Source organism: Telopea speciosissima, chromosome 1, assembly GCF_018873765.1.
Source record: "Telopea speciosissima isolate NSW1024214 ecotype Mountain lineage chromosome 1, Tspe_v1, whole genome shotgun sequence".
NCBI lineage: Eukaryota > Viridiplantae > Streptophyta > Magnoliopsida > Proteales > Proteaceae > Telopea > Telopea speciosissima.
This window is the reverse complement of record NC_057916.1, coordinates 35,069,919-35,305,915: the sequence shown is the minus strand read 5'-3', so window position 1 is coordinate 35,305,915 and position 235,997 is coordinate 35,069,919. Positions and strand designations below refer to the sequence as shown.

General features: G+C 38.5%; 6 protein-coding genes and 1 long non-coding RNA gene across 11 annotated transcripts; 3 read left to right on the top strand and 4 right to left on the bottom strand.

Annotated features, from left to right (window-relative positions):
* Positions 1–5,139: 5,139 nt before the first annotated feature.
* LOC122648795 (GABA transporter 1-like) lies at positions 5,140–8,742 on the bottom strand. The gene is made up of 8 exons (XM_043842027.1): positions 8,542–8,742; positions 7,931–8,108; positions 7,378–7,500; positions 6,747–6,841; positions 6,466–6,652; positions 6,212–6,342; positions 5,884–6,099; positions 5,140–5,763 (listed from the first exon to the last, which is right to left on the bottom strand). Exons 1-8 carry the CDS (start codon positions 8,740–8,742, stop codon positions 5,368–5,370), a joined length of 1,527 nt encoding a protein of 508 aa, XP_043697962.1. The 3' UTR covers positions 5,140–5,367.
* A 9,687-nt stretch (positions 8,743–18,429) lies between these two features.
* Positions 18,430–98,528, top strand: LOC122670817 (CRM-domain containing factor CFM3A, chloroplastic/mitochondrial-like). Of its 2 annotated transcripts, XM_043867818.1 has the most exons (11): positions 18,430–19,420; positions 19,699–20,194; positions 20,296–20,426; positions 33,050–33,400; positions 33,982–34,138; positions 34,235–34,527; positions 35,007–35,066; positions 35,197–35,286; positions 76,369–76,543; positions 91,165–91,168; positions 98,485–98,528. In XM_043867818.1, the coding sequence occupies exons 1-11, from the start codon at positions 18,500–18,502 to the stop codon at positions 98,504–98,506; spliced, it is 2,700 nt and encodes an 899-aa protein (XP_043723753.1). In that variant the 5' UTR covers positions 18,430–18,499; the 3' UTR covers positions 98,507–98,528. The 2 variants fall into 2 exon arrangements, with proteins under 2 accessions (XP_043723753.1, XP_043723762.1); XM_043867827.1 differs by lacking the exon at positions 33,050–33,400.
* On the top strand, positions 83,088–88,594 carry LOC122670829 (50S ribosomal protein L24-like). Of its 3 annotated transcripts, none has more exons than XM_043867837.1 (6): positions 83,088–83,197; positions 83,859–83,958; positions 84,048–84,143; positions 86,581–86,684; positions 86,838–86,974; positions 88,508–88,594. In XM_043867837.1, exons 2-6 carry the CDS (start codon positions 83,899–83,901, stop codon positions 88,588–88,590), a joined length of 480 nt encoding a protein of 159 aa, XP_043723772.1. In that variant the 5' UTR covers positions 83,088–83,197; positions 83,859–83,898; the 3' UTR covers positions 88,591–88,594. The 3 variants fall into 3 exon arrangements, with proteins under 3 accessions (XP_043723772.1, XP_043723784.1, XP_043723780.1); XM_043867849.1 differs by having other exon boundaries at positions 83,089–83,197; positions 83,899–83,958; XM_043867845.1 differs by having other exon boundaries at positions 83,089–83,197; positions 83,842–83,958.
* On the bottom strand, positions 94,203–133,848 carry LOC122670848 (small subunit processome component 20 homolog). The gene is made up of 31 exons (XM_043867859.1): positions 133,585–133,848; positions 133,349–133,471; positions 132,598–132,755; positions 131,301–131,345; positions 130,505–130,583; positions 130,277–130,350; positions 128,925–129,031; positions 120,238–120,420; positions 118,895–119,098; positions 118,544–118,760; positions 118,179–118,253; positions 117,736–118,082; positions 117,140–117,344; positions 116,745–116,994; positions 116,300–116,639; positions 115,584–115,764; positions 115,332–115,472; positions 114,917–115,178; positions 114,335–114,787; positions 113,163–113,629; positions 111,720–111,856; positions 111,453–111,634; positions 110,946–111,341; positions 110,705–110,830; positions 110,548–110,613; positions 108,642–110,467; positions 108,267–108,546; positions 107,482–107,719; positions 95,959–96,485; positions 95,437–95,569; positions 94,203–94,556 (listed from the first exon to the last, which is right to left on the bottom strand). Exons 1-31 carry the CDS (start codon positions 133,651–133,653, stop codon positions 94,300–94,302), a joined length of 8,148 nt encoding a protein of 2,715 aa, XP_043723794.1. The 5' UTR covers positions 133,654–133,848; the 3' UTR covers positions 94,203–94,299.
* Positions 133,849–182,574: 48,726 nt separating this feature from the next.
* On the bottom strand, positions 182,575–184,928 carry LOC122670857. The gene is made up of 3 exons (XR_006334272.1): positions 184,847–184,928; positions 183,589–183,633; positions 182,575–182,651 (listed from the first exon to the last, which is right to left on the bottom strand). It is a non-coding gene; the product is annotated as an uncharacterized LOC122670857 (long non-coding RNA).
* A 19,881-nt stretch (positions 184,929–204,809) lies between these two features.
* Positions 204,810–206,418, top strand: LOC122648720 (FCS-Like Zinc finger 17-like). Its single transcript, XM_043841946.1, has 2 exons — positions 204,810–205,180; positions 206,072–206,418. The coding sequence occupies exons 1-2, from the start codon at positions 204,861–204,863 to the stop codon at positions 206,232–206,234; spliced, it is 483 nt and encodes a 160-aa protein (XP_043697881.1). The 5' UTR covers positions 204,810–204,860; the 3' UTR covers positions 206,235–206,418.
* Positions 206,419–221,864: 15,446 nt separating this feature from the next.
* Positions 221,865–227,198, bottom strand: LOC122660189 (type IV inositol polyphosphate 5-phosphatase 7-like). Of its 2 annotated transcripts, none has more exons than XM_043855770.1 (15): positions 226,692–227,198; positions 226,500–226,587; positions 225,970–226,038; positions 225,744–225,828; positions 225,549–225,653; positions 224,823–225,444; positions 224,494–224,687; positions 224,175–224,283; positions 223,938–224,086; positions 223,567–223,826; positions 223,347–223,468; positions 223,171–223,247; positions 222,703–222,773; positions 222,403–222,575; positions 221,865–222,311 (listed from the first exon to the last, which is right to left on the bottom strand). In XM_043855770.1, exons 1-10 carry the CDS (start codon positions 226,719–226,721, stop codon positions 223,601–223,603), a joined length of 1,677 nt encoding a protein of 558 aa, XP_043711705.1. In that variant the 5' UTR covers positions 226,722–227,198; the 3' UTR covers positions 221,865–222,311; positions 222,403–222,575; positions 222,703–222,773; positions 223,171–223,247; positions 223,347–223,468; positions 223,567–223,600. The 2 variants fall into 2 exon arrangements, with proteins under 2 accessions (XP_043711705.1, XP_043712360.1); XM_043856425.1 differs by having other exon boundaries at positions 221,865–222,306.
* Between the last annotated feature and the right edge of the window lie 8,799 nt (positions 227,199–235,997).

Sequence of the window (235,997 nt, the reverse complement as noted above, 5' to 3'; positions counted from 1 at the left end):
GGAAAGTGGAAGGTAGCCATGATGGAAGAAATGGAGGCTTTGAAGAAAAATAACACATGGGAGCTTGTGGTTCTTCCACCTGGGAAGAAAACCGTTGGATGTAAATAGGTGTTTGTGGTGAAACAGAAGGTGGATGGCACCGTGGATAGATATAAGGTATGACTCGTGGCCAAGGGTTTTACTCAGACATACGGCATTGACTACCAGGAGACCTTTGCACCTGTTGCAAAGCTGAATATAGTTCGGGTATTGTTGTCATGTACAGTCAACCTTGGTTGGGATTTGCAACAGCTAGATGTTAAAAATGCCTTCCTAAATGGGGCACTGGAAGAGGAGGTATATATGGACATTCCACCAGGGTTTTCTTGTGACAGAAATAAAGGAAAAATGTGTAGGCTGAAGCGTGCATTGTATGGGCTGAAACAGTCACCCCGGGCTTGGTTTGGTCGATTCCACAAGGCCATGATTTCTGTGGGCTATAAGCAGAGTAATGCTGATCACACACTCTTTATCTAGAGTGTTGGTGAAAAACTCACTGTTCTTATAGTCTATGTTGATGATATAGTGGTTACTGGCAATGATAGTGATGAGATCAGACAGTTGAAGACCTTCCTTGGCCAGGAATTTGAGATTAAAGATCTAGGTAAATTACGATACTTTCTTGGGATTGAAGTGGCCAGATCTTCAAAAGGCATATTTCTCTCCCAAAGAAAGTATGTCCTAGACTTGTTGGCTGAAACAGGTTTGCTTGGCTGCCACCCTGCGGATACTCCTATGGATCCTACTGTTCGGCTCAAGGAAAATGATGGTGAGCCTGTTGATAAAGGCCGGTACCAAAGACTTGTAGGGAAGTTGATTTACCTTTCACACACTCGTTCAGACATTGCTGTTGCTGTGAGTGCTGTGAGTCAATTTATGCATAATCTCTACACTTCTCATATGGAGGTTGTTCTTCGTATTCTACACTATTTGAAGTCGGCTCCTGGAAAAGGCATTCTTTTGTTTTCACATGGTCACCTACGGATAGAAGGATACACTGATGCTGCTTGGGCTGGTTCTGCAGATCGGAAGTCTATTTCTGGATATTGTTCCTTTGTAGGTGGAAATCTTGTCACCTGGTGTAGCAAGAAACAAAATGTAGTTGCTCGTTCTAGTGCCAAAGCTGAATTTCGAGCTATGGCACAGGGAATTTGTGAGTTACTTTGGCTTAAAGGACTGCTACAGGATCTGGGTATTCCTATTCGCCTTCCTATGATGTTGTACTGTGATAACAAGGCTGCCATCAGTATAGCTCACAACCTGGTACAGCATGACCGTACCAAGCATGTTGAGGTGGATAGGCATTTTATCAAGGAGAAATTAGAAGGTCGGCAGATTTGTATTCCCTTTGTGACTTCTTCGGATCAACTTGTTGATGTCTTCACCAAGGGACTGCCTGGAAAGTTGTTTCATCCTAATCTAGTCAAGTTGGGCATGATCGACATCTTTGCTCCAACTTGAGGGGGAGTGTTGAATAATGTAACTAGAATACCGTGGGGGTATTCTGGACTTTGGGCATTCTATTTTATGTTTTTATTTCTGTTTTTTCCCCCTTATGCGATTCCTATTGGGGATTCCTAGTTCTAGTGGGAATTCCTAGTAGGAATAGGATTGGGGGGATTTGTGTCTCTTATGTAACTAGATTTTATTATAAATAAAGGGCTGGGGTGATCGATCAGATCATTCAAGCTATTCTCAATTTTGGAATTCTAGTTTTGAACAGAACTCTAGAGTATTGAGGCTTGTTTTCAACCCTGAACAATAAATTGAGTTGATCATAAGCAGGCTTCATGTTGGGCGCCCATAGATGACTTCTTCAGTAATCAGATCACAATATAATAGAGGTGGAACCTTATTGCCAACTCCAGTTCCTCAAGTGGTTCATGATTCTTGGCTAATTGTGATGGGTGCTTCATTGGTTGCCCTGCCCCTTCTGGGATTTGTGGGGACCTTGGATATTGGTCTTGGGAAGATTTTTATGCGTTTTTGGGGACCTGTCGGGGAGGCCAAGCCTGTGAGAGCTGAGCTACTTCCAATTCTTTGAGGTCCATCTTAGAACTGCTCATTTTTGGTAGATTTTGAAATTAATTATGGAGGTCAACTAACTGATTGCCAATCAATATCCCTTTTGTGTAATGGGATTTAGCAATGTCATGTATCTATAGCTTTAGCAAGGTACATTGCTTCCTTCTTTAAGTTAGAAATCTGAGGATTTTGTGCATGGATTGGAACTCTAGAATTTTGGTGCAAATCATTGACCACTTTGATTCTTCAAATCAAATTGTAAAGTGGATTGTTTTTTGTTACTTTTATTTGAAAGAATTTGCAGAATGTATTGTTAGTTTTTCTTTTCCAATGTTAATTTTGGATAACATCAAAGCATTGTGGCCTTGTGGGTACATACAGTAGGCTATTTCTATGGATTCAAACTTAAAATTCTTCACGGGATAATCTGATGGTTGTTGGTTGGTTTTTTTTTTTTTCTGCAGCTGGTCCCAAAGATACTCCAATACAACTTGTTATGGAGAAGACATATGATGCTAAAAGTGGAAAGGGTGTGCCTGACCTTTAAGAAGGTCTATATATGTGATTTACTCAGCATCATGGTGGGTGTAGACAGGTAATAGGTGGGTGGGTGTGAAATTTAATGACTAGGAGCTGTCCTTCCAAAAGATTAGTAATATCAGAGTGCGGAAAGTAAAGAAATATTTTTGTCTTTGGATTCAGTTTGCTCTATATTAATTTTCTAGCTTGGTTAGGGTTGCATTTGTTCTATTTTTCATCTGCATATCGTTATTTGTTCTGTGCTGATTGCACATTGGCCCAAATACTCATCAATTCAATGCCAGTGTATGGTCTTCTGATTTCCCCTAATTTTTCAGTCTATTCATTCCTGTTCTAGGATGCTAAGTTAACCTTACTTTGACTGTTAAATGCAAATTAAGTTCTACAAAAAGTTAGCTTGTTCATTAATTGTTTTTTGAGTTGTGACACTATGTTCCATTCAATGATTGGTCAGTAAATACACCCAGTTGAATAGCCAGCAAGTCATGTCATGTTTATTGTCTATACTTTGAATGTTGCGAAGACGTTCCCTCCATTTACTTTGTTTTAGAAGAGTGCTGATAACTTAGCCATTCTAATTCTATGATTATGTTCATTGCCATGGTCACATTTGTATACCTATTTATAGGATTACTCTTATGTGTGGGTTGAAGTTGTCTTATTGACTGATAAAGTTGTTCATTAACAATTATTCCCCAATAAAGCAATTATCTTTTGATTAATTATCTTGAATTATTTATTTTAAAAATCACACAAGAATTGCTGACATGCATCTGTATATAGTGAATAGAATAAATTAGAAGAGTATATGGTTTGTACTACATTGCTATAGCATCACCACATAATATCTGGTTTTTTGCTTGGAATTTCTCCCACGAGTGTCCCAATGATTCCATAATTGTGCTGCTTATGTATATTATTTTTCTAGAAATTCTCGATCCTAATAGTTCATTCCTTTTTTCAGCTCCCAATAGGTTTTCAGTTGGTTCAGAGCTGTTATTTTTTACCAATCAATTGCAGATGTAGTGTCTAGTGACTTATTGATTTGTTTTCATTATTTAATGACATTACAGTGTTTTCTATCTTTTGATTCCCTCTTGTGTTTGTTCTTCTGTTTGATTAATGCTCTTATATATATATATTTTTAGGTTAATAATGGTATTCTATATTATTTGCACCTTCTTTATGAATTTATTAGTGAGAGAAATGTTAACGTTTTCTTGTATGTAAATATATTCATTAATCCTTGATTGTTTACTGGAAACATATTATTTTGATTTTTTAATTGGAATTTTCATTCTAGAGGCACAGGTCACTGATTTACCTAACGGCAGAGTCAAATTGTAGTGTCCAACATCCTGAACTGGGTGACTCCCTGACATAGTTGTCAAGGCGTTGCCTAGGTGACCATCTTGGCATCCAAGCATCTTGACGACTAGTGTTGCCTTGGTCACCTAGGCGGGTGTTTTGGTCGTCTTGGTCACCTGTCATCCAGCCCCCTTCAACGCCTTGGTTTGTCTAGATGCCGTGACAACTATGCTCCAAAATTCCTCCTGAATCATAGCGATCCTTTTGAAGCCATTCCTTTTTGCTGTGCTCAGGTGGCCATAAGACCATGTGCCTCTTTCAATTTTTAGAAGGTTCTATCATTCCACCACTAACTAGCTGAGGTGGTTGCTCTGGACCTCTCTCTCTTTCTTGTGTGAGGTGGGGCTGATTTCTTTTTAGTTACTTTCTGTTTCTACTTTTGTTACTGATGCATGTTAATTATGATTATATTTAAATATGGGTTCACCAAGTTGCACTATTTGTCATGTGGAACAATGGATTTGCGTCTATGCTGCTGTAGTTTCAAAACCAGACTGTACATCAAGTGGATGTGTTAGTTTTTTCTAGTTTGACTTGGGGACAAACAGGTCTTAGAAAGCCAGGGTTTGGTCCATTCCGTAGCTGGCTGGTTTGTTTGGATCTTAAAGCAAATGGGGTGCTTTAGAATTGGAACAGAGATACCAAAGCCACAGATCGCAACTTTGCCGAATTTCACCTTACTAGCAACCTTGGTTGCCAATGCTTCACTACACCTCTGTTGCACAACTCATGAACAGAGATACACAGTGATGTGGCTTTTAGAAACGTTACAGGCAGGGGAAGCAATAGCTGGATGGGTTATTGTTATCTCCAGTATGGCTTAATGACCAATTCAGCAACAAACTTTTCTTTTATCTTAGCAGGCTCCAAGTACTTCAAGTCTTGTTTTTCGAGCAGTGGCCATGGCAGCTCCTACGATACTCATGGACGTCCATTTGATTCCAAAACATAGCAGGTCCTCTCCTTGGAGGACCTATTGTTTCAAGGGGTTGTCCCCCTACCATCCCCATAAAGAACAAAAAATTTACTGCTCCCAAATGAAGTATCTTTGAGGAATGAGGAGGATTCATAATTTTCAAAAAACAATCTGTATGTAGACGAAAAATATTTGAAACTGCTAACCATCTTAGACAGCTCAAGAGTATCATCTCCATAGATTATTACATGTACCGTACATTTCTTGAACTTACTGTTTCTAAAGCTTCAGAAACTTTTAACAAGCTTCTTTCTGTGACTTCACAATTCAGTTGCTAGGCCAAGAAGCTTGGTCCATGTTTCACCAATCCAAGGGAAGCAGAGTTGGCCAAAAAAGTATTTGTCATGTCCAATACACTAATGTAATAGTGATCATTTGTAAAGAAGATAAGACTATAGGGAAGAAAAGCTTAACAAATGTCACATATCATGAAAGAACTTGTAAGTGTTAACATCTTGTACGATGAACTGGACTGCCCCAATGCAACCCAGTATAGAAACAATGGAAAACCAAGTGGCAATGATGATGTTTAGGACCTTCACAAAATAGCCAAGGCTAGATTGCTTGGGCATTTTTCCAGCTTTCAGAAATGCTATAGCAGGGAAGACAAAGTCTAGGGGTGTGAAATCAATGGCTCCACAGATTGAAACAAAATCCCCAAAGAAAGGTGTTGTGGCAGAAATTGTAGTAACGATAACAATATAAGCCAAACGAAGAGCAACATATTGCACTAGCCTTCCGATCTGAAACTGTTCTTCGGCCTTTTTGGAGCTCTTTCTATCCTCAAAACAGGCAAAAGTTAGTCTACAGTATATCTGAACACAGAGAGTCAAGTATGAGAAGGAATTGAATTTGTTCCATAAGAATCTGATGCTTACTAATGAGAAACATCTATAATGAAAGAAATTTAATTGAACAACTTAAGTTTGAAGTACCTGATAACACCCTGATACTTGAATAACTGCAAAAATGTTAGCCATGGCAATTGCCCACTGTGGAACTGTGAGGGAAGACAGGATATAAGGTTGAACTTCTGATCCAAAAGTCCAGAAACCTGTGAAGGCTACCTGCCAATAAGTCAAGACAATCACTGTGTATGCAGCTGAAACACCTTTATACATGTTCTTCTTCGCGGGTTCCCTCAGCGTATCCTGTTTACAGAAAAACCCTCAAGTTTTAATCCTCCATAACTGTGAGAATATGATTGAATGAAATCAAATACATAAGGTTATGAGCTAATTAAATTTAACAAGCTTATTATGCCTGTATTTCTGGAAGTATTGCATCTCCAAATGAAAAGGCGATTGCCCCTAGGGCATTGAAGGCTTTGAATCCCTTAGTAGAGCTGCTTCCTTGTAATCCATAACTAATTGTACTTTTATCAATCTTCTTGCCTACAATAGGAAACAAGTATTTAATGTAGGATTGACCATCATATGGAAACCTTGCAAAAACTTAGTGAAATTCATTACTCAATCCCATAGAGAAACAGATAGAGCAAAGGATCTCAGGCATACCATCATAGATGGTCACACCAATGATTGTGCCAGCAAATCCTATTGTGCTGAAAGTGCTCAATGCATTCACCCATCTCAGTGAGTGAATATCTGGGAGATGTGATAGAATTAGTTGAAAAATTCCAAAGAAGGCAATGAAGTGCTGTAAGGTTAAGGTTCCATTTGGATGACAGTACTTATAAACTGCCTGCACAAAACAGAGAGGTGGAAAAGAATTTACATGTCTTAGTTAATAGTATCAACTGTGAGCAAAACCTCGATTGAGATCATAATCTACTAACCTTCAGGCTGCCTCCGGCAGCAATTTGGATGGCGATGTTATTGCCTAGAGAAGCCACCTGCTGAAAAAATGTAACGGACCGATAACCCCAGGGCCCTTCAAAAATTTAAAACATGATAGCAGTTAAGAAGAAAACACAAGGAACATAAGCACTAGCAGAACAGCTGAACAATAAAAACTGTTTTGAACACATACATGAGAATATGGCCTTGTAAATGCTCTAACCATGTTACATATAGCACACTGTATCTGAATATTTTGTATGTAAAGAGCAATTGATAAATCAAAAGGTGTGGAAATGAGAATAACATGGAGAGATTTATCAATAAATAGCTTGTAAATTTCCAGGGCTTTGTATGCTGAGACTCAAATTTAAGCCCTTTTTTTTTCCCTGGATAGTATAGAATAGGAACATTTAGTTCTGAATTTTCTGTTGAAGGACTTTTGTAAAGCTGCTTCTGAAACATGATTAAACGAGAGATTCAATTCTGACTAGATAATTTATGTAGTAGGGTAGCTTCCTTGCTGAAATACTCAAACCAATCTGCGAATATGAGTTGCGAAAACCTTCATAAAAACAGTCAAGTAATAATATGATCAGATTATACAGAAGCAGAGGAGCTGATACTAACCAAAGATACTCTTGGCTAAATGCCGATAAGTAGTGTGTTCCTTCCCATTCCACTTCCACAGGGCAGCAATCAAAAGACTACAGTACCATGTCGCTAACGTTGCAGCCACCAAACTCCATAAACCTGAACCAAACCAGAGATAATCAGATTTATTTAGGAATCTCTCAGATGAATTGCACAAAAAAATTCTCCCTAATGTATCTTAAATTCCAATCAGAGGGAGATGAAATTGGTGAAATTATCAGAAAGTTAGTTGATGGGCTTGAAAGTTTGAGGCTTCAGAATCTCTTATTAAGTTCATTTGGAAGGTAAAAATCAAGTAAATGGTTTTGGGGATTGATTTGAGTGATGTTATGGTACTAAGCTTCCCACAAGTGGTATAGTTCTTCAATCATATATAACAAATGGGATTTTGCTGTTACTTTGTGTATTCACTATTCATACAGAACAGTTAGGAGACTAAAAATTGTTTAGTTCCCAATTCTCCACTGTAGTTCAAGTCACTACTGTGCTGTTAATGAGTTTTAAGTGGGAGGTTGAAGAAAATTTTTACCAAGAGGCCAACCCAGAGAAGCAAAAGCAAACGGCAGAGGAGCATAAGCTGCCGGAGTGGCAATTGTAGTAGCGATATGGAAGGCGGCGTGCTTCCAAGTCCCTTCCCTTCCATGATCAGAAGAAACAGCTACTCCACCACCTTCTGCATCTACCCAACTAGTTTTCCCAGGCTGATTCTACTGTTTTTGTGTTTTTTCTGCAACTAATGATAGCTTTGGCTGTAGAATATATAGTCTTATTCTTCCCAAATCCCAACTGGTGAGAGATTGAGAGAAGAGTAAAAGTTCTTCAACGGCACTTTATAATTTGTATGTCTATATTATTGAATTTGGTGTGAAATCTCATCGACGGCCCTTCTCTCACACTGCTACCTTGGCTCCAAAAAACAGTCAGAAAGTGGGTCCCATACAAATTGATCCCAAAGGGTAACTATCGGTTGGATGAGATTTTGTTGCTAGACTTTTTGAAACCAAAGGGGAAGGGAATTATTCCATTTCCTTGGCTGCCAACCTTGTAGCAAGAACAACAAAATTTTTTCCCCCTACAAGTAACTATCACAAGTCAAAAAGTACCGATCGGACCATACTTCAAACCCTCAAATGTCATTACCTTTGACCAAAGCACATAAGAAACTAGAAAAAAATCCTCTGCAGTAGCTCTCCTTGCGGCCCCAGTGAAGAAACAAATTGCATGGATCAGCATTTCTTGTCTGTGCAAAGAACGCAATGGGGTGTCTCCCACCAATAGTAGTGGTGGTGGTGATAGAATTGATAACCTAAAACCCAAAATTGGTTCTCTTAGACCATTCATTGCTAAAGTAAGTATAGTGTGAAAAGAATCGCATATTGCACTAATTCGCACTTTAATTATAAAAGAAATTGAGGAAAGAATTTAGCGTCACGTTCAAACCCTATCTGTCTTTCTGAAATTTAAGAGATTAAAGATTGATAAATTAGAAAGAAATTCATCTACATATGCACATCAATATTTAATAAACTAATGTTGATCAAAGTTTGGTTGGCACTAATGAGTACTCTCAAGAATTCTTTGTAAGAAGTTTAGATCATTAGATTGATTGTTCAAAGTATGGAAATGGCCGATGGTAATCCTTAGTTTTTTTGTTTTGTTTTTTTTAAATGTTGTTCAACTATGTGGTGATCAATTTAAGAGAAATCCCTAATATATGTTCTAATATAAGTCTACTTGAATAAGGAATAAGGCTGTGGTGGGCCACACTGGATAAAGCTCATCTAACCTAACTATAAATACTAGTTGGAGGCAGCAACCTGTTTATTCCAAACTTGAATAAGGAATAAGGCTGTGGTGGGCCACACTGGATAAAGCTCATCTAACCTAACTATAAATACTAGTTGGAAGAAGCAACCTGTTTATTCCAAACTTGATATGCTTGGTGTATTGCTTTAAGCAACCTTGTGCTTAAACCCTAAACCCTAATAATCTTAAAGTAATAGATTTTTTAACCAAGCCTTTGTCATGTGTTGAGTCAAGAAATCATCCGGTGGTCCCTTCGAGTGTCGTAACCTGCAAAAGGACCTGGGTGACAAAGGAAAATCGATGTCGTTCTCGCCTAGGACTCTCTGATGCCTAAGTTAGATCTCTCTGAGCAAACAGATGAATAGTTGGAATTCAAGATGGATTGATGGGGTAGAGTACCTTCGCATTTATAGTGGAGTGTGGCGGTGTGGAGAGTCCCAGTTGATGATGAGTAGTCCTCGTAGTTGATAGAGTTCCTAGGTGGTAGGTTCTTCCTTGATTGGTTGTCTTCCTACGGGAGGTAGAGTCCCAGTAGGGTGGATGTCATGTATTAGATAAGGTCCTTGGTGCTTGAGTCCATCTGGGATTGTGTGGCTAGTAGGCGGCGGCCTAGTGCCCCTGAGATGATGTATGCCTTGTTGATGGCGGTGGTAGTAACCTGTAGTACATGTACTTGGACCTTGGTGGCGGTCGCGTTTGCTGGTCTGTGCCCTGATTTGATCAGCACCATAGTCTGGTCCGCGCCCGAGGTTTGCGTCTGAGGTCTGCACCCGAGTCCGTGCCTAGGTCCGCACCCGAGTTCGCTCCTGGGTCCGTGCCCGAATGGTCAGAGCCTGTGGTCCGCGCCCGAGCTGGTTTACCGTCGGGCTTGGGATGGCCTTCCTCCTCCAACCAGGACACATGGCGGTTCCCGATTGGCCAATGTGATTTTGGGTTTATCATTTGCCCCCCACTCTCTTGGATCGGAGTGTCCAAGAGAGTATCCATTTCAATTTTGTATCAATAAGGAGTTTACCGTAAATAAATTCTTCTCGGAAGATGTACCTGCAAATCCTTTAGTGAAGTGGGAGAGGTTGTGGCTTCAAACCTCTCCCATTGCACCTTTCTATCTTTTCTCCATTCTTTTTTCTTTGGTTATATCCTTTTCCTTCTCTCTTCACTTTTCACTTTTCACCTCTCACTTTTCCTCATCTCTCTCTTGCTTTTTACTTTCTACTTTTGCTTTTTGAAACCTTCTCCTTTGCTTTGAACTTAGCCTTTGTTTTTTGGTGCCCCCCAAGTGTTTGCTCTTGGGTAGCAAAGAATAGTGTGGCCTCTTGCTTGCTTCCTTGCTCTTGTTTGGTCTCTCCCTCCCTTAGCCCATAGCCTTTGGTCTTTCTAGTAGCTTGCCCAGCCTTGACCATCTATTCTGATCACGTCCATGGTCTCGAGGTCGTGCCCGCTCGTGCTCACGTGCCAGTTCACGTCTCACGCCCGTCTGTGCTCCGCGCTAGTAGGCGTCGTCCGCGTCCGTCCGTGGTCCGTGCCCATCCCGTAGTCCGCTCCCATTCGTGGTCTGCTCCCTTTCGTGGTCTGTGCCCGTCTGTGGTCCGCGCCCATCCGTGGTCCGCGCCCATTGGTGGTCCATGCCCGTCCGTGGTCTACGCCCAGCTGTGTTCTGCGCCTGTAGGTGGTCCGCGCCCAAGCCGTCCGTCGTCCGCTCCCGAGCTGGTTCGTCTCATGGGAATTTTTTTTTATTTTTTATTGTGGTACTTCGTCTTATGGGTTTGCTTGTTGATTGTTTGCAGCTTGCCTTTCACTCTGCTGAGCTAGCGGCTTGACGTTGTGGGAGTACTGCTCAAGTAAGTAGCCTTCTTTGTCATTGCCCATGACGTCTAGCGAGTCTGACTCCGCCACTATTGTGCTTGGGATGGCTTAGCACCTTAGCAATTTCAATTGTTGGACATGTGGGTGTTGGAAATGTATCCATCAAATTCATATTTGAATATATAAAAATTAATTTGCATAATTTAATAACGGGCCTTAGTAGTCCTTAGGTTTTAATCTAAAACTGTTCATGATTAGGGACAAGTTTGGACACCTCGTTTATATGGTTGTGGCACAATCTGTACTTAAGAATGGAGGTTCCAAAGCATAAGTGCGAGTGTAAATATGGCATGTACATTGAACAGGATCATACGAGAATTTCATATTTATATTGCTATCAGTTGAATTGGAACAGAATTCTTGTCTGTAGTGTACGGTTGGTCCCTTGACTTGAAGGGTCTTTATCATTGCTGTTATGCGAACACCAACGGTTGATGTCTCCTAGACTACATACTGGCATACTAAATTCGTAGTGTTTATCGAGGAGAGAGAATGTTTACAACTAATTGAACATGTTTACAATTGATTGAACATAAATCAGTATCAGTGGCATTTTGATAAACTGTTTGCAAAGCTTTACAAATTAATATTTACTTTCACAAAAAAATTTGAAAGAAAAAAATTCAGGTCCAATTGGTATTACAAAATTTCTTAAATAGTATATACTATAGACTAGGGTATGAAAGTCCACACAAACCTTACAGTCTATAACGAGATATTGTTTTATGGAGTGATTGATGTGTATTAATCTACTTAATTTGGGAGATTATAGTTATATTTGTTTTGCAACGTCTGCGTTGAAAAATATAATATTGGGAATGTTGCATTCACCAAAAACATGGCATGCTGAGTTGAATCCCAATGGGAACCTACTTCACTCATCATGGTATCATTATATTTTATTGGCCATCATACTTGAGAGAGAGAGAGATAGTGTGTCTAGCCACATTCACATGAGGATAGTGATATGGACAATTCCACGTGATGATGAAGATAATGATGATGTGGACTGTGATTATATGTGGACATCCACATGAGATGTGATCTGCCCACACCCATATGATGATGTGAGACCCACCCACATATTAAGGTTGCACTTTATTATGCATTTTCACAATCATTCTCATGATTTAAAAAGTCTTGTTTACTTTTGGAAAGTGAACAAAACACATTAATTAACAATTAATTGAAGTGTTTTAAAAAATAAACACTCCTCTCTCTCTCTCTCTCGGATATCTCCCCTTCAACCAAAACATAAGCATACCTTCAACCTTAGAGTAAGGTTCGAGAAGAAACTTTAATGATGGTTTTGAAAAAATCCCTTGGAAGAAGTGAGAATTCAGATGTTGATGGTGTCATACATATGGGAACGTGTAGCTACCATGGTGGGATGAAAATGAACCAATGACCGTGTAGCTGCCATGGTGGGATGAAAATGAACCAATAAAGGGCTAAGATTTGTGGATGCACTATGTTTATGGGCTTTAGGTAACTAGATCTCCTTCTTTGATGATTTAATTTTTTATTGATAACTCCCTACCGATAGGACGATCTGTAGTTTCCCAACAATTGGTATTAGAGATTCCCTACCAATTGGGGGATTCTAATGACTTTTTAATGATGTATTGCATTGCTTTGATCTATTTATTTCATTTAAACAAATTTTAGTCAGCATTGTCGGCCCACATAGGCAGGCCAGTAGACTCTGTTGTTGTGCACTTGGTCTACAAAGGCACACATGCCCAGCAAAGTTAGTCCCGCAAGCCAAGTTCGTGCCTTACTTATTGTCTTGTGCACTCGCTCAGTGGACCTAGCTTGCTCTTGTGCACCATACATCCGAAACCCATGCTCAGTAGACCTCGTGTGGCTTGTTACTATTGTGAGGTTTACCAATCCCGCAGACCCCTATATCTGTTGTGTGCCTCTGCGCATGCATATGGTCATTGATGACCCTCACCTCATGCCCAATCTTCTACTAGCTCCATTTTCTTTGTGGCCTCAAGTTGCTGCGCCCACAGCCTTGGCTTTAGGTGTTTGCTGCCATGATTGAGGCACCCAAGGCCTTTAATTACAGCGCCCGCAGCTATAGGGTGTTGTTGACGGCCTTCCCTTCTGCAGTTCCTTCGCAACCTGTAAGAATAATAAAAAATAATGAAGTAATAAAAATATCTGCAACTTACAACGGCATGGAGAAGAAGAAGGGAGGAAAAAGATGGTCTTAGGATCATGTGTGCTTTTAAATGGGTTTTGATTTATTTTTGGCTATGGGCTTAGGCCCACGGACATGATTTGAAATCATTTCTAAATATAAACAAAATTTGATTCTTTAAAAGTTGTTTCGAGCCCAAGTGGGGATCATAAGGTGATGTGAGATAAGTTATTTTATGGGCTTTTGAACTTAAAACATGACAAAAATGGGATTTTGCATTTGTGACCATAGGGTCCAATTCGGTCTGAATCGCCCAACCCATTATTATAAAGGAAAAGGGCCCTAAGTCTGTTTGTGGCTTAATTAAAAGTGTTTTAATTTAAACCCATATGGGTATTATTTATTTTAAACCTAACAAACTCTTACCCAATCATGGTGGCCCAATGGTTGAGTACCGGCCTCTTTTATCTAATATTTTTCATAGACCTTTAAACTCTAATAATTAATAACTTCATAGTTATTAATTAGAGGCCCATTATGTGTACATTCTTGTGTGGTCCACTGGAATGTTTGGTAAGGCAATGTGATTGCAAGTTGGACTTACATGTTTTTGGCACATAAGATACTGTTTTAGGAGAATACTTAGCACAAGTAAGGGTTACTTGTCCCACATGAGATGTGAAATCCTTATAAGCCTAGAGCACTTGAACCCTTTTAAAATTAATGCGATATAATAGTAGAAAATTATTTGGAGGTACAAAAATTTCTAGTATATAAGATATACACTTCTTATGAGATAACATATAATTATGTTTACTAAATGTTAGTAAATTAAAATATGGTTTATAAGAGTTAATTTTTATATAAATGAAATGAAATGATCAAATCTATGCTATGTGGACTAAAAATTGACCATGTGGATGGATGTATTATGTGGATGGCATGCATATTGTGGTATTCATCTCTCTCTCATCCCTCATTTTTTTCTAAAGACTTATACTCCCTTCCGGCAACCTAATTGTTGGGTTGGTTTTTGGAGGTTTATTTATTTAAGGATTGTGATAAATAGAATTAGCTAGGGTTTCATTTTATTTGATTGTAAAATGGTCGAAGATGTTGATTGAGAGAAAATCAGTAGTGATGATCAAGGGATGATCAGAGGTGTTGATCACTTGGATTAAGCAACAAAAATTTCACTGGATTTTTTGTTTTTTTGATTTTTTGTTATTGTTATTTTGGTTGTAATTTGCATTTGCATTACTACTTAATAAACTACTTAATAAGTTGAGTGAGAAACTAATGAGGCTATGTTAATCTAACCCATTATGGAATCAAAGTGATTACATGTGATGTAAAGAAACCAGAGTTCTCATTGCAGCAGGGAGAAACTAATGAGGCTATGTTCCTTTGTTTTAACAATTGGTGGAAAGAAAAAAAAGAAGAGAAAATGGAGAAGAATCGGTGATGATTAACGATTAAAATGGAAGAGGGTTTGGGATGTGTGGTGATGGGAGTTGCAGATGACGTCCAAGGTTCCTTCAGATCTAAACAGCAAAAGAAACTAGAGTTCTCGTTGCAGCAGGGAGAAGTAGAAGAAGAAGAAGGGACTTGCATTTCTATTTTAACGATCAAATGTCTATTTTACCTCTCATATTTGAGTCATATGAGCACATTGTCACGGCCCTAGATCTTACTAAGCAACCGCGCCGGCACTTAGCACTCACTCTAGCACTAAGTCAGCCTTTCACCAACTCTAGCAAGGGACTTGGGAAGAGAACTTAGAGAACACTAGAGAGACTTTGAAAGAATGCACTTGAATTGCTTGAAAGCTTTTAGTACAAGACTTGATAGCTTGCTTGCTTGATTGGGTGGTTGGTTGGTTGATTGGTTGTGCCTTAGCCAAATGAGGCCACCTCTATTTATAGGCACCTCAACTTACAATGTATGGTTAGGATTTGTACAAGTGTCTCCATCCAATGGTGAAGAACTTTCTAGCCTAAGGAACTAGAATTTTCCCACCTCCTTTGTGGAGGATTCTAGCTCTTTGGAGAACTCTAGAATTGTCCTCCTTCCTTAGATATTTACAAAGCTTTTCTAGAAGCTTCTCTAGAAACTTCCTTGACCATCTTTGTTTCTAGAGGTTCTAGAACATATCTAGATTCTCTTCTAGTGTAGAGAGTTCTAGGCCATGGACTAGGTCTTAGCCCAATGTCTAAGTCCATGGGCTTGCAAGTTAGGCCCGTGGGCCTTTGTTGGGCGGGCCGTGACAACATGCTCATTAAAGAGCGAAAAAATGAAGGAAAAAATAATTTTGGCCATAATCCACAATGGACTCAAGAGGCCATTTTCATTTTGGGGGTGTTTTTTTATTATTTTGATGTTTTACAAATAGAAATAGGATCCATAAATTGTACCAAACACTTGGAAAAACGTTTGTGTGTTAGAAAATGAAAATGAAAAGTGATACCAAAGAGGACCTTAGTGTATTTTTGGAATAATTTTGGAACAAAACATGTATGCAACATGTAGTATGATTTTGTCTTTTTTTATTTTTAATTTTATAAAATGGATTGAATAAAACACACATTTGTTGATCATTGGAGAATAAGTAAAAGTGGTTTTTAAAAAACAAAAACACAAATTTATAACAAAAATTATCCAATAAACCCCTCTCTTTCTCTCTCCCACCACCACCACCACCACTACTGTCACCACCTCTTCAACTCCCTCTACTACGTCTGTTAATTTTCATTCTATACGTACTTCTATTAATTTTCATTCTATACTTATTTCCAATAACTGAATTGAAATTTGGTCTAGTCTCTCTTCCATATTTTTGAGACCAAGAGGGAGTGGTGATCTAATATTATGGCTTGCAAATTCTTCAAAAAATTCTTTCTACCTCTACTTGGAATTTGATTAGATCAAAATTTCAGAAAGTCCCTTGGCATAGGGTTGTATGGTTCGGCTTTAATATTTCAATCATAGTTTTATTATTTTGCGTGTTTTGACACCATCTATGCTTACCCAGGAGTTCCTCCTTAAAAGAAATCTTTCTATACCTAATTGTTGTCTATGTTGAAACTTTGAAGAAAATGTAAACCACTTATTCTTTTCTTGTCCTTCATCTAGGTCTGTTTGGAAATGGATCCTTAATAAGTGTTGGTCACATCATTGAACTATCTTTCCTTTTAAGAGAGAATGTGTGTGGATTTTAAAAATTTTCAGTGATAAGCCAATCTATGATATTATTGGTAAGCTTGCCTTTAGTGTTGTGATTCATCATATTTGATGGAAAGAAATACAAGAAGATGGACCTCCTCGTAACTTCTTCTCATTCGTTTGCGAGCCAAAACACATTAAGAAATAGGCATCTTGCCTCTAGTGGGATCCTCACATTCCTCTCATTTCTCCCCCATCCCCGTCTTTTTGATGCATCATCATTTAGCTAGTGTTTCTACCCATCCCCGACTTTTGATGTATTATCCTTTTATCGATGTTTCAGCCCTACCCCGATTTTTTGTGCATCATCCTTGTTTAATTGTTTTCCCCTTCCCTAGGCTTTGATGTATCATCATTTTATTAGTTGTTTTGGTGATAGGGACCCCTTCCTTTTTATCTAGCCTTTGGGCTTTGCATCATACTTTGCTTTTCATCTTAATAATTTTTCCTCATAAAAAAAAATATTTGAACTAAAAAACTTTAATTTGGAATAGAACGTTGCCATACGGAACCTAAGCAATCCATCTACCAGCATGATTAGGGGATTCTAGGTCCACATCATAATGGTTCTAGGTATTGATCACATTGCAGCCAAGTGTTGGCCAATACGGGGTTAGTGAACGGTTCAGATATGTGGTTATAATTGTCGAAATACCATATGCATCGGTACAATATTGATCAATACCACTACCAAAAAAAAGAAGGAGAATTACGCTTACACGCCCTGTACTTTCCCTAAAGTACTACTCCACCCGAAGTTTTAAAAATCGCACTTATACACCCCCTCCTATTTATAATAACTACAAAATTAACCGTCCGTTAGAATCTAACTGTTAAGTGATGATGTCATCATTGTTCTTCATTTGAAATGACCATTCTACGCTCTTCAACCTAGAAAAAATTGAACTCAAATTCGATGTGGCTTAAACCCTTCCTTCGTTATAAAAAAAACTCTTCCTTCTTCGTCGGAATGGGAACAAAACAGGGGATGAAACCCTGCATATCAATGACCACCGCCGCACCACGCGGTCAAAACAAGGGATTATACCCTTATCATCGAGCATTGGTTGGGAAGCAACACGGAGGTGGCGGAGCTATTCCACAATCTGTGTCAGGAGGTGGTGTACGACATCAATGACAACGATCTCTCACGCCTGTTGGAGGAGGTGAACCGATACCACAACCACAGGTGGAACACATGGAATGCTAACTTGAAGCATAACTACTTCAACAACCCCTGGGCCATCATCTCCGTCTTCGCTGCTGTCTCATTGTTTGATTTCTTATATTACCTTACAACAAGAAGAAGGAATTGGGGTTATTGGTGTAATTTCACATTTTTCAAATGGCAATTGACCTTCTTCTCCCTTTTCGGCTTTGCAACTCTCTCCTCTTTCTCTTGACCTCTCTCAATTTTTGTCACTCTCCTGTCGGCGAAAGCAGAGCCATAAAGAGAGAAGATCGGTTGCTAGAGTGGCGGAGGAGACTCAGACACATGATGGTATAAGAGTCATTTTATGTCTAAAGTATACTCCACATCATCACCTAACGTTGAGTTGTTAACGGACTGTTAATTTTGTATTTTTTGAAAAAATACAGGGGTGTATTTTTAAAATTTTGGGTTGAGTAGTACTTTAGGCTCAGGGGGTGCATGCGTAATTTTCCAAAAAAATATATTGATCAATACTAATCCGATATCCGATCGACCAATCGGATCCCAATACCGATCCAGCTGATACCAGACCATGCCCAGATCATATTGAACCATTGAATGCTTGTTCTCCAGTAATCCTTCTTGAAACGGGCCGGAACAGAATCGGATCCCGGTCAGTGTTCGACCCATTTACAGTCTCGGGCCCTGCATGGATTGGAATTGGATAAACGAGGAAGAGAAGATACTTTCAGGATTAAACCCCAGAGACACATAAACCCTAAACTGCGAAACCTGCAACTCGCATATTCATTCCAGTTAATGAAAAGCCTATTCTTTTCATTTTTATGTATATATTTTGCTTGATTCGTTGGTTTATTTAGTAGTCAGTTTGAGATCCTAAGATGGCACTTGTACCTGGCCGTCAAATTTATCCAACGACCTTTTTGGATTCGTTTCAGAGCTCTCTCTCACGATTCAACAGTTCTCGCTTGCAAATTTTTAGGTCTGGTTCGTCAATTCCCAACAAAAAATACAATTTCTATGTAGCCCAGAACAGCATTAAACCAGATTCCGTCCCAGAGGAAAACCCACAAAGAAGTCATAATTTTGTACTAAAAAACAATCATAACAAGTGGTCTTCTGCCGGTGAAACACAAATTTCTCAATTTCCTTCTGATGGCGGTTTCTCCGGTCGTAGTTGGATTAGTAAGTGGAATGAAAACCATCAACAGTTGCTCCCTAAAATGCCTCAAGCTGTGGTGGATTACCGAAACTGTGAGGGTGTTTCGAGCGAAGACGACGAGCAGAGTAGTAGTACAACCACTAGCAGTAGTACAATGGAGAAGATCGTGGAGAAATTAAAGAGATTTGGGTATGTTGACGATATGAGCGAACGGAAGGATAGAGTGCCAGAGAGAGGATCTGTGGAAGATATCTTTTATGTTGAAGAAGGTATGTTACCGAATACGAGAGGTGGGTTCTCATCAGAACTTCCGTTTGGGGTGGGAAATGGTTTTGCGGGTGATGGGGAGGTTCGTTTTCCATGGGAAAAACCATCTCCAAAGGAAGAACAAGAAGAACGGAATTCAGTGAGGCGAAGGAGTAAGACCTCTTTGGCTGAATTGACTATTCCAGAGTCAGAGCTGCGGAGGCTGAGAAATTTGGCTGTTCGGTTGAAGCAGAAGACTAAGATTGGGGGTGCCGGCGTTACTCAGGTGGTCGTGGATTTGATTCATGAGAAATGGAAGGAGTGCGAGGTCGTGAGACTCAAATGCGAGGGAGCTCCTGCACTTAATATGAAACGGATGCATGAGATATTGGAGGTAAGCTTTTGAATAGTATCTAACGGTTTCTTTCTTCCTCTAGCATTTGGTCAATTACTATGTGAATTAGTGTATCTTGAATTGTCCTTTCCCCCCCTCCCCCTCCCCCTCCCCCTCCCTTTCTTTTTTGTATATCTACCATTGCATGATGGAGTTCATATTTCATAGCATAAACCTCGTGATATATAAGTAATGCTTTCATTAAGTTAGTTTTCAATCAGTTATGGGTTGTTCTTGTTTAGCCTATCTGCTGATATGGAGTATTCCATGCTGTTCAGAGAAAAACTGGTGGGTTGGTAATTTGGAGGTCTGGCACCTCTATTTCTTTATATAGAGGTGTTGGCTATGAGCTTCCTTCAATGCAAGAAACAAAGAAAAGGATGCAGAAGACTAGTGAAATTCCCCATAATATCTTTGGAAAGGAAACAGGTAAAAGTAGTAGTGATCTTAGAGAATATGGTTCTTATAACGATAAACAGACACTTCAAACCAGCTTGGCACCTACTGTTGAGAAGAGAAGAGATGCAGATTCGTTACCAGAAAAGAAGTATGAGCATGAAGTGGATGAACTATTAGATGGTCTTGGCCCTAGGTATGTGGATTGGCCAAGAAGTGATCCGTTACCTGTAGATGCTGACTTGCTACCTGGTGTTGTTCCCAACTACAAACCCCCTTTCAGAATACTTCCTTATGGTGTGAGGTCTACTCTTGGAATCAAGGAAGCAACAGCACTACGAAGGCTTGCTAGAGTTTTACCTCCACACTTCGCCATAGGTGTGCCACTGGAAAGGTTCCATTTTGTAAAACTTCCTTCGTTGATTCCATTTGAAGTTTTTTTGTTTTTGGATACTGAGTTTAGACTTTTCTACCTCTAGGAAGGAGCAGGCAGCATCAAGGGTTGGCCATGGCCATGGTCAAATTGTGGGGAAGGAGTTCAGTTGTAAAGATAGCACTCAAGCGTGGTGTGCAACTTACAACTAGTGAGAGATTGGCTGAAGATATCAAAGTAAGTCAACATCTTAGTCCCACTTGCAGTTACTTTTGAAATTTAACTTCAACTGGCAGGTTGGAATTTTCTTCTCGTATTGTCTCCAATATCTTTATTGAGTTCCTGCACCCTTGCTCATTTTTCCGAAACTGTTCGATCTTTATCTATTTTATATAATTTAAGTGCTTGAATTGCTGCAAATGATTCGATTGTTCAGCCTTTCTTTCATTTTGCTTTCTTCTCTATGTTAACATTGAGTGGGTGGGGAAGAAAGGGATTCTGTGGAGTCTTTAGTTCTGATTGTGCATTTTTGGCCGGAAGGGTTTTCCTTTGATTCTCAAGAGTGAAGGTGTGCTGAGTTCACATCTTTGCAGTTAAAGTGGCACTAAGATTGGTGTTTTCCTATTACTCATTAATTATTAGTGAATATAGGATGGGGAGTGGACTACCACCTTCTTGGCCACTGGATGAGGTTATGTGCACCATTTGTAGCGCCTTTGCTATTGTCTTCATAATTCTATATTATTTTACGACAATGGTATTTCTTTTATATAAATAGATAACACATGGTGACATTTTCTTAACACAAATAAATAAGCATGGTGAAATGTACTATAAATAGATAACACATGGTGATATTTTCTTAATACATAAATAGATAAGCATGGTGAAATGCACTACAGCTTTCTAGAGACAGTACTCCAGTTTGTGACTTAACAACCTACTGATTTACACATTTATAGTCAACCTTTTATGACTAGCAATTGTACGTGTATACAGATTTATTACTGGATAGGGCAATTAGATATTATGTTTTCTATGTACTTTTCCGTTAACAAGAAAGTTTTCTTATGCAATAAGAGATCTTATTTTGATTTTTGAGATGGAGGTAATTATGCTTGGTATCATGTATATTGTGATATGCGATTGGATTCACATGTATATACTAATATCAAATGACATTATATCAATAGAAGAATAAGCAGAAGCTGAGTTCAACAATCATAGAACCTGCAAGAAGCAGGAAATCCAGCAAAGGGCCAATGTACAATGTGAACAGCCCCTACCTACCCCGGCAAAGTTAATGACCCATACGCCCCAACCAATCCCCTCCCTAGCTAACTGATATGCCAGTACATTAGCTGACCTAGGATTCCAAGAAACAAGCAGTTCAACTAGGAGTTTAAGAGCTTTGTGTGTCTAATGATATGAACGAAGTGCCAGCGACCTTCTGAGCTGGAATGAGCCATGATATAATGGAAGCCAAATTATCCTCGACAATGATGTTTTGAAAACCTTATGCTCATTGTAACCCTATTCTCAAGGCAAGAAGCGTTACTCTGAACAAAATTTTCATGCCAATGGGGCCCGCCCGAATACGCCTGATGCAGCACAAGTCCATTAGTAGGGTTCCAAGGCAGGCCTATATTTTTGGGCTATTTAATATTTAAGCCCAGGTTTCTGGCCAGAATTTCCCCCATCGATCCAGTGTTTGTGGGCCATGTTTTGATAACATTTAAGCCCAAGAACCAGGCCCTATTTGCAGCCATTGAACAGCCTATCCAGAGAGGGGATTTCTTTCAGATTTGGTGGTTCCCATGGCCAGCTCGCATGGGAGAGATTAGGGAGGACTTGAAGCTATTTTCCAGATTTTGGTGGGCCACATGGCCAGTTGCGTGGAGACTTTCTTGAATGGATGTTGAGCTGTCAAGAAGATATTTTATTCGCTTTCTATTTAGTTAGTTTCTGTTTATGTTTTAAGAGATGTTAGGTAGATTTTACTTTTTTAGTTACTAATTAGATTTCAGTTAATAATTTGGTTTTCATGCACGGTCGTGTATAAGAAGAATCTTTTACACTGGTTTTTAGTAACCATCAGATTAAAGTGTTTTAATCTGAACCGTCCAAGGATAAAGTTTCAGATTTGAGTTACTTTTTCAAATACGTATAAAACACTTTTGTATTTATCAGCATAATTAAAAAAAATGAAACAACTTCCTTTGGGAACCTCCACCACCATGGTCTAACCGGAATGGCGGAGTTCATGGCTATTCCCACAGTTTCTAGGTCGTCATCTCTGATGCCAGCTCCACTGATTTTTTTTTTTGGTCGGCTGGGTGAAATCAGTTAAAGGGGCTCCTCTGGTTCTTCCTCTTCCCAAATCCCCAATCTTTTATTTAATTTTGTCTTCTCCAGCTATGGCCACACCGGAAGGGCTTTTGCAAGGTTTACAATCAGGGGTAACCCTTTAATGGGAAATCTGGAGAGCTCATATGTGCAGGTTTCTGCTTTCCATAATTATTGGTTAGGGTATTTTTACAGTTCTTGAATTTTGTTCTTGCTTGTTCGAATGAGAAGTCGATTAAGGCTAATGGAAGAGCAGACCAGGTAGGTGGGATCCGTATTGTACCCCCATGCGTGGGAAGGGGAGGGAGGTTCATACAGAGTCCTAAATGAAATACAAAAAAAATTGTATGTACACAAGTCAGGTTCTGGACCAAGCATATACATAAATTTCTTTATCAAAATAAGCCCATATCAGAATTATAGTTTCTGCAATAGGATCCTAAGGTGAGGAGATGTGTTCAGTGTGGGAAGGAGATGAGAGGAAAAACTTTGAAAACGACGAATGTAGAGAGGGTGGGGGTGGGATTGCACTGGTATGTGCTTTGGGAGGAAGAAGAGGGGGTGGAGTGGGAGGAAGAACTGGGAACTGGGAATAAGGTGCGGGGCTAAGGGGATGGTTGCAGCAGCGGGATTTGGGACAGGTGGTGGTAGTGGCGGAGATCGGAAAGAGCAGAAGGAAAAGGCGGAAGAAAAAAAAACAAAACAAAACCAAACGCTGGAGAGCCAGAGATTGCAGAGAACGAAATCTTTTTTTTTTAATCATGTTGATAAATACAAAAGTGTTTTACACGTATTTGAAAAAATTACTGAAAGGTAACCGTATAAGAGAAGTATCTACCATTACTTTATCCTTGGACGGTTCAGATTAAAACACTTTAATCTGACGGTTACTAAAAACCAGTGTAAAAGATTCCTCTTATGCACGACCGTGCATGAAACTTTTCCCCTTAAGTTATTTCTTTCTTTATTTGAATAACTTATTGTACAAGGTAGTCCACACCATGCGTGGGACTCCTTTCTTTCCTTTCTGTGTTAGTACCGTTAAACACTATTTATTTTTAAGAGCCTTAGAACTCCGGGGAGGATTTAATGAAAAGAAAAAGAGCTGTTTACAACTAGGTGGTTGTGAGAGGCAGTGTAGGAGAGAGTCCTATATGAGGTGAGATGCCTAGGGGAGAGTGGCAGGCTAGAACCATTCTATCGTATCCTATTCCTATCTTCTCTCTATTATTTCCCAAGCGATACCCTATTACCAGTTATCGTTCTAAGATTCCTGTACATCTGATGATCCATTTGAAGGCAATGTATTGTTGCTGGAATCATTATTTACAAGATTGCTTGAAGGTTGCTTCATAAGTTGCTGGCTGGAAAAGGCAACAATACACCCTGCGATTCAGTTTCTTCACTGGAGTTTGTTGAGAACTTCACACTCTTCAAACTCAGATCCCACCATGAATTGTTGTTGATATTTTTAGGGCTCAATCAACACTTCAGTCCCTTCCTTCATGGTGGTTTGATGAACATCTGATGGCTAGGTTTGCTAATATCAGTTAGTTACTAATTGGGTCTTACTTTCTGATTCCATGATCTGTTGATAACTCAGCATCTAACCATTAATTTTTGTTGAGATTTTGAGGATTGTTCACCCCTATGTTACCTATCTTCGACCTGGGTATTAATTCCATCTGAGGAGTTTAGTTTCTAATTTCAGTAACTGTCTATTTTTTAGTTGTTTGCATTCTGGCTTGGTTGGTCTTATTTTGTGTCCTGTAATTTAATCCCAATCCAGAATCATTGTTCACCTTGTGGGGTACTTACGAAACCTGTTATTCACTTACCTGTTAAGGTGAATTTGTTAGTTTCTGTTGCTGGATTTTCTGCTGTAATCTGTTGACGTAGATATTCAGTGATCCTACTATAGGGTTAGTATCTAATGATCTAGTTAGGTATTGAGTCTACATTATTTGGTATCAAAGCCACGACTGAAGGGAGTTCCAACACCCTGAACCAGGCTACTGACACCAATCTGGCCATTGTTGAGATGTTCCGATAGTTGATGGACAGAATGACTACCGTCTAACGATGTGTAGAATCCATGGCTACACAAACCATGGAGCAGCAGCAATCCATCGTCAATCGTGCTTCTAGAACTGTACCACTACAAGTCAGTTAACCCCACCCTGAGCAACAATTCTAGAGGGACTCCATAAGTCAATGTATAATAAAAAAATAGAACAATATTTTTATCATCACTGGGAAAATAAGAGGACCTAGTGTGCTTTGCAAGTTCACAAATATCACAATTAAACCGGTCTAGATTACAGTATTTGACTAAGGAAGGAAACAAGTGACGTAAAATATAAAAAGAGGGGTGACCGAGACGACAATGCCATTAATGTAGTTGACTAAGAGCACTACTTCTCGAGAGATGTGAGCTGAAACTGGAGACAGCAGTAGTGAGACATGGATCCAAATAGTAAAGGCCATCCCGTACCCTACCATATCCAGTCGTTGCCCTTGTCACTAGATCTTAAAAAACATAGTGGGTAGAATAAAAGTGAACATTGCAATTCAGATCAATGGTAAGGCGGTAAATAGAAAGCAAATTTGCACCGTGGTTAGGGACATACAAAACAAAGGACAAAGAGATAGTAGGAGTGCAAGAGATAGACCCTTTACCAAAAATGGCAAAGAGGGAACTATTAGCTACCAAGACCTTGTCCTTACCCGAACAAGAGTTATAAGTATGGAACAAGTCCGAGGGGCTGGCCATATGATCAGAGGCTCCAGAATCAAGAAGCCAAGAGGAGCTAGAGTGAGACAAAGTAAAAAATAGACCTGACTGAGCAAGATGTGAAGCACGTGTAGTGGAAGAAGCCATGGTAGGGGTTGCAGTACCAAGTTGAGTCATCATACACTGGAGGGCAACCAATTGTTTAGAGGAAAAAGGAGTAGGTGTGGTGCCATACTGCTATCTATAGTCTCAGAGAGATGAGCCTGAGATCTAGTAGAGTGTTGTTTCCAATGCCCCCTTCCCTTGGGATGGCCATGAAGCTTCCAATAGGTCTCTTTGGTGTGGCGAGGACGCCCACAATAAGCACACTTAACCGGGTATTCTGTAGATGAACCGGGTTTACTGATAGAGCCAGAACTATCTGAAGAAGGTGAAGCCTGAGGAGTAGTCACAAGAGCAGAACGAGTAGGGGCAGTAGGTGGTATCATAACAAAACGACGTTTGTCTTCATGCTGAACAATATTATAAGCCTGGAGAAGTGTGGGAAAAGTATCTCTACCCAAAATCTGGACACGAATCTGATCGTATTCCGGGTTGAGGTCAGTAAGAAAGTAATAAACCCGTTCCATTTCACGCTCCTTCTGGAAAGTCTCAGCACCATAGGTGCAAACTATGGGAATTGGGTGATAAAAAATCCAACTGCTGCCATAAAGTGTTGAGGGCAAAGTAATAGGCAGAAACAAATAGCTCCTTCTAAGTGGTCTTACGAACCTGATGACGGAGCTCATAAATCTATGGATAATTGCTAGTTTAGGCATACGTCTGCTTAGCTGCATCCCACAAATCTTTGGCAGAGTTCAACAGTACAAAGCTAGGACTGATGGTTGGTTTTAGAGTTCAACAAAAAAGACATTACAAAGGCATCGTTAGCCAACGTGCGTCCTTAGTAGAGGCCTCAGTAGGCATAGGGGTGTCACCAATGATATAACCCGAAAAACGGTTGCCTTGAATAATAAGGAGACAAACTCGTAGCCAAGCAAGATAATTAGTTCCATTCAACTTGGTGGGTCTTGGCTGGAGAGAAGGGTGATGATCGGGGATTCCAAGACGATTCCCGCCTAAGGAAGAACTAGTACTCTCCATTATAGCGCCAAGGAAATAATCACAGTAGGTGAATGAGAAATACCTTCACATGGGAAGATTATAGCATATCAGCACGGCACAAGCAGAAGAATAGAACAAACACAGGCGGCAGCAAGCACGGAGAGCCGTGATAAGGCACAAAGGGTTAGACGGGTGTGCTGTGAGGGGTGCAAGAGGCACACGAACTAGGTGGGAAGGATGGAAGGGGGCATGGAGGCCTATTGTAAGGCCAACATGAGTGCAGAAGGTCAGGCGCGAGGTCGGCAAAGGCACAGGGGTCTGGCACTAGGCGGCAGAGATCCAAGGGGCGTAAGGGAGGGCTAGGCGAGAGTTGCATAGGCCTAACAAGAGCTTGTCAGGAAGCTTGTAGGAGCGTAGGGCCTGAGGAGCGCAGGAGGCCTGGAAAATGACCGACGCCAGGTGGAACGCCCAAGCGGGAGGCAAAAGGCCTTATAGAGGGCCTGACGGTGGTCGCAAAGCCTGGAAAGATTAGGTGAGGGCCACAAGGGGTTGGCAGGGCAGCGCGAGGGCCTGGAGATGGTAGGGGATGAACACAGTGGCCAGGGAGGCCTAGCGGCAATCGGTGATGGTGTCGATAGAGATCTGTAGTGCCAGGGGGCCTTTGGATGGTGAGTGGTGCAGCGGCATTGGTCATGGGAAAAAAAGGCCAGCGGTGAGGTGAAGTGTTAGTGATGGTCAACATGGTGCGACATGCAAGGAGTGCATGTTCAGTCAACCATGCTTACCATGGGAGGGTGAAGCCTCAGTAGCGGCGGTGGTAGTGAACTCCGTCGGCGGGAAAAAATACCCAAAAAAGGATTGGGCTCTGATACCAAGTTGAGAAGAAGAAGATTAGTGAAAATAGATTAGCTTGTCAATAGTGACAGAGGCCTTGATTATTTATAGATTGGATACGGTTACAAGTACAGTATTCTGAGTCACAATACAATCAACCCTACATACATTGAATCTTGACGGGCACATAACCCTTATCCTTGACACATTCTTATTGTAATGAGTTACCAAAATTCTGCTATGACTGAAGATGGATGTGCACAACACCCAGATTAGTTCTAGACTCACCAAAACTTGTGGACGAGTTTTTTTTTTAAGTGGGGGGGGGGAGGGGGGAACTGATGCAACACAAGTCCATCAATTGGGTTTCAAGGTACACTCGTATTTGGCCCATATTTTAGGGCTATTTAAGCCCAGGTTTCTGGCCAGAATTTTTCCCATCGATCCAGTGTTTGTGGGCCATATTTTGATATTATTTAAGTCCACAAACCATGCCTTGTTTGCAGCCTTCGAACAACCTGTCACAAGAGAGGACTTCTTTCAGTTTTGGTGGGTCCCATGGCCAGCTTGTATGGATTAGATTAAGGAGAAGAACTTGGAAAATATTTTCCAGATTTTGGTGGGCCCAATGTCCAATTGCATGGAGACGTTCTTCAAGGGATGTTGAGCTGTCAAGAAGGTTTTGAATTTCCAAACAGAGCTTTCCAACAAGTCCAAGATTGCTTAAATATGATTGATATTGAGGGAGTTATGTACCGGTCAAACTTAATTTGGTGTGCACGAATTCTGTTAAAATCGCTCTGAATGAAAATATTTTATGGACATCAAAACAAATGAATATTTTACAACACTTTTGGTTTTTTGCAATGTTTTACTATATTAAGATTTATGGAATTTTTAGATTTTAGAAAAACCCCAGCATTAGAAAGTTGAAAATTGCACCTACCGCCGAAAATCCAGTTTTTTTTCTTGAGCTAGGGGGTTGATTTTTTTTCCTTTTGGAATTTGATTTTTTTTTAACTATTTTTATTGGATTCGAATAGGGGGGTATTTGCTTATTTAAGAATAATATCTTGAGTAATTACTGAAATGATATAAGGCATAAATAAGTGTCTGTTCTGGTTTCTGGCATAAATAAGTGTCTGTATATAAAGGAGTTTGGGTCGAGATTCTCGAGATCTCGCTCGAGTTGTTGCATTTTTTTGTTTCGTATGCCATCTTGTCTCGACCCTGGGAAAAAACGAAATCTCGCGAGTTTTAGTTCTATGGTTCAGTTGTGCCCAATAAATTAAACAAAATCCAAAACAACAAGCCCATCTTTCCTTCTAGCTGAAATTCTGCATCATCCTTGTGTTCTTATAAGTTGTAATATCTTCAACCTGGTGCTCATCACTCGTCATTACTGTAGTATTGGTTGTTGACTTCTTGTTATACTTTCCTGAACAATTGCAGTGAACCTTTTCATTTTGTACCCTATTGATGCAACTCCTAGGTGCCCGCTTGATAACCTTACCAGGTGTTTCTGTTCTGGAACTGTGCTGGGAAACACCAGAGCAGTTTTTTCTTTCCCAGCACAGTTTTTTTCATTTTCTTTGCTGAGAAACCGTTTTTTACCCGCTTGGTAAACCTGTTCTGGAAACGTTTCAAGAAGACAACTGGAACACCATTGGTGCTTGATAAAATCTATTTATGGGAACATGTAATGTGACCAATTTTAATAATATTTGTCTTGAATAATGTACTTTAGATAAAAATGAAAGGAAAAATTGTTCTAGAGTCTTGGTGGAATCGAACCACCATCCCATGGGTGTAATCCCACGTGCTCTTCCGTTTGAGCTAAAGACTCACCTATTTTTATCAGTGGAGCCACTAAAGTCATGCTTATCTACAACTTTTATGAATACCCAGATACTCCTAATTCCCCACTAAGCTCATATTCTAAGACAACTCAGCTAAGCTCCCTAACTTTGTTGAGCCATCCATTGTCCATCTCTACTTTCTTAGTGTACAACAGTAGGGGTGTCAAAATCCAACCCTAACCAATCAAAAAACGGGATTGAATTCAAACCAAACCCTTATCAAGCAGTTCCAGATTTGGGTTTTTGGAAAGGGGAACCGATTTAGACCGGTGCATGTCAAAAACCGATTCACGCCATTCAAAACCAGACCAAAATGACTGTTTGACACCCCTATGTAACAGCAGGGTTCCCTGACCACCTTGAGCAATCAGAGATTACTTTCATAGATAATAGCTGAGCTGAATGTTGAGCCGGATTAGCAAAACCAGAGCCAGAATGGGTAGCCTCTAATTGGTGCAAAAAACCTAACAGCTCCTCCATAGCTACTACCCCTTTAAGGTGTTGTGGACTCTCTTTTTCATTGTTCCCATTATCTACAAAGCCAAAAGAATAAAGAGAAGGAAAGGCATGCCACTGCCATCAGCTGGTTGGCTACCTATCCTGAAGTGGGGGAGAGTGGTCACAGTTTTGAGCTTTAAAAAAGGCTCATCTTCTCACCTCTGCAAGTCTAATGGCATTTAAACATATTTCTGTGACCTTCCACTCAGAAAGGCACCCAATTATTATGGTTAGACTATCCACTCATATGCTCTTTTCCTCCTTTCTTTAATAGAAACAAACAAACAACCATCACTTTATATTTCTTGAGGGAATCTCACCCAATTTTTAATTTGATCACGCCTTTAGAAATCTTGCTATTGTTAAAGAAATGATTATGATGAAGAGAAATATTATACACAAGAATTCTACTTTGGGGCAGGTAGTAGAAAGGTGAGCTGATGAATTAATATAAAATGCTTCTAATGGTGACAAAGGTACCTACAACTCCCCAATTCTTTGGGTTGAAATTTTTTTATTTAAGCTGTAAATAGAAAAACAAGCAAAATTTGTCATCATCAATCTCTACCAAATATAGTGAAGCCACAAATTACTATCAACTTCAAGAATCAATGGAACCATCTCAGATTGAAAACACTGCAGAAACACTTGCGTCAAGTGATTTAAATCAACTGAACTAAATTCAGACCTGAGAAAATGAAAGATATAGAATAGAAGCTGTACTTGAACAACTAAAACTTATCCGAAGGCACAAGCATAGGAGAAATGAGGAAAGCAATGCATCCATTTGCAAGATCTTTGAAAGCACTTAGGGTGTATCCATCAAACCTGAAGTGATCATAGTTGTCATGGCGTCACGGCGATCCAAGTTGGTGGAGGGGTGTCACGTCGATATATCGACATGTCGACCATGTTTTATTTTTTATTTTCTCTATTTTTAATGTTTTAATAGATGTATACTCAAGCCATGTTTTATTTTTTCTCTATTGTTTCTCAAGTTTTAAGAAGAAAATTCAGAAATCGAAGAGGGAAAGAAGAAATCGAAGAGGGAAGAAGAAATCAAAGACAGGAAGAAGAAATCGAAGAGGGAAAGAGAGACAGGAAGAAGAAATCAAAGAGGGACGCCATGACGTAGGTCGCCATGCAACCTTCTCCAGTGCCAGGACGCCATGACAACTATGGAAGTGATAGAGCCCATCTCTAACTATAAACTAATAACATATTCCACAACACTTACAGATAGGTTACAGACTAGATAGTACACCAGCCTCTTTACTGAACGCAAAAACAAACTCTTTTAACTGCTTCAAAAGACTTCCTAATCACAATAGACTCATCCAAAGTACTTTATACTTAAAACCCAATACTGAAAACCCACTAGTAAGCCCACTAATTTTAAAGCCAACCAAACTCAAATAAACTCAAAACATAGAATAAAAGAAATACCAGCATTTTGACAATCTATACATTCACACACACACACACACAAAATGGTAGCTTAGAAATTTGGTTTTTCTTGAACACCGACCAATTAATGTTTCAGAGTTTTGAATGGAAATTTAATTTTAAAGTTAGAAGAAGAGCTCAGTGATCAGTTTCATCAAAGAAATTATAAAACAAGTCTGCATGTACTCTTATATACAGATTCCATTGGGTGGGGTGGGGGGCAGAAGACGAGACAGAGAGAGAGCAAGGCATGGATAGAGAGAATTGAAAGGTAACATGAAAGGACAATGACAAAATTGTAAGAGCAATGTTGCATTTAAAGTTGGGAACCAAATCTGACATTACTATTGCTGAGTGGGTCCATTGCCTTCTCTTTAGAGCAATCCTTTCAGGTATTGTTAAAGAACAACAAATTAAGGTGAGATAGAAAGGGAGAGAGCTTAATTTGTTTCAATTTTTTACTGAGAAGAGTCATGAATTCCATGCCTGCATATCTGTCGATCTCATGATCAATTAGTAATTTGAGTTTGTTTTCAATAATCGCTAGAAAATTCCATGCCTGAATATCAGGTGATCTTATGCATCATATCAAATAAAAATCAAACACTTAAACAATACCCAAATGGGAGAAAAAAAAATTCAAAAATTCAGGGCAGAGATCCAAAAGGGAAACAGGGAGAGAGAAACAAACTGGTAAGAGATTGTTACCTGCCAGGAGATTTGAACCACAGGGCAACTGGAAGATGCTCTCCCTCCTTGAGATGAAGATGTTCAATCTTCAAAATAAAACCCACATACAGTAAGATGAAGCCAGAGAGAGAGAGAGAGAGCGACAGAGGAAGATAGAGAGAGCGAGAGAGCGAGAGAGAAAGACAGAGAGAGCGAGAGAGATTCAACCCTTACCTGAGATCTCCGCCGTTAGGGTTTTCGTTGAACTGAAGAAGACGACCTTTGTGAGAGTTTTGTGAGAGTGAAGAGTGGTTAGGTTAGGTTGGTCCCTAATTTTATCGGGAACAAGTTGTGTAAAATTGTGCTGAGAAACGACAGAACATGTTGGACATGTTCTGTCAAAAGTCTTCTAGGGAGCAGAAATTATGATTTATCCACCCAAGAACAATTTCTATGGAACACTGTTTATCAAGCACTTTTTAGGTGTTTTTCCGTTTCTCAGAATGGAAAAACACCAGAAACTGTTTCTGGTAAGGTTATCAAGCGGGCTCCAGGTTTCTACCAATTCATTTATTTGTTACTCTATTATTTCTAGTTGTGCCATTCAATGATCTCAACACCCCTCTCGTCCATATCTGTCTAATGCATATATCGTTTCTTGGTTGCCGTACATTCTAATCCATAAAGCATGGCGATCTAGTAACCTTCTGATAATGTTTCCCCTTCAATTGTAGTGCTTTTCACTGATCAAACAGCACTTAAGAAGTGCTTTTTCATATAAATTTTCACATGCAAATGCAATGTGCAACATACTTTTCAATTCACCCTCCTTAAGGATAACAGAACCAAGCAATGAGATGATTGAATCAAGATAGTTACGATGGGAAGCTTGTTTCTTCTTAGTTTTATATTCATATATGTTAATGAATTTAAATGAATCAATATGTATATATGGAGCTGTATGTTATATCTAATTGTATTTGCTTATTTGCTTATTTGATGACAATAAAGTAATTTGCAGTCGCCATAAATATGGATGTACTAAATACATGCATAATTGTAAGAGAGACACTCTACTATTATGCGGTTCCTTAAGCTCTATTTCTGAAATTTTTACGAGCACTTAGTATCCATTTTTGAATTGTTATTTCACAAAAATCTCCTATGAAGCACCTAAAACACCAAAATAATATCTTCCTAGTAATGTAATTAATCAATTCCACACCATGTATGTCCTGATTGATAACTAACTTTCCATCCATTATGTATTTTAATCTTGTATGCGTATAAGTGGTTTTAGATTATTACCTTTTTACTTGGGGGGATTTGTGTTGGATGTTTGATTAGATCTTTTTGGTGATTGAATATAGAAAATAACTGGGGGTACACTTCTTTCTAGAAACAAAGATTATATTGTCTTCTACAGAGGGAAGGATTTCTTATCGGCGGATGTAACAGAGGCGTTGTTAGAAAGGGAGAGGTTGGCCAAGGCCCTTCAAGATGAAGAGGAACAAGCACGGGTTAGAGCCTCATCTATGGTTATTCCAAGTGCTGAGACAACAGGAGAATCTAGTACTGCTGGTACTCTTGGGGAAACTCTGGAAGCTGATGTCCGATGGGGAAAAAAGTTAGATGGTGATAATAAGGATAAGGTTTTGCGAGCTGCAGAACTAGAAAGGCATGCAAAACTTGTTAGAAAGCTTGAGCGGAAGCTTGATCTTGTAAGTTCTTTGAACATGGAAAGTATAACTGACATTTTAATGTGTGGGTTGAAGAAAGCCTTTAATTGCTAAAAGAGAATCATCATATGCAGTATTTTTTTTTTTTTGGGAGCGGGGGAGGGGAATAGGGAGGGGGAAGGAACCAACAGGAGACTCGAAGTCGAGACCTCCTAGTGAGCATGGGCATAAAGCGCACCACGGCTCACCAACTGCACTAGGCAGCTGTTGGTATCATCATATGCAGTATGAAACAGTCTTTTCTGAGTGTCCAAGTTTTGAATCTATGTTAACGTCTTAAACTTTTCATGACAGTGCAGTCATTTAAGGTTTGGGTTGAAGAAAGCCTTCGCTTGCTAAAAGAGAATCATTATATTTTTAGGTTGGAAAATATACATCTGATTGCTTTCGTGGGGGGAATAAAAAAATGAAGTTTGATGTAGGGGAGTTTGAGTAAATATACATGAATTTCTTTCATGCTTTTAAATTTCTTGTTCTATTAAACAGATCAGTTCTTCCAACATATCTGATAGCATTATATTCAATATGGTATTTCTTGACTTTCTGGAGTTCTGATTTATCAGGCTCAACGGAAGTTAACAAAAGCAGAACGAGCTTTAGCTAAGGTAGAGGAATTCTTAAAGCCAGTAGAACGGCCTGGAGATCCAGAAAGCATCACTGATGAGGAGAGGTTCATGTTTCGTAAACTCGGACTAAGAATGAAAGCTTTCTTACTCCTCGGTAATGACCTACTATTTTTTTTTTCTTACAGAATAATTTATCATTTTGTTTTTCTCGTACTTTGTGTAACTGTGGCAATATTTTTTCTTCTTTCAGGAAGGCGTGGAGTCTTTGATGGTACAGTAGAGAATATGCACCTGCACTGGAAGTACAGGGAGCTAGTTAAGATCATTGTAAAGGCTAAAACTTTTGATCAGGTCAGAAATGTTGCCTTGTCTCTGGAGGCCGAGAGTGGTGGTGTGTTGGTTTCTGTGGACAAAGTTTCCAAAGGGTTTGCCATAATTGTATACCGTGGGAAGGACCATCATAGACCTGCAACATTGAGGCCGAAGAATCTCTTGACAAAAAGGAAGGCTTTGGCTCGCTCAATTGAGCTTCAGAGGCGTGAGGTATCTCCAGAAATATAGTATGCAACTATGATGCTCATGTTGGACCTGATATCCATTGTATATGTGGTCTGCCAACTTATGAATTTGACCCATTGAAATGTTCTAACCTCACCCATGGATTTGGATAGAAGAACAAAAGAAGGTTGTCATTTTGGGGGGAAAATATTAATAAATATGTTGATTAGAAACAATCCAGATATTCTGGGGGATAGACCACATGAACATAGTTGTCAAGACGTCACCTAGGGGTTGACTTGATTTTTTCCCTCCTCTAACTCCTAGGATCGCCTAGACGTCATGACAACTATGCACATGATTGGTACTGGGTATAGGTTGGTTGTGGGCAATGGATTTCATGTACAAGTGCTCTATCATTTATGCAGTAGGATGGATTCTTATTAAAGGTTTGAGGATTATTCATAAGATTGTCACATGAATTCTAAAATATAAATTGTTTCTTCTTGTCATTGGATGAACAGGCACTTTACAACCATGTTTCAGCTCTGAACAGAAGCGTGGAAAAACTATCATCCGAGCTTGTTTGTATTCTTGCATATTTTACTTTTAGTTTGACTAATCTAATTAGGCTTCAATACAACCTATATGGTACTAGATTCTACTGACTTCTTTTTATCTTTATCCTTATTCTCTCCCATTTCTTTTGTCCAGGATCAAATGGAAATCATTAAGAGCCAAGGAGATGATGAGTTATATGCCAAATTGGATTCTGCATATTCTACTGAAGATGAAGATATTGAGGTTGATATTTCATCTGATCTTTTATTTTTCTAGTCTTCTTTTCACTTTACTGCGAACGAAGACTATATTATTGATTGTCCATTCCTTTGACCTTTACAGGATGAAGATGACGAGGCTTTTCTTGAGACCTATGAAAGTGACAATGATGATGGTGATAACAATCATGCAATCTCGAATTTTGAGACAGAAACAAACTTTCCTTATGATGAACAAAATGTTGATGGCGGTAGAAACGATGCAATCCAGAACCTGAATGTAGAAACAAACTAGAAGTAGGTTCAGAACTGTCATTTTTTCTAGAAATTCCCGATCCTAATAGTTCATTCCTTTTTTCAGCTCCCATTAGGTTTTTAGTAGGTTCAGAACTGTCATTTTTTACCAATAAATTGCAGATGTAGTGTCTAGTGACTTATTGGTTTGTTTTCATTATTTAATGACATTACAGTGTTTTCTTTCTTTTGCTCCCCTCTTGTGTTTGTTCTTCTGTTTGATTAATGCTATTACATATTTTTTTAGGTTAATAATGCTATTCTATATTATTTGCACCTACTTTATGAGTTTATTAGTGAGAGAATGTTAACGTTTTCTTGTATCTAATATATTCATTAATCCTTGATGGTTTACTAGAAACATATTATTTTGATTTTTTAATTGGAATTTTTATTCTAGAGGCACAGTTTACTGATTTACCTAATGGCAGAGTGTCCAACATCCTGAACATGGTTGTCAAGGCGTTGCTTAGGTAGGTGACCATCTTGGCATCCAGGCGCCTTGACAAGTAGTGTTGCCTTGGTCACCTAGCCTAGATGTTGTGACAACTATGCTCTCAAATTCCTCCTGAATCATAGCTATCCTTCTGAAACCATTCCTTTCCTCAGCGAGCTTCTCTTTTTGCTGTTCTCAGATGGCCGCAAGACCATAGCTGAGGTGGTTACTCAGACCTTTATCCGCTCCAGTACATCAGCCGTTGCTGTACGCATCGTGCGGCGGAGCAGTGGCCATGTCTGCACAGTGGGGCCTGCTGTGCACACATGGCTGCTGCTGTGCCGCACGATGCGTACAGCAGCGCTTCCTGTACTGCAGCGGATAAAAATTCAGGTTACTCTGGACCTCTCTCTCTCTTTCTTGTGTGAGGTGGGGCTGATTTCTTTTTAGTTCTTTCTGTTTCTACTTTTGTTACTGATGCATGTTAGTTATGATTATACTTAAAAATGGGTTCACCAAGTTGCACTATTTGTCATGTGGAACAATGGATTTGCGTCTATGCTGCTGTAGTTTCAAAACCAGACTGTACATCGAGTAGATGTGTTAGTTTTTTCTAGTTCCACTTGGGGACAAACAGGTCTTAGAAAGCCAGGATTTGGTCCATTCCGCAGTTGGCTGGTTTGTTTGGATCTTAAAGCAAATGGGGTGTTTTAGAATTGAAACAGCAGATCGCAACTTCGCCGAATTTAACCTTACTAGCAACCTTGGTTGCCAATGCTTCACTACACCTCTGTTGCACAACTCATGAACAAAGATACACTGTGATGTGGCTTTGAGAAACGATACAGGCAGGGGAAGCAGTAGCTGGACCAATTCAGCAACAAACTTTTCTTTTATTTTAGCAGGTCCTCTCCTTGGAGGGCCTATTATTTCAAGGGGTGGTCCCCTAGCATTGCCGTATAGAATGAAAATTTTACCACGCCCAAATGAAGTATCTTTGAGGAATGAGGAGGATTCATAATTTTCAAAAAACAATCTGTATGTAGACGAAAAATATTTGAACCTTCTAACCATCTTAAACAACTCAAGAGTATCATCTCCATAGATTATTACATGAACTTACTGTTTCTAAAGCTTCAGAAACTTTTAACAAGCTTGGTACATGTTTCACTAATCCGAGGAAAGCAGAGCTAGCCAATAAAGTATTTTGTCATCACCAATACACTAATGCAATATTGATCACTTATAAAGAAGATAAGACTATAGGGAAGAAAAGCTTAACAAATGTCACATATCATGAAAGAACTTGTGAGTGTTAACATCTTGTACGATGAACTTGACTGCCCCAATGCAACCCAGTATAGAAACAATGGAAAACCAGGTGGCAATGATGATGTTAAGGACCTTCACAAAATAGCCAAGGCTAGATTGCTTGGGCATTTTTCCAGCTTTCAGAAATGCTATAGCAGGGAAGACAAAGTCTAAGGGGTGTGAAACCAATGGCTCCACAGATTGAAACAAAATCCCCAAAGAAAGGTGTTGCTGCAGAAATTGTAGTAACGATAACAATATAAGCCAAACGAAGAGCAACATATTGTACTAGCCTTCCGATCTGAAACTGTTCTTCGGCCTTTTTGGAGCTCTTTCTATCCTCAAAACAGGCAAAAGTTGGTCTACAGTATATCTGAACACAGAGAGTCAAGTATGAGAAGGAATTGAATTTGTTCCATAAGAATCTCATGCTTACTAATGAGAAACATCTATAATAAAAGAAATTTAATTGAACGACTTAAGTTTGAAGTTCCTTCCCATTCCACTTCCACAGAGCAGCAATCAAAAGACTAATGATAGCTTTGGCTGTAGAATATATAGTCTTATTCTTCCCAAATCCCAACTGGTGAGAGATTGAGAGAAGAGTAAGAGTTCTTCAACGGCACTGTATAGTCTGTATGTCCATATTATTGAATTTGGTGTGAAATCTCATCAACGGCCGCTTCTCTCACACTGCTAGCTTGGCTCCAAAAAACAGTCAGAAAGTGGGTCCCATACAAATTGATCCCAAGGGGTAACTATCGGTTGGACGAGATTTTGTTGCTAGACTTTTTGAAACCAAAGGGGAAGTGAATTATTCCATTTCCTTCGCTGCCAACCTTGTAACAGGAACAACAAAATTTTTTCCCTATAAGTAACCATAACAAGTCAAAAAGTACCAATCGGGCCAAACTTCAAACCCTCAATAGTCATTACCTTTGACTAAAGCACGTAAGAAACCAGAAAAAAATCCTCTGCGGTAGCTCTCCTTGCGGCCCCAGTGAAGCAACAACTTGCATGGATCAACATCTCTTGTCTGTGCAAAGAACGCAATGGGGTGTCTCCCACCAGTAGTAGTGGTGGTGGTGGTGGTGGTAGAACTGATTACCCTAAAACCCAAAATTGGTTCCCTTAAACCATTCATTGCTAAAGTAAGTATAGTGTGGATAGAATCGCATATTGGCATTAGCACTTTAATTAAAAAAGAAATTGAGGATGGAATTTAGCATCACGTTCGAACCCTATCAATCTTTCTGAAATTTAAGAGATAAAAAGATTAATAAATTAGAAAGAAACTCATCTACATATGCACATCAATCTTTAGTAAACTAATGCTGATCAAAGTTTGGTTCACACTAATGAGTAGAACTCTCAAGAATTCTTTGCAAGAAGTTTAGATCATGAGATTGATTGTTCAAAGTATGTAAATGGCCGATGGTAATCCTTAGTTTTTTTGTTTTTTTTTTTGTTAAATGTTGTTCAACTATATGGTGATCAATTTAAGAGAAATAACTGTTGGGTATATTCTATAACCCTAATATATGTTCTAATATAAGTCTACTTGAATAAGGAATAAGGCTGTGGTGGGCCACACTGGATAAAGCTCATCTAACCTAACTATAAATACTAGCTAGAGGCAGCAACCTGTTTATTCCAAACTTGAATAAGGAATAAGGCTGTGGTGGGCCACACTGGATAAAGCTCATCTAACCTAACTATAAATACTAGCTAGAGGCAGCAACTTGTTTATTCCAAACTTGATAAGCAGGATGTATTGCTTTAAGCAACCTTGTGCTTAAACCCTAAACCCTAACAATCTTAAAGCAATAGATTTTTGAACCAAGCCTTTGTCATGTGTTGTGTCAAGAAATCAACCGGTGGTCCCTTCAAGTGTCGTAACCTGCAAAAGGACCTGGGTGACAAAGGAGAACCGGTGTGGTTCCGGCTAAGGACTCTCCGATGCCTAAGTTAGATCTCTTTGAGCAAACAGATGAATAGTTAGAATTCAAGATGGGTTGATGGGGTAGAGTACCTTCACATTTATAGTGGAATGTGGCGGTGTGGAGAGTCCCAGTTGATGACGAGTAGTCCTCGTAGTTGATAGAGTTTCTAGGTGGTAGGATTCTTCCTTGATTGGTTGTCTCTCTACGGGAGGTAGAGTCCCGGTAGGGTGGATGTCCTTAGTAGACTTACACGTGTTAGATAAGGTCCTTGGTGCTTGAGTCCATCTGGGACTGTGTGGCTAGTAGGCGGCGGCCTAGTGCCCCTGAGATGATGTATGCCTTATTGATGGCGGTGGCAGTAACTTGTAGTACCTGTATTTGGACCTTGGTGGCGGTCGTGTCTGCTGGTCTATGCCCCGATCTGATCCACGCCCGAGGTTTGTGTCCAAGGTCAGCGTCCGAGGTCCAGCCGAGTGGTCCGCTCCTGGGGGCCGCGCCCGAGTCCTCGCCTGGGTCCGCGCCTGGGTCCGTTCCCGAGTGGTCCGTGCTTGTGGTCTGCGCCCGAGCTGGTTCCCCGCCGGGCTTGGGATGGCCTTCCTCCTCCAACCGGGACACGTGGCGGTTCCCGATTGGCCAGTGTGATTTTGGGTTTATCATTTGCCCCCCACTCTCTTGGATCGGAGTACCCAAGAGAATATCCATTTCATTTTTGTATCAATAAGGAGTTTGCCTTAAATAAATTCTTCTCGGAGGGTGTACCTGCGAATCCTTTAGTGAAGTGGTAGAGGTTGTGGGTTCAAACCTCTCCCATTGCACCTTTTTGTCTTTTCTCCATTCTTTTTTCTTTAGTTATGTCCTTTTCCTTCTCTCTTCATTTTTCACTTTTCACTTCTCACTTTTCCTCATCTCTCTCTTGCTTTTTGCTTTTTTGCTTTCTACTTTTTCTTTTTGAAACCTTCTCCCTTGCTTTGAACTTAGCCTTTGTTTTTTGGTGCCCCTCAAGTGTTTGCTCTTGGGTGGCAAAGAACAGTGTGGCCTCTTGCTTGCTTCCTTGCTCTTGCTTGGTCTCTCCCTCCCTTGGCCCATAGCCTTTGGTCTTTCTGGTAGCTTGCCTAGCCTTGACCATCTATTCTAATCACGTCCACGGTCTCGCGATGGTGCCCGCTCATGCTCACGTGCCCGTTCATTTCTCACGCCCGTCCGTGCTTCGTGCTCGTAGGCGTCTTTCGCGCCCGTAGGTGGTCCGCGCCCGTCCCGTTGTCAGCGCTCGTCCGTGGTCTGTGCCCTTCCGTGGTCCGCGCCCGTCCGTTGTCCACTCCCATCCATGGTTAGGGCCCGTTGGTGGTCCGCGCCCGTTGGTGGTCCATGCCCGTAGGTGGTCCACGCTCATCCGTGGTCCACGCCCAAGCCGTCCGTCGTCCGCGCCCGAGCTCGTTCGTCTTGTGGGATTTTTTTTTTTTATTGTGGTACTTCGTCTTATGGGTTTGCTTGTTGATTGTTTGCAGCTTGCCTTTCACTCTGCTGGGCTAGCGCCTTGACGTTGGGGGAGTACTGCTTAAGTAAGTAGCCTTCCTTGTCATTGCCCATGACGTCTAGCGAGTCTAACTCCGCCATTGTTGTGCTTGGGATGGCTTAGCGCCTTAGCAATTTCAACTGTTGGACATCTGGGAGTTGGAAATGTATCCATCAAATCCATATTTATATGGAATAAATAAAAATTAATTTGCATAATTTAATAGCGGGCCTTAGTAGTCCTTAGGTTTTAATCTAAAACTGTTCATGATTAGGGACGAGATTGGACACCTCATTTATATGGTTGTTGCACTGTCTGTACTTAAGAATGGAGGTTCCAGGGCACAAGTGCGAGTGTAAATATGGCGTGTACATTGAACAAGACCATATGAGAATTTCAGATTTATATTGCTATCAGTTGAATTGGAACGAAATTCTTGTCTGTAGTGTACAGTCGGTCCCTTGACTTGAAGGGTCTTTATCAATGCAGTTATGTGAACACCAACGGTTGATGTCTCCTAGACTACATACTGGCATACTAAATTCGTAGTGTTTATCGAGGAGAGAAAATGTTTACAACTAATTGAACAAGTTTACAATTGATTGAACACAAATCAGTACCAGTGGCATTTTGATAAACTGTTTGCAAAGTTTTACAAATTAATATTTACTTTCACAAAAAATTTTGAAAGAACAAAATTTTAGGTCCAATCGGTATTACAAAATCTCTGAAATAGTATATACTATAGACTAGGGTATGAAAGTCCATACAAGCCCTACAGTCTATAATGAGATATTGTTTTATGGAGTAATTGATGTGTATTAATCTACTCAATTTGGGAGATTATAGTTACACTTGCTTTGCAACGTCTGCGTTGAAAAATATATTCTTGGGAATGTTGCATTCACCAGAAACATGGCATGCTGAGTTGAATCCCAATAGGAACCTACCCTTTCCTGATTTAGCTTCACCCATCATGGTATCATTATATTTTATTAGTCATCATACTTGAGAGAGAGAGTGTGTGTCTGGCCACATTCACATGAGGATGGTGATGTGGACAATTTCACGTGATGATGAGGATAATGATGATGTGGACTATGATTATACGTGGACATCCACATGAGATGTGATGTGCCCATACCTATATGATGATGAGGGATCCACCCACATGTTACGATTGTACTTTACTATGCATTCTCACAATCATTCTCATGATTTAAAAAGTCTTGTTTACTTTTAGAAAGTGGACAAAACACATTAATTGGAGTGTTTTAAAAAATAAACACTCCTCTCTCTCTCTCTCTCTCTCTCGGATATCTCCCCCTCACCCAAATCATAAGCATACCTTCAACCTTAGAGTAAAGTTTGAGAAGAAGCTTTAATGATGGTTTTGAAAAAATATCTTGAAAGAAGTGAGACTTCAGATGTTGATGGTGCCATACATATGGGAACGTGTAGCTGTCATGGTGGGATGAAAATGAACCAATAAAGGGCTAAGATTTCGTGGAGGCACTACGTTTATGGGCTTTAGGTAACTCGATCTCCTTCCCTGATGATTTAATTTTTTATTGATAACTCCCTATCGATAAGACGATCCGTAGTTTTCCAACAATTGGTATCAGAGCCTCCCTACCAATTGGGGGATTTTAATGACTTTTTAATGATGTATTGCATTGCATTGATCCATTTATTTCATTTAAACAAATTTTGGTTAGCATTATCGACGCACACAGGCAAGCCAGTAGACTCGGTTGTTGTGTACTTGGCCTACAAAGGCACACATGCCCAGCAAGTTAGTCCCGTAGGCCAAGTTCGTGCCTTGCTTATTGTCCTGTGCACTCGCTCAGCAGACCTAGCTTGCTCTCGTGCACCATACACCTGAACCCATGCTCAGTAGACCTCATGTGGCTTGTTACTGTTGTGAGGTGTACCAACCCCGTAGACCCCTATATTTATTGTGCCTATGCGCATGCATATGACCATCGATGACCCTCACCTCATGCCCAATCTTTTACTAGCTCACAATCACTCACATAGTGATTGACCCCCCCCTCCCCCCTTCTTTTTTGTATATCTACAATTGCATGATGGAGTTCCTATTTCATAGCATAAGCCTCGTGATATATGAGTAATGCTTTCATTAAGTCAGTTTTCAATCAGTAATGGGTTGTTCTTGTTTAGCCTATGTGCTAATATAGATTATTCCATGTTGTTCAGAGAAAAATTGATGGGTTGGTAATTTGGAGGTCTGGCACCTCTATTTCTTTATACAGAGGTGTTGCCTATGAGCTTCCTTCAATGCAAGAAGCAAAGAAAAGGATGCAGAAGATTAGTGAAATTCCCCATAATATCTTTAGAAAGGAAACAGGTAAAAGTAGTAGTGATCCTAGAGAATATGGATCTTATAACTATAAATAGACACCTCAAACCAGCTTGGCACCTACTGTTGAGAAGAAAAGAGATGCAAATTCATTGTCAGAAAAGAAGTATGGGTATGAAGTGGATGAACTATTAAATGGTCTTGGCCCTAGGTATGTGGATTGGCCAGGAAGTGATCCGTTACCTGTAGATGCTGAATTGCTACCTGGTATTGTTCCCAACAACAAACCCCCTTTCAGAATACTTCCTTATGGTGTGAGGTCTACTCTTGGAATCAAGGAAGCAACAGCACTACGAAGGCTTGCTAGAGTTTTACCTCCACACTTCACCATAGGTATGCCACTGGAGAGGTTCCATTTTGTAAAACTTCCTTAGTTGATTCCATTTGAAGCTTTTTTGTTTTTGGATATTGAGTTTAGACTTTTCTACCTCTAGGAAGGAGCAGGCAGCACCAAGGGTTGGCCATGGCCATGGTCAAACTGTGGGGAAGGAGTTCAGTTGTAAAGATAGCACTCAAGCGTGGTGTGCAACTTACAATTGGTGAGAGATTGGCTGAAGATATCGAAGTAAGTCAATATCCGAGTCCCACTTGCAGTTACTTTTGAAATTTAACTCCAATTGGCGGGTTGGAATTTTCTTCTCGCGATGTCTCCATAATCTTCATTGAGTTCCTGCACCCCTGCTCATTTTTCCGAAGCTGTTCGATCTTTATCTATTTTATGTAATTTAAGTGCTTGAGCCTTTCTTTCATTTTGCTTTCTTCTCTATGTTAACATTGAGTGGGTGGGGAAGAAAGGGATTCTATGGAGTCTTTAGTTCTGATTGTGCATTTTTGGCCAGAAGGGTTTTCCTTTGATTCTCAAGACTGAAGGTATGTTGAGTTCAAATGTTTACAGTTAAAGTGGCACTAAGATTGGTGTTTTCCTATTACTCATTAATTATTAGTGAATATGGGGTGGGGAGTGAACTACCACCTTCTTGGCCACTGGATGAGGTTATGTGCACCATTTGTAGCTCCTTTGCTATTTTCTTCATAATTTTATTTTATTTTATGACAATGGTATTTCTTTTATATAAATAGATAACGCATGGTGATTTTTTCTTAACACATAAATAGATAAGCATGGTGAAATGCACTATAAATAAATAACACATGGTGATATTTTCTTAATACATAAATAGATACGCATGGTGAAATGCACTACAACTTTCTAGAGACTGTACTCCAGTTTGTGACTTAACAACCTACTGATCTACACATTTACAGTCAACCCTTTATAACTAGCAATTGTACGTGTATAAAGATTTATTACTACAGGGCAATTAGATATTATGTTTTCTATGTACTTTTCTGTTAACAAGAAAGTTTTCTTATGCAATAAGAGATCTTATTTTGATTTTTGAGATGGAGGCAATTACGTTTGGTATCATGTATATTGTGATATGTGATTGGAAGTATACTCTTGATTTGCTTACAGAAATTGGGATGCTAGGGTGTAAACCTCTTGATAATCCAATGGATCCCAATGTCAAACTTGCTGCAGATAAAGGAGATGCTCTTGATGATCCAAAAAGGTACAGAACGTTGGTTGAAAAGCTGAATTACTTGACATTCACTCGGCCTGACATCTCATTTCTGGTTAGTGTGGTGAGTCAGTTTATGTCATCTACTAGGGCTCCTCATTGGGATGTTGTCATTCGGATTTTGAGATATCTCAAAAAGGCCTCAGGACACTGGTTAGTGTATACTGATCATGAACATAGACTAGTTGAGGGATTTTCTGATGCAGATTGGGCCAGATCACCGATTGATCGAAGATCAACTACAGGTTACTGTATATTTGTTGGAGGTAACAAAGTGTAGTGGCCATAAGGGGTTGGCAGGGCAGCGCGAGGGCCTGGAGACGGCAGGGGATGAACACAGTGGCCAGGGAGGCCTAGCGACGATTGGTGATGGTACCGATAGAGATCTATAGGGCCAGAGTGTCACACCCCAGCCCGGTTAATAAGGGTCAAGTGTGACGGGATGTCTCTAACCAATCTCCAAGGATCACAAGTATAGTACCCCATTCACAATCATTGCTCATAGATACAATAATCAGAGGTAGCGAAAACAATTAAATAATAAAGGTAATATCAGTAGTAAGAGAAATCTATGTGATATTTCATGTATATAAAGAATAAAGCTTGTGATACTACTATACAGTTCTCAAAGGTACTACAGGGTAAAACTATACAAGTACTATATTATATCTATACAGAACTATTTATAAGCATAAAAGAGTGGGGAGATAGCTTGAATTGTCAGGCCAAGATCAGGAGAATACGCAATCATCACATGCGCATGAAGTATCGTGCACTTCAAACTCCAGCGCCGTAAATCCAACATTAGAAGTAACTAAATCACCTAAAAAATAAGGATATCCACATGGGTGAGCTCTCAACTGAGCCCAGTAAAGAAATGCATGCAAAACACGACACAATAATTCATGATGAATGTGCTAATCTAGCATGCTCCTAACATGGATACTAAGTCTCATGTGGTAGAAGTACTACTGTGGTAGATGCTAACTTCGAAGAGAACCCGCCAGGAAAGCATGACACAAGGCAGCTAACCCAACAGACCCCCAATGATCAACCAGAAAGTATGACACCAGACAGCTCTAGACGTCGATCACCCGAGCGAAACCATTCTACCACTGTGAGGATCCGCTAGGAAAGCATATCACCAGGCAGCTAACCCAACAAACCCTCAATGACCAACCCTACTGTTTATTCCTATAGCGGAGTACACACGCTAACATGGGACAATGAATGGTATCCCGGCATACCCTTCGGCTGTACCACGGGTTGTCCAACACCTTACCCCCTGTTGGTAAAGGGCGTAGTACTAGGTTATGATATAACAGCCTAGCCCAGTGCAATCTATGCATGATAGCAAATGTATGAATAACTGAATTTAAATAGAACAATACTCCTCCAATAATAATCATCAGTAACAAGTAAATATCAATGCAAATGCAAGATGCCAATGCAACCTAATTCACATGCAGATTCTAATGAAGTAAATAAAAGCTAACAAACTATATGAACAGGATAATTTTGATGATGCATGACATGACAATCAAAACAATAACAAATTAAAATAATAAACACTCCAAAATTAAAGTCAGAATTCCCTTACCTGAATCTGTAGATCATATATTAACAATTACCCATCAAAGATCCCAGCAACACAGACAAGATCAGTGAAGAACAGGTTGAAACAGTCCTAAAATAGCAGAGAAACACCAAGTTTTGGGGTCAGAATACAGCCAAGGGTCAATCTAAGGGGTCAAGGGTATTTTGGTCCATTTTGGTTGAACTGGATTCACAGGGCACCTGAACCGGTCGACCGGTTCAAACCCTGGTTTTACATCCAGTTCAAGTTGGGGGTTTGTTTTAAATGGACAGATCTTAACATGCACAGTCTTAATTTTTGATTTCAGACCATAATTAAGGTGGGTTAAACTAAGTTCATAAATTAATTTAAAAATCTAACATAAAATTGAGGATTTTAACAAATAAACTCAAATTGACAAACTAGGGTTCTATAACTTGAACAATTAAACCTGGATTTGAGTTCCTAAAATGGAGAAATAGGTTTTAGTCACAATTGAACCATTAATTGGTTCAAAACAGAAATTACATTATCTGAAATTAAATAATTAAAGCTTGGTTCTTATGCTTTAATGGCAGGAACTAAATTAGGAGAGAATTGGGATTGAAATTGAGAAGATTAAGATGGAAAATTGGAGAAATAAGATTGGATCTTGACATGCAAAGGTTTAATTTCAGGTTTTGGACTTAAACTAAGGTGGGTCAATATAAATTTCAGGTTAATTTAAAAAAAAATCACAATTAATTTGGAGAAAGATAATTAAACTCAAAGAGTTCAATCAATTGGATAATAGAACTTGAAATTGGTTCAAAGCTGTGATTTACAGTAAATTAGGTACAACTGAATCTAAACAATCACCAAAACAATAGGGTACAGGTAGAATTTTAGTTAATAAAACTTAGTTTTTAAAGCTTTAATGGCTGAATCAGTTAGGACTGAAATTAAGGAAGAAATTAGGAAAGAAGAGGATGGATACAGTAGTATTTGATTAACTTACTCAAATTCTGCAGTAAGAATTAGTAGATGGCAGTTTGCTTCTAAGTTTCCAAGATCTCTAATGGATATCTTCAAGCTCCCAAGCCAATACCAAGATGAAAGGCTCCAAGGTGATTCTTCTTTTTCTTCTTCTCCTTCTCTTTCTCTCACTTTCCTTTCTTCTTCTCTAAGGTACCAAGGCTGAATCGATTTCCCTTTAGTTTAGATATGTGAATAGTGAATTTGGAAATAAATTCTATATATATAGTGCTTAAGTTAAGGGGTTGTTGTTTAGCTAAGTTAAAAATCAAATTCTAAAATAAATTCTTAAAACAGATTTTAATTAGAATTTCGTATCTATTTCATTATTCTAATTATATAATGATATCATACGACATTAGGGACAATCCGAACACGGGTAAATATTAGGAATTGGATTTTCCACTGGAGATGTAGGTCCCACAAGGTAAAAATTACTATTCTACCCCTAATACACTAATTAATTAGAAATACAACATATATACATATAAAATGGGATTCTTACCTGAGATTCGGCCTAAGACAAAGAGAGGCTTTGCAGGCCATCAAACTAGCATGCCAAGCACAGAAAAAAGATGTGATGGTGCCCACAGCTTGAGATTAGCATGAAAAATATTGAACCAAAACCTGAAATCACTCGGGTTCCAAAAGTTCAATTTTTTTTTTTTTTGCGGGTTTTCACACTCTACCCTCCTTAAAAAGAATTTTGTCCTCAAAATTTGCGTAGCTGGTAAGCTGAAAGGGTGAGGACATGCTTTTTGCAGGGAGCACCAGGTGATAACATTTGAGTATGATTATCTTTGGTCTGGTTTAACAGATTTTAATTATTGATTAGGCAATTTACCTAGTATATAGAAATTCGAGATTATATTACAATTATATAGACAAAACAATTATGAGACAAACACACAAGTAAATTTAAGTTTGGTGGAAAATTTAATGTGGTACATACCTAAGATGTTTATAAGAAGTATAGTTATACATACGATTGAAGTATTTAAGAAGAACCTAGAGTTTCTATTATTAAAGATTATAATTCTAAGGTTAGTATATTGAATCAATATATATAAATATATATGTTTTTTTTTTTAAATGAATGACTAGTTTGAAGGAAAGGTGTACTAGTGGTTGATCATATGATTTGGGTTGAATGGATATGAAGTTCAACCAGACGCTGAGAGTAGAGTTGAAGAACTACAGAGGGTACCTAATTATTGAGGTAAAAGTATGTTCCTTAATTGTTTTGGTATTTAGGTGTTAAAGAAGATAACAAGTAACTTAAATAATTTCATTGTTGATTTGGAGGTTATTTAACGAATTTGATATCAAACATTGGACTAAGAATAATTGCAGAATTGTTTCTATGTCGTATTAGGAATGAGCTATCGTGACACAGCCATTGCTGAAAGAATGTAAACACTAACAGAGCATAGAAGGATCTAAGGAAAGGAATTGTGACTAAGTATTGTTTTATAGTATGTATACGCTATGTGATCTAAATCCTACTACACTTAGCTCTATTTGGCTTCTTCTTCGTCGTTGACTATCACTTCTAATTCTTCAATGCCTAACTCAACTTTAGAATGAGTTGGAATATTGATGGGATCCCTATTGTTCACTCCCAATAATGGAAAAGACATTCGGGGACCCATTACTCCATTCATACCTATTGTCGAGCAAAGTATTATCAAATCATTCAGTTTCAGTCACAACTTTTCTACCAGTCTCACTTGGATATACCAACACTTAATATAAATTTCTCATAAACTTCAATTTCAATGGTTGCTACTCATTCTCTCTAGTCTCAGATTCGAAACATTTCTTTCGATCATTCTACAGTTACGGTGGGCAATCAAATTAAATCTCACTACGTGCCTACAATCTTTCACCGTCCCTATGGAATCTAGATACGAGTCAGGAAACATCTATTGGACAAGGTCAATGATTGGACCTAAGCACCAAATAAATTTGTAATTTTCGATAGGATTACTGACAAGTCCTAGGAATGGTACTCCTAAGAGGCATGTGAGGTCATAGGTTCATAAAAGGGTACACATGATCACTCTCAATATTTCATGTAAGGGTTCTAATGAGTTCTACGAATCACATCCCAAGGTAGTCCGGAACAAACACTGAGGTCACGAGAAAAGAAAAGACAATCTCTTTACATTCGCTAGACTACACGACAAGTCCTACAGTGAGTCTCACAAACATTTAGGCTATACTATTGTAAAATTAAGGAGGGTGGAGGTAAAAGCAAGATGATTTAGTTCTAACTATGATTCTTCCTAAGGAGGTTTGAAGAGTAACATATTTATTATTTTCGAGTATATGTAAATATGTCTAATTATGTTTTATGTGTCTTACAGAATTAATCATTTATCTGATAAATACCAAACACTTATTAGTAGTATCGTAAGCATACGAGGGCAAGATTCGTGTTTCTTCCTCATTATCAGCATGCATTTCATAGTTTACTAGTGTGAGTTCGTGTAAAGGTATCTTCTATTTATGTACTCATGATTTTTATACCTGAATTCAGCAGGCCAGGCTCTCAAGTCTCATCCTCTCTCATATTCATAACCTAGTTTTCTTGTCTTTTCTTATGTTCTAGTGTAGTGTAAAAAATCTCCTTAATCCTCTTTATATATATATATATATATATATATATATATTATTATTATTATTAAACCCACTTCAAGCACACAACACTACTCACTTTTCCTTCTTCCTCACTTTCAAAATTTCTACCCACTTTTAAGCTCTTATTACTTCTTAAGCAGGTCAGAGTGATCAAGGAATGAAGAATAAGGTAATTTGTGAGGACATGAAATTGATTTGATTTATTTATTTTATTTACTTTTTATAAGAATTTGATAAGACTATAGCTTTATCATTGGTTATTGTATCCTCGAAGGTGCTCAGGGGATGCGTGATCCATACCCCAAGAATACTATTATCTACTTAATATTGTTCAAATTATTTTCATTTACTTTCATTAAGGTTTATTTTGAATTGGGAATTTGATTCTGGTGTTTTGGTTCAGCAATTTGGGACATTTTGGGTCCCTTTCCTTTTTTTTTTTTTTTGAGTTCTTTCTTACTAATCTGTTTTTATCCAAAAACTCTTCTTCTAATTATATACTAGGCTGTGAGCATTAAGTGTTCGATAAAATGTCCTAATGAGTCTTCTTAGCTAACTTCTTGTTCATTTTAAAACTTAAGGTACTCCTAGCATCTATCAAACTTTTAGATCTTCTTTTACATGAAAATGGTTAGGTTTCCAATCATTTTATCAATGATAGCATAAAAATACATAAATGAAGAATTTCTAAGCGCTTTGTACGACTAAATTTCTAAATAGATCTCTTATCAACTAATAGTTATGCTCTCATTATTTAGTCAGCCTAATCTTTATTAGTCTACTTAGCCTTGTGATTTCCATTCTTTCCTACTAGCATGTTTGCAACTAAGTTCTCTATGGAAACTTAGTCATTGCTACCTTAACTAGGCTACTGTCCCAACTTTCCCATTATGTTTACAAAAATTCTCATATGTTCCTTTCTTTCCTTTCTCTTTGAACTTGCAGCATTCGATCAAATATGGCTGCAGCCATGGTCTTAAGGAGGTCGGGTGGTAGGGGAAGAGGTAGACATGCAGCTGCAGTTCCAGCTGAATTCAACCCAAGGTTCTTTCGGGAAGTGGAAGAGAAAAGGGATGTAGTCTTGGCTGACCTTATCCCATTCAAGGTCCAGAAAAGATCTGAGAAACTAGGGTGGCTATCCATGCTAGAGTCTGAGAGGCACTGCTAACCTAGGCTAGTCCGGCTATTCCTAAGCAATCTCTCCTATAGGTATGAAGGAGATGAGTTCTATATCAGCTCCTAAGTGAAGGGTATGCCTATCTCCTTCAACACAGCCTAGTTAGCTAACATTCAAAAGATATCAACTGAAGGGGAGTGTAGTATATACTACACTCTAAGTGCTGATGCTTCTGAGTTCTTAGCTGATGAAGAGCAGGAGTGGTTGTACTCAGTCCTGACAGATGGGAGGTTTTATGACAGGATGAAATCTGAGTTGGATCTGCTTCCTTTAGCCAGGGTGTTATCCAGGATTTGTGGACATAATGTGGTCCAGAAGGGTGGGCATCGCACTGAGTTATCCACCATACAGATCCTGGCCACCCACTGTCTCAACACAGGATTTCAGATTTGCCTTCCATATGCCATCATGCGTACTATGGCACATTTACATGACAATCTGGGGCGTGGAAATCTGTTGCTTGGAAGGCTGTCCACCAAGGTATTCCTAGGTTTTGGGGTGAACCTATTGAATGAAGAGGCCTCGGGTGTGAAGTCTTCGAGCATTAACCGGATTACCCAAGTAAAGATGGGTTTAGAGCTCCCGCCTTATTTTGTCCAAAACTTGGTCATCCAGACTGCACTGACATAGGATAGACCGCTGATACTGAGGATACTACAGAGAGGGGACATGCACAAGCACATAGGGATCCACCTACTCTTCCTCAGTATACATCACATGGTCATGCTTGTGCTTCTTCCTCATCTGTTGTAGCTGTTCCTGCAGATGGTATCCCTTGGGGACAACTCTTTAGCCAGTTTAAGGGCTTAGAGAGATCCATGAGACAGAATTTTGATGGCATGAGGAGGGACTTCACTCATTTTTAGCAGCCGTGTCCAGATAGTGGAGATTGAGTTGGATAAGTGGAGATCATTCTTCTCTGGTCAGGGACCACCACCACCACCACCACCACAACAGTGATGACTTATGCATCCTAGTCTAGCTTTTACTTTACTTCTTCAATTGTTCCTTGTAGGAATTTGTACTTAAAGTCTGTAAAAAAGTTGTAACCATTGTACTAATGACACAACTTACTTATAAAGTTTTTAATTTTTTTTTATTTATTTAATATCTCTTGTGTTATACAATCAAATAAAAATTTTTTACTTTAGTTGTAGCTTTTAGTTGAAGCTTTTATTCATCCTATGTAGACTCACCTTCAGATCAAATGAGTCTAAGGAGCTGCTGTACTGTGAATTGATTGTAAATAGGAGTAGAGCACGAAGGCTCTGATACCACTTAAATGTCACACCCCAGCCCGGTTAATAAGGGCCAAGTGTGACGGGATGTCTCTGACATCCAACCTATCCCCAAGGATCACAAGTGCGGTACCCCATTCACAATCATTGCTCAGAGATACCATAATCAGAGGCAGCGGAAACAATTAAATAATAAAGGTAATATCAATAGTAAGAGAAATCTATGTGATATTTCATGTATATAAAGAATAAAGCTTGTGATACTACTATACAGTTCTCAAAGGTACTACAGAGTAAAGCTATACAAGTATTATATTATATCTATACAGAACTACTTATAAGTATAAAAGAGTGGGGAGATAGCCTGGATTGTCAGGCCAAGATCAGGAGAATGCGCAATCATCACATGGCACGAAGTATCGTGCACTTCAAACTCCAGCGCCGTAAATCCAACATTAGAAGTAACTAAGTCACCTGAAAAATAAGGATATCCACAGGGGTGAGCTCTCAACTGAGTCCAGTAAGGAAATGCATGCAAAACACAACATAATAATTCATGATGAATGTGCTAATCTAGCATGCTCCTAACATGGATACTAAGTCTCATGTGGTATAAGTACTACTATGGTAGATGCTAACCTCGAAGAGAACCCGCCAGGAAAGCATGACACAAGGCAACTAACCCAACAGACCCCCAATGAGCAATCAAAAAGCATGACACCAGGCAGCTCTAGACGTCGGTCACCCGAGCGAAACCATTCTACCATGGTGAGGACCCATCAAAAAGCATATCACCAAGCAGCTAACCCAAAAAATCCTCAATGACCAACCCTACTGTTTATTCCCACAACAGAGTACACACGCTAACATGGGACAGTGAATGGTACCCCAGCATACCCTTCGGTTGTACCATGGGTTGTCCAACACCTTACCCCCTGTTGGTAAGGGGCGTAGTATTGGGTTATAATATAACAGCCTAGCCCAGTGCAATCTATGCATGATAGCACATGTATGAATAATTGAATTTAAATAGAACAGTACTCCTCCAATAATAATCATCAATAACAAGTAAATATCAGTGCAAATGCAAGATGCCAATGCAACCTAATTCACATGCAGATTCTAATGCAGTAAATAAAAGCTAACAAACTATATGAATAGGATAATTTTGATGATGAATGACATGGCAATCAGAACAATAACAAATTAAAATAATAAACACGCCAAAATTAAAGTCAGAATTCCCTTACCTGAATCTGTAGATCAGATATTAACAATTACCCACCAAAGATCCCAGCAACACAGACAAGATCAGTGAAGAACATGTTGAAATAGTCCTAAAACAGCAGAGAAACATCAAGTTTTGGGGTCAGAATACAGCCAAGGGTCAATCCAAGGGGTCAAGGGTATTTTGGTCCATTTTGGTTGAACCGGATTCACAGGGCACCTGAACCAGTCGACTGGTTCAAACCCTAGTCTTGCATTCGGTTCAAGTCCCAGAATTAGGGGTTTTGCTTTAAATGGGCAGATCTTAACATGCACAGTCCTAATTTTTTATTTCAGACCATAATTAAGGTGGGTTAAACTAAATTCATAAATTAATTTAAAAATCTAACATAAAATTGGAGATTTTAACAAATAAACCTAAATTGGCAAACTAGGGTTCTATAACTTGAACAATTAAACCTGGATTTGAGTTTCTAAAATGGGGAAATAGGTTTTAGTCACAACTGAACCATTAATTGGTTCAAAATAGAAATTACATAAGCTGAAATTAAGTAATTAAAGCTTGGTTCTTATGCTTTAATGGCAGGAACCAAATTAGGGCAGAATTGGGACTAAAATTGAGAAGATTAAGATGAGAAATTGGAGAAATAAGGTTGGATCTTAACACGCAAAGGTTTAATTTCAGGTTTTGGACTTAAACTAAGGTGGGTCAATATAAATTTCAGGTTAATTTAAAAAAAAATCATAATTAATTTGGGGAAAGATAATTAAACTAAAGAGTTCAATCAATTGGATAATAGAACTTGAAATTGGTTCAAAGCTGTGATTTACAGTAAATTAGGTACAGCTGAATCTAAACAATCACCAAAACAGTAGGGTACAGGTAGAATTTTAGTTAATAAAACTTAGTTTTTAAAGCTTTAATGGCTAAATCAGTTAGGACTGAAATTAGGGAAGAAGAGGATGGATACAACAGTATTTGATTAACTTACTCAAATTCTGCAGTAAGAATTAGTAGATGGCAGTTTGCTTCTAAGTTTCCAAGGTCTCTAATGGGTATCTTCAAGCTCCCAAGCCAATACCAAGATGAAAGGCTCCAAGGTGATTCTTCTTTTTCTTCTTCTCCTTCTCTTTCTCCCACTTTCCTTTCTTCTTCTCTAAGGTACCAAGGCTGAATCGATTTCCCTTTAGTTTAGATATGTGAATAGTGAATTTGGAAATAAGTTCTATATATATAGTGTTTAAGTTAAGGGGTTGTTTGTTAAGCTAAGTTAAAAATCAGATTCTAAAATAGATTCTTAAAATAGATTTTAATTAGAATTTCGTACCTATTTCATTATTCTAATTATATAATGATATCATACGACATCAGGGACAATCCGAACACGGGTAAATGTTAGGAATTGGATTTCCCATTGGGGATGTAGGTCCCATAAGGTAAAAATTACTATTCTACCCCTAATACACTAATTAATTAGAAATACAACATATATGCATATAAAATGGGATTCGCCTAAGACAGAGAGAGGCTTCGCAGGCCATCAAACCAGCATGCCAAGCACAGGAAAAAGATGTGATGTTGCCCACAGCTTGAGGTTAGCATGGAAAATATTGAACCAAAACCTGAAATCACTCGGGTTCCAACAGTTTAATTTTTTTTTTGCGGGTTTTCACACAGGGGGCCTTTGGATGGTGAGTGGTGTAGCGGCAGTGGTCATGGGAAAAAAAGGTCAGTGGTTAGGTGAAGCGTTAGTGATGGTCAACATGGTACGACATGCAAGGAGAGCATGTTAAGTCAACCATGCTTACCATGGGAGGCCGAAGTCTCAGCAGCGGCGGTGGTAGTGATCTCCATCGGTGGGAAAAAAAATTCCCAAAAAAGGATTGGGCTCTGATACCAAGTTGAGAAGAACAAGATTAGTGAAAATAAATTGGCTTGTCAATAGTGACAGAGGCCTTTATTATTTATAGATTGGATACGGTTACAAATATAGTATTCTGAGTCACAATACAATCAACCATACATACATTGAATCTAGACGGGCACATAACCCTTATCCTTAACACATTCTTATCACAATGAGTTGCCAAAGATAGAGCCTTTACCAAAACTGGCAAAGAGAGAAATATTAGCTACCAGGACCTTGTCCTTACCCGAACAAGCGTTATTAGTATGGAACAAGTCCGAGGAGCTGGTCATATGATCAGAGGCTCCAGAATCAAGAAGCCAAGAGGAGCTAGAGTGAGAAAAAGCAAAAAATAGACTTGACTAAACAAGATGTGAAGCAGGTGTAGTGGAAGAAGCCATGGTAGGGGTTGCAGTACCAAGTTGAGTCATCATACGCTAGAGAGCAACCAACTGTTCAGAGGAAAAGGGAGTAGGTGTGGTGTCATACTGCCATCAATGGTCCCAAAAAGATGAGCTTGAGATCTAGTAGAGGGTTGTTTCCCATGCCCCCTTCCAATAGGTCTCTCTGGTATGGCAAGGATGTCCACAATAATCACACTTAACCGGGTACTTTGTAGATAAACCAGGTTTACTGATAGAGCCAGAACTATCTGAAGCTGGTGAAGCCTGAGGGGTAGTCACAAAAGCGGAATGAGTAGGGGCAGTAGGTGGTATCATAACAAAATGATGCTTGTCTTCATGCTGAACAATATTATAAGTCTGGAGAAGTATGGGAAAAGTATATCTATAAAAAATCTGGACACGAATCTGATCGTATTCCTGGTTGAGGCCAGTAAGAAAGTAATAAACCCATTCCATTTCACGCTCCTTCTGGAAAGTCTCAGCACCATAGGTGCAAACTATGGGCATTAGGTGATAAAAAATTCAACTGTTACCATAAAGTGTTGAGGCCAGAATAATAGGCAGAAACAAATAGCTCCTTTTAAGTGGTCTCACGAACCTAACGACGAAGCTTATAAATCTAAGCATAATTGCTAGTCTAGGAAAATGTCTGCTTAGTTGCATCCCACAAATCTTTGGCAGAGTTCAATAGTACAAAGTTAGGACTGATGGTTGGTTCCAGAGTTCAACAAAAAAGACATTACAAAGGCATCATTAGTGAACCGTGCGTCCTTAGTAGAGGCCTCAGTATGCATAGGGGTGTCACCAATGATATAACCCGAAAAATGGTTGCCTTGAATAGTAAGGAGACAAGCTCATGACCAAGCAAGATAATATGTTCCATTCAACTTGGTGGGTCTTGGCTAGAGAGAAGGGTGATGATGGGGGATTCCAAGACGATTCAGGTCACTACACCCAGATCCGCCTAAGGAAAAACTAGTACTCTCCATTATAGCGCCAAGGAAATAATCATAGTAGGTGAATCAAAAATACCTTCACATGGGAAGATTATAGCATATCAGCAAGGCACAGGCAGGAGAATAGAACCAACAAAGGCGGTAGCAAGCTCGGAGAGCCATGATAAGGCACAAAGGGTCTAACGGGTGCGCTGTGAGGGATGTAAGAGGCACACGAACTAGCCAGGAAGGATGGAAGGGGGCATGGAGGCCTATTATAAGGCCAATATGAGCGCAAAAGGTCAGGTGCGAGGTCAGCAGAGGCACAGGGGTCTGGCGCTAGGAGGCAGAGACGCAAGGGGCGTAAGGGAGGGCTAAGCGAGAGTTATAGAGGCCTAACAAGGGCCTGTTGGGAAGCTTACAGGAGCGTAGGGCCTGAGGAGTGCAAAAGGCCTGGAAAATGACCGACGACAGGTGGAAAGCCCAAGCGGGAGGTAAAAAGTCCTTACAGAGGGCCTGGAGGTGGTTGCAAGGCTTGGAAAGATTAGGCGAGGACCCATAGGGGTTGGCAGGGCAGCACGAGGGCCAGGGGGCCTAGCGGGGATCAGTGATGGAGCCGATAGAGATCAACAGGGCTAGGGGGCCTTTGGATGGTGAATGGTGCGGCAGCAGTGGTCATGGGAAAAAAAAGGTCAGCGGTTAGGTGAAGCGTTAGTGATGGTCAATATGGTGCGACATGCAAGGAGAGCATGTTCAATCAATCATGCTTACCATGGGAGGCAGAAGCCTCAACGGCGATGGTGGTAGTGAACTTCGTCGGCGGGAAAAGAATACCCAAAAAAGGATTGGGCTCTGATACCAAATTGAGAAGAAAAAGGTTAGTGAGAATAGATTGGCTTGTTAATAGTGATAGAGGCCTTTATTATTTATAGATTGGATACGGTTACAAGTATAGTATTCTGAGTCACAATACAATCTGTTGGGGAATTCTAGCCTCACCTCCATAAATGTTTTGATGATAACAAACATGTAGACAAGGTTGTGTGTGTGGTCTTGTGTGTGTCTCTATGACAACAGGAAAATAAGATGAGGAACTTGAAGATAAAGTAAGAGAAGGTAATAAAGAGAAGTTTAAGAATTAACCATTGAAGATCAAGACCATGAAGGCATGACAAAGCTTGACAAGAGTAGAACACAACAAAAGAGCTTTTGAAGGTTGAAGAATGACATGTGAAGCAAGGAAGACAAAGTTGCTCGTGTATACTCATAAAACACTCATTACATACTTGTACTTGCATGTGCATAACTTAAATTAATAAGCACGTGTATCACTTAGAGACCTTAGGAGGTTATAAATGAACCCCTCCATGACCCTTAAATATGATCGAATTAGTTGGGAAAAGACCCAGACCAATCCCCTCAGTCAAACAGTCGAAATCAAGTCTTGACTGTGATCCGGTCGATCGGATCTGGTAGTAGCTGCTCGGGTACGTTCCCATAGATGATCTGGTTGATCGGATCAAGCGGGACGATGATCCGATTGATCGAACATCGACTGGATGCCCTGTTTGCCTCTAATGACTAGTTTTTAACGGCTATATTCTCAAACGGCTAGGATCCGATCGACCAAATCAATCTTCAGGTCTATCGGATTGGTGAAAAATAGATCCCTTAGAGCACATTTTGCACATGTTCTTTAGGCCATTAATGAGCCTACAAATAGAGAACTTGTCAGTCCTTTTCACCTATTCATTACAGTCCAAAATCCTACTTTTGAGAAAGGTGAAAAGTGATAATTGCTCTCATAATTGAAGTCCTATCCGCATCGATCAAGAGTTGACTTCAAAGCTTTAAAGGACCTTCCCAAGCTCATTCAAGGAATTAATTTAAAAGAAGATCTGCATTGTGCAAGCATACATTCGCATCATTTGACACTTGCAAGGAGTACACATCACACTCCTTGCTTAGGTATTTCTACCTTATCTCTTTTGTATTTAGTTTATGCTTTTAAGTTTACAAAGCATTGTTTACATTGGCCTAGACTGTACTTAGGCATTGCAAGGATCCTCTTATCCTTAAAAGATTTTGGATTCTCTTATTCTTAAAATATTGGGATCCTCTTATCCCGTGTAAAAAGATTGTAAATGTGTTCTTCCCACCTACTGTACTGAAAGGACGAAACTAGTGAATTCTCTCAAGGTTGAGAGGAGTGGACGTAGGCTAAGTTTAGCCGAATCACTTTAAATTCTTTGTGTCCTCTATTTGCGCACTCTCTTTTTTTCTATCTTATTTAATTTCTTTAAAAATATAAAAAGGATATAAATTCACTAGTGATAACCTATTCACCCCCCCTCTAGGTTATCCAACAAGTGGTATCAGAGCGGGAGCTCATATTGATTGAGACTAAGATCTATGGGATCGCATTACACAAATCCTCTTGAGGGACTAAATGTCTCTAGACCTCCTTTGTTCAATGGAGACAATTTTCCTTATTGAAAAATTAGATTTTGGAACTTCACATGTGCACATAATCTTAAAATTTGGCATGTAATTGAACATGGACCTTACTCTTTCAATAAGACTGTAGATGGTGAAAGTGTACCTAAAGAAACCTCTGAATTGACTCCTGCTGAAAAGGAGAAAATTCAGTATAATTTCAAGGCTATCACCTTCCTACAATATACCTTGACTGATTTCAAATTTAATAAAATAGCCATGTGTGAAACGGCTAAAGAAATTTGGGATACGCTTGTGATTTCATATGAAGGAACCTCACAAGTAAAAGAATCCAAAATTGATAAATTAGTACATGAATATAAACTGTTTAAAATGTTAGAAAATGAAAGCATTTCTAGTATGTTTTTACGTTTTACTAACATCACCAACAAGTTGAAGGGCTTGGGTAAAACATATACCAAGTCCAAAAATGTGAGAAAAATTCTCAGGTCACTTCCCCCCAAGTGGAGACCAAAAGTAGCAGCCATTAAGGAAGCAAAGGACCTCGACAAAGTGAGTCTGGACGAACTGCTTGGATCTCTTCTTACTCACGAAGTCGAATTGAATGAAGATGAAAGATGATCAAAAATAAAAGAACCAAAGAAGAAGACAATAGCTCTCAGGACAATTAAATCATCAGATGAAGAGAGCAATGAAGAAGAAGATATCAATTTCTCAGAAAAGGAAATGTCTCTTATCCCCAAGAAATTCTAAAAATTCCTCAAAAGGAAAGGAGACAAATACTTCAATAAGGGACAAGCAAGCAAAGGTAAGATTCCTACCAAAGATAAAAAAATTCCTTCTAAGAAAGATATTGTCTACTATGACTGCAGAAAGTCTGGCCACTTTAGAATTGAGTGCCCAAAAGGACAAGAAAAGAAGAAAGCATATGCCGCTGAAATTTCATGGGATTCAAGTGAAGAAGAAGTGGTAGGGGATTCTGATGAAGAAGACATAAATTTAGCTCTTATGGCAACAGAAGATGACATAGAGGTAAGTTCGGCCTATCTTACTTCTAATTCTAAATATAGTGATTCAATTGATGAGATAGATACGGATGACATAGATGAAGATGATATTGAAAAGGGGTTTGAAGCTCTCTATAAGGCAAGTCGAAAGCTTAAAGCATCAAACTCCTTTTTAGAAAAATTTTAGAAAATGAAGTAATAGAGTTGAACAATAAAATAGATGACCTACGGATCTATATTGCCCAACTCGAAAGAGAAAATGGGAGATTGACGTCAGCTTTGCTGACCTTCACCAAAGGTCAAAAATCTTTAGACACTCTCCTTGGTACCCCTCAAAAGCCACCACAAGACAAAGAAGGTTTAGGCTATAATGAAAAAATCCCATACCATGCCAAAGGTAAAGAAAAAGTGATAGAGGGAAGAACATACCAAGGTCAAACGTCAACTTCTCATGTTCTCCTTTCAAGGAATCAAGGATATAAAAATCAAGAGCATAGAAATCAAAGGTATAGAAATTAACATCATCATGCATTTCAATATACCTCTCAAAGAAGGAATAGACCTCAAAGGGAATATGTATCTCAAAGACCTTAAAGACCCCAAGGTCAATATTATAGGCCATATGCTCCATACTCAGTGGAAAGAAGCTATAGACCTCAACCAAACCATAGGTCATATATGAAGTATAACTCATATAGATCTTATGACCATCAAAGATTTCAAAGAGGTAGAAGGACTCAAAACTCCTTCAATAGCCAAAGACTACAAAGGCAGAAAAGGGCACCATCTCCATTTGACATTTGTGACCCTAGGTACCAACGACCTAAGAACTATGTTCCGGACACAAATTATAGTCCTAATTACAAGACAGTTTGGATACCTAAGGAATCTCTCAACTCTAACAACAATGGACCCATGAGATTATGGGGACCAATGCATGTGTAAACTTTGTTTTGTAGGTATGCTTGAAGAACAAAGGGTAAGTAGAATGGTATATCGACAGTGGATGCTCCAAGCATATGACGGCAAATACGAAGTTATTCACAAAGTTGAGAAAGTATGATGGAGGATGGGTGACTTTTGGAGATAATGACAAAGGAAAGATAATTAGCATTAGAAACATCAATATAGGAGGTACTACCATCTCAAACGTCTATCTGGTAAACAAACTTGCCTACAACCTACTCAGTGTAAGTCAACTATGTAGTGTTGGATATAAAGTAAGTTTTGATATTTCACATTGCTTAGTTATGGATACAAATAACAAAGTAATATTGAAAGAAACTAGAAATAACAATATATATACTTGCATCATTGATGAAGCTAGTTCTAGCAATACTTGCTTAGTTTCCTATGAAGATTCAAGTATTTGGCATAGAAAACTTGGGCATATAAATATCAAATTGATTCAATCAATCGCTCCAAGGATCTTGTCCGAAACTTACCTAAACTAAAGTTTGACAAGAATCATTTTTATGATGCATGCCAAAAGGGTAAACAAGTTAAGGTTTCTCACAAATCTAAGAACATAGTTTCAACTTCTAGACCACTTGAACTTCTCCATTTAGATCTTTTTGGCCCTATCCCTACTCCAAGCTTGAGTGGAAAAGTATACACTTTTGTCATTGTTGATGATTATTCTAGATATACTTGGACTTCTTTTCTTAAACATAAAAATGAGGCTTTCGATGAATTTTCAAAACTGTGTAAGAAAATCCAAAATCAAAAGGGCTATTTGGTAACCACAATAAAAAATGATCATGGTGGTGAGTTTGACAACTCAAACCAGTTTGAAAAATACTGTGATAATGAAGGCATCATTCATAAATTTTTTGCTCCTAGAACACCCCAATCTAATGGGGTTGTTGAAAGGAAAAATAGATCTCTTCAAGAGACTGCCCGGACTATGCTTAATGAATATTCCCTACCTAAATATTTTTGGGCTGAAGCTGTAAATACTAGTTGTTATGTTTTAAACCGTGTTTTGATTCGAAAGATCCTATCCAAAACACCTTATGAGTTATATTTTGAAAAGAAACCCAAAGTTGATTATTTTTAGATTTTTTGTTGTAAATGTTTCATTTTGAATACTAAAGACTCCAAAGAAAAATTTGATGAAAAATCAGATGAAGACATTTTTCTTGGATACTCTAGCAATAGTCGTGCATATAGAGTATTCAACAAAAATACCTTAGTAGTGGAGGAATCTATGAACATTAGATTTGATATTTATACTCCAAAAGAAAAGTATAAACCTCTAGTTGATGATGATGAGGATGTTATATCCGAAATCTCAAAAAGAGTTGAGACTACCTCTTTAAATGAGAACAATTCTCTTCTAGACACATCAAATGAAGACTCATTAAAACTTCCTAAAGAAGTTAGACCAGTAAGAAATCATCCATTAGAACAAGTTATTGGTGATTTAGAATCAGGTGTTCAAACTAGGTCTAAACTTCAAAACACTTATAATTTTTCTGCATTTCTATCCATGGTAGAGCCTAAGAACATAAAAGAAGCCTTGATGGATAATGATTGGATTTTGGCCATGTAAGAAGAACTTCATCAATTCGAAAGAAATGATGTTTGGGAGCTTGTGCCCAAACCCAATAATAAATCCATAATTGGAACAAAATGGATATTCAAAAATAAATTGGATGAAAATGGTATTGTGGTAAGAAATAAAGCTAGACTAGTGGCTCAAGGATATAATCAGCAGGAGGGAATTGATTTTGATGAGACATATACCCCTGTTGCTAAATTAGAAGCCATTAGAATGCTCCTAGCTTTTGCTTGTCATAAAAATTTTAAACTTTTTCAAATGGATGTGAAAAGTGTTTTCTTGAATGGGTTTATTGAAGAAGAAGTGTATGTATCTCAACCTCCTGGTTTTGAAAGTTCTTCTCATCCTGATCATGTTTTTAGATTAAAGAAGGCTTTATATGGACTTAAACAGGCACCAAGAGTATGGTATGACAGATTGAAGACATTTTTGATAGAAAATACTTATACCATTGGTAAGATAGATACTGCATTATTTGTTAAACGTAAGGGCTCTAATTTGATTACAGTACAAATATATGTAGATGATATTATATTTGGTGCTACTGATGATTCACTATGTATTGAATTTAGTAATTGCATGAAAAGTGAGTTTGAAATGAGTTTAATGGGTGAACTCAATTTCTTTTTAGGCCTTCAGATCAAACAAATTGAAAATGGGATTTTCATCGATCAATCTAAATATATCAAAGAGTTGCTAAAGAAATTTGATATTAATTCTCAAAAGGCCTCTAACACTCCAATGATTACCTCTATAACTCTCTCAAAAGATGAGAGTGGAACCCCTGTTGATCCTACTCGTTATCGAGGTATGATTGAAATTTTGTTATATTTAACTGCTAGTAAACCTGACATCATATTTAGTGTTTGTGCATGTGCTAGATTTCAGGCTAGTCCAATGTAATCACATATTAGTGCAGTTAAAAGAATCTTTAAATATTTAAAAGGGACAATTAATATAGGATTATGGTATTCAATGCATAATAATTTTGAATTACTTAGCTTCTCTGATGCTGATTTTGCTGGTTGTCATGTTGATCGCAAGACCACGAGTGGTACTTGCCACTCTCTTGGATCTTGTTTGGTTTCTTGGTTTAGCAAGAAGCAAAACTATGTGGCACTCTCAACCACCAAAGCTGAATATATTGCAGTTAGCAGGTGTTGTGCCCAAATTCTTTGGATGCGTCAGACTCTTCAAGATTATGGACTGCAATTCAATCCTTCCAAAATATTCTGTGACAACACTAGCGCCATCAATCTAAGTAAAAACCCTATTCTTCACTTAAGAGCAAAACATATAGATGTTCGCCATCATTTTCTTCGAGACACTGTCCAAAAGGGAGAAGTTGTACTCGAACACATCAAAACTGAGAAACAAGTTGCGGATATCTTCACCAAACCTCTGTTCGAAGAACGATTCTGCAATCTTCCACGAGAATTAGGTATGTGTAATCCTTTTGAATGAAAAAAATCCCCTGAGCCTACCCCCAATCGACTTTACGATCCAAATCTGGGGCTGACCGGTTTAAGAAGTTTTTTTTAAGTCATCCGATCGATCGGATGGTCGAATCCTGTCGATCGAATCACCAAAAATGGTCTTCTTAAGTAAAACCGAGACTCAAATGGCTCATTTCTAACTTTCTAAAACCCGTCTCTCTTCTCTCCAAAACCTCTCTTCTGAGTTTTTAGGGCAAAATCTTACCAAATCCTTGAAGATTTTTATCTTTTTGGTGATCCAAACTCAATTTCTCCATCAAATCTCTTAGTTTTCCCTCTTCTTCTCTAAAAAACCTTTCAAATCCCTCTTTCTCCAAAACCCTTGCTCTCTATGGCTTCCAAAGGAGAACGCTCAAAGAAGAGAAAGACGGTTGCTTCAAAGAAGGATCAATATAATGGGACTTTGTTTATCTCGAAGGAGACCTCGATTTGGTGGAAGCAATTCCAACTCAAGAAACTCATTAGGGAAAGGCTAGTAAGTATTACTGAACTCAACAATATTCTCCCTAGTGAAATCAATACATTTTTTGAAATGTTGGGTTGGGATTCCATTCTTTATCCCCAAGAGAAAGCCTATACTAGGCTAGTGCAACTGTTCTATTGCAATCTCCAAGTAGTTGGAGGTGAAGGAGACTATACCATCACTTCTCTTGTTAAAGGAAAACATATCTCTTTTGACATTGTGGAGCTTGCTCAGATTATTGGGGTAGATGACTCTGAAGAACAAAAGTATCTCCGTACCAAGACTTCCCCTACAAGATTTATGGATGTTGATGAGGTGTATGGTTCAATTTTCAAGAATTATTTGGGGGAAACCAAAGGCCTTACTGCTATTCATCTTAGAGATATTCCTAAGGCAGTCAATTTAATTTTGACCTATAATATCCTCCCTCTTGGTGGGCATAGAGATGCAGTTATCCGCTTCCTGGCATATCTCATTTGGTGCATTGCTAATACTCACCAAATTTGTCTTCCCTATGTGATTATAAAAACTATGGAATTGGCTGCTGAAAGGGACTCTAAGGCAAACCTCCCCTATAGTAGGTTCCTAACAGTTATCCTCAAACATTTTGAGGTTGATCTATCTGATGAAATTCCAACTTCAAATCTGTCTGCAATTGATTCTTCCTCCTTGAAGAAGATGGGCATTCCTACTAGCGGATCCAATGTTCCTCCTCCTGCTGGTCACCAAGCCAGGCGTAAGCAAGCCTCTTCATCCGTTGTTGATAGTGATGCTTCTGATGAGGATGATAGTGAGGACGAAGATTATGTGTCCAGGGCCGAATTTACTGCTTACCAGGAGAAGCTTGACTCCCGTCTGCAGGGATTTGATGATCAGTTTGTAGCTCTTCGAGGTGACAACAAGGAGATTTTGGCACAGCTTAGGATGCTCACTCAGCATTTCCATATTTCTCCTCCTCCTCCAGATGCTTAGTTTGAATTATTTATGCCTATCTTAAAGATATTTTGGGTTGTAATATTTTAATGATTTTTCAATATTGCACTTCTCTAGGGGGAGAGTGCTTTTATTTCGAACCATGTGGTTTAAAACTTTTTAATTGTGTGCTTTCCCTGCTTTGAACTTTTATTCCAATATGGTTGACTTATCTATTAGTTACAATACTTCGATTTTGCATATGACTCACTATTGCAGGGGGAACCTTCTCTATCCTTTTTGTTGTTGTCAAAGGGGGAGAAGATATATGATGATGATTTGGTGATTTGGACTTATATATATTTTGATTTTTATAAGTTGGTTGGACTTTGGAATATATAATCATGTGCATAGCTTAATTTGCTTGATCTTATACTTTGCATTTTATTTGGTTGCTTGGTCACTATACTTGCTATATATATTGCTACCAAATCATATGTTTGCCATCATCAAAAAGGGGGAGATTGTTGGAGAATTCTAACCTCACCTCCATAAATGTTTTGATGATAACAAACATGTAGATAAGGTTATGTGTGTGGTCTTGTGTGTATCTCTATGACAACAGAAAAATAAGATGAGGAACTTGAAGACACAAAGTGAGAGAAGGTAATAAAGAGAAGTTTAAGAATTAACCATTGAAAATCAAGACTATGAAGGCATGACAAAGCTTGACAAGCATAGAAGACAACAAAAGAGCTTTTGAAGGTTGAAGAATGACATGTAAAGCAAGGAAGACAAAGTTGCTCGTGTGCACTCATAAAACACTCATTGCATACTTATACTTGCATGTGCATAACTTAAATTAATAAGCACTTGTATCACTTAGAGACCTTAGGAGGTTATAAATGAACCCCTCCATGACCCTTAAATATGACCAAATTGGTTGGGAAAAGACCAAGACCAATCCCCTCAGTCAAACAGTCGAAATCAAGTCTTGACTGTGATCTGGTCGATCGGATCTCAGTGTATGGATCGATCGGATCTGGCAGTAGCTGCTCGGGTACATTCCCATAGATGATCCGGTCGATCAGATCAAGTGGGATGATGATCTGGTCGATCGGACATCGATCGGATGCCCTGTTTGCTTCCAACGGCTAGTTTTTAACGGCTATATTCTCAAACGGCTAGGATCCGGTCGATCGGATTGGTGAAAAATAGATCCGTTAGAGTACATTTTGCACATATTCTTTAGGCCATTAATGAGCCTATAAATAGAAAACTTGTCGGTCCTTTTCACCTATCCATTACAGTCCAAAATCCTACTTTTGAGAAAGGTGAAAAGTGATAATTGCTCTCATAATTGAAGTGTTGTCCGCATCGATCAAGAGTTGACTTCAAAGCTTTAAAGGACCTTCCCAAGCTCATTCAATGAATTAATTCTAAAAGAAGGTCTGCATTGTGCAAGCATATATTCGCATCATTTGACACTTGCAACGAGTACACATTACACTCCTTGCTTAGGTATTTCTACATTATCTCTTTTTGTATTTAGTTTATGCTTTTAAGTTTACAAAGCATTGTTTGCATTGGCCTAGACTGTACTTAGGCATTGCAAGGATCCTTTTATCCTTAAAAGATTTTGGATTCTCTTATCCTTAAAAGATTGGGATCCTCTTATCCCGTGTAAAAAGATTGTAAAGGTGTTCTTCCCACCTACTGTACTGAAAGGAAGAAACTAGAGAATTCTCTCAAGGTTGAGAGGAGTGGACGTAGGCTAAGTTTAGCCGAACCACTATAAATTCTTTGTGTCCTCTATTTACGCACTCTTTTTTTCTCTATTTTATTTAATTTCTTTAAAAATATAAAAAGGACATAAATTCACTAGTGATAACCTATTCACCCTCCTCTAGGTTATCCAACACAATCAACCTGTAGACACCTAATTTTGTCACCCTCCCTGGTGATGATGACACGTGGAGTACCGACAATCTCTGTCTCGGATACCAAAAAAAAAAAAATAATAATAATAATGGTAATAAGAAAATAAAAATAGAATGCCTAAACCCCGGCCCATGAAGGTTTATTGGATCAGGCCCATTGAGGTTGTAGCCTGGCAGGGGCAAAATAGGAAACCAAAAAGTAAAAATAGAAAAAATAAAAAATAAAACTCTAACGGTGGGGGGTAAAATGGGAAACTTAGTTAAAGATATTTCTAACCCTAAAGGTGGGGGGGTTAAGATGGGAAACCTAATTAAAATCTATGAAACCCTAGGTAAAGGTAGGGGGGAGATATAAAAAGAAAATATTCAAAAAGGAAAAGGGGTAACCGTCATTCAAGGGGGGAAGAACGGAAAAAGAGAGGAGAAATAGTGAGAGAAAGGGATGGGACAAAAGGGGATTTTTTAAAAAGGGATTTGAGAAAGGCAAAACAGGAAAGGGGTCATCGTCATTAGGATTTGGGGGAGAGAAAAGAACAGAGTTTTTTTTTTTTTTTTGGTCTATCCTACTCAAGGGCCCATAGGCCAACTACAAGCTAAGGGGAAGGCTAAGACAAGCCCACAATCTACAACTAAGGGGGAGTGGGGGGGGAGGGGAATAAAGATGCCTTTTGTGGGCACAAATGCAAACCAGGAGAGTTAAACCCTTGACCTCCTGGGGGGGCATGCACCAACTTGCAATGCCACCAGCCAATCGAGCTAGCGGTTGTTTATAGAAAAGAACAGAGTGAATAGAGAGAAAAATGCGCAGAATAGAGAGGGAAAGAGAGAGCTAGCAGAGAAGGAGAGAAAAGGAGAGCAAAAAGGGAAAGAGAGAAAAAACAACGGAGGAGGGTCATCGTCATTTGGGGGGACTTTTAGAAGGAGGTTTCAGAAAGGAAAAAGAAAGAAATAGAGCAGGGTCTTCGTCATTCTCGGAGAACAAAAGAGTGAAAGGAGTGAAAACGAAGTGCAGGGAGAGAGGAAAAGAGAGATAGAGAGGAGAGAGGATTAAAGAAAAAGAAATAAACAGAGAGAAAAAAAAAAAATAGGAGAGAAGAGAGTGAGAAAGTGAGAGAGAAGAAGAAAACAGAGAGAAAAAGGGTGGTTTGAGACAGAGATTTTTGGAGCTCCTCTAAGCCGGGAGAGACCGCACTGTTAGCTGCGGCGTGGCTTCAGTTTCTCCTCTCCTTCTCCCTCTTCTTCATTTTTTCTCTTTTCTTCTTGAAACCCATTCTCCATTAACCCATCTTCATTTAACCTCAACTGTGTTCACCTAAACCCATCACCCCCATTCGCTAATCACAGCCAGAATGACCTATTCCCAATTCACGATTTCCATACCTTCAAATCCCCATTTCCTTCCAGATTTCTGAATCCATCATCTTCCATTTATCCAAACCGAAAGCCATTATTCTGTTATATGCCTAATGGGGCCCACTATAGTGTATGGGCACTAGATTGGGCCAGCCTAGTATGGGATAGGTTAAAGGGCTTGATTTAACGCGTTCCATCAGCTTCGGAGCTTTTGGCGTATTGGCCAAGTACTTAACATTTGGTATCAGAGCTGGGCACCAGGTCAAGGGTTCGAGTCATGGAAAGGGCTACCTGGAGTAGAGTGAAAGCCGTCAAGAAAGGGTTACCTGCCTCCCGGCAAAAACCTTGGAGCAGAGTGAAGCCGCTTGGAAAGGGCTACCTACCGCCAGAGTAAAAGCTACCTAGAGTGAGAGCCACCGAGGACGACGACTGCGGAAGCGTGATGGTCTATTATGTGCCTAATGGGGCCCACTATAATGTATGGGCACTAGATTGGGCCAGCCTAGTATGGGATAGGTTAAAGGGCTTGATTTAATGCGTTCCATCAGCTTCAGAGCTTTTGGCGTATTGGTCAAGTACCTAACATTTCGTATCAGAGCTGGGCACCAGGTCAAGGGTTCGAGTCACGAAAAGGGCTACCTGGAGTAGAGTGAAAGCTGTCAAGAAAGGGCTACCTGCCGTCAGGCAAAAACCTTGGAGCAGAGTGAAGCGGCTTGGAAAGGGCTACCTACTGCCAGAGTAAAAGCTACCTAGAGTGAGAGCCACCAAGGACGACGGCTGCGGAAGCGTGGTGGTCTGTTATGTGCCTAATGGGGCCCACTATAGTGTATGGGCACTAGATTGGGCAAGCCTAGTATGGGATAGGTTAAAGGGCTTGATTTAACGTGTTCCATCAGCTTCGGAGCTTTTGGCGTATTGGTCAATTACCTAACATATTCCTATTTCCTTTACCTTCCACTAGCCTAAATCCCATGATTTTGCTATTAGTCTAAACCGATAATCAAAACCCCACCATCCCATTTCCTTCTCTAACTCCCTATTTTAATCTCATTTATTTCTTATATCACTTTATTCCACTAAGCTGAAACCACCAACACCATCACCACCTATGCCTTGGCTGGGTTTGCATATGTGTTGCTAATGCAATAGCTTCCCTTCCCCTGTTCCGATTTAGTTTTACTTTTATTTTTAACTGGTTTGTAATAACTCCCACCTCCATTTTATTTCCTGGTTTGTAATAATTCCCACCCCCCTGTTCGTGACCGATCGTGGCTGCAAGCAGAGATCTCCATCGTCCTAGGTATATGGTCTTTCCCTTCTCTTCAATTTCATTTGATTTTTATTTGTAAATGTCTCTACTACCATGTCCCTACCCCCTTGTTACTATGCATGATTTGGTCCCTGTTTGTTACATTTCATTTAAGGTTATTCCTGTTTGAATGTTGATAATCTGATTTGCTTCCTATTATTTGTTCTTGCTAGAATGTTATGCTCCCACCCCTGTTAAGCCCTTGCCATGTATACCTTCATTTTCAGCCATGACCATGACCGTCTTATTTTTTATTATCCCTTTCATATGTGATGTAGTGCGGCTCTCCCGGTTTTGATTCTGGTTATGATTTGTGAATAGTGGTTTGTTGGTTAAAGACCATGGATTTCATGAATTAATTCTTGAACCGAAATATGTGTTATGGGCCGGGTTCCTATTGAATTAGATTCCAATTACAATAATCAGGTTTTGTTTAGTCTTTTAAATTTGATTTGAAGCCGTTTGTTGGTTTAGGGCTTTGAGTTTCACGATTTAATTCTTGAATCAAGTTATGTTTCGTGGGCTGGGCTTGAGCTGCATTTGATCAATTTTGGATGATTAGGTCTGGGTTTCAATTCATTATGGGTTTGATCAAACTTTATTCCAGATTTAGAATTGGATTTTAGACCATCAAGATCGTGGGTTTGGTTCATTGGGTCCATTTGATTTCGGTTTCGGTTTATGAGTGGCCCATAATGGTTTGGGCCCATTAGATTTCGGTTTCGGTTTGGACATTGACCGATAAACCAAGGTTGAGTCATGTACGGCAAGATTGGGCCCATGCTTTGGGCCTATGAGTGGATTTCGATTTGGGTTTGGGTATTGACCCATCAACCAAGGTCAGTTTGCGTGGGGAGTTTGGGCCCATTGTTTTGGGCTCATGAGTGTATTTTTAATCTGGAGTTCACATCTCCCCATTTCATTCGATTGGGTTTAAGGGATTCCAAATGAATTTCTAAAATCGATTTTGGATAGAATTAGAGCGTGTGCGAAGGAGTGAGAATGCCCATCTAGTGGCCCGAGTTGAAACACTAGATGTTGGGATCCCATGGGACATAGATGCACGCTTTTTAGGATGGGAGTTGGGCTAGCTCATCATCTAGCCCGTGAATGTTTTAGAATCCTCATGATGTGTGATTAGCTAGTTTATTTTGCTCCATGCTCCATGCTCAATGTTCTGTATTCCATGCTCCGCGTTTAGTATATCTTTGCATGTTCAGTGTAATGCTTAGTTAGCTTAATCCTTTATTTAATTACTTTTACACCCTTGGATAGAATAATGTAGAAATTTGGTATAGGATTGCAAGTGTCATGCCTAGATACCTATTATAAAGACAAGTGACCTGGAATTAGGACTATATTAGTGAGCAACAATGGTCAAAGCAAAGGATGATCAACGTCGGTCGAGAGGACTAGGTGCCTAACACCTTCCCAGTCCGTAACTTGACACTTACCCGATGATCTAGGTAGACCACGACCTTTATCCATTGAGTCATTAGTCTTTCCCCAGTCAATGGGAGGAATTTGTGGGTTCTAGACCCTTTCTAGGTGGCGGCTTTCTATTGACCCGTTTACCCTCTTAGGAGGAATTTGGGTTCTTGCTTTAGGGTTCACCGGCGAGATCCGGTTCGCCTCGAAGAAAAGAACCACCCCTTGTCAGGGAAATTTGGATTTTTCAGAATCCATGGTTCTTACACAACCCTACATACATTGAATCTAGACGAGCACACAACCCTTATCCTTAACACATTCTTATCACAATGAGTTGCCAAATTTGTGCTATGGACTGAAGATGGATGTGCATAACACCCAGATTAGTTCTAGACTCACCAAAACTCGTGGACGAGTGTTTTTTTTTAAGTGGGGGGGAGGGGGAAACTGATGCAACACAAGTCCATCAGTTGGTATCCAAGGTAGAATTGTATTTGGCCCATATTTTCCCGCTGTTTAAGCCCAGGTTTCTGGCCAGAATTTTCCCCATTGATCCAGTGTTTGTGGGCCATATTTTGATATTATTTAAGTCCACAAACCATGCCCTGTTTACAGCCTTCGAACAGCCTGTCACGAGAGGATTTATTTCAGTTTTGGTAGGTCCTATGGCCAGCTCGTATGGATTAGATTAAGGAGAAGAATTTGGAAGATATTTTCCAGATTTTGGTGGGCCCAATGTCCAGTTGCATGGAGACTTTCTTCAAGGGATGTTGAGCTATCAAGAAGGTTTTGAATTTCAAAACAAAGCTTTCCAACAAGTTCAAGATTGCTTAAATCTGATTGATATTGAAGGAGTTATGTACCGGTCAAACATAATTTGGTGTGCACGAATTTTGTCAAAATCGCTCTGAATGAAAATATTTTTTGGACATCAAAACAAATGAATATTTTACCGCATTTTTGGTTTTTAGCAATGTTTACCATATTAAGATTTATGGAATTTTTAGATTTGAGAAAAACCCCTGCATTAGAAAGTTGAAAATTGCACCTGCAGCCGAAAATCCAGTTTTTGTTCTTGAGCTGGGGGTTGACTTTTTTTCCTTTTGGAATTTGATTTTTTAACTATTTTTATTAGATTCAAATAGCGGGGTATTTGTTTATTTAAGAATAATTTCTGAAGTAAATGAAATTACATAAATGATATTAGGCATAAATAAGTGTCTATCCTGGTTTTTGGCATAATAAGTGTCTGTATACATAGATTTCCCACCGAGATCTCGAGATCTAACATTCATATAAAGACGTTTAGGTCGAGATTCTCGAGATCTAGCTCGAGTTGTTGCATTTTTTTTGTTTCGTATGCCATCTCTGTAGGACCAAATGCTTGCCAATCCCCTAAAAGACGCCTTTTGAGAGAAGGTACAACTTTAATTCCTTATTGCACACCAGCCAGCGCGCATCGCTCACCGTGTCCTAGCCAAAATCTGGGCATGGTATTTTGGGTCACTCCCAACAATCCCCCCCCGAAATGCGCGCCCAATAACCAAGCACCCATGGCACTGGGGAAACTTGAACTCGCGATCACCTGCTCTGATACCAATTGTAGAATCAAACACTTGACAATCTCTCAAAAGACACCTTTTGAGGGAAGGTGTAACTTTAATTCCTTATTGCACATCAACCAGCGTGCATCGCTCACCGTACCCGAGCCAGGATCTGGACAGGGCATTTTGGGTCACTCCCAACAATCTCGTCTCAACCTTGGGAAAAAACGAGATCTCGCTCGAAATCTTGCGAGTTTCAGTTCTATGGTTCAGTTGTGCCCAATAAATTAAACCAAATCCAAAACAACAAGCCCATCTTTCCTTCTAGCTGGAATTCTGCATCATCCCTGTGTTCTTATAAGTTGTAACATATTCAACCTGCTGCTCATCACTCATCATTACTGCAGCATTGGTTGTTGACTTGTTGTTTTACTTTCCTAAACAATTGCAGTGAACCTTTTCATTTTGTACCTTATTGATGCAACTCCTAGGTTTCTACCAATTCATTTGTTTGTTACTCTATTATTTCTAGTTGTGACATTCAATGATCTCAACACCCCTCTCATCCATATCTATCTAATACATATATCGTTTCTTGGTTGCCGTACATTCTAATCCATAAAGCATGGCGATCTAGTAACCTTCTGATAATATTTCCCCTTCAATTTTAGTGTGTTTCACTGATCAAACAACACTTAAGAAGTGCCTTTTCATATAAATTTTCACATGCAAATGCAATGTGCAACATACTTTTCAATTCGCCCTCCATAAGGATAATAGAACCAAGCAATGAGATGATTGAATCAAGATAGTTATGATGCGAAGCTTGTTTCTACTTAGTTTTATATTCATTTATGTTAATGAATTTAAATGAATCAATATGTTTATATGGAGATGTCTGTTATATCTAATTGTATTTGCTTTTTTGTTTTTTTGCTTTTTTGCTTATTTGATGACAATAAAGTAATTTGCAGTCGCCATAAATATGGATGTACTACATACATGCATAATCGTAGGAGACACGCACTCTACTATTATGCGGTTCCTTAAGCTTTGTTTCTGAAGTTGTTACGAGCACTTAGTGTCCATTTTTGAACTGTTATTTCGCAAAAAAAACTCCTATGAAGTACCTAAAACACCAGAATAATATCTTCCTAGTAATGTAATTAATCAATTCCACACCATGTATGCCCTAATTGATAACTAACTTTCCATCCATTATGTATTTTAATCTTGTATGTGTATAAGTGGTTTTAGATTATTACCTTTTTACTTGGGGGATTTGTGTTGGATGTTTGATTAGATCTTTTTCGTGATTGAATACAGAACATAACTGGGGGTACGCTTCTTTCTAGAAACAAAGATTATATCGTCTTCTACGAGGGAAGGATTTCTTATTGCCGGATGCAACAGAGGCATTGTTAGAAAGGGAGAGGGCCCTACAAGATGAAGAGGAACAAGCACGGTTAGAGCCTCATCTATGGCTATTCCAAGTGGACAACAGGAGAATCTAGTATGCTGTACTCTTGATGGGGAAACTACGGAAGCGATGCCCGATGAGGAAAAAAGTTAGATGGTGATAATAAGGATAAGGTTTTGTGAGCTGCGAACTAGAAAGGCATGCAAAACGTGATGGAAAGCTTGAGCGAAGCTTGATCTTGTAAGTTCTTTGAACATGAAAAGTATAAGTGACAATTTAAGGTGTGGGTTGAAGAAAGGCTTTAATTGCTAAAGATAACCATCATATGCAGTTTTTTTTTTTGGGGGAAATAGGGAGGGGAAGGTACACAGGAGACTTTAACTCAAAACCTCTTGGTGAGCATGGGCATGAAGCACACCACGGCTCACCAACTCGCACCGTAGCTGTTGGTATCATCATATGCATGATGAAACAGTCTTTTCTCGAGTGTCCAAGTTTTGAATCTATGTTAACGTCTCAAACTTTTCATGACAATGCAGTCATTTAAGGTTTGGGTTGAAGAAAGCCTTTACTTTCTAAAAGAGATGTTAGATGAGGTGGCCACGTAGCCTCATACTTATCTTCAAGAGACTTGTTCAAGAGTCCATAATGGACTGGAGAGTGAAAGTAGGAGGGCGATTCCACGATTGAGGAAAGTGCAATTGTGCTCTCCAACGGTTATCTAAAAGACTCCTATTTATACAGTATTGGAGTTGGAAGCTAAACACACACAAGTAAGAATATCCATCGTAAGTGGAGCCCCCATTCATTGAAGTTTTCCAATCGTTCTTGGTAGATCTTAGATCCGTTCTTGGCAGATCTTAGAAAGAATCACTATATTTTGACGAGGAAAATATACATTTGATTGCTTTCCTGAGGGGAATAAAAAAAAAAGTTTGATGTAAGGGAGTTTGAGTCAATATGGGACAAGTATAGGACAGCGATTAGTAATTAGCCCTTCCTTATACTTGAAATTCTTTCATGCTTTTAAGTTTCTTATTCTATTAAACAGATCCGTTCTTCCAACGTATCTGATAGCATTATATTCAATATGGTATTTCTTGACTTTCTAGAGTTCTGATTTATCAGGCTCAACGGAAGTTAACAAAAGCAGAACGAGGTTTAGCTAAGGTAGAGGAATTCTTAAAGCCAGTAGAACGGCCTGGAGATCCGGAAAGCATCACTGATGAGGAGAGGTTCATGTTTCGTAAGCTCGGACTCAGAATGAAAGCTTTCTTACTCCTCGGTAATGACTTACTATTTTTTTTTCTTACAGAGTAATTTATCATTTTGTTTTTCTCGTACCTCGTGAAACTGTGGCCACATTATTCCATCTTTTAGGAAGGCATGGAGTCTTTGATGGTACAGTAGAGAACATGCACCTGCACTGGAAGTACAGGGAGCTAGTTAAGATCATTGTAAAGGCTAAAACTTTTGAGAGTGGTGGTGTGTTGGTTTCTACATATTCTGCTGAAGATGAAGATACTGAGGTTGATATTTCATCTGATCTTTTATTTTTCTAATCTTCTTTTCACTTTACTGCCAACGAAGACTATATTATTGATTGTCTATTCCTTTGACCTTTACAGGATGAAGATGACGAGGCTTTTCTTGAGACCTATGAAAGTGACAATGATGGTGGTGATAACAAGCATGCAATCTCGAATTTCGAGACAAATGATGAACAAAATGTTGATGGCAGTAGAAATGATGCAATCCAGAACCTGAATGTAGAAACAAACTTCCCTTATGATGAACAAAATGGTGATGATGGTGCTGATAATGTACATCACAATCCCCACGCAGAAAAAAGCTCTCTTTATGATGAACAAGATCAGGTTAAGGAAACAGGTGATGAGGCTTCTGAACCATATCAATATGTAGAATCAAATACACCTTGTGTTGTAAACCTTAAGGACAGCTAGTTGCTCTGAACTAATTGAGCCTTTTATGTTGTTAATGAAAAGCTTTGTAATTTATGTTCAAGAGCAAATTCAGAGTCTATAGGTCTACAGTACTAGCAGCCAACTTCACATGGAATTCATGTATAGTCCATGGCTTTTCTCTCTCACGTGGTTTTTTCTTTCTTCCTACCTACCCTGAGTATGTGGACTCATGTGAATGATATCGTCTTTATTGTCATTTGTGTAGTTTAGAAGATTCTCTTACACTTATTTTTTTGGTACGAAGATTCTCCTACACTCACGACATGGAGAATCTTCTCTAAAAAAGGGCAAGAGATTGTTGCCTGATTTAATGGCCCTTGCATTAGCGTGGGGCCAATGAGAGCGCATGCATGGGCATTAACATGGATGACAATTTTCATTTTACAGGGGGTGGGGGGTGGCAATATCGTGTACTCCTATTTAGACTTAGAGGCCATGTGATCAGACAATGTTCTTTTTCCCAAACAAATTAGAAATAAAAATAATAGAAAGAGAACACCACCTTTTGCGTAGTGCACGTGCCATCCCTACGCCTTGACACAGGGTGCATGAAATGACCACCGCACCCGTTGAAACCCCAAAAATGTCAAGGGTGTGGCGGTCATTTCACGTGCCCCTGGGTCAGAGCGCAAGGGCGAGCATGTCTAATGCGATCGGGTGACATTCCTTCTCCCCCTAACAATAAAATATAATTACTCCTATAATATTTGAACCATCAATGACTCAAATCGATTGAGATGAGAACCCGAAACATACTGGTAAGATGGATTTCTCGCACCTCACATTCATTATACCACCGAGTTTTCTTCGAATCATTATCCTCTCAAGTTACTTGCCTGGTACAGTTGTTCGGTTCCTCTCACAGGGGGTGGAAATAACGACCTAACCCCTGCCTGAACACACTGTTCGGATGAGAAATAGTATTATATTTATGATCTTTTGGAATGTATTATTTCTTTACTTTTCGTACTTTGATATTATTGTACTTTAATATTAGTTTAAGACTATGCGTTGGCCACTGCGTCGAGATCCTGGTAGTGGTTAGGATGTGGGTAAGCATCCTAGTCATACCCCTTTAACAGTATTTTATCTCATTACTGGGATAGGGGCATGACAAGTGGTCAACCCAAAATAGTCCAAATATGCTCAAAGTAGCATAATCATCCAAAACAGGTCCCTGGAAGTATTAAACGTTCCAAAACCAGATACCAGTAGGTAGGTCTTGAAATTACGAACGAAACAAGACCAACCGGAGCCCAATTCGATGCTCCATTCGCCCATGCGTCACTCGAAGGTGACATAATCGTCACTAACGGATCTCATAAGTTCAACAAAATTATTCCAACAACATACCCAAAAATACTTTTTTGAAAATCGGACACATCGGTCCAAACCGAAGCTTAATCCGATGCTCCACGTCCATTATATGCATTCAAGATTATTGGAAAACACAAAATCTGCCAAAACTATAGTCTCTGTTTACCCAAGATATGCCAATTGCATATCAAAACGAAAAGCACGAAAAAACAAATACACCAGAAAAAACCGCATCTCAAAATTCATCCAAACGAACCCACATGGGCCATTTGAAGTTTTCTGGTCAATTCCCCCCCTCCCTTTTTATTTATTTTATTTTAGGGATAACCGAACCGGTTCAGACCGAGCCGAACAAACCGAACTGGACACGTTTCGGTTCACCTGAACCGGACCACCGGTCCACCCAATGGGGTCACCGGGTTTAAAAAATGGGTCACCCTTCGGATCTCGGGTCATGAATCTTTGACCGAGTCGGGTCAAATCTCAACGGGTCGGGTCAACGCTGATCGGGTCTGGGTCACCTTTGACAGGGTCAAACATGACCAGCAAGAAACCATTGATGTCATCGTGATGTTAGCCCTATGACATCAGATGACGTCATAATCGCTATGGGGTTTTTTTTTTGTTAAAGGGACATCTGTCGGCGCGTGGATCTCACTTGCGGCTTTGGCTGGAGCGTGTCGGCGTGTCTGGCCGCCGATGGTGATGATCCACACGTCGTCGCGATCGTCTTGACGAGCACTGCGCATCTATATAAAAATTTTTGATTTTTGCCGGTGGAAAAATCCGGCAGCGACAAAAAACGTATGGTTTCGCCATAAATTCGATCAAAAAACCCTTTTCTGCCATTGAAAAATCGATTCAGTCGATTCTAGGTCTGTATGGATGGCTCGGATACCATTTGTTAGAACAAGCAATTGGTTTTGTCAAACCCGAATCCGTCCCCATACAAAGATCTAGAACACGATTGAAACATAAAGAACAGGGAAAATAAGGCATGCATGGCACCCACCTATATTAATGAAGAACAAATAAGAATACGCCCAATAGCAACAGCGATCCGTCAGATAATGAATGTTAGTCCTCGATGGGGATCTTCTACAGTCTCCTAGACTCTCCCATAGAGTTCCCTTTCTTGTGGAAAAAGAGAAAAGAGAATAGTAACTGCAGGGACCCCTCATCATTAGTATTTATAATACTCCCCAAACCCTAACCCACTTCCACAATGGGTCAGGCCGGTCCGGTCCATCTTAATAAAGTAGTAGCAAGCCACGTCAGCCCTTGTATTTCTTGATCCCCATCAATGATCGACCCGATAATTAATTAAGTTCACACGTCGCATTTGGAAAATTCCTAACATAGATGCCTTGTGACATTTGGGAAAATGACAGACTTTTGTCACAATAATAATCTGCCATTAACTAATCTTAAATAAGTAACAAGCCCTAGCAGTTCTGGTTCCAATTGATTCCTTATTGGTCTTTCGGTTCTAGACCTATTGGGACACCTATCCCTAAACCAATCTATTTACAGACCTAACAAAGTTCATAAACTTAACAACTTCAGAAAACAACACAAAAAGATCTCATGGTCATCCAACCTTAGTCCCTTGAGTTAACCAACTAGTCATTTCTTTATAATCTGTCCAGATGTCTATCAAGTTTAGTTCCTCTGCACGTACCAACAGGTGAACGTACATGTGAGAGCCAACCACCTATCCTATTTTTGCCATTTACAAGGGGAGCATCAAGGAGGGATTTTTATGGAAACAAAATTAAAATGTGATTGAGTCTGAGATGTATGTTCACATGTTGGTACGTGCAGATGATCCACTCTCATGTCTATCTATTTTCGTCGTTATCATTTTGCCTCTTACGATCGTTAAAAACTCCTTTGATTTTTGAGTCTTGGGTGCTTCCTACAAATCCATTAATCATAAAAACCACAAGTAATTGAAACTTATAAAGAAATACTGATGAATAGCTAGACTCTAGTAAGATTTTGACTAAGATTGTTACAAACCATTCGATTTCTAGGAAGCCATGGAAAATAAAATGTTGTAGCTGCCATCGAAAGGATCTCTTTAATCTGAACTTTGGAGAAAAAAGAATTATTTACCATATCAAGAAAAGCTGAGATAAATAAGAACTACTTGGATATTCAGTTTTAAGCCCTAATGGATCTGCTGCCCAAATACGTTTATTGAATTCACAATGAAACATATGCCAATCTGATTCTTGTTCTTTTTAAGAAAATCCGCAAACATCATCGATACTCATAAATTTAGAAATATGATACTTAGTATAGAGCCCATTCAGTAACACTTTCCTAACAAATAGTTTAAGTGTTGGAAGAATGGGTAAATACCACATGTATATCCATAATTATTACTAGGGTAAATTACATGTCACCCCCTAGTTTTCAAACAAAACTCAGATCACCCCTGGTTTTTGAAAAAACTCAAATTGCCCCTTCTACAGTAACGGTGTTAATTAGTCTGCTGTTAGTTATTGGTGTGAACAATAGCTTGAGTAGTGAGTAAATCATTCTTAGTTAAAGTATACACCCATGTATCAGGCTCAGAAGTATGAACATTTGGTATTTTCAAAATCTATTGAGAAATTGACGAAGGAAAAAAAGAAAATTTCTGAGAGAAACATTCCATGTACCATTCAAAATTAATTCACTCACCCATATAAAATATAAAATAAAAATAAAAATAAAAATAAAAAAAGAAAAATGGGAAATTAAATTTTACAAAAAAGTGAAATTATTAATTTTTAGAATCCATGGATCATACCAAATAAGGAAAGAGGAAGACTCAATGATTATTCGCCTTCAAAACTTAAGCCCACGAATACCAAGGCCCTTATTTCTTAGTGATTTTTGTTGGCAGATTTGTTGGGGTTTGGCAATCCAATCTGAAAATTGGCAGTGGTGTAGTGCTTTGCATCCACCAAGACCATCATACTCTCAATTGCACAATCAACTTCTACCTTATATGCAAGGAAATGACAATTGCAAGACATTTTTCAGGGTCTTAATCACCAAAACACACATTTATATAGTTTTGGATCGAGTTTTCCTTGAGGCATAGTTAGGAAAGAATTCACAAACACTCAAAACCATCATCGATGATTGAAGGGTCCAATACTTACAATGAGTGTCCCCAACGAGAAAGGTCTTCTTGGTCTCGCCCAAGTAGTGAAGGTAGCAAAGGTGCCACCAAGAAGAGGGAGTGTCCACCCCTAGTTGTCTCAGACGACGTAGGTCTCAAGTGGAACAACTGGGTTGTTATGAGGAGTTGCAGCTAGTGGCAAGGCAACAAGGTTAGTTAGAGGAGTTGTAGTTAGCAATGGCGAGGGGGTGAATGTTCACGTACGTGAGCGTACGTGAACAACTCACAATCGTTCAGATGGAACATTCCCACATAATAGATTCCATCTGCACAACTGTGAGTTGCTCACGTACGTGAACATTCCCTGCACTCAGCAGTGGCAACCATAATGGTAGGTTTTGCATGTAGTGGCTGGAGGAGGGATAGGAAGAGGTAGTAAAGGGGCGATAGCGTTGAGCGGAGGAGTAGCAAAGAGTGGAGGGGCTGTAGCACTGAGGCAGTGGTGACATTGATGGTGAGCTTTTAGCTGACGCTATAGTTTTAATGATTTACCTTATTACCCTTCAAAGGTCATTAAGGAGATGAATTTTGCTTCTTTGGGAGTGTATGAATGACAACTCTACATGCGTATTTATAAAAAAAAAAATTTGACTGAAAGGTGTATTTAGAGCTTGAGACCTTCTTTTAATTGCGCTTTGTTTTGTTCTCTAAAGTTTTTTATGGTAGGGGTATTAATGGGTTTTTGGAAACAACAGCTTGAAATGGCTGGCTAATACCCCGTAGGTTGAGGAGCAAAAGGAGGAATCCCCCCAAGGAGGGGCTCGTGTCTGATTAGCTAGTTGGTGAGGTAGCTTACCAAGGCAATGATTAGTAGTTGGTTTGAGAGGATGATCAGCCACATGGCCCATATCGGGATTGAGGCACGACCCAAACTCCTACGGGAGGCAGCAGTGGGGAATTTTCCGAAATGAGTGAAAGCCTAACGGAGCAATGCCACATGTAAGAAGAAGGCCCAGGTTGTAAACTTCTTCTCCCAGAGAAGAAACAATGACCCCAGTGTATGGGGAATAAACATCGACTAACTCTATGCCAGCAACCACGATAATACAGAGGATGCAAGCGTTATCTGGAATGGTTGGGTGTAAAGCATCTGTAGGTGGCTTTTCAAGTCCGCTGTCAAATCCCAGGGCTCAGCTTTGAACTGGCGGTAGAAACTACCAACCTGGAGTACGATAGGGGTAGAGGGAATTTCCGGTGGAGCGGTGAAATGCATAGAGATCGAAAAGAACACCAACAATGACTATATCATTATCAAAAGGTATCATTGTCATGTACATATTTCAAGTACACATGTGAAATGACAATATTTATCCTCATTGAAAAAAAATTGTATGAAATATTAAAAAGACAAAACAAAAAAAAAGGGTTACAAATTATTTGGCACCTTGCTAGTGTCAATAAAAAAATCCCTTTAGTTTTTGCCTCTATATCTACATTTCAAACGAAATGATTATTTGGTCCCCACTATAGTAAAAGGTGTAGCAACTTTTTTTTTTTTGATGAAAAAAAGGTGTAGCAACTTGATATGGGGTATTGAAGGGATCTTTATCTGCTCCATTTCCCTGCCCGGTTCATTTCCCCAAGTCGTTCTAATAGGGGGCGAAAATGATTACCCTACCCCTGTCCGAACACACCCAAATGGGATCCACCCCCTATGGCTCTATATGAGGGACTTGGAAAAATGAACCGGGCAAGAAATGGAGCAGGTTACAAACTTAAGTTGCTTTTTTTTGTGTAAGAAAAAACTCAAGTTGCAACTTGCAACCATGTTGGGACTTAGGGCAACGACTAGACTACTTTCATGTTTTAGGTTTGAAAATTTTCCTTGCAACCAAACGGAACCCACGTCTTCTTTGTTTGTGTTTTTTTCTTTTCCATGGAAGCCACAAGGCCCACAACCCTAGTGGGATTTGAGAAAACCTGGGTGTAAATCTCGACTAGTCGGAGTTTCTAGCTTCAGTCACCGGACGTTTAGAGGTAAGCTACTAAGCCTCTCGGCCCTCTTTTCTTTCATTATCGCTCTCTCTCTTTCTCTCTCTCTCTCTCTCTGCAATCTCTCGATTCTTTCCTTGTCACTCGGTCTCAGAAACATTGATTGATATAATTATATAAGCAATTTTATATGGTATGGTTTCTGGTGGATTATGTTTCTTCTGTTTTAATTTTATAGGTTGTTGTTTGTGAATTTGGTTGCTAGTATTGGGTGCTTTAGAAACAACTTCTTTTTCCTCTTTGGTTTGCATTTTGTTCCTATGTATGAACGTCTCAGTCTGTTTGAGTTCTGTCTGTGCTGCTAGCCGATTGAATAAAAAATTTTCTTATAAGAAAGCATTACCCGTGAGCTATCTATTTCTATTTACTGATTCCCTTATGAGCATTCTGTTTCGGAAAAATTGTAAATGTGGATATTTCTTTCTCTCATGTGTTTCTGTTTATAGTATATAGGAGACTAGGCAAAATGGTTAGACAAAGAACCGGTTGTGGTAGTATGACACAAACTTATCCTTACCTTAATTTTTGCTTAATCCAGTTGTTTTTCAAACCCTTCCTGTAAAATGAAATCAGACTTACCAATTTAGCTGTTAAACACCCTCCTTTGCTTCTCTCTTGCATCTCACTAGTGAGTGATCTTAAGCAGGTGGTGTAGTTCACCAGAGTCTGTTGCTTCTCCTGTACAGATGGGTTGGAAAGCGGCACAAAAGCTTATACAGAACTGGAAGATTGTCAGAGGCGACAATGTATTAGAGCAATCAAGCCAATCCTCTCTCTCTGATCACCCATTAATTTCTTTGGTTTTAATGTGCGTTTCTTCGTGAATCATTTGCAGGTGATGATAATAAGGGGCAAAGATAAAGGCGAGACTGGTGTGATCAAGCGTGTCATTCGCTCTCAGAATCGTGTTATTGTTGAGGGAAAAAATCTGGTACTTCCATCTCTGACTTCCCCCCTCCTGCAAATCATTTAAAGAGTAAACAATCAATTTTTTTTAATAAGTTAGCTGTTTTTTTTATGAGTTTTCTTCCCTGTCACTATGCCTAGTGAAGTATAACGCTTTACTATTTGCCACATGGCAGTACATGGGTTAGTCCATGTGATAGAGGACCGAGCATCTCATGGGTACAATTTCAGCTTAAATGAGTAGAGGAAGTAGCTAAAATTACAAAAGATGCTATCTATTTTGTATTTTATATTCATCTCCATTTGATGTTATTTTGGTAATTTTATTAAAACTTTGAATCAGAGTTTGAGCAACTTTCCTTGCTTACTAAAATTTGTCCTTTGAGATGTATGTGGGGTCCTCTATCACATGGACTAACCCATGTACTGCCAAGTGGCAAATAGGGAAGAGTCACTAGGCATAGTGACGCGTAGAAGGATCCATTTTTTATTATAATTCTTGGACACGAAAAGAATTATTTCAATTTGCTTTGTTGAACCAAAAGTTTTTTGGGGAGATTTCTGCGAAGGATTTATGAATTCAGCTTTATGCAGCCCTAACAATTTCAGTTTGACGAAGCATAATCCTTTTACTGCATATATGTGGAGTGGCACTGTGCATAGTGAATATTTACCCAAAACAGTCCTGAATGTGAATAAATCATTCAAATGAGTTCAATCTCGCCTTTGGGATTCATCCTTCTGAATACTAGCAACAAATAGGTCATGACTTGAGATAAATCTTAAGAATCACCTCATGCATTCCCCTTAGAGATAGTTGTTGCTGCCTGCATGAGCTCCCTGGTCTTGTGGCAACTCAAAGTTGGCAAAGTTGTAATTGAATAAGTCCTCATGAAAGGCTGGGGTCACTTAGAACCTCATGAACTTACCATGTGAAACAATGTAATGATGGTGATACCACCTTCTGTTTGCTTGAGCGCCTAGTGGCTTACTTTTTGGCTGTATCTTGCTGCTCATCGTAGAGAGTGTTAGGGTGTTGCCTACATGGAGGGGGATCACTGTGTCATTGCATGAAGTGGGAGTAGTAATGGTAAATTGGTGTAGTTACTCGGTTATCACGTAATGGGGGGTAGTTCATGGTAGTGGGAGAGACCTATCATGTAATGGGAAGGTAGTTTGGTAGAAGTGGGAGTAATAGTAGTTAGAATAACCTATCCTTAGACTTTGACTGTGCATGTATTTAAGGGGGAATGCAGTAATAGAAGACGTGTGTAATTATAATAAAACTTCTATCCTATCTTGTCTCCCCCCTCATCTTTTTTTCCAACTTCCTTCACTACTTCTCGCTCGACCATTCTACTGTCCCAGTCAAACCCACCCAAGCAACTTCTTTCCTTCGAACATTCCTCATGGAAGCAAAGGACGTGGTTGGTCCAAGGGACGTGGTCAAGGACTACTACCAACCCCACCAACAGAAGGGGCTCAAACAGAGAGATACTCTTTAGTCGGCTGATACTGTTTTGGATACTTACTCTTTGGAGAGAGGCCTAATCAAACGGAATCGAAGCAAAGAAATTCTGAGTTCATTCCATAACAATCCGTATGGAAGGGAAGTCTTGGTGATGCGTTCCTATTGAGAATGTGCGAAAAAGATCTTCTTTTGAACAGGAAAATTTGGTTATGTGATTACTCACCTGCATGATCCAAGTCAGCACTGGCAAAGATCTCTTGATTCCTTGCAGCGGGGCCAGCTTGGAAGCAAGCTAAACTACTGAAAGGGCCCCTACTATTAGTCATCTATAGGGATCTGGGATTCCACATTGAATCAATCCTTAACTTTGTTCGGTCACTTCCGAAGTCAAATAAAATACCTAATTCTATTAAGTCAGATATAGAATAATCTTTCAAGTCAGATATGCTAAGCAATTGTATGGAGTAATAATTAATGTGAATGATTCTGTTCTCTTGGTACTTTTCCATTTACCACAAGGGCAAGTAACTCTGCTTGAGCTCAGTCAGCATCATGAATTTACGAAGGTTAATACATTTAAGATTATGACTCAACCGTTTTGTTCGTGATGGTTGGATGGATGATACAACCTTATTATTTAATGTTACTTCAAATCTTGTACTATCAGCCTGACAAAAATTGGTGTAAATTTTCGTTATAATTCATCATGTTGAATTTTATGCTTTTGGTTGTTTTATGCATAATTCTTTCAAAAACATTTTCCTCTCCTGCCCAAAAGTTCCTTTATGCTCAAGTATTTTCATTTTTTTATGGTAGCTATTATTAGGACTTTGGAGGATTCTTGGTCTGACCCCATTTAAACAGAAAAAAAACACAAAAAACAAAAGAGGGAGAAGGGAAAAACGGGTTTCACACACTTTTTCTTGTTATCTTCACATTCTTTCAAGGGTAGAGAATTGAGTCTCTGCTACAAAATCTTCTGTCTTTACAGGTGAAGAAACATATCAAACAAGGACAAGGTCATGAAGGTGGAATCTTTACAGTAGAAGCCCCTCTTCATGCCTCAAATGTGCAATCTCTTGACCCAGTTACAGGGTATGTATGTTTTTCCTTCAGCTAACATTTTTTCCCCCAGATTCCTCCCAGAAAGTAAGTAGAACTTTTTTGCTTTGGTTTCAATGCATTTTCTTTTTAACAGTATTATTATAGATTTTGATTGTGTTTTTTAAAATTTTTAAACTTGTTTAGGAAGCCTTGTAAGGTTGGAATCAGATACCTAGAGGATGGTACCAAGGTAAGAGTTTCAAGAGGTCAAGGAGCATCAGGAGCCATAATTCCCCGTCCGGAGATTTTAAAAATTAGGACCACTCCAAGACCTACTGTCGGTAAAATCTCTCAACTTCTTTACATGTGATTTTCCTAAAATTGTTTATGCTGATGAGGCTTCGATATTTCTTGTTTATTGGCCTTTAGGTGGTGGTAGTCAAAAGTTTAACATTTCTGGAATGTTTTAGCCAATTTTAGAATCAAAAGTACTAGTATCATAGTTATCAAGGTGGGAAAGCGACCATGGCGTTTCAGAGGGGCAAAATTCAAGGCGACACCGCCATGGCTGCAAGGCGCCCGCCATGGTGCCTAAGGCGTCCAAGGCGACCAAGGAGCCTGGATGCCATGACGTCACCATGGCAACGCCTTGATAACTATGACTAGTATCGACTGTTATGAGCTACTGTCTCCGTGTGTTTTTTCTAATCAAATCATTTTATTGTAATGCACTAATACAGCCTGTTGTATGCCTAATTCATGAGACTAATGTTTAAACTTCAAGGGTGACTTGTCCTAGTAACTAGGTTAACATATAAGGAAGGTTTAGGCAGGAGATAATATGATGATTTTAAAGTAGTAAGTTCTTGTTCTTGATGAAATTTGGTTAGCTCAACACAGTAGAATGTGCCTGTTCAAGAAAATGGAATTGTGTATTGTTTCCTGATAGTGAATGATAAAGATTCCCAATCCAGTTATTTTAGACTCTCGCCCCCCCCCCCCCCTCCCCCCAGAGGGGGAGGGGTTGATGGGTGGCTTCATCACCTTTTGGTAAAAGGTGTAATTTCTGCATGAAGTGTGTTTTTCAGGTGATTCCTGGAGCACTTTAATGGATATGAACTCTAGAGTATTGAGGCTTGTTTTCAACCCTGAACAATAAATTGAGTTGATCATAAGCAGGCTTCATGTTGGGTGCCCATAGATGACTTCTTCAGTAATCAGATCACAATATAATAGAGGTGGAACCTTATTGCCAACTCCAGTTCCTCAAGTGGTTCATGATTCTTGGCTAATTTTGATGGGTGCTTCATTGGTTGCCCTGCCCCCTCTGGGATTTGTGGGGACCTTGGATATTGGTCTTGGGAAGATTTTTATGCATTTTTGGGGACCTGTCGGGGAGGCCAAGCCTGTGAGAGCTGAGCTACTTCCAATTCTTTGAGGTCCATCTTAGAACTGCTCATTTTTGGTAGATTTTGAAATTAATTATGGAGGTCAACTAACTGATTGCCAATCAATATCCCTTTTGTGTAATGGGATTTAGCAATGTCCTGTATCTATAGCTTGAGCAAGGTACATTGCTTCCTTCTTTAAGTTAGAAATCTGAGGATTTTGTGCATGGATTGGAACTCTAGAATTTTGGTGCAAATCATTGACCACTTTGATTCTTCAAATTAAATTGTAAAGTGGATTGTTTTTGTTACTTTTATTTGAAAGAATTTGCAGTATGTATTGTTAGTTTTTCTTTTCCAATGTTAATTTTGGATAACATCAAAGCATTATGGGTACATACAGTAGGCTATTTCTATGGATTCAAACTTAAAATTCTTCACGGGATAATCTGATGGTTGTTGGTTGGTTTTTGTTTTTTTCTGCAGCTGGTCCCAAAGATACTCCGATACAACTTGTTATGGAGAAGACATATGATGCTAAAAGTGGAAAGGGTGTGCCTGACCTTTAAGAAGGTCTATATATGTGATTTACTGAGCATCATGGTGGGTGTAGACAGGTAATAGGTGGGTGGGTGTGAAATTTAATGAGTAGGAGCTGTCCTTCCTGATTGAATACTTGGAATCCTTCAATCCTGCCATTGCAGAGTCTTCATCTATTCTTGTGGAACATTTCACCAGATTTGGCTTTCACATCTTTTCTAATTCTAATTGCATTAGGGAAATGTTGTCATTTGATCTTCCAATGGTACTAAGTTATTGCATTTTGGTATTCAGATCCTTCTTGTAATTGTAATTTATGATCCAAATTCATTGTTGTGTTCTGTGTTTATTGTCTGTTGACCTCTTGAATAGGGTCCATCAGTTTATCATTGCTTTGATGAAACTTATGGTTGGAACTCCTGTGGGATCCAGAATTTTCTCATAGCTTTCTACTGGCAAACCCTAACACAATCATGGTGCCTAACCATTGGGACAAATGAGGAGTGTCTCCGTTGCTAGATGATGATGATGATGTGGACCAAATCAACATGTATACATACATATTTGGAATCGCAGGGCAGGGAAACATGATACAGCAGTTGGAGAAGGAAGCCAGTTTCTGCATAATGCACACAGACCTGTACATTGCTTTAGACCGGTTTGGTCAAAAATAGAATAAAGACAGCTAACATGGAACTAGCCTCTCTATCCTCCTTGTGGCTGGTGAGTTGTCCTTGGTGTGCCTGAAAAGAGAGGTAGAAGCGGTCTTCAACAGTCTGAGGTAGTCTTTCTTCTTACCTGAGCCTGACCATTACACATAATGAAGAGGCAGATCGAGGCTGCTAATTAATTTAGGGGCAACTGATTGTTGTTGGGCTGCGTGGCCGCTGAACCACGCAAGGGGCAATGAGAGCACACATAGTGGCATCAATGTGGATGAGATTTCCATTTTTCAACAAAAAAAAAAATGTTACAGTTGGGGGGGGGGGGGGGGAGATAAAGCTATAACCAATTGGTATTTGGTAACATAATTTATAGCTAAAAGTTTCAAGTTTTATTTTATTTTTATGAAAAGAGATTAAATTAACAAAAAACCAGATAAGACAAGCTTAGGATTTCATTTTGAAGGTTGAAATAGAATACCATCGGTGTGTTTTACTTATCTTACACATTTATTTGCCCAATATTGATAATTTTGACAAAATCCTACTTATGGTGAGATGATTTTTTTTTTTTTTTTAAATGATACAAAGGGGGATGGGGAGGAACAAGGTGAAGATAGAAAAATATGAAACATCTTAATACTTAAACAATATAATTTAATTCATTTGGTTTGAATTTTCCAGAATTATATCCATACACGAATTCATTCTCACAATAACATTAAGAATTGCTCTCTAATGTTCATTACTAGCATCAATTTCTAGAATAAGTTTATCTCCATCTTTAAACTTTAAACTGGAAGAATATTTTTTAATTCTAACTTAATATTCCGAATTAGGTCGTCATCCTTTTTTTTTTTTCCATTTAAACTTTTTATTTTTTTTAGTTCTTTTAAAAAAGGTTTTTCTTTTAAAGAAAAATTTGGAGTATGGTTTCTCCCATAATTAATAATTCCTAAGAAAGTTTGCTAATTTTTTTTTTTGTCAGTAAGAGTTTCAGGAAAATCTCTTATTTTGGAAACTATATGCTTCTATAATTTAAGACATGCTTGATCTAACACTATTCTAAGAAAATCAATTGTAGGTTTTTTCACTTCAATTTTCTTAGAGTTTAGGATAGTTTCATTTTTAAGAATTTATCACAAATAATGTTTGGATGTTTTCTATGATCTTCTTAGAGAATACAAGAGGGACAAAATTTTCCTCCGAGGGTTCACAAACCCTTGCTAGGATTTCGTATATTCCAAAATACCCTCCCGATATCTATTCCCACCTTCTTCCACCCCTCGGTGAATGGGGTCCCATTCACTGTGGGTAGAAAGAAACTCGATCCATACAAGAATGTAATCTATATATACAACACAAAAATCTTTAAGATCAGAGAAAAAATTATGTTGCATCGGGTAGTGTCCAAATGGTAAACTAACAGCAGTCAAGGGCTTTGAATCTTCTGTTAGCTTTATTTGCCAAAATCCTTATTACAATCAAATTTACTATAATATTTTCCATGGTTGGTTTGTCTAACATCTTTTTCTAATAATTCCTAAATTTGAATAGCAAATTCGTGGATATCTTGTTTAGTATAAAACATTGGTTTTACTCAAATTATTTTTTAGTATCACTAAGTTTTAAACTACAGTATCTCGGTTTTCGAGACAGTAATTTTAAAGGATTTTCACTGAAAATTTTCTCAAAGATTTTATAAATCCAATGAGATGTTTCAAGTGAATATATAACTTGGATTTCACCATGTTTTTGTAGCATAGATCCTTCTTCACATCAAAACTTTTGTTCAATAACTAAAATTATGGCACCATGCATGCGTTGTTCGCCTAGAAATTCTTATTATCACGACCACACTCCGAATTAATTACTTTCAAGAGGTGATTTTGTTTTCCAGTCCTACTGAACCTGGTTGCTTTGTTTTTGCCCTTACGAAAGATGAGTGGTTAGCCCCTTCTCCACAAACTGATGCGAATCGCAGCTCGGCCCAAAATCATCATGACATATCTTTTGGAAGTCTGGCAGACCACATTCACTTCCTTTCCACCTCTTTTTTATATTCTCCTCCCCTCTTCCTTTCTTTCTTCAAGTCAAGGTCAGAGAAAACAAGAACCTTATCAGGATGTCTCAGTATTAACTAAACTTGAAAACTAGAAAGAAAGAAATAAAGAAAAAAATAAAAGGAGGTTAACTTGAAAATCTTGTTTCTAATAAACCTCCCCTGCTACATTCGTCAGCTTAATCATCCATTGTTTGATAATACTACTTATTAGGGATGCCCCAGTGTTAACTAAAGGATCGAGATCAAACTTTACTCTCAAATAAAACCTATGAACAGTGGGGCAGGAGGAATGATTATCCTCTCATGTTACAGCATGGTGTTGTAACGCATTGTACGGTGCTGCAGAGGCCATGTGGTACAGCGGACCCCATATAGTGCACATGGCCTCTGCAGCCGCCGTTTGATGCATTACAGCACCGTGCTGTACAGGAGAGGATAAAAATTCGGGACAGGAGAGGCCGGGAGAACTGGAGAAGGGATCAAGAGGTCTTTTGGGTAAATACAAAAACCCAATGCGAGACCGACCAGTCAATGCCAAATGTAGGTATAGTAGTCAGAATCGGTGGAAATCGAGGCGATCCGACTCTACAAGGAAAAAAAATAATAAAAAAAAATCTGTAAATATTTATACTTCACAATATGTGTTAATGACATGTGTATCCAACATTGGAAAAACTCTTAAAAATTATGTGGTTAGTAGAAGATAATTAACTTATTAGAATATTTATCAAAAAAAAAAACTTATTAGAATATTAAAAATTTTATACATATATAAAGGTTAATTAACATTATCTACTCACATTCAATATATAATTAAATAATAAAAATTTAAAAAGGGGGAGCACAGGGGCCACCCACATGCGGCAGCCATTGAGAGCATGCATTGTGGCGTCTCAAGGGTGAGGCCATCATTTTTCTCCCCACTCAATCTAGTCGTGGTCCTGTGTTCCCCCCTCCCCCCATCCTCCACATAAAACTTTTCTTCATTTCTCTCCCCACTCAGTCTACCCGTGGTGTTTTATTTTTAACATGAAATTACTTACCCCTCAAATTAACCATGTGTTCATTAAAGAGCTCCTCACCTATTTTAAAATTTCTATTTCACTGAAACAAGTTGCAAAATTCAAACCAAACAATTTCTGAAATATAAATCACCCCATGAAATTGAAATAGAAATCATACCAAATCAGGCCTAATAATGGGCTCTTTTCGGTGAAATCAACCTACCATATGTTAGAAAACCAGTCTTCTGAGGCCATCCCCACAATAGCTTCATCTTCAAACCAATCTCATTGGGGCCACGTTCCGGAAATGGTTTGGTAGTGAATCTGGAAATGTGAAACTGTCCCAAAAATCAACAACTTCTTGTGACGGACAGATCAACAGTGTAGAGCTCAAATAGATTCGATAGATCACATCCTCCTCGACTGTCCCTTTACTTGTGTTGTTTGGTATGGAAGCTTTTTATCATATTAAGTCCCGCAAATGGAAGAGCACATCTTTCACCATTGGATTAAAGGCCGGGACGGTATTAGCACGGGCAGCAGAAATGGTAAAAAGAAAACTATGGGTCTGGCCTCTTTCATAGCTTGGTTTATTTGTATTTCTTAAAATGACTTCATCGTCAATAGAAGGAAATAGACCCTATTGAAGTCGCAACAGCAACTCAAAATGCCTTTGGAGAATTCATTGAAGCAATTAGGACCCTTTTTTTAATAATTCCTAAATTTGAATAGCAAATTCGTCGATATGTTTTTACTCATTATTTTATTAGTATCACTAAGTTTTAAACTACAGTATCTCAGTTTTCGAGATCATAATTTTCAAGGATTTTCACTGAAAATTTGCTCAAAGATTTTATAAATCCAATGAGATGTTTCAAGTGAATATATAACTTGGATTTCACCATGTTTTTGTAGCATTGATCCTTCTTCACATCGAAACTTTTGTTCAATAAGTAAAATTATGGCACCATGCATGCGTTGTTTTCACTTTTTTATTTTTGGGAGAAAGAACTAAAACATAAATAAATCATACGCAGAAGAAAACAAAAGAAAGCCAACTCCGGATCCTTACCCCCTAAAATTCCCTGCCCATCCATTTCCTCAAATTCCTCTCATGGGGGGAGGGGCAGAAATGACCATCCTACCCCCTGCTCGAACACATTGCCAGGGTGGAGTCCAAACCCCTATAAGGAGGACTTGCAGAAATGGACCGTGCAGAGAATTGCTGGAGACAATTTTCCCACTACGAGGCTCCAAGTGAGCTTTTAGGAGATCCCATATCTTGATCCAACTTCAGGTCATACTCATAAATCTCATGAGAGCTTCATAGTTCTTATAAACAATTGCTTCTGCAGGCCAGTAGAGCAAGCTAACAGAAGAGCTGGAGATGGGTGCAAGACACATCAGAGATATGGACAGACTGCGAAGCTGTTCAGGGGATGGCTTAAGTAGGAGAATTTCACTTTTTGGCCTTTAACATCTTCTTGGATTGATTCTGTAGCTATTGAAAAAGTTTGCACCTCTGCAAAGATGCTCATGGCCTAGCTACTAAGGCAAGACTACATCACACGACTGGCTACAGGGTAAGGAACCAAAGGAAACATTCTATTTTGTGGGAGAAAAAAATTTTACTTTCCACTAAAAGTAAATGGTACACCTAGTAACTAACAGAATAATGAGATAGTTTCACTGGACAAAATTTCTTCCCACATAGATGCAAAAAAATTCGGTGTACAATTGAAGTATTGTCTCTGCTAAGGGAAGCTGGTTTATACATAGAGATCTAATCCTTAATACTGGGAACTTTTGACAAACAATATCCTCCCAAATAGTGGAATGGCCCAAATCAAGATTCCAGTAGTTGACAAAAATTAGTATAAATATCTGGAGACGGGTCACGAAGCATCCCATGCGGAACATACAAGAGACGGAAACGAGTACCTGTACACCAAGACTATACACTTTTCTCGAAAGGGAACCGATTCTAATCACTGTTGGGAACCTTTTCTAACGTCTCCATATCCCTATCTTCATAGACATTATCTTCCTCTTCTTGTGGGCACTATGCTTGGCTGCAAGTCTTAGCTTCCTCTTAGCATTTCGCATGGGGTTGATGACTGCCATAAGCTTTTCTTCCTGCTTCCTCTTGTCCCTCTTTGCCTTGAGAGTCCTTCTGATTTCATTGTAGACTCGCACAAAGCTCTCATTGCCTAGTTGTCTTTGTATATTTTCACGCACCTCTTCTGCTAATTGCTTGACATCATCTGCGAAACGAGATACAGCAAAATATTACACGTAATGGATTAAAAGTATGTGACATTCTTGATGAGCTAGTGAACCTGTGTAAACAAAGTCTCAATCTGCATATAAACTGATACAAACTGGTAAACATGTAATATCTATAGCTGTATTTATTTTTTTCACTAGTCCCTGGGGAGGTAAATAAGGTGACAGATGATCTGACAAAATACGATCTTGCAGATTACCAAATCAAAGTCAGTTGTGATAGGCTTGGTAGTTTTAATCTCTCCGCAGTTTTCTTGATGTTTCCCTTCTCTAACATCAGTTTCTCTTCTTTCATAATTAATTTTACCATGTTAAAAAGGAAAAGAGCACAAGTGTGGAACAAGTGAAGAGAATTAAATCACGCACATAATGGATGATTTTGATACTAGAAAATAGAGAAATTGCGAGACATCCATGGCCAATAAAAAAAACAAGGTTTTGATTTCACTACTGAAGACTGCACATACATTAAAGAGAATTCAAATTGGAAATCAATCAGATCGGAACATTTATCAGAAAAAAATGACATGCACCAAATCTCAAAACCTGAAAGCAAAATAGGCAGGCAAGGTGTGCTTTCATTTTCCAACATTTCAAACATGTTCCATCAGAAACATGACTTGAACTTCCCAATTTATACCAGATCTTAAAGTCATCTATTACTTGCAATAGCCTATACAATTTATACACTGAACTTAAAATATTAGTAAAATATTTTATCTAACTTTATCATGATGTTAGAAGATAAGGAAGGTCACCACTCACCACCATAAATGATAGACCTAGTTATCATAGCACAACACAGCTTCTACATAAATTATGGAGTAGGTTCAGAAATTAATGAACTTAGAAACTCACCTGTAATAACTTTGCCAGTAAATCCTTCACACACTTTATACAATGGCAGTAGCATGTGAAATGCATAGTGTTGGCTTCCTTCTTGACCAATCTGAGATGAGATCATTCTGAAGGCATTGAAGACAATCTTCATCTGCATTCATGGTAAAAAACAGTCAGACGTGTAAAAAGTTAAGATTCTTCTTATTATTGTATGGACATAAGTATGATCCTTTCTTATTAAATTTCCTAAAGGTATGCCAGGAAGATAGAAATATTGTGGTCTGAAGTCATTGGCTAGATGCGCTGCACGTGCAGGTGCAGATTCTGGGCTAGGTTGCCTCTCTGTAGATTGATACCAAGTGATCCCATATATTAGGCAAGTGCCAAGGTGAATGGGCAATCTCTTAGTTGCTTAAGGCCTCTGGGTCACTACCTAGGCTTGCCAAAAGTTCTGCTAACACTGCAAGGGAATACTTATAATATTATCTTCAAATGAGCCAGCCACTCTGGAAGTTAACACTCATCTCTCTAGCAGAATACCTGAATATCTTCCATTTGGAGAGCAATCTTTCCCATTCTCTTAAGCAAAGGAGAGACGAGCAACGACTGGAGATTCTCAATGCTGTCTTGATCACCTTGATGCTTCGTAGTGAAAGTGAGGGACACAAACATATCTCTTTCTTTTCTCGAACCAAGCAAGTGTAAAGACTCAAGAAAACAGCCTTGCTCTCGCCTTTTGAGGGAAGACCAGAAACTCTGAAGATCCATGCAATCTCTTTGTCCCACCAAAGAATGCACACCACATATTGTGAACACTAGATTTTGAGTGAGGATGTTGTTTGCAGAATCATCAGTTAGTTGTGCCTTGAGTTGACAACAGAGGGAAACAGCTATTTCAAAAAGTGTACTTGGCTTCATGAGTAACAAATTCTGTTGCTTAGATTTTTCTTTGTTTGCTTGACTAGCCTCTGATGCTGCTGCAAAATATAAGGCTACAAGGCGGCTTGATATGTTGCGTAACCACATGTGCGGATGCAAAAGGAATTCACGAATTGCTTTCCATATTGCTTTCCATATCACCTGGAAAAGAAAAAAGAAGCAGAAGGATTTCAGAAAAGAATATCAACAAGTTCATGGTATTTTAATATTCAGGATCCATGAATAATACTTATAGGTAACGAGGAGAAAAGCTGATATTCTGAATATTTTCTCCAGATCTAAAGCCAATCCAAACTCACTCATATTATAGGCTACTGCTTTTTTGTACTAAGAGATCAGATCGTTATTAGTTAGAAAGTTTGAAATATCACACCAGAAGAATATAAAATGCACCGTCAAAAAAATGATAGGGTGCAAACTGAAGGAGTCTGACCTAGTTTGAAGTGGTTTCAAAAACTCATAAGTTAATGCTGATATGGCTTTAAATAGACAGAAAAGGTGAAACAAGATTTATAATCAAATCCATTTAGTTGGGGAAAAGGGTTTGTTGAGTTGAATCATATTATTTCATAATATATAAAAATGTTTCTTAAAGCATTACCAATGTTCCAAAATCATAAAAGTCCTGAAAATAGTAACTGCAGATTAAAGTTATCAGTATCAGGGGACCATCAGTAAGGCAATTTGAAAAAAGCATCATGGATATGACAGAAATTTTAAGGAAATCATGGAAAATACCAGGAAATGCATGTAATAGGTAACAAAAAAGATGCATGAAGAGATTTTTTTTTTAATGGTAAGAGAAACCGTACATGATAATTAACATTAACATGATATATTAATAGCAGTAAAAGCTCATTGGTCATTAGGATGGTATTGGAAAAACACAACCAGAATCTTCCAAGAAGCATCTAGAACAAAGAGTTCAATCAAGAACGTACAACCTAGACAACTAGGTTTGGAGAGGATGTGCAACATAGAAGTATGCAGGGTACAACAAAAACGAAAAAATCGCTACCTATGACGCAGAACTTGACAAAGAGGTGCACCAAATACTTGCATAAACATTTTATACTGTAGTTGTAATTTTTATTTTTTTCCACCTATTAAAAAAATATGATTTTCTTTTTAACCAAGAAACCAATATTTGATACCTAGGTTTTACATCTAAAGACTATTTAGATATGATAATTCTTACTTTTCATTATATTTTCCAAATTTTGCTAATTTTTTAATTCTTTTATTAATATCCAAACTGAATGCAAAGTCTAATATTTAAATTAAATTTTCAAAAAATTAGTTTTTTAAGTCTTTTATTAATATCCAAACTTCCAATGTCTAATATTTAAATTAAATTTTCAAAAAAAATTAGGATGAATGCATGATCAAATATATTAATTGTAAGTCATCCTACATAACATTTGGAAAGAGGAGGCACACCATGTGCCCCAGGATTTAAGAATCATACCATATTGGTTAAGGCACCGATACGGTACTAATTATTACCTCGTTACTTACCGATACGGCTCAATACTAATCGATACAGTCGATACTTACCTTAAAACCTCTAAAAAATCTATTTTCGAGAAATAAAAAAAGGGATTGAGTTCTTTGGCGTGGAGGGTAACATACGCTAGCACTCCGGGTCTTTATCTCTCTCCTTCCACAACAGGGGGCAGGTATGTCATTTCATAGGGTGAGAGAGAGATGCAGGGAGGCACTAGCATCTGCTAGATCGAAGTACTCCATCAGGGAGTGCGAAGGCCGGGAACTCATGCCTACTAGGCAAAGTCCTAGGCGGATTTGTGAACCTAAAATCGCTCACTGAGAAAATGCAAGCAGTCTGGAAACAAGTAGACATGAAAGGAGTTGTTCAGATCATGGCCACAGGAGGTGTTTTCTATTCAAATTTGCAAAAAAGGAAGACTTCAACCTCGTTATTACTTTAGGACCATGGTTTGTCTTCGGAACTGGTCTTGCGAAGATGGCATGCAAAGTTTGATCCATTTGAGACCAAACTCGACTGGTTTTAATCGATTCATAGGGTCTTAACCAGAGATTTACTATCAATAATAGATAAATAAAATAGTAACAAATTCTCATTGCACACAAATAAAATAGGACGAGAGAAAATTCTAGAGGCCTGTAACAATGATGAAAGAGCCCAACAAAAAAAAAACAAATGCATGTTGGGTCTTTGAAACAGTTCGAATCAATTCGATAATAATCAGTTTGATATATTTACTGAGAAGGTCTACAGTTCAAGTCCATAGAGCCCTATCTAAATCTAATTTAGAATGATTATTCTAAATTAGAATAATTGATATTTCAATTCAATTAATCAATTAACAATTAATTTAAGCTCTAGGACAGAGAACATTATCCCATAAAAAATTATGAAATTTTTGAAAATTTTATGGATATATTGATGCAAATGGGTACAATATTGTTTGAATATTACATGTAATGTATCAAATAAATTATGGATTTTGATTGCTGCATTTTCTGATTTTTGGTATTTTTTATTTTCTAAAAAATAAAAAATATGGATACATTGATGCAAATGGGTACAACGTTGTTCAAAAATTACATGTAACATATGGAATACATTATGGATACATTGCTTCATTTCCTCTGTATTTTTATTTTCGGTATTTTATAACAATCTAGAAAATAATTATATATGAAAAAACGAAAAAAGAAATTTATGGATATTATAAACCTTGGGCACACTACCATCAGTATTTCGACAGGGGAAAATATTGCACATATGTTTGGTTTGTGCACAACATTATCTTGGTTGCAACCTTTACCTAAGACCACTTCTAGCACTGAGTTTGAACCAACACACAGCTCTCTATCGTATTAGTACATGTAAGAAACCTTATCCTTTATACATAATCAATTGAATCTTGTCATACTTTTCTGATTTCTCTCCTTTTTATATATGATATATTTTACATAATGCTTATTTATAATGTTTGATGCTTCCAAACTCTATTTTGCATGAATTCTTAGCATCTCCATGTGTTTCTTAACCATTTCCATGTGTATCTTTAGTGTATCTGACGTCTCTCCAATATGATACCCAATACTGATACTTACAACCTTGCATGTACACACCCAGCATGGCAGCCAAATGGCACTCAAATTTGATGTGCAGACAGGCCCTACCATCCCCCTATCAGCCTAAAAAAATTTCAGCCCAAATGGAGACTTACATGCGCCAATAAATGGTCAAAGAATGTTTACAAAGTGAAGGACTCAATTTAAAAGCACAACAGTTTAATGGTTGAAAATAGATGAAAAAAAATTCAATTCTAGGTGGGCCATATGGTTGAGTTGCCCACCAAATTTGACAAATAGAGGCAGTCTATCTAACCAAAGGTTAGGATGGACCATATGGCTCAAAATGAGGCACATTTTGTGTAAGGTTTATGACAAATTCACAATTTGTATCCTGTAGCACATCTCCCATAACAACTAGAGCTGATACACATTTTTTACTATTTTCTCAAATTTTCATTTATCCAAAAGAATTATGGGAATTTCCTAGACATGCCCATTATCTTATCCATGGATGGCATAAATATCTGTCTTGGGGCAGGTTGAATGGGACTGAAGTTTTGTGGACAGACCCCATGGGTCCCTCTGCTCACATGTCAAGTTCCAGCCCAAATGGAGTTGGCCATACGACAAGATAAAGCTTTGAAAATCAAGTAGAAGAAAATAAAACTTAACCAAAAGAAATAGAGGGCTGAGAACATTTGGAAAATATGTAGGTACATGAAAGGGCATGTGATTGAACTTGAATCTGAAATTTTACAGATGACCAATCCAAACCATTTCCTTGATATCCGATAGTTGGATTTGCCACATCAGCCTTCCACAGGGCACAACAAGGTTGAGTTGGGATGAAACTCGGTGAGTTGAGTTGTGTCTTACTTTTTCTTTTTAAATGTTGGTCATTGTTCCCCAAAATTCCAAAAAACTGGACTAATATTTTTTTTTTTTGGCTGAATAAGAATTTGTTACCAAAGGAAGAGAAAAATAGCGAGAAAAGGGAGAGAAAAACAAAAAATAAAATACAACTTACAAGACCCTGCCTTTACAAGGGGGGAGGACATGGGCCTGTAAAATAGAAGGGGAAAGACACCAAGAATCAACAATTAGCCTATTTCTAGAGGTATTTGCACACCGAGAGGGGGCCACATCTAACTTGGTGATGCGGATCTGGGGTTCCAAAAATCCAAACATAAGGGAACGGTGGCAATGTTGTAAATAATCTGAAGTTTTCAGAGGGTGGCACTTTTGTAATTAAAAGGAATCTATAAGGGTCTTGGTAGTTGAATAGGGGAAAGGACACAATAGTGATTGGTATTTATTTGGTAGGGGTAAGCTAGGAATCAAAATAAAAGTACAGAACATGAGGGAATAAAAGGTAAAAGAAGGGATATATTTGGAAGATTGAGATAAAATTCTAAAATAAAGAGGAACAGTGTCCTCTTCTACCTATAGAGAGACAGAAACACAGCGTAAGTCGAAGGAGGTAACTCCTTCAATTCTTCTCGGTTAGGCCTGAAGTTTTAGGCGAACAGTTGCCTCACCAGTTCCCATCAACCCCAGTTGGGAACAACCAGGAACAGCAAGAGAGAGCCTTGTTCGAAGGACCTGCAACTTGGCCTTGCGGTAGAGACGAGATCAGTACCTGAATTCGGATTATAACCCTTGATAAGATGGGTATTGGGAAACAAGATCCTGGAATCTTAGTTGCCTACAATGGAGAGATTCACACCCAAGATCTCAGATCAGTCGAGACTGTTATGAAGGTTCAGTAGGTCAAAGATCTAAAAGCTCAAAGAGTAACGCAGATGCAGGAAGATAGGTAACAGATTATGAACATGGGGAGGAAAGAAATTAGGGAAAATAAAGAGAGGAAGGAACCAGATTGCAGAGACTTAAGGAGGAAAAGAAGAGGAGAGAGGAAATCAGAGAGGCAGAGAGATGGGTGCGCAGCTCTTGGCAGCCATCCATTTCAACCCAACAACTTGTCATTCCAAAATCTCAAAAACTGAACTATAGATAGCTCTGTATCCTATCGAATGAAGGACTCCATGCAGGTGCCAATGTGTAGATACTACATTTTCGTTACCCTAGGGGACCCTTGAGACAATGATGAATTGAATCCGACATATCACTCGGTGATCGTGGAATGGAAAATGATCGATTTGCCCCTGATGTTACCCAAGTGCCCAGACCTTTTTATAATTGATTAAAACTTCTAGAACTAGTGTATTTTTTCATTCTTCTGAATCTAGAAGATGGTGTGAAGACGACGCCATTTGGCAATTATTTCATCAAATTACCTATTTGTGGGTCCCCGCTCTAAGGACAGTACTGACTGTATTCCCTGCCAAATTGTGTCTGATCTCCACATCATTGGATAGTACTTGGAAAGGCATTCCCGGAGATACATGGTTCGTCAAAATTGGACAAGCTGTTTGAGAGATATCACCATGTGAAGTTTGGACCAAAAAGATTCCATATGAAGGATTCTTGGGCTGCCATGTGGCAGGCCCTCTGCGGCACCACAGAGGGCACCCTACAGTACCGTAGGGCCCATATTTTAGTCCCATATTGGTGGGAATCTAGGTGGGAGTGAAAATTTCCTTCTATAAATAATAAGTCTAAATCTGATTTTCAAAACGAAAACACAACAGAAAATTACTTTAAACAATAATTAAAATATTACTGAAAAGAGTAATATTATCTGATTTTCTCAAATTGCGAGAAAATCACCCCGGGACCGGAATTCCTCCGTGGGATCAACGAGAGTACCAAAACTCTATGTCACTGAGTCTGCAAGGCCTCTTTAACCAATACAAGTATTTTTCTCTCCCCTATTTTATTTAATTATTTAGTTTATTATTTAGTTTAATTAATTAGATTAATTAGTTTAATTAATGTGAAAATCTGTTTGTTGCCAGACTGGTTACAACATACTCTTGTAACCACATTTTTTTGCCCTTGGCCATATCACTTACAACCTACTTTAGTGCGGTCAATTTCGTAATTTTCTTACCCATCTCTTCCCCTCCCTCCCCTTCCCTCTCGGATCTCGCCACTGCCGATGTTGTTCCCATATTGGGCCGGACTCCCCCACTTTTCCCTCCCCAGTTCCTTAACCATTGTAGGTGGCTGGTAAAAACCAATACCATCTTTATACACACCCCACCCGACCAATCCATGGATCTCCAATTTCCCAGCGACTTTGGCTTGAATGCTTGCAAATCACGGTCACTCATTCAGTGACAATAAACCAATCTGGTCAGCAACATCTGATTCTGCAGCTTCTAGTTGGAGAACATACACTACCTTAGTTTCTTTTTTCATCAGAGCATCTGGTGATTCTATAACATGGAAGACCCCTGTTTGATTCATCTCCAGCAACATTGGGTTCTATACGTTGACTAAGTGGAATTAATTTCTTCGCCACAATCATGTGTTGTTGCTCTTGGGTTGCAGAAGCTAAAGCACAGGCAAGTGTTTGAATGGGAACCAGCTCAGGTCGTGATTCCTTCAAGAGGCCAATTTATATCTGAAAAATCTAGATGATAGTATCAATAGTGAGAAATTGGAGTTGTTTTCAGAATTTGAAACTACATCCTGCAAGGTTAGGAAGCTAGTACAGTGGCAAGTGAAATGAATGGGAAGATGATTGGATGGAAACCACTTTATGTCGTTGTGGCTCAATGCAAGGAAGAAAGAATGACAAGGCTTGAGGCACAATTTTCTCAGATGCAGGCTCCTGGTGGATTGGTGCATGTGGCTTCAGGTATGCCTGTATTTCACCCTAGGCCTTGGTGTAAGAAAATCTTCTCCAGCACGCCACTGAGTGCAACTCACATAGGACGGCTGGAGCTGTCATTGGGTGCGTGCCAGACAGCTACAGCCGTCAAATGTGTGCTGCACTCACTGGCGCGCTAGAGAGGATCCGAACTAAGGCTCAGAAGTTGTTTTTTGGTCAAGCTACTGGCATTATTCCACCACAACCTGTAGGGAGTCTGATGAAGGAGACAACATTCCCTTTAATAATAGTGAGATTAAAGATTAACAAGTTTGAGACAGGCTTTAAGGCGGAAATTAGAGGCTCTTCCAGGCAGCGCAGCATTGCAAGTGATACACTTTTTGCAAGCAGAGTATCGGCCATCAGCTCCATGGAGACGAAGTTGGTAAAGCATTGGATTAGTCGTGATCGTTCTATCACTTCTGCTAAGAACATCCATGCCTTCCCACTCCAAGCAGGTCCTTCTCCTCCTCCTTCTGCCCTTCTTTCCAATTTGAATGCTTCTCTCGAGGTCGGAGCAAAACCTCACAGCTTCTTTAGTTGATCAGTTTCAGAGATTGAGATCGAGATTCCTCCTATGTTTCTCATGTAGCGAAACCGCCACGGCAATCTTCATCTTATTCACATTGGATTGGGACTCTGTGGGCAGTCTTTAGGGACTTGCAGAGGGAGGGGACAGGGTCACATGCAGTGGGCTGACCACTCCACTCTTATCGGAGCTTATGTTGAGTGGAAAATAAAAGGAGAGAGAGTGAGAGTAGAAAATCACATTTTTAACCCCCTTTAAGTGACAAATCGTCTTCTAGGGGTAAAAAATGTATGGTTACAAATCTTGTTTGTAACCTTCTTGGTCAGACAAACACACCCTTAATTAATTAGATTATTAGTTAGTTTAGTTAGTTTAATTAATTAGTTATTGTTGAGGGTATGATGTCTTGTATTCCGTCACTTGGATTTGTGGGTTTATTCCGAAGGGCTATTAATAGGCCGTAGGCCTCGAGGAATCAGCCCACCTTTCGCATTAATCTACTGTACTAACGGGGCCTCAACGAACTAGCAGATCCATGCAGGGGGTTCGTGGGCAGCAGTACCCAAGAATTTTTTTTAGGACTATATTGGTATTTCAGTAAAATTCCTATACAGGGTTTCGCTTTAAATTTGTAGCAAGAGTTCTTTCTTTGTATTGCAATCTACGAGAGGTGTAAGGATGAGCGAATGTAACCGTATTCTTCATTGATAGTGCAGCAGATCTCATCTCACCGTGGACGTAGGCAATCTAGCCGAACCACGTAAATCATTGTGTTCGATTGTGTGATTGTTGTTTGCGATTTCCATTCTTTTCTGCATTGTTACAGGCTTTGTTTTCTACAATTATTTAATTAATTAGTCTTATTTAGTTAGCTTAAATTAATTTAAATTAACTGTAAATAATTTCTTTTCGTTAATCCTATATTAATCAATTTAAATTAAATAACTAAAATACTTAAACATTAATGCTCTCTTTGGCATAATTTATATTTATATCTATGACCTATTTATGAATAATCAATTATGATAATCGGTTATGGGCTATAAACAATAATCGTTTGGTTACTACTAGATATAATAGATTATATAATGAAAAATAGGTTTGGTATACTAAAGTGAAGAATATATATATATATCATACTATATTATAAATGTAGAAACTCAAAAGTAATGGAAAATCTTTTCATACCAAAAATACGCTTCAACAATATCAATAAGCCTACAAAAAATACCCTTCATTAATTATTAAATATTAATTATTATAATTTTCAGCTAAATTGAATTCTTCCTCCATTAATAAACCCCCCTCAATTTTACATTAATTATTCTTTTATAAAAATTAATGGACCAATCGTTTCTCTACTCAATTTTCTCACGTTTTTTCAGATAAATTCAATAAGAGATAATTATTATTAATTATTAATTAGAAATTATAAAGAGAGTAAAATAATCCCATTTTTCGTTGAACAATCTATAAAACCCCACTTTCCAATGTATAAAATAATCCCATCTTATCTTACCAAAAAAAAAATTTACAATATTATATATTATTCCTGAACACTCAATAAACCCCAATAATCCCATTTTTCGTTGAGCAATGTATAAAACCCCACTTTCCAATGTATAAAATAATCCCATCTTAGCTTACAAAAAAAAAATATTACAATATTATACATTATTCCTTGAACAATCGATAAACCCCCCCTCAATTAATTGTTATAATTTTGAAAATACCCTTCATTAACTATTAATTATTAATTGTTATAATTTTCAGCTAAATTAAATTCTTCCTTCATTAATAAACCCCCTCAATGTTACATTAATTATTCTTTTATAAAAATTAAGGGAGCAATCGTTTCCCTACTCAGTTTTCTCACGTTTTTTCAGATAAATTCAATAAGATATAATTATTATTATTTATTAATTAGAAATTAAAAATTAGAAAGAGAGTAAAATAATCCCATTTTTTCGTTGAACAATCTATAAAACCCCACTTTCCAATGTATAAAATAATCCCATCTTATCTTACCCAAAAAAAAAACAATTTTACAATATCATCCATTATTCCTTGAACAATCGATAAACCCCCCCTCAATTAATTGTTATAATTTTCAGCTAAATTCAATTCTTCCTTCATTAATAACATCTTATCTTTTTAAAAAAAAAATTACAATATTATCCATGATAAACCCCCCCTCAATGTTGCATTAATTATTCTTTTATAAAAAATAAGGTACCATTCGTTTCACTACTTAGTTTTCTCACGATTTTAAAGCTAAATTCAATTCTTCCGCCATTAATAACATCTTATCTTAAAATATATATATATATACACAATATTATCCATGATAAACCCCACCATTATTATTTTATTATGATAACTCTGTGAACTTTACTATTTTTTGTAGCGTTTTGTATTTATTTTTTATATGTAATACAATTTATAAATTGGATTTTAGAGAGAGTTAATCTATTGTTTTGTAATAAATTTGCAGACTTTAATGAGAATGAGGTAAATTACTTGACTTCAAATAATAACATGTAAATCTTATATGGATTATAGAGAAAGTTAATATAATGTTTTAATCATAATTGACGGTGCTTTTGAATTGACAGAAAAAAATGCTAAAAATGTTATGAACAACATTTCTAAAGTGTTATTACTAGATCTGGATGATACAATTGATTTTAAGCTAAAATTATAGTTTAAATACTACTTAATGTCTTTACTAAGACACAATTAAAAATGTATATATTATAACATGAAAAGAAGTTTTAAAGAAATAAAAGAAAAAATATATTACTGTAATGTTTGTTTATATAAACAATTTTATTATTTAAGTAAAACATCTAAAATGTTGGGTATTCATTTCGATGATTCAAACATGAAAAAAAAGCACGTGCAACTTTACTAGTATATATATATATATATATATATATATATATATATAAAACAAAGCCTTTCTTTATATAATATTATATACGGTAGGAGTGTTAGGAGTGTTAATGGGTCGGTTTAGAACATTTCAAACAAAAAAATTAAGATAAATCAATGGACCTGATAAACTGGCCATAGAGAAATCATATGTTAAAAGTTATCCAATGGCCCATAAGCATGTGGGTTTAACAATTGGGGGAGAGGAAGGAATGCTAGTCCTTTGACATCAAAACAAAACATTGTCACATCAGCCTCACAAAACAGTGGGGCCCACTTTAATGGGCATTAGATGTGACATCGTATTGTTAGGAAATGTCTAGGGGACCCAAGGATCAGCCACCTAGGGGACCACTTTGGATTGGACTTCATGGAATCAAAGTAAATAAGAAAATGAAATGGGAGGAGACCATTTGGTGCAAGTGCCTCTTTTTGGTGGTTGGGGGCCTCTAGACAGCATCTAGTTTCATTAGTTTTTGTTTCTCAAGTAACTGAAATTGAAAACTTAACAAAAGTTCCTGTAAAAAATTAAGATGATTTGTGGATCTTGTAAACCAGAAATAGACTCATCATATATAATTAAATGGCATGTATTGAGATTCAAGAGGGGGGGGGGAAGAAAAGAAAAAAAGTACTTTGCAAATATTGTGTTTTTCACAAATAAATTCAAGTCCACAAACACATGACCTTAGGCCATGTATATATGAATATATAGTATGAATACTGGAAGATTCACAAAGAAATTAAAATAAACTATAACAATCATCATCTAAATCAGACATGAATTTCAAGTCATACTATGTTTCAAAGCAACATACCTGGAGATCCCTCTTCAAATGCAATTCTGGAAACTGAAGTAGCATCTTCTCCAACATAACAAGTGAATAGTAAGCCTCTTTCCAGAATAGAATTGTGCCTTCATCAGAATAATCCAGTTGTTTATCTCTAACAACATCAAATGCAGACTTCAAAATGTTTTTTGTCACTGGCAATATTTTGTTGATATGTCTCTGAAACCTTTTCTTCAATGCTTCAACCAGTAAACCTAGGACCTGCAAAACAAATGTCAATGTGTCAAACAAAGAAAGCAAAGCTCAACTGGCTTTGAGACGCAGCTACTTTTCTGCAAGTCCTGCAGCAAATAAATATGGATTGATGCTGGGGAATCTTAAATGTGGAAGTTGAATTGAAAAGGCAAAAGGTTCAAGTCACATTAATCAAAACTGGCATGGTCAAGGCATCAAGCACATTAACCCTCTCCACATGTCGAAAGAAAACTCTCCTCTATATGGAGTTATCAATTAAAATTTTGAAATTTCAATTAATACCATTAGTGCATTACTAAGGTAAGAGTCTAACAGACATTAAACTCCAATTTGAAGTCCATTCTCATGATATTTCTCATCCATGCTGATATATGATTTCACAAAGTTGTTGTGTGTGCGTGTGTGTTCCAACATTATCCTGCCCAACTAGCTTGAAGAAAACATTACCAATCTAGAAATATTAACCTGACCCATTAAATATCTGATTTTATAAGATTCAAATAATCCTACCCACTTATGCATATTACTTACAAAGGAGTTACTGAGATTTTACCTGTGCTGCTGCACTCCATAGATTTTGCTTATCACCCATATACCATGAGAGAGTATACTTTAAAATAGGAACAACTGACTGCTGGCTAATTCGTCCAATCAATAGCTTTATCACTGCACCAACCATGGAGCGAACTTTATAATCATGGTCATTAGCCAAACAAACCACTAATTTAAAGAATAACACGTTGGCCTCCTCATCAATAGTGCTTTTCGGAAATTTGATTATAATTGCATGAAGCATTTCAAGTGCTGCTTCTCTTCCAAAAGAATGCTCATAGCTGGGGGAAGAAGAAAAGATGAAATCACTATAAGTATTGAAACTCAAATAAATAAATAAGATAATACTTAAGATGTGCTGATTTAAGATCCTTACCTAAGACTATCAATCACATAATCCAGATGCTGGTGTAAGCGTTTCTCATCGAGATAATAATCAAGCAAGAATTGTAATAGAATTTGGCTGCACTTCTTGCGAATTGGTTCTACCAGACTTGTTACCATCAGTGTTTCAACTTGTTTTACAAGATCATATATCTCATTGAAAACCAGCTTCCTGCCAACAATCGCCTTTAAAAGTGAAAGGGCCAAAAAGGAAGGATTCCTTTCAAGATCAACAAACAGGGGAAATTGAACCAACATGTGTAGCTGATCGCTGGAGAGCGTAATGCTAGTGCCCCGCAGAAGCACCGTTAGCAATCTTAGACAGGACTGAGTTAGAGGACTGCTAGTATTTCCAGATTTCTGGGCAATGTCCAAAAGCAAAATCTTGATATTGTCAGCTTGGGAGTCAAGGGACGGTAAAGGCAACCTAATCAATGGAGCAAGACACCTCAGAGCTCCAGATAAGATATCTTCATATTTGGAACTCAGGCAGTTACCAAGCAGATTCACAAAGGGATCCAACAAAGACAGCAATTCTCCATCTTTCTTGTCAAACTTCATGTTCTTCAGACGATTTTGCAGTACCCCGAGTGCAAATACAGTAATTAGATGTAAATTTTGAGAAACGTCAGCAATAATCCCCTCAGAGGAATTTCTTTTGCTTCCAACCTCACTGCCAAACTGTTTACTGGGCTTGATTGCCGACGAATCTTTACCTAGCCGATTTTCTCCTCCAGTCCCATCTTCAATAAGGCCATACACAAAGATAAATAGTTCAGTTTGCTCAACAGAGGGATTGCATTCAATTCCTGCAGCTATGTGATTTAACATTGTTTCAAGTTTTGCTTTCATTTTCGGTGTGAGATGCTTATGCAAGTGAGCTTTAACAGGTAAGAGCAGCTTCAAAGCATTTGTTTTAAATGTAATGTTCTGGGCAATCAGCTTCAGGGTTTCAAAGGATTTGCGCTTCCTTGTTTCTTTCATTTTTGAAGCAATCTTCTCAACCTCTTTTTCTTCGGCAACATCCCCAAGAATATCATTCTCTGCGACTCTCAGGAGCTCTTCAAAACAGTAATCTAGCTTTCCAACAACAGGACTCAAAAGACTCTTTGACAATAAAAAATTGAGTGTGTAACCCAATATATGTAGCTCAAACCCTCTCTTCAGGGTTGCTCGCAAGACTCTCACTATGAACTGAAAATATTCCATGCCTAGTTCCTTGCAGCAAGCAGCCAAAGCAGACCTTGCTTCATCTCGTATACTTTCCAAGCGATTCTTCAGGAAGTTCGAAATACGATGAATGATGCTTGGAAGTTGTGATTCCATGGTGTCCACTGGTAACAACTTTAATAGCTTCAGTGCAATAAGGCTAATAGTAACATTGACTTTCCCAGTATCAGCATCCAGCAGTTTCTGTATCTTTGGAAGTACTGTTTTATGAAGACAAGACTGTATATCGGTTGGCCTAGTAGAATTAGAACATCTTTGCAACACAAGAGAGGAACCCATTCCAGTGACAACAGGATTTGAAACCTCAGAGGCAGTATGTTTTAACTCTTGGCTATAACAGTTGTCTGAAAAATGAAATTGGTCCAGAACGGAGCATATTAACCGTAATAGAACCTTTTCCTTGTTTGGCTTCGAGGTTATCTCCCTAAAGCATCTAATCAAGAACTCATGGTACGATTCCCATTGCATGTGTCCAGTAATAGAAGCAAGTGTCTCCACGCATGCGTTTCTGACATGTTCACCCTTTCCATCTTGGACATCAAACAACATATTGAAGAAGAGTGGGAGAAAAACTTTATTTACAATAATCTGCATATGACAGCAAAACCTTAGCAGGTTGGCCGGGAACCTCGGAAACCATTTGAAATTAAAATGGGCAAAAGTTTTACCTCTGATAAGTCTCCGGCCCTGATAACGTTCCTGAAACGCAGCAATGCTCTTGCTCTTCTATGTTTCTGAAAGAATGAATATGAACAAATCAATTGGCTAGGTTACAGAGTATTTGGTTTGAATGTTCATCAAGGCAGGATGAGACAAGAAACCCACCTGTAAGTGAAGAATATTGTTGAAAAAATCTACTTCTGCATCTTCACTGCACAGAGATTTAAGTGAATTTAGGGCTGGTACTTCTGGAAGCTTCAAGACCATTTCTTGTAGCAAAGCAATCCATTCCTGAAATACATAAACCATTCAATACTGAAATCATATCCTGTCCACTTTTTAGGCATAGACATCTTATAAATCGTCTCTGAGAATCAAACTACTGAATTCCAAGATGGTTAGTTACCCTTTGAATTGAAATTTCTTTGATCATTGCATCACCCATATGCTTCAAAAGGAACTTTTTCACAATGCGTTGAATTGATTCTTTAGTCCAACAAACATCAGAATCAAGTGCTCCCGCTGATTCAGGCACTTGTTGCCAATCCTGAGCCCCAGAGCACAAAACTTTGGGAGCAAATTGAATAAATGAGAGCAATGACCTGGTTCCACATTGCCTTAAGATCAGGTCTTCTGATGACATATCAAAGACACAGTGTGACAAGATGACCATTGCATGTTCCTCTCTGGCAATTTCAAAGTACTTCGGGTTGATCTTCTCATAAGCACTGACTCTAGTGTCATAATCAACTTCATCTATTTCTGAGGAAGACATTGCATTCAATTCACGTACAAGTTCTGCCTGTATTCCAGTCACAAAGTATACAGACTAAAAACATTGAATAACTTGCTAAATCAAAGAGAATTCCTTTTTGCCAAATCTCAAAGAAAAATGGAACGGAAAAGGTGGTACCAGCGAGACTATGGAAGGATCATTCACAGCGAGACCATCAAGAAGATTGCAGATTGACAGCCGTACATCCAGTCTAGCATATATAAGAAGTGAAGAGATAGCATTCAGAATTTTTCCCGTAGTTTCACTTCCTAATACTGGCACAATCCGTCGAATGACTTCCAAACCTTCCATATACTCATCTGCAGATGGAAACATAATTAGTTAGGTATATAAAAGTAATTCAATGGCAATTCATAATAGCAAAACCTCAGAAATGCTTGTCACCATATTTTTGCGTTTTTCTCACTAGGAAAGGAAGCAAAATATCAAGGAACGGCCTTGCCGTCAAAGGATCCTTAATATATTTTGGAAGTAGTTTGAAAATCCGAAGCTCCCCCTTTCCAGGACACTTGAAGAGTCTCCTATAACAGCAAAAAATGTTAGCTGGAGTACTCACTCTAGCATAAATTAACAGCTAACAAAAAACGATTTACAATATTACCCGTTCATATTTGCAAGCTGAAATTCAACTCCAGTTTGAAGCTTATAGATATTCATTTTATGGAATTGTATCAATGAGAATAGGTGTTTATAGGGACAGTGATATCCAACGATACAAACAGTCATTAACAGGAAAATTCAGAAATTAATTTGAAAACAGTCTCTTTATCTTGATAGGCAAATCATAATTTCCACACATAACAAACAAATTGTAATTAAGCCTCTCCCTTATCAATTGACAGATGACAGTGTAGATGTATACACAAATTGGGCTGGAGCACCTAAGAATCTATCTTCATCATTGTAACCAAACCCCCATGGATTAATTAAACGAAAGTCCGGTAAGACTTGGGCACACTTTACAGAAAGAACTGCAGCAGTGAATTATTAAAATTAGTCCATTAAAAATTGCAAAAAACAAATAATCACTAAAAAAAATTATTAAAATTAGTCCATTAAAAAATTGCAATAAAAATGTTATTGCATCACTCCAGTAGTTTGTGGCTGCTATCTATCAGGTCTATTGTTCGAGTAGTATCCCCTTCCTTTGCTTTAGAAGGAGATATTGCATTTCTGATGACCACCACAACTCCCATACACAGCAATTGATTAAACAGGTGATGCTCATGCGATATGAATTTGAATCAAATACTACAGCAACTTCAGCTTAGATTCTGACATATCCATTTCCCCTCACAAGTCTCTAAGATTAGTATTTCTTGTTTAGGGAACTTGTTTCTAGCATTTCAATCATCCCCCCTCCCCAAAAAAAATTCTGAATACAAATGTAGTGAGATGAACAAATTATACATCTTCACCAAGGCATTACGATACTAAGTCTAAAACATTAACTGGGTAAGATAGACAGATCTGCGGCACTGGGAAGAAAAGTAGTGATTTTGAAAATGGACAAAAGTTTGATGTACTATTTAGATATGTGAGAAAAAGATCCACTTCCATCGCCTATGGGCAGAATAAACTAAATGAAGCAGGCAGAAACCACAAATAGGTAAAGAGATGTTATGGCTCCAGAAACAACAAACAGGTAAAGAGATGTTATGGCTCCATTTGTTTCAGGGTAAAAATGCATAAAAGGAAATTTTCAAGTAAAATCCAAATTTTTGTATTGATTTTACCAGCATATTTTCCTTTTACTTGGAAACAAATGGAACCTAGGCTATTTAACACCAAGAAAAATACATGGAAACACACTATTAAAAGGACAACCTTCCTGTTCCATTGCGGCACTGGAAAAGATGGTGCAAACTGAAGATGAGTGCTTCAAGGTTCGGGAGTAGTACTCTTTTTACAGAGCAATCTTCATTATTATCCAAATCATTATCAAGATTCAGGAGGTTCTCAATGAAGCCAAGAACACATGTTATAATAGCATAAGACGCTGTCTTCACAGTAAGAATCGAAAATATTGTTGGGACAAGATTCTCCTCCCTATACAAGAGTGAAACAAGAGTGCAGCTTTTACTCATTGCAACAAAGCAAGAGAACAATGAACTCGGTCTCTCACTACTAGAACCCTCTTGCTTGAAACCATCAATCAAAGGCTTTACTGCTGTAAAGAAAATGTCCCAGAACTCATTGCCAAAATCATGGTCCCCATATTTATTCAGAGTGAAAGAAATTATCTTAAGGCAGAAAGATCTAACATCCTTAAATTGCTTCGTGGCTGTACAAGTCTGCACAAAGAAACAGAGACCAAGTTAGGAGGTAATCATTCTCTTTAACAACACAATAATACTCATAAGAAGACAGTCTGCAGTGTTCAAAAAGCATAGTACACTTTTAATCTTCCCACATTAGGAAAAGAAGAAGGTTCAAGAAACTGATAATGCATGCTGAGAAATCTATAAATTAAGTTTATACAAGGGGTTATAAACTCACACCTTGATATACTTATAAATGCATGAACTTATCAATATTAACCAGGTTTATTCATCTCATCCTTGTTATCTCAAAGTGACTAAGCTGTCCTATTTAAAGCCCTTATCCAAGGCTCCTAACCCAAGAAGATTAAATCTACAAAAATCCCCTTTGTCGCCAAACCACAGAATAAGCAAACATGAAGCGACAAATCAAGAGAGAAAGCATTTTCAACTTTCAAACAAGGGCAGTTTGGGCACGTCGTAACAAAAGAGGATTTAAAAAGGAGGCAAACATATACGTAGAAGCAAAGATGAGATAATAAAATGGCTATTAGTCCAATCTATAACTATATTCATATTTTTTTACTTTTTTCTGAAGTCAATAAGGTAATATTAGCAATGGTAGGTGACTCCTCCATTGGCTAGTCCTGTATTCCCCAGACTTTAGTTGGAGACTGAGTAAATTAACATTTTCCAGGTCCTAAACTCTTAAAAAAATCAGCAAAAATGAAGTCTTACCATGACTGGATTTACAGCTTCACCAACTGTCTCATACATAGCCACCTCATCACTAGAAAGATTACTTCCGAAAGAGGATTCATTACAGGTTACAAGGTTCGAAGTGCAGCTCCCCAATATCCGGACAACACAACCCATCAATAAATTAAGAAACGGTCCAAGATGCAATTCATCAAAGACTTTAAGAATATCTTCGATGACGTGCAAGAACCCATATCTCTTCTTCCAAGAAAGTTTTGCCATGTTATCCGCAGTGAAACACTCTAAGAGATTGGATTCTTGTAACCTGTCCGTGGAAATTTTACGGCTCCAAAACAAAGGATTTATATCCTTACTGCCTTCAGGAACAGGCCGTAAAGGCTTGATTAGGAGGGTAAACAAGGGAGGAAGCTCGTCGACATCAAGTTGTGCCAAGAAACAAAGTACTGCCCTTCGATGTTGTATACTTGCATTCTAACAAACAAAGTAAGTAGCTCACATTAATTCAGGATCTAATGCTCTGAAGAAAATATAAACAGCATTAATTCCGTAATTCCCTCAACAATGAGGAAGGAAAAGTCCTAGTTCATTAATAAATTATACCTTCCGTGAGGCTAGCGTCTTTAATTTTCTGACTTTAGGTATCAGTAGTTGGATAACTAAAGGTATAAGATCCACTCTATGCTGTTCTTGAATACTATGAGATTCTTTGGACAAACTCCATGTAGCAAGCTCTTCCCTTAAATTTTTCGAAGCAATCAAATTTTTCAGATGCTGATCATATGGGAGCAAAAAACCATCTTTCCAATTCAATAGGCAATCAAGAACCTTCATCTGAATGTCCGCATCATTTTCATCAAGAAGCCTAGAAAAACCGTCAGTAAAATTCAAAGAATTAATATGAGAAGAACTAGTAACATACTAACATGGCATTTCCAGTTTTCAATGGGAACAGCTGAAAAGCATTGGCAGAAAGAGTATACAAATTGATATACTGGAATATCCATATACCACAAACCTATTTATTAAGATATCATGAAGAACATCACTGCAGTACAGAGATTTAGGGTTCCGCATCAGTTTCAATAAGTTCAACCATTCTTTGAGGACTTCTTTCCATTCTTTGCCTTTACAAGCATCTGAGATGAATGAACCAACACTGAAACCCCAGATTTAACATAGATGTCAAAAATGTAACAGCCAATAAGGTGTGCACATGAAAAAGAAATAAAACTATAATTCAAAGGCATAAGAATCAGTGGGTACACACCTATCAAGATAATCATTACTATAGCCCAAAAACTTAAAAAACAAAGGAATAAGTTGTCGAGATCGAGACTCTGCAATAGTTGAAACTTTTTGCAGTGACTTGAGCAACAAAGATAATACTGACATGCATGGCGTGCTATCAGAGTCAGGCATAACAAATGAATTGAAGCAATCAACCATATCTGCATAACAAGTTCAAAATGAAAGTTAGACTCTCAATGGAATAATTATATGATCATTAGTTCACTGCAGAAGCTTTCATTTAATAGTCAATAGGTTAATAATACTTAAACACACTTTTATTTTTCATAATTTTTTCCTTTTTTCCCCTTCATTCATAGAGAAGCGAGTATCTTGTTTTAAGAACCCAGGGCCCAAGACCCCAGTAAATACATACAATGTGAAAGGTAACAAAAACTAAGCTCTCTAGTTGAATCATATCTTTCAACTTGAACAAGATTCACAAATCCTGGATGAATCAAAATGTGATTTACTATATTGTAAAACCACCAAGAACCTGGCTTCTTAATGGAAACAAGGAGAACATAGACTAGCCTCCATAGTGTTTTGAAAAAATATATATGGGAAAAAGAAATATATAAGAGACAAGCATTCAAACAGAATTGCAAATAAGAGGAAGAAAAGGAAAGAGACAAGCTCCTGTTTTTTTTTCTTTTTTAACCAGAACGGTTGTTAAAGGTACAAGTTTGTTCCTACCTTTTGACTTGCTAGAAGACTCAACGACTGCTCTCTCAAGCTTATTATGAGAGCTGACAAACCCCAACTGACACTCTCCAAGATAACAAATGAACCTGTCCCATACAAGCCTCGTGTATTTGTTGATTAGAAGGGCAAGGCACTCCATTGCGGGCTCCCATAGATGGCTAAAACGGTTATGAAAAATGCCAATAATTCCATTAAGTAAAAGGGGCACATATTCTTCAGAGATTCTATCAGAAGATAGGCTCATCTGTATTCTAGATAACAATACAATAACTTTTCTGCTTGTGGAAATTGAAATAGGAGTTGCCTCGATTGAAAGGAGCAGCTGAAGAACCTGCTATTTTTTTATTTGGGCGGGGGAAGGAAAAACAGAAACTCAGACCAACATCACCAAGCAAAGGAAACAAATTGGAACGGGCAGAAAAACAAACAAACATACATTACTGCACTGTGTAACTTCACAGCTAGACTGAGAACCTTCAATTTTCAATTTCTTTTGAGCAGGCTGATTATTGATAGAAAATTGACTGTCTAGAGGTTCGTAATGGCACAATATTTTTAGAGTTGAAATTCGAACTTCCTTATCTGAATGACACAAGTTCTCAGCAAATATGTTGATAGCATCAAGAGCTCTCTCAGCAGAAAGTACAGGATGAAATACTTTGTTTGAATCTGCTTGACATGGAAGCCTACATGATAGAGAATTAGAGGACCAATAAATCCATAGTTCACTTTACATGAATTAATATGATATAATCATTAAACCAGAAATGTTGGGGATGAGAAAGATGAAAGACAGAAATATAATAGCTTTTAGTACATTTATTGCCTTACCCATACATAGAATCCAAAAAATCAGCAACAGCAAATAATACTTGGAAACATGACCTGTATCTTTTTGCAAAATCCAATACACTTTCCAAAACATGACCTGTTTCGGAAAGTCCAGACTTACTGCCCAAATGCAATTTATGATAGGAAGCTAAGGCAGCTCCAACTAGGCCATGCCAAGTGCGTTTTGGAAGGCCAGCAATGCTGTCTGAAAGAACCTCGAGCAAATTAGGTGGCATAAATCTTAAAGAAAAAAACAAACCATAAATGCAGACAGCAGATTTTCTATTTCAAGATATCAACATTGTAAGGAATCATAACCATCTAATATTATCTTGATCTTGTAAGTTTAGCATGAATGAGGCAACCAACTACAAAGAGAGGGAGCGGGAAGGTATGATCAAATCAGTCCGCTGGGTGTTCTGGTTGAGGAGATCTCCAACAGAAACCAATAAAATTAAGGGCCCCAACCACATATTGTGCACCATGTTTTTGCTGCATTGTACTGGTGCTCCATAGCCAACAGCTCTTACAGTCTATTTAGCAGGAACTACAGATTTCTTCTAAAGCATCATGACATAATCAGAAGTATATCTTACCAGATTTAACTGTCAAAAGTTGATCAAGCGCAACTACTAAATCCATTATTAAGGATGGGTTTTCATTGATACCGACAAAATCAGGGTAGCATCTCAGGGTTCCCCATAGTGCAGCCAACTCGTACTCATGGAATTCCGTACTTGACGAATCCCAACGAGCAAGATTTATCTTGTTGATCCAATCACAGATATTCCTCTGCAAGCATGTGTGCACCTTCGAAGACTCCTCGTCAAAAGTTACACCTAAGGATTTAGAAGATTGCATTTTTGCTTGAAGTCTCTCAACAAACCGCAGCATCAGATACATAACCTCGAGTGGATAAGCTTCAATCATATCACTCAAAGCACTGGTAATCCCATTAAAAAAATATGTGAGAATGAAAACAACCAGAAAGGTATTTCTATAAGAAACATTTGAGCAACAGAAATAATAGTGATGGTACCTCAAAATACTTCTTCCGAAGGGATATGCTACACAGGGATCTTTGCAAAGCACTTCTCCAATAAAGTCCAGCAAACTGAAAAATCCAACACATAAAATAATAGAGTAAACTACTGAAGGCATACACACACACACACACACACACAGGAGCATTACTTGACTAAACCCATCATCCCACCTTTGTCTTATTGTCTTTGGCTTAACGTAGTTCAGTTACAAATGTGGTCTGGTTTATTGAAGAATTGTTCAGGTTGGTCAACCTCAACTTAATTAACAAGTGGATGATGTCCACATGGGTACCTTCCAACCCTACCAATTGCTAGCTTAGATACACAATGATGCTGAATCAGTCTTAAAAGGCATTACCTAGGGTTTCTCAACTCAAACACGGGAGCCCATTGCAAGGGAACACTTGACATGGCTAACTCATCGTTACAATTGTGGAGCACATCAAGAAGGCATGGCATTAACTGCAGAACTCTATCAGCAATTTCAGAAGAAGGCACTTCTATCTTCACACCATCTGAAGGCACTACATATTTCTTCACAAGTGATTCCACAAGTTCAAGCATTCGTTTGTAGTCTATGACCAGTCACAAATTATATCAAACATAAGTAGAGGTGAAGATATGAATTACGACATAGAAATAACATGCAACATGAATGCTAGGATTAAATGGTGAATACATATTAAACTCATGATTCATTAAAACTCACCCACAATTTTGCCTCCATGACCAAACTTAACAAATGAATTTAGAAGGTACAGGAGGTAACTCAGGTGCTTGTTGGATTCATCACTGACACAGCCATATATCTTATCTAATAAGCAACTGAAGATCAAATTCAACTCCTTGGGTTGGAGATCCTCAGCTAACCTTTCAAAGGAGGTACTCAAAACCGCAAGAATAGTGTCTGAACCTGCAAAAGGGATCAGGTTCAGAATTGTAAATGAGAAATATGCATCTAAAAGAACAACAGAGGCACAAAAAATTGTTCCTGCAGTGGAGACAAATCAATGAACCAACAGATCAAATAAGGCTCCTCTTCATATCCTATTTCCAAAAATAAATAAGAAAATGACCAGGTTGTGGACTTCTGTTCGATACCAAACTATTAAAAGCAAGTATGCACCCACAATCACAAACAGTCCACCAAGTGATTGTTCTCTCTTAGATGTATATAGAAGTAAAGTATCCCAATTGAATCTTCTCTCTAACCCCTTCCAACAATATTAATGTTGCATTTGGCTGTCTGAACAATGAGAGAAAGCCCCACAAGTTGATGAAAATAAGTTCAGGAAATTTACCATTTTACAGAACTGGAGATCTTTGAATATCTTCACAGAATATCCTCCTCATTTCCCAACTTCTCCCTGGTACTTGTGGTTTTTGGCCCAAGTTTAGTGTACGCACAGTGTACTGAGAATCACAGTTGTGAAGACAGACACTTATTTATGCCTAATATCATTGAAGTAAATGTTTTTGTATTTGTATTTCATTTACTTATATGATATTAGGCATAAATAAGTGTCTGTCCTGGTTTCTGGCATACATAAGTATTTGTACTGGTTTCGAGCCAGGTTTCCCCAAGTTTTGATGGGCATAAGTGTCGAAACTTGCGAAATTACCAACATCTCGGTCGAAACCTTGAACTTTTTAAAATACATGCAGGTTTCGTCTCAGTTTTCCACGAAACCGAGATATCTCAGTCATCTCGGTTGGTTTTGACCGAGATCTTGTTCCATGATCTTATCTGAACAGCATATAATTTTTCTGCCTCAGAAAATTTTTTTATTTATCAATATTAATATTTTTTAAATGGCAAAAAATAGTTTACTAGATCAAAAAAAAAACATTGCCAAACGTAAAGGAGATTCATATCAGAAATTCAGAATATTTAACACCTCAATACAAGTAAAGAAAAAGACAGTCACCATATAAACCATATAAAATCTGAATATTTCATTGAAAAGTACAAAACTAAGAGACATTTAAGCATGAGCATACAAAGAAAAATATCAATGGATTATTGGACTTTTATGGAGAAAAAGAGCTTGCCTTGATCGAACTTATCACCAATGGTGAAAGTGGAATTATGAAACAAAAACAGAAGTACTTTCTCTGCTCTTGAATGAAGCCTTGATGGTGCCCCTCTCATTATATAAAACAATAACGCACTAACCCCAGATTTTCTCTCATCTGTTGGTTCCTCTACAACTTCACATATGATCCATTTAATACCTGTACAATGTTAGTCATTAATATTCAATATTACTTTCTTTCTTTCTAAGAAAAACGTTTGAAATGCATTTAACTAGTAGTGCAAGCACAGAACTATGTAACAAGTGGAGACACAAAAAGGTTCAAATGGGAACTAAAAGGATTATATCACTGACAAGCATTGTAAAAATATATGAAGTATGCCAAAAGGTACACATATTCCTCTAAAATGCTTTTAGGACATCAGTTCCAGTAGCAGTACTCGGGAAAAAGCGTGCACAGAAACAGCTAGGAAAATAGCACATGCATGCGTAGTTCCAAGAAATATCTGGAGAAGCACACAAGAAAATGCTCATATTGTAGAATAATTACTACAGAAAGACTATGAGCTTCAACAGTCAACAAACAATTAAAATATTTTTTTTTTAAAAAAAAACTATATATTCAAGCAGATTTTCTGTATACCACTTTACGAAATATCAGGCAGTCTAACCAAATTTCATGGAGCTGTAGGAAACTGGTGGGCACAAAAAAGCAAAGTGGATGGTTGAAGGAGTAAAATTACCAATGATCTTATATCCGAACTAAAAATACAGACTATGAAACTAGAAAACTAATGGGCTTACAGCGGATTTTTTAAGAAAAGTAACGATCGAACAAGATTGCATAACAAAAAAAAAAAAAACTGAATAACGAGGGGTTTGAAAAGCCACAGCATATCAAAGGTGGGTTTGAGAGATCTTACTAAGAGAAGAAACTAATCAGCATAGAAGTGGTTAAAAGAAGGGAGGCAAGATTGTCTGTCCAGATTAAAAAAGGCACATACAAAAGCCACAAAAGAGTAGGTAGTATAAAATATAATCAAGCAGGCGTATTTTTTGGTCCCAAATGCAAAGTAAGGATCTTAGACTGGTGAGTTATCAAGTGAATCTCATGGACGTTATTAGAATGATTAGTTGGTGTATAGAACTGCAGTCTCAGCTTCTGAAATCTTCTTGGATGCACAGCTTATGCTCACTCACGTTTATACATCTAATTTAAACCCCCCCCTAAAAAAAAAAAAATAAAAACACGTTGACTGAGAGCTGATAAATTATTTCACAGATCTCCATCCTCCAAATACAAAAGGTGGTTGGAATTTGGAAAGGGATAACGAGTGATTGTGCTTCGGTTGCAGGCAGGGCATGAGGTTGAGTAGAGAATTGGCTCTGCAGTGGATTGATGGAAGAATATAATAGCCTTGGTGGAGAACTGTACTCAGAAGTTGGATGTAAGACAAAGGACCTGTAACAGGAAAGCTGATGCAAACCCGGGGTTCAATAACCCTTATTATGGATCACTATGGGCCATCCAAAAGATAAACAACACACATAACAATTGTATTGGTAATTTTGTAATTATTGAGAGAAGATAATTCTGGAAAGAGACATAGAGATGGGAGAGTCCCCTCCGGTTAAGACCGGTGCTCTACTACTTAGCTTTGTTCTACTGTGCAGGTCAGGTCCGCCTCGAGAGAACACTAGGATGGATCTTACCGCAACAGTTTGAAATATCTGTACGCAAAACCATTTGATATGGGCAATCCGTACTGATATCAATATTCGATACCAATATTTAAAACCATGCTTAGATGGATCATGGAATCCACAAATGAAGTTTGAGGGAAGCAATGACACAAGAACCCGCACTGAAAATATCCATTGAACGTCAAATAGATGAAGAAGAGTCTAGTTCTTCATCGAGTGGAGAAAAAGATGAAGAAGTTAAGACTAGTCGCAAAGACAAGAAAAGAGAAGAGGATTCCGAGGAACAGGAAGATGAGGACAATGACGAAGAAGTATAGTCAAAAGCAATAGAAGTAGTGGAGGAGAATGTCATTATCGAAGACAAGAAAGAAGAAGACTCGAAAGATGAAGATGAAGAGGAGGACGACAACCTTGTTGAGAAAGCCAACCTCGTGAAGTCTGTTCGTCCTTTGAATGCAGTACCAGCAGAAGTTCACCCTAGTGATGAAGATGAGATTATTTTGTTGCAAGGTATGATTAATTTGTGTTCTCATAATAGTATTAAGCGTTCCGTTGATATGGAAACTGACATGTTTGCATTTCATAGCTTCAAAAAAACATCCATTGGTTTTGATGCCTCTAAAACTCAATTGAACGACAAAACTCGTCGTTTGAAGAAGTGATATATGAACAATGCTAGCAAAGGAAAGGGTTTCAAAGACCCAATTTTCTCAAAGCTTCATGATGAGAAGGTTTTTAAGTTGTAAAAGAAGATTTGGGGAGTTGAACAACTTAAGGGTGATATTCTTGAGAAATGAAAATGGCTAAAAATGGAGGATTTTTTAAAACCTCCTAGCTAGTAGATAAGAAAGTGTTGGTCCAGTATTGATGAGATTTTATGCCCTCGAACCAAGGCATTAGTGTGAAAGGCTGGAAGCCATGCTTGGGATCATGGTTTGTGATGAATATTCATTCATCGGATAAAGAATAGGAACGGAAACGAAGACATTAGACGCCAACTTAGACCTTGGTAAGCGTTTATTCTTCGAAACCTCAGCATATATGGCAGCCTCAGGTTTCTTCTTTTTATAAGACGGCCGTTAGGCTGCCAAAACAGAACCTGCAACCGCTTCTAAGAGACGTTTAATATCATATCAATAAAGTAGCAGCCTTATCAGCAGAACGGATGATAGAGACACTCGAATCAGACGCAGTGGCAATCTATTAATTAAATAGGTTGAGGAAATGGGGTCTTCCATCGGCTGTTTTTTTTTATGACCATGAATAAAAACCTCAGGAGTAAGGAGAAGAGCTCGAGCAGAAGATTGGCGTGTTTGCCTCAGGAACAACACCGACTACTGACTGAACTAGCCCTCGTCATTGATCCCATTCAGGCACAGGGTAATCTCCAGGTTCTCGTTGCATTGTTTGAGTTCGGTAAGCTATTATTCATCACAAACCATGATCCCAAGCATGGCTTCCAGCCTTTCACACTAATGCCTTGCTTCGAGGGCATAGAATCTCATCAATACTGGACCAACACTTTCTTATCTACTAGCTAGGAGGTTTTAAAAAATCCTCCATTTTTAGCCATTTCCATTTCCCAAGAATATCACCCTTATGTTTAACTCCCCAAATCTTTTTTTACAACTTAAAAACCTTCTCATCATGGAGCTTTGAGAAAATTGGGTCTTTGAAACCCTTCCCTCTGCTAGCATTGTTCATGTATCACTTCTTCAAACGAAGAATTTTGTTGCTCAATTGAGTTTTAGAGGCATCAAAACCAATGGATTTTTTTTTAAGCTATGAAATGCAAACATGTCAATTTCCATATCAACGGAACGCTTAATATTATTCTGAGAACAAAAATTAATCATACCTTGCAACAAAATAATCTCATCTTCATCACTAGGGTGAACCTCTACGGATACTGCATTCAGAGGACGAACAGATTTCACGAGGTTGGCTTTCTCAACAAGATTGTCGTCCGTTCGTCACGAGGTTGGTTTTCACAACAAGGTTGCCGTCCTCCCCTTCATCTTCATCTTCATCTTTCGAGTCTTCTTCTTTATTGTCTTCGATAATGATGTTCTCCTCCACTACTTCTATTGCTTTTGATTATACTTCTTTATCGTCCTCATCTTCCTCTTCCCGGGAATCCTCTTGTCTTCGGGACAAGTCTTAACTTCTTCCTCTTCTTCTCCACTCGATGAAGTAGATTCCTCCTCTTCATCTATTTAACGTCCAATGGATATTTTCAATGCGGGTTCTTGTGTCACTGCTTCCCTCAAACTTCATTTGTGGATTCCATGATCCATCCAAGCATGGTTTTAAAATCGGTATCGAATATTGATATCAATACGGATCACCCATATCAAATAGTTTTGCGTACCGATATTTCAAACTGTTGCGGCAAGATTTGTCCTTGTGTTCTCTTGAGGCTGAGCTGACCTGCACAGAAGAACAAAGCTAAGCAATAAAGCGCCGGTCTTAGGAATAATGTAGTAGAATAAGGACAAATCCGGAATTAACTTAAAAAGGGGAGAAGATAATTCTGGAAAGAGACATAGAGATGGGAAAACAGAATTAAAGATTATAAGTCTGGGGTTATGGAGTAATATATGAGAAGACGCTTAAATGTAAATACGAAGACTTATTCTCTTCTTTAACCTTATGACAAGAGCAACAGAACCAGCGGAAGACTGGTTTTTCTTTGGTTGCTCCAGTTCCACAAAATATGCTCTAAAACCCTTGTGCTTTTAGTAGTAGGCTCCCAGTCCCCACACTTCTAGATTCCAAGCCACAAACCTCTCCCCCTCCCCCCCCCCCAAAAAAAAAGTTAGGATTTAACCAAATATTCTGAACTTAGGTTGGGGCAGAAGTTCATGTTGTGCTCCCATTGCAGATTTGCAAGTCCCGGTAGAGGAGGTAATGAGCAGGGACCTAGGGTCTGAGTCACCCTAGACATGCGACCTATCCCCTGAAATATCAAGTCGTCGTGAGTTGTATCAATGGAGTTCCAAAGAACTTAGACTGAAGAAAGATGAAAGAGAACAGTAAAGAGAAATCAGGTAGCGGAGGGCTGGGTTGATGAAAAGGAAGGAGAGGAATCCTACTAGAAGAAGGGGAGAAAGAAGAGGATCACCTCAGCCAACCGGTTACCTCAGGCCACGTAAGCTATAACCAAAACAAAACTAAATCCAATCCACATCTCTCTAATATGTCAGCTTTGTGAAACCATTGGTATTGGGGCTCTTTCATACTATCTTTGACACATTAGCAATTTCCATCACTGCTCCACAACTTATGATTGAAAGTTCATTAGTAGAGAATCAGAAGAATCTCTCAAGTCAACATTTGAAGTTCAGTCATTTGTTTATGTAAGGCCAAAATGAGAGCGCTGCAATGTTTTTAAAGTACTAATTTCTCGACTTCCTTCAAGTGGAGAGAGGCTTGGAACTCCCTTTACAGAGTCCTGAGCCGAATGCTTTGTAGTTCTTACCCCCGGAGGGAAATCCTCTAACTAATCCCCGAACTACTTTCATATAGCTGCTACAACACTTCTTGTTTGCACTTTACTCTTCAATGGAGTCAAGTAGCTTACGGGAAAAAAAAAAGGTATTTCCTTTGAATCTTTTACGGCTGGGGATAGGGGTGCAGTGCGGTGGAGCGATTAGCAAATATTGATGTCTGAAACCTCAAACAATTATTAGCACTTGAGCTCAGAACGAAGAGAGAGCATTTGCGGCAGCCGAACGCTTAGGGAGATTGGGAGGGGCGCATGTAGAAGCCAAAAAGACTGCATTTTACTGCATTTGAAGGTCACTAGTTACATTGACATGATAGGGCTTAAGCAGAACGTGTTGCCTTTACCTTTTAAATAGAGGAGAGGTTGTCGCAGCAGGAGAAGCAAAGAAGCACCCCAAAACCCCTGAGGTGTTCATCACTCACCATAATCTCTCTAATATGTCAATAAAAAATGCCTCTACAAATAAGAAAAAGGAAAGATTCCAATAAGGAAACAACTCTACTACGATTCCTAACCAGAAACAACTCCAAAAACTTGCTGAACTCTTCCTACATTTCCTACCCCAAACCCAAAAAATATTTTTTTTAAAATTTTTTTCAAAAGAATAAATAAATCTCCCTAAATATCCAACTGAACCGGTTCGAACTGACAACCCGGTTTGGAACCGGTTTATTACGATCAAAGACTCCCCTCAGGTCAAACCGGTTCAGCCAAATACCTGTTCAAAAGCATTCCAAGGAAAAAGAGAACTGTGTACAGAGGCAATTTATGGAGCAGGAGACCAAACAGCCAATATTTGACCCGGATGAAGATAAAACCCATCCCCCAAAGAGATTCTCCCTACTTTTGATTCAAGAATGTAGGAATGTACTTTGAATATAGTCAAGAACAACAAGGTACAAGCATATAATGGCCCATCATATGCTTGATGGGTTCTATGAGGGAAACAATTAATGATTAATGTAAGATTCAACATCCACTAGTTCACAAATCAATCAGCCTCAAAGGATTTCCAACCCTATTAGTATAGTATAAAATGTTACAATAGATAAAAGACTAACTAAGAGGATTAAGGAAGTTTTTAATCTGATACTACCCTCAACCCAAAGAGTTTTTGTGAGAAAAGGAACAGATATTGGACGCATAATCATACAAACAACTATGCTAGAGGAAGAAGACCAACTGAGTACAAGGATTTGATGCATAAAAAGATTTGGAAGGGGAGTAACTACGATAAACCGCAATAGGTCGTGACCATTCTCTCCAAAGGAAGAATGTCGGTGTAGGTGGATCATAGAGCATCAAATCAATCACCATCTCACCACTCAATAATCTTGTAGGGATCCCCTAATGAGTTTTCACTCTCCACGAAAGACATCCAAAGAGGTCATAGCCATTATCTTCCTTTCTTTAAGAAGGGTTAAATGGGTTACAGATCAGCCCCATGACCCGAAAAGAGCAAAGAGGACTTCTTCCTCTAACAAGTATCATAATTAAATTTGACTTAATTTATTATTCTAATTCGTCTAATTTAATTAGTAGCTTTCTCAGTTAAAATTATCAATTTTCCATCGATTACAATTTTTAGGTGCAATAACCTACTGAAGTAATCAATATTTTCTAACAGAACTATGTTACAAAAACCCCAGAGATTAGTTTATTTTATGGAATAAGAACTAGTCGAGATCTTGGTAATATCTCGGTTTTTTTAAAAACCGAGACGAGATGCTAGGCTAATGAGAAGATTGCATTCTCGCCAAGATCTCGGTGGTCTCGGTCATCTCGGTGGGAAACCTTAGAATACAAACACTTATTTATGCTAGAAACAAAGACTGACAATTATTTATCCCAGAAACCAGGGCAGACACTTATTTATGCCTAATAATCATTTAAGTAAATGATTTTATATTTGTTATTTCATTTACTTGAGATATTATTCATAAATAAGAAAATATTCCCTATTTGAATCCAATAAAAACAGTTAAAAAATCAAATTTCATAAGGATAAAAAGTCAACCCCTAGTTCAAGAACAAAAACTAGATTTTCGGTTGTAGGTGCAATTTTCAACTTTTAAATGTTGGGGTTTTCCCAAATCTATAAATTCCATAAATCTTAATATGATAAAACATTGCTAAAGACCAAAAGTGCGGTAAAATATTCATTTTTTTTGTCTAAATATGATTTATATTGAAGGAGTTATGTTTCGGTCAAACCTTAATTGGTGTGCGTGAATGCTGTCAAAATCGCTCTCAATGAAAATATATTTTTAGACATCAAAACAAATGAATATTTTACCGCACTTTTGGTCTTTAGCAATGTTTTATCATATTAAGATTTATGGGATTTATAGTTTTGAGAAAAAATCCAACATTTAAAAGTTAAAAATTGCACCTACCACCGAAAATCCAGTTTTTGTTCTTGAATTGGGGGTTGACTTTTTATCGTTTTGGAATTTGATTTTTTTAACTATTTTTATTGGATTCAAATAGGGGTATTTGTTTATTTATGAATAATATTTTGAGTAAATGTTTACATTTACTTTGATATTAGGTATAAATAAGTGTTTGTCCTGGTTTCTGACATAAATAACTATCTACTCTAGTTTCCCACTAAGTCAAACTCCTATTTGGACTTTGATTTTTGAAAATCTGATAGTGTCGTTGTGTTTAAATAGTCCAAAATAGGCTGTACACCAAGTTTCATAACCAAACTAGGTCAAAAACCCACCGAAACCATCAACCGAGTTCCAAAAAAAAAATGCACCAACTCACCGAAATCTCAGCGAGATCTCTATCCAACTCAGTTTTTTGGCTGAGCGAAACCAGTACCGAAACCGAGTTCTCGAACCATGGTTTATTTGAAATAATATTTGTAATCTATTTCTAGTTTTAAACAGATTCCCCAAAAAAAAACTATGCAGCCATAAGCTAATAAAGTAATGAAAAATAAGATATGCATGATATACATATTTTTTTCCCTATTGCAGCAACATATCTTTCTATTGGACCCACAATACAAGACTCAAAAGAAAAATCTGCTAAAAAGTGTTGTTCTTTAAAACTTCTATTGCAAACAGACAAAAGTTTCTAATTCCTAACGTTTAATTAAGCCCAAAAGGACCTACTAATTGATTGCCAAAAATATCTCTGAATGTGTGTGTATATATATCTCATATGATCTGAAAGTAGCTGAATATGCCAACTCCATATACCACATTAGAATATTCTGTTTTTGCATTGCCTTTGCACAGTTCTCAACACAATAAAATCATCACCTACAGTGTACTAGATACAGACACCCATTAATAACATATAGAACCTAATTTGAATTAATCAACAATAAAGTTTCTCCACTATTTGAGTTTAAAACATAAATCAAATAAGTTCATGTTTCACTCAATCAGACCTATTAGATACTTCTGCCACAAATAAATGGCACCTCAGTCTGCATGTGTGTGTGTGTGTGAGAGAGAGAGCATAAAGTATATTACCTTTCTTAAGTTGCTCTTCAGGTGCATTCCTCAACAAAAAAGAAACAGCCTCGGCCATAAACTCTTGGACATAAACCTTGGGGTAATATCTTATATCAGCTGTAATCCTTTATGAGAAAGAAAAATGTTAGTAATGTCTCTTTATGATATAAAACATTCTTCCTCTGCTTCAGCAATTTTAATAGTATACAAGGCAAGTGAGAGAGATGTCAAAGAATAACAAACGATGACAGCTCGTTTTGTTTTGATGTAAAATGTTAAAACAAAGACAGCTTGTCTGATGGAACAAATTGAGAGAAACCAAAAAGAACTTTCCTTTGAGAACACAAGGGGGGCTAGGTCTGGGGGTGGTGCCAGAGAGGGAGAAAGCTTTGTGACAAAATGGATTTGAAGATTTCATATGGAGCCTCAAAGCATTAGGTAAAATGTCACCAGCCAATGACAGGAAGAAATCTATTCTACAATTAGACATCTTTTTTTCTTTTTGAGTAACAATTGAATTAGATTATAAATCATCAAAATTAGGAAGTACAAGAAATCTACTTAAGAGGCCACAAGGGGAGACTGGAGCCAAGATATCTCATGTACTAGGACAAGGCCTAACAGAAATGTTCTGAGACCTGGCCCAGCACAGCCAATCGTACCAGTTGAACCGTCACCATCATCAGAACAGGTGGATCAACCCCTATGGTTCACTTTTCCCCAAGCTCATTCACTAGGTTCCAAAAATTGTTAAACAACGCTATTAGCAAGACCTGAACCTTGAACACGTTAGACCATCCTATCACTTCCCACTGCATTTAACACTGATATTTATTAGCAGACTTTAAACCTTTGTCTCCAAATGAAAAAGATGTTCCTTTGTCTATACAGGAATCTATCTTCTTGATCAGGAGGGTAATCTCCATGGTGTGTCATCAAGCCAGGTCATCCAACTAAAAACCAAAGCAAAATCACTCACTGCTATTAAATCCAGCCAAGATTGGGGCCTGGTTACAAAAACAAATTCCATGATGTCAAAGGTTTTCCAAGGGTCGTCAATGGTTACATCTCATACAGGAGTATTTATTCTACATAAGGAGATAAGTTTTAATGTTCACTATTTTGTAAAGCTTGTCATATAGCTCATTTCTTTTTTTCCCCCACTTATATCGATGTAACTTGTACATTTCTTACATTTTTATTGGGATGGCATTAATAGATAATTGCCAACAGTAGCCCTAATTTCTGATGCATTTAAATCATTTATATATCATCTTCAAGGTACTTATTATGATATGAAGTTGCCAACACTCTCGAAATTCTGAGATAATCAAGAGAAGAGGTTGCTAATTACACTGAAATTTACTTACTTCAGGACATCAACAACATCCCGAACAAGATACTTCTGCAAGTACATCATGAGACAGGACCAAGACGTAAAAATCTGCAAAAGAGGGATCCTCACTTCAAAATTGGCACTGATTTTCACCTGATTACTTCATATTTACGAGATGGCGCAGAGAGAGAGAGAGAGAGAGAGAGAGAGACAGAATAAAAGGGGAAGACACATGAGTATGTAAAGTGACAATAGCTCAGACCTGCTCAAGTATATCTGGTTCCTTTTCAGCACCAGTTTTGAGCAGAGTCACTAAATCTTCAGTAATCCTCGGCAGAAAGCTGCAAAAAAATTGTGATCAAAATAAATCAATCATTAAAATGGGAAAAAAAATGAACTGCACATCTTCCAGATCTATTATCCAGATTTTTTCCATCTCATACACGGATTCCTAACAAATCAGATCAGTTCAAACAGTTGGCAAGCCTTTGAATTGGCCAAGGATAGGAGTTAACAGAGTACGGCATCGCTGAATATGGGGCCAATGCAACTTTGAATAGAATAGGACAGTCAGCATACTCTCTTGATTATACACAGATATATAGGATCATCAACAATAAAGTTTGGTTAACAATCAATAGAAAATGGTCTGATAATAAGTAACACTAAAGCAGCTTTTAAATGACAGTCTCTTTTTTCATTTGCAGGGGGTAACCATTTCCCTAATGCAACTTAGAACAAGCTCACAATGGGATGGATAAAAAGCATAAGAACTTCAATTCATAGACTATGAATGGTCTCCCCAATGACAGTAGTCACAGTATGCCAGATGATCCAGCTAAATGCTAGGAAGCCCTGTATAAGCAGAAAAAAAAAAACACCTGACTTCACAGACAATGAAACCAAAAAGCTAAAAAATCAATGCAATCCAACGCACCCAGCATTTAGGCACATTAAAAAAACATAGCAATACGTATGCAAACATACAAGATGGAGACCTTGAATTTTCCACCAAATGAGACAATTTCCAGAAAGAATTAAAGAAATAGGTAACTTACGGGCGGAAATAGTCCAAGAGATCTCTGGACAAGGCTGCAATCAACCTGTTTGGGGGGGGGGGGGGGGAGTTACTTTTATCAAACAAGGCAATCTGTAAAAAAATAGATGCAACAGAACAGACCGTGTACACATGATAATTTAATTTGCTTGAAAAGTAATCAGGTGCTGACAAATACAAAGACGCTAGCCATTTGATAAAATAAACACATGGTGAAGCAAAGTAACTCATTTATAGTATGAAAAACTGTTCATATAACCTGCACAGAATAGGATAGCTAGAAGCCCCTCAAGAAAAGCTAGACACAATTCCACAATTAACAAACAACTGAACCTGCCATGCTCGCTTTCTGTGCTTCTGTATCTGTTCCCCACTTGCTATACTCATGTTCTTTTGCCAAAGAAATTTGAAGATCTAAAAGTAGGGGTGGCAACCAAGTGAAGTCGGCCAGGCTAAGCTAAACAGGCCCTGGGGCTGGCCTGAGCCCTCCTGATTGATAGACAGGCAGGGAACACCTGTCCAATCCAAGCCCACTAAACCAAGCAGCGTCAGAACAGACCTCCTACTAATTATTTTTTTTCCTACACCCCCCCCCTCTTCCCTGCTACTCAGACTAGACTGCAGTTTGATGTCAAGCTGCATTATTGTTGCGGGAGTGTGGTAACTGGTGTTATCTCAAATTTGGATCTTTCAGATCCTATAAGAGACTGAATGTCTGCTGTCATGGTGTGGTGTGGTGTGTGTGTGTGTGTGTGTGTGAAATTTGGGCTGAGATTAGAGTCAGAAAGGGCTCAAGGTAAGGTTACAAAAACCAAAACCCTTTGGATTTCAAAGAGGAAGAAGAGAACTAGAAGAAAAACAAGAGGTAGATCCACTACATTACAATATAAAATAATAGAAGACATAATGACAGCATTTTCTCCAGTCCTCTTCACTAGAATCTCAAACCAGGTTTGGAATTTCCTCATGATGACAGTGACAAAAATTTTACTTGATATGAGCCCTTCATCCCCAACTTCCCAACTCTCCAGCTTCTAGACCAGAGACGGTGGATTTGTGAAAAAAAATTTAATTGTATTTTCCCTTAGTATAGTTGCTGTCCTCGGCACAGATAGGCTACCACCTTGCCATGAATATCTGGTTCTTCGTATTTGTTTTGGTTCTAATGAATAAGTTTTCCATTTTTCCATCCACAAGGAAAGGGTAAACAGAGAAAAACTAAACATACCTGATACGTCAAAAAAAAATATGAAAACCAATGTTTCAAACCAAAAGTACTTAAAATATTGCCAACATACCTAAGTATAGGTTCAAGTGACAATCTTGCTTTTATCTGCAATTTGAGAAGAAGTTTTGTAATTATTTCTTCCCTGTGGTGTAAAACTTGCTGCAACGTTTGTACACACGGCATCATTTCTTCGTAAAACGAAATGAAGTCCTCTGCAGTATTCAATTCCTGTATATTAGCCAAAGAAAAATTAATGAAGTGATCAATCAAATCATAAATGTATAGAAACCTGTCTATGTTATCATGCTATGACACAATAATAGCAAATTTGTGGATACAAGTCCAAGGCAAGTAGCATATTGAATTACCATCTAATCATTCGGTTCAAAGGTTTCTAGCTGCTACTAGAATGCATTTCACTAGTCAATCACACTAAACCCATCATTGGACCTTTCCTAGATTTCTCACAACCAGTTGATTTAAGAAAACCAAGTGTACTAAAATTACTAATTCTAGCTTCAGGGCTTTAACAAAATAAACTAACTGCTAATTCCAAATTCGTACTATAAAACAATACCTTTTCAACTGTTTGCACTCCAAACATCACCATCTTTTACAGCTATATTTTGCACTGGTTGAAAGAAAAAAAATGAATCTTTTTGTAGAATAACTACTATCTGTCTTAACAGGACAAGACTTCAGGCCAGAATACCACACCATAACGGCATTGTAATAAAAATAATAACCACCATAAGGAGCTTCTATATTAATACAATTGTCAATTTTCAAAGAGAAGAACAAAGGAGGGGAAAAAAAAATACCCGCCATTCTACGAGGCAGTCTCGGAAAAACGAAGACCCCTCAGAGGGCTCGGGTTTTAACGGGTCGATACTTCGAAAGACATTGATATCAATTTCTTCCAACCGCTGAGAGAAACTCTTGAACTGGAGATAAAAAGCAAATATTCATGCTTAAATTTCAAATAGGATAATAAAAACTAATAAACCGAAACGGCAGAAAGAATATTTTCCATTAAAATACAATTTCGGAAGCATACCACAAAGCGCCTAGAACCAGATGATTTATTGAGAGACTTGACATCCCAAGTCTCAGAGGTAGTCGCCATTGAAGAGTTTCTTCGATCTTAAAATAAATAGTTACAGCAGCAGCGGCGGGCGACACTGGTAAAAGAAACTATAATTAAGAAAACGAGAAGCCCAGAGAGCACAGCTTCTCAGTGTATATAGCTTAGTAACCGCCGCTTCCCTAGTCCTCGCGGAGCTTATGGTGCGGGAGAGGCCGGGGGAAGGAAAGAGGAACGAAAAATTAAAACGGTGCCAAAACCCACAAGGGCAACCGACTAGGGTTGTGCGTCAACAAAAAATAAATTGAGGGTATTTTGGGAAAGTGAAGAACGAAAGTAGGCGAATCGGGATGATTTGGAGGTCAAATCGGGAATCGGGAATCGGCTCCAGAATCAGTCCGATTCAAGTTGTAATGTGGAGAACATGGCTATGAATCGGCTGATCCGATTCCGATTACTAAGGATTCAAATCGGTAGAACCGAGATTGGTGACGGCTGATTCTGATACAAATCGGTTGATTCCCGATCCGATTCAACAAAAATTTAAACCCTCCTAGCTAATAGATGAGAGAGTCTTGGTCCAGTATTGATAAGATTCGCCACCCTTGAAGTAAAGCGTTAGTGTAGAAGGTTCGAAGCCATGCTTGGGATCATGATTTGTGATTAACCAAATTACTATCGACCAGTGAGATGATGATATGTGGCAACATCTAGGATGATACAAGCCAGGACTTCAGGTAATCGAGCTGACCCGTAAGTTTGGAACCCGACATCCCCCGGGGTTAGATCATAATGTCCATTCAAGCATGAGATCAAACTAAGATGTCGAGATATCAAAATCTAGTATGGTGAGTAGAGGTACGAGCCAACCCTAGAGATCGGTCATCAAAGCCGTTTATAAGGCTTTTCATAACAGTACTTCAATACAAGTCGACCCCACAGATCGACCATCCAGGTCACCATACTATCTATCAGATACTAGGCTAACCCAAGCTGACCCCTCAGATCAGTCATCCAACTCACTATACCCCTTGTCAAATGCCAGGCCGACGCGAGTCGACACCTCAGATCAGTCATCCAGCTCACCATACCACATGTCAGATGCCAAACCGATCCCACTGCCACCTCACACGCAACTTCCTCGTTCAGACCTTTCAGCTACCACCTCAACAAGGCACACAACTTGCCCAGCAAGTAACTAAACCATAAGGGTAACCTAACCCGACTAGTATCTAACCAGCTAGGCAAATCCTAACTGAAAAAGGAACCTCTCGAACAATGAATGATCTGCTTCCATGTGGACATGGCTACCAAGTGTCAAACATCAGTAAGATCTCCAAGGGACTCACACAACGATTTACCAACTTAACTCTACTTCAGTCTATCATCTTAACCCTCTAAATAGTGAAGCCTAGCCTAGGTAAAAGTCGATGGATTTCATTTTATTTCTCAGTTTACATAATTATCTGTTGCAAGAGATCTAATTTAAGCATCGGAGAGCCCCTCTGGTTCAAACCGGTGCTCTGCTGCTTAACTATGTTCTTCTGTGCATGTCAACTCAACCTCAAGAGAACACCAGGACAGATCTTGTCGCAACAATTTGAAATATCAATAGGCAAAACCATTTGATATGGACGATCCGTATTGATATCGATTTTCGATACCGATATTTCAAATTGTGCTTGGATGGATCATGGAATCCATAGATGAAGTTTGAGGAACGCAGAGACACAATATTCTGCACTGAAAATATTCACTGGATGTCAAATAGATGAAGAAGAGGAATTTACTTCTTCAACGAGGGGAGAAGAAGAGTAAGAAGTTAAGACTAGTCCCAAAGATAAGGAAAGAGAAGAGGATTCCAGGGAAGAGAAATATAAATACGATGAAAAAGAAGTATAATAAAAAACAATAGAAGCAGTGTAGGAGAATGTCATTATTGAAGACAAGAAAGAAAAAAACCCAAAAGATGAAGGGGGAGGACGACAACAATGTTGAGAGCCAACCTCGTGAAATCCGTTCATCCTCTGAATGTAGTATCAGCAGAGGTACACCCTGGCTTGACCAATAAGGGGGAAGAAGACATTGTTTCACCCAAAAAGCTCATTCGTTTTAAGCATGCAGATAGAGATAGAACCCTCAAATCCAAGAAGCTTGCAAAGACTATGGCAACTAAGCTTGTAGCTAGGAAGGATGATGAGAAAAATTATGCCAAAAAGAAGAAGAGGAAGGCCTTGGAGGTATCTAGGGACAATTTATTACCTGACAAAACAGACAAGTTGGCCAAAAATCAATAGCAGAAGTCTCTACTATTTCAGAGAATATTGGATGATGAATATGATATTATTTGTAGTAAGGTATGATTAATTTTGTTCTCATAATGGTATTAAGCATTCCGTTAGTATGGAAATTGACATGTTTGCATTATAGTTCCATAAAAAAATCTATTGGTTTTGATGTCTCTAAAACTCAGTTGAGCGACAAAATTCATCGTTTGCAAAATATATACATGAACAACACTAGCAAAGGAAAGGGTCTCAAGAACCCATTTATGGAATTCTCCAGCCTCGAAGCAAGGTGTTAGTGTGGAAGGCTGGAAGCCATGCTTGGGATCATGATTTGTGATTAACCAAATTACTATCGACCAGTGAGATGATGACATGTGACAACATCTGTGATCATACAAACCAGGACTTCAAGTAACCGAGCTGACCCGTAAGTTCGAACTTGATGACCCCCTGTGGATAGATCATACTGTCCATTTAAGCATGAGATCAAACTATGACGTCGAGATATCAAAATCTAGTATGGTGAGTAGAGATATGAGCCGACCCTAGAAATCGATCATCCAAGCCATCCAGAAGGCTATTCATAATGGTACTTTCATAGAAGCCGACCCCTCAGATCGGTCATCCAGCTCACCGTACCACCTGTTAGATGCCAGGCCAATCCGAGCCTACCCTTAAGATTAGTCATCTAGCTGGCCATACCCCCTATCAAATACTAGTCCGACCTGAGTGGAGGAGAACGTCGTTATCGAAGACACGAAAGAAGAAGACCCAGAAGATGAAGATGAAGACGAAGGGATAGGATGATAACCTTATTGAGAAAGACAACCTCGTGAAGTCTGTTATCTGTATGCAGTACCAACAGAGGTTCACCTTGGCTTGACCATTAAGGGGGAAGAAGACATTGTTTCACCCAAAAAGTCGTTCTAATCATGCAGATAGAAATGGAACCCCCAAATCCAAGAAGCTTGCAAGGACTATGGCAACTAAGTGTGTGGCTGGGAAGGATGATGAGAAAAAGGATGCCAAGAAGAAGAGGAGGAAGGTCTTGGAGGTATCTGGGGACACTTTATTACCTGACAAAGCAGACAAGTTTGTAGAAAACCAACCACATAAGTCTCTACTATTTCAGAGTGTGTGGGATGATGAAGATGAGATTATTTTGTTGCAAGGTATGATTAATTTTTGTTCTCTGAATGGTTTAAGCATTCCGCTGATATGAAAATTGACATGTTTGTATTTCATACCTTCATAAAAAAAATCCATTGGTTTTGATGTCTCTAAAACTCATTTGAGTGACAAAATCATTGTTTGAAGAAAAAAATACCTGAACAACGCTAGCAGAGGGAAGGGTTACAAGGATCCATTTTTCTCAAAGCTCCATGATGAGAAGGTTTTTAAGTTGTCAAATAAGATTTGGGGAATTAAACAACCTAAGGGTGATATTTTTGGGAAAATGAAAATGGTTAACAATGGGGGACATGCGAGCCAAAATGTTTATTATAATAATGCTTTCGATTGGTCTATGTATGCTCTCCTTAAAAAGTCCTTGGAGATGGGTGGTGGAAATCAAATCACAATGTTTATGCAAAGTTCGGATGATGCTATTGTAAATTAACTTTTGGGTTCTATTATAAATACAAGTTGGACGAAGTGGAGGAGAAATGGAGGACATATCGTAAGTAAGAAATTACACTATTCTTAAAATGGATAAATCTAATGAACGAGCAAATGAAGTTGTTTAGCGCATACACTCAGTTTTGCATTAGTAGTGATTAGTTGTTTCCAACATTGGCTTTATTTTTTATTTTTCAAATATTGCCTGGGACCCGGTCTGGCCCCTGAGATTTTATTAAGATAGGAAAAAAGAAAACAAGAGGGGATATAACATGCCTTACCCCAACCCAACAGCACAAAAACTCACTCAAGGACTGACAACCAAACCCCACCCACAATCAAATTACAATCTAAACACTAAAAGACCAGCTTTATCTTCACACAAAATAGACCTAAACGTAATAGGAAGATTCCCCCTTATAGGGAAAACAAAATTAGACAAATTTGAACAAGCATAATTTGCCAAAAAGTCTGCAGCTCGATTGCTTTCCCGAAATAAGAAAGATAAATTAATGCTCATAGAGTTAGCCAGGGTGAGGACCTCCTGAAATCAGTACCATCAACTCGATAATGTGCACTTCCTGCAATTCACAAACCTTACAATGGCCATAGAGTCTGAATTCACATGACAGCCTGTGAATTTAAGATCAACACACATATACAAAACCGTCTAGCATGGCTCTCAATTCAGTTATAGAATTAGTGCAAACACCATAAGAGTTAGCAAAAGCCCCCAATAATGTTACCTCCCTGATCTCTAATAATACCTCCTCCACCCCCGATACCTAGGATTCCTTTGCTAGCACCATCCATTTTAAGTTTAACAGAGTTGAAATGGGGCCACCAATAAATTGGTTGAGGGGATTTAAGCGAGTAGTCAGGGAAACTAACTTATAGAACTTGGAAAACCAACTCATCCTTCATATTTGGTCTTTTCTTAAATTTAGGTGGGTAGGGTAACTCCTTTAATCGATCATTGATTTTGGCTGTGATAGTCGCTGCCATTCTCACACCCGTACCATGTCTACGATTGTTCCTTTATTTCCACAATTCCCAAACTATGAGGGATGGCGCTACACCTTTAATGTACTCACAAATGCCCACCCTACTAGCTTAAGACTGCCATAAAAGAATTCTCGCCCTAATCTCCTAAAATTGCATGAAGTCCACATCCAACATTATACAAAAAAAAAAGCCATACCTTAGAAGTTGTGACACCCACAGCCAAAATATGTGAAGTTGTTTCTTTCCAGGATTCCTGTAACAAACACATTTAGACACCAGAGGAATGCCAAGATGCATTAAAGAGTCATCTGACGGAATATTACCATTAAGAAACTGCCAAGTGAAAAAGGCAATTTTCGTAGGCAGAGAGATGTTCCAAAGCCATGGAGCATAATGCACCAAGCCTGATCTAGTACAGACCACACTCTAAGCAGACTTGATGGAGAATATCCCACCAGAGGCCAGTTTCCAAATCAAGGTGTCTTGCCTGCCGAAATCATGACTCTACTATTTACAACCTGATCCTGAATATGTTCGTTGTCAATGAGGTTGATGATTTATGGATTCCACTATACCTCATGATTAAAAACATCCCTCACCCTGGCAGTCATATCCACATGTAGGGCACCATCAACAAAATCAATGAGGGGACCCACTCCAAACCAGTCATCCAACCAAAAAAGTACATTACTCTGCTCTATCGTCCAAATAGAATTAGACAATAAGAGATCATTAAGGCGAACCACATCCCTCCAAGTTATCGAACCCAGTTTGCCCTCCTTAGCAAAAATTATATGGTCATTCTTTAAAAAGTTTATCTCAATGAAGGAGCTCCATTGAGTGGATTCAGTAACATATGCCATAAACCCTTAAGCCTCATAAAAAGACTAAAATCCTACAAGGAACGAATCCCAATCCCTCCTCTACAGGTCTGCAAATTTTTTGCCAAGAAACCCAATGATAGTGCTTCCCAAACTCACTCCCCCCAGAGGAAACCAACACAAACGGAATAGAATCTTTTAATCACCGCCTTAGGGATCTCCAAACAAGCCAAAATATGGATCGACATCAAGGATAAAACATGCTTAAGTAGTATCAACCTACCCCCAAAGGATAGAAGTTTGCCTTTCCAACCGACAACCTTCTTCCTAACCTTGGCAAGAATATCCTTAAAATACGAGATTTTCAGACGGCTAGTATAAAGGGGAGCACCCAAATACGTGATAGGTAAACATTTCTTCCCAAAGCCGATTATATTGTCAACCACTTTTAACCTCACTTTAGAGGATTTAGGGTGCATAATAAAGCAACTTTTATTACTATTAACCCGTTGGCTAAAAAAATTTTCATATCGACTAAGAAACCCTATAATCTGCTTTAAGGAAGACTTTACACCTTTAGGATAAATAATAGTATCATCAACGAAGAGGCTATGGGAAATATCTGGGCAGACGTGAGGAAGGTGAAAATAACTGGCCCTGCCTTCCGCAAAGAGAGCTCTAAGCCCTCTACTAAGAACTTCTTCTGCAATGATAAAAAGGGTCGATGAAAGTAGATCTTCTTGACGAAGCCCCCTACATGATTTAAATAAACCAGGAGGCCCAACATCCATCACAACTGAAAACCAACAATTATTCAACCCATAAAACCATCAGGGCCAGGAGCGCTATCTATAGCTAAGCCAAAAAAAGCACCATGAACCTCGTCCTTGGAAGGGCACCGCATAAGCTGATCATTATTCTCTATCGTAACCATATTGGGAATCACATTGAGCAGCTCCTGATCAATTATCACATCCTCTGAAGTGAAGATTTTGAAAAAGTGTTTGATTGCTTCAGCATTCACCTTAACTAAACTAGAAACCCAGTCACCATCACTATTCTTAATTTTTTCAACCCAATTTTTTTTCCTCCGCTTCACATTAACAATAGGGTGAAAACTTAGTGTTCCTCTCACCTTTCTTCAATCATCTAACCATAGACTTTTCTTTCCAAAAAATTTCCTCTTGCAGCAATGTTCTGTGAAGACATTCTCGCGCATTAGTCAAGGATCTCAACGCTTCCTCTGAAGGACACAAATCTTAAGCAGCCTCAACCCTACAAACCTCATCCTCTACATTTTCTGACACTCTGGTGTATATTCAAAAAAACCTCCTTATTCCACCTTATCAAACCAATTCTCAACTTCTTTAGCTTAAAAAAAACCGAATATTTACAAAGGAGAACCCACAAACTCCGAGGACTAGGACTCATGAACAAAATCCTTAAATTTCGGATGGGAGACCCACATCTGTTGGAACTTTAAAGAGGATATACTTCTGAAAAAAAGATTCATTAAACTCAAACTACAAAGGGGAATGATCAAAGCAAGTCCGATGAAGATGTTGAACCCTACATACCTGGAAAGTAGAGGACCACACAGAATTACAAAGAACCCCATCAAGGCGAGCTTTTACCAGACCCTTACCAGCCTGACCATTACTGTCACACCCCAAACCACCCCGAAAGAGGATTGAGCGGGTGATCCGAGTGTCAAACCACATCCGCTACATTTCCAGGATCTAGAAGCTGACATAACTCACAAAACACACACACATATCCACAATAAAGAATTGTAAATCAGAGTGCAACGGAAACTAAAGATTTATACATAAAGAGCCACCAAATATATTGTTCATAAGTAGCTCACAAACCTACTAGTCTCTGTGTTACATACACGATATTTTCTAAGCTTTACATCAAGGTTATAAAGTTAAACAAAAGATGCGTCTATAAGCTTTACAAAAGAAATGCCATAAGGCTATCCACAAAAAGAATGCTCAAAGAACAACAAAATAAAGACAGCCTTCCATTAGGTCTCTACTCCCAACTCTACTCTAAGCACCCGCACCAGAGGGATCACCTCCATCGGGGTCCACACCAAGAAAATCACAATCACCAACACCATCCTGTCCACAATGATCCTTCCATTCAGAGAGACATCCACCTGCAAAATCATCTAAAAGAAATATTCCATGAGAGATGAGCTCCACTGAGCCCAGCAAATGAATAATAAATCATGCATGCAGATGCAACACATCATCATGAATCTATATGCTCGGATTCAATTTTATTACTCTAGCCCACCTAGCATCATAACTAAGTCACTAAGTTAATGCTACTTGCAATAACTTGGGCAACAACCTCTGCTTCTTTCTTTCATCACTTTGGTTGTAGCCTCAATCATTGTGAATGGAACTAGCGTTAGTCTAGGTGCACCAACACCCTCCCTTGGCAGATAATCATGACAATCTATCCCGGATTTTATAACTCCTCGGCTTTCAGGAGGCCATGATCACCCAACACATGTATCCATGTTGGTAAGGGCTGTAGCATAAGGGTATGTTCAACCTAACTGTATGATCAACATAGTACGTATGAGTTGAGTGGTGTCAATCGTATCCCATTCTACGGGCTACCACACTCCTCATTTCTAAGTATGAAGTGTATAGTGCTCTCGTAGCCCATACTACGGCTCACCATACCATTTATTTCCAAGTCGATTACGACATCCAGTCTAGCAGTTCAATATCATGCATTTCATCATAATGCAGCATTTCAACATAACATAATCATTTCCACATTTATATCATTGATTTCATAATTTCATAGCAATTTAAAAGAAGAAAAACATTCAATTATCTTCATAGTGTTCAACAACATTGCATCTACAAGAATGATTCATCTTCACTCATCCTGGCTAAAACCTAGGTGTTCGAAGGATTGACGGCTCTCAACGGGACTCCGATACGCGTCGTCGGACAAGTTCTTAAAACCTAATATTAATTAAATCACAACAGACATTAATAAATGTTTAAATGCATAAGGAGTCCAGGGGTATCTTTGGTTTAAGGTTCAAACCAAGGCCAGACCCAAATCAGAAGAAGACAACAGCAGTGGTCGATCTAATCGACCAGTAGGAATAAACCAGTAGTGCTGGTAGCAGCAAAACTGAAAGGAATTTATGGAATTTTACATGGTTTCTCACCACAGGGCTTCTAGATGATGTGCTAAGGAATCCTACATAGGTTGGTCAGGTTTTCATTTAAGGGTTCTGCACTAGTTGATCTAATCAACCCGAGGGAATCAGCCTGTTACCCAAAGGTAGTAACAAGGCTAGATGGTCATGGGTTCTTAGTTAGTTTACACAAATAACCTTCTAGAAGGTGTCTCAGGCCATAGGGTTGATTAAGTTCAGACCTAGATTAGAGTTCTCACAGTGGTCAATTTAAGTGGTCGATCCAATCGACTTGCCACTGTACAGCTCGAGGATTTTACATGCAATCAGTGTTTTGGCTTGGTTTTACTGGTCTAAGGTTGTTATTAATGATCAGAAAACATAGACAGATTACTTTTATGGCAAATTTCATAATCCAATGGAAAAATCTAACATGCATGGGGGGTTTTGGGGTCTATGGCTCACATAGCCAGCATGTATGGGTTCCATACACATGAATTTGCAGAAACCAATCAAAGTAGAGTTTGATTAACTCAAAATTTGTACTACTATATATGTTTGGTCATGAAATTGGCATGCATTCAAAGAAGGACATGTCTTTCACCATTAGTTATAGTCTAGACTTATCATATGGCATGGCATCTTGCTATTCCTAAGCTAGAACAATTACCATGGTAATCTGAGTTCAAAGAAAAACAGAGATGGGGTGTAGAGGGGTAGATCTTCACATGCATGCAAGAAATCCATGGAAATTCATATATAAGCATGATGGATCATGAGTGCATAGCAAGGCCATGAAGTTGGCTATAAGCAGATGCTAAGAACATCACAGAGGTTAAGGAAAATCGAGCCTAGGAGTATTACCTCAAGTATGCTAAGCTCAAGGATGGATACAAGCTCTCCTTCTCTTTCTCTCCTTCTTCTCTCAACTAAATGAGCAGGGTTGTAAACTTGTAATATGAGATTTAAGGTGGTTTATATAGAGGCTAGGCTTAAGGCCTATTTGGCTAAGGGTCATTTAGGCTAAAACATATTCTATAGCCTATTCTAATGCACCTAAGCCAATAGGTGGCCCCCACATGGTCACATTGTCGGGGTAATATTTCCACGGGTTAGTTGGAATGCGGGGAGGTGACTCATAGTGCGAGACACTAGGACTCACACAACAGAAGTGAAAAATACGCAAAGCAGAAGCACTGGTTGATTGAAGTGGTCGATCCAATCGACCAGTGGGTGATTTCCTGTTGTTTTGCATCAAATGTCATCAGAGGCATTTGCCATTGTTTGAACACTTGCCTAACATGATTACAAAGCTACTAAGAGTGTTCAATTATTTAGAGTTCTAATTCAAATGAAGGGAAGGGTATACCATAGGTTATACATCAATTGATGCATAGAACAATTGCATATGGTTGGTGTTTGCCTCCGGGTTGGTATATAGGATATCACTATCGGACTTCCTTCTTCTCGAATGATCACCTGGTTAGTGCACCACAGGTTGCTAGTGGGCATGACCTTGGATTCTCCGGGTTCTTGACCTACATTCGGAGTTTGGGTACAGATATAACAATTACACCAAGTAAAAGTGCACAATGCATCCTCCTCCAACTTTCTCGACAGGAGACAGGATTGCATTAAAATCCCCACACATAGCCCAAGGGAGTACATTTGTCAAAGAAAAATCACAAAGCTTCAACCAGATTTTCCTTCTCTCACCCACAGAGTAAAAAGCATGAAGAAATGTAACCAGGAAATTACTACCAGACCCCAAAGTAGAGCAAGAAAACGTCATAAATTAAGGGTCGCCATCCTGGACAAGAACCTGCACATGGTCTAGCCAGAGAATCCACAAACTATCCCCCCTGCCACGCCATTAGAAATACAATGATCCATCCCTGTCCTTTGCATAATACTAGAAGCTTTAGAGAAGGAAACTTTAGGCTCAGAAATAGCAACAACGTCAATGTTAGAAGACTAAATAATGACTTTTAACCACCTACAAGAAGGCTCATTTCCAACACCCCAAATATTCCAAAAAATCGAACTTCATTGAGAGACAAAAGAATGTTTACGTTGGCCCTTAGACCTTGATGATGTAAAGACTGACTGAATATCGAGTGGTACCTTTTTGACAAAATGCTTTTTTTAGGTGGATTGTGGTTGACTATCAATTACCTTTATGTGGGTGGATTCTACTATAAAGGAGGACAACTTGATCTATTTTATTTTGTAATAAAATGCGTATGTTTCAGTGAGAAAAAAAATAAAAAAAAGAAGCCGCTCCAAAGGTCATCGAGGAGTTACATCAATTATTGTATGAATGTGGATTGGATATTACTGAATGGCTCTCATGGTACTGACGGGTTGGACGTGAACCTAAAAGAGCTGGAATCAATAATCCTTGGTGGCAGACCTAACGGAACTGGAATCAACGTTTCAATAATTAGGAGACGAGACTGGGTTGATCTAGATAGGGATTGGCAAAGGCCAATCATGATTCCGATCGATCTGGCTCGTTTGATTCTTGTAGGTAAGGATGTCAATTTGGGATCAAAATCGGGAACCGTCACGCTAAAACTTGGTATTGGTTTTTGGTACCGAATAATAAATGGGACAAGATGGTTCTAGGATGGGATTCCCAATGGTACCAGTACTGAAATACTGATTAGGTACCGGAACTATTACTACTCTTTCAAATGGTATATTTCATGTTCTTGTTTTGAAGTTTTATGGCTGTAGTTTGGTGTATTTCAGTGGTATTTTCTCTTTTACTCTATTTTTATAAATGTGTTTTGTGATGGCACTAAGACCATACATGGGCTTGTTTATTTCGTCCTTAATAATTCTTAGACGTTCTACCTAAAAAAATTTAAATCATAAACGCAGTTTTGAGAAGCTTATATATGATCTTAAGGAGTTTGAAGAAGTAAAACCATGAAATTTATCTTGGTTTTGTATTATAAGTTGCTTTCTAATAATGGAACCATCTCGGAACCATTAAAATTATTCTCCCTTTTTTTATCGGGCCTATAACCGTTTGGGAACCAATATCCGTTAATAATCGGGACCAGGACCTAGGTTTGATCCCGTTTAAAAATGGGACTACTGGGATTAACACCTTTGGTATCGATACCGATACGGACCCGTCCCAAAATACCGGGAACCATCCCAATTGACAACATTACTTGTAGGGAAACTAAGGTTAATGCATTAAAACATTGATTTTGAGCCGTTCCAAGTCGGGACCAATCCGGATCCTAATTTCGTGTTTTTAAACCCATACTAGAATATTGGAGGGAATGTTAGTGGCACCGTGGGTGCTGGAATGCTATCTCCCCCTATGACATTTGATTAGTTTATCAACCCCATGCATCATCAATTGTACAACATATTTAGAATGGATGGGACAGGTTTTAAAAGTTTAGATTTGAAGAAAAAAAATGTGCCTTACCAAAAAAAAATAATCTTAGGAATCAATATTTTTTTTTCTTTTCAAAGTGCCCTTTTTCCACTTAAAAAGTGTAAGACACGTTTAAACAATTTTTACAGTATATTTAGGATCAATACAGAAAAATGGCAAAAAAGTAAATGGAGATTATAACACATTTTAACTACTGACAAGAAAAGGTTAGGTGACCGCCAACATACAACATGTGTCATTAGCATTTCTTCCCAACCTCCTAATTTTCCATGTAAATTTTTCATGGGTTTTATTTATTTATTTATTTTTGGAACAGGAGGTATCCAGCCTTTGGCTGACTAAATCCTCCAGGGCTCATGCATTGCCCTCTGGCTGGAAGCACAGCCTGCGCCCAAACATATGGGGCGGCCATTTCGGCCATTCAGGGGGGTAGGGTGGTCATTTCGCCCACCACCAAGTGTCTAGAAGCATCCTGTGCCCTCGGCACATAGAATATTTGGCCAATTTTCATTTAGAAAACTTATAAAAGTTCCCAATGTTTGTTTTTTGGGGGTAGAATATGATGTAAAGTACCATGGTAAGATTTCAATGCTCGTTTGTCATATTGTTTTACATAGTAAATCATTTTAATAATAACAAATATCATTATACGTAAATTTGAATTATGCACTCCCTATTATACTATTGCAAATATATTTTGATGAGTTTGACAAATACATGATCTAAGGGTGTCAATTTAGGACTAGAAGAGAGAACCATCCCAGTGAAACTCGGTACCAAGTCATCCTATTAATAAATGGGACGATATTGGGATCTGATTTTAGTACCGAGTAATAAATGGGACGGGATTCTTGACGATACCAGTACCGAAATACCGATTAGGTGTCAGATGGAACTAGAACCACTAGTATCGATTCAAAGGGTATATTCCATGTTCTTTTGCTCAAGTTTTATTGTTGTAATTTGATGTCTTTTGGTGGTCTTTTCTTTATAGAGGTTTCAGCTGATGGACCTTTAATTCTATTACTATAAATTTGTTTACTGATTGCGCTAAAATCATACCGGGTCTTGTTTATTTTATCGTTATTAATTCATAATTGTTATTTTGAGAAGCTTACGTACGATCTTAGAGAGTTTCAAGAAGTAAAACCATAAAATTTATCATGGTTTTGTATTTACTTTTTTGCACCATAGTTTTGTATTCTAAGTTTCATTACAAAAAAAGGGGTATCTTAGATTTCATGATAATGAAAAGATCCACAACACTAATAACCGAACCATTGAAGTTCTTCTTCATTTTCTATAGTCCCTAGAACTATTTAAGAAGTAGTACCGTCTCATCCCATTAATAATCAAGATAGGGACCTAGGTTTGGTTTCGTTAACTAAATGGGACAACTCTGGGATTGGTACATTTGGTACAGATACCATTTCAGAGCCATCCTGTATACCAAGAATCATCTTGATTGACACCCTTAACGTGACCCATTTAAGGCAACAAATGATGCCCTCAAAATATTAAAATTTGTACAATATGATTTTATGTTCGATTTGTGTATAAAATTTGCTATGGCAAAATTCGAAAAAAATTGTAGTCCCCTGTAAATTTTTCTCATTTAAATTTTACAAATCTAAAAGCAAGTAGTGAAAATTTTGTATTTTACAATAAAAAAGCTTATATTACATTTAAATAAAACAAAGTCTAAGATTTAGGGTGTCAAACGGTCAGTTCGGTCCGGTTCGATTGGGTTGATAATGGGGAAAACCAATGCCCGGTAAGGGAATAATCAATTGCGATTGATTTTGGTCTGGTACAAACGGTCAGTTCGGTCTAGTTTGATCGGGCTGATAATGGGGAAAACCAATGCCCGGTAAGGCAATAATCAATTGCTATCAATTTTGGTCTGGTACAAGCTCGATTCGTTCAAGTTTGACCTAGATTGGGTTTAGTTTACTTTTATTGGTCTGCTATTCGTGTGATATCCAGCTCGGTTTGGTTCAGTTATGATTTACCGTGTATATATATTTAAACAAATCATGGAAATTTTTTTCTTCTTATTTTCAGATATTTTATCAATTTTTTTTTGTCAACTTTGCATAAGTTTTGATCGATCCGGTGCATTAGTTTTTAACCAGTGTCATTATTTATACCTCAAATCAAAGCCGGGCTTACAAGGAATCAATTTGGTTCGGGTTTGGTCGGCTGGTTTCACCGTTCAATTTAGGGTTTGAAACGCCTACTAAATGCCTTATAATAAAAATTGTATTATGCAGTTGTGAGAATCATGTGCGAACATGGCCACATGGGATTCACATACACATATTTCATATGTGATCCATGCAACAAAATAGTGCCCTCAAGATATTGAAAATTTGCACACACACTCTTGCTTTAGGGTTTCACTAAACCCTTATCATACACCTACCACACTCAAAAAGGGAGTGTTGCATGAGGAATACTCAACCTGATCTGCTTGTAGATAAACCTGCAAAAAATAGGGTCAGCAAAGGAGAGCTGGTGCCGCTCAGACCGAGGACTCTCCGATGCCTAAGCTAAGTCTCTGTTTTAGCAGTAGTTTAATGTAGTGAAAGTGAGCCCCGTTTAAGTTTCATAACTGGGTATTGGGCAATCCTAGGCGGTTATGGGGAGAGTCCCTGTATGGAAGGAGTCCGCTTTAGGTAGGAGATCTCTCGGTGGAGCTATAGTTGGGAGAGGACTCTTTGTTTGGTAAGAGTCCTTATTTGAGTGTGATACGATTCTGTCAATGGATAACGGCCGGATCCGGCTGACTCAGCTTATCTCAAAAATGTCGGGATGCGCTCACGTGGCCCGACGATTTGCTCGGGTTATAGTTATCATTTTGGTTTTATGGCTCGGTGGAGATATCCAACCATTCAGTCTTGGTGTTGATGTTCGACCCTTCGCCTGAGCCGACCCTAGATGACTTGTCCTAGCATCCGAGCTTGGATGACTCGTCCTAGTAGTCAAGCTTACCAGGTGACGACCAACCGTCCGAGTGTGAAGGTCCATCAATGATTTGGTCTCGGCTGACCCTATACGGGTCATCTTCACCCCTTGGCCACATGTGCCTCTTCATCTATCCGGTCCAACCTTTCTTGGATGACAGAAGATCCGGTCCGACCGGGTTCTTCTGTTTGGCCTTGGGCCTGCTATGTGTCACTCTCTGATTCACGGTAATTTTTATGGCTCATCAGGGAGGAATGACAAGAGCGAGAAATCGTGGGAGCCCTTTCCTTTGCTTTTATAATTTGGGTTGCCCATTTAACTTGGGCTACATAAATTTGTGTGTCTTTTGGATTTTTTTTTCCCGGTAAAAGTGTATTTTGGATTCTTAATCTCATACAAAGACTTAATTGGTAATTGCTTATAAAAAAAGAGAGTCGTTGTTTGCTAGAAAGAGAGAAGACATATGATCCCATTGGTTATCTTAAATATTCTAAATATATTATAGGGAGAAATCTAATATAGAGTAATTTACTTAATGACTATTATAATGGAATATATTGAATAAGTTTTTCATTAACTCTCAAAAGACTAGATATCCATAAGTTAATTCAATTAATTACATATTAGTCCCTCCATTAAATATTATCAGGTAATGGATTGTATAGAGCATGTTATTATATAACTACCGACACCTAGAATTGAACATGCTTGTACATAGATTCTGTTAGTGATTGGACCAAAATATTTTCAAATCATTTAACAAAATAATATCTTAAGTAATACTAGTTTTAAGAAACAATTTGTAAACACAGTTACCGAATCCAGATTTCTATCCAATCATACTCAAACAATCTGTCTTTGATATTCCTCCTTAGGGTAGTGAATTCCATATTAAGGGTTTCTCTCATCTATGATCAAATACCGTCGATCCAATACATTGATATATTGTTCGAAAAACATCAACCATTGATGCGCCAAAATCCATAACATGCAATTGCAACAAAAACTTATCGGATCAATAGTCATGACACATGCAAGACTCTCGTGTGATCATATACTGTTCAACAGTAGTTCAACTAGGGTTCGGCAACGGCATATTGTGTCCGATTTAAGTGGAATAGGGAACATATAAACATACACGTGTTAGCGAGGGAGTGACAAATTAAAATTCATTCCAACGGCTCAACTGTCTTATGTTTCCTCTCTCTCTCTATATGTCGCGCGCGCAATTTGGTATGTAGTACTCGGCTAGCTTTTAAAAATTCGACGGTCAGTCGTAGACACGAAGAAGGAGTAAAAAGAACTCCTTCATCGAAAACCCTAGCTGTGATCTGAACCCATTCATCCGTGTATGCTCTTTACTCAGTAGGTTTTTCTTTATCGAACTTCCCTTGTTCTTGAAACCTCATCGTAATGCCGGTTAAGCCATCCGCAGCGAGGTCTTCAAGCGTGGGAGAGATTGGTTTGTTCAGTCAGGTGAGGCCGATTGATGGTCCGGAAGTTCTATGGGGATAGAGTGCAGCTCCGGCAGCCGTTGTAAGACCAGTTCAGAAGTTATTGAAGCCGTCGTATGTGAAACCAACGCAACCTTGTCGAAAGATTCTGACAATTTCGTCGCCGGTTAGGGAGTCGAACGTGGAGGATCCAGAGTTGAAGGTCGGTGGGTTTCTTGAGGGTTGCTACTTGTGCAAGAAGAATATTGGCGAAAAAGATGAAGTTTTCATGTACAGGCAGTGTTTTCTATTGTTTGTTGTACTTCCCTGTTTTTTGGGATTCGCCAGTTACTCTGGTGTTATTTTCTATGGGCCTTTTAGATTTTTTTGATCAATGTGGGTTTACCAGGGAAAAACGAAAAATCCATGTTTCATGAACTCTTCTATTCCTCGATACTGAGTGGTGTTGATGAATCCAATTGTTTTCTTTTTCCTCCCACTGCAATCTGAGTTGCCCTTGTAATTTTTGTCAGTTTCTCTTAATTAAATCTTACTTGTCGAGTTTGTCTAGTTTACAGAGGAATCCCAGTTACAATTCCTCATAGACAACTACTGTGCCATCCTATATTCCCTTTTTATTATTTTTATTTTATGAAGTATATTCTCTACATCAACTTGGAGTGAAAATTTGAAAGAGGTCCAAACCCAAAAAGGGGATGGGGAATTTGGATCGTCTACGGCCTGCCTGACCGTAGCAGGCATAGCAGCCCTAATGAGGTGCGGTGCAATGATCGCCTTACCCCTGCCCGAGCGCCTTGCCCGAGCAGGGGTAAGGCGGTCATTGTGCTGCGCCTCATTAGTGCTCTGCTATGGCTGTTACGGGCAGCAGGCCAGTTAGCTGAAGAATAGTTTCAAATTAGTCAATAAATGCACACTTCTATCCATTACTCCATATGAAAAGCAGTAACAAGCAACAAAATTTCTTGACATGATTTAATATCTATGATACATCAATTATTCTTTTTGGGCAGGTGAACTATTTTCCCATGAAATTGTATATTTGATAAATATGTCATGTTTCCTTATCTGTGTAATCATTAATTTTTTCTTTCTTTAGCATCCTTATCATCAGACATAAGACGAAGTAGTTCAAACTGTTTTTTTTTTTTTTTTTTTTGAGGGACATTTAATTATTAGCATGGATAAGAGTTGTTTGAATTCATGATTTCAATGTTATGCATTTTTGAGGTTATCAAATTGATTGATTAAATGATAAATCACATGGATGGCATTCTTGTATGAGTCCATATAAAGAAAATTGCAGTTGCTCAGTAGTTTTTTCGTCTGGTGATTTTTCACATATTGACAGACACTTGATTATGCAGTTACCTTCGTGCGTTTTGTAGCTGCAATTGTCGAGATCAACAAATTGCTTTAGACAGAGGAATAGAGACATCTGCTGTAGATTCAACAGAAATGGTAACGTTAAGAGATTGGGAACAGAAGCTGAAGGGCCGTTTTGGTGCTCAAAAGCCTCAAATTGAATAGGATATGTCTTCTTAGTTGCATATTCAACAGAATTTTTATCTATTAGATGGAACAGTGTGCAGCTGTCAGATTTTTGTGGATGGGAACGCTTATATTTTCTCACCGCTAACATGTAAATCGGTCTTTAACACTCCACTTATTTTTTAGAATTGGAAGAATGCATGATAGTGTGATGTTTCAACTTATAGTTTTGAAGTTGTGCATTTCTTCACTCCCCCCAAGAAAAGTATTATCTGTAAAGATGTTCTGTTAAATATACTTCATATACCCAAGAAGAATTGGCTTCATTGTTTTTCAAAAAGATTTTGTGGTGTCAGTGTGGCAACCATTGCCCTGCATCCTCATGGTTCAATTTTATCCCTAGTTGGGCAGCCTTTTGGCTGTCCTAGTAAGATTGTACTGAGATTGAACTAATTTGCGATGAATAAAACTGCAGATTGTAGTTCCCCGGTGACTCCTTGATTCCTCTCTGATGTTGAGCCTTAGAGCTTTGGTGAACAAGCGGGAGTACTAGTAATAATACTCGTTTCAAATGCTTTGACTCTTTATTGTCATTTTAACGTATCCTCTATTCTCTGATTTGAACTTTATTTTGATAGGTGGTGAGTGTGCTCCTCAAAAGCTTTCCATACTGCATCAATATTTTCCATATGCTGAAGGCTGTCTTTTAATTTTCACATTTCCCATTGTAAATTAAATAGGATAATGTTCATGAAAAAAACTATCTTTACTATTTGCATGACCACCTTCTGGCAGTCTGTCAGGCAACAGTTGATGAAAAATAACATTGTGAATGATGAGATTTATAGCTCTTGTCTCTGTCTTCCGAATATGAAACACATCCAGAATGGTGGGAGGATTCTCTTATGTATCAATCTTTCTTTTGTCTATCCAGAACTCATGATCATTTCCAACTACTCCTAGTTTGAATGGCATTATGTTTATTTGTGAGCACACTTGTATTATTGCACACCTTACTTTGCCAGGTTGAAGCAGCAGATATTGCTGGATTGGTATAACCACTTATAATTTTAGATCAACTTATTTTACAAGATGCTCAGCTGAAATTCTGTTTGCTACCATTTGTTTGTCTCCATCACCGTACAATTCTTCAGAATTAGTTTGGACCCAGAACCCATTTCCTATATTTATTTGTATGAAGCTAAACCATTCCTCTCCCAGCTTAATACCTCTTTTTTTGGGGAGGGATGGGGTGGGGTTGTTGTATGTTGTTATTCGGAACCTTTTTCTACCTGTACCAATAAGCCACAACTCACCACCTTGACTAATGCTTTTTTTTGCACATCTAAACCCTGTGGACTAAAGTCTATTGGACTCCTTTCTCATGTGAAAGGAAAATTCAAAAGTTTATTGTGGCTGACAGTTTGATGTTTAGCCCTTGTCAAAATTTTCCCTGTATGAGGCCTTCTGTTCATCAGGCAATGATATCTTGGCATGGCCCAGTATAACTCATCTGTTGCTAACAAATTCATTTTAGCCTGTGGGAGGCATTCCACTAGATATTTGTGGCTGAAACAGAATACATTATTCTTCCAAATGATGATGCCCACAAATATACTCAATTCAACTAAGCTTTATCCCACTTACATGAATCCTCTTCTGCCATTCTAACTTATATAAGATCATATCTTCAGTTTGCTGATTAGGACTGATGTCCAATTTAAATTGAGTCTTTTTGGTCTTCATGTTGTCTTTGAGCACCTCAACCCACTTGCCCTCAAATATTGTTTTGGCATTTCGAAATCAGCCAGAGATGTGGACATTGAAACTTGAGAGATGGGAAAAGAACAAGTCATTTAAGGCTTCTTGATATTGCTCTTTGTAGTAAGTTGGCATTCTCATCTATTCATCATTTAGATCCAAAATGGCTATACTCCTGAGAGTACTATGCAAGTGCTCTACATTTAATAGAGAACCTGCTTTGGAACATCCAGTGAGCAACAGGAACATGATCTGGTACTGGAGTACTGGACCTCATAAATCATAATTTTGAACCTTCGTTTACATCAATATGATTCATGAAACACTTGGTAGATTCCTGCACATCACAGATTATTTTTAGATCTTATATAAATCCTGCATTTATCTTGCAACTCCCTCCAGATAATTCTTAACAGGACATGTGATGTATGGGTTGGTACCAGTCCAAGCTGGATTAGCAGAAACTATGAACCTTTTGGGTGCCATACAGCATGAAATGCCTAAATCTGATAGTGAGATACTTGAAGACGAATAACTATAATGATATCAAACATGGCTTCCAGGTTCTCTGTTTGGGTTTCTCTATAAGTTGAAATGTGACAGGTATCATTGAAAAAGTTCTCTAGTGGTGGGAGGAATACTCTTCAAAAGTTTTGCATGTTCTGATGAAAATATATATACTATGGTGACAAATGATTGTTTACCCAGATATCACCTGATTACTAGTACCAAAAAAATATAGTAACTGTAATCACCTGAAATTTTTTTTAGTGCAAGATATAATCTGAGTCCTAATACATTTCATGGAAATTATTGGTGTGCTTTGACTTGCAGCATATCACCTTGAGTGGAGTGAATCGTAATGTACACTGCACTGATAAGAATTACTTCAGAAACCCCCTCTTACTCTCCTTGTCCTTGTTCCGCAGGTGTGCTTCGATTCATTGGGCGTCAGATCATTCATCCCACACAGATAGAGCCCAAGGGCAAACAAAAATGGGTTTCAAAGTTAAACGCTTGTGATGCGCTTCCTTAAAGGTAATTAGCATCTCCCTTAATACACTGGACTTCCCGGGGGAATGTTTTAATGCACCAAATGGACCTCAGGTCAGTTGCTTGACCATTAATCGATCTGTACAGTTTGACATATGGGTTTGGCATATTGGCTGAGATGATTGCCAGAAAATAGGTAAAAATTTTGGTCATGAATCCAAAAATATTCTGATGGCATATGATGTCTGATCCTTTCTGAGAACCAAACCAAAAAAAAAAAAAAAACAAAAAACAAAAAAAACTCATTGTTGATTGTCTAAAGCATCCAAAGTATAGCGGCTATAGCCACAGCTGCGAAGCTGGGGTTCAGTCCATTATTGCCTCCTTTTATGGGCTCTGCGTTGGGCCCAACCCACAGTTGGCATTTTCATTTTTGGATGGGAACAAAGTTAGCAAAATGATTTAAAATTGACTTGGGGAATTCAAATTTAACTGAATCCCATTCATTGTATGTTCAAGTATTCCTTTTCGATCAAGTGATTAGAACACGATTTTTATGCAGAGAAAAATAGAATTGTAAGATTTAAAAAAACAGATCCATGGGATGGATTTACACAAACAGAAGAGTAAAATAGATTTGTGGCTATTGATTATTTAGCATTTTCATTATCGTTTGAGGAAATCTTTCAAGGTTCAATCAATTGAATGATTTCAACTAAGTCATAATTTTTCTTAAGTTATTAAATTGGCAACGTGAGAGATGGATAAATCCATTTGATAAAAAACACCACACCCATCTTGATGCTCAAGCTTCAATCCCCTTAAAAACAAGGAATAAGTTGCTCTCAAATGAGTAAAATTTCATAGAATTACAAACTGCTGTACTGCAAAAAATGGAGTCTTGAGTTATTTTTGTAAATCTAGCATAACTTTAAGGAGAGAATTTCCCTTCACCCGTAGGTAGAGAAGGAAGAATCCCTTTACCATTGGTGATTTGACCTTGTGATTGAACTTTTGTGTCATTATAAGCTCCCACCTCTTATTGTATGGGATCTATAACACCCTCTTATAACAATTAGACAAGTCTGATGATGGTAGGTAGTGGTGAAGCGATTCTTTCTTCACCCAATTCTAACCTGCCATAAATTTTGATGTATTTTCCCAAACTGTCTGGGTCTGATATATATATATAAGTATTAAGTATATAACTAATGCAAACAACCGCTAGCTCGGTTGGTTGGCGGCATTGCTAGTTGGAGCATGCCCCCCAGGAGGTCCTGAGTTCGACTCTCCTGGGTTCTTCATCACATGGTCCCATCCCTATTAGCCCATATTGTAGTGCCTTAAGCCCTTAGGGCCTAAGGATGAAGAACCGATTAAGCAAATTTTCTGAAGGCCCATTTATATGAGAAGTTACATTTGAAATGTCACAATAGTTTGATGGGGGAAAGACGGATTGAGCTAAGTATCAAGTTAGAGCGATTGAAGAAAAGGGTTTTTGAGGTGGGGACTTGGAGGAAATGTTAAGAAAGGTAAATTAATTTAAAGAGAAGATGAAACAAACCCAAAAATATGTTAGGGTTAGGGTTTAAGCACAAGGTTGCTTAAAGCATTAGACCCCGAGTATCTAGTTTGGAATACCCAGACTGCTGCCTCCAACTAGTATATAGGGAAACTAGGGTTTAGGTCAGATGGACTAATTACTAGATTGCCCCCCACAGCTTGGGCATTAACACAAGTAGAATTATATTAGAACATATGAAGGGATATTACATAAATACCCTTACAATCTCCTCCTATGTTTTACATATATCCATTACACATGTATAGGAACCATTGTTCAATCAGTAATTGAATCAATATAAATTGAATAAATTGACTATTAATAATCCAATAAATCAAATAAGAAATAAGTAAACTTCAAGAAATAAAACTAGGGTTTTAGATTAAAACTAAACCCAACAATAAATCCGAAGTTCCACATGCAAGTGGCTAAACCAAAAGAAATAATCAAAAGGAAAAGTCCTTGTAATCCATGTGACTTTACTCATCAAGTAAGTCATCCTCATCGAGATCCAAATTCAACCGTTCTCCTCCATCTTCGCTATTCTCTATAATTTGTCAAATATGAATTTCATAAGATATTATGAATTCAATCATTTGCACAATAGTATCTAGTTCAACAATAAGAACTTAGTACATTTCATATATGGCTGAAGGTAAATCAAAAAACAATAAGCATTATCATCATTAAGTTTCTTTACAAGAACTCGATCCTATATAGTCTCTATCATAAGGACCATACCATGTTTCCATTTGGAATACTGTGTTCGTCATATCAGTCATAGATTTATATTGTATCATCAAATTTGAAATGGTACACCATACTATGAAAGACATGTCATCAAATTTGGAATGACATAAAGACTAGCACAATATCATTGAAACATATTAGACATTTTTCATATTCCTTTATGGAATAACAAAGTAAAGAGACTTCACATGAAAATTTGCTACACCATCAAGTTTGGAATGGTTTCACAAACCCCCATACTTAGTAACCTAATTAAGTTATCTGAAACATGTAAACTGTCCCGAATGCTTACCAAGGCTAGATGAGATTCGAATAATTCAAAATAATACTGGGTTAGGTTAAGACCTGACTAAATGGTCTTTAACCCCATCTCCCCTGTAGTTTTGAATGTTCGATCTTTGTTCAATCCCTTTGTAAGGGCATCTGCCGTATTAGCCTTCGATCTTACATCAATCAAAGTGATAATCCTTTGTTCTGTTCTATAATTCAGCATGACCTGTTTCAGCCTGATGTGTCTCCTCTTACCATTAAAGAGTGAGTTATTCACAATCGCCTTTGTTGCTTGATTATCACAGAATATAGATATAGAGTTTAACTTAAAACTCCTCAATGGAATATCCATGATCAGATCATTTATCCACTCTGCTTCATCTCCCGTAGAAGCTAGAGCATAAAGTTTCGATTCCATAGATGACAGAGCAATACTAGTTTGTCTCTTGGATTTTCATGCTACAGCTGCTCCTCCTAGTGTAAATACATAACCACTGACGGATCTGCTGTCTCCCAAATCTGAGCACCAAGATGCATCAGAATATCCTTCCAAAGTTGGAGGATGTCCAATATAACATAAAACATAACCTTGAGTACCCTTAAGGTATCTCATCAGCTTCGATAGGGCATCCCAATGCTCTTTTTCAGGATTACTAGTGAAACGACTCAGCATGCCTACCGTAAAGGATATGTCTGACCTAGTACAACTCATTCCATACATGAGACTACCAATCAGTTTAGAATAATCTAACTGATTCACGGTGTCACCTGTGTTAGGTTTCAACCGTTTGTTATAGTCATAGGGTGTCTCAATCGATTTACAATCACTGTATCCCCAATTAGAAAGTAGCTTCTCAATGTAATAAGTCTGACTAAGGGTGATCCCTTGCTCACTGAAGCTTACTCTCATCCCAAGAATGGTGTCTACCACACCAAGATCTTTCATGTTTAATTCTTTGGACAAGGTTTCTTTAATGTCACTCACTACAGAGAGATCAGAACCTAGAATCAACATGTCGTCTACATACAAGCAAATAATCGCGACCTTGTTTGACTCAGACAAAAAATAAAGGCACTTATCCGAGTTGCTGGTTTGAAAACCAAAGCTCTTTACTGTCTTGTCAAACTTCTCATGCCACAATTTAGATGCTTGTTTAAGACCATAGAGAGATTTGTTTAATTTACAAACTCTTTTTTCAGAACCTTCCATGACAAACCCTTCAGGTTGGTTCATGTAGATTTCTTTTGTTAGGTCTCCATTAAGGAAAGCCATTTTTACATCTATTTGATGCACAACATAGGGCTCAATAGATGCTATGGCAAGAAGAATCCTTATTGTTGCCAAATGACAGATCGAAGAGTAGATGTCAAAATAATCTATCCCTCTCACCTGTTTATAACCCTTAGCTACTAATCGTGCTTTATACTTAGCTATAGACCCATTCGGATTAAGTTTCTTTTTCAGTACCCACTTACACCCTATTGTCTTGGCCTCTCTAGGCAAATCAACAAGGTGTCAGGTCTCATGCTGCATTAAAGAGCTCATTTTCTCATCAATGGCTTCTTTCCATAACAGTGAGTCCCTAGATCTCATCGCTTCTTTATAGGTGGATGGATCAACCTCTAAATGGTAGGTCACAAAATCCTCACCAAAATTCTTGGGGTACTTGATCTCTAGTAGATACTCTTCTAGATTCTGATTCAAGGAGCATTGTGGGAGTAGTGTCAGAAACAATTGGTTCAGATTCCAAAGGTGATTTTGTAACCACTTCAGTCAGACCAGGCAAGGTCAGGCCTTTATCTCTAAGGAATTTATCCTCAAAGAATATACCATCCCTAGATTCTATCACCACATTGGTTGATAGATCCAAAAATCGGTCTGCAGCACTGTCTTCTGCACAACCTAGATATACACAAGTGTTTGTTCTAGTTCCCACCTTAGGTCTTCTAAGGTCTTGTATCCTAACATAAGCTATACAGCCCCAAACCTTAAGAGTGTCATATCTACAGGGATGATTATGCCATAGTTTATAAGGTGTAGAAGTCAGTTTTGAATGTGGTAGTCTATTTAGAATGTGATTTGCAGTCAACACTGCTTCTCCCCAATAGCAAGAGGGCATGCCAGCTGTCAATAACATGGAGTTTAACATCTCTGTTAACGTCCTGTTCTTTCTTTCAGCTATGCCATTTGATTGAGGTGAGTAAGGAGCAGTAGTTTCAAGGATTATGCCTGTAGACGCACAGAATTCCTTGAACTCTGTCAATTTGTATTCTCCTCCCCTATCACTTCTAAATCTTTTAATTTTCAAGTTCAACTGATTTTCTACCCTATTCTTGAAAATTTTAAAATTTTAAAATGTTTCATCTTTAGATTTTAACAGGTATAAATGACAATATCTAGAAAAATCGTCTATAAACGTTATCAAATACTTCCGACATCCTCTAGTTGTGTAGCTTTTAAAGTCACAAATGTCAGAATGTATAAGTTCAAGAAGTTGAGTGCTCCTAGAAACCGGTCTGAAAGGTTTTCTAGTTATTTTGGTTTGAGCACATACTTCACATCTGTTAAATCTAATTGAAGTGTCTAATGGTAAATTATGAGTTTTAGCTAATTTGAGCATTTTCTTATAATTCATATGTCCTAACCTACAATGTAGTATTTTGGGATCAAGTGAATTATGGTTAACCTGGTTTATTGTCTCATTAGCTAAACTCAACCTAAACATACCATTCAAATTATAAGCACATCCAAAATAAAAAGAGTTAACAGACAATGTTACTTTACCACTACTAAAAGTAATAGACATGTCAGCATCAAGCAAAATTCCAATGGAAATTAAATTCTTTTTAAAATCAGGAAAAATTTTAACAATTTTCAAAGTTAATATTTTACCTGATGATAGAACCAGGTTCGCTGTCCCTTGTTGAGCCACTTCCGCGACGTTTCCATTTGCAACAGTGACAGTCTCTGCTACTTGAACAACATCAGTGAGCAGGTCATTGCTATTGCAAATATGACAAGTCGCTCCAGAGTCTAACCACCAATCTGAAGATGTACTAGCCAACCCCTTACCCTTGCCAACCATGGCAACAAAGTTAGTAGGCTCAGTCTTGTCCACTAACATGTGAACTTCCTTCTGTAGTGTGTCAGTTTTTCCTTTCTTAGGACCCCTACACTCAGATGCATAGTGACCCCACTTTCCACAGTTGCGGCACTTGCCTCTCTTTTTAAAATTAGTCTTTTTGGCCTCCAAGTGTTGGGGTTCTTTCTTAGGTGGCTTGGATTGCCTAGGATATTTCTTGGGTTGTGAAACCAAATTGGCAGATACCTGTTGTTGTTTCACCATCTCCAAGTTATTCCTGGCTCTGTTCTCATCTTCGATTCTAATGAACCGTTTGAGATCATCCAGCCCCACTTGTGTTTTCCTTCTATGCATCTCAGTTTTAAAGGAATGTCAGGTAGAGGGTACCTTAAAGATAATTGCATCCACTAAGAATGCATCAACAACAGGGATGTTTTCTTGGTTCAATTTTGTTCTCAAGTTCTCAAAGTCTGTTACTTGTGGAAGTATCTCCTTATCTTCTTGAAACTTGAAGTCTATAAACTTGTCAACTAAGTGAGTTTTTGATAGGTCCTCCTCCTTTTTGAATTGGGCTTCTAGGTTTTCGCAAATCTCTTTTGCAGACTCATATTTATTATAGGTCTCTGTCAGCCTATCTGACAGGCAGTTCAATAGGTAGTCTTTGCAAAAATCCTCATCACTTATCCATTAGGCTTCAGTTAGGTCCGTACAATCAGAAAAATAATTTACTACAATGTAGAAAATATTGAGGTATTTCAGTCCAAACTGAGTCCTCCTTTTCTAAGAACTGAACTCAGAGCCACTAAAGCTTTCCAATTTGATCATCTCAATTGGAACAACATGTTTCTCCATTGTTAAGTGATTTGTTTATATCCCAAGCAAAAATTCAAATAAAAATAAATGCTTCAAAGAACAATCACACCTGGAATGAAGAACCCTGGATTTGGACGACGAAAGAAAAGATCACGATAGTGCAACAACGTCGACGCTAGTGCTGACTCTAATGGTGTAGATTTGATTCGATTTTGTACAGCCGAAATCAAGAAGAAATAAGATTCTCACAAGTTCTTTTAACTTCTGACTTTTGTCTTCTTTTGTTTTGTCTTTTTCTACCTTTCCTTTGTTTTTTTTTTTTTTTTTTTTCAATGGTCAAATCAAAGGAAATAGAAAATAGCAAACTTTCTGCCAACGAATTTTGCAAAATTCGTATTCTACAAAAGCCCCTTTCTCTCTCTTCTTTTTTATCAAATCAACAATACAGTATTTTTTTTCCCAATCAAATCAAATCAAAAGATCAAACAAAAGCTATAAACAAAAAAAGGCCAGATCCCCTCCAAATTTCAGATCAATACAGTAGGCTGCCTAAGCTTTTCCTTTTTAACTAGCCATTGATGTCAGTACTACTGTTGCGTCAGTATCAATGATGACTTAGAATATCAAAACCAAGGCCTTGATTGAAGAAAACCAAAAAACGGTTCTTTTCCTTCTCTTTTTTTTATTATCAATCAAATCAAAACTTTGGCAAAAAACAAAAATCCAACCAAATCTGCAGATTCTTTTCTAAGCAGAACTTAGAAGAAGGGAACCCAATGTTGATTGCACAATTTCCGAAGCTTTCTTCCAAATTAAAACCGTGACCAACGATCGCAGATAAGATCAAAAGTGTGAATCCAATCTTCAAACGTAATGCGATCTCCAAACAGAATTGTGAATCTGAAAATTCAAAATCGATCTTGATCGTAGAAAAACAAAAATCCTAATGCTTTAAGATTGTTAGGGTTAGGGTTTAAGCACAAGGTTGCTTAAAGCATTACACCCTGAGTATCTAGTTTGGAATACCCAGACTGCTGCCTCCAGCTAGTATATATAGGGAAACTAGGGTTTAGGTCAGATGGGCTAATTACTAGATTACCCCTCACAGCCTGGGCATTAACACAAGTAGGATTATATTAGAACATATGAAGGGATATTACATAAATACCCTTACAAAATAGGCTAAGTATTTAGTAGAATTTTGACATTTGAAGGGTTCAACGTTGGATGTTCTCTAAGGAACTCCCAAAATTTCAGCTAAGCATTGAATTGTAAAGCCAGGGGTGAGAGATGGTCAGATCAGATATGCCAAGCTTTTAAATCCATTAATCCTTTCACAATACTACTGAATACGCTCTGAAGTACAATCCTAATTCAATTCGTGAGATAAGAAATTTGGATAGGAGGATTGGAAGTAAGAGGAAGCTCAGGGTTGTTGACCCATGGAAGGATTGAATGCAGAAACATCATCTGACTATCTCTCCGCGCCTTCATGTGAGATCAGAATTTATTCGTCACCTGGTCTCTATGCCTACGCCAACCTCTGAGAGAGAGAGAGAGAGAGAGAGAGAGATTGGATGTGTCTAATACATTTCTTCATGGTGATCTCGTTGAATCCGTGTTTATGATTCAACCCCCAGGGTTTGTGGACAACACTTGTCCTACTCATGTTTGTCACCTACGCAAATCCCTCTATGGGTTACGGCAAGCTCCACGTGCTTGGTACACTAAGCTTAGTACCTTTATTTTGTCCCACGGCTTTGTTGCCTTACGTACTGATACATCCTTATTCATCTACCAGTCATCTACTATTGTATTATATTTTCTCATCTATGTTGATGACATTTTGGTGACCGGGAATGATGTTACTGCTGTTACGGCCTTAATCAAGGCCTTATCCACAGCCTTTGCCCTCAAGGACCTCAGTGATTTGCACTTTTTCCTTGGAATTGAGTCACCCGCTCTTCCACTGATATGCATCTTACACAAACAAAGTACATTAAGGATCTCTTGCAGCATACCAGCATGGCCTCTGCCAAGCCCATTGCCACTCCGCTTGCTCCGGGTTCTCTTACTTCAACACTTGGTACTTCTCTTTCCGATGGCGCGTTGTACAGGAAGACAGTTGGTGCCTTACAATATTTGGCCATTACTCGCCCCGATATCTGTTATGCTGTGAATCGTGTCGTCTAGTTTATGCATGCCTCGACCGATATTCACTGGGCCGTTGTGAAATGAATCCTACGCTATCTGTGTGGCACCAGCTCTTATGGTCAATTTTTTAGCCCATACTCTTCTATTTCGTTGACGGCGTATTTTGATGCCGATTGGGCTGGTTGTCCGGATGACTGATGCTCCACGATAGGTTTTAGCATTTTCTTTGGTTCACATCTTGTGTCTTGGGGCTCTCGGAAACAGAAAACTGTGTCTCGCTCCTCTACTGAGGCTGAGTACCAGGCTGTGGCAACCACTGCCACTGAACTAGTTTGGATTCGTTCTTTGTTGAGCAAGCTTGGTGTTTTCCTTCCTACTCCACCAACGATTTGGTGTGATAATATCGGTGCTACTTACCTTACAGCTAATCTGGTCTTTCATTGCAGGATGAAGACATAGAGATTGATTTCCATGATGTTCGGGAACTGGTTGCTTTTAAGCAACTCCAAGTGCGCTATGTTTCTACCATGGATTAGTTGGCCGATGCACTGACTAAGGGTCTTCCACATGCTCGTTTCTTGATGCTTTGTGACAAGCTTGCGGTTACGGACCCGTTGCGCTTGCGGGGCCGTGTTAAGGAGTAGAATACTAGAAGCTGTATTGTATGTGTATGTAAAGATTCCTTTTCCATGTCATCGGGTAGCTTCTAGAATCCTATACAGTTACTAACCTATATATTATAACTCTTTGGATTAGTACAAAGTGTGGAAGATATGAAATATCAACAGGCGACTTCTTCAGTAATCAGTTCACAGTAATATAATAGAGGTTGGAACCTTATTGCCAACTCCAGTACCTCAAGTGGTTCATGATTCTTGGCTAATTTTGATGGGTGTTTCATTGGTTGCCCTGCCCCTTCTCGGATTTGTGGGGACCTTATTGCCGACTCCAATTCCTGAACATTGCTTTAGACAGGTTTGGTCAAAATAGGAAAAAAAAAAAAAAAAAAGACAGCTGACATGGAACGAGCCTCTCTATACTTGTTGCAGCTGGTAGGGGTTGTCCTTGGTGTGCTTGAAAGAGTGGTAGAAGCGATCTTCAACAGTCTGAGGTAGTCTTTCTTCTTACCTAAGCCTCACCATTACACATAATGAAGAGGCAGATCGAGGCTGCTAATTAAGTTAGGGGCAAGTGATTGTTTCCGGGTTGCGTGGTTGCAGCTGCACCACGCGAGGGGAAATGAGAGCACACACGTGGCATCAATGTGGATGAAAGTTTTGATTTAATGTGGGGGCAAGATGGTAATTTCATGGAGATCATTTTAAGTTTATGATCTATCAAGAAATGTTTTGTTACATCCCATTACCCGATCGATCATCTTCCTGTAATGACTCAACCCATCCTAACTACTAGCTATAGATTCCTGCTGATTCGGGTCGGAATTGGCACTGACCTTTCAATCTACGATTCAATTTTCATACACCGGTGAAATGCCTCTTGAATCCAGAGCTAGCTTGTTATCCCCAAAATGCATCGAGGCGTAACAGTTGATTCGAAATCTGGACATCTAAGGGTAAAGTACATTTTCAATGCGTTGCGATCTCGCAACACCAAATCGAGGTAAACTCAAAATGCTAGATATGAAAGCAACCGAAAAGGGCCCAAGGTCGGTCAGTGAGATTATTGGGGGATAAGCTTCATTGTTAAGGGCCTAAGTCTGTTATTACGTGGTCCAGTCCTAGCTCATCACTAGGATGTTAATCAGTCTTCATTTGTATATCAACCTAAGTGGAGGCACTGAAATTGGGGTTACCACAGTCGATCCCAATTCCCAACAGCTACCATTACATATCAAATGTCAGCTCAAAATTCATCATTTAATTACCCTCCCATCTAATGCCATACCCTCGCATATACATTACATACATACATACATTCATCTGCGCGCTACTGGACTGAAATATGAGTTGTAAGAGATGCCAGATGGTAGGCAGTAAGTAAGGCAGATCTAGGTTCCTCTCTTTATGTCAGTGTGAAAAACCAGGTTCAATTTTATAAATTACAAGTATCTTCTACTCTGAATCCAATGTTTTGCCTCCCTGTCTGCAATTTGCTCAATCTGTACATTCAAGTATGCTTGAGAACACCAGCTTTGCACCCAATCTCTTCTCATTACTATGGACAAGTCAAATAAGATCACTTGTGCATAACTCAAAGTTTTCATGTTGTTAATTCAATGGACTCCACTTGGCAGTCTTTATAAAACCATAAATTCTGCTAATTAAACTTCTCTAAAAGAAGAATAGAAGAGTTGGTATCTGTAGGAGACAGGTAATTTCTCTGTATTACCCCTAATAAGAAACATTGGAACCCCAAGATATTTTATCGTCCTGGAAAAGAAATCAAGCTATTTGAAAAAATTGTCTGATTTCTAGGGTTATAATTACTAAAAACAGAATTATATATAGAGACTAACAGAATAGAAATCTAAAACATGTTAGTAAACTAAACAAAAACTAAACAACCCCCCCCCCCCCTCTACCCTAAGATCGGCTCTGTACAGTGGTTGAGAAAGGGGATCACTAGACATATTCACTGCATCACCGAGAAGTGGTTGAACAGCTACCATTTAACAATATCTACGAATTAAATCGAAAAATTTTATTGGGAACTTGCTGCAACCTGGGGTAACAAAACTCTAATTTGGTTGATAAGGACGCGAGTTCACATCTGCTACCCACATGGGGATGGGTGGGGACAGATCTGAACCCTCCATGGGGGTGTGGGACCCGCCCATAAAGTGTGGGACCCACGCCCCATGAAGGGGTCAGATCTGTTCCCACTCGTCCCCATGTGGGTAGCTGATCCGGATTTTAAGGACGCACCCAAACTAACTAAATTCCCAAATAAGCAACAAGGGGAAATTTCGTAATTTCAAATAGGTTTTGGATCGTTTTAGAAAGGCCAAACAGATTCTGGAAGGGACCTTTATAGAATTTACAAACTAGTACCAGAGCAAAATAGGAAGAAACTTTGAGACCTCAGAATAGACTACTAAACCATTGGACTCTTTGAATCCACCCAATAATCATCAAACAACATTCCAAAAATTTAATAAAATTCCTGCAAGTACAACTTGGCAGCAACTCAGGACCCAGATCTGGTTGTAGTCTCAGTTTTTCTCACAAAAACTATGTTCCGACCCAAACTCTATGGTTGGAATCGCTCTAGCGAAGAGAATCAAACGCTATATTTACATGGCAGTTGGTTCAGAGTAGAGATGAATGACCAAATAGCTTTTGGGATTACAAGTACCACCCAGAACAAATCATAGCAGATCAGAACTCCAATAACAAAGGGAAAAAACAGACTCAAACAAGGCATTGATAATGAATATAGTAGAAAAGGATATTACACCAGGCCATCAACAAGCACACAAACACCACATGAAAATAGTGGAAAGTAATACTACAAATGAGCATAAAAACACATTAACTACATTAAGAAAGTAATCTGGCACAAACAACACTAGTCAGCATAAAGATTAAAGAAGGAATAGAAAATTACCTTTCATGTCGAGGGTATGATCCAGAAATGAAAAACATTGAACTTAGAGCAATCAAATGGAAGAACGGGCTCGATTCGGCCATCATCAAGATGATAGATTCCCGTGTCCTTTCGCTGACCGAACAGACCACCATCATGAGTGAAATAAATTGTGTTTCCTTTCAAACTGGGGTAGTCAACAGTGGAGAGAGATTGGCAGAAACGTCTCCCCAAGACCAACACTTGATCATCATCCAATTTTGATTGTTTGACCCAATTGTAACTAAAATAAGAATTACTTGATTCTGGATTACACTCCACCAGCTTGTATACAAAAAATTTGAACCTTCGAACAGGCCTACGCATTACACCACTCACATCGTCACGTATCATAGGCAGAGCATCATAGTACTTTGAAACCAGTAATAGATGTCCCTGTGACTCCACAAGGTAATAGCTACTACTGTATCGAACACCTTTCGGATCAAACTCAGAAAGCACCTTGACAATTATATGATCCAATGACAGTACATTAATATATTCTTTTTTTGGATATACTTTATACATGTCAAGATGCACATCATAATTTTCATAGGAAAGGGTTGTATCATTCAATGACAATACCACAAGGTCTCCACTAGGCCCTGTAACTGCATAGATTTGCCCATTGTAGAACGCAATAGTTATAACATCAAATATCAGCCACTTGCTATCTCCAGGTTTACAGTATACAAATCCATAGAAAAACCCATCGTTCATGTCGGCTAAAACATTGCAGCCCGGTTTAGTAGGCGTGGATGATAAAATCACATCCTTAGGCTTAGGATCAAGCTGTCTAACCCAAATAGGAAATTCAACTGCTTCATTTGAAAAAAGGTTAAACAGAAAAGATCTCTTGGGATTCGGATTGGTAACGAAAACCCAACCCTTGCATAAAGCGAGACAGTGAGTTGCTTGAACCCATGATATGTTCATAGGGTCAATCCTATTCCTAGACAGACTAAATAAACTAAGAAGTTTAGTTTCCGGAGTGTAGGAGAACATTACCCAGGGTTTTTGGTGCATTTGCTTTCTTCTCAGAGTGAAGCTTCTCCATGGCTTACAAACCGAAGCGAATCTCAGTTCGTCCGGAAAAGATAGTTTATCCAAAATCAGCAGCGTAAGATCTTCTGGAAGTCTGGAAGACCACATTCGCTGACTCTCCACTTCTTTGTCATCCTCCTCCCCTTCTTTCTTCTTTAAGTCAAGGTCAGCTGGAAGTCTGGAAGACCACATTCCCTTCCTCTCTACTTGTTTGTCATTCTCCTCCCCTTCTTTCATCTTTAAGTCAAGGTCAGAGAAAGCAAGAACCTAATCAGGGATGGGATGCCCCACTATTAACTAAACTTGAAAACTAGAAAGAAAGAGAGGGAGAGAGATGCGCCGTACCTTCTTCATGTGCTGTAAGTGGAAGAGGAAGAGAAAGCGAGGGAGAGAGATGCGCCGTAGCTTCTTCATTCGCCGTACTATCATAGGCGGAGCATCATAGTACTTTGAAACCAGCAATAGATGTCCCTGTGACTCCACAAGGTAATAGCTACTACTGTAATGAACACCTTCCCGATCAAACTCAGAAAGCACTTCGACAATTATATGATCCAATGACGGTACATTAATATATTCTTTTTTTGGATATACTTTATACATGTCAAGATGTACATCATAATTTTTATAGGAAAGGGTTGTATCATCCAATGACAATACCACAAGGTCTCCACTAGGCCCTGTAAGTGCATAGATTTGCCCATTGTAGAACACAACAGTTATAATATCAAATATCTGCCACTTGCTATCTCCAGGTTTACAGTATACAAATCCATAGAAAAACCCATCGTATATGTCGGCTAAAACATTGCAGCCCGGTTCAGTGGGCGTGGATGATAAAATCACATCCTTAGGCTTAGGATCAACCTATCTAACCCAAATAGGAAGTTCAACTGTTTCATTTGAAAAAAGGTTAAACAGAAAAGATCTCTTGGGATTCGAATGTGTAACGAAAACCCAACCCTTGCATGAAGCGAGACAGTGAGTTGCTTGAACCCATGATATGTTCATAGGGTCGATCCTATTCCTAGACAAACTGAATAAACTAAGAAATTTAGTTTCCGGAGTGTAGGAGAACATTACCCAGGGTTTTTCATGCATTTGCTTTCTTCTCAGAGTGAAGCTTCTCCATGGCTTACAAACCGAAGCAAATCTCAGTTAGTTCGGAAAAGATAGTTAATCCAAAATCAGCAGCGTAATATCTTCTGGAAGTCTGGAAGACCACATTCCCAGACTCTCCACTTCTTTGTCATCCTCCTCCCCTTCTTTCTTCTTTAAGTCAAGGTCAGCTGGAAGTCTAGAAGACCACATTCCCTTCCTCTCCACTTCTTTGTCATTCTCCTCCCCTTCTTTCTTCTTTAAGTCAAGGTTAGAGAAAGCAAGAACCTAATCAGGGATGGGATGTCCCAGTATTAACTAAACTTGAAAACTAGAAAGAAAGAGAGGGAGAGAGATGCGTTGTACCTTCTTCATGCGCTGCAAGTGGAAGAGGAAGAGAAAGCGAGGGAGAGAGATGCGCCGTAGCTTCTTCATTCGTCATACTATCATAGGCGGAGCATCATAGTACTTTGAAACTAGCAATAGATGTCCCTATGACTCCAAAAGGTAATAGCTACTATTGTAATGAACACCTTCCGGATCAAACTCAGAAAGCACCTCGAAATTATATGATCCAATGACGGTACATTAATATATTCTTTTTTTGGATATACTTTATACATGTCAAGATGTACATCATAATTTTCATAGGAAAGGGTTGTATCATCCAATGACAACACCACAAGGTCTCCACTAGGCCCTGTAAGTGCATAGATTTGCCCATTGTAGAACGCAACAGTTATAACATCAAATATCTGCCACTTGCTATCTCCAGGTTTACAGTATACAAATCCATAGAAAAACCCATCGTACATGTCGGCTAAAACATTGCAGGCAGGTTCAGTAGGCGTGGATGATATAATCACATTCTTAGGCTTAGGATCAACCTGTCTAACCCAAATAGGAAGTTCAACTACTTCATTTGAAAAAAGGTTAAACAGAAAAGATCTCTTGGGATTCGGATTGGTAACGAAAACCCAACCCTTGCATGAAGCGAGACAGTGAGTTGCTTGAACCCATGATATGTTCATAGAGTCAATCCTATTCCTAGACAGACTGAATAAACTAAGAAGTTTACTTTCAGGAGTGTAGGAGAACATCACCCAGGGTAATAGCTACTATTGTAATGAACACCTTCCGGATCAAACTCAGAAAGCACCTCGACAATTATATGATCCAATGACGGTACATTAATATATTCTTTTTTTGGATATACTTTATACATGTCAAGATGTACATCATAATTTTCATAGGAAAGGGTTGTATCATCCAATGACAACACCACAAGGTCTCCACTAGGCCCTGTAAGTGCAAAGATTTGCCCATTGTAGAACGCAACAGTTATAACATCAAATATCTGCCACTTGCTATCTCCAGGTTTACAGTATACAAATCCATAGAAAAACCCATCGTACATGTCGGCTAAAACATTGCAGGCAGGTTCAGTAGGCGTGGATGATAAAATCACATTTTTAGGCTTAGGATCAACCTGTCTAACCCAAATAGGAAGTTCAACTACTTCATTTGAAAAAAGGTTAAACAGAAAAGATCTCTTGGGATTCGGATTGGTAACGAAAACCCAACCCTTGCATGAAGCGAGACAGTGAGTTGCTTGAACCCATGATATGTTCATAGAGTCAATCCTATTCCTAGACAGACTGAGTAAACTAAGAAGTTTACTTTCCGGAGTGTAGGAGAACATCACCCAGGGTTTTTCGTGCATTTGCTTTCTTCTCTGAGTGAAGCTTCTCCGTGGCTTACAAATCAAAGCGAATCTCAGTTCGTCCGGAAAAGATAGTTTATCCAAAATCAGCAGCATAATATCTTCTGGAAGTCTGGAAGACCACATTCCCTGACTCTCCACTTCTTTGTAATCCTCCTCCCCTTCCTTCTTCTTTAAGTCAAGGTCAGCTAGAAGTTTGGAACACCACATTCCCTTCCTCTCCACTTCTTTGTCATTCTCCTCCCCTTCTTTCTTCTTTAAGTCAAGGTCAGAGAAAGCAAGAACCTAATCAGGGATGGGATGCCCCAGTATTAACTAAACTTGAAAACTAGAAAGAAAGAGAGGGAGAGAGATGCGTCGTACCTTCTTCATGCGCTGTAAGTGGAAGAGGAACAAAAAGCGAGGGAGAGAGATGCGCCGTAGCTTCTTCATTCGCCGTACTATCATAGGCGGAGCATCATAGTACTTTGAAACCAGCAATAGATGTCCCTGTGACTCCACAAGGTTATAGCTACTACTGTAATGAACACCTTCCGGATGAAACTCAGAAAGCACCTCGACAATTATATGATCCAATGACGGTACATTAATATATTCTTTTTTTGGATATACTTTATACATGTCAAGATGTACATCATAATTTTCATAGGAAAGGGTTGTATCATCCAATGACAATACCACAAGGTCTCCACTAGGCCCTGTAAGTGCATAGATTCTCCCATTGTAGAACGCAACAGTTATAACATCAAATATCTGCCACTTGCTATCTCCAGGTTTACAGTATACAAATCCATAGAAAAACCCATTGTACATGTCGGCTAAAACATTGCAGGCAGGTTCAGTAGGCGTGGATGATAAAATCACATCCTTAGGCTTAGGATCAACCTGTCTAACCCAAATAGGAAGTTCAACTGCTTCATTTGAAAAAGGGTTACACAGAAAAGATCTCTTGAGATTCGGATTGGTAACGAAAACCCAACCCTTGCATGAAGCGAGACAGTGAGTTGCTTGAACCCATGATATGTTCATAGGGTCAATCCTATTCCTAGACAGACTGAATAAACTTAGAAGTTTAGTTTCCGGAGTGTAGGAGAACATCACCCAGGGTTTTTCGTGCATTTGCTTTCTTCTCAGAGTGAAGCTTCTCCATGGCTTACAAACCGAAGCAAATCTCAGTTCGTTCAGAAAAGATAGTTTATTCAAAATCAGCAGCGTAATATCTTCTGGAAGTCTGGAAGACCACATTCCCTGACTCTCCACTTCTTTGTCATCCTCCTCCCCTTCTTTCTTCTTTAAGTCAAGGTCAGCTGGAAGTCTGGAAGACCACATTCCCTTCCTCTCCACTTCTTTATCATTCTCCTCCCCTTCTTTCTTCTTTAAGTTAAGGTCAGAGAAAGCAAGAACCTAATCAGGGATGGGATGCCCCAGTATTAACTAAACTTTGAAAACTAGAAAGAAAGAGAGGGAGAGAGATGCGCCGTACCTTCTTCATGCGCTGTAAGTGGAAGAGGAAGAGAAAGCGAGGGAGAGAGATACACCGTAGCTTCTTCATTCGCCGTAACTTCTTCATATCTGAAGAGGGAATCAAAACTCGAAAGAGACGAGCTCTGTGTTCTCAGCGTCCCAACTCCCCAGTTCCCACTGCGCTAACCCTTCCTTCCTTCGATCCTTCCTCCGAAATGCCAGAGAGCACGAGAGCACTCAATGCCAAAGGTAAAACGTCGATCGAGTTGCATAGGCTCGATTCCCACCGATTTTGATTACTAAAACCCTATTGTGCAGGAGAGGGCGGGAGAAGGGATCACCGGGTCTTTTGGGTAAAAATACAAAAACCCAATGCGAGACGAATCCAGTCAATGGCAAAGGCAGGTGAAAAAAAAAATTCTGTAAATATTTATACTTTACAATTATGTGGTTAGTAGAAGATAATTAACTTATCAAAATATTACAATTTAAATATGTATTTTAAGGTTAATTAACGTTATCTACTCACATTCAATATAAATAATTAAATAATGATAAATTACAAAAAAGGGGGAGCGTAGGCTGGGGCCACCCACATGCGGCAGCCATTGAGAGAGTCCACTGTGGCATCTCAGGGGCGGGGCTATAATTTCTCTCCCCACTCAGTCTAGGCGTGGTCCTGTGTTTCCCCCTCCCCCCACATAAAACTTTTCTCCATTTAGAAAATAACCAGAACTTATTAAAAAAATCTATGAAAATTTTCATTAAATAAAATATACTGACTACCCGTGGTGTTTCATTTTTAACATGAGTTTATTACTTTGCCCATCAAATTAACCAAGTGTTCATTAAAGAGCTCCTCACCTATGTTTCATTGAAATAAGGTGCAAAATCGAACCAAACAATTTTTGAAATATAATTCACCCCATGAAATTGAAATAGAAATCATACCAAATCAGGCCTAATAATGGGCTCTTTTCGGTGAAATCAACCTACCATATGTTAGCAAACCAGTCTTTTGAGACCATCCCCGCAAGAGCTTCATCTTCAAACCAATCTCATTGGAGCCACGTTCTAGAAATGGTTTGGTAGTGAATCTGGAAATGTGAAACTCTCCCAAAAATCAACAACTTCGTGTGACGGACTTGTGGACAAGGCTTGGCCTTGGGGGAAGCACTTGTTCACCGCCAAATTCCAATAGATCCCGTAGGTCAGCGGTGTAGAGCTCAAATAGATTCGATAGATCACCTCAACTGTCCCTTTGCTTGTGTTGTTTGGTATGGAAGCTCAATATCATATCAAGTCCCGCACCGGAAGAGCCCATCTTTCACCACTGGATTAAAGGCCGGAACGTTATAAGCACGAGCAGCAGAAATGATAACAAGAAAACTATGGGTCGGGCCTCTTTCATAGCTTGGTTTATTTGGATTTCTTAAAATAACTTCATCTTCAATAGAAGGAAATAGACCCTATTGAAGTTGCAACAACTCAAAATTCCTATGAAGAATTCATTAAAGCAAGTAGGACCTTTTTTCTAATAATTCCTAAATTTGAATAGCAAATTCGTCGATATCTGGTTTAGTATAAAACATTGGTTTTACTCAAATTATTTATTAGTATCACTAAGTTTTAAACTACAGTATCTCTGTTTTCGCGACCATAATTTTAAAGGTTTTTCACTGAAAATTTGCTCAAAGATTTTATAAATCCAATGAGATGTTTCAAGTGAATACATAACTTGGATATCACCATGCATGCGTTGTTTTCAAAAAAAAAAAAATTTTATTTTGGGAAAAGGAACTAAAACATAAAGAAATCATACGCAGAAGAAAACAAAAGAAAGCCACCTCGGGTTATACTACGAGGCCCCAAGTGAGAGTTTTAGGGTGTTATTATCGTCTACGGTTCCCCTGACCAGTGCGGTTCCCTACTCGATCTACTCGGCTTCCTGCACAAACAAAGAGAATGTTAGGTATACTAAAATTAACCTAATAAAGAGATTATAAATAAAAATAAAAATTCTGCAATTATAAAATTAAAATTAAAACAAAGTAACACAAAACAACTCAATCAATCCTAGCAACCGTGCTTCAGTTCCCCGGCAACAGCGCCAAAATTTGATCGTGTCGTTAAACGGTAAAAAATAAAACCCTAAACTAATCTAGCAAGTAGCAAGTAAGGGGTTGATCTACGGGGAACTAGAAGGCTAAATTACTAAGATGATTAGGTGAAAGTGATGAAAATTAAATTGCAATAAATCTGAATTTTAAACTAAAAACAAAAGAAACAAATCTAAACTAAGAACGCTGTGCAAATACGGGAGAAGACTATCTTTAGATTTCGAATCCCCAATGGGTTGCTATTCAATTCAGTTGCATGCTTCAGTTTATTATAACCACAGGCCTAATAATACCACAGAGTGTAGGGTTCCTCCTAGGTATGGACTATCTTGACGAGTACTATCGTCCTTCGCTTATAGGACTTGGCACGCTTAGTTCGTTCAGCTATAATCCATCATCGGTACAACCACATAAGAACAAAATGCCATTGCTTGAATGAAAAATAATGAATCACAGAAACAAAAATTTTCTACTAAATACATCAATTAAAATCATCCAAATAGAGATGGGATCTCAACATCAAGCAATCAAGCATACAAACCAGAATTTTTAAATAACAAACACCATTAGTTCATCTACACCTAAAGATAAAAAGAACTTAGCCAATTATGGTGGAAGGCGACAAAGGACAGCAATGGTGATGATGATCCATGAAGCTGGAACGGTGATCTTCCTCCTCTCCTTCTTGCCAAACCCAAGATCCAAAAATAAAACAAAAAAGAAACAAAAGAAGAAAAATGAAATAAGAAGCAGAAGAAGAGAAGAGGGCACAGCTAATGGCTATAGAATCCAATGGGAACGGATTTGTCCGTGGCTTTTTATATTGTTAGCTTTAAGAAAAGAATTTAATAATTAAAAAAGGTAAAGATAGGAAAGAGGTAGGACAAGAGAGTCCGTGGGTGATTTTGAGTAGAGGAGATATAAGAGAGAGAGAGAGAGAGAGAGAGAGAGAGGTGGAATAGAACTAAGAAAGGTGGGAGATTAAGTGAATAAAATAAACTAAGAAAAGATTAAAAAAAAGATAGGATAAGGTTTGGATTAGGAAACTAAGAGAGAAAGAAAGAGAGGGAGGGATTAGAGAAATAATCCGTAGTAGATGAGAGAGAGAGATATTAGAGAGGAGAGAGAATTTAATCTAAATAATCAATTTAATCAAAATTCTCTTTTTTGAGAATATCTTTCCTCGCTGGCCCCGGGTGGACCCAACCCGAGAATTAAAGTTGCTCCAATTAATATTCCGGACGATATGAACCCAAGGTGGGATATCTTCTGAAGATGCCCTAATTTTCTGAAATTACAATTATGCCCCTAGGTCTTCAGTGAAACATCTTCCCATCTCGCCCTTGATAACCTATGAGTCAATCCATGGGTAGCATGGTGCCTATGTAACACTGAACTCCTCCAACCTGGTTTTCTCAATTTAGTCTCTGAAAATGCACTTTCTCTCCAATTATTCCCATATGCCGAAAATACCCCTGTACCCTGAAAAAGACAGAAAATACCCAAGGTAGCTCCATTCTAAGCAGATAAAATGTAGAATTAAATGGGATAATTTCACACATAAATGTGTTCATTAAATACCCCCACACTCAGATTTTGCTAGTCCTCGAGCAAAAAGAAAATAAAAATAAAAAAAACAAACAAAACCTAACTCACTTTTGTAGGAATCACGGTTGCACTTAGCATGTGCAACAAGCCTTTAAACCCCTAGGTTACCCCTAGTGGACGAGTTTTGTCTCGTGAGTGTTTGCAAGGAATATACACACAAAATTCATGAATGCAAATTTAAATTTTGACAATGGGTAAGAAGCACACACCGAACCCGAAACTAAGATGCTCTACTTAAGATCAAGAAGACAAAGGTACCGCCACACTTGAGCTCTTATTACCCAATATTGATTCTAGCAACAGGTACACATCCTAATTAGGGAGTCTCTCCATATCTGCTAAACACCACCTTACTTAAGGTAAGACCACTCATGACGTCAAGGGCACCAAGGACTTTAGGCTTCAGAGCATTTTTGGCCATACAATTGTACCAAGGCAATGACATTTTTTTTTTTTTTTTAAAACAATGAACTCCATTAGTTACTCCACTACTGTTCCTCATGCCATGCAGGGTCACTATACAAGACACCTGAGCTACTTGGTAGCTTTGTTTCTTACATATATCCACAAGTATAGTGATGCTAAAGTTCCTTTTCAGAGGTTTCACCCCAAGGAGTGTCGATCAAGTCACCTCGCTTCCTGAGGCGGAGTGCCCTGTCTAGCTCCAAGGAATTCAACTCTTACTTTTTTTTCTTTTTCTTTTTTTTTTTAATTACGTGATTCTCAGATCCGTGCAATGTTCTGGTTTTTTAAGCTTTCTAGAAGGCTCATGTAACGAGCTTTAAGCCAACCACTCCCAAGCCAGATGGCTTTAGGGGATTGAGTGTGAAACACTCCTCGGGCTTACTCACTCGAACCAAAAAGGCTACAAGCCCAAACTGGATTCAAGAATACAAGTAATAATAATCTAATTGGTCACTCCAACCGTTTTACGCGACTCTGGGCTTGTGGCCTAGATGCCCCGGTTACTAAGTTGAAGCAACAAAACTAAACTTACATTTTTATTTTTTTATTTTTTATTTTTTTTTTAATGTCACGCCAAAACTAAACTTGGTCTCAGCTCCTAACCAAAAGCTCAAAGAAACACAAGACAGCCAAATGGTTTGTCTCTTCGACAAGATGGGGCTCTTATTGTCTGAGTCAAAACCCACCTTAGGATACATACTAGCTACTGTCCTCTCAACAGGGTTTTCCTTACTTCAGATTAGGGTTCCTAAGTCTCTTTCTCCGTGTTTCGCATCAAAGTAACAAAGAGACATGTGAAACTTACCAAAAGCCAAAAAATAAAAATCTGCCAATCGGTCTCACACCCCCCCCCACACTTAAAGTATGCAGTGTCCTCAATGCATGCAGAAGAATAAAAACAGGATAAGGGAAGGAGTGTACCGAAATTAGCAATACATGGCGTATAGTGCATCCAAAGAATCGAGCACTACCTAAAAAAAACAAAAAAAACAAACACAAAACAAAAGTACTAAAGAAAAATAGTGGGTTGCCTCCCAAAAGCGCTAAGTTTAACGTCTTCAGCCAGACGACAGACTGACTCACGGAGGGTCAAGGATCAAATCATACCAAGGAGTCGGTTTAGAAGAAGGTTGGGGAGCTGGAACCAATGGGGGGAGCGGCTCAAACCTAACTGTCCAAGGTGGCTATTCCAAAGAGGATGAGGAATCTAGCAAAGTATGCACATCTTTAGTGTATGCCTCATACTCATCTCCAACCATCACATAGTGCGGCAAAGGGTCATCAATAAGCACGTGAGAAGTGTGATCAGTCTCAACTTCATCTAATAAATCCAACACAAAGCACTCTTCTTCTCTAAAGGAACCTAAGGATGCATTGAAGATGTTGAGCCTAAGCTTTTTATTCCCAAAAGAGATGTCCATGGCACCCGATCTACAATTTATGCAAGCATTCGCAGTAGCTAAGAAGGGGCGTCCTAAAATGATGGGGGGAAGCTTGGCTATGGTGGGTATATCCATATCCAGGGCAAGGAAGTCCACAGGAAAGTACAATTCTTCCACCTTCACTAAAACATCTTCTAACAACCCACGAGGTGTTTTGATTGAAAGATTAGCCAACTGAAGGATGACCTCAGTAAGTTTCAAATCTCCTAAACCAAATCTATCATAGACTGAACTAGGCAAAATATTCACACTAGCCCCTAAATCAACTAGTGCCCTACTTATGGAGAGATCTCCAATGATGCAAGAAATGAGAGGCGCACCTAGGTCCTTAAGCTTAGGGGGTAGGTGGCTGGAAATTACCGAACTAATCTGTTCAGTTAAATGGATGGTCTTAGGGATTTGAGTTCTCAACTTACGCTTTTGAGTGCAAAGGTCTTTTAAAAATTTAGCGTAAGCAGGAACAACCTTTCTTAAGTTGTTCTTCAGGTGCATTCCTCAACAAAAAAGAAACAGCCTCAGCCATAAACTCTTGGACATAAACCTTGGGGTAATATCTTGTATCAGCTGTAATCCTTTATGAGAAAGAAAAATGTTAGCAATGTCTCTTTATGATATAAAACATTCTTCCTCTACTTCAGCAATTTCAATAGTATACAAGGCAAATGAGAGTGATGTCTAAGAATAACAAACGATGACAGCTCGTTTTCTTTTGATGTAAAATGTTAAACAAAGACAGCTTGTCTGATGGAACAAACTGAGAGAATCCAAAAAGAACTTTCCTTCGAGAACACAAGGGGGGCTGGGTGGGGGAGAACACCATATTAAATGGAGAACTTTTTACTTCTTGAAAGGAAGAGGTGGGCTAGGTCTGGGGGTGGTGCTGGAGAGGGAGAAAGCTTTGTGACAAAATGGATTTGAAGATTTCATATGGAGCCTCAAAGCATTAGGTAAAATGTCGTCAGAAAATGACAGGTAGAAATCTATTCTACAATTAGGCATCTTTTTTTTCTTTTTGAGTAACAATTGAATTAGATTATAAATCATCAAAATTAGGAAGTACAAGAAATCCACTTAAGAGGCCACAAGGGGAGACTGGAGCCAAGATATCTCATGTACTAGGACAAGGCTTAACATAAATGTTCTGAGACCTGGCCCAACACAGCCAATAGTACCAGTTGAACCGTCACCATCATCAGAAAGGTGGATCAACCCCTATGACTCACTTTTCCCCAAGCTCATTCACTAGGTTCCAAAATTTGTTAAACAACGCTATTAGCAACACCTGAACCTTGAACCATACTACTAAATCTCGTGAAATCTCGACTAGGGCGAAACGAAACAGTAGTTCGAATAAAAAAAATGCAAAAACTCGATCGAAATATCAACCATCTTGCGATATCTCAAGATAAAGGCTAAATCTCGCGGGATATCGAGATTCTTCTCAAAACTGCTTTACATAAAAGACATAAACTCGTCAATCTTGGTCGAAATTTCGACCGAGACTTCACAAGCTCTTCATTTTGTGGTTTTTGCTCATTTCTTCTTCATTCTTTCACTTCTCTTTGCTCATTCTTGTACCGGCCTTCGAATCTTCGCCGCATCTACGCCAGAAACACTTGGAGAACACAACATTCAACCATCTTAGCACATTTGTGAAGTTTTTCCACTATTTCAAGTAAAACCATTTTCTCCAAAAATGTTTTTTTGAAAGAAGCAATGAAGCATGATATATGTCAAAGACCGGAGGCCGATCTAACACCTCACGGTGTCAAAAAAAAAATTTCTGTATATATATTATTTTTTTATTTTTCTGCTTCAAAATTTTGATTTTCCTACAACAAAAATCTAAAAATAATAGAGGTCATGTACATTGTATGGTGATCAATTAAATATATGTTAGACACCATTGGCCGATCTACGACCTCACAATGTCGAAAATATTTTTCTGCCAATAATTAATTATTTTCATTTTTAGAAATTATGAAAATTACTTAAAAATTCAAAAAAAGGAAAAAATAGGGAAAAATATGAGCTTTTTGTTTTAAAATTAATGAAAAATATGAAAGTAAATGCTACATGTCTTTTAATTGCTGCCCATTGCATATCATTTCAGTTTTGTTGTGCTAGGCCAATAATTACTTGAAAAATATTTTAAAATTTTGTTTTTAAATATGAGAAAAATAGGTGGGTTAGGGGAAAAATACTAAATAGCTATATACTTGTTTTAGTGCTCTCAAACTAAAAGAATTGATGTACTCCAGTGATTAATGAATTGTCTTTTATTCATGCAACAATAAACAAGTTCGATTATGGCGGACCGTGATAGACGACAGAGCCAGAGGCAAGGGGAGCAGAGCCAGGCGGCCCAGGCCCAGGGGGACCAGAGACCACCCAGGCACACTAGGGGTGACATTGCATGGTTACACGTCACTCCAATTAATGGGGATAAAAGAAAAACACAATGCAATTACTGTCAACAGAAGTTTTTGGGAGGTGGGATCACTAGACTCAAACAACATCTGACTGGGAATTCTCTTGAAGTGGTCTCATGTCATATGGTCCCTGTTAAGGTATCTAGAGTCGTCAGTGAGTACATGAAAGAAGGGAGTAAGAGGAAAGCTAGGTGGGAGAAGGCAAAGGCAGACCTTGAGGATGCAGTGAGGAGTATAGCAGGAGGCTACGATGATGTTGCTTATGATGATGATGACGGTGATAGTGATGATCCTGTCTATGTTCCTGATGATATAGAGATTGAGTAAGAGGCTAGGGATTGGAGACGGGCAACAGGGTTGGGCAAAGGCACTTATTACGAGGAGCAAGAGAGACGGAGAGTAGGTAGTGGAGGAGCTGGTACCTCTAGAGCAGGTGTTAGTGGTAGTGGAGGAGCAGGTACCTCTAGAGCAGGTGTTAGTGGTAGTGGAGGAGCAGGTACCTCTAGAGCAGGTGTTAGTGGTAGTGGAGGAGCAGGTATATCTAGAGAAGGTGGTAGGCAGCCTGGGGTGCCTAATCCCTTTAGGAGATCATAGAGTACGAGGGCAGCTCCGCCTCCACCACCTCTAGTAGTACCAGCACGAGTTGACCCCGCACTCCAACAAGCACCTGGTGTTTACAGAAAGAAAGGCAACAAGCAACCAAAAATCAAAAGAGCATGGAAAAATCTAAAGGGGATGGTGAAGGAATCTATAGCTAAGTGGATGTTATACAATACCATCCCAGCAAACACTGCACAAGGCCCCTATTAACAGACTATGATAGATTCCATTGCTGAGGCTAGCTCAGGGTATAAGGCCCACCCCCCATAAGATCATGAATATGTATTTGCCCTAACAGAAGAGAGCTTCAAGAATATATTAATGAAATGAGGGGGATGTGGGAGACCTATGGGGTGACCATAATGTGTGATGCTTGGACTAGTGCTACAAGAAAGTCCATCATCAACTTTATGGTGTATTGTGATGGGAGAACAATCTTTCTCAAGTCTGTGGATGCATCCAAGGAGAAAAATGATGCAAAGTATATCTACAAACTGTTGAAGGACATAGTAGATCATGTAGGAATAGGGAATGTTGTCCAGATTGTAACGGACAACGGAAGCAACTACAAGAAAGCCGGTGAGAAGTTGATGCATAACAGTAAGTATCAGCTGTTTTGGACTCCTTGTGCTGCCCATTGTATAGACCTCATGTTGAAGGATATGGGAAAGATCAAACTGGTACAACATGTTGTGGAAAAGGTAAGACAAATGACCAACTTTGTCTACAACCATGGGTTTGCATGAGACTGTTGAGAAGATGCAGAAGTTGAAGCAAGGGAATCAACGGCCGCGTTTGCTTCTCTCAAGGAGTGTGTAAACCTTATTTCGTCGAAAGAATGCTTTAAAATGAAGCAATCAGAGATTATGGAACTGATCCTCCAAGGCACAGCTTCAGATTCTTCATTGAGTAGTTGCTTAATGAGCAGGTTATCAGTCTCGAAGATCACTTTCTTATAGTTGAGAGACCGGGCTATAAGCATCGCTTTCCTGATAGCACTTGCTTCTGCCGCCAACGCATAGTTCAATCCAATTCCTTTCGAGAAACCGCAAATGAAAGAAGCATTCGCATCGCAACAAACTCCACCAATTCCGGAATACCCTAGATTACCCAAACTTGCTCCATCAATGTTAAACTTGAACCACGATTGAGGAGGATGAACCCATTTGACATATCTCCTTACTCTACTGACAGAAAACTTGAAGAAATTCACCACCTCCTTTGCCCCATTTATTGCTCTCAACACAACTTCTCTCGGATTAAACTGACGTTGCCAGAAGGTCCAATCCCAGTATCCGATCCAAATGTTCCATAAAATGTTGCAACAATAAGCTGTCATCAGGACATTATCCCTGCTATGATCTTTCAGGTCCTTGATAAGGTTGTGGATGAATGAGTCAATAGTTTGGTTCATAATGAGATAAAGCAACCTGGCTTGGATCCAAACTTGTCTTACCACAGAGCATGCATTGAACAAATGCTGAAGAGATTGAAGTTGATCTTGACAGAGAGTACACAAAGGACTCAAATTAACTCCTCTAATAATTAGAAGATCAGGGAGAGGAAGCTTTTGATGTATTATTTTCCAAATAAGATGCTGCACTTTAGGAATCGTGGGGAGACGCCAAATCTTGAGCCATAAATGATCAGTTGACGGAGAGAAACCATTCATTGCTATACTATAAGCGGAAGAGAGAGAGAGAGTGACAGAATAAAAGGGGAAGCCACATAAGTCTGTAAAGTGACAATAGCTCAGACCTGCTCAAGTATATCTGGTTCCTTTTCAGCACCAGTTTTGAGCAGTCACTAAATCTTCAGTAATCCTCGGCAGAAAGCTGCAAAAAAATTCTGATCGCAATAAATTAATCATTAAAATGGGGAAAAAAAATGAATTGCACCTCTGCCAGATCTATTATCCAAATTTTTTCCATCTTATACAGGGATTCCTAACAAATCAGATCAGTTTAAACAGTTGGCAAGCCTTTGAATTGGCCAAGGATAGGAGTTAACAGAGTACGACATCGCTGAATATGGGGCCAATGCAACTTTGAATAGAATAGGACAGTCAGCATACTCTCTTGATTATACACAGATGTATAGGATCATCAACAATAAAGTTTGGTTAACAATCAATAGAAAAATGGTCTGATAATAAGTAACACTGATGCAGCTTTTAAATGACAGTCTCTTTTTTCATTTGCAGGGAGTAACCATTTCCCTAATGCAACTTAGAACAAGCTCACAATGGGATGGATAAAAAGCATATGAACTTCAATTCATAGACTATGAAGGGTCTCCCCAGTCCCCAATGACAGTAGTCACAGTATGCCAGATGATCCAGCTAAATGCTAGGAAGCCCTGTATAAGCAGGAAAAAAAAAACACCTGATTTCACAGCCAATGAAACCAAAAAGCTAAAAAATCAATGCAATCCAACGCACCCAGCATTTAGGCACATTAAAAAAAATAGCAATATGTATGCAAACATACAAGATGGAGACCTTGAATTTTCCACCAAATGAGACAATTTCCAGAAAGAAATAGGTAACTTACAGACAGAAGTAGTCCAGGAGATCTCTGGACAAGGCTGCAATAAAAAAAACACCTGATTTCACAGCCAATGAAACCAAAAAGCTAAAAAATCAATGCAATCCAACGCACCCAGCATTTAGGCACATTAAAAAAAATAGCAATATGTATGCAAACATACAAGATGGAGACCTTGAATTTTCCACCAAATGAGACAATTTCCAGAAAGAAATAGGTAACTTACAGACAGAAGTAGTCCAGGAGATCTCTGGACAAGGCTGCAATCAACCTGTTTGGGAGAGGGGGGGGGGGAGCGATCTGTAAGAGAATAGATGCCACAGAACAGACGGTGTACACATGATAATTTAATTTGCTTGAGAAGTAATCAGGTGCTGATAAATACGAAGACGCTAGCCATTTGATAAAATAAACACATGGTGAAGCAAAGTAACTCTTTTATAGTATGAAAAACTGTTCATATAATCTGCACAGAATAGGATAGCTAGAAGCCCCTCAAGAAAAGCAAGACACAATTCTACAATAAACAAACAACTGAACCTGCCATGCTCTCTCTCTCTCTGTGCTTCTGTATCTGTTCCCCACTTGCTATACTCATGTTCTTTTGCCGAAGAAATTTGAAGATCTACAAGTAGGGGTGGCAACCAAGTGAATTCGACCAGGCTAAGCTAAACAGGCCCTGGGGCTGGCCTGAGCTCTCCTGATTGATAGACAGGCAGGGAACACCTGTCCAATCCAAGCCCACTAAACCAAGCAGCGTCAGAACAGACCTCCTACAAATAATTTTTTTCCTACACCCTCCCCTCTTCCCTGCTACTCAGACTAGGCTGCAGGTTGATGTCAAGCTGCATTATTGTTGCGGGGGTGTGGTAACTGGTGTTATCTCAAATTTGGATCTTTCAGATCCCATAAGAGACTGGATGTTTGCTGTCGTGATGTGGTCAGTGTTTGAAATTTGGGCTGAGATTAGAGTCAGAGAGGGCTCAAGGTGAGGTTGCAAAAACCAAAACCCTTTGGATTTCAAAGAGGAAGAAGAAAAACAAAAGGTAGATACCACTACATTACAATATAAAATAATAGAAGACTTATTGACAGCATTTTCTCCAGTCCTCTTCACTAGAATCTCAAACCAGGTTTGGAATTCCCTCATGTTACAAAAATTTTACTTGATATGAGCCCTTCATCCCCAACTTCCCAACTCTCCAGCTTCTAGCACCTGAACTGACCAGAGACGGTGGGTTCGTGAAAAATTTTTGAGTTGTATTTTCCCTTAGAATAGTTGGTGTCCTCGGCACAGATAGGCTCCCACCTTGCCATGAATATCTGGTCCTTCGTATTTGTTTTGGTTCTAATGAATAAGTTTTTCATTTTTCCATCCACAAGGAAAGGGTAAACGAAGAAAAACTAAACATACCTGATAGGTCAAAAAAAATATGAAAACCAATGTTTCAAAACAAAAGTACTTAAAAATATTGCCAACATACCTGAGTATAGGTTCAAGTGACAATCTTGCTTTTATCTGCAATCTAAGAAGAAGTTTTGTAATTATTTCTTCCCTGTGGTGTAAAACTTGCCGCAATGTTTGTACACACGGCATCATTTCTTCGTAAAATGAAATGAAGTCTTCTGCAGTATTCAATTCCAGTATATTACCCAAAGAAGAATCAATGAAGTGATCAATCAAATCATAAATGTATAGAAAGCTGTCTATGTTATCATGCTACGACACAATCATGGCAAATTTATGGATATATGGCCAAGGCAAGTAGCATATTAAAACACCATCTAATCATTCGGTTCACAGGTTTCTAGCTACTATAATGCATTTCACTAGTCAATCACACTAAACCCATCATTGGACCTTTCCTAGATTTCTCACAACCAGTTGATATAAGAAAACCGAGTGTACTAAAATTACTAATTCTAGCTTTAGGGCTTTAACAAAATAAACTAACTGCTAATTCCAAATACGTACTATAATACAATACCTTTTCAACAGTTTGCACTCCAAACATCACAATCTTTGACAGCTATATTTTGCACTGGTTAAAAAAAATTTGAATTTTTTTCTAGAATAACTACTGTCTGTCTTAACAGGACAAGACTTCAGGCCAGAATACCACACCATAACGGCATTGTAATAAAAATAATAACCACCATAAGGAGCTTCTATATTAATACAATTGTCAATTTTCAAAGAGAAGAAAAAAGGAGGGGAAAAAAATACCCGCCATTCTACGAGGCAGTCTCGGAAAAAAGAAGACCCCTCAGAGGGCTTGGGTTTTAACGGGTCGATACTTCGAAAGACATTGATATCAATTTCTTCCAATCGCTGAGAGAAACTCTTGAACTGGAGATAAAAAGCAAATATTCATGCATTAAATTTCAAATGGGATAATAAAAACTAATAAACCGAAACAGCAGAAAGAATATTTTCCATTAAACTACAATTTCGGAAGCATACCACAAAGTGCCTAGAACCAGATGATTTATTGAGAGACTTGACAGCCCAAGTCTCGGAGGTAGTCGCCATTGAAGAGTCGACCTTAAAATAAATAGTTTCAGCAGCAGCGGCGGGGGACACTGGTAAAAGAAACTATACTTAAGAAAACGAGAAGCCCAGAGAGCTCAGCTTCTCAATGTATATAGCTTTTAGTAACCGAACCGCCACTTCCGTAGTCCTCGCGGAGCTTATGGAGCGGGAGAGGCCGGGGGAACTAAAGAGGAAGGAAAAATTAAAACGGTGCCAAAACCCACAAGGGCAACCGTCTAGGGTTGTGCGTCAACAAAAAAATAAATTGAGGGTATTTTGGGAAAGTGAAGAACGAAAGTAGGCGAATCGGGAATCGGCTCAAGAATCAGTCCGATTCAAGTTGTAATGTGCATAACATGGCTATGAATCAGCTGATCCGATTCCGATTACTAAGGATTCAGATCGGTAGAATCGAGATTGGTGACGGCTGATTCCGATAAAAATCGGTTGATTCCCGATCCAATTCAACAATTTTTTAAACCGTCGTAGCTAGTAGATGAGAGAGTCTTGGTCCAGTATTGATAAGATTCGCCGCCCTTGAAGTAAGGCGTTAGTGTAGAAGGCTACAAGCCATGCTTGGGATCATGATTTGTGATTAACCAAATTGCTATCGACCAGTGAGATGATGACATGTGGCAACATCTGGGATGATACAAACCAGGACTTCAAGTAACCGAGCCGACCCATAAGTTTGGAACCCGAAATCCCCCGAGGATAGATCATAATGTCCATTCAAGCATGAGATCAAAATCTAGTATGGTGAGTAGAGGTACGAGCCAACCCTAGAGATCGATCAACAAAGTCGTCTATAAGGCTTTTCATAAAAGTACTTCCATACAAGTCGACCCCACAGATCGACCATCCAGGTCACCATACCATCTGTCAGATACTAGGCTGACCCAAGCTGACCCCTCAGATCAGTCATCCAACTCACTATACCCCTTGTCAGATGCTAGGCCGACTCGGGTCGACACCTCAGATCAGTCATCCAACTCACCATACCACATGTCAGATGCCAAACCGATCCCACTGCCACCTCACACGCAACTTCCTCGTTCAGACCTTTCAACTGCCACCTCAGCAAGGCACACAACTTGCCAAGCAAGTAACTAAACCATAAGGGTAACCTAACCCGACGAGTATCTAACCAGCTAGGCAAATCCTAACTGAAAAAGGAACCTTCTCGAACAACGAATGATCTGCTTCTATGTGGACTTAGCTACCAAGTGTCAAACATCAGTAAGATCTCCAAGGGACTCACAACGGTCTACCAGCTTTACTCTACTTCAGTCTATCATATTAACCCTATAAATAGTGAAGCCTAGCCTAGGTAAAAGTCGATGGATTTCATTTTATTCTCAGTTTACATAATTATCTATTGCAAGAGGGAAGTTGGTGACCTGATTACAGGGGAGTCGACGACCGAAGCCCCGGTGAACGGTGGCTGTAACTATAATGGCCCTAAGGTAGCAAAATTCCTCATCGGGTAAGTTCCGACCCGCATGAAAGGCGTGATCTAATTTAAGCATCGGAGAGCCCCTCCAGTTCAGACCGACGCTCTGCTGCTTAACTATGCTCTTCTGTGCATGTCAACTCAACCTCAAGAGAACACCAAGACAGATCTTGCCGCAACAATTTGAAATATCAGTAGGCAAAACCATTTGATACGGATGATCCGTATTGATATCGATTTTTGATACCGATATTTAAAATCGTGCTTGGATGGATCATGGAATCCACAGATGAAGTTTGAGGAAGGCAGAGACACAAGAACCTGCACTGAGAATATTCACTGGAAGTCAAATAGATGAAGAAGAGGAATTTATTTACTTCTTCAACGAGTGGAGAAGAAGAGTAAGAAGTTAAGACTAGCCCCAAAGATAAGGAAAGTGAAGAGGATTCCAGGGAAGAGAAATATAAATGTGATGAAGAAGAAGTACAGTCAAAAGCAATAGAAGTAGTGTAGAAGAACGTCATTATTGAAGACAAGAAAGAAGAAAACCCGGAAGATGAAGGGGGCGGACGACAACATTGTTGAGAGCCAACCTCGTGAAATCCGTTCATCCTCTGAATGTATTATCAGCAGAGGTTCACCCTGGCTTGACCAATAAGGGGGAAGAAGACATTGTTTCACCCAAAAAGCTCATTCGTTCTAAGCATGCAGATAGAGATTGAACCCTCAAATCCAAGAAGCCTGCAAAGACTATGGGAACTAAGCATGCAACTAGGAAGGATGATGAGAAAAATTATGCCAAAAAGAAGAAGAGGAAGGCCTTGGAGGTATCTAGGGACAATTTATTACCTGGCAAAATAGACAAGTTGGCAGAAAATCAATAGCAGAAGTCTCTACTATTTCAGAGAATATTGGATGATGAATATGACATTATTTTGTAGTAAGGTATGATTAATTTTGTTCTCAGAATGGTATTAAGCATTTCGCTAGTATAGAAATTGACATGTTTGCATCATAGTTCCATAAAAAAATCCATTGGTTTCGATGTCTCTAAAACTCAGTTGAGTGACAAAACTCATCGTTTGAAAAATATATACATGAACAACACTAGCAAAGGAAAGGGTGGGTCTCAAGAACCCATTTATGGAATTCTCCAGCCTCGAAGCAAGGTGTTAGTGTGGAAGGCTGGAAGCCATGCTTGGGATCATGATTTGTGATTAACCAAATTACTATCGACCAGTGAGATGATGACATGTGACAACATCTGTGATGATACAAACCAGGACTTCAGGTAACTGAGCCGACCCGTAAGTTCGGAACCCGTTGACCCCCGTGGATAGATCATAATGTCCGTTTAAGCATGAAATCAAACTAAGATGTCGAGATATCAAAATCTAGTATGGTGAGTAGAGATACGAGCCAACCCTAGAGATGGATCATCAAAGTCGTCCAGAAGGCTACTTATAATGGTACTTCCATAGGAGCCGACCCCTCAGATCGGTCATCCAGCTCACTATACCACCTGTTAGATGCCAGGCCAATCCAAGCCTACCCTTAAGATCAGTCATCCAGCTGACCATACCCCCTGTCAAATACCAGTCCGACCTGAGTGGAGGAGAACGTCGTTATCGAAGACACGAAAGAAGAAGACCCAAAAGATGAAGATGAAGACGAAGGGGGAGGATGACAACCTTGTTGAGAAAGATAACCTCGTGAAGTCTATTATCTGTATGCAATACCAACAAAGATTCACCTTGGCTTAACCATTAAGGGGGAAGAAGACATCGTTTCACCCAAAAAGTTGTTCTAAGCATGCAGATAGAGATGGAACCCCCAAATCCAAGAAGCCTGTAAGGACTATGACAACTAAGTGTGCGGCTAGGAAGGATGCTGGGAAAAAGGATGCCAAGAAGAAGAGGAGGAAGCCTTGGAGGTATCTGGGGACACTTTATTACCTGATACAGTAGACAAGTTTGTAGAAAACCAACCACATAAGTCTCTACTATTTCAGAGAGTGTGGGATGATGAAGATGAGATTATTTTGTTGCAAGGTATGATTAATTTTTGTTCTCTGAATGGTTTAAGCGTTCCACTGATATAAAAATTGATATGTTTGTATTTTATAGCTTCATAAAAAAATCCATTGGTTTTGATGTCTCTAAAACTCATTTGAATGTTAAAATCATCGTTTGAAGAAAAAAAATACCTGAACAATGCTAGCAGAGTGAAGGGTTACAAGGATCCATTTTTCTCAAAGCTCCATGATGTGAAGGTTTTTAAGTTGTCAAATAAGATTTGGGGAATTGAACAGCCTAAGGGTGATATTCTTGGGAAAATGAAAATGGTTAACAATGGGGACATACGAGCCAAAATGTTTATTATAATAATGTTTTCGATTGGTCTATGTATCCTCTCCTTAAAAAGTCCTTGGAGATGGGTGGTGGAAATCAAATCACAATGTTCATGCAAAGTTTGGATGATCCTATTGTAAATTAACTTTTGGGTTCTATTCTAAACACAAGTTGGACGAAGTGGAGGAAAAATGGAGGACATGTCGTAAGGAAGAAATTACATTTTTCTTCTTAAAATGGATAAATCTGACGAACGAGCAAATGAAATTGTTTAGCGCATACACTCAGTTTTGCTTTAGTAGTGATTAGTTGTTTCCATTGGTTTTATTGTTTATTTTTTATTTTTCAAATATTACCTGGGACCCGGGCTGGCCCCTGAGATTTTATTAAGATAGGAAAAAAGAATACAAGGGGGGACATAACCTGCCTTACCCCAACCCAACAGTACAAAAACTCACTCAAGGACTGACAACTAAACCCCACCCACAATCAAATTACAATCTAAACACTAGAAGACTAGATTTATCTTCACACAAAATAGACCTAAGCGTAATAGGAAGATTTCCCCCTGTAGGGAAAACAAAATTAGACAAATTTGAACAAGCATAATTTGCCAAAAAGTCTGCAGCTCGATTGCTTTTCCGAAATGAGAAAGACGAATTAATGCTCATAGAGTTGGCCAGGGTGAGGACCTCCTGAAACCAGTACCATCAACTCCATAATGTGCACTTCCTGCAATTCACAAACCTTACAATGGTCATAAAATTCGAGTTCACATGACAGCCTGTGAATCCAAGATCAACACACATACACAAACCGTCTAGTGGGGCTCTCAATTCAGTTATAGAATTAGTGCAAACACCATAAGAGTTAGCAAAAGCCCCAAATAACGTTGCATCCCTGATCTCTAATAATACCTCCTCCACCCCCGATACCTAGGTTTCCTTTGTTAGCACCATCCATGTTAACTTTAACAGAGTTGAAAGGCGGTCACCAATAAATTGGTTAAGGGTATTTAAGCGAGCAGTCTGGGAAACTAACTTGTAGAACCTGGAGAACCAACTCATCCTTCATATTTGGTCTTTTCTTGAATTTAAGTGGGTAGGGTAACTCCTTTAACTGATCATTGATTTTGGCTATGATAGCCGTTGCCATTCTCACACCTGTACCATGTCTACGGTTGTTCCTTTATTTTCACAGTTCCCAAACTATGAGGGATGGCACTACACCTTTAATGTACTCACAAATGCTCACCCTACTAGCTTAAGACTGCCATAAAAGAATTCTCGCCCTAATCTCCTAAATTTGCATGAAGTCCACATCCAATATTATACAAAAAAAAAAAAGCCATACCTTAGAAGTTGTGACACCCACAACCAAAATATGTGAAGTTATTTCTTTCTAGGATTCCTGCAACAAACATATTTAGACACTAGAGGAATGCCAAGATGCATTAAAGAGTCATCTAACGAAATATTGCCATTAAGAAACTGCCATGTGAAAAAGGCAATTTTCGTAGGCAGGGATATGTTCCAAAGCCATGGAGCATAGAGCACCAGGCCTGGTCTAGCACAGACCACACTCCAAGCGGACTTGATGGAGAATATCCCATCAGAGGCCAGTTTTCAAACCAAGGTGTCTTGCCTGTCCGAAATCATGACTCTACTATTCACAACCTGATCCCGAATATGTTCGCTGTCAATGAGGTTGTTGATTTATGGATTCCACTATCCCTCACAATTAAAAACATCCTTCACCCTGGCAGTCATATCCACATGCAGGGCACCATCAACAAAATCAATGAGGGGACCTACCCCAAGCCAGTCATCCAACCAAAAAAGTACATTACCCTGCCCTATCATCGAAATAGAATTAGATAATAAGAGATCTTTAAGGCGAACCACATCCCTCCAAGTTATCAAACCCAGTTTATCCTCCTTAACAAAAATTATATGGTCATTCTTAAAAAACTTTGTCTTAATGAAGGAGTTCCATTGAGTGGATTCAGTAACATATGCCATAAACCCTTAAGCCTCATAGAAAGACTAAAATCCTCCAAGGAACGAATCCCTATCCCTCCCTCCTCCACAGGTCTGCAAATTTTTTACCAAGAAACCCAATGATAGCGCTTCCCAAACTCAGACTCCCCCCAAAGGAAACCAACACAGATGACATAGAATCTTTTAATCACCACCTTAGGGATCTCCAAACAAGCCAAAATATGGATTGACATCGAGGATAAAATATGCTTAAGTAGTATCAATCTACCCCCAAGGGACAGAAGTTTGCCTTTCAACCGATAACCTTCTTCCTCACCCTGGCAAGAGCATCCTCAAAATACGGGATTTTCAAACGGTCGGTATAAAGGGGAGCACCCAAATACGTAATAGGTAAACATTTCCTCCCAAAGCCGGTTATATCGTCAACCAGCTTTAACCTTGCTTTAGAGGATTTAGGGTGCATAATAAAGTATCTTTTATTACTACTAACCCGTTGGCTAGAAAAATTTTCATATCGACTAAGAAACCCCATAATCTGCTTTAAGGAAGACTTTAAACCTTTAGGATAAATAATAATATCATCAGCGAAGAGGCTATAGGAAATATCTGGGCAGACGTGAGGAAATTGAAAATAACTGGCCCTGCCTTCCGCAAAGAGAGCTCTAATCCCTCCGCTAAGAACTTCTTCTACAATGATAAAAAGGGTCGATGAAAGTGGATCTTTTTTACGAAGCCCCATAGATGATTTTAATAAACCAGAAGGCCCAACATCCATCACAACTGAAAAATAACAATTATTTAACCCATAAAACCATCAGGGCCATGAGCGCTATCTACAACTAAGCCAAAAACAGCACCATGAACCTCGTCATTGGAAGGGCACCGCATAAGCTGGTCATTATTCTCTGTCATAACCATATTGGGAATCACATTGAGCAGCTTCTGATCAATTATCACATCCTCTGAAATGAAGATTTTCGAAAAGTGTTTGACTTCAGCATTCACCTTGACTGAACTAGAAACCCAGTCGCCATCACTATTCTTAATTTTTTCAACCCAATTTTTTTTTCCCTCCGCTTCACATTAACAATAGAGTGAAAAAACTTAGTGTTCCTCTCACCTTCCTTCAACCATCTAACCATAGACTTTTCTTTCCAAAAAATTTCCTCCTGCAGCAATGTTCTGTGAAGACATTCTCGCTCATCAGTCAGGGATCTCAACGGTTCCTCTAATGGATACAAATCTTAAGTAGCCTCAGCCCTACAAACCTCATCCTCTATATTTTTTGACACTCTGGTGTATATTAAAAAAAACCTCCCTATTCCACCTTTTCAAACCAATTCTCAACTTCTTTAGCTTCAAAAAAAGGATTTGCAAAGGAGAACCCACAAACTCCCAGGACCAGGACTCATGAACAAAATCCTTAAATTCCGGATGAGAGACCCACATCTGTTGGAACTTCAAAGAAGACATACTTCTGAAAAAAACTCATTAAACTCAAACTGCAAAGGGGAATGATCAAAGCAAGTTTGATGAAGATGTTGAACTCTACATACCTGGAAAGTAGAGGACCACACAGAATTACACCGTTAAGGCGAGCTTTTACTAGACCCCTACCAGCCTGATCATTACTGTCACACCCCAAACCACCCCCTAGGAGGATTGAGCGGGTGACCCGAGTGTGAAACCATATCCGCTACATCTCCAGGATCTAGAAGCTGACACAACTCATAAAACACATACACATATCCACAATAAAGAATTATAAATCAGAGTGCAATGAAAACTAAAGATTTATACATAAAGAGCCACTGAATACATTGTTCATAAGTAGCTCACAAACCTATTGTTTTTTGTGTTACATACATGACATTTTCTAAGCTTTACATCAAGGTTATAAAGTTAAACAAAAGATGCATCTATAAGCTTTACAAAAGAAATGCCATAAGGCTATCCACAAAAAGAATGCTCAAAGAACAATAAAATAAAGACAGCCTTCCATTAGATCTCCACTGCCAGCTCTACTCTAAGCACCCGCACCAGAGGACCTCCATCGAGGTCCACACCAAGAAAATCACAATCACCAACACCATTTTGTTTGCAATGATCCTTCCATTTAGGGAGACATCCACTTGCAAAATCATCTAAAAGAAATATTCCGTGAGGGATGAGCTCCACTGAGCCTAGCAAATGAATAATAAACCATGCATGCAAATGCAACACATCATCATGAATCTATATGCTCGGATTCAATTTTATTACTCTAGTCCACCTAGCATCATAACTAAGTCACTAGGTTAATGCTACTTGCAATATATCGGGCAACCACCTCCGCTTCTTCCTTTCATCACTTTGGTTGCGGCCTCAATCATTGCGAATGGAACCCGCGTTAGGCTAGGTGCACCAACATCCTTCCTTGGCAGACCCCAAGATAACCATTACAACCTATCCTGGATTCTATAACTCCTCAGCTTTCAGGAGGCCATGATCACCCAACAGATGTACCCATGTTGGTAAGGGTTGTAGCATAAGGGTATGTTCAACCCAACCGTATGATCAACATAGCAAGTATGAGTTGAGTGGTGTTAATCGTATCCCATTCTATGGACTACCACACTCCCCGTTTCTATGTATAAAGTGTATAGTGCTCCCGTAGCCCATACTATGGCTTACCATACCATTCATTTTCAAGCCGACTACGGCATCCAGTCTAGCAGTTCAATATCATGCATTTCATCATAATGCAGCATTTCAACATGACATAATCATTTCCACATTTATATCATTGATTTCATAATTTCAAAACAATTTAAAAGAAGAAAAGCATTCAATGATCTTCATAGTGTTCAACAACATTACATCTACAAAAATGATTCATCTCCACTCATCTTGGCTAAAACCTAGGTGTTCGAAGGATTGACGGCTCTCAATAGGACTCTGATACGTGTCGTCGGACAAGTTGTTTAAGCCTAATATTAATTAAATCATAACAGACATTAGTAAATGTTTAAATGCATAAGGAGTCCCGGGGTATCCTTGGTTTAAGGTTCAAACCAAGGCCAGACTCAAATCAGAAGAAGACAACATTAGTGGTCGATCTAATCGACCATTAGGAATCAACCAGTAGTGCAGGCAGCAGCAAAACTGAAAGGAATTTATGGAATTTTACATTGTTTCTCACCACAGGGCTTCTAGATGATGTGCTAAGGAATCCTACATAGGTTGGTCAGGTTTTCATTCAAGGGTTTTGCACTAGTTGATTGGACTAGTTGATCCAATCAACCCGAGGGAATCAACCTGCTACCCAAAGGTAGTAACAAGGCTAGATGGTCATGTATTCCTAGTTAGTTTACACAAATAACCTTCTAGAAGGTGTCTCAGGCCATAGGGTTGATTAAGTTCAGACCTGGATCAGAGTTTTCACAATGGTCAATGCAAGTGGTCAATCCAATCAACTTGTCACTATACAACTCAAGGATTTTACATGCAATCAGTGTTTTGGCTTGGTTTTACTGATCTAAGGCTGTTATTAATGATTAGAAAGCATAGACATATTACTTTTATGACAAATTTCATAATCCAATGGAAAAATCTAAAATGCATGGGGGTTTTGGGGTCTATGGCTCACATAGCCAACATGTATGGGTTCCATACACATGAATTTGCAGAAACCAGTCAAAGTAGAGTTTGATTAACTCAAAATCAGTACTACTATATATGTTTGGTCATGGAATTGACATGCATTCAAAGAAGGACATGTCCTACACCATTAGCTATAGTCTAAACTTATCATATGGCATGGCATCTTACTATTCCTAAGCTAGAACAATTACCATGGTAATCTGAGTTCAAAGAAAAACAGAGATGGGGTGTAGAGGGGTAGATCTTCACATGCATGCAAGAATTTCCAGCATCTAAGCAAGTAATCCATGGAAATTCATATATAGGCATGATGGATCATGAGTGCATAGCAAGAAGCCTATAAGTAGAAGCTAAGAACATCATAGAGGTCAAGGAAAATCGAGCCTAGGAGTGTTACCTCAACTATGCTAAGCTCAAGGATGGATACAAGCTTCTCCTTCTCTTTCTCTTCTCTTTCTCTCCTTCTTCTCTCAACGAAATGAGCAGGGTTGTAATCTGAGGTTTAAGGTGGTTTATATAGAGGCTAGGCTTAAGGCCTGTTTGGCTAGGGGTCATTTAGGGTAAAACACATTCTATAGCCTATTCTAATGCACCTAAGCCTATAGGTGGCCCCCACGTGGTCACATTTTCGGGGCAATATTTCCAGGGGTTAGTTGAAATGCAGGGAGGTGACTCATGGTGCGAGACAATATGTTCCACACAACAGAAGTGAAAAATACGCAGAGCAGCAACACTGGTTGATTGAAGTGGTTGATCCAATCGACCAGTAGGTGATTTACTGTTGTTTTGCATCAAATCTCATTAGAGGCATGTGACATTGTTTGGACACTTGCCTAACATGATTACAAAGCTACTAAGAGTGTTCAATTATTTAGAGTTCTAGTTCAAATGAAGGGAAGGGTTTACCTTAAGTTGTACATCAATTGATGCATAGAACAACTACATAGGGTTGGTGTTTGCCTCCGGATTGGTATATAGGATATCACCATCAGACTTCCTTCTTCTCAAATGATCACCTGGTCAGTCCACCACAGGTTGCTAGTGGGCATGACCTTGGATTCTCCGGGTTCCGGACCTACATTCGGAGTTCGGGTACAAATATAACAATTACACCAGGTAAAAGTGCACAGTGCGTTCTCCCTCCAACTTGCTCGGCAGGAGACAGGATCGCATTAAAATCCCCACACATAGCCCAAGGGAGTACATTTGTCAAAGAAAAATCACAAAGCTTCAACCAGATTTCCCTTCTCTCACCCACAGAGTAAAAAGCATGAAGAAATGTAACCACAAAATTACTGCCAGACCCCAAAGTAGAGCAAGAAAACGTCATAAATTGAGGGTCGACATCCTGAACAAGAACCTGCACATGGTTTATCCAAAGAATTCGCAAACTATCCCCCTTGCTGCGCCATTCGAAATACAATGATCCATCCCTATCCTTTGCATAATACTAGAAGCTTTAGAGAAGAAAACTTTAGGCTCAGAAATAGCAACAACGTCAATGTTAGAAGACTAAATAATGACTTTCAACCGCCTACCGCCTACAAGAAGGCTCATTTCCAACACCCCAAATATTCAAAAAATTAAACTTCATTAGGAGACAGAAGGATGTTTACCTTGGCCCTTAGACCTTGATGATGTAAAGACTGACTGAATATCGAGTGGTACCTTTTTGACAAAATGCTTTTTCTAGGTGGATTGTGGTTGACTATCAATTACCTCTATGTGGGTGGATTCTACTATAAAGGAGGACAACCTGATCTATTTTATTTTGTAATAAAATGTGTATGTTTCAGTGAGAAAAAAAAAGAAGAAAGAAGCCGCTCCAAAGGTCATCGAGGAGTTACATCGATTATGACGAAAGTGAGGGAGCTTATTACCTCAATGTTACTGAATGAAACTTCAGGATATTATTGTACGAATGTGGATTGGATATTACTGAATGGCTCTCATGGTACTGACGGGCTGGAGGTGGACCTAAAAGAGCTGGAATCAATAATCCTTGGTGGCAAACCCAATGGAATTGGAATCAACGTTTCAATAATTAGGAGACGGGACTGGGTTGATCCAGATAGGGATTGGCCAAGGCCAATCATGATTCCGGTCGATGTGGCTCGTTTGATTCTTATAGGTAAGGGTGTCAATTTGGGATCAAAATCGGGAACCGTCACGCTAAAACTTGGTATCGATTTTTGGTACCGAATAATAAATGGGACAAGACGGTTCTAGGATGGGATTCCCAATGGTACCAGTACTGAAACACCAGTTAGGTACCAGAACTATTAGTACTCTTTCAAATGGTATATTTCATGTTCTTGTGTTGAAGTTTTATGGCTGTAGTTTGGTGTATTTTAGTGGTATTTTCTCTTTTAGGGGTTTGAGCTATTAGCTCTATTTTTATAAACGTGTTTTGTGATGGCACTAAGACCATATATGGGCTTGTTTATTTCGTCCTCAATAATTCTTAGATGTTTTACGTAAGAAAAAAATTAAATCTTAAATGTAGTTTTGAGAAGGTTACATATGATCTTAAGGAGTTTGAAGAAGTAAAACCATGAAATTTATCTTGGTTTTGTATTCTAAATAACTTCCTAATAATGGAACCATTAAAATTCTTCTCCCTTTTTTTATCGGGCCTATAACCATTTAGGAACCAATATCGTCTCATTCCGTTAATAATCGGGACCAGGACCTAGGTTTGATCCCGTTTAAAAATGGGACTACTGGGATTAACACCTTTGGTATCGATACCAATACAGATCCGTCCCAAAAATACCGAAAACCATCCCAATTGACAACATTACTTGTAGGGAAACTAAGGTTAGTGCATTAAAACACTGATTTTGAGCCGTTCCAAGTCGGGACCAATCAGGATCCTAATTTCGTGTTTTTAAACCCATACTAGAATATTGAAGGGAATGTTAGTGGCACTGTGGGTGCCGGAATGCTATCTCCCCCTATAACATTTGATTAGCTCATCAACCCTATACATCATCAATTGTACAACATATTTAAAATGGACGGGGACGGGTTTTAAAAGTTTAGATTTGAAGAAAAAAAATGTGCCTTACCACAAAAAAATATATATATATAGACACATAAACTGTGGGATCAAGTGACCAACTCATGTCTTATTTGTTAAACATTAATATTTTATGTGTGTACTTTATAAGTATATATAATGTTAAATTATGGAAAAATCTTAGGAATCCATATATTTTTTTCTTTTCAAAGTGCCATTTTTCCACTCAAAAAATGTAAGACACATTTAAACAATTTTCACACTATATTTGGGATCAATACAAAAAAATGGCAAAAAAGTAAATGGAGATTATAACACATTTTAACTACTGACAAGAAAAGGTTAGGTGATCGCCAGCATACAACATGTGTCATTAGCATTTCTTCTCAACCTCCTAATTTTCCATGTAAAATTTTCATGGGCTTTTTTTTTTTGGAACAAGAGGTATCCGGCTTTTGGCCAACTAATTCTCCAGGGCTCTTGCACGGCCCTCTGGCTGGAAGCACAACCTGCGCCCAAACACATGGAGCGATCATTTCGGCCATTCAGGGGGGGCAAGGTGGTCATTTCGCCCACCACCAAGTGCCTAGACGCATCCTGTGCCCCGGCACAGAGAACATTTGGCCAATTTTCATTTAGAAAACTTGTAAAAGTTCCCAATGTTTGTTTTTTGGGGGTAGAATATGATGTAAAGTACCATGGTAAGATTTCAATGTTCGTTTGTCATTTTATTTTACATAGTAAATCATTTTAATAATAAAAAATTATCATTATAAGCAAATTTGTATGCACTCCCTATTATACTATTACAAGTATATTTTGATGAGTCTGACAAATAAATGATCTAAGGGTGTCAATTTGGGACTAGAACAGAGAACCATCCTAGAGAAACTCGGTACCAAGTCATCCTATTAATAAATGGAACGGGATTCCTGACGATACCAGTACCGAAATACCGATTAGGTGTCATATGGAACTGGTACCATTAGTACCGATTCAAAGAGTATATTCCATGTTCTTTTGCTCAAGTTTTGTTGTTGTAATTTGATGTCTTTTGGTGGTCTTTTCTTTATAGAGGTTTCAGCTGATGGACCTTTAGGTCTACTACTATAAATTTGTTTACTGATTGCGCTAAAACCATACTGGGTCTTGTTTATTTTATTGTTATTAATTCATAATTGTTATTTTGAGAAGTTTACATATGATCTTAGAGAGTTTCAAGAAATAAAACCATAAAATTTATCGTGGTTTTGTATTTACTTTTTTGCACCATACTTTTGTATTCTAAGTTTCATTATAAAATAAGGGGTATCTTAGATTTCATGATAATGAAAAGATCCACAACACTAATAATCCTCTAAGTTTCCTTAATATCAATCTAATACCCAAGTTTTGAAAAATGTTAATGCCCTCCCCTATTTTTTATATATTCTATCAATCGTATCTTAAGTGACTAACTCTGTTAAAATAGCATATGAAAGGACAATATTACCCTTGGCTCTAACCTCAATTCTTTCTTTTTTCTTCTTCTTTCCTCTTCTTCCAGTAGCCATGGTCACCACCACGGCTGTATCCACCCCCATCCCTGCCACCACGGCTGTATCCACCACCGTCGCCCTCACGATGTCCATGAAGAGAGAATGGTGTTTGGGGTTTTATCCTTAAGGATATTATGGGGTCTTCAATCGGACTTCTGGGTTTGATTCTGCTGTCGATTTGTGCGAAACCTTCTTCTGATGATGGAGAGACAAAGGAACATTAGTGATTTGCTTGCAGTGGCCACCAGCAGAGACTTTAGAATGGATCAGGTAGGGCAATGACAACTTAGTATAAACAATAGGGTTTCTCTTCTTTTTCCCTCACTTTTTTTTTATGCATCTCAGAGAGGGAGAGAGTACTGGAGATTGCCTGATATAAAGTGAAATTGCAAAGGATTTGAGTCGATTGAACCCACCGTCGTCATCGCAACCAAATCTTTAAAAGTTCAGAACTCTAAAAAGTGGATGAATGATTGAAGGATATTATCATTAGCTGGTTAAGATTTGGCTCCTGAATTAGACTTTAGGAACAATTTCTTCACTTTTGATGAGCTGAAGGATATAATCATTAGTTGGTTAAGATTCGGCTCAGGAATTGGACTTCCAGAGCAATTTCTTCATTTCCGATGGGTTTGGACCTCACTTTACAGAAAATTTGAGCACAAACTGTGAAAAAAAGGTTTTATTAGCATGGTTTTGAATGATGGTCATGAAAAATCGCAGTGGTTCCGATGTTTAACAACAAAACCTCCTTCAATTTCGCTCAGAATACCTAAATCAAAAAAGAAAAAAAAAAGCAGAGAGAGAGAAAACAACTTTGTTTTTTTTACCGTCTTTCATCTCTCTCATAATTCATTGTTTCAATGGATCTAATATGAATGAAATCTCTCAACCGATCTACTCAGTTTCTGAGATTACATTAATGCTGGCTCTAATTTGCTCTTCTGTTCTTGTTCTTCTGTTTCCCTAGGGTCCCAATCTTTCATTATTTTGGCTACTGTGATAGGGTTTTGTTCGGTGGAAACCTACCGAACTTGAACTTGCAGAACTCGGTGTTTGGTGTTGCTTGGCCTGAAATTGACGGAATCGAGTTGCTGAAGCCGTGTGACAGGTTTTTTGTCCGAAATTATCGTTTGGAGATCATTTCCATTGCAATCGAAGACCCGAGGAGTTCTTCTGTGGTTAATGGTGCTGCTGTTCGGGGGAGTATGCCTGATCTTTAGTTTCGATAGATTCTTCTCTTCTTCTTTCGTTTATTTAAGAAAAGAAAGCAAAATCGAACTGGATAGGAAATGGAAAGAAATGATGCAGGCTTGCGATTAGAGTTTGCAAGAGAGGGAAAATGAAGAAGAAAATGTTCCGTTTGAAGTTGATAATGGTGGTTTTTGTGAAGGGAAACTTGACAGTCATGGTTTAGGAAGCACTCAGCAAGTATATGCATTTGAGGGATAGAGGGAAGCACTCAGCAAAGCAATCGAACTGTCTTTCTCGTTTCTGCGAAGAATCCGCATAAATCAAGTGATGGAGATTGGGGTTAGATCCCGAAATTACAGAGGGGTAGAGGGAGGAGGAGCTGGAACCAGAGAAGTCGGGGAAGGCCCGAAGGGAGAGGGAGAGTCTGACCAGAGGAGGGGGTGGGCTGTTGGAGACGGAGAAAGAGAGGGATAGGGAGAGAAGAGTCATAATAGAAACTCCTAAGCGGTGGTGATGGTGCTAGCGATGGTGGTGACGGTGGTGCTGTCGGTGGAAGAGGATTGGAGGCGACAGTGGTGGCGATGAGTGATGGTGCTCGCGGAAGAACAAGAAGAGGAAATGGGAGAAGAGGAGGGCAAAGGGAAAGTAGGGGAGGGCAAAATTGAAATACAATTATATTAAAGGTATTTTGAGGTCTTAAAATTTTTGTACATGCCACATCATCACTTAATGGTATTTTTTGACGGTTAGGGTACGATTGATATAATATTTAAAAAATAGAGGAGGGTATTATCATTTTTCAAAACCTGGGTATTGGATTGATATTAAAGAAACTTAGAGGGGAGGGGGATGATATTTTTCCTAATAAGTAGTACCATCCCATCCTATTAATAATCAAGATAGGGACCTAGGTTTGGTTTCGTTAACGAAATGGGACAACTTTGGGATTGGTACATTTGGCACAGGTACCATTTCAGAGCCATCCCGTATACTAGGACCCGTCTTGATTGACACCCTTAACGTGATCCATTTAAGGCAACAAATGATGCCCTCAAAATATTCAAATTTGCACAATATGATTTTATGTTCGATTTGTGTATAAAATTTGCTATGGCAAAATTCGAAAAAATTTGCGGTCCCCTGTAAATTTTTCTCATTTAAATTTTACAAATCTAAAAGCAAGTAGTGAAAATTTTGTATTTTACAATAAAAAAAAGCTTATATTACACTTAAATAAAACAAAGTCTAAGATTTAGGGTGTCAACTGGTCACTTTGATCTGGTTCGATTGGGCTAATAATGGGGAAAACCAATGCCCGGTAAGGGAATAATCAATTGCGATTGATTTTGGTCTGGTACAAACAGTCAGTTTGGTCCGGTTTGATCGGGCTGATAATGGGGAAAACCAATGCCCGATAAGGGAATAATCAATTGCGATCAATTTTGGTCTGGTACAGGCTGGATTCGTTCAATTTTGACCTAGTTTGGGTTCAGTTTACTTTTATTGGTCTGCTATCCGCTTGATATCCAACTCGGTTTGGTTCATTTATGATTTACTGTATATATATATTTAAACAAATCATGGAAATTTTTCGCTTCTTATTTTCAGATATTTTATCAGCTTTGCATAAGTTTTGATCGATCCGGTGCATTAGTTTTTAATTGGTGTCATTATTTATACCTCAAATCGAAGCCGGGCTTACAAGGAATCATTTCGGTTTGGATTTGGTCGGCTGGTTTCACCGTTCAATTTAGGGTTTGACACCCCTACTAAGTGCCTTATAATAAAAATTGTATTATGAAGTTGTGAGAATCATGTGCGAACATGGCCACATGGGATTCACATATACATATTTCATATATGATCCATGCAACAAAATAGTGCCCTCAAGATATTGTAAATTTGCGCACACACTCTTGCTTTAGGGTTTCACTAAACCCTTATCATACCTACCACACTCAAAAAGGGAGTGTTGCGTTAGGAAACCTCCACCCGATCTATTTGTGGATGAACCTACAAAAAATAGGGTCAGCAAAGGAGAGCCGGTGCGGCTCCGGTCGAGGACTCTTCGATGCCAAAGTTAGGTCTCTACGTTAGCAGCAGTTCAATGTAGTGAAAGTGAGCCCCGTTTAAGTTTCATACTGGGGTATTGGGCAATCCTGGGCAGTTATGGGGAGAGTTCTCGTATGGAAGGACTCCGCTTTAGGTAGGAGATCTCTCGATGGAGCTATAGTTGGGAGAGGACTCTTCGTTTGGTAAGAGTCCTTATTTGAGTGTCATATGATTCTGTCGATGGATAACGGCTGGATCCGGCTGACTCAACTTATCCCAAAAATGTCGGGATGCGCTCACGTGGCTTGGTGATTTGCTCGGGTTATAGTTATCATTTTGGTTTTATGGCTTGATAGAGATATCCAACCATTCAGTTATTGGTGTTGATGTCCGACCCTTTGCCTGAGCTGACCCTAGATGACTCGTCCTAGCAACCGGGCTTACTAGGTGACGACCCACCGTCCGAGTATGCAGGATTATCAACGATTTGGTCTCAGCCGACTCTATACGGGTCATCTTCACCCCTCGGCCACGTGCCTCTTCATCTGTCCGGTCCGACCTTTCTTGGATTTGCGGTAATTTTTATGACTCATCAGGGAGGAATGACAAGAGAGGCCAAGTTTCCTTCGCTTTTATAATTTCGATTGCCCTTTTAACTTGGGCTGCTAAATTTGTGTGTCTTTTGGAATTTTTTTTCCCCCAGGTAAAAGTGTCTTTGGGATTCTTAATCCCATACAAAGACTTAACTGTTAATTGCTTATAAAAAAAAATGTATTTGTTTGTTAGAAAGAGAGAAGACGTATGATCCCATTGGGTATCTTAAATATTCTAAATATATTATATGGATAAATCTAATATAGAGTAATCTAATTAATGATTATTATAATGAAATATATTGAATAAGTTAATATCATTAACTCTCAAAAGTACTAAATATTCATAAGTTAATTCAATTAATATAACTGCCGAAACCCAGAATTGAATATGCTTGTACATAGATTGTGTCCATGATTGGACCAAAACATTTTTAAATCATTTAACAAAATAATAATTTAAGTAATACTAGTTTTAAGAAACAATTCGTAAACACTTCACAAACCGTTATCCAATTCAGATTTCTATCCAATCATACTCAAACAATTTCTCTTTGATATTCCTCCCTAAGGTAGTGAATTCTATATTAAGGTTTCACTTGTCCATGATCAAATACCATAAATCTAATACATCGATATATAATTAGAAAAACATTAACCATTGATGCGTCAAAATCCATAACATACAATTGCAACAAGGACTTATCGGATCAAGAGTCATGACACATGCAAGAATCTCGTATGATCATGTACTATGCAAATAGTGTATATGCACCCACACTTCAGCTAGGGTTCGAAAACGGTATAGTGGGTCCAATTTAAGTGGAGTAGGGACCACATAAATATACACGTGTTAGCGAGAGAATGGCAAATTAAAATTCATTCCAACGGCTCAACTGTCTTATGTTTCCTCTTTGTCTCTATATATATCGCGCGCGCAATTTGGTATGTAGTACTCGGCAAGCTTTTAAGGTCGGTCAGTCGTAGACACGAAGAAGGAGTAAGAAGAACTCCTTCATCGAGAACCCTAGCTGTGATCTGAAGCCATTCATCCGTGTATGCTCGTTACTCAGTAGGTTTTTCTTTATCGAACTTCCCTTGTTCTTGAAACCTCATCGTAATGCCGGTTAAACCATCGCGTATTGCGAGGTCTTCAAGCCTGGGAGAGATTGGCTTGTTCAGTCAGGTGAGGCCGATTGATGGTCCGGAAGTTCTATGGGGAAAGAGCGCTGCTCCGGCAGTCGTTGTAAGACCAGTTCAGAAGTTATCGAAGCCGTCGAATGTGAAACCAACGCAACCTTGTCTAAAGATTCTGACAATTTCATCGCCGGTTCGGGAATCGAACGTGGAGGATCCAGACTTGAAGGTCGGTGGGTTTCTTGAGGCTTGCTACTTGTGCAAGAAGAAGATTGGCGAAAAAGATGAAGTTTTCATGTACAGGTAGTGTTTTTTATTGTTTGTTGTACTTCCCTTTTTTTTTGGATTCGCCAGTTACTCTGGTGTTATTTTCTGTGGGACTTTTAGATTTTTTTGATCAATGTGGGTTTACCAGGGAAAAACGAAAAATCCATGTTTCGTGAACTTTACTATTCCTCGTTACAGAGTGCTGTTGAGGAATCCAATTGTTTTCTTTTTCCCCCCACAGCAATCTGAGTAGCCCTTGTAATTTTTGTCAGTTTCTCTGAATTAAATTTTACTTGTCGGGTTTGTCTAGTTTACAGAGGCATCCCAGTTACTATTCCTCATAGACAATTACTGTGTCATCCTATATTCCCTTTTTATTATTTTTATTTTTATTAAGTATATTCCCTACATCAACTTCGAGTGAAAATTTGAAAGATGTCCAACCCAAAAGGGAGTGGTGGGGGCAGATTAAGTCAAGAAAGCACACTTAATCAATAAATGCACACTTTTATCCATTCTTCCATATGAAAAGCAGTAACAAGCAACAAAATTTCTTGACATGATTTAATATCTATGATATATCAAAATTTTTTTTTGGCAGGTGAGCCTATTTTTCCATGAAATTGTATATTTAATAAACATATCATGTTTCCCTATCTGTTTAATCATTAATTTTCTTTCTTTAGCATCTTTATCATCAGACATAAGACGAAGTTGTTCAAACTTTAAATTATTAGCATGGTTAAAAGTTGTTTGAATTCATGATTTTAATGTTATGCATTTTTGAGGTCATCAAATTGATCGATTAAATGATAAATCACATGGATGGCATTCTTGTACGAGTCCATATAAAGAAAATTGCAGTTGCTCAATAGTTTTTTCGGCTGGTGATTTTTCTCATATTGACACTGACGCTATATTATGCAGTTACCTTCGTGCGTTTTGTAGCTGCAATTGTCGAGATCAACAAATTGCTTTAGACAGAGGAGTAGAGACATCTGCTGTAGATTCAACAGAAATGGCCACGTTAAGAGATTGGGAACAGAAGCTGAATGGCCGTTTTGGTGCTCCAAAGCCTCAAATTGAATAGGATATGTCTTCTTAGCTGCATACTCAACAGAATTTTTATCTATTAGATGGAGCAGTGTGCTGCTGTCAGACTTTTATGGATGGGAACGCTTATATTTTCTCACCCCTAACATGTAAATCGCTCTTTTACATTCCACTTATTTTTTAGGGTTGGAAGAATGCATTATAGTGTGATGTTTCAACTTATAGTTTTGAAGTTGTGCATTTCTTTACTCTCCCCAAGAAAAGTATTATCTGTAAAGAGTTTCTGTTAAATATACTTTACAGTTTATACACAAGAAGAATTGGCTTCATTGTTTTTCAAAAAGATTTTGTGGTGTCAGTGTGGCAATCATTGCCATGCATTCTCACGGTTCAATTTTATCCCTAGTTGGTCAGCCTTTTGGCTGTCCTAGTAAGATTGTACTGAGATTGAACTAATTTGCTATGAATACAATTGCAGATTGTAGTTCCCCGGTGACTCCATTACTTCTTTCTGATGTTGAGCCTTAGAGCTTTGGTGAACAAGTGGGAATGCATGTAATAATACTCGTTTCAAATACTTTGACTCTTTATAGTCATTTTACAGTATCCTGTATTCTCTGATTTGAACTTTGTTTTGATAGGTGGTGAGTATGCTCCTCAAAAGCTTTCCATACTGCATCAATGTTTTCCATATGCTGAAGGCTGTCTTTTAATTTTTACATTTCTCATTGTAAATTAAATAGGATAATGTTCATGAAAGAAACTATCTATACTATATGCATGGCCACCTTCTGGCAGTCTGTCAGGCAACAATTGATGAAAGATAACATTGTAAATGATGAGATTTTATAGCTCTTGTCTCTGTCTTTCAAATTTAAAACACAGCCAGAATGATGGGAGGATTCTCTTATGTATCAATCTTTCTTTTGTCTATAGAGAACTCATATTCCTTTCCAACTACTTCTAGTTTGAGTGGAGTTATGTTTATTTGTGCACACACTTGTATTATTGCACACCTCAATTTGTCAGGTTGAAGCAGCAGATATTGCTGCATTGGTATAACCTTAGATTTAGCTGAAATTCTGTTTGCTACCATATTTGTTTGTCGCCATCACTACACAACTCTTCAAAATTAGTTCGGACCCAGAACCCATTTCCTAAATTTATTTGTATGAATCTAAACCCTTCCTCCCCCAGCTTAATACCAAATTTTTAATTTTGGGGCGGGTGGAGGTGTTGTGTGCTGTTATTCGGAACCTTTTTCTACCTGTACCAATAAGCTACAGCTCACCACCTTGATTAATGTTTTTTTTTTGCACATCTAAACCCTCTAGAGTCTAGACTAAAATCTATTGGACTCTGCTCTCATTGAAAGGAAAATTCAAAAGTTTATTGTGGCTGACAGTTTGATGCCTTGTCAGAAATTTTCTTGTATGAGGCCTTCTGTTCATCAGGCAATGATATCTTGGCATGGCCCAGCATAACTCTTCTCTTGCTAACAAATTCATTTTAGCCCGTGAGAAGCATTCCACTAGATATTTATGGCTAAAACTGATACATTATTCTTCCAAGTGATGACACCCACTAATATACTGAATTCAACTAAGCTTTATCCTAGTTACATGAATTGTCTTCTGCCATTTTATCCTATGTAAGATCATAGCTTCAGTTTGCTGATAAGGACTAATGTCTTTTATCACCACTTTAACCCAAGCCTTTTTGGTCTTCATGCTGTCTTTGAGCACTTCAACTCACATGCCCTCAAGTAATGTTATGGCATTTGGAAATCAGCCAGAAATGTGGACATTGAAACTTGAGAGATGGGAAAAGAACATGTCATTCAAGGTTTCTTGATATTGCTCTTTGTAGTAAGTTGGCATTCTCATCTATACATCATTTAGATACAAAATGGCTATACTCCTGTGTGAGTACTATGCAATTGCTCTACATTTAATAGAGAACCTGCTTTGGAACATCCAGTGGGAAACATGAACATGATCTAGTGCTGGATCTCATAAATCATAATTTTGAATGTTCGTTTACATCAATATGATTCATGAAACACTTGGTTGATTCCTGCACTGGAAGCTGCATTGCTGCACATCACAGATTATTTTTGGATCTTATATAAATTCTGCATTTATCTTGCAATTCCCTCGAGATAATTCTTAACAGAACATGCGATGTATGGGTTGGTACCAATCCAAGCTGGATTAGCAGAAACTATGATCCTTTTGGGTGCCATACGGCTTGAAATGTCTAAATCTGATAGTTAGATACTTGAAGACAAATAACTATAATGATATCAAACATGGCTTCCAGGTTCTCTATTTAGATTTCTCTATAAGTTGAAATGTGACAGCTATTATTGAAAAAGTTCTCTAGTGGTGGGAGGAATACTCTTCTAAGGTTTTGCATGCTCTGATGAAAATATATGTACTATGGTGACAAATGATTGTTTACCCAGATATCACCTGATTACTAGTACCATAAAAATATAGAACTGTAATCACCTGATTTTCTTTTTAGTGCAAGATATAACCTGAGTCCTAACACATTTCATGGAAATTCTTGGTGTGCTTTGACTTGCAGTGTATCACCTTGAGTGTAGTGAATCCTAATGTACACTGCACTGATAATAATTAGTTCAGAAACCCTCTCTATTACTCTCCTTGTCTTTGTTCCGCAGGTTTGATTCGATTCGGTGGTCTTCAGATGATTCATCCCACACAGATAGAGCCCAGGAGTAAACAAAAATGGGTTTATAAGTTAAATGCTTGTGATGCGTTTCCTTACAGGTAATTAGCATCTCTCTTAATACACTGGACTTCCCGGGGGAATGTGTTAATGCACCAAATGGATCTCAGGTCAGTTGCTTGACCATTAATCGATCTGTTCAGTTTGTCATATTGGTTTGGCATATTGAATGAGATGATTGCCAGAAAATAGGTAAAAATCTTGGTCATGAATCCAAAATATTTTGATGGCATATGATGTCTGATCCTTTCTGAGAACCAAACCAAAAAAAAAAAAAAAAAAAAAAAACTCATTTTGATTGTCTAAAGCATCCAAAGTATAGCGGCTACAGCCACAGTTGCGAAGCTGGGGTTCAGTCCATTATTGCCTCCTTTTGTGGGCTCTGCGTTGGGCCCAACCCACAGTTGGAATTTTCATTTTTGGATGGGAACAGTAGATCTGCGAAGAGCAAAGTTAACAAAATGATTTAAAATTGAGTTATTAGGGAATTCAAATTCAACTGAATCCCATTCATTGTATGTTCAAGTATTCCTTTTCAAGTGATTAGAGCACGATTTATGTGTAGAGAGAAATAGAATTGTAAGATTAAAAAATAAAAAGATCCATGGGATAGATTTACACAAACAGAAGAGTAAAATAGAATTGTGGGTATTGATGTAGCATTTTCATTATCGTTTGAGGAAATCTTTCAAGGTTCAACCATTGAATGATTTCCAAGTAAGTCATAAATTTTCTTTTTGTTTCTCAAGTTATAAAATTGGTAACGCGAGTTGGATAAATCCATGTGATAAAGAACACCACACCCATCTTGATGCTCAAGCTTCAACTCCATATAAACAAGGAAAGAGTTGCTCTCGAATGAGTAAAATCCATAGAATTACAAACTGCTGTACTGCAAAAAATTGGAGTCTTGAGTTATTTTTGTAAATCTAGCATAACTTTGAGGTGAAAATTTTCCTTCACCCGTAGAGAAGGAAGAATCCCCTTACCATTGGTGATTTGAACGTGTGATTGGACTCATGTCATCATAAGCTCCCAACTCCAATTGTATAGGATCTAAAATACCCTCTTCTTCATCCTCTTATATATAATTAGTGAGATTGGATGTGGGTTCTTCATCACATGGGCCCAACCCTATCAGCCCATATGGTAGTGCCTGAGGCCCTTAGGGTGAACAACCGATAAAACAAATTTTCTGAAGGTACATTGACATGAGAAGTTACACTTTGAAATGTCACAGTAGTTTTTTTTTGTTTTTTTTTTTTTGGGGGGGGGGGGGGAGGAGGTGGGGAGACGGTTAGAGCTTCAAGTATCAAGAGACAAGATCGTGCATAATAGATTTTGAAATTTGACAGAAGCAGCGATTGAAGAATGGGTTTTTTTCATTTTTGAGGTGGGGACTTGGAGGAAATGGTAAGAATGGTAAATTAATTGAAGAGGAGATGAAACAACAAACCCAAAAATATAGGCTACGTAGTAGTAGAATTTTGAAGTTTGAAGGGTTCAAACGTTGGATGCTCTAAGGAACTCCCAAAATTTCAGCTAAGCATATTAATCCATTAATCCAGGGGTGAGAGGTGGTGAGATATGCCAATTAAGCTTTTAAATCCATTAATGCTTTCACAATACTGAATACAATCGAAAGTACAATCCTGAGGTAAGCAATGAGGTTTCCTTCCCCAAATCTAAATTCCCAACTCAAACAAACAGAACCCACATATATATATGAAATTTGATTAACCATAATATATATATACAATGGGACAAAGGCAAGGATGCAGCCACCGACTTCCCTCTCTCTCCCTACCTACTCTAGTAGTAGTCTCTATCTACTTCCCTTATTAGCAATTGAAGGGTCTACTTGCAGGATTGCAAGCAAGGAGGCAAGACTAACAGGGCAATTAAGCAAGCAAGGAAGTTGCAAAATAGCAAGAGAGGGAGAGAGAGAGAGAGAGAGAGAACTAGGGTTGAACTAACTAACTAACTGGGTAGAATCTAGGGGCTATCTAGTAGTTGTAGAGGTAATAAGAGAGCTACTAGCCACATTAATGGATTATATATATATATGCTGCCGTGATGAATCTGATGATCAATATGTGATTAATTAATTATTGTCTGATATATCTCTGATCATGGAATAAATAATGCAGCAAAATCTCATATGGAAATGGATATTTATTTGAGGGATCAGGCAGCAGGCAGCAGGCAGCAGGCAGTCAGGGACTCAGGGATGGGTGGAAATGGATATCCCTCCAGAGTCCAGACTAGTCCTCCCAGAGTCTCCAGCCAGAGCCCACCAACCACTTCTTTAAGTTGGAAGGAGGGAGTGTCAGATGGTCAGAAGAGTGGGAACTTTGCCGACTCCCGATATATTTACTTACATTCATTCGAAGCCAAATAGCCAATGAATAAACAACAAACGCAAATGGAAGCATGCACTCACTCACTCTCTCTCTCTCTCTCTCCCTCTGATGATCTCTGTATCACGGGAGAAGGTGGTGACACGTGGGGGTAGCGTGACGGAATCATTCCACGGTAATTGATGTTGGAAACGTCAGAAGTTGCCGGAAAAGGTAACTAAAACGTAAGCTTCTCTTCCTCTATCTATCATCTCTCTCTCTCTCTCTTTCTCTTTTGGTGGCCTCTACTACCTCAATAGATCATTGAAGAAGAAGAAGAGTAGGAGACCCTTCTCTCTATCCTCCATCCTCTAACCTCTTTAAAATCTAGTCTGTCTAAGTAGTTGCATAAGTAGTAGTAGAACTAGGGGGTAGTATTGTCTGACACACTTTTTAGGGAGGAAATATATATATCAAAGAAAACAGGGAAAGAGAGAACTTTGAGAATTGAATGTTGGAGTTGGAACTGTTGGGCAAAGATGAACCTCCTTCCTCTGTTTTTATTATTTTTTTATTTTTTTGATGAAAACAAATTAAGTAGAATTACTCCAAAAAAACCCATCATACATAGAACCTCCTTCCTCTGTTTTCTATTAGGCTAGAGACATCATTGCATAACTCAAATGACACAATTCTACCCTTTTGTCCATTCTTAAACACCCACACAAGCATCAAAGATATATATATTTTTTCTAGAAAAAGAACTCTTTCATGGAGTGTGGCCTAGGCCAACACTCTCATGATTCTATCTCTCTCTTCTCCTCTCCATATGAAGACACTTATGCCCCCTTATTTTGAGAAAGAGAGAAATATGTTAGAATTTTAGTTCTAATAAAATTCTATATGGACATAATTAAATCCCTAAACCAGGCTTTAGGGTTTTGGTCTAATAAAGTAGGGTCATTAAGTTATATTAGAAGTCTAATGTGGACTGGTTTAGTGTGGGCAGATAGATTCCTATCGGGATCATGTGATGAGTCGACTATAGGGATTACTATATAAGGAGAGCTGGTCCCCCTCTACCCAACACAACTTATTATTCTCAATTGCTATTGAGGAGTGCATTCTAGAAAGAGAGGGAGATATTCAGTTCGTCGCCTCGCGCATTCGGTATTCTCATCAGGCCGCTTACTTTGGGAATAGAGGGGAAGCGCTTAGATCTTTGTTCTTTATTTTCCGCCGCAATCATCATCACTATGGATGCGAAACAAGGTCGAGTGGTTCTATCCCTATTTTCTATTATTTATTTGATTGTGTTCTTAAACGCCTTATGGAGATCCTGGCTTTTGGGATTTTGTTCCTATTCGGATCGATTTATTCCAACATGTGGTATCGAGCCTCCATAGATCCGTTCTTGAACCTATATGGATTCAAAATAATAGAACATAATAAGGGAATCGAAAATTTTTCGAGTCGAATCAAGGTTTTTAGGGTTTTTCCGCTTTTCCAAAAACCGTACGGACACTAGCATTCATGATTTTTAGCCGGCGAAAAGAATCGATCACATGGGGGCGTAGAGCTCGCAAAATCGAGTTTTCGGTGGGTGGATCATCGCCGCGGCTTCCGGACGCTCTCTCACGCGCCGGCAAGCCGGGTGATCTTCACTCAGCCGGAGATGTAAAAATTTTAAAAAAAAAAAAAAAAAAAAAAAAAAAAAAGAGAATGGGTTTTGCTATCATGCGCCTTGATTCTATGTACGAGCGATGCTAGCGTGCGCGCTGGGTGGTCAACCCGATTTACCCGAAAACCCGACCCATTGACCCGCCTCGACCCGGTTTGGTCTGACCGAACTCGATTTACGACCCGCCTACTGACCCGTTTACTCTACTTATGCCCCCTTATTTTGAGAAAGAGAGAGATAGACATATAAGAGTGTTGACAAAGACCATACTCCCGGATAGAAAACTGTTTTTTTTTTCCTCCCCAATTTTCATTAGGAATAAATAATGCAAAATCTCTTCCTACATTAGCAAACATAATCATAAGAGAAGTAATTTTCTGTATGAAAATGTGGTATATGCCAGTCACTCCCATGTGTCTATCAAATTGGAGTCCTCTATGGCACAAGGGTGCACTGCATATCTTGTGGTGCAACATCATAATTCTCCATAAGGACAAGCTCCCGTTTTGGACAGTATCAATCGAGCTAGGAAAGCTGGCGTGGTGCACATGAGATGTACAAGAGGATTTTTGGATTTTGAAATCTGGATTTTCAATTCGATAGAGGCTATTCAAAGGGAGCTCATCCCCGTGGCTAGCTGTGCTGTAGCTCCACTAGATATACGATGCATCCTTGTGTTGTAGAGGAGTCCCCAATCCGTGTCTATCTCTCTCCTCCTCAAAACAAAAACAAGGAAACAAAGATGTCTTATGAAAAAGCTTTTCCCTTAATCATAAACAAATGGATTTTTTTGTTTTTGTTTTTTGTTTTTTCATGACTGTCACAGTAAGAGTAATGGCTAGCCTCTCACGCCCAGACCAATTAATGTCCATTGATACTCTCGATCTGTCTCTCTCTTACTTAGTAGTCACTCCCTACTCGATCCCTACTCTATCATCTATGGTTTTAATTAGTAAGCTTTTATTATAGCTTACATAGACAGACATCGATGAGATGAGAAGTTGAGATTTGCTCCTGCAATAAATAAAGAGCTTTGAAGAGAGTCGACTTACTTGTACGATTCATGTTGAGAGGGGTTCACAATTGAAGTGACGAAAAATGGATCAGTAAGTAGAGGTGGTGATCCATGATCAGAGGAAGGTAAGTAAGAACCTCGTAATTCAAATCTTCCACCACCTCAGAGTCTCAGACATTCCAAAGCTTCCGGAAGCACTAATAAGTAATAAGTAGTATAGCTACTAACCACCCTCTCCGTCATTCGCTACTAGTCCCTCTGCACTCTGTACCTGTAGCGTTGTACCATTGCTACACTGCTCTGTTCTGTGAGGCTCACAGAAATAAGTGAGATATTAGACTAGAAACTACACGGTTTTGGGGAAGGTTTTAATGCCGATAGACGATTGGAGAATTGTTTATCGAGAACTCGCACCACCCATACCAATTAGAATGCAGGGAATGTTCCCGAATGTGAGTGTACGTGGACAACTCACAGCTATTTAGATGGAATCTATTTTGTGGAAATGTTTCATCTGAACGATTGTGAGTCGTTCACATATGCTCACGCAAGTGAACATTCACCCCCCTCCCTCGTTCCAAACCCCTCTTAGCCCGAATAGGGGTCAAAATATCTTGGCCATGAGGGTAAGGCAACACACCACACGCACCCAAGTAATGTTCTTTCTCCCCCAAAATATATATATAAAATGAAGATCAAAATTAAGTGCATTCATGATTAATTTCAAAAAATGGATTTTGGGAGGCAACACTTCAACAGTCATTAGAATCTAGGTCAATCACTTCCAGTTTGAACAGGAAATTACTTCGTATGGTGTCATTTGTATCAGAACATGCACCAATAAAACTTGCAGTTAAATACTTACATCCATAATCAGGGAAAATTCAGATTCTGTTCTTGAGGAGTCCAAGGAAGCAGAAGAAGAAGAAGAAGAAAAAAAAGACCCCTCACTGTTTACTACCCTTCCATCTTAATTTATTAATCTTTTCAAGTTCCATCCACTCCGGTCAGAGTTCTTAAGCACATAAGTACATAACGATATTAATATAAATATTCCATATTTGCTGAAGCCTGAAGGTCCTTAGTACTCCCTCTTCTTCTTGTAGTTTTAATTTTAACCCAACTATTTATATATCCATAACAAGTAAATTAAAGCAGTACTTCCTTCCTCCCAGCCCTCCCCCCAACATGGTTTTAGTGCACGGTATCAGAACGGGTATCCGCGACCCACAAAACCGATACGATATTGATTTAGTATCGACCTGGATCAACTGTATCGGATAAAAATATCTCTGAATTTTCTTAAAAAATGAGTTTTCTGATCATTTTACCCCTTATACGAACTGTGCTATTGATATGTGAAAAGGTTCCTGTCCTGTAGTGGCGGGAGTTGGAGCGTCCAGCCCAGCAAAACCACAACAAAAACAGGGGTGGGGTGGTCATTTCACAGATGGGTCCCATCTGGACCCACATATGAAATGACCACCCCACCCCCTATTTTCAGGTGGTTTTGCTGGGCTGGACGCTCTAGCTCCCGCCACCGCAGGACAAGAGCCAAATCCATTAATATGGTATCGGCAACTAGCAAAATTGATACATATCGTTCGCTTCGAACGATACGATACCGATACTTAGAACCATGCCTCCGACAGAAACTCAAAAGGAAAAAATTTAGAATTTATAGTAAACCTAAAATCATCTTTTTCGTGTCTAATATCATCTCTCTCTCTCATAGATTAAAAAATAATAATAATAAAAATGAGAAAAGAAAGAAATATTGTTCTAAGGGTAGGGTGGGGTGGGGTGGGGTGGGGTGGGGTGGGGGACTGAATCAAATGATTGAACTGGATGGCCCGACAAATTTAGGTTAATTCCTTGACACGTCTAAGATGTCATTGGATATATCATAATTTTTTGTATATATATAGGCTGGATTTGAACTTTTGAAGGGCAAAGCCATTAAAGCTGCAACTAATATCTTTAAAAAATTATGTATCCAAGTACATGGGTATTTTCATAAATTAACTTTTTAGGGACTCGCTTTGTAGTAAGGGTTCTTTCTCTACAAGCAATGTGAGAGATGTGAGGACGAGCGGCTAAAATTCTATTTTCCATTAATATTGTAGCAAATCTCATCTCACTAAAGTCGTAGACAATATTGCCGAATCATATAAAAATGATGCAAGAATGGATAAATTCCCTCCCCCAACCTTTTTTTGCTTATCTTTATTAGATTAAATCCATGGGCTTTAGATTGAAACCCTAATTCCATATAAAAACTTAGAATACGAATACATAAACGTAAATGAAGGGATTAGAAATACCTTGCACTTTGTATGCTGATGAAGAATAATAAATATAATCCTCAAGCAATTTACTCGCGCAATTATTGACGAATCAAACTTTGAAGGAATCTTCTGCAGTCTCCCGTTCTTTACCAATGAGCACCTTTTTCTTGTGAGAGAAAAGATAAGTGAAAAACAATGTAACTACAGGACACTTCTGATTAATACTTATAGTACTGTCTCAAAACCCAAACTCACTTCCACAATGAGTTCAGTTGGCTCATTTCTATTTGAATCGGGTGATATGCTTGAACCAACCCATATATTAGGATCTTCATTTTAGATTGAATCCAGTAATTAATTAAGCCCATAATTAAACTTTGAAAATATCTTACAATCTCATCTCACTACAGACGTAGACAATATTGCCGAACCATGTAAAAATATGCAACAATGGATAAATCCCCCTCCCCCCCCCCCCTCCCCCACCCCACCCCACCCCACCCCACCCCACCCCAACCTTTTTTCTGATTATAAATTTTAAGGTGAATGCTTAGAATTGAAGCGAGCTAGATATATACAGCCAATGTTGTATTGCTTGGTCTAATAATTAGCTTAGCCACTCATGTTTTTCTTTTGAGTGGGTGGTGAACAGAGAAACAGTGAACAGTGGGAACTGGGAAGAGCAGCTGAGTACAGTCAGTCAAAATAGTTTCTGAGTTTGTTGGGTTTGAATAGCTTGAATTTGTATTATGGGAAATCGCGCTGCTTTTCTGGTTTTGTATATATATTAGTGTTGTTATTCCTCAAAAGTGGTAGGCTTTGCTTGACAAAACGGAAACCAAGGGTTGTCCCCACTTGGATTCTTTGTCTCCTTCGCTTACTTGCTCTTTAAAGTAACCCTATAAAAGTCTTGGAGAGAGAGAGCATGGTTTGAGGTATCACATCGGATCGGCCGATTTTGGCTGGATTGGATTGGTATCGGTCGAGACCGATCCCGATACCGATCTAATCTAGCTGTACGGGCAGGAATAAACATGTAAAAAAAAACTTTTTTCTTATAAGAAAATAGAGACAAAAGTGTCATATTTGTTTGAGTTTGGGCAATCTCAATCCGTATCAGCCGATCCAATCTCGATTCGATCCAATCCAATCGATACCAAGATCACGAACCATGAGAGAGAGTAATACTCCCTAAAACTTAATAATTTTAAATGGAAAATGAGAATTAAAGTAAAAACTTATTTTAGGATTAGTCATCATAAGTATGTCCTTTAAAGTTCTCCTATAACACCCTACAATATTTTTCATTCCTGCCTTACAAGTTAACAATGATGGAACTTTTACTTAATACTTTTTTTCATTCATCAAGCCTTGTTCCAACTACTTAAGTTAGGAATTCAGAACCCATCTATACTACAAAACCAGATAGAGTTTCTCTTTACATCTTAATCTAGGATCAATTCTATTTCTAAAATAGTGTTATTTGATTCCTGAAATTGAATTAAACAATCCATTCATCAAGTACACATGCACCATGTAATTTAGTCGTTATTCTCTACCCAAATTAACTAGTTTTTTAAGACTGATTTCGATTCCAATCAAAATCCATATTGAGGTAATAATCTCACATCGACTGTGGCTGCTCCAACTATAAAGTATAGGAGTCACAATAGGCTACCCCACTTTGAACCTATTGATTTTAAAATGAAAACTTAATATGGTATCAGAGTGGGTATGTTGGGTCTCCGTCGATGATAGACCCTGTTTCACCCATGAAGACAGAGGCCTGCACGTAAGGGGGAGTATTGAGGTAATAAATCCATACTGACTTTCTAGGGTTACGACACATTTTAACCTATTCTGATCGATCCATTTCGATTCCATTCTTTTGAAACCCTGAACCAAACAAATTGTTTGGCTCTGAGGAGATTGATAGATTCATTACTAACTTTGAGGAGAGGAGGGAAGGTAAAGATGAGAAGATCCATACCTAATATACAATTATTAGCAATCTAAGTAGTAGTACTATTAGTGTATAATTTAACATTAAAAGTATAAAACCATCATCATAAGTATCTGATCATGAACTACCATTGCTAGGGTATTGTGCCATTAATGGTCCCCCCACCTTCCCAAGGAAGGAAAGAAAGAAAGAACTATTCCCAGTAATTATAATCCTTTGATTGTTCATTTGAAGAACTTTTAACATTTCAGGCATAAAAAGATGGAAGTCCAACCCTAATCAAATGGCACAAATAATCATCTAAGACAATCATAAATCACAAGTTTATCCACACACAAAAAAAAAAAAAAAAGATAAAAAAAGAAAAATCATAATAAAGGAATAATTGTAGGAGATTGGGTATTCAAAGAGTACTTACTGGTCGGTGGACTGTGGTTTTGAGAATCATATCGTTTTACAGAAAGTTCGATTTAATTGTTGTTTATTTCTTGTGAAGTATATAAAGGAGGATATCTAACTAAGTAAAGAGAATATTTGATTTGAGGTTCTAAAAAAGATGTTAGTAAGAAGGAATCAGAAAAAGAGAGAGATAAGAGAAGATTACGAGCATGGGAATTCTCACTTCCCCATGCAAAGAAGTAAAAAGTAAGTGCAAATTAAGGTCACGTCGATCCATCTAACCATCCTTGTCTTGGTCTCCCCTTCCTCATTCCAGAAATTAAACAATTCAAGTGCAAACTATTGTTAAGTTCATAATTCTTTTTGCGGAAAGTTACACAACCGTGTATGTGAGAGGATGGGAGTTTCAAGGTATTAATTAATGGGTGGGGGTTTATGATTTTTTCAACTCTTTGTGAGAGGGGACACGACTGTGTATGAAAACTTTCTCCATTTTTTTGTTATGGAGAAAGAATGCTAACTGGTGTTGTATGTGGTCGTGTACCACTACCCAGACAAACCCCGGCACGAAAAGACCGTTACACCGCCTAGAAAGGTGGAAAGGTCCAGGGGTGCAGCTGTCTTTTCGCATTGGATTGTGTCTGGGCACAAGTACACGTCCACACACAACACCAGTTAGCGTTCCTTTTTAGGAAAAATTGTTTACGTACAAGTGGAACTGTTATGGCGGAGCTTGTCGTGTTTTGCATGCGCTGGTCGGCTTTTCTCCATTGGAAATTGGCATAGCCAATGATGTGACAATGTTTGCATAAGGAAGTATTGTCCTCGTATATGCCCTTTTTCAGATATAGAGTTTGAAATACACGCTAGCCTCTATGCCTTTGCTTTACGCTAATACCTTTTTTTGCGTCGTGTACGTGCTCTATTCATTGGCGGGACAAGAAACTTAACAAATAGAAGAGAATGTTCGAAGATCAAAAACCTCGCTCACCCTAAAGGTGGTCTAAGTGTCTAATGCATTCCAAGAGGAAGACAGCGAGGGAGTCAACAAGGGGATTTTGCACCGATCTACAGCTCAAGTTAGCCATTCGATATAACATTTATGCGGAGGTCAACCGATTCGATTTGAATTTTTTGAGCCTAGAAGAAAATGATATATATATTGTTTGTGTTTTTAATGGAAAAATAAAGGATAAATTACACGTCACCCCTAGTTTTCAAACGAAACTCAAATCACCCCCTGGTTTAGACCCCAATATGACAAATTAGTCCCCACCATTAGTTTTATGCTGTAAAGTGATGATGTCAGCCAGTTAAATAAATTTAAATCCCTAAACTACTCTTGAACAATGTTGAGGATGAAGGAAGGATAATATTGTAAATTTAATTCTAATATTTTAGTACAAGGGTAAAATAGTCATTTCACACCAATAACTAACAACAAACTAACACTATTGCTGTAGAAGGGGTGATTTGAGTTTTTTCAAAAACCAGAAGGTGATCTGAGTTTCGTTTAAAAACCAGGGGGTGACGTATAATTTATCCAAAAAATAAATAATACTCCATGAAATATTAATAAGAATTAATAATTAGGTAATAATAGAACGTATTAGTTATACAAAACAAAAGCAGTTTATCCTCAGAAATTTAGAAAGACAACTGTAGGGCTGTGGCCCTTTTCTCTTAGGAGGATGCCACAGTTGAACATGGGTGTCACGTTTAGAGTTCAAGCCACCATCAATCAACATTGCCTTCTAATGCAAAAACTTAATCAAAATGGACCACCTTCATAAGCTTATCAAGATAGCTCAAATATTTTCTATGACCCAAATTTTGTGGATTGTAGAGTTCATGGTGTCATAGTCATATATTTATTAAGGACAAAATTTTCCTTCATCATGTGGTGAAAGTTCACCCCACCATCTTAGGAGGGTTCACAAAACCCTCACAGGGTTTTAGTATAAGTCCAAAAATATCCTCTCGACACCCTCTCCCACACCATCTGAAGCCCACATGGCTGAAGGAAAATTCAGTCCTTTTATTATGTAGAAAAGTAAATGTTTGAAAATCAAGATTATGAGAAAGTGCATTGGATAATAAGGACGTTATCCCTTACTTATAGATGGGAATCACTTGTTCTCCACTTAGAATTTGAGCTATTTTAGAGGACATTATTCACCTCTCAATTTTCTTTGAAACATGTATTTTTACCTATATTCCAAGGGAGAATAACAGCTTGATTGACTTCCTAGCAAGGAGGACACTATCGGTGACATGTACAAGGGTGTGGCTCGTTTCTGATCCGTGGCTCACTGATTTTTGTAATCTACAACCATGAGCTTTCACTTTATGCTTAGTAAATACTATTATCCCCAAAAACAAAAAAAAAAATCAAGATTATGAGAACATGCATGGTGGTAGGTAGAGTACTCTTAAGATTATATACACATGGGATATATACCAATACACAAGAAGTGGTTGGAGAGCAGTTGAGATTTCATTATCCATGCAGTCCTGATATTGAATTCCTTGGAGGAACAAAACTAGCAACAAAAAAATGTTCAAAAAGAGAGAGAAAAAAAAAACCCAAAAACAAAAAGCATTTGGAGATTCATTCAAGTTTCGATATTTGGGTCATATCTCTTTTTCAAATTCCAATCCATAATTCGCCTCCACAGAATCTACTACTGTTATTATTCTGCTATGTACCCCACTACTGGTCCCAGACTCCCAGTGGTCCTGGTTTTTTAATAAGTAGAAAGACAAATTAAATGGTGAAAGCGATGCAAACTCTAGCCACCCCTCCAGCCCTCCTTCCATTGCTTCGTCTTCTTCTATTAAATACCCATAAAACCCCAAATCCTCCACAGTCAAGCCCACTACTTGGACTGTTTATCTCCCACCCCAACACACACACACACTCACACACATCGGTAAGGTAACCCAACAAGGCAACAAAACTCTTCCCTCTCTTCCTTTTTATTTCTTTTCCTCTCCACTTGAAAGTGATTTAGCATTTCTTTATATCATCACCTCCTGCCATGTCTGTAACTTTGTAAGAATGGTTACTGTGCTTTTTCCCCTCATCTCTCACTGTTAAAAAAAAACTTTAAATTTTCACATTAAATAAAAAAAAAGTTTAAACCCCCCTTCCCTCTCATGGTACAAGTGTGTAATCAACAAAACAACCTTTTTCAGTAAAATCATTAGCAACAGCAGAAGCACTAGAGCCAACCATCAAATTTCTTTCTTTCCTCTAATCCTCTTTCTATTTCTTTTTCATTTCTTTCTTATATTACATCCCTACACCACCATGATGAGTCCATGAATGTTCTCTGTCACATCTCCACACTCCCATCCCATCTCTCTCTCTCTTTCTCTGTATGGACTTCAAAATAATAATTAAAACTGACCAAAAAGAACCCCCCCCCCCCAACCCCAAAACTACTCAAAAAATGATTATTTTGATCCATCCTCCACCTCCTCCTCCAATTTTATCTGCTTTCCGCCGGAATATCAACTTCCATTGTTTTTTTCCTTACAAAAAGAATAAACTCATTCTCCTCAAAAGATTAAAACAAAAATATGCACATAAAAAGAATCAAATAATCCTCTTAACAAACTCTAGCCACTTTCACCATCTCAATTGGGCAATCAAGTTTTGTCTCTATCCTGCAACCAAAAACATCAAAACACCCTTTTCATTAGATTGTTCTTACTTTTAAGAACTTAATTTAAAAGCTCACAGGTTAAGCATCCATACCTGATAAGAACTCAATACCCACTTGGTTGTCCTCATCTTAAGAGGATCCAAAAACAACTATTACCATCCAAGTATTTTGGCAAACTATATTCTTTCTGACAAAAAACATTGTAAACTGCCTTGTGTACTGGGCTTGAATGGATACCAGCAAAACTACAAAATATAAAGTACATCTGCAGAAAGAAAACAAAAGATACTGTGTGACTATTACACAAATACCTGAGGTCAAAGATCAAATAGTTGATGAATAGAAATTACAGAGGACATATAAGTGAAAAGGAAAGAAAGAAAATGACTAACCTTTTCTAGCTTGTGGGGGACAGAAACATCTGTGACGCTCTTCGATACAAAGAGGGTTTCTTTGCTACTGACTGCCAGGGGACCAAGTAACAGATGAGAATAATAAGAAGCAGGAAGGATACCCATTGAACAGAACTTTCAAGAAAAAAGGACCTAATTTAGGACAGAACTTTCAGATAATATGCTAGAGTACAAATTCTATTAGAGAAGTGATTGTTGAATAGATTCCAATAACACACATTTATAAGTCACCAAAGAAGAGACAATTTGGTACCAATTGAGATACCAAAAATAGATACAATTTGGATTCAAACACTAGACTGTGTGGTCCATAGTGTTCAGCCCAAGAGCTATCATGGTGTGGTCACTTGTTCGCTACTTTAGTTGTAAGTTCTCATTGCCCAAAATAAGAAACACTGTAAAAGAAAATCTAGCTGAATCAAGGTAGATCGAAGAATCATTGATCACCTGGTTGAAACATTCCATGTTTAAAATTCAAAGATTGATGAGAATTCATTAGCTGGATCCGATGATTTCTTGAAAGCCTGGTTATACCACATAATAACAAACTCCAATTATGGGGAGAAACCCTCACAATAAATCAAGACTTTGGTTGGAATATTTCCCATGTCTCGGTTCTTTACCTTGAGAAGAAAAAAACAATAATTAGAGTCTTCAATTCTTCGAAGATTGTTTGAATCCATAAAATGGAAGCATTCGCAAGCACAAAACTGTCTCTTCTCAACGTAGAGAACTCCATAATTTCCTAGAGATCAATAAAAGAGAGAGATTCTAAGATGAAAATAAAATAAATAATAGCTAGGTGCACACACACACTTAGAGAGCGAGAGAGAGAGAGCATACTCGAATGTGGGTCTTTATTTGTGCCTTGTAGCAGTCAAAAGAAACTAAGTTCTGTATATCCATGTGAGTGTGGTAGCAACTCTTCTACCTCAATTCTGGAACTAGAACAACTCATGCTTTTCTTAATACGGCAACGGTTGATGGACTCGACTTCAGCTGAGAAAATGCTATAAACTGGTCTATGATCTGAGAATCTAGACTCTCCACGAACATATGATAATTGATGGAGGCCCCTTCCATACCACAAGATGCGATCACACCTTCACATGCGAAAAAGAAAAGGCTAAATTAGTTCCTGAGCAACACTCAAATTTAAAGATTTCTGCATGGTGCCTCGTTTGCATAAATTCCTTAATGCTAGATGATTTTACCATGCAGGTGTTCGTCGCTTCTCTTTAGGGTGCATGTCATCCCCAGCATATCTATCTGAATTGGTTGAATATTTGTAGGTGGGTGGAAAATATATCTTCCCCTCATTCCATCCTTCAAATACACGACCTCTTCTCTGCTCTATCCGAAGCTGCTAAGAAATTTGTGAAAGGTTCAGACTGACAAGTTGAACTATTTTCAAAGAATGCCGAGAACACAAAAAGAAAAAGAATACAGACCTGATCATTTTCTAGTAATGCCCTCCAGTTGTGCATCTCCACAAGCGCCTTTGCAGAGCGATAAGATAGAGCAATTCGGTAATTCAAATCCCCAAGCCATATAATTCGACTGGACAAGAGGAGAATCAATTAGAACATTCAAATTGCTGCAAAACTTGAAATTTTTAATTCTTAATTATTTCTTTCAGAGAAATTACTAAGTTTTTTTTAGCTACCCTGATGATTTGGGGAAACAAGGAAGAAAGAAAGAGGATTACATCAATTTAGAGAAAAAAGAGTCTGAATAATGGTCTAATGGATTGGAAAATAAGTGTCTTACTCATGATCAAAGATTGTTTCAGGGGATTTCTCATCCCCTACTCCATGAACACGTGGAAACCTTGTCTTCCTCAGGATCTCCATGACATCAGAGTTCCTCCTTAGCTCATCACCTTCCTTCTGTCCGGAGGTTAAATGACTACAGACGAAGCAGAAGCTTGTTTGGTGTACAGACATGCTGATTGAGATTGAGCCCTGGAAAAACCCAAAAGTAAAATTTACTCTTTTGCTTAGTTCTACAAAATCACTTCTTCTTGGTATTCCATAAATCCCACCAAATAGATTCAAAAACAAGAAAAAGTAGTAGTCTGATTCATGTAAACAATGTACCTTGTTTCCAAGATAACCCATCAATCCCCTACCCACACAAGAAACTTTCATATTGCGTACATCATCCCTCAGGTCGCTCTTCACCCATATCGTGAGAAATATCCCAACCATTTGCTTACTTGCAACGAGGCAGTACCTTGAGTACCCAGATGGTCTCTCCCTGTCCTCCATGGATGTGGAACCACCATAGGACATTGGTGAGAACATGGTACTCGGGGAATCCGTAGGCCCATTCTCATCATCGGATGAACCCCATCTGAAATTGGGATCATAATCACTCGGCCTGTGACCAAAAATAACTCGATCACAAACACTGAATCTTCGATCAAGCCGGGGTTGCGGGGTTGAGATGTCATTGTCCATTCTCATGCTACGACTCAAAGACTGGAATGACCGGCGGTGGAAGAAAGAAGAGGCCTTCTGTCTCGTTGAACCTTCAAAATCTGCATCTAATTCTACAATTGGATCAGGAATTGGGGAAGGCGTGTAGCAACCAGCACTGCTACTAGTGCCAGGAATATTGTTAAGAGTCTTTCGGATGAGAGCCAGCCACTTCCTGGCAGGGCCATTGTCTTCTGCTCCCAAAACGTTCCCAGCATTCAGGGGAACAATTTCTTGAAATCTGGAGAATGGGATAAAAACAACTTCTATTAATCTTGCAGTAGTTGCATAGCTACAGAAGAGAAGAAGATTGTGAAGAAGAGTAAAGTTGTTAAAAGGACATACCCAAGAACGTAAATATCTGCAGGAGGTGAAGTATGAAGCCAATCTTCAAGATTCAAATAACTAGGTGGTGATTTTCCACCCACATTCCATGTAGCTACAAAGATCCTACTCCCCCCAATGAAGAGAAAAACTATAAAAAAACAACTCAGGAAGAAATGTATCAAATAAGGAGACTTTATAAGAGCAAGAACATACCTATAGTTCTGAACATCTGTAACTGGAGCAGCATCGAGATCAATCTTTCCCCGACGGACCCTATCACAGCTCTTGTTCAATCTCTCTGTGCACCCAAAGGGAGGGAAAGGAGATATTAAAATAATAATAGTGAAAAATATATATACATTTTTTTAATTGTTTGTCGGTCTGGTTCAAAGCTACATGGTTTGTGCCTACATGGTTTGTGCAAGACTAATTACTGAACCTGTTTTGCTTTTCTTGATCGTGTATGGCTCCCTCTCTGAAAAACTGCTCCTCGGTTCTTCATCACCATCTGAAAAAGGAGAACCATAAAATCGTAAAAGCTGTACTTGGTCACAGTTCATGCATCAACCCCCTCCAACCCCAAATTTGCAAACAGAACATAGAAGAAAAAAGAAAATTTTGAATTTCGGGAAGAGGAGAAAGAAGCAGTGAACAGAAATAGAGAACCCATAAGAGAAGATTCGACGAGAAATCCAGTGAGGGAGAAGAAGGACAGGTGTTAAAAGAACACTGAAGAAATTTGAAAGGAATCAAGCTGGGAACTTTGTTGCAGAGATAAAACTAATTTTTCATTCTGGTATTAAGGCTAAGATTCCCAGCCCCAAAACCCTAACTTTATTCCATAAGGAGAAACCATAATTTCTAACAACCAACAGAACCCAACTCAGGAAAGATCCTGAAGGTGAATGAGATTCAGATTTTTGAAAAATAAAAATAAAAATTTAATAACAAATAGAATCAAGGACCCACCTTCGTAAACAATATCATCAGCGTGAAAGTCTTCAGCTTTACTCTTGATATTGAACCATTTCCTAACCAGAGTCTTGGACCATGAGAGCTTCATTGGAAGTAAAATACAGAATTGGAAGAATCAGAAGTCTGAAAAATGCTGTAGCAGGAGAAGAGTAGAGAGTAGAGATACTAGTAGCATTTTCTCAATACCTTGCTTTTCTTCGGGTTTCCATCTCTCATTGTTTCAATAATTCTTCATACAGCTCTCCAGCTTAGAAAATATTATAAGTCTCCTTGTTCTGTTATTTCTGTTACTTCAGTATTCTCGGTTCTGTCTACAATGGATCCAGAAATAAGTCCACTGCTGTGCATCCTCAGAGCTCACATCTCCGATCTCCGGAAGATGAGAGAAGAAAAAGCAGGCATGAAAAGAAATGGGTCTGAAGGTGCTTCAGGTGTACGCCCAGAACAAACGAAAAATAGCTCTACAAGCAACTGTAGAATCAGATAGTACAGGCTAAACAGGGGACGTGACAGATTAAATGGATGCACGGAAGACTATGAGAGAAGAACAAAACAAGCTTAAAGCGTAAGCTCAATGAATAGAGGAAAAGAACCCCTATTAATGGGTTCTCCCCAAAAGATAATTAAGGATCAAAGGGAAGACCTGAGCTCCCTGTTTCTCTGGATTTCTAGTTTTCTCAGTCAAACAATCTAACTGCTTCACAAGAAGGACCAAAACAACAAACGGGTACTCTCCTCACTCAATCTAATCTACCACCGAAGAGAACCAAGAAAATCATAGAAAGGAGAAGAGAAGGTCTCAAATTCAAAACGGAAAGAACAGAGATAGACAAAACTGTAACGCGTGGAAGTGGGAAGGGAGATTCTGATTTCTGGTGGTGGATCAAGACAATGTAGCTGACATAAAGAGAGAGAAACTGAGAGAGAGAGAGAGAGGAGGAAGAGCTCTTCTCTCCGCGAAACCTCGTTCTTGGTACAGCAAAGTATCGAATTTGAGGAGAATAAAGTGCTGGGAAGCTCGGTCTCGAGGCTTTTTACCTCAAATCCAAGGCCATGCCAACATTGGTTATAGATATAATGGTCACACAGCAACAAAAAACAAAACTGCCCTGCTAGCTGCCCGTCTTTCCTTCTCACTCTGAACTAGACCTGCCCGCGGTCAGAAAAGTTAAGGTCATCTAAATTCTAAAGACCCCCCTAGCTGGCTAGCTGTAACCTCCTCCCATTTTGGTCTCTTCCCTCCCATTTTGGTCTTCTATGACAAAAAGCAGTTAAAGAAGAACAAAAAAAGATAAAGGGGATGTAAGAAGAGTTTGTTTCTCTTTCTTTGGTTCTTTTTTACCCTTTCTTTCTTTTATATTTCATATCTTTTTACCAGAAAACAAAACCCAGACCAATCACCAGTTTTTCTGTGTGTAGAAGCCAATATTGATTTCATGATTTGTTAAGGAGATGTCTTCAGAGGGGTAGTGACTAGTGATAAGTTGCTACTGTGTTTGTAAGGAATGTTTGAAAGGGAATTTTAGGGGGGAGAGGGGAGAATGTGTGGTTCTCCAAGCAAGTTTATTGGGGTTTGGGATTTTATTTTTCTTCATTTTTTACTGATTCCTATGCTTCTTGGATTTAACTTTAGAACTACTCTATCTTCTCAAAACTTTCAAAGTTTACCTTTTCTTTGTGGAGCAATGTGAAGTATTTGGTTTCTCTCCCTAGTTGAAAATGGAGTTTGGATTGCATTGATATAATTAAGGAACTTGTTAGGTAATTTTGAAGCTCTTTTTGACTCAATCTAGATTCATGTCCAGAGAAACTTAAAGAACAGTTTGTCCTAATTTAGGCTTTTGTGTGTTCTTTATTAGATTTAGTTCTTAGAAGCTACAAAACTTTGTCCGCATGGTTTTAGGGATCGTCTCATTAGGAAGGTCCCTTAAAGGCTTTGGTGTAGGATCATGTTGGGCCATCCATGGTTCCTTACCCTAAGCTCAAGTGCTCAAATCACCTTACTCCATACCCATGCTTTCTTCTAGGAGATTGTGTCTGGCACTACCTGTCCCCCCCCCCCCCTCCCTTCCCCCAAAACCCAATTCCTAGTCTCTTATCTTGGTAGAGCAAAGTAAGTTCTTGGTTTTAGCTCTCTAGGTTTGAAAACTCCCTTGACTGAACCTTAAAACACATGCCTCATGTGGGAGACTGTGTCTACCTCTCTGGCTTCATTGGCTTTTAATTATCCTAATTTTCATATTTCTAAGGTCTCAATTCTCAAACAATCAAGTAGGCTATTAGTTTATCTGTTTAAGCATTAAACTAATAGGGTTGACGGCGAAACACATCAAGACGTACATGTCCCCATGGAGCCCAAGTCTTCTTCTCTTCATCTCCCAAATTGGAATAATCCCTACCAGCCTCTGCTCAAAGACTCAAAACATCCTCTTCTCATCACACACTAAGGCACTAACCCTTAGTGAAGCTTCCACTAGCATGATAATACCCATATGGGTCCTAACCTGAAGTGCCTCAAAACTCTGATAAGTGATCCTAATCATCCAATCAAAAGCTGAGTTGTCCTACGAACGTGGCGTCCAATTAATGTTGGCTATGTGGATGGACAGTAATAAGCACAGATGCTTCTCCTGTCAATCTTTTTTATTTCATGTCTCTAAGGAGTGGACTTCCATATATATTTAGCATTTGTCCATCATTCATCAAGGCTATCAAGTGTAATCAGTATTAGAACCAATAAGACCTAATGAGGGCCGGGTGGTAGGTGATGTGCTTTTTGATTGATTTGTTTAGATTAGTGTGGGTCTTAGGAATCGTTTAGAGGCAATAAGAAAAAAGTGAAGATAGAATAATACTCATCAAAGCATATAAAAGTGAAGAGTTGTATCAACTATCAACTATCAACTAAAGAGGAATGGGTCCTATATATGGGTATATGCATATCTAAAGAGGTAAGGAAGGAGGCCCTACATTTGAAATCTTTTTTTTTTTTTTTCCTTAATTGAGTTGAGAGCCTTGATACAATACCTTCTTCAAATGGGTTCTTAAGGGGACACCATATGTTTGGATTCAATGAAGCTATAATGAATTTATGATTCAGTCCATCTTAATTATTCCATTCTCTCTCTCTCACACTCATGAATTTCTTTTCTTGATCTGTCATGTAAGCTGTTTGAAGCCCACAAACTCCAATAAGAACCTTTTTAATCCTAAAACCAGGGGCACAAGGCTCAACCTCTTTTACTGCTTTCAATTCAAACTAGAGCTGTTACAATAGTTGTAGATCATGATGATGATGATAGTGATGATCAGTTCTTGGTAATAAGAATGAGATGGAGATGGATCACAGCCATTCAATTCCTTGATGAGTGAGACTGTCCCTACTGTTAACTTCTTTTTTTTTTAAATTTTGGGAGCAAAATCAGTTTGGAACCCATCATGAAAAAGATTCCTATCCGACAGTTTCAAGAGGCATACTCATGTGAGGCTCATCTTAATAAGTGACATTCACAATATAATAATGATTATACTTTCTAATCTACCCAATTGTATTGTGGGAAATTCCTAAACTACCCTCGTTCCAATCAAACAGGAAATCATGACTAACGAGGCAGTCAAAGGGTGATCTTTGATTTGTACTTTGGGGCAAAGTATTATCTCTTGGGGTCTGGTATTGAGGGAGGCATTGCAGTTTGTGTTTTCTTTTGCTTTTCAGCTTTGAACCACCCCTTCTTCCTTGCTTAAGTGACCGTTTCTTGCTTACTTATTTTTTTAGCTTTTGCTCTTCTTTTGTTTTTGTTTTTTGTTTTTTCGGTTGTTGGGTTCTCCTCACCTCTTAGCCAGCCAAGGTACTGTTTTACTACTTACCCCAATATTTGAGGTGGGTTTTGTTTATTTGGGCTTTTTAAAGCTTGAGAATTGAGAGATGGGCTTTCTTCTTATGTCATTTTCTTCTGCTCAGCAGCTCCTGGCAAAGGTAAGAGACACTCTGAGAGGTTTTTATACTTTAAAAAAGAATACCCAAAGCACCTTTGGTTTCGGTACTTCACTGTTGCTTCTGACGTAGACTCTCTCTCTCTCTCTCTCTCTCTCTCTCTATGTCTCTAACACTGAACATGTATTCTCAAAATATATTCTGATGATATCATACAGTACTACAGATCTAATCTATCACCATATTCTTCTTGACACGTGGCAAACATGGGAACGTTAAAATTCTCTCTCAGGTTAGCTTGGATGAGTCCAGATCCTCTACTTCCGCCTGCCCCTACTTCCGTGTGCGCCTAAACACAACAGGGAGTGTAAAGACCTCCTTACCCCTGCCCGAGTGCCTTGCCCGAGCGGGGGGTAAGGCGGTCTTTGGGCACCTCATTGTGTGTAAGGCACACACGAAAATAGGAGCAAGCAGAAGTAGAGGATGTCGATTCTAGCTTGGATAGTGAACAGTGGGCCCCCAAAACAAGTAGATCTAGCCCAACACAAAAAAATCTGGTTCAACCATCAATTGGGCGTCCATAGATAGAGAAAATGATCTCAGCTAGCCCACCCCATTTCATACCAAATGCCAAAAATTTAATCTAGTTATTATCTTTCTTCTTCTTCTTCTTCGGCTACTAGGATACTACTAGTAGGGGTGTTAAACAGTTGGTTCGGTCCAGTTTTGAATTATTTTTTTTTGGTTTTTGCATATATCAGGTCGGTCAGACCAATAAGGTGTTTGGTCTACAAAAACCCAAACCAAAATAGATAGCTATCAGTCTGTTTATTGATTTCTTTTAATGGTCTCTTATCAGTCTATTATCGACCAGGACCCAATTTTTTCATACATAAAAAAGAGAGGGGGAATCTTCCCCACAATGCCAAGGTGCAATTTCCCTTTCCTGAGTTCCAAGTAGACAATACATTTTTCTAGACAAACCATTAGTGTAGCGTGTAGATTACTCTCCACACTGGGCGAATTTTTATCGTCTACGATTCCCTGCCCAGTATGGTTCCTACAGTCCTCTAACAAGAGGGGGTGCACCCCACCCAGGCAAAGTGTTCGATCAAGGGTTGAAATTGTCATTTTGCTTCCCTTGTTAGAAAACTATAGGAATTATACTGGGCAGAGAATTGTTGGGGATAAAGATCCATACTGGTCAGCGTGAGGAACCCTCTCTTTAAAAGAAAGGTGTAAAAAGTATTCAAATTTTCCAATTTCAATCGATTAGATGGTTTCTCAAAACAAAACCAATATCAAACGACTAAGAAGTTCAATCAATCGGTTCAATCAAGTCGGTCTGATTTTTTACAACCCCTAACTACTACCACACATTTGGTGGGTGGGGTAAGTTTCAACTTTCAATCAAAAGTACAAGATCGTTTAGGGTAGAACCACCATTGAAGATGAGACAACCTCATAATGAGGGGTACCAGCTCTAACCACCCTCCCAAGCAATGGACCAAAGAAATAGGTATGGGGCATGGCTAAGGGCATGGCTAAGGGTGTCAAAATCAAATTAAATTAAAAAATTGAGCCAAATTAATTGAATTGAGCCGAATCAAATTAATTCAGTTTAGTGTTGGTTTTGATATATGGTATTTTAATTCTGTTCTATTCGATTTCGGTTTCATGCTAAGACCCGTTGTTTAAATAAAAATCGAACTAAATAAACCACTTAATCCAAAGCCATATATCTTTTAAATTTTTTGATAACCATATCTAATCGAATGACTTTAAATGTTTCACTTTCCTATGTTTTCTTTGTTTTTTGGTAACCATCCAACAGAATGACTTTTCATGGGGCAAAATAAAAAATTCTATAATTTTTTTTTGTATTTTTTGTAATCATCTAGCTGAATGAGTTTTCATATTCCACTTTCCAAGTTTTCTCTATTTCTTTTTCTCAGTTTCCTTTTCAACTCTTCAAATGTGCAACCGAATTAGAACCATATTTGGAAATCGAATTAGACCCGAATTAGAACTGTAAATGATCTAAACCTAGTAGATTCGGGTTCGGTTGGTGGTCCCAGAACCGACTCGATTTTCGATTTGATTTTGAATCACACACTCAAGTCATAGAACCGAACCGAAACCAAACCGATTGACACCCTTAGGCATGGCTAGCCATATATGAAAACAGGTAAATTACCATAAAAAGAAGAAACGAATAACAATAATTACAAAGCAATTCATATATGGTAAATAGTTAACGTACTGCATTAATAAATCATAATCATAAGTGTCTATGATGTATTGATGTTAAAAGTTAATAACATTCTTGTTTGGTATTATAAATCGTAGTTATTGTGGTGCCAACACAATTGGGAGGATTCATGGCAAAGACCTTAAATTGATCAATTGTCACTTTCAGTTCAATTAATCATCTTCCTAGGGATCTTGTCAGCCCATCACTTTCCCAATAACTTCCATGTTGCCTATCAAATCTCTATTTGTAAATCATTGTCTTCTGCCTTCATCTTCTTATCTTCCCTTCACAGTATTTTAACTTCCAATCCCTTTCTCTCATAGCCCTCTTGATGGTTACTGAGCCCACCAGCTCATTATGATGAACTTGTTAATACTCTCAGACAATATTTGTCTTCTTTAACTTAAGAAAGGTAAATTTTTTGAGTTCCCTCCAAAGGTCCATACAATAGAATAATTTAAGTTTGTCCTTGAATATCCTCTTTCAAGAGAATAAATATAAGGAGCCCTGTAGTTTTTTTTTTTTTTTTTTGGGGGGGGGGGGGGGGCGTGGGGTAAAAATTAGCAGAGAATTTACTTGATTCAAAAAAATAAAATAAAATAAAATAATGAATATAGAATTAGCACCTATTATGTATACCCAGAGAGGATACAAGTATGGTAAGGGTGTATCCAATGCACGAGGCTCCTACCGAGGTCTGGGGAGGGTCATTATGCACGTAGCGTTACCCTTGTTTTGTGGAAAGGCTATTTCCTGAGAGGATATAAATACAATACACTTAAATAGATTCCTCACTTTTGGCATCACCATCAGCAAGAAAATCTATTTAACGCAAGAGTGAGTTGCTTTCTCCACAAGAGAATGTGCAATCACATTGGTTTGTCAAAATTCATGAGAAATCAATCTTTCAATTGATATTTCTCAAGAAGTGTTGAATGAGGGTTTTGATGCACACTATCAGCAATGGTATCTGTCGCCGCCAATACCTATATTGCTACGGATTGGATAGACATTACTTTGGAGCAACACGACGAACTTTACTCGCTGGGGCTGAAAAGACATTCGTGCCCAGGCCAAAAACAACCCATGCAAAAGCAACTAAATAATTCCAGATCGCTGAAATTATGACAGCTTGCACAATGAGAGGGAAGCGATCAATTGCGGAAGAAAAATCATAACTAAATAAACTTACCCCTCAAAATATTGATACAGGGTTTTTTGGATCATTTTGCCCTCTCCTGTTCCAATACCACCAGTACGACATATTTAAAAAATTTATAAGTAAAAACAATAGACAAGGCATCAGGTTTATATCCAGGGTTTATCAACCCCTTTAAAAGGCTTCGTAAAAAAATGAACTTAGGGTAAGATCCTCATTGGCTTTTAGATTGCAACAATTTAACGCTCTTTTACTCTTTTGGAATATGAGGCTATCTTTGGATTTGTCATGTACCAAGTTTTATTTATGAATTTTTAAGGTGAAAGGTTCCATACTTGACGATAAATGAACATGGTCAACACTTCGACTGTTGGATAAGACTACTCGATTCTCGTATTTCTATCGATGGTTGAAATGTTGACCATGTTTCATACATGATTGTGTATGAAAAATCGATCCCAAAATTTAATATCAAAAGGTACACTTCTGTAGAACTTCTTTTGCTTTAGTTTTGGAAGTGGGGTTCGTAGATTGGTAAACTAGAAATAAATTATAGATCTGCATGCCTATATTTGCCACGTGGTAGGTTTGATGAGATTGAAATTTTATAGATAGGTTGACTCCATGGTTCTTGCTCACAAGTCAAGTTTGAGCCTAAATAGAGTTTTCCAAGTATCAAAAAGAGCATTGAAAAATTACAAGAGATCTATTAGTGGTTGGAATACCAGTAGGTATACATGGATATACACGAGGATACGTGCCAATGCACGTGAGAGTATTTAATTGAATTAGGCTTTGAAAGTTGACATTTGGCCAATCCATACCATGTCCTCTCTATCTAACTGTTGAAATAGCCACATCACCATTCCACATGGTTGTATGTATTAGATCAAGTATGTGTTTCTACTCCACCAAACCATGGGGTTTTTGGTCATTCAATTTTATTATTTACTTTTCAAAGTACATGGGGTCCCATTTAAATTAGATAAATATCTCAAAAAAATTAAGCACATGCTCTTTTTTTTTTTCTTTTTTTTTTTAATGCAAAAGCTCATGCTTATTTGAAAAGCCTTTACTTATCACAGATGGGAGGTCAACAAGCATCTCGAATTTTTGTATAAAAAAACATTCAATAATCAATAAAATACAAGATATACATTGGGACTAATTTCCTTCTTCTTTGGTATATGTTTGCTTAAAAAATTGGATAAATGGCTTTCTTTGGAAGGGGCGTGAGCCACGAGATAAGCTATGTATTATGACTATTTAAGGGCCTTGCATCTCTCTCTATCTCTCATGATATGATGTCGATACGTATTGGACATTATCGGTCCAAATCAACTATAAAATTAAAAAACGTGACATTTTTCCTGATACTAATGATACATATCGGTGTTAGTCACTATAAATATCGATATGGATCAACTGATAGGTCAATACTAATACAGATCACTGATACAACTGATCTGACACCGATACCTAAAAACCCTTGTAGGTCCTCTTACCAATGGGCTTGATTAGGTGAGCTAGGCATGGGAGATTTTGTCTTTAGAGTCAGCCTATTGTGGTCTTTGAATCACTCTCAGACTCATGCCAAATTGTTTGAGACCCAAGCAGGTCTCTAGCAAAGAGAAACCTTCCTCACTAATCTTTCAACCGCCTAAACTATTGGATTTATTGTTTTAACTATCTTTTGTTTTTCTTGATTTGGAAGTTGTGAAATATCTCTCTTTTTGGTGCTCTTGTAATGTAGGTAAAAGAATAATCCCAAGAATAGTCCTATATTGCTCACAAACAAGAGTGAGGTCAAGCTTATATGTATTTATGGGATTCTAAAGGGATGTGGGTTCAAAAGGAAAATATCCTTCCTTGGAGATGTCCGGGTTAGCTCCAAGTGCCTTTTCACACATGCGAGCCGAGCCATAATTGAACTTAAATACGACTCAACACTATTGCCAATCATTTGGCACAATACAAATCAGGAGGACTTTCTTGGGTGTTGTGAAGTTGTACATGACAAGTCGGTGACATGCAAACTGCTATACAAATCAAATAAGTCTTATACATATTTCTTCTTATACAATATTCCAATATGAATTGAAGATTTGCCTATCCAACAAGCCTTATCAGCTATGCTCCATAGCC

What these genes read in the sequence shown, in the direction of transcription:
- LOC122648795 (XM_043842027.1), bottom strand. Translation starts at nt 8,742, where the DNA reads ATGAATGGTCTAAGAGAACCAATTTTGGGTTTTAGGTTATCAATTCTA. An exon ending in CTGCCGGAGGCAGCCTGAAG is followed by an intron (nt 6,653 to 6,746) that starts GTTAGTAGATTA and finishes TGTTTTGTGCAG; the next exon opens with GCAGTTTATAAGTACTGTCA. An exon ending in TGGTGTGACCATCTATGATG is followed by an intron (nt 6,343 to 6,465) that starts GTATGCCTGAGA and finishes TTCCTATTGTAG; the next exon opens with GCAAGAAGATTGATAAAAGT.
- LOC122670817 (XM_043867818.1), top strand. Translation starts at nt 18,500, where the DNA reads ATGGCACTTGTACCTGGCCGTCAAATTTATCCAACGACCTTTTTGGAT. An exon ending in ACCTCCACACTTCGCCATAG is followed by an intron (nt 20,195 to 20,295) that starts GTGTGCCACTGG and finishes TTCTACCTCTAG; the next exon opens with GAAGGAGCAGGCAGCATCAA. An exon ending in GATTGGCTGAAGATATCAAA is followed by an intron (nt 20,427 to 33,049) that starts GTAAGTCAACAT and finishes GATTGAATATAG; the next exon opens with AAAATAACTGGGGGTACACT.
- LOC122670829 (XM_043867837.1), top strand. Translation starts at nt 83,899, where the DNA reads ATGGGTTGGAAAGCGGCACAAAAGCTTATACAGAACTGGAAGATTGTC. An exon ending in TTGTTGAGGGAAAAAATCTG is followed by an intron (nt 84,144 to 86,580) that starts GTACTTCCATCT and finishes CTGTCTTTACAG; the next exon opens with GTGAAGAAACATATCAAACA. An exon ending in TCTCTTGACCCAGTTACAGG is followed by an intron (nt 86,685 to 86,837) that starts GTATGTATGTTT and finishes AAACTTGTTTAG; the next exon opens with GAAGCCTTGTAAGGTTGGAA.
- LOC122670848 (XM_043867859.1), bottom strand. Translation starts at nt 133,653, where the DNA reads ATGGCGACTACCTCTGAGACTTGGGATGTCAAGTCTCTCAATAAATCA. An exon ending in AGACGCTAGCCTCACGGAAG is followed by an intron (nt 114,788 to 114,916) that starts GTATAATTTATT and finishes TTTGTTTGTTAG; the next exon opens with AATGCAAGTATACAACATCG. An exon ending in GAAGAGGGATCTCCAGGTAT is followed by an intron (nt 96,486 to 107,481) that starts GTTGCTTTGAAA and finishes TGATATGGAAAG; the next exon opens with CAATATGGAAAGCAATTCGT.
- LOC122648720 (XM_043841946.1), top strand. Translation starts at nt 204,861, where the DNA reads ATGCCGGTTAAACCATCGCGTATTGCGAGGTCTTCAAGCCTGGGAGAG. An exon ending in GATGAAGTTTTCATGTACAG is followed by an intron (nt 205,181 to 206,071) that starts GTAGTGTTTTTT and finishes TATATTATGCAG; the next exon opens with TTACCTTCGTGCGTTTTGTA.
- LOC122660189 (XM_043855770.1), bottom strand. Translation starts at nt 226,721, where the DNA reads ATGAGAGATGGAAACCCGAAGAAAAGCAAG. An exon ending in GCAGATATTTACGTTCTTGG is followed by an intron (nt 225,445 to 225,548) that starts GTATGTCCTTTT and finishes CCCATTCTCCAG; the next exon opens with ATTTCAAGAAATTGTTCCCC. An exon ending in TGGGTTATCTTGGAAACAAG is followed by an intron (nt 224,688 to 224,822) that starts GTACATTGTTTA and finishes GGGTTTTTCCAG; the next exon opens with GGCTCAATCTCAATCAGCAT.